The sequence below is a fragment of the Boleophthalmus pectinirostris genome, unplaced genomic scaffold (assembly GCF_026225935.1).
Source record: "Boleophthalmus pectinirostris isolate CB_2022bp ecotype Guang Dong unplaced genomic scaffold, ASM2622593v1 HiC_scaffold_8, whole genome shotgun sequence".
NCBI classification, from domain to species: Eukaryota; Metazoa; Chordata; class Actinopteri; order Gobiiformes; family Gobiidae; genus Boleophthalmus; species Boleophthalmus pectinirostris.
Window position 1 is genome coordinate 17,669,608 of NW_026571515.1, and position 286,356 is coordinate 17,955,963.

General features: G+C 38.4%; 5 protein-coding genes across 6 annotated transcripts in view; 3 read left to right on the top strand and 2 right to left on the bottom strand.

Annotated features, from left to right (window-relative positions):
* Positions 1-726: 726 nt before the first annotated feature.
* zgc:171775 (STKc_p38 domain-containing protein) lies at positions 727-17,632 on the bottom strand. The gene is made up of 12 exons (XM_020922476.2): positions 17,464-17,632; positions 15,002-15,131; positions 10,399-10,457; positions 9,830-9,941; positions 8,418-8,447; positions 8,296-8,343; positions 6,392-6,506; positions 4,991-5,062; positions 4,472-4,551; positions 3,355-3,433; positions 1,999-2,172; positions 727-1,600 (listed from the first exon to the last, which is right to left on the bottom strand). The coding sequence occupies exons 1-12, from the start codon at positions 17,595-17,597 to the stop codon at positions 1,539-1,541; spliced, it is 1,095 nt and encodes a 364-aa protein (XP_020778135.1). The 5' UTR covers positions 17,598-17,632; the 3' UTR covers positions 727-1,538.
* Positions 17,633-18,925: 1,293 nt separating this feature from the next.
* On the top strand, positions 18,926-127,203 carry LOC110158091 (plexin-B1-like). Of its 2 annotated transcripts, XM_055165735.1 has the most exons (40): positions 18,926-19,204; positions 53,326-53,418; positions 73,716-73,782; positions 74,471-75,353; positions 76,472-76,717; positions 83,585-83,767; positions 87,992-88,120; positions 92,405-92,505; positions 92,951-93,083; positions 94,593-94,749; positions 94,831-94,939; positions 96,654-96,762; positions 98,401-99,120; positions 100,926-101,024; positions 101,724-101,846; positions 102,574-102,667; positions 103,067-103,236; positions 104,353-104,504; positions 105,664-105,769; positions 107,833-107,969; positions 108,108-108,281; positions 109,053-109,275; positions 109,567-109,809; positions 110,204-110,377; positions 111,120-111,268; positions 111,351-111,451; positions 111,991-112,208; positions 113,047-113,225; positions 113,878-113,944; positions 115,482-115,628; positions 116,703-116,874; positions 117,439-117,542; positions 117,619-117,703; positions 118,308-118,480; positions 119,240-119,400; positions 120,160-120,307; positions 121,016-121,080; positions 123,384-123,459; positions 123,560-123,634; positions 124,489-127,203. In XM_055165735.1, the coding sequence occupies exons 4-40, from the start codon at positions 74,481-74,483 to the stop codon at positions 124,591-124,593; spliced, it is 6,480 nt and encodes a 2,159-aa protein (XP_055021710.1). In that variant the 5' UTR covers positions 18,926-19,204; positions 53,326-53,418; positions 73,716-73,782; positions 74,471-74,480; the 3' UTR covers positions 124,594-127,203. The 2 variants fall into 2 exon arrangements, with proteins under 2 accessions (XP_055021710.1, XP_055021711.1); XM_055165736.1 differs by lacking the exons at positions 18,926-19,204; positions 53,326-53,418 and adding an exon at positions 59,964-60,749.
* An 11,220-nt stretch (positions 127,204-138,423) lies between these two features.
* Positions 138,424-146,312, top strand: si:ch211-220i18.4 (SRSF protein kinase 3). Its single transcript, XM_020922518.2, has 14 exons — positions 138,424-138,490; positions 138,571-138,684; positions 140,408-140,495; positions 140,646-140,716; positions 141,245-141,353; positions 141,571-141,658; positions 141,764-141,851; positions 141,944-142,050; positions 142,355-142,508; positions 143,868-143,944; positions 144,794-144,901; positions 144,978-145,047; positions 145,936-146,028; positions 146,122-146,312. The coding sequence occupies exons 1-14, from the start codon at positions 138,424-138,426 to the stop codon at positions 146,304-146,306; spliced, it is 1,419 nt and encodes a 472-aa protein (XP_020778177.2). The 3' UTR covers positions 146,307-146,312.
* Positions 146,313-166,171: 19,859 nt separating this feature from the next.
* Positions 166,172-203,087, bottom strand: lhfpl4a (LHFPL tetraspan subfamily member 4a). The gene is made up of 4 exons (XM_020922515.1): positions 202,679-203,087; positions 169,258-169,494; positions 167,025-167,041; positions 166,172-166,225 (listed from the first exon to the last, which is right to left on the bottom strand). The coding sequence occupies exons 1-4, from the start codon at positions 203,085-203,087 to the stop codon at positions 166,172-166,174; spliced, it is 717 nt and encodes a 238-aa protein (XP_020778174.1).
* Positions 203,088-246,345: 43,258 nt separating this feature from the next.
* The window catches only part of LOC110158002 (copine-9-like), a 229,330-nt gene continuing 189,319 nt past the window's right edge, over positions 246,346-286,356 (top strand). Inside the window, exons 1-2 of the mRNA XM_020922421.2 lie at positions 246,346-246,425; positions 257,289-257,329. Of these exons, the coding sequence (XP_020778080.2) occupies positions 246,346-246,425; positions 257,289-257,329 (121 nt within the window). The remainder of the gene's footprint in view (positions 246,426-257,288; positions 257,330-286,356) is intronic.

Here is a 286,356-nt window from a genome sequence, read left to right on the forward strand (position 1 = left end):
TAATAGAGATGGTTGCACTTTTATAGATATGTAGTTCAGTAAAAACAGATCCTGCCCCTAAAACTCTGTGGTCTACAACCTGCCCAGACAAGACTAATAGAAGTCAGTAATGATCCAAGAGTATGTCCCTATCCACACATTAGATAATGCTGTTATATTTGAAAGGATTATGTTGGAAAGGAATCGTGCTGGGATCATTCTATGTGTATCTTTAATAGTGATATGTAGGAGTGAACATAGTGACACAGTGCACAAATTAGCAAACACTGTTAAAAAAGTGATTTAAACAACTCATTTTCAGGTGGCTGTGATCAGTACGAGTGTTATTGGTCTGATCTTAGGTGTTTGATTTTCAACAAAAAAGGTGAGAGTGACAAACTGAAAATGTTTGGTTAATTTCATGTGAGAGCCTTAAGCCTTTGAGTGAACTAATCATTTCACTTGTCTTCAGTGGCACAAGAAGTACTCTAATTTTGTTACTTACGTAGAAGTACAAATACCAGAGATAAAACATCACTCAAGTAAATATAAAAGTAGGCTATCACATGAAAAAATCTACTTAAAAGTAAACGTACTAAAGAACCTATTGAAAAATGTCTTGTAAGACTTCAAATGTAGTGATTTATTTATAGTGAATTTTGTTCAAGAGAAACAATTGGATTAATTTATATTTATATAATTTTTATCTGTTTTTATTCATATATTTTTCTTTGCACAAATTACAAACATGTTAATAATAAACCACTCAGCCTTTTCAGCAAATTTCAAACATTACTACATTATTACATTAACTTTGTTACATTCCACCACTGCCTGCTGTAGCTTCAACCAAGGCAGGTCTTTCAGATCAGATTGCATTAAAACAAAGCTCAGTTTAAGTCTCCAGACAGAGTAGTGCTTTTAGTTAGCTTCACACCCCCAGGGAATGTTCATGACACCAGCTGTAAAGTACTTTTCTTGTTAACCTTGCACTACAGAAAAATGTCAGGGAGGCCCTGAAATGCATTGGGATATACTGCCCTCTGGTGGAAATGAGTCAAACTACTCTAACTTCAGAGCCTAAAGGTGTTCATCTAAGTCACAGATCGATTATTATTTGAAAAAACTTCAGTCTGTAGTGTGCTTGCACATGTGTATCTTATTGTAACATTGGACACAACTCTTAATATTGTTAAAGACTTACGGTATATTAAAATAGTGAATTCACCAAGGTTTCATTTGGCACACATCTCAACAGTATGTAACAACTTGTAAATAAACACATTTCATTTCATTTTGTGTTGTTTATTTAGTTTACAGTGAAATAGTTAGCAGCATGTCCCTCTTGGAGGCGTGCTTTACAGGTTTAAAATGGGGTTTGCGAGATCTCAACATTTATTATACTGTACACACCTGCGCTAAAACACAAACCCACCACATTTTAATTTTTAAAGCTTTACCACAACCGTGTCTGTCTTTTTAATAACTGCACTTGAAATCAATTCAATAACTTCAATTAAAAAAAAAAAAAAAAAAAAAAAAAAAACTAAGTCGGTCATCTACATTGCTGTCCTTCTTGGATCGTCAGGGTCAAAGGTCATGATCTCCATGTGAATAAGACCTGAATAACAAAATATAAAAACAAAGCACATAATTTATTCAGACAAAGCACCATTACCATTACTGCAGTATATTTGACATACCCTGTCTGCTTTGCTATAATGAAGCAATATAGAATAATATCAAGAGTTGGACATTGTTTTGAAGATTTGGAAAAATCTATATACTTATTATATATATAGTCTTTGCATATTTGTCTGATAATTTATGGCTACTAACATTTAAAGGCATGTTTTACACACAATACGTAGTATATTCATAATAACTGAAATGAACTGAATATCAAATGCAACTGAATAATATTCACTTTGACTGATCAGTTGTTGGCACAGCTAGACTTGCCTTCTAAAATAGTATTTATCCCTCCTGTTGTGTGTACAATTACATATTGTTACTTACTCTTCCACTCCCCCACTGCCAGCTCCAGGCTCTCAAAGGAGTCATCGTAGGGCTCAGAGTCGGGCTCAGACTCAGGGTCGTGATACTCTGAGACGAAGGGCTGAGACAGGCCCTGTGCTGCAGTCAGACGCCGCTCTGGGTCCAGCAGCAGCATGCCCTCCAGCAACTCCACCGCTACATACACAACAACAGTGAGGACTTATGGAGTTAATGTAAATGCAGTATTAAAAGTGCAATATGTAACTTTTTTTTGGGGGGGGGGAGTCCGTCGTCCTGTTATTGCTTTGTCTGGAATGTTTCATAGCATGGCATTAAACCTTTCTATGTCCATGGAAACCAAACCAGGCCAAGTTACAGGTCAGATCTGTTTAAAGACAACCCTGCTCACAGTCAGAATGCCTGTTTTTCTAGGTATTTTTGAAAGTAAAACTTCCTGTAATTGGTAAATGGTAAATGGTCACATTTTTCTATAGCGCTTTTCCACCTTCAAGGCACTCAAAGCGCTTTACAACAAGGAACCATTCACCCATTCACACACACATTCATACACCAGTGTACGCAGACACTGTGGGCAAGGTGGGTTAAGTGTCTTGCCCAAGGACACAACGGCAGCATTCATCTGTGGGAGCTGGAATGACACCAGCCAACCTGTGGGTCAGTGGATCTGACCGCTCAACCTGTGATGTTTATGTCGAGAGCTGGATTCGAACCACCAACCTTCAGATCAGTGGGCAAAATGCTAATTGAGTAAATGTAAGGTGGAGCTATTTAATGTCATATTGTGGAACAGGCAGAGAAATGACATATCAATAGAAACATGCAGATCATGGACCCTCCATCAGAAAAGTTACACAATGTACCATCAAAGTATTAAAGTATCCGTTTAAAAATGTACTTAAAGTGTAAAAAGTTAAATATTTCGAACATATTTTGAGGTCTTATAAGGCTTCAGATGTAATAATTTTGATAGAGATTTATGGTGAATTTTGTTCAACAGAAACAAGTGAATTTATATTTCAGTTTTCATTTGCTTATTTTTGTTGTATATTATGCTTTATTAGTTATTTTTGATTTGGAAGACACATTACAATGATTTAACTTCTTTCAATCTTTAACATACTAACTCATTTTTTGTAATTTCCACATTAGTTTGCCCTTTTTGCATAATTTCCTTGTCAAAACCTGAACAAATGAGAGCTAACACATACAAATCTGATAACTCATACACAAAAAATGTTAATAATCTGAAAATGTTTCCAGAAATCAGATAATGGTCAGATTTTTGAAGTGTATGGAAACACAGCCACTGAATCAAGGAATGAAGAGAAGAGGCCAAATCAGGCACAAAGGTCCTACCATGTTTGTCCATATCAGGGAAGACCTCTCTGAACTTCCTCTTCTTCTGTGGAGGCAGGCCCTGTACGTACGTCTGTGCCTGTGTCATATACCAAACATTATCTCAGAATTATTACAAATGACATTTATTATATTCTGAGGTTAAACTTTGTGTACAGGTGTGTACTGTGTCCATGCTAAAGAGGACGCTGAACATTATTTATTGAAGAAATACCATGATTATAATAGTTTGCTTCCAAATGAAGTTGCACTACAGTGTACATACATACTATACTATATTATAAATGAGAATGTGACTTGACCTTCTCTGGTGTTTGCTTACTATAAATAATCAGTCAATCAATCTTTATTTATAGAGACTTTTATAAAACTCAAAATGCCCAAAGTGCTTTTCCAATAAAATTAAAGTTTAGATTGGTTTAATAAATGTTTTGGCCTCATCCTAAACTGGTAGCCTATGTTTTATAAGAGTTATTATGTGTGTCCATACTGGCTTGACAAAGTTTGGTCTCATCAGATCCCATAAGATAAGCAAGGCTGGACCTGGATAGTACTTGGATGGAGACCACAGGAAAACCAAGCACCACAGGGGGGCGCCAGTAGTAAAAAAACTACATTGTGTTCTTAGGAAAGGCATTTCATCCACATTGCCTAGAATGAAAGTGATGTGAGCGTGAGTGTTGGTGGTCAGAGGAGCTGATTGGCACAGAATGGCCGCTGCGCTTCCCCAGGGCAGCTGTGGCTACAATGGTAATTTACCACCACCAAGTGTGAAGTGAATGAATAATGCACACTGTAAAGCATCTTAATTAGCTAAATAATCATTTGAACATAGGTATATTTCTTTATTTTAAAATCATTCTTTATTTCTGTGTGCTTGGCTCTTGCAACAAACCGATAGTGTTGTCTTATATTATTGTCATTATTTTCCTCACTTCCGCACCTCCACTACTGTACCATTGTAAAATATTACTATTATATTGACATATTTTGTTAGCTGTTTCTCTTCACATACACTAAACTGTAAATTTAAATGATTTATTTTGATGTCTCTGTTAGCCCCTGTAAAAATGTCCATGGATTATGAAGTGTTCAATAGCTACACAAAAGTTCTTACATCTTTGCTCTGCATCTTCTGGACCAAGGTGCTGTCAGGAGTTCCTGTTAACCTCATGATCTTCTTCAGCTGGTCAATGCCTCAACAAACTGGTCAAAGACAAAACTCCACTCTGTTCCTTCATGCTCCTTCATATATTAAAGGTCTATTATGCAACTTTAGGGTGTGGGGTCAGCTTGTCAACTGCTTGTCTCCATGGAGATGTAATTGCTTTATGTTACGCAGTGTGACCTGAAACTTATCTATCATGCATTTATTCAATTAGATATATTTAAATAGCTAAATACGTTGCATTCTTGTGAGTGAAGTCACCAGTCCACAGATCTGACCTGTAACATGATAATGGTGACAACAACTTGTTTCTATGGAGTTAGATAAGTTTAATATCTTATTGTAGATCATTGCAGGCAAAGCGATAACATCTCCATGGAGACAAGCAGATAGCAGAGCCTCCAACACAAAAGTTACACAGTGAACCTTTAAATTATTAATAAACTTTGGATTGCTTTGTGAGGATACTGTCGTGTCCTGGGAAGAGAACTTGTCCAGTGATCATCTCAGCCAGGATGCAGGCAGCCGACCACACGTCCACTGGAGAAGAAACATCACAGTTACAGTTACATTCATATTTAGCAAAACCATCACATTTACTACAGCTACTCCTAATATACACTGCTACTTCAATTATTAATTATTATGATTAGTTATGGAACAATGTGAAAGTAGAACAAAAACATTGTCCACATATGCATGAGTTCAAAAGAGCATTTTAAAAAAGTATTGGACAGGATAATGTTAGTGGAAGAATAGTGGAAGAACCAAATGACAAAAATGTATTGAAATGTGTATACTGTACAGTTATAGTTTATGATGCATTTAGAAGGAAATAAGGAGTCTAAAGGCCAATTTACGATCCAGCGTCAAATTGTCTGCGTCACAATGCAGAGAGTCTGCGTCGACGTGAACCCTCTACGCAGAGCGTCTGCATCGACCAACGTGCACCTCCGAAATTTTCTAACTACATGTCAAAACGACACAAACAGCAAGGGAAGCAATGCAAACAATAAGGGCTGTGACTGGTCCTCTCTGCTACCGCTCTACATACATTTCCTGTACTCTGCTTTCCTTTCTTTCAGTATACATTGAGTAATAATGTGTTTAATGCAGCTTTGCCCATATTTGTTTACATTTTACAGAAATAAAATTTTATTAAAACTGCATGGCTAATTTGCATAAACTAAGCACTCAAAAAACACCTTGCTGTGTGCGCTGATGAGGTTCAGCTTTTGTCGAACTTAAAAAGGACATGACTAAGTGGAATATATGTGACATGACATGAATATGACAGAGGGGTGTTCTGCTAATGGTGAGTGTGTTCTGTGCTTCTATTGCGCTGGAGATGGTTCATGTTAAACTTTTCAGACATTATAAATCTGCAGGTCATAGTATAGACGGTATATATGAATGGACATATATCCTAGCCCCCTAGCATTTTGGCGGTGAATTATTTTGCGGCGCATAGACCTCAATGCAGATCCATAAATCAAAAACGACGGCAACAAGGCAACAGCGACAGTGCACGTTGCGTCAACGCAGAACTATACTTCGCCCTTAAATGTTCATTCATTAATTTGTCCATCCATCCATTTTTTTCCACTTCATTAATTTGTGACAGTAGATAAAGGTGTGGGGTTAAGAAAGTTTTTATATTCCTCATACTCCCTTTCCGACATAAAGCAATCTATGTGTGACAACAGCTTTTGTTTGCTTGTTACGCAAAAGATTTATTTAGTTTTTGCATTACACATATGCATTTATGTTTTTCTGTGTATGGTTTATGTGTTACTGTCCAAATAAACATTCATTCATTCATACTTGAACAACCATCAGTGCTACACCTCTGCCCTCTGCTTTGTGTACCTGTCTGAGTGTAGTGCATCCAGTTGAAAATGACCTCTGGAGCTCTGTACCAGCGCGTCACCACATACCCGGTCATCTCTGTTTCTGTCTGTCGAGCCAAGCCAAAGTCCAGGATCTGAACATATCAGAATTTAATTAACTCAATCCACCTAACACAGTGGCTTTGAGTGTCCAGAAAAGTGCAATATAAGTCTGATATATTATTATTATTATTATTATTATTATTATTATTATTATTATTATTAACATCTGGGCAAATTTATTATAGTAGATTATTATTCAGACCAAAGTTCAGTTGAGTTTCATACTCACTCACAACAGTCTTCAGAATGGTCATGTGATATTATTGTGATGTCTGGTCAACTAATTTATGCAAAATAAAAAACTATTTGCACCACAGTTCTTTGGAGCTCCCAGTATTATTTAATTTTTAATTTTATTATTTTAATTACACCACATTCATTACATGTCATTAAAAAAGATTTTTAAAAAAAAATCTCCAAAGGGAGCTCCAAAGAAATGCAGTGCGGATCTGTTTTTTCTTTTGCACAAATTTTTGTCTTTGGATCCAGCACTCAGTCACAACTTTTATTGGATGTTCATGCCTCTATCTACCAGCATTGGCTATATTCACGCTTATGTCACATACTAAGAAGGCGTTTGGAAACATGCGATGACAACCAGAGGCGGCGTTACCATTAGGCAAAAGTAGGCAGCTGCCAGCCAATTGCCCTCAGTGCCACCCACTAATGGCCTCAAAGCAATTTGATTTTTGCTCAATAAGACATTAAATTCGTTTACTTTTAAACAATAATCATAAGAAAAATAATAATAATCCTATGTAATGCATGTAAACAAAAATGTTATTGTACCAGCAAAAAATAAAACTACTCTCAGTTCTGGTTATCTAGTAGGCGACTGAACCAGTATGACAAGTTTCCAGTCCACCATTATTCAAATAAATAGAGATGTGCAAGTCTCAAGAACAACGGGGAAAAACAGACAATAAATATATATATTTTTTGAAAAGTGCAAGATAATGAGGGCCCCAAACTAAAGTTTGCCTAGGGCCCTCAAATTGCTAACTCCGCCACTGATAACAACTTTTGGCGGGCTCTGTTCACGGTAGTAAGTCTGACAAAATCTAGGAAAAATAAGAAAATGTCCCAGTTTTCTTCATCTACATGTCATTGTAGCATTTCGTTATATTTGGCTAATTAAAAATTACAACTATACCTCAGATTTATCATTTCCTATTTCTGACAGACCATTCCGAGCGCACTGGGTACATGCTGCTCGAAAAGACGAGGGCGCCAAATTCAAGACGATTCAGTTTATGTTTATTGTATTTCAGATATTTTGTTGAGATACTGTCCTGAAGAAGCTGGATGGCAGATGGCACCATTGTCCTTCCTGTGTCAGTAGGAAAACACCTGTGTAAATCAGCTGACAAGATAGACACAATTGCATCATGTGACCGCTCTAAGGAAAACTGAAAGCGTGCAATTGAAACTGTCAGGTATGGAAACTAACTAAACTTTGGTCAGACAAAATTAACCTCACTGGACTCTGAGCAAGAGTTTGATGAGATGATATTAGAAATTTACTGTCATAAATTACCCAGAAACGAGGCTTTCTGGAGGCCTGTGCAATTATTTCCAGCATAACTAAAAAAAAAATCACTCTCACTGCTTCGTAGTGACAGTTATACAAAGGATTATTCATCCATATGAAACAACATACACAATCCTGGATCTGTTTTGGGGCATACACAACAGTATTAAAAGCTAGTTTTTTTCCTGGCCAGTCAAGGCAACTCATTTTTGCTATACTTATACTTATGGGACAGCCAATCAAAAAAGTCATTTCAAAAGATGTCTTAAAATAACAGTGTTCTGCTTTACCTTGAGTTCACAGTTTTCATTCACGGCGAGGTTTCCAGGTTTGAGATCCTACCACATAATAGCATGTATGTGTGAGTATACATATATGACCCCAGAGCAGATGGTGCATATTTCATACTGACCCGATGAATGATGCCTGCTGAGTGAATGTACTGCAGGAACAGACAGAGATACTTGGTAAATACAGGCACACAGATCAATCACTAATAGTTATGACTAACAAAAGGCGTGATATTACATGCATTTCTCCACTGTTACTGCTATTATTACAAAGATTCCCATATCAACTGTCCCTGATATTGCTACTAATGTTGTTACCAGCCCCAGGTGCAGACCAAACTGGCTGTGGCTACATGCACACTCAATATCAGATTATTCTCAGACTTTATGAGTTGTAAGACTTTTAAAATAACATATAAACAGCAAAACTCTCTGAACATGGGCCTTCTTATTGCTGACATCAGATTTTGTGGTTTGTTTGTCATTTAAATAATCTTAAATGTCCAGAAATCAGATAATAAACATATTTTGGTGTGCAAGCAAACAAAGCCACTGTCAACTGTCTTTATATTCATAACACTCTACATCTGCTCTGCTGCTTCCATATCACCTCTGAGAATGTGATCTAAGAAAAAACTAAAACCCAAAAAGTGAAAAACATAACATAACTAAATTCTGTCAGATTAATCACAAATATGAAATAGATTTTAATGTAAAATTTGCAGTGTATCATCTCACTTGTCAGTCAGAGGCGGTGCTATCATTAGGCAACAGTAGGTGGTTGCCTAGGGCCCCCAAACCTGGAGGGGCCCCCCAACTGATTGCCCTCAGTGCCACTAATGGCCAAAGCCTCAGAGCAATTTGATTTTCTCTCAATATGACATTAAATGAGAGCAGTTTACTTTTAAACAAGAAAACACCATCAAAATAGTATCAGATTGTCAAATCTATTTTAACTGTCAAAGATTTCCCCCCCTTTCACGTTAGAATGGAAGAGTCAGCTTGACCCTGATTTTACATAATCACAATCATAATCATAATCATATATAATTGATGTAAACATAAATGTAATTGTACTAGCAAAAAAATAAAACTACTTTCAGCTCTGGTTATCTAATAGGCTATGTGGCTAATAACACAAGTTTCCAATCCACCCTAATTCAAATAAAGATATGCATGTCTCATGAAATAACAACAACAACAACAACAAACCAGTGCATCAGAGTGAGGGCCCCAAACTCAGGTTTGCCTAGGGCCCCCAAATTGCTAACTCTGGCGCTGCTCTCAGTTATGAGTTGTAATATGCCCGGGCTTTCTCAATGAAGACATGCTTTTTTCACTGAGACAGCATAACTCTTATCATACAGTCAAAAAAGAAGGAAAAAAAAAATTCCAGCACTGCGAAAAAAATTTACACACGATAAATACTGACCCCCCCCAAAAATATTGTTCCAGCTTTCATATACTGAACAATAAGCCAATATCGTATTTATTGTGATAGGCCTGTTTGGAAACATTGAGACAGCTTTCCCACCTTGAGTCCTCGGAGGAGCTGGTAGAAGAGGTATGTGATGATGCGCTCTGACAGCCTCTTCCTCTTCATGATGTGCCCCAGGTCCTGTGCCACGAATGGCATCACCATGTAACTGTGAACAGCACATATGGACTATATACACACACTCACTGTTTGTCCCTTAAAGGTGCACTGTGTAACATTTTGCTTGTTTCTATGGATATGTAACTACTCTGCCTGGAATGTTCCACAGTATGATATTAAACAGCTCTATCTTTCATTTATTCAATTACAGGTGGTTTTGTTTCTCAAAAATACCTAGAAAAACAGGCATTCTCACTGTGACTTAGTCTGTTTTGGTTTCCATGGAGACAAAGTTTTTAATGCCATACTGTAAAACATTCCAGACAAAGCAATAACATCTCATTGAAGAAAAGCATTTGACGGACCCTCTACCAGAAAAGTTACACAGTGCACCTTTAAAAGAAGAAGAAAAACTCCAAACAAACAAGAAGAAACACGCTAACAATCTCACTCCTCCACACAAGCACCCACACGTATGGAGGTGTATCAGGTAAGAATGTACTCACAAAGTCTGGAATGTATCCAAGGTAGAGGCTGGGGTGAAGACATTCAACAGAGAGATCACCTTCAAACAAAACACGCAATGATGATAATTATAGTGCAATTAATTAATCACTGTCAAAAAAACAACAAGCATTCTTAGATCAGAGCTTTCCTGGAATTCATATGAGCTCAATCCACATGAATGCAACTGGAAAACATCCAAAGGAATGTTGGAAACTCCTATTTAAAGGGCCTCTATTGCACTGTTTTCTGATCTATGTATGTTATAATGTTGTTTCCTCATCACAAACATACCTGGAGTTGTGTTTTGTTGCATTCACACATTTTTAACATACAAACCCTGCATATTTAGGCACTGAACTAAAGGTAAAAGGAGCTGTTAGCTTGCATAAACTAATGCTTCATGACATCACAAGGTGGAACAGAGCATTCTGAGCTTTGGAGATGTAGACGGACTAAAGGATTACTCGAACATGCGTGAATGAAAGCAAACATAACTCCAGGTACATTTTTGATGTAAGGTTGCAGCATTATACATGGCTTAAAGCTCACAAGAGTCAATTTTATCGAATATAGGACCTTTAAGGTATTAAATAAAAGTATGATTTATGATACATATGATTTATGTAGCTACTTCATCAGAAGCTTGGGAATCTTAAAATTTCTCCTATTATTTTAATCAGAGACATACATTGGAATACATATTTGTCAGACATAAGCATAATTTAACTTTTTTTACAGGCTGTTGCCATATGTTCAGGTAGCACCAACTCTTGGGCCTTGGATAAGAATCAACTTGTAGTGTATATTGTAGACTTTGTGAGGGGCCCCTGCCTGCACTGGGCCATAGGTAACCAGTACCCTTTAGCCTCCACCCCCCAGTCCAAACCCCTTCATATGTTTGGTTTGTGTTCTAAAATAAGTTTTCTTAGATTAAAGGTGCACACTGTAATTTTTTGGCATGGAGGTCCATCACCTGCCTATTTCTGTGGATATGTCATTACTCTGCCTGGAAAGTTCCACAATATGACAGTTCTATCTTACATTTATTCATTACATTTTACATTACATTTACATTTTATAGCTCAAAAAGTCCTAGAAAACATGCATTCTGCAGATGCATGCATCCACAGATCCGACCTGTAACTTGGTCTGGTTTGGTATCTATATAAAGATAGAAAGGTTTTATACCATACAAGGCAATAACATCTCTGTGGAGAAAAGCATTTGATGGACCCTCCACCAGGAAAGTTACATAATGCACCTAGGGAGAAGTACATTTGGTGAAAAAACAAACAAACAAACAAACAAACAAACAAACAACAACTATATTAATGTAATGTCTTCAAGCAATCTTTGTTATAAATTAATACTATAATTTCAGACTAAATTTTGATAAGAAAAAACACCTAATGCTCTATGCCAATTTCACTACCATAATGTTTATTCAAAATCATCTATAGAATGTTTCAATCAATCAAACTTATTTATGGAGTGCTTTTCATACAAAAAAATAAATTTCATACAAAATCTGATATAGAACAAGACCTTTCTAAAATTATTCAGGAAAGACTCACTTTGGTTTCATAAATTATCTTTGCCCCGTATTGATACCTGTGCAAATGAGTATTGATAAGTATCTGGGTTTTGTGATTTCTGACAACCCTATTTAAATTTGTATACAAACACATACTAATATTACCACTTTTAACTTTGTACCAGTTTTTGTTTCATGTAAACAGACTCGGTAATTACAAGGATATTAGCCACAGACCACTTCAAAACATCTGCATTTTGACAGAATAGTTGCAAATTCTACCACGGAACTCATAAATCTCCTTCACCCTTAACTATAGCGTCTAGATCTCCCTTAAGAACCTAGAACTAGCCCTTTAGAATTATAGTCAAGCAGAGCCTCTCTATACTTATTTTAGAGACATTATTATTTGGCCACTTGAGCTGGGGACTGGCTGTTTACAGGTAAAACACTGAAGCATGATGGTTCCACAGCAAAAGCACAGAGCAACCTTTAACTGCAGACCTTTACAATAGGTACTTTTCAGGTTATATAATGCGAGGATGGCAACAGCAAGTATTCCCTATTTATTACATAGTATTCACAAAAGAGATTTATAAAAAAAGTATATTCACAAATGTTGAATCTGGTCCTTTATATTAATCTTTAAACCCTTGCTATAGTAACAAAAATGTGCCTATATTGTAGGGACCTCACTTCTCAATTACAATGCATAAAAAAACTAATAAATAGTCAATAGACCTATTATTGCTGGGTTAGTAATTTGACTTACTGTGGAGAATGATAGTTTTATTTTATTTTATTTTATTATTATACACTAACAGTCTAAAGTTTGGACACACCTCATTCAGTGCTGTTTTCTTTATGTTTACTACTTTCTGTTTTATATATGTATGGACAGTGTTGGGGAGTAACAGATTACATGTACCGCAGTTATGTAATCAGAGTACAAATTATGAGCAACTGTATTCGGTTAAATTTACTGTTTCAGTGAGTGGTAACTGGATTACAGTTACTTTGTTGAAATAAATGGATTACAGGGCGGTAATTTTCAGTTTTCACATTTTGGGCTAAACCAGGACTAAAACCAGGACTAAACTACAACTAAACCAGGACTAAAACCAGAACTAAACTAGGACTAAACTAGAATTAAACCAGGACTAAAACCAGAACTAAACTAGGACTAAACAGGACTAAAACCAGAACTAAACTAGGACTAAATTAGGACTAAACCAAAACTAAACTAGGACTAAACTAGGACTAAACCAGGACTAAAACCAGAAGTAAACTGGGACTAAACTGGGACTAAACCAGGACTAATACCAAATCTAAACTAGGACTAAACCAGGACTAAAACAGAACTAAACTAGGACTAAACCAGGACTAAAACTAAAACTAAACCAGGACTAAACAGGACTAAACTAAACTAGACTAAAAGACTAAACCAGAACTAAACTAGGACTAAACCAGGACTAAACTAAACTAGGACTAAACTAGGACTAAACCAGGACTAAACTAGACTAAACTAAACTAGGACTAAACTAGGACTAAACTAATAGGACTAAACCAGGACTAAACTAAAGGACTAAACCAGGACTAAAACTAAACTAGACTAAAAGGACTAAACTAAACTAGGACTAAACAGGACTAAAACTAGAAAGACTAATAGACTAAACTAAAAAGGACTAAACTACTAAAACTAAAACTAAAGGACTAAACTAGGACTAAACCAGGACTAAAACTAAACCAGGACTAAACCAGGACTAAAACTAAAACTAAACTAGGACTAAACCAGGACTAACACCAGGACTAAACTAGGACTAAACTAGGACTAAACCAGGACTAAAACCAAAACTAAACTAAAAAGCATGACAATATCAAGTAATCCAAAGTATTCAGATTACGTTACTCACTCTACATTTTGGTGTGTGTAATCTGTAATCTGTAGGGGAATACATTTTAAAAGTAACCTTCCCAACACTGTGTATGGATGACATCAAATATATAAAGAAAGGAAGAAGGGAAGAAAGAAAGAAGGAATAAAAAAAAAAAGTTAAAGTTTTTGCCTAAAGTTAAAAATAACTAAAACCCTTAGACTTCTCTCAATAATCTTTATAATACAGTCGCCTGAAAAAAGTCTCCAAAGCAGTGGTCAAAGCAAAGAGTGTCGTTTATTTATTTATTTATTTGTAATCTAAAGCAAGTTTTGAGTATTTAAAAAAATTTTTTTGGACATATAGTATTCATAGTTTTGATGTCTTTAGAGAGAATCTACAATCTAAATAATAGAAAGAGAAATAGGAAACTTTACTTTTGACTGGTGGTGTATGTCAGTGGTTGCAGTGACATGTACACTCAAAATTATCTGAGTTTTGAAGATATAGGAATGTTAAAATGACATGCAACAGCAAAATCATCTTATTTCTTTCTGATCATGGTCCCTCTGATCCCTCCCTATGCACATCAGATTTTGAGGTTTGTCTGTCCTTTAAATAATCTTAAATATCTTTATAATCTTTCTAATAAAGTCATCTGAAAAAAGTCTCCAAAGCAGTGGTCAAAGCAAAGTATTTTTTTTTGTAATCTAAACCAAGTTTTGAGTAATTTTACATTTTGTTTACTACATTCCATATGTGTCATTTATAGTTTTGATGTCTTTAGAGAGAATCTACAATCTAAATTATCAAGGAAATAAGAAATGAGAAACATAACTTTTGACTGGTAGTGTATATCAATGGTTGCAGTTAGATGCACACTCAAAGTTATCAGAGTTTTGGAGATATAAGAATATTAAAATGACAAGTAACAGCAACATCATCTTATTTCTTTATGATCATGAATCAGAAATTAGATAAGAATCAGATTTGGGTGTGTATGTGAACAAAGCGGCCACCAATCTCAGGTATTTCATCTCTACATCTGCTCTGCTGCTATTCACAACCCTAACCCTAACCCTCTTCTGAGAATTTGTCAGAAAAAAAAAAACCATCACATAAATTCTGACAAATGAATGACAAATATGAAATAGATCTGAATTAAAAAACTGCATTGTTTCTGAAGGAGCTTACATTGTCGTGCTGTATATGGCGTAGAAGTCGCAGTTCTCTGTAAGCTCTTTTAGCGTGAATCAGGGACTGGAAGGGTCTGTACAGCTTCTTGATGGCCACCTTCTCTTTAGTCTTCTGGTCAATGGCGGAGCTGAGGAGACAAATAAGATCAACTGGAGTAGAAACACATTAAAATCCAAAGAGGAAGATGGTTTGAACTAGGGTTGTCAAAAGTATGGAAAATCAAATACTAATCGATACTAATGTGAACCATATCAGGAAAAGAATAAGACCACATAGACTAGTATACGCTACGGGGTGTAACAATATCCAAGTCTTACGACACGATATCATCACCGTCCAAACCTTACGGTACGATATTTATTGCGATATTGTGGGAAAGCTCACGATATGGTGGGGAGGCTCATGATTAGGGATGTAACGATGTCGAAATCTCTCAGTACGATATTTTCACGATACACAGATATTTATTGCGACATTTTGTGGAAGTCAACAAAACTAATAATATGTGACTTTTTCCTCTTAAAATGCCTTGACAAGACTTAATCCAAAGAACTAAAACTTAAAAGTGCTTAGAACTGTTATTTCTTCTTGTAGTTTACGCTGAAATGGAGCAAAGGATCATGGTCTATGTATTTCCCACAGTTTTTTTTAGCCCATGCTGCACCATAATTCTTAATTTAAGCAAAGAGACCTGGAATTCAATAAATTGTGATGGCCCACGATATTATTGTGAGAACTTTGATGATACAATATCACGATATTTTGGTTACTGTTACATTCCTACTAGACGCCTATGGACCACTATGGAACTTACCTGGACCACTGAGGGATTTCACAGATTTAAGATCACATGGCAAATACATAGAAAGTACTAAGATTTAAAATAGCTGAAAATCACATTCTATTGTTTAAAGAAAAACGTTTTTTATTATCATCATGGTATCGGTGTCTGTAATGAGTATTGAGTCTATTCCTTAGTACTGAAATTGAGTTTGAAATTTTAGCATTGTGACAACACTGGTAGATCTAGATCCATCAAACTGCCTACACCTGAGAACAACAGATGATAAGAGACACGTCACGAAGGCGGAAGTGCTACCGCTCAAATATGTCAGGTAAATAAGCTATTTCGCTTTTTACAATTTGTCTGAAGAAAACAAAGTTTCTATATAAAAGGAGTGCAAAATTAATTCTATAAATATATTAACATAACTCTTCCAAAGCATAACAGTCACGCCTTTAACTTTAATTTTGACTTTATCTGCAGATTTGTGATTGTATTAAACCGTTCTATCTTCTTGGAAACCAAACCAGACCAAGTTACAGGTCAGATCTGTGGAGAGGCAACCCTGCTCACAGTCAGAATGCCTGTTTTTCTATTTTTGAGCTATTAAAACCACATGTAACTGAATAAATGTAAGGTAGAGCTGTTTCATGTCATACGGTGGAACATTCAAGGCAGAGCAACGACATATCCATAGAACCAAGCTGGTGACATACCCCCAACTAAAAAGTTACATATTGCACTTTTAAAGGCAGTACCATTCCACTTGTGTTTGACCCCAAAATGGATGCAATGATGCGCCCAGTTTCTCCACAGTGCAGTGTGACTTTGGCCTGGCTGCTCAGATTCCAGACCCAGATTCCAGTGTTCTCCTTCAGACCTGCAGGGACACGCTGAGGAGCCCGGGGCCACAATGGAGGCTCTATCTGTAATCACTGGGCCCTTCAGAGAACTGGCACCAAGGCTGGCTCTCAGCGCACTTTACAATCTGACAGAAAATACTTTGTGTCACTGAGCCGTAACTTATCACTTTCACTGGAGTCAGGATAGAAGTATGACTAGGAAAATGTTGAATGACAATTGTAGGATATCAAAGAGCAAGGCTAGTGTGATAAGAGGCCCGAGGCACTGTAATATAATATAATATAAAGAAAACTCCACCTGATAACTTTTGGAAAAGGTCGTTTAAGTCATTCTATTAATATTGTGCATTACTAACAGTGTAATGGCTGTGTGTGTAATAGGCTATACTAGCACAAAATGTAATTGCACTTTTTTGAGGCTACTTTTAGACTTTTGTCATATAAATTCCTCCAACAGCACGACCTTTTGTCTTCAGACACAAATCTTACAAAGCCTTGATGTGTTGCTATTGTCCTTCTATCAGATGCAGATGCAGGGCAAACATTATACTTACCCTTGGGCCTACCATAAAATGAAGGGGCGTGTTGCAGCTATAGCAAGCCATACCCAAAGCTTTTTACTTTTATGGGCCGTGTTTACGCCGCCTCAGGTTTACGCGCATCATTATCTTTAAAAGAGACAAAGATAAAGACCTGACAAGATCACCTAACTCTTAACCTACTGTTTTGTATGGATTCAATTAAGGTGACATGTCTGCAGAAAGGGTAAAGCCAGTCAACTGCCCTGTGCCAATTATGTGCCACTTACTTACCACACAGTCCCGTACGCGCCAGATCCAACCGAGCGGAGCTGCGTGTATCTCTCCGGGACATCCCACGTGGTTTTCTGCACTTCTACACGGTAATATCCTGGTCTCACCGGGGAATCACTCACCGGGGACCCCATAGCACCGTCTCAGTAGTTCGTCTGTGGTGTCTGCGCTCCTTTAGTGCGCCCAACAGGTGAGGCAGGTAGATCTACAGAGGCGGGTGGACTGTGGACACGCCTCCGAGCGCTCTCAGCTGTTTCATAGTTCTGAGCTGTCAAATGCACCAGTCAGACAGACAGATATTTAGAATTAAAACAGAAATCGAAATTAGACAAGCTTATTTATTTGGAACAGGGCCCATGCCTGTATTTTTTTTTTTTTTTTTAGAAAGAATTGGGAGGGACTTATGAGCAAAGACTGGTTCCTCAAGTGTTTAACAACTCAGAACAATAGTCTGATAACATCAAGTGAGGCCAAGTCACTGGTCAAACAGTAACCAGAGTTGATAGCCTACTCAACCGTGTAGCTGCATTCAAAAAGCCACGTCTTCGCTTCAAACAAACAAAATGATCAAGCCTAGAGTAAACTCATAGTGTCCTCGCCGTCCCTCCCAATATTAACTTATTTCCTCTTCCTCTGAGATTGATCACCTGTAGACTTTTAATATAAATGTGAATTATCCTTGTTGGCCAGCAGAGGGCAGAAACAGTCCAGAATCTACAAAGTCTTGAATGCGATCTGATTTGGTCTAGACTAGAGTATAATACTTAGTACACAGGCTATACAGTAGTAGGCTATTAATACTGGCATATGCTGAAGTAAAAATAGGCATAGCTACAAATGCGATCTAAGAATTAACACACTTGTCCTAGGTTAATCTATGAAGTGATATAAAATTAATCTAAAGTAAGGCTATTCCATAAATGCTTTACCTTTTTGGTAGACTGCTAACTTATTGATATTACAAAAACTGTTTGCATAACATTCCTATCATACACTGTGTACATAGTGTAAGCGTGTTATGCTTTGTTATTAAAATGTGTGCAAGCATTTTCACACTGGGAGAAGTAAAATATCGGTAGTCTAATAGGCAAGGCAAGGCAAGTTTATTTGTATAGCACAATTCGTACACAAAGTAATTCAAAGTGAGTTACAGATGCGAAATACGTTAAAATCACAATACAAACAAACCAAAACATAAAAATCATCATAAAATTAAAAAGAAAAAGAGAAAGACATTCAAACATACAGAGAAGAGTAATACGATGGCCTTAAATATAGTGTTTAAGTGTTTATTTAAGTTTTTTTTTTTTAATGCCTAATCAAATATAGGCTAGAAATTACTCCATTTAAAAGAAATAAAACGAAAGTAAAATACACTTCCGATTTTATTTTGAAGGACTCATCACCATACCTCCGGTGCTTCCGCTGTCTGACTTGACTAACTATACGCGGCACACTCGCTTCTTGTCGGGTTCATTCAGAGGAGCAGTCCGCTGTCCCGGGCGCTCGTCTCGGTAAAACAACACGCCGTATTCTTTGTGTATTTGGAGGACGATCCGCGACACGCCTGCAGACTCCAGAACTCACCTCAGGGACTTGATTTTCATTTTACTTTTGTGATTGTTTAGTCGGATTTTGAGGAGGACCGGACAGACTCTTGGCTGAAGTGGATGTGAACTCCCAACTAGCCCCGTGTTTGGGTGGGAAGGTCTGGGTCACCCACAGGGCAACAGGCGAGCAGGTATGTTTTTCTGATTAAACATCAAAATACAAAAATAAAATGTGATTTAAAAAAAAAAAAAAAAAAAAAAGATATATAGACATCCTAAGAATTTCCCCGTTTGTAAATGTGTAAGCTATTCAATGATATTCAGTGGCTGTTATGTGAATAATGTTAAAATCGCGTTGTTTAGGCTGCTTATGGTTTTACTTTATTATATGAAAATCGGATTTTTAAAAAATAATCAATTTTAATCATTTAATCATTCATTTAACTATCACACAGCAGGGAATGTCCTATTGTTTACACTGGAGACCATCCAGTGTCCACATGTCTGATCTAAAGGTTCATTGTGTAACTTTTCTGATGGAGGGTCCTTCAGATACTTTTCTCTGTGGAGATGTTATTGCTTGGACTTGCTGGTTGGAATGTTTCACAGTATGGCATTAAACCTTTCTATTTTCACAAGACCAAACCAGATCAAGTTACATGTAAGATCTGTGGAGAGGCGACTCCGCTCAGAGTCAGATTGCCTTTTTCTCTGGGTATTTTTGAGCTCTACAACTACTTGTAGTTGAATAAATGTAAGGTAGAGCTGTTTAATGCCATACTGTGGGACATTCCAGGCAGAACAATGAAGAAGGTGACGGACCCTGTGCGTAAAAGTTACACAGTTCTTTTGTTTACATTGCAGACCATGCAACGTCCACATGTTTGATCTAATCTTCTTGGACACTGTAATATGAAATCAGTGCTACAATTTTAGCCTCAGACTAAATGTTGTGCTTCCTTAGCTGTCTGCTTGTTTAGTTGTAACAAACCACTCCCCCAGCCTGTCAGGAGGCAGGGGCGCAGGGGGCCAGGGTCAGGCACCTCTCTTTTGTCAGCTGATGGTGGTATGTGTGTGAGCCCTGTGAGCCAAATGTTAAATACCTGTTTCACCTGCTACTGTTCAGCCTGGACATTCACAGCTGTCCATGTAAGGCCAGGCCCAGCACAAGAATGTGTTTGTGTTGAACTGTGCACGTGTGGTTGGCCGTCCATCTCTGCTTTCAGGAATATTAATGCATTTTTGGGTTTATTCATCATTTCAACTCTTCGACTTGTTCTGCTGTGTTTTTGTAGCCTTTAGGAATAGAGGTCATTCTTAAGAGGACAAAGGATGCTGAGATTCCCAAATAACTAGGGAGGCACTGATCAAGCTTTTTCAGTTCTGATACTGATATAGATACTCTGACTTTAATGATCTGCTGATACCAGATATTAACCGATACTAATGTACAGATGGAAAATGGCACGTATTTCCTTAAAACACAGTTAACTTATTACACAAGAGATTCAATTGTCATATGTGACCTTCAAATAACTACAGAACTACTTTGTATGAATGAAAGGTTAAACATTATCAGCCAAAATCAGCCTGTACCTCGCCCAACCAGGATATTTTCTTAATATCATTCAACTGATACTCGATCCAGCAAATTTTTCATTATTGCCCCCAGTATTCGATACCAGTATTGTATTGGAGCATCTCTACAAATAAGAGTTTATGTTGAACTAATAGCTATGCTTTGTTCTTCCTCTGTTAAGAGAGTTCTTCTAATTCAACATAAAGGATCGTTGTGTTAAGCTGAGTGTTATACTGTATGTAACTCTGACCATCTGGTGAGTCATGATACTAATCTGATGGGATGGCAGTTGCTCAGGTGGTGAAGGTTGCCCTTTGCCCACTAACCACAGGCTGGTGGTTCAGTGCTGCTGATGTGTCCTTGGGCAAGACATCAGAACATCTGCTTCTGGTCTAGTGTTAATATATTCTGATGATGATTGAAGCCTTATGGTTCTTGTTCTTTGAGTACCTTCCAAAAATGATTTCATCCTTGTATGTTTTTTGGTTCTCACGTCATAATCCTCAAACATCGACCTTTTGTAATGGCACCACTTGGCTATATATCATTGTTTATTTTGTCAACATTTCAGAAAAAAGATGGTAGAAAGAGGTGTTTTACAAAACTGTGTTTTACAAATAAGTTTGTTTATTCCAAAAATCATGAACTGGAATTTTTAAACATAAAATTTAAAGGTCCTATATTATGCAAAATATCACACTTATAGCTGTGTTAGGATGTTGTTACCTTCTCAGAAACCTGGATTTGTGTTTTTTTCATGCACATGTGTTTGAGTAATCCTTTCTTATTAGTCTGTCTACATCTCCAAAGCTCAGAATGCTCTGTTCCACCTTGTCATGTCATGTAGTGGTAGGTTTTAAGTTAACAGCAATACCTTTTTACCTTAAGTAGAAATGGGCAATTCCAGGGTTAAACAGAGTGTTTTCATTTTGAGAGAAGAACTCAGCCTAAATATGCAGAATCTGTGTGTCAAACATGCATGAAGGAAACACCTTAATGTAAATCTGAAAGTAGTGCAATATAGTCTCTTTAACTGTGCTGTACCCTGTGAGATGCATTCAGGCTTTTACTTTAACTTTTAGGTGGTTCGCATATTGCAGGCAGGTTATGTTTTGAGAAGCGTTTGTTTTTATTCCACTCTGGCCTGTGATTTCAGCTGTTCGGAGACTAGGTGAGGCTCACTCCTGTCTGATGCTCGCTGTGAATAAATCAAACAGGCACTCACAAAGACCTTTCCTAATGTTCTGCAAACTTCTCTAAAAGGAGAAGAGACAGTTAATCTGCTCTTCCTTTGTTTGACTTGTTCCTATAGAAACTAATCAAATTCTTCCATTCAAAATAACTTCTCCTTTGGTTTCATTTATTTGTAGAGTGTTGAGCGGTCTCTCTTTGTTAGATTTTTGTGGTCGTGCAGCCCTGCCTTGAACCTGTGCGCTCTTTTCCTTTGAATCTCCATTCTTGAATAGCTGACCATCTGTCTGCTGTAGGCCCTACGAGTACCATATCATGTTACCCCACTTGTCTGAGCTATACAGTGGGGGATCTACTATATGAAGTTGTATTGCATTGAGTCTACACCAATATCCTATACTTTGGTAACTGCAAAGTAAGCCTGTGATGATAAGAAATTGTGAAGTGCTATACATTGCTGAAGAAAATATTGCTGATAAGTGATAATATTGAAATAAATTTATGCTACTGAGACCCTTAAGCAGAATTATTCCCAAAAAAACTATTCTAAAATGTTGTGATCTGCCATCTGCGTTTCTCTATGTAGATTTTTATTATTTCTTTCTTTTGTCTGAAATGTTTCGCAGTATGGCATTAAACCTTTCTATTGTCATGGAGACCAAACCGGGCCAAGTTACTGGTCAGAACTGTGGAGAGGCAACCCCACTCACAGTCAGAAAGCATGTTTATGTAGGTATTTTTAATCAATAAAACCGGCTGTAATTGAATAAATGTGAGGTAGATCTGTTTAATATCATATTGTGAAACATTCGAAGCAAAGCAATGACATATTCATAGAAACAAAAAGGTGACGGACCACTAACCAGAAAATTCCATAGTACACCTTTAAATATGGTTAAAAACACAGACTTTAATAAATAAATAGCTGAATTAAACACTGTAGTACTTAGTTTGTATCTATAATAGTCATTTATTTAACTCTCTACAGCTCAAATCTCAACGTAGAACAATAAAAATAACAAAAAAGAATCCCACAATTACAAAGAAAAAGTACAACGATAAAAATTATTCTTCCACCAAATGTCCAGTATATTGAACGATAAGGCCCACTGAAAAGCTGATCTGTAAGTACTTATGATAGGAGGATCGTTACTTGGTTGAAAATGTGAATTGAATGCACTTTTCTCTGGAGTTGTATCAGTTTTCTGTTTTAGCTAAAGGGTCCCCTGGCGTGGTCTTCTGGTGCTGCTCCCCATCTGTCTGAAAGCTGTTGGGGGTTTCAGAAGAAGTTGGTCATCGCAACGTCTGATATATTATGTTACTGTTTCCTTTTATCATCTCAAACCATTTGGTAACCGTCCTCCTCATCTGTGAAATCTGCACCTCAGAGATATTGTTTCAGGATTGCTCCATTTGAAGGTTTACTGTTAGTCAGTAAACGGTGATCTGTGTTGTATTTATTTTCATGGCAGAAATAGGAGCACCCACAAGGCACAAAGTTCACTTTTTATCTCTCAAATAAAAATAGTCCGTTATTATAATATATTAAGTAATGTTCATGTTGTCACTTCTCAATATTGTTCCTACTGTATATGTCCTATATTTAATCTGTCACTGGCTTCTTAAAATACTTCTTTATTACATCGCTTGGAATAATGTGGGGTAAATGTGTATAAGTAGTTCAGTACTAATTTTCTAACATAGATTTTTGTCTGCACATGGCGCACACTGAAGGGAACAGTTTAAATAATACTAAAAACAATAGGTGAAAACTATATTCACTGGCCAGGCTTTGTTCTGAAACCAGGGGCCACCTCATGACATCAGCTAGTGGAACAAAGGATTTTGATTGCCTGTGGATGAGAAAATGTAGCCAGCCTGGCACCACCTAGTGCCTTTGCTCAATTTCATTTCTATCCAGCAACTAGGTCAGGAAGTTGTAGACTGCACATCAGCCAGTCAGTGAAGAACTGTGAAGCCATGACGTCAAACTCAAGCACCTGTCTGGGTCCCTTTTGTGGTACAGCACAACAGTAAACAAAGCGGTCGAGATGGATGTAGATGAAGCCATAGAATCTGTGTTGGAAATGATTCCTGAGATCGAGGATTTAAAGCCGGAAACAAAGAGAATATTTGGTGAATTTTATCAAGGGGAAAGACGTTATTGCCCTTCTTCCTACGGGATTTGCTGCATCATATATGTCACGACCAAATAGCAGCGATTGGTTAAATAAAAAAAGTACCTGCCTACTGTCGAGCAAATGAATCCTAATGCTGCGAGGTCACATTTATGATGAATCATGTTAGAGAAGATGAGCAGGATTACTCAAAAGTGAAAGAAACAACACAAGTCCATCCAGATAGTAGGGCTGGATGATATAACATCATGATTCAACATTTGTTAAAAGTAGCTCTGTGCTCAAAACACAGACCATTTAATTCCACTTTTAGTTAGTGTGAATTCTTAGAAAAAACAGGCTTGAACTTACCCCTTAAAGAAAGTCTAAAACTGAACTGGCATCAACTCAAAATTGTGATCTCAAGAGCTTTTCATTCTTATCATTGTATCCTATTATTTAAGAAAAAAAACAACAAAAAAACAACAAAGAACTGCCTTACAGTTACATTTGTATTTGTAAGTATCTAATTATCCAGCTTTGCAAGTAAGAAAAGTGAATGCAGTTGTTTCAAAAAGTCGATTATTAAAAACCTGAATGAATCAAATTAATTTAGTTATTTATTTTCATTCATATTAATTTGATTGCCCAGCCCTGCATATTGTCCACTCCTAAATGCTGGTGTATTCATTTGTGTGTGAACAAGCTACTTAAAGGCTTCACTTGAAATCATATGTGTCTGAATGATTATCTTGAGGAAGTGGCTTTTTTACTCACTTGTGTTTAATATACACTACACAACGTGAACAAGAATCGACCTGTAATCTTACTCACAGCTGCTTATGGTGAAATTAAATGTGTCATAAAACAGGACAGTGAGCGTGTAGGCGGTGAAGGCACGGTGTTATGATTTACAGGAGTCAAATGTGCACAGGGGTTAAGGGGAGTGCTCCTTCATAACAGCGTGAGAACTGGATGACGGGGTGAGGTCCGAGCTCTGGGGCTGGTGGTGTGAGAGGCGATGAGTTCTGGTGAGTGCTGCTTTGGTGCCACATTCTGCAGGAGACTGTAAGGAGTATTCATAGCTCCACAGTCCACAGGTATTCAGTGGTGTGGAGTCGCTCCTGCTGAGAATATGTGTTAATGAATTACAGAGAGAGGAACTGGAGTCTGTCGCATAACACCACTTTGAGAGCATGACGGGATTTTAAAGGGCCCATATTACACTATTTTCTGATGTTATGATGTTGTTTCCACACTCTGTTCCACCTTGTAATGTCATGTGGCAATACAGGAAGTGCTCCACTGTGTTTTTAACCTCTGTGCACCTTTCTTTTTTTTAATTTTTTTTTTATTTTGCACATATAACATGACAATAAAAAGAAACACACTATGGTCTATGCAACTTTTCTGGTGTAGGATCTGGCACCTGCTTGTCTCCTTACCATATTGTGTTGCCTGAAATGTTCCACAGTATGACATTAAACTTATCCACCTTTATTAGGGGTGTGCAAAAATAATGTGATGATACAGTGTCAGTATCGGTGGCTGCTGTATTGATATATCACCAAGAGTATTTTTGGTATATTTTACTCAATTATTTTATAACAGCTACAGTTTTGTCACTTGTTTAGAGGAGGGAAACTCATTTATGCAACACATTCACTGTTTTGATGATTAAAATTGGCGTGTTTCATTATGAACTTTGCACAAGAAGTGGTTTAACAAAGACTTTTATCACAACCATGATTTAGCCTTTATTTTTTATTGAATCATATCAAATCGCTTTGAAATATATCGTTATCGAATCAAAAGTGCCCTGTATTGAGATATGTATCGTATCATGGCCTGTGTATCGAGGTATGTATCGGCAACTTCTTAATGATGCCCAGCCCATGAAGACAATCGGGGTGTCATGTTACAGATCGGATCTGTGTTGAGGCAACATTTTGAATAATAAAATTGAACCTGCAATTGAAAAGACGCAAGATTAAGTAAGTCATATCTCCATGGAGACAGGCAAACAGACCCTACACCTGAAAAGTTACAAAGTGCACCTTTAAATATAAAAAATCAAAAAAACGGAGAAGAGACCCTGATCCACATTCAACAGCATTTCCATTATCCATCTTCTTAAATCCTTTTACACACAAAATAATAAAGACCTGGAGGCTGTTTTGCAACACAAATGATCATGTTTTTCCCTCGACCACATTTATGCAAACATACACTAGGTCCATGTCACCTGTGCTTGACTTTTGGATGGCTTCAATCTGCTGGTTTCAACGTTTGTCTGCTGGTCTGAGCTTGTGGTTTTCTGTGCAATGCTGTATGCAAATACAGCTCAGAATTATTATTATTTTTTATGATTATCTTTTATTTATAGACCTCCATACATGATTATTGTTTGCCACATACATACAGACAGATGCTGGTGGTGCACAGATTGAGCTTTTTCAGTTCCAATACAGATTTTGATACTGTGGTTTCAAGTATCATTATGAGACTTTCTTGGCCGCCTACGATCAGTAAATAGTAGAGATGGGACAAGATCTTGGGCCACAAGATCTTGCGAGACAAAATTGCCAAAAGACTGTACACACATGAGAAAAAAAAAAATCTCGTGACATTTTTTCCCCACAATTTTCCCATTGGCTTGGACAAAAAAAAGTGGAAAGAGCTGACGAGTTACGCAATTTGAGAAGCTGTAGTTCCAAAAACCAGTAGTACAATGACCTCTAAAGTATTACATAAAATAAATTGTGAAATGGATTGCACTACTTATTTATTGCAAATTATGTCAGAATCTCATTTTGTCTCATTCTCATGGACCTAATCTCGTGTTGTGTCTCGTCTCATGAAAATTGTGTCTCGTCCCACCCCTAATAAATAGCCTTATTACATCATTTTGTAAGTCCAACCAATATATCTACTGAATCGATATTTGGGAGCCAATATCCGATCCAGCGAATTTCCCTAACATATGGTACTACTGGATGAATATTTTGAGATATTTTGAAAAAGCTGAATTCAAGGTCACTACCCATCCTGTCATGATTTTTTTCTTATTTTTGACAATATGATAAGATTTGAGTTTATTCTTGAGTTTAATTCTCATATTTATTTAATTATTGCAGCCTGTATTTTGTAACAGTATTGTAGATTGTAGATTTAAATAGTTTTTGTGTTTAAAGCTACTCTTATATGATTGCATAAATTTGTTTCAGTATTTGGTTTATCATTTTTTTGTTTTGTTTGGTTTTACTTTCTTGTTTTATTCATCAATATTTTGTTTATCATCTGTCATTTCTTCAGCTATATATCAAACTTTAAAGTGCATTATCTTGACCTACTGCCATCTAATTGTTTTATTAACTTTGCCCTACTGATAATCTCTTGAGTGAACTGAACAGACATGGGAGTGTGTTTGTTTCCTGTACTTGTGTGTGCGGTGTTAAAATGACAGTTCTTTGACAGCATCAGCGGTGGTGTTATGGTGATGCCTATGAGCCTGTTTCAGTGTGAGCAGCTGATGGTGGGCCCTTGTGTCACATTCTGCAGAGAGGAGCACGCACAGCAGCAACACTTGTGGGACACACCCTGACCACAAGGTTTTAGACGAGATAGCCTTATGCAAAACCTGACCATGACATATGACAGTGTAGGAATAACACACTCACCTTTTTCTGTGGTGTCTGCATGTTCTTCCTATGTTTGGAGGATTTACTCTGGGCTCTCTGATGTCCCCCAACAAACTAAAACATGTACTATTGATACTCTGCAGTAACATCATGCTGGGGGTGTTCTATAATGCATATCTGTGGGTGAAATATTTCAAAACACAGATTAGCAAAAAAAAGTTTTCAGATTGTCTGAAAACTCAAGAAATACTACAAAATGGATTTAAACAACACATTTTTCAACAGCCTGTGATCAATATGAGTGCTCCTGGTCCTATTTAGTTTTTTTTTTTAACAAAAAAGATGACAGTGACCAACTGAAAATCTGTTGGCTATTTATAGGTATCTTATGATTGTAATTTTATGTGTGAGAGACTTGTTTAAGAGCACAAATCATCTGACCCCAAACTTTTTTTCTGAGGACCCATATTTTATAAATCCTTTGCGACCCAAGTCAATAGACATTATTTGTAAATCACAAAATAAAGATGGATTTGACCATTATTGAACATTAATGAGGATATTGTATTGTTGACTGCGTGATCGTGTCTCTCTGAACAATTAGTATTACTCAAGTTTTAAACAATGAAAAACAGTCATCAAACCAGCTATATAAGTTGCCTATTTGGACAGTAAATGTAGCCCATTTCTTTTTTTTTTTCAACATTCAATTGAACCAGCAATATTGGAACAAAATAGTCAATAAAATAATTACAAAAAGATTCCAGTCCGGGGTGCAGGAGGAGAGCGCAGCAGCATATCAGGCGCATATCCGGTGACCCAAAAAATATCTCTTGCGACCCAATCTTTGGGAAACAGTGATCTAACCTGTAGTCCCAAAACCCTCCAGCTAAGGTCCTGACCAAGCTTAACTCAAGATTTGGAGATGGGTCCCCTGGCGTCACATGAGGATGGGTCAAATGCAGAGGACAAATTTCCCTAAAGGGACAGTAAGGTGTAGCACTGTAACCTAGTTTTGAGTCTCCAAAAAGTGCTATATAATTTTAAATTTTTATGATCAAGCTTAAATTTTTTACAACATACAGCTTTTTTTTAATCTTCAAAGTGCTTACAGTGCTTACAAAAACTTACTATGCATTCTAAATTGGAAACTATATTGTAAGAAAATGAACTTGGTATCATTTTGACCTTTGACCGTTTACCTCACTCTCCTCCTGGTTCAAATATGACCATAGTATTTCTCCTCTCCATATGATCTGACACCTTCCAAACTTACCGTGATGGTTGACATTCAGATTGGCAGTCATACATCTTTTCATTATCCACTGGCCCAGCGTACAGGACTTAAATGGAAATCCACTCGGTCCTTATCGACTTGGGTTGCCCCGGATCATGAACACAGCACAGAGAATTCTGTCGTGGAAAAGGCCAATGTGCTGACACTAAGGGGCCCAGTATATTTGGATAGAAAACAAAGATAAGAGCTGTTCCCTGGTCCTACATGAAGAACGTCATCTGTTACAGCCTCAGACTGAGAGCCTGTTTTGTTAGCGTGGTACCAAAGAACAGAAGCATATTTGAGATTGTCAAGGAAATTATACTGAATGGCTACTGCTTTATGGAAAACTACTGAGAAAAATCCTTAAAACATCAGTGACCTGATTATGATTTTGATTATGCAGGTCTGGATTGCAGCATTGTACATGAGTGGGAATATTTTTTTATTGTTAATCTAAATCATATATTTTAGTTAAACTGAGAATCTGTGTTGTACAGTTCTGGGATTATTTTTGATTATTTTCCACTACATATATATATATATATATATATATATATATATATATATATATATATATATATATATATATATATATATATATATATATATATATATATATATATATTTTCTTTAAACTTTACCCTTTTTTAAACTTTTTTTTTTTTTTTTTGCGCAAACCTATAAGAGAGCAGTGTAGTAAAATTTTTTGCAGTTATCTCTTTGTATTAAAGTGTTAATTTAAAGCCTTGTGTGTATTTTTTTAGGGATCAGGTTGACTAAATCAAAATATGCTGGAGATTTAAAGCGCTAATACGCTAATAAGTTCAAATATCGGTTTATCTCTAGGTTTGGATTTTCATTTGTTTAAGTTTTAAATAGGGTACGATTAAGACGTAAACTGGGGAGGCAATTGTTCACTCATATTCTCAATATAGACCAGGGGTGGGCAAACGTTTTGATTCGTGGGCCACTAAGGGTTCTAAAATTTGACTGAGGGGCTGGACCAGGAGCAGATGGATGGAGTTTGGTAATCCACCTCATAAGAGAAAAAATAGCTTGGGATATTTAGAAAACATGTGCTTGAATTTCAATTGAAAATCATTACAAAGCATTACAACTTTTACTCTTATAATTTATTCAAGTTTGCCGGGCCGGATTAAAAAGATTAAAGGGCCGCATTTGGCCCCCGGGCCGTAGTTTGCCCACCCCTGGTATAGACTATCCTACAAATGTGAGTCCATTGCTTCTTGTTTCATATTCAAATTGAGAATTCTTGAAACCATTTTGTCTACCAATTGTGTTTTCCATCAAGCAGTTCCAATTTAAGGTCTTTTATTATGCAGAAAATGTACTCGTGAGAGCTTAAAAAAAACATACCTGGAGTTGTATTTTGTTTCATTCACACAGTTTGAGTAATCCTTTATTATTAGTCTGTACTGACATTAACAGCTGCCTTTTATCTTTAGTTCAGTAGAGATTGAAAATTCCAGGACTGAAATCATCCAAATGATTCTACTGAAGGTGTATGAAGTTTAAAAACACAGTTCTCGTTAAATGTGTGAGTGAAGCAAAACATAATTTCATGTATATGTTTATGATGAGGAAACAACATTATAACATAAATCAGAAAATAACGTAATATGGGCTCTTTAATGCTTATTGAATGAGAGTGGCTGCTGAAAATGAACTATGATTGCTACACACCAACTAATCTTGACTGAGCTCTAAAGCTGTCAATCACTCAAACTTGGGACTTCTTGTCAATACAAAAAAGCATTAACTACAGTAAATATATTAGCTTCTCCGATTGTAATTATAAAGATGCAGTTTAAACTAATGAATGGATTTTTATAGTCAGAATAACAAGATCTATTCATTACCTTAAAACACTAACCATAAATTTAAAAGGCACATTTAATTAGAAATGATAGCTTTTAATCCATCAGCAATCATGGGTCCAGACCTGAATGGAAAATATAAGTAGATGATGAACAATATGAGGATTACGATCTCTAATGTAATCCTGTTTCACCTAATCTTCTTACAGTGGACCACAATAAGGCGTGCCATATTGGAGGCAGGGGCGTGTCTCTTTTGTGCGGAGACTGCGCTGGGTCCTGGGACAGTTGCAAATGTGCCAACAGACCCACCCCCACCTACTCCACCCGCCCCATGTCCCCAGAGAGACCAGCCTGCGGCCCAGACCACAGGACGCACAAACTCTGCTACCAGCTGCTCTTCCTGTCCTACCTCGACACAGCCCTCCATATTTGATTACTCACAGTGGATGTCCCCATTGTTTGCATAAGGATAAGTGTTGTGAGTGACAGTAGCAGAAGTTATCAGTCTGAAGTAAAGATAGGCCGACGTTTGGCCGATATTTGGACTTTTTAGCTCTTCTTGTCTTATCAAATAGTAGGAATGTAACGATATCCAAATCTCCATCCATCCAATTTTTTCTGCTTATCCGGGGCCGGGTCAAGGGGGCAGCAGTCTAAGCAGGGAGTCCCAGATTTCCCTCACCCCGGACACTTCCTCCAGCTCCTCCAGGGGGACCCCAAGGCGTTCCCAGGCCAGCCAAGAGACATAGTCCCTTCACCGTGTCCTGGGTCTACTCCGGGGACTTCTTCCAAATTTCTCAATATGATATTTTCGCGATCTGAATCATTTTGAGGATGCTGAAATTAAGAATATGCTCCTTTTCTGTCATAATCCAAATATTTTTAATTAAGAATATGCTCCTTTTCTGTCATAATCCAAATAATTTAGATTTAAAAGTGCTGAAGTGCTGTTATTTTTTCATGATTGGACTGAAACAGAGCAAAGGATCATGGTGTACTGTATGTTCTCCTGATTTTTTAGCTCTTGCTGCACCATAACGAAGAATTGCAAATAAACGTATAATTCGATATATTTTGGTGACCCATGATATGATTGTAAGACTTTTGACGATATGATATCACGATATTTTGGTTATTGTTGTATCCCTTGTCTTAACCCCGCCCTGATCACTTACTGTGGATGTGGCCCTTTTTTTTATATTGGGAAAGTGTGTCAACTCTCAGCCTTAAAGTACATACAACAGATTTTTATGATTCTATAATTTTGACCGAATTTAATGGGATTATAAATTCAAGAAGCAATTTGAAGAAATGCAGAAAAATATATTGAAAATTACAGGAAGTAGGAACTAGGAGAATTCTATCCAAAAGTTAGGCACAATTTAGAAACAATTTGAGGTGTTTTAAAGTGATTTCTTATATTTGTATTGGTAAGATAATAATATCTGTGACATTAGAGGAGTTTTCCTTGATGACAGCTATGAATTCCCTAGTGTGATGTCAGGAAGTAAGATTTTAAACCTAAGAAATGGCCAAAATCTGAAAATGCTTGTGAATTTTTTTTTTCAAAAATCTTAAATATAAAAATCTTGAATTAGTTTAGTAAAACGAGAATAGTCTAACCTGTCATACGCACTTTAAATCTCCAGCAAAGCCTATATTTGAACACTTTAGGGTGAAAAGATAACAACAAGAAATATCCCACTCTAATAGATGTTCGTGGTTTTAAAACACGGCTATATGTGAGTTTGTAGTAAAGTAAAATAAAATTAAAATAATCAAAATTGGCCCTACATACATTGGCCCAAATATATCAGCAGAGCTTATCGGTCATAAAAGCAAACAAAAAAACAAACATATTGGTGGTTCTCTAGTTTGAATGACGATTACTGTTCTGATGTAAGGTTGTGTAATCCACTTTTGGGGAGTGAGTCAAGTGTTGAATCATCTACTTTAAGGGATTGCAGTGATTTGGTTCTTGGGGTCAAATGAGACCACTTCATGCTGTCTACATTTAATTATAAAGCTTTCTATTCTCTGGTAATCAGGAAGTGCATGCTAGTTGTTGTAAAAAAGTAAGGAATTTTGTACTTCCGACAGCAGTATATTGTATTGGTGCATTCCTATTCATAAATATAATTGTCATTCCTCCAGCTCCTTTCACTGTGTTTTGTATCATGCAGTTACCCACGTAAATTATCGCTTTCTCTCCGCTCACTTAACTCTTTCATCTCTTAGCTTATTGATTTTGTTGGTGCCTAGAGGCCAGTTCCATGTGCTCCCAGTTGCCTTTGCCCTGAGATATAATCCCCTTCACACCCATGCAGCCCTGATCCCTGGACAGTTGTGTCTGGATGCTGCTACGCTATGTTAGCCATCTGCGCCATGCACAGTTGGAGGATTCCCTCAGCATTTGTCTTGTTAACATTTCCTTGCGCTCAGAATACAACTGTCATGTGACCTAAATAAACCGCAAAGATCATGCAATATTCACCTCCACAACAGTTTAAATTGATTAATTATGTTACTTTAACAATGGAGCTGGGAATCACTGCCAGTCAATACGTGATCAATGTAATTTGCACAAGTGGAGATAAGTTTGTGGGGATTGATTGAGCCCAGATTGCTTTATGCTGCTGTCAATTGGCCTGATGGATTCTGGGTAGGATTCTGAGCAGGTCCAGAGGCTAATGCTAAGTCAGCCCGGATCTTATAGTCAGCAGTCGAACATGGATTTACCTGTCTACAGGCCATACTCACCATCAGATCTCTTAAGACATGAGCCAAATACCCTGAGGCAGCTCACTGAGTTATCCTCTCATATGGGAGATGGGCTATAGCTTAAAGATAAACCTATAATGCAAGAGATGTCTCGTCTCATTTCAGCTGTAATGGCCAAGGCACTCTCACACAGATGGATAAAATAACAGAGGAACATTACAGCCTAGTGGCCCATTAACTGCATTTACATAACACATTACCTGTAATTACAGTTCAACAATGATTTCCATTAGCTGCAATTGTAAGCATATGTTACATGAGCTCAATTACCTTATTATGATAATCCATTAGTTACACTTATCCGATTTATACTACAATGTGTTTTATAGTGTGGGTCTTTTGGTATTTTTCATTTTCCATTTCAGGATTGTCATATGGTCCAAAACAATAAAACTATGACTACAGCGATGCTCTGAAATGCTGAGCCAAAGGATATTGGATGTTGGTACATATCAGCTTTTTTAGGCACTAAAACACGATTATTTATTTATCTAGAGCCATAAAAATGCGCTGGAGGGAGATGGAAGCTTTTCTGAAAAAGTCGTCTTGCCAGCGGCTTTAGTGTCACTATTATTAATGTCCACAAAATAGAGCTGGGTGAGATTTCTTTTTCTCATATTGTTGATCTCGATTTTTATTGTTTTTCTTTTTTAAAGTCTTTTCAAAAGTAAAATTTGAAATTGCATTGATTTCATGAACATGAGCAAACAATACATACTTTTAATATGTGCTATACAAAAGAAAAACAAAACAAAAACAAAAATACGATTTATTCCTCCAAAGTCTTCAGTATGCTCCAAACCTTAAGCCATTTACTGACAGAGGACTGGCTGTAAACCTCTCATTTCAAAAACCCCAAACCATATCACTGACAATTAGACATTACGATCGCTCGACCTTTGGATTAATTGCCCAGCTCGACCACAAACTCAATCTCTTTGGAGAGTTTTGGCTTTGGGCCCAAATTTGTTCATTGAAAGCCTTATGGAGATTTGAGAGCCGAGTAAATGTTATTATTATTAACTTTATTACACTGAAGTTTAACAATCTTGACTCACAGTTAACTCAATGTTCCCATTGTTGTGTGCTTCCATTGCCAAGGTTCACTCTCCCACCTTACAGAATAGACTAGTTATTGGGCCACGCTCATTCAAATCTCAGCAGTAAAACAATCAGAAGAGCAGCTCCCATTTCTTTCAAACAATCTTTTTTAAGGTGAGATATGACAGGTAAAACTTTTTTTTTCAAAGTTTTGTTTTTTGGTGAGTTTGGACTCTCAGCATAGAAGCTTTCATGTGGAAGCAACAAAATTATCCACTCTGCACTGAAAGCTTTTAAGTTTTAATATTTAACTTGCGTCCATAGAGATATATGGAACACTGCAACTTCAACGGCTGCGGGATCTAGTTTACTCAGATACTATATGAGATAACCAAAATCCCTTTCTTTTTTGTATTTTAATATGACAACAAAAAGAAGCAAGAAATTTAAACCAGGCTCTTTCCATGCTTCTGTTTTGAATGTTCCCAAGGAGGCAAAATTTTGGCAGTTTTTACACATGAAATGCCTTATTTTTTTTTATATGAAAACATTACACGAAAAAAAAAGAAACCTTGTAATACATTTTATTCTTACATTTATATGAGTAAACTACAGAAGTTTCAAAATATCTCTAAGGGCCTGTTTAGACGAGAATGTTTGTGGGTAAAAACAACAAAATATTTTATCAGAAGTGCCTATTGTTTAGACGGTCTCAGCGTTTTTGGGGCTTAAAAATGCAAAAATCTGAAACCACCCTTCAGACTGGAAAACTTGAATACGCTCCACCGTAGAGTTTCCATCTACGCTGCCCAAAACACAAAACTCTGGTCACGTTTACATCACATACAATACACAAAAACAAACATGTCAGATGGCCAATTGAATTCCACACACTTTTGCGTCACCGTATGCACGCAGATTTCCTCCTAAAACCGCTCGTCTAAATAAGAAGAGAAGATGCGACTCCACTTTTGCATCTTCTGTTCAGACCATCATCATACAAACATAGACTTAAATTGAAGATCTTTTCCCATTCACCTGCAGCGTCTCCACTTGATTACCTTATCGTGTCAATCAATACAGTCTCTCTCTCATTACAGTACTTTTTGAAAAGGTACACTATGTAACTTCTAAGGTTGAGGGTCCTTGCTCGTCTAAATGGAGATGTTATTTTTTGCGTGTAATGTTCCCCAGTAGGATATTAAACTCCCTCTCCCTTGCAGTTCTTCAATTACAGGTGTTTTACAGCTCAAAATACTTTAAAACATGAATTCTTACCATGTGCAAGCTTATTTCTCTATAGATTAATCATTAACCTTTAACCTGTCTCCACTGTGATTACCAAGTTTATTTCCATACTCTGGAATAATCAAGGCAAAACACTAAAGACAAGCAGGTGGCAGACTCTAAACAAGAAAAGTTAAACATTGCCCCTTTAATGACCTTGTGATGTAGTTGTGATGACAGAAAATGCAATCAATACAGTGATAGTCTATCTCTAATTAATTACAGTACTTTGCATGACTCTATGTAAAGTACTAGTTTAATATTTATTGTTCTGCTTTCATCTTTACCTTGCTCCAGGGCTCTCCACATGGCTTTAACTGCACGTCCCAGGAAACGCTGATGTGCGTTTGTGAAATTCATCCGGAAGCTTGGTATTGAACCTGAAAAGTGGCTTTAAATTACCCCTCCCCGCAGCCCTCTTCAGCTGACAGATAGCTGCTTTTTGTGCCAACGCCAGGCCTGCGAGCATGTCCTCCCACCCACCCATGCACTCACTGTTTTTATTAAATGAGAAGCAGGGAGAGGCACCACAGACAAGAGTATAATTCAGAGGACCTTGGGCAGATAGGCTGTGTGGAGAAAGACAAGCAGGAGGATTCTGGGAGCGGAAGACATTTTTCAGACTGGTGTCTTCTGTCATGTGTTTATGACTGAGTTACAATGAAAACATGTCTCCTTTTGTCCCTGTGAACTCTAGATGTTTGGTCAGTGAGGGTTCAAAACACTGGGTCATTAGCCTGTGTTGTAGTGGCTGCAATATGGAAAACAGCAGGGAGCTATTTCAGATGTTGATGCCACGTGACTAGGGAGCCCATGTGCACTTGGCTGCTTGGGAGTTTTCTTTTTTTTCTTAAAAAAAAAACAAAAAACTGTCTAGTCTATTGAACTAATTCTTTTCAGGTCCTATATTATACAAAATTAAATCTTGTGAGTTTTAAGCTATGCTATAATGCTGTTGCCTCATCAAAACATACCTGGAGTTGTGTTTTCTTTGATTCACACATGTTTGAGTAATCTTTTATTATTATTCCTCTGTCTTTATCTCCAAAGCTCAAAATGCTCTGTTCCACCTTGTGATGTCACGAGGCGATAGTGTTCAAGTCAACACCTGCCTTTTACTTTTAGTTCAGTAGAGTGTGGCAGTTCCAGGGTTTGAATTATCTAAATGATTCTAGTGAAGGTGTATGCAGTTTAAAAACACACTGGAGCACTTTCTGTATTACCACATGACATCGCAAGGTGGAACAGAGTGTATTCTATTAAACTAAATATGCAGGATTTGTACATTAAACATGAGTGAATGAAAGAAATTCTAACAACATAAATTAGAAGAGAGTAATATGGGCCCTTTAAATGGTAGTTAGTCCGGGATCCTTTCATTAGAGGGATAATAAGATCTTTTCATTATCTTATTGCTAGCCATAAATTTCGCCCTAAACCATTATTAGGTTGAACAAATGTTGATACTTAAATAATAAGTAACAGGTATTGCTCTGAAATTGCCACAACTAAGGCAAACACCCAATATTAACTCGGTGGAAAGGTTTACATGAGAAGCCCTCCTGCCTCTCAGACAAAGTTAATGGTTCTGGCTGATCAACCTGCTTATCATAAACTGTTGTATAATTTTGAGCTTAAGGCACTGTGCAAAGCTAACCTGCTAGCTGCTAGAGTTGGGTTGGATATCATTAAGAAGTTGCCAATATGATACATACCTTGAAACAGTGCACTTTTGATTTGATACGATATACTTCAAATTGATTCGATATGGTTCAATAAAAAATAAAGGCTAAATCACAGTTGTGACACTAAAAGTCTTTGTTAAACCACTTCTTGTGCAAAGTTCATATGAAATGCAAACATTTTAATCATCAGAACACTGAAAATGTCAAATGTGTTGCATAAACGAGTTTCGTTCCTCTAAACAATCGACAAAACTGTAGCCCTGTAGCAAAGTAATTTAGTAGAACATACCAAAAAATACTCTTGGCGATATATTGATACAGCAGCCCACGATATTGATACTGTATCATTACATTAAACAATATGATATATCAATATTCCAATATTTTTGCACACCCCTACAAGCCGCTACCTTCCAAATATTTAGTGAACATGGGGGAGATCTGGCTCCATCAGCTCTGGTTTCAATTAACTTTACAAAAAACTGTCACCCTCTCTCTTAAAATGTTCATATTAAACCGCTTTACGATCCTGGTGTTTTTATTTGGTATTTTGTCAATAAATTAATTCCTGTTTCTACTGGAACTGGCTCCAAATGTGCTCCTTAACTTCTAGCCTCTGTGAGCTTCATGTGACTGGAGCCGAATGCTATGGGTTATGTCACACTCCCTTAGACCACTTCTTTATAGTTTGTGGTCTTAAATTATTACTGATTTACAGCTTTGAGCCTTATTGTATTGTTAAACTGGGACAATAGTTTATTTGTGACTGACTATGTGGTATTTTGAACTAGAGTATTAGAAGTGCAAATAGACCTTCTTACTGTAAGAGTTTTCTCATCTGTCAGGCTATATGCCATTGCTAAACTGTCTCTCAGTGTTCTTTTAAATAAGATTTGAGCCCCGATGTGCTGTCCCATTCTGTCCGGGAGGCTAACCAAACACCAGGAGCTAGAGTCCAGTGCAGAGGGGAGGATAGGCTTTCAGTGCGGTTTCAGCCTGATTGACCACACAGTGAGAAAACAGGAGGAAATGACCAAACACAGAAACCAGAGCTTAATAGAGTCTTGTGAGTAAAGTCTGGATGTCCTCTCCAAAATCAAATATGGCATCAGTCAGACTCGTTTCAGACATTGGTCCATATCTCCGTCTACTGTCATGGAGAGTTACTTTTTTTATTTCTCCCATATTTGATTTTAATTTAATTCTAACCCAGACAAAGCAGAAGGTTGTAGTTGTACGTACTGACAGTGTAAAGCTACTTGAATGGATCATGACATATAGCGGTGGATATATACCAGGGGTGTATGGAGTCAGATCACAATTTTTATTTTTATTTTTTTTACAATTCATTTAAAACTTTGTATCTTTATATTATCTTGAAGTGGTAACTAAACTCATCAGCTTCTTCTGAAAGTTCACTCTTCATCCACCTGTCACTAACTCAGGGCATTGCTGAGGCTGACCATTAGGAAGAGTGCGTGGGGAAAATGTCATTGTTTGAGAAAAGAGCTTCACAAGAAAAATAGTCAATCATGATATGGTGATTTTATCAAAAAGGCATATTGTTACAGAAATGGGGTACATATTTATTACCATATTGTCCAATCTAGACTTCAAAAAACATGATCATCATTCCTTTAGAATTGTAGGGTACTATCCATAGACTATATACATAGACATAGCTCACGTGCTAGACCAGGGGTTTTCAAATTGGGTGAATGTGACCCTCCCCTGAGTCCCCCCCACCCCCAATGCCCAAACTGCCTGCCCTACCTCATACAGGCCTTTGAAGTAAATGCATCTTTTGTGTTCCTGATGAGTTTCAATAACAACTGATAATATATTTTTTTAATATTGTATTTTCATATTTTATTTTTTTTTAAATGCATTCATAAACGATTTTTGCAACAGCAAATAATTTCCAACTTCATGCAGGTCTAGCAGTGGCCTAATTGAGGCTACTTTTAACACCACAAACATCAGTTGGACACCAGAGCTATACCAGGTCTAAACCAGGATTAAACCAGGACTAAAACAGAACTAGCCCAGGACTAATCTTGGACTTCAGAGAAAGAGAGAGAGGGAGAACCCCGAGCCTGTGGAGCAGGGTGTCCGCAAAGTGCGATCGAGCGATCCGCTACGCTGCGGTCACCTTACAGTCTATGCAGGCGCACCTTCGGGCCTGACACTCAGTCCTGGTTCAGTTCTGGTTTAGTACTAGTTTAGTCTTGTTTTAGTCCTAGTTCAGCCGTGGTTTAGTCCTCCTGGTTCAGTCCTGGTTTAGGATTGCTGCAGTAAGCCTCATCATTTTGGTCTTAAAATCACTCCTAAAATGCAAATTTTTTCAGTGGCTTTTAACAAGTGAGATGTATATTTCTTGTTCTTGAGTAACTTATTGTTTTCTATGATTTTTAGTCATTGTATTGTGACTTTGACTGCTATTGTCTATTCTACGTTTGTGTACAGCTCTGTGGCCAGCTGTAAAGGTTTTATAAATTAAGTTGGTATGGTCTGGTAAAATGTTTGCATTAACCCACTCCACATGATTCTGGTGCTTTTATTTTGAGATTTTATCTGTAAATAAATTCTTATGCTTAATATAGAACTCGGGTCCAAATCCTGCAAGCCTCATGAGCTTCATTTGACTGGAGCTGAGTGCTATGGGTGACGTCCCACTCCCTTAAAACCAATATACCGTATAAAGAAGTGGACAATATATCGCTTTGGTCAAAAATTTGTTATTCAAATCTGCTGAATGTACCTGAGAATATTCTGTAGGAGCAGGTTATTATGAGCAAAAATCAAAAGTAATTATAAGGAAACTTGATATCTTTTTTGCATATTGCCCTACCCTAATCTGACCTCCTATAGGGCCTATTATTTTGTGGTTAGTAGTTTGTGGTTCACTCACCTGCTGCTCCGGGTCTCCCCAGGTGAGCCCCTCCCGACTGGGCCACTGTTAAACAAACACCAGGCCCAAATGCAGGGCGTATTATTGTTAATATCATGGTTCCACATCAAAGAGGCTAATGCTATTGCTAACAGAAGGGCCAAGAGCTGTTGCGGTAAGTGCACAGTGGTGTCCATTAGTCCAACAGGAGTGGGCTCAGGTTTATTTGTCCAGCTGCCGTCCGCCCCCTGCACGGATCCACTCACACGACTCAGGCCAGGCTTCTGGACCTGTGATTAACCTACCATACACCCAAACATGTTTTTACCAACCAGGACAGCTGTTTGTATATCTCTACTGTGTCAAATAATATGGACTGAGATGGATGTTTTATTTATTTATTTATTTCATTTAAAAAGTAAAAAGACATCAGCAGTGAATGAATGAAAAAGGAGCAGAAAGAAGAGTAATTTTATGTTATCTGCCCCCTTTTCCAGACAAAACGTCAACACTGATAGTCACTTTAAAACATTTCAAATAAGTACATTTCAGTTCTGGCACAATTATGCAAACAAAATCTTCACTATTATGCACAAAAGCTTAGTTTACTTTTTCATACATACACATTACACTGGATTTTATGTGTTTTTTAAATGCCACCATTGTACTTGATTCTATTATATCTTTGTCAAGACTATTCTGTAAATGAAGTCCTTTCACAGTGAAGTTTTGCTCCATAACCTTGGTTCTTAATGTGGGCTTTTTAAACATGTAGGTTCCTTTTAAATTGTAGTGGCTTGTTCACTGATTCAAGGGCCCATATTATAATACTTTTACTATTATTATATGACTTTCTTCATCAGCAACATAACTGGAGTGGTATTTTGTTTCATTCACATGTTTAACACACAAACTCTGCATATTTAGTTCTTTTCTAAAAAAGAAAACACTCTGTTCCAACTTGTGATATCATGTGGTAATACATGAAGTGCTCCAGTGTGTTTTTAAACTCCATACACCTTCACCATCATTTCACTATCACAATCATTTGGACCATTTTAGCCCTGAAATTTCCAGTCTACTAAACTAAAGCAAAAAGGTAGATGTTAACTTAAAAACGAGCACTACATGACATCGAAAAGTGGATATGAAGACAGACTAATTAAATAAAGGGTTACTCAAACGCAGCTCCAGGTCTGTTTTTGATGAGGAAAGTACATTATAACATGACTTAAAGCTCACAAGAGTCAATTTTGTGTAATATAGGACCTTATACGATCAGAGAGGCAGAAGCTCCAGCAGTGAGCAGGTGTCTGCGAAGGGTCTGTCTCTCTTGTCCTCATTAGTGCTAATCAGGTTAATTATGTTTTTACTCCTGGGTTTGTTTTGGGTGTGTCTGCATGTTCTCCTAATCATGAAACAGACTGTGGTTGTTGTTGTTTTTGTTTTTGTTGTTGTTGTTGTGGAGAAAGTTAGTGCATATTTGCTGGTACAGGAGGAGAAGAGCAGCTGTTTTGAATGAACCCTTAAATGTCAGAGCTATTAATAATTGTTCTTGCCTTGGACATCTGACAATATTTCTCATTTTATAACTTAAAATGTATTCTTTTATTACCAAGCACTGTCCTCCTTATTAGGGTTGCTCCGATCTAGCTTTTTCAGTTCAATACCGATTTCGATACTTTAGCTTTAAGTACCTGCCGATACCCGATGTCAGCCAATACCAGTGCAGAGACTGAAAACAGCATTTATTTCCTTTAAACTAAAATAAAATGAGGCAAAGCTGATCCAAATGTAGCTGTTATTAATCTCTCAATTAACCACAGAATAGCTTTGTGTAAATAAAAAAGATCAGATGTGGTCAACTACAGTAAACAGTCTTATATAAATTATATTTCATGTCAGGATATTGTCTTAACTGATATGTGGAAGGTGAAAAGGAAAGCCAGTACACATCGTTTATCGTTTAATGCTCTATAATCCTAGGCAATGAATATTTTATAATCATTCATTAAAAATATTGCCATAACAGCATCTCAAAATGCTTAGTCAGTTATGCTTGTTTACTGACAACTTGTAAATACATATTTGTTCAAGTAAAATAATGCCATATTGATTTTATTTTTAATCTTGCATAAACATAAGAGACACTATATTGGCTTTCCATTTCAATGTTCTTTCTGTTAATGCTCCTGTTTTATGCAAAATTGACTCTTGAAAGCTTTAAGCCATGTTATAAAGTTGTTATCTCATCCAAAACAGACCTGTGGTTGTGTTTTGTTTCATTCACACATGGTTATTTACATGAGTAATCTTTTATTCTCTACATCCTCAAAGCTCAAAATGCTCTGTTCCACCTTGTGATGTCATGAACCCGTAGTTTTCAAGTTCCTTTTATGTTTAGCTCAGTAGACTGGCAATTCCAGGGCTGAAATCATCCAAGAGCTCAGCCTAAATATTCAGGGTTTTGTTCAGGTTTTGTGTGTTAAACATGTGTAAATGAAACAAAACAGATTCCAGGTATGTTTTTGATGAAGAAACAACATAGATCAGAAAATATCGTACGATAAGTCCTTAACATTTCAGCATTTTGAATCAGAATACTCTATTTTGTATCTCTACAGAAGCACGCCATCCCCATTAGCGTTCCCCTGAATCTCCTGGTCCAGAGGCATGTTCGGTGGGTTGTGTCGCCTGCCCCTCTCCTCCCCTCAGCCCCTCCCTCCTCACACTCTTCTCCTCTATTCTTCTCCAGGCTGCACAGTTTGACCCCAGTTGGCCTTGACACATGCATTTCTAAAGCTTTGGCCAATCAATACACGCTCTGCTGCCCGGTGTCAGACGCAGACGCCGCTAATTGAAAGCAACAACAGCCCGTAGCGTTGGTATCCACCCTGTGATGATGAATGAGAGGGGGCACATTCACATGGTGATTGGCCTAGTCCTTATGTATTGTTCACACCTCACAATTTGCAACATTAGCAGAAAAAATGGCTTTCAGTTGTGCCATGTTTGACAGCAAGACTAATGTAAAGTTTTTTGTTTTGTTTTAATATGTTTTGACTCTGAGCTACTGTGTCCAAATAATTTCCCTTATGGAGCAATAAAGTTTAAGTCTAAGTTTAGAGGCATGCTGAATTTTTAGTATTATTTTTTTATTACAATTTATATTTTTGCTCTTTGTTCTTATAATAAATTGTGATGTGTTAGCTACTGTGTCCAAGGCTAGAGTCATGATCAAGATGGATTTTGTTCATAGGGAAGGGATACTGTAGCCAGGCTGGCACCACCTAGTGCCTCCGCCCAATTTCATTTCTCTCCTGCCACTAGGTCAGAAATTGGAATACACTAGACGGTTTGGAAGAACCCCAGAAGTGCGAGTCCGCGAAGAGCCACACTTTCTGTGTTGGAAACGATTCCCGAGATCAAGGATTTAAAGCCGGAACAAAGAGAATATTTGGTGAATTTTATCAAGGGAAAGATGTTATTGCCCTTCTTCCTACGGGATCTTGGGAAAAGCCCAATATATCAGTTAGCCCCCAAATAGCAGCGATTGGTTAAATGAAAAAAGTACCCACCTACCATTGAGCGAACAAATTCTTATGCTGCGAGGTCAGATGGTTTCCACAAAGTGAAACAGATGATGAATCAGGCTAGTGACTGTGTTGGACTGACCATTGGGGGTATCCATAAATTTCAAAACATCAGTATATTTTTATAATAAATTTGGTGATACAGTATCGTTATCATGGCGATATATTGATACAGCAGCCCAAGAATATTTTCTGGTATCTTTTTTTGTGAGCGCACTACAGTTTTGTTAGGGTTAGTACACTAGACATGTTCACAGTTTTGATCATTGTTGCTAAAATGTGTGTGTTTCTTAAAAAACAGCAATATCATGTGCAGTATATCGATTCTCGCATGTATCACAATAGTGCGATAATATCGTGTCATGACCCATGTATTGTGTGTCACCTCGAATAGTGATGGACCCTGTGATTCCCAGCCCTACTAACCAGAATGAGTCAGCAAGGTTAAAAATGGATGGACATGTTTTTGTTGAGGAAGTCGGTTTACTGCTCCCTCGTGGGGTGAGCAAAACTCTTAAATAAACAAATGACTTAAAATAGGATTGTCACAGACTAAAACCACAGGGATCATCTTCCCCAGAATCCACAGAGGCTCATCACACTAAAGGAATGCATTTAGTTGTTAACTTGAGCTGCATTATGTTTTTGTGAGGGCAAATAAGCATTAAAGAGTCCATATTACGCTATTTCTTATAATGTTTTCTCTTCAGAAAGATATCCAGGGTTATGTTTTGTTTCATTCACACATACTTAACTCACAAATCATGCATATTTAGACTGAGTACTTCCCTCAGACGAAAAACACTCTGTCCATCTTGTGATGTCATGTGATAATAAAGGAAGTTGTCCACTGTGTTTTAACTCCATACATGTTCAATAGAATGATTTCAGCCCTATAATTGCCACTGGACTAAAAGTGAAAGGTAGCTGTAAACTTGAAAACTACCACTACATGACATCACAAGTTGGGACAGATCATTTTGAGGTTTGAACATGTAGACAAACTAATAATAAAAGGTTATTCAAACATGTGTGAATGAAACAAAACACAATTCCATGTATGTTTTTGATGAGGTAACAGCATTATAACCTGGCTTAAAGCTCACAAGAATTTATTTTGTGTAATTAAGACTTTTTAAACTGCATGTGAAAAGTGGGCTGTTTAACTGTGAGTGACCTTAATATGTTTCTGTTTCCTTAAATCAGCTACAGACTAGTTAATGAATTCCATTGTTGTGTTTCATGGTGGGCCAAAAATGTAAGGTTATGCTGACTTCATCCAGACTTTTTTACGTTGAGGTTATGCAGAAATTTGACCAGGCTTGACTATTGTGTAGAGTATGTAAAGATATCCAAATCTCTCGGTATTATAGTATCACGACATGCATCTCATGGTACGATATTTATTGCGATATTTTGGAGAGGCTAATATAAACTTTTGCTTTTAAAATACCCTGACAAGTTTTTCGTGTGAATTGTTTCCATCATAATCCCAAAAATTCAAGTAAAAAGCATATTTCTTCATGTTTTCTGCACTGAAATGAATCATGGGATATGTAGTTCGCTATGTTTATAAGCTGTTGCTACTATAAAACCATGTATTTAACTTGTAAGTCAATATTATTGTGAGACTTTTGATGATACGATATCACAATCAAATAAATCTATGGTAAAAACTCCCAGTTATCCTAAACAGAGATAGGTGATATGTTGGTTCCATATCGTATTGGCCGATATCAAACTTTTCTTTTTGGATTGAGCGTTATAAGTCTGTATGTTACATCAACATGAACAGTGAAGAGTTAATCTTTGATATTTGCTTACTACTTTTTACATTGTAGACACATTTTGGCATTACCCTCTTTGGATTTAAGTGCTCAGATAGGGTTTGTACTTAATGCATATATAGAAAGCTGGTTGGGCCAAAGAAAATAACGGCCTCTGCTGGAGATTAAGCTGATAGTGCAAGTATCAGTCTAACTCTATTTAAGATAAATTTGTGGGCCTTGCTACGGATTTTAAAAGCTAAATATCTGTAGCGGCAAATATCGGTTATTGTCCACAGCAGCAGGTCACATTTTGGACTTTGGTATCAGCTCAAAAATTCATATTGGCCCATCCCAAATCCCAGCTTTTACAGATATAATTTTGTGTTTTGCCGGTTTAAGTTTTGGGGACTAATTGCAGCACCCAGCCAAGTGAAGACTGGAGACCCCATGAAGGTTTTGTACTCTTCTAAAAAAAAACTTGTTATTAGCATGACTTGGATCTACTGTGTGGAACAATAGGCAAGCAATCAAAAACAACAGAGAATAGAGAGACACCTGGCACATAATTTAACCCCTCTCTCTCATCCTATCAACTTCTGTACAAAGTAACTGTCGTGACTTCGTACTCCGCAGGTGCAGCTATGACACAGTGGAAGTGTAAATCATTAAACTCCACATTAATATCTTGCCTCGGGTCTGCGAAACAAAAGTTGAATTACCATAGAAACAAACTCCTCATTCATTTGAACCCGAGTTAGAAGTCATGCTTGCGTTACTATTCAAAAGCTACAGTAATTATTCCAGCATCAGTCACTCCGCTCATTAATAATACATAGTGAGCAGCTCAGACAGCAGTTCCAAGTCTTTCTTCGCACACCGAGTCGGATCAGCAGGCGACCCCCAAAGCCAGACTGCAGTAGAAGAAGAAGACAAAAGCAGGCTCTATGGTACGCTAGTGTACTCGCGTTACAAGCCTATAAACAAAACAGGCCGACACTAAATGAGCCACACGCCAGCGTAAATCTAGACCTGCCCCAGTCAAGGAGAGATGCTTTGTCACAATAAATAAATAACCATCTATGTCCCAACATCCTGCATTCACCTCCTGTTTGTTTCTCCACTGTGGGACACATAAAGGTTGTCTTACATTCACCTTCTAAATCAAGTTGGCAGTAAAAGCAAGTGTTGACTGTGTAAAGTCATGCCTGTTAGGATGGAAGAAATATTGCATCACTTTTGAAATGCTAATGATTAAAGAACCCGTATTTCCTAATCATAAACATACCTGGAATTGTGTTTTGTTTCATTCTCAAAGTGAAAACACTGTTCCACTGTATGATATCATGTGGTAATACAGAAAGTGCTCCACTATGTTTTTAAACTCCATGCACCTTCACTAGATGATTTGAATAATTTCAGCCCTAGAATTGCCAATGTCTACTGAACTAAAGGTAAAAGGTAGCTGTCTACATGAAAACTACAACTTCATGACATAATAATAAAGGGTTACTCAAACATGTGTGAATGAAACTAAACATAAATGCCAACGTACAAAGTATGCTACTTTAGACTCGATCATTAATTTGTAGCACATTACTGATACCTCCTGAATATGGAGAATGCAGATATTCAATTTTGCCAGAACTGTCCAACACTAACCTTAGGCAACAAGTTAATTAATGGGAAAGCACATTTTACATTTCTGTGTTGCACAGGTTGTAGAATGCTAATGGAGTATTTTAAAGTCACTGTGATTAAAAGGGCTTCAGGGGTTTGAATATTTGTTTTACGTCTAGACATTTTTTGCCTATGTCAAAATTGAGAATTTCAAATGACAATCATATTTGTTTACATCCACTGATTAAGCAACAACATTTTAGTGTGGTTGCTAAAAGATACCAAAAATACTCATGATACTGTTACTCTATAACCAAATTTAGTATCACAATATATATTTTTGCTAGCCAGGCTGGCGCCACCTAGTGCCTCCGCTCAATTTCATTTCTCTCCAGCAACTGGGCCAGGAATCGGAATACACTAGACGGTTTGCAAGAACCCCAGAATGTCATGTAGAAACAGAGGGAGGACCCAAAATGCAGGACTGCTTCGAAGTATTTAATGACAAATCCAAAAAAATCCAAAACTTGAAACTAAACTGCCATGACACGAGACAAGATGAAACTGACAGAGACAATGACCAACCAAGGGCAGAGGAGAACACAGGGTATAAATGCACACAGACACAGGTGAAACACATTAGGGTGGGGCAAACAATCAAGACAGGAAGTAAAACTCAAAACTACAAGCAGACACTACAAATGTCAAAATAAAATGCCCAAATCAGCAAATACAACCGCTACAAACATGAACCATGACACAGAAGTTGTAGACCGCGCACTGGCCAATCAGCAAAGAGCTGTGAAGCCATGACGTCAAACTCAAGCACCTATCTGAGTCCTTTTGTGGTACAGCACAACAGTAAACAAAGTGGTCGAGATTATGTAGATGAAGCCATACATTCAATGTTGGCAATGATTCCCGAGATCAAGGATTTAAAGCCGGAACAAAGAGAATGTTTGGTGGATTTTTATCAAGTTGAAAGATGTTATTGCCCTTCTTCTTCTTAAAAAAGTACCCGCCTACTGTCGAGTGAACAAATCCTAATGCTGTGAGGTCAAACGGTTTCCACAAAGTGAAACTGGGTGATGAATCAGTCTATAATTTTGCACCCCCTACTCTATAATGTCACTATCTCTGTGAAAGTGGATGGGATGGTCATATGTACTAAGTAGCTAAATACTTCTTTCAGTGACTGATACTTTGTACTCCTCTCTGATCTTTAGTTCTTTGGGCTTTTCTGGTTGTCTTTACTTTTTTGTATTCATTCTTCCCTCAGACTTTGCTTCCATTATTTTATTCTTTCATTCATGAGATTAGTGCACAAAGCTCCCACCTGTAAAACCTAAAACCCTGCTTTACTCTTTGTTTGCACACAGTACACAGTTTTATTCAATATTCCACCAAGTTTATCTTTCCCTCTTTTAAGTGGTTAATTCTGTTGATTCAGCATCTATCGAATTTTGTTTGGCAAATTTTTGTCTCATTTCGATATCCCCGTCCTCTTATCTTCCCCCCTTCTTTTTCACCTCCTTTTCCCCCTCCAGTGTGATCAATCATTGACGATCCCAGGTGTCCCAGACCTCAAGTGTCTCTTTGATTGGTTGCCCCGTAGCCCCTCCGCAGCCCCGCCCCCTTCTCTCCAAACCCCCGCCCCCTTCTCTCCACATCAGTCCAATCTCGCACTTGGGGCCAATCTGGGGTCCCTGCTGCCTGTCCTTATCTTGCCCAGTCCGCTCTCTCCTCCAGACCCTCGAGAGAAGCCTCAATTAAAGAAGCGGTGGGGTTTCCTTCGCCATTAGCCGTATTAGTGTTGGGTCCGTGCCCGTGGCCCCTGTGCCGACAAAGTCTCCTCTGAGCTTCCTGCTGCCGTTTGCTCACTGTTTGTCTCCAGATCACTGACTGTAAAGAGGCCCTCACGGCACCCACTGAGCTAAGAGACTGGGGAAGTAATCTGGAATTTTTTTGAAGTCATGCTGAATTAGGGAGCAGGCTGCAAGTTCAGAGAGTAATAGACAAAATGTATTCTTGTGAGCTGTTGTATATGTTATAATATTGTTGCTTTACCTCATCAAAAACATAACTGGAGTGGCGTTTTGTTTCATTCACACATGTATTGACTTAGACAAACTGTAAACTGTGATCCACATGGGAAATTGTTTGGACACAGTAGCTCACACATCACAATATGATATCTTTCCTTATGACCTCTTGTATATAGCTGAGATATTTGTGTTACTCAGTGGCAGACCGTGCATTTCACACCTAGGGCTTCAGTAGTGCTCCATCTGAAACAATCCACTCCCCAATAACTATTTTATGGTTATAAAAGCATCTTATTCTACAGAAATACAGTATAAAGAGCTGTTGCATTGCAGATAGATAAGTCCTGTAGCCACATTTATTATTAGTAATACATAATTTAATAAGGATTTTGATTCGTGTAGCCGCTACAGATGCAGTTTGCTGCTTTGGCTGGTGCGCTCTCTGACTGTCCAATCAACGGGTCTGAATACAGTGATGTTTCCATACGCCTGCTAAAAGGCCCTGGTGACACCAACTCAAAATTGGTTGAAGCAACTGTTTCCTGGACATTTATTTTGTGTTCATGGGCCTTCAGAATGGATTGTGAAGGCCTCAGGCAGACTTCTTTGACTTTGACTCTGCCTGACAACAAATGATGCTGAAATGCGATTGGCCAAATGTTTTAATATGAAAATACATGACTGGAAGCAGCACAGCCGTCGGAAAAGCTATGAAAGGAAGTGGACAGACCATTTGGAATTATTTAATAATAATATAACTGGACGTGTTTTTGTTGAGGAATAATATATCAGTCTGTGATTCAGATATTTTTTTAGACCAGCAGAGAAGACCACCTCTGGTATTACTATATTTCTGTACTTGTACATACACTTTTATGTAAATATGCCTTTTTTGACACCAGTCTCTTGCTATTTTTGCTACTTATTTGTAATTTATTATTACTATTATATTTTGCTTTTTGTTATTGTATTGTGATGTGTCCAAATAATTTCCCTTGTAGATCAATAAAGTGTGTCTAAGTCTAAGTCTATACATGTGCGAATGAAACAAAGCACAACTCCAGTTATGTTTTTGATGAGGTAACAACATTATAACATATACAACAGCTCACAAGAATCCATTTATACCCCATGTAGGATCTTTAATGGCATTGACATGCGTAGATTCAGAAAGCTGACGTTTGATTGACAGGCTAAAGGTGATTAATGACTTCTGCGATCCCCCCGTGCTTCTTTCAGCTGGTTTTATCATACGTTTAACCTCTCCCCACTTTATTCTTTGTCTCCGGATCAGCCTCCAACACCTCCGAACCTCACCACTCTCATCCATCATCTTTGATTTCCTGTCATTGCCAAAGATACCACCTCAACTTGTGGAGGGCCCAATCTCAAATGCATCTCTACCAAAAGCGAGATGTAGAGAGCACAGTCTATTAAGCACCTGACAAGTGAAGACCTCCCACTCTCCCAATCTCCGGAGAGCTAAGGGGACCAGTGTTGTGGTGATGGGGGGGTGAGGCATGTCTCCATTTTGTTTCTAATGAAGCTGTCTGTCACCGGGCTTGTTGACAGAAGGCCAGGATATGAGTCCCACCTGCCCGCACTCCAAACCACCAGCTCGGAGGCTCAATGGAAGTCTAAAGTCATTGTGGAGCTGAGAAAAGGGAGCGGAAATTGCTACTGGAAATATTATGATTGGACCGTGGCTTTGTGCAATTAGCAGACACTAATTTGAATTGGACAGGAAAGACCCCAGCTAATTATGCGCAGTATGAAGATGTAATAGGTTAGATGCAATTTATTTTTATTGAGCATTTTAGCGTCACGAAATCTTGATTCAAATGACTTTCATGGACTGATAGAAATAAAACATAATGCTAGATCAGCACACTTTGATGCAAGGTCATGGCTGTGGTTCACTAGAGATGTAACAATAACCGAAATATGATATTGTATCGTCAGAGTTCTCACAAGAATATCGTGGACCATCACAATATATCGAATTACAAGTCTTTTTGCTTAAATCAAGAGTTATAGTGCAGCAATAGCTAAAAAAAAGACAGAGGGAACTACACAGACCATGATCCTTTGCTCCATTTCCATGTAGACTCCAAGAAGAGATATAAGTTCTAAGCACTTTTAAATCTTAGTTCTTTGGAAGTCTTGACAAGGCATTTTAAGAGAAAAAAGTTGCATATTTACAGTTTTGCTAGCCTCCACAAAATATCGCAATAAATATTGTACCTTGAGGTTAATACCGTGACGATATTGTATCGTGAGACTTGGATATCATTACACTCCTATTGTTAACTAATCACATTAAAGGTTCGCTATGTAACTTTTCTGGTTGAGGGTCCGTCAAATGTTTTTTCTTCATGGATATGTCATTGCTCTGCCTGAAATGTTCCACAGTATGATATTAAACAGCTCTACCTTACATTTATTCAATAATAGTTAGTATTTTAGCTCAAAAATACCTAGAAATAAAGACATTCTGACTGTGATCAGGCTCGCCTCTCCACAGATCTGACCTGTAACTTGGTCTGGTTTGGTCTCTACATGAAGATAGAAAGGTTTAATGTCATACTGTGAAACATTTCAGGCAGAGCAATAACATCTCCACTTAGAAAAGTATGGCCCTCCTGAGAAAAGACACAATGCACTTTTAACTGCATTCGCTGTTTTGTGATGACAGCTGCAAATGTTTCCCTCTTTTTTTCCGGCCCGGTGAAACCTGCTAATCATATAGTTTAAACATCTTCAAATGTATATGTTCTGTAAGTGTGAGTCTGCCTCTGTGTGTTTGTGTCTGTTCCCCCTCTCTCTCTCTCTCTGATCCAGCTGCAGCAGCTTTTTTCCTCTTTCTCTCCTCTGGCACCTCTCAACTTTATAATCCAAGTTACAGAAAGTCAACAACCTCATTTAGTGCATGGACATCAAACGGGTTTCTGCCTCAACGATAATGCACATATGCTTTATATTGCTAAAATATTGTACAAACTAATTCCAAATTTTGAACATGGATATATCTAGAATTATTAGTCCTATCAACACAAAATAAAAATTATAGTAATACTGACATTTTGCTCCATCTATCTAGGTTTTTATAAGATGAATTGAAAATCGAGATCACTCAATATTGGGGAATAAATCAGGATTCTTTTTTTTTTCCTCGATATCTCCCAGTCCTACGTTCAGCAGTTCAATACAAATGCAATCAAAGCTTAATGTTTTATTCATACGTATTCATTTATTTTCCTTTTTTTTGTTTTGAAGCTGTGGTTTTAGATAATATGGCTCACATAAAATTAATAGTTTAACCATCTCTGAAACTCATTGATTGTTTCTTTGCCTTATTCATGCTCACTGAAGCACAATACAGTGATAACCGCCTTATTACAGTTTGGCTGGTTTCCCAATATCTACTTAGTCAGCTTTTATCGATTTTCTTTCTTGTTACGCCCACATGCATTTCCTTTTGTCACTTCTACATCACTGGCTTGTTTAACCAGCACTTTATACCCTACGGAGAAGAGTAATACAGCAGGAAGTACCCTCCAGCAGTTGCCCAGTGTGCACAAAATGACCCCCGCGGACTGTACGGGGCCATCCGCGGTGAAATGCGAATTAGGAACGCCTGTCACCGCTCCCTTTTTAGAGATTTGGTGGGATTATGCGTGCATGGGTGCCCTGGCTGTAGATGAAACACGCCTTGGTCAGAGTAGGCAGTCTTTTACATACTAGAGCTAAAACGACTGGTCACGCCATTGAGATATTCCTGCCTGGTATTGTCGAACTGTCTTCTCTGTGGGGTAGCGTGTTAGCGAGGGTCTAAAATCCAGAGACAAGTGCCAGTTTAATGTCTCACCTCCATGTTGGGATGACAAAAGGATGTAATGTGTTCCATAGAGAATGCAGTCACCTGAATTGTCCTGTCCTACTCTGGGTGTTTGCAGTGTCCTCAAGCGGAGACAGAGGTGTTAGTGGAGTGGACAAGAATACAAGTTCAGATCACTGCTTCCACCAACAAGAGAACACCTACGATCTGGGTAAGGAAATTCACTTGTTTATCACGTACTAAACATTTAACTTTAAGGGCCCATATTACGCTATTTTCTGGTTATAAAGTTATAATCTCCTCACCACAGACATACCTGGAGTTGTGTTTTGTTTCATTCACACATGTTTAACACACAAACCCTACATATTTAGGCTTTTCTCAAACAGAAAATACTATACTCCAACTTGTGATGTCATATTGTAATACAGGAAGTGCGCCACTGTGTTTTTAAACTCGATACACCTTCACTAGAATCATCTGGATGATTTCAGCCCTGGAATTTCCAATCTCTAAAACAAAAGGTAAAAAGTACATGAAAACTACCACCACACGACATCACAAACTGGAGCTGGGCATGTTTATTTTTTTTTTTTAGTTTAGTTTATTTATTTAATGAGACGGGGACAGTGCACAATATACATTAACCTTAACAGGAGAGATGCATTGTACCAGGTTATAGCGCCAGTGCTAATTTCCAGCTGTAGTCCCTGGGAAGGTTGATGTTATAGTTCATAAAATCATACAATCTTTATAATGTCTGGAGCATCATAACAATTCTGTATCATCATTCGCACCCAGTTCTCTCAGCATCTTAAAATCATCATCCTTATCAAAAGCATCATTCAGTTAATTCACTCCAGAAACATCACACTCTTTAACACTCACACTTTTTTCACTCAGATCATCATCATCAGTCCACATTATGGGCGCTAGTTTGGTTTGAGAGGAGCCACTGTGTCGCCAGACGTGAGAATGTGCCATAGTTTGTACATGTGTTGAGCCTGGGACATCTAGACAGATTAATAATAAAGGGTTATTCATGCGTGAGTGAAACAAAATACATCTCCAGGTATGTTTAAAGGAGGTAACAACATTATAACGAGGCTTACAGCTCACAAGTAAATTCTGTGATGCATTTAATATCATACCGGGACATTCCAGACAAAGCAACAAAATGTCCATGGAGACAAGCGGATGGTAGACCCTCCACATGGTTCACGTTTAAGACATTTTGTACCTAAAGAAGCTCTCCACATCTGCTCAGCCCTTAAGCAGATGTGGAGGGTCCCTCTACGGTGATGTAATGTTATAACCATGCAGCCGGTGCCCTCCCAACAGCCGGGCACGACAGCAGCTCTTAAGCATTCGGACCAAGCATCCCGAATATGTGTGGTATCTAGAGAGGCGCCTTGCATACCAGCAGCCCGGGTGAGAGCGCAGACACTGGGAGAGGACCAGGGCTGGAGGGAGGGCGGAGTCAAAGGTTTACCCAGAGGTCATGTGATTCTTTCATGAATTAAACAAATGATGCTCTTTGGTGTGTAGCCCAGTCCAGTGGGATTGGACTGGGACTGTCTTTGGAATTTTTTGATCTTGTCTTATTAAGTTGTGGCTGAGATTTGTTCCCTTGAAAGTGGAAGTGGAATATTTCTAATAAAAGGAGGTTCTTATTACTGGTGTGTGGTTGAATATGACATTTTTTCCTTTTATTAAACAATAGTTGTAAAAGACTGAACAGGGCGCAGGTCATGGTCATAGCAATTATAGTCTTCACCTCCCTTTTATGTGAACGTCAAAGCTACATTTTAGGAATTCTGCAATGGAAAAATGTTTTTTCAATCACTGATTTTATAGCAATAATATAATAGACATTTCACTTTTACATATGTTTTAGATTGTAAGGATGAAAAACATGTCCATCCAGTTAGACTAGTTGATTCATGATCAGTGCAAATAAGGAAATTGTATCACTTAAATTAATAGCATTTGTCAAACTAATTTCTCTTGTTCATTTGTTATGCAGCATTCATAAAATAGTGGTAGAATTTACTCTGACAGTGTTTTCACAATACTTACATTTTCAGCTCAATTTTGAAACCAAGGAATAGACTCGATACATAAAACATAATTTATTTAGACAATAGAATGGATTTTCAACATAAACTGTAGTTCATTTTTTTTATATTACCATGTGGTCTTTGTAATCCTTCAGTTGTCCAGGTAGGTCCAACCGCAGATACTAGTCTATGTGCTCTTTTATTTGTTCTGATACAGCTCAAGATCATTCTAAAGCTGTTCAGGAAAGATTCATTTTTGTCCTGAATGTGACTTTTTCTTTTAGAAGCGATACCTCCATGGAAATATTATTGCTGTGTTTAGAGTACGTTACACAGTATAGATAATCACAAGGGAGACAAGCAAGTTACAGCACTATGTTACATTCAGATCTGTGGAGAGTTGCCCCTATTCACAGAATTAATTATTGTGTTTTTGAGCAATGGAAACACACATAATGAATAGAAGTAAATGTTTAAAGTCATACCTATGAACATCTCTATGGAGACAAGTAGGAAGCGGACCCTCCACCAAAAAAACTGTGCAGTGCACCTTTAAAATCGATTAATACCTGATTTTTTAATACTCTGACAGAAACAAGCTCTACTCTTGTACACACAGTTTCTTCGGCTCAAACTAGGTCAGTTTTTGGTTCCATGTTGCCCCCATTATTTTTATATCCCTTTGAAACATCCGGCTTGGCCATGTTGGCAATACATTTGGCCATCATTGGTGCCTGGCTATAGCACTTTCCCCCTCTCCGCTGGCTCTTTTATTAAATAACACAGTGGAAAATGAATCTAGATGTTTCCCAGAGCTCTCTGAATCATACGACTACACAGAAATTATTACAGCAAAAAAGAACTGTACGCCTCTGTCCCAACCATTACCAGTCACCCCCAGACAGTGTGACAAGCTGATTAAAATGCCCACCGCCGACATGAGCGAGACCACCACTCTCCTTTCAACGCACCCCCGTCGCCACGACAACCCAGCGCCACAATGGCCGACCCGGGTCTATTTAGCTGCGCTGAAAGAGGGGACTTGGAGAGTTGCGGCTGTCCGGCCCGTAGGTGGTAATCTATGCAGAGTTTGAGCCCACTGTTGCCTCCTTAGCATCAGCCTGAACAATGAGCGTACTCACATGGGCCGGTGACGCAGGCTTCATCAGAGCATATGGCCTGTTCTAAACCACTAACTAACCTCAGAGGAATGGTTATTTGTGAGGGCTTTGTTTTTGTAGAGCCGGCATGCTAATGATTCAGACTGGTCATCTTTTCAGTCTATTGTCTTTGGGGCTAAAAGTGGCAGATGTAGTTTGCTGCACTGGAGATGTCAGTCAAAGCAAAGTCTGCGCAGATACAGAGGTTTGATGGACACAGTGTGAACTTGAGGGCAGTTGAGCATTCACAGATGTAGACATGTTATTATTAGTGATTAATTACATACCCACACACAAATTTTACCCATTTTTACTTAAATTTTACAAAATATTGTCAAAAACATCCTGTATAATGATGAACCTGAATGTCAAGATGCACTGTAACTTTTTCACGGGTTCTGGGCTCTGCCACCTGCGTTTTCTCCATGGAGATGTTAAAGCTTTACATGGATTAACTGACAGTACATGGCATTAAATTAAAGGGACAGTCTGGAATTTTGGACATAGGGCCTCATTTCCTAGTGAGCCAGAGTGTCGGAGCCGTGTGGAGACACTTTTTAAATATTCCATCCAGTCCATGTATTTGCAGAGGTCGCTGGTGCTAGGCTAGTGCATGTCAATGGCCACAGTTAGCCTGCCACTAAAAACAGTTTTACAAAAAGCACAAAGCACCCGAGGCAAAACAGTTATAACACCAGACTGTCGATAGAATAATTTTAGAAGTAAAACCAACCTGGCATTTGAAGGATTTATGTCTGAGCAGCAGCGGCGAGTTTGGGAGAAGGCTTGGCAGAGGTGGACTGATATCACCTAGGACCTACCTTACCAGCAAAGTAAAATTCCGCTGCTGCTGAGAAAATAGTCCCTCAACATGCGACGATTCATGTGATGCAAGGTTAGTTTTATTTCAAACATTATTCTATCAACACAAACATTTACATCGACAGTCTGGTGTAATAACAGTTTTGCTTCGGGTGTTTTGTGGAGTGGGTAAAACTGTTTTTAGTGGCAGAATAACTATGGCCATTGACATGCACTAGCCTCGCACCAGTGACCTCTGCAAATACAAGGACTGGATGGAATATTTTAAAAAGTGTCTCCACACGTCTCCAACACTCTGGCTCACTAGGAAACGAGGTTCTATGTCCAAAATCCATGTGTAATGTTTTAATGCAAGAAAATTCCATAAAAACAATTAGTCTTAGTGTGAACAGGGTCACCTCACCACATATCTGTCCTGTAACCTTGTCTGGCTTTGTAGGCTACTTGCGTGTCTCAATGAACAAAAATTAGTTTAATGACATTCTGTGGAATAGCCAAGGCAAAAATACAACATCCCCATGGAGACAACAAGGTGACAGGCCCTCCAAATGAAAAGTTACATAGTGCACCTTTTTAAAAGTGTAAAACCATATCAGAAGTAAAAAATAAAACAACAACAGCACGCAACAACAGAACAAGAAGAGAAAACACAGGAAAATACAGGATACCGGTCAGGTAAATACAGGAAGTAATATTAAGTTTTGCCCCTGATCCCTTTCTAATCTAATGATGATCCATAAAAATAAACAAGTTTAAATAAATAAATACATAAACATAAACAAAAATAAACAAACAAATAAATATCTTTCAAAATCACATCTTAAAACGTGTTAAGCTTGCCTGTTGAGTTGAGTGGTCTCACACTGAAGGCAAACCATTTGATCTCTGATAGTCACAGTGGGAATATCCAATCAAGGTTATGTTACAGAGCCCAGGGGAGTCTTGAAACGTGCCCTGGCGTTTTATAGGGCAATATGGTAAATGGCAATTGACCTGCTCCATAATTAATACAAGCAAATGTGTCTTTATAGTGGCACTGTTAATCCATATAGTATTACTGAATGTGAAGAGGCTGGTGCTCAGTCATTTATACCTGCCTGACTATACAGGGAAGTTGCTATTGTTTAGTTTTGATGGACTTTGGACCAGGATGTAAGCAAGGCAAGGCAAGTTTATTTGTATAGCACAAATCGTAGACAAAGTCAAAGTGCTTTACATTATAGATACATTAAAATCACAATACAAACAAATGAAAACAAATAATCCTCATAAAAATTAAAAAGAGAGAGAGAAGAGTATGAGGTGAAAAATGAAAACTTTTCAGTCATATGCAGCTAAACAGAACCGTTTTGAGCCTTGATTTAAACAGCGTCAAAGACAAGGCCTGTCTTACATTTTCAGGAAGTCTGTTCCAGGTTTTAGCTGCATGAATCTGAAACACTGACTCCCCATGTTTTGGGCAAGGCAAGTTTATTTGTATAGCACAATTCGTACACAAAGTAATTCAAAGTGCTTTACAGAATAAGAAATACATTAAAATCCTAATAAAAACAAATCAAAACATAAATAATCATAAAGATTAAAATTAAAAAAGAGAGACATAAATTAGAGAGAAGAGTGCGGAATGAAGTCCAGACTCTGGGCACCAGAAGGAGTTCGGTCCCTGAGGTCCTCAGAGTGTGAGATGGTTCATACGGCACAAACATGTCACAGATGTACTTTGGTTCTAGGCCATGGGGAGACTTCTACCAAAGTACATCTCTGACTTGTAGATCAGATATGTGCTTCATGAACTTCAACATAAAGTTCTAGCCATGTGAAAATACACTGATGATTCACTCTTGACTCAGTCTAAACTCTGTGGTTTAAGGTTTTAAGGCAGTGATGGGAAAATACAAAATGTATTTTGTACTCCAATCAGAGTGCTGCTTTCTGAATATACTTGAATTACAGTATGAAAAAACATGATATATAATTACAAACGGCTTGATTTTTTATTTTTTATTTTTTGTTTAGTTTTGAATTAACTTATGTCTAATTGGAGAAGGAAAAGTCACATGCATGCACATTACAACAACTATGTTTCCTTTTTTCTTTTCTAATACCATTCAGTCCAAAGCTAAAATTGCATGATCAAGTACCACCATGTATTCTTTAGATTTTTCGAAAAGTAACTGTATTTTTGAGTACCACAAAATTTAAAAAAAAGTTAGTACCAGAATACAGGTACTCAAAATATGTACTTTTGGTACATGTGTAGTTACTTCCCAACACTGCTTTAAGGCAATGTTCGAAATGATTCATATCACCAACTTTGTGTGAATGGGCAACACAATACATTTGTTGTCTGTATATTTAACCAGTAATGTGATTTTTGGCTTGTACATGTCCAAAGCATTTCCCCTCAATTACCTTTATCAGAGATTTTCATGAAGTACGTCATTAAGTCGAGTTACACAAAAAAAGGAAAAAAAAGAAAAGCACATTTTCACTTTCATTCACACACATACCAACCACACCCACCCAGTCACATTGTTGTTATTCTACAATATTATAAAACATCCCAGAAACTCACCGTGGTTCAAGAACAGTCCTTATATGGTGTCAAATCAAGTAAGTATTTATCCATTTCCTTTTTCCTCATGTACAATTTTCAGAGATCAGTTCCTCAAGACACTTTCTACTAAAACCACAAGGGCAGAGCAATTTTCAGATATTTGCTATTCACTTTTTCTGTTCCTATCAAGTGTTGCATTGTGGTTAAATTTGTGTTATTGCCTTTTAATCAAGATTCATTTAAATGTGCAAATTCTGAAAATCTCCAAGTTGCTACTTAATACACTTAATACATTTAAAACATTTTTGCCTATAGGTCTAAACTACAAGATTAGCAGTAGGGCTGTAGCTGACTAAAGACATGTCCTACTGATTAAAAACAGGGTGTGGCAAAAGCTTTCAATACTGCATAGACATACGTCTATGCATCTGACTCTAAATTGCACTCACATACAAGACTACAACATTTAAAAGCTACTGAAAAATGCAGAAAAAAGCACTAGGAAACAATGCATGTATATAAAGACAAATAAAGCTTCTGATTCATGAGTTTAATCTGCTTTTTTTGCACATAAATATAAAAAAATGCAAATCTTCAGCTAAATCACTCAACCACTAACCTCTCTTTTCTGCTGCTGTCCCTTATAAATCCTCAAATAATCTAAATACAACGATTATACCTCCGATTAATCAGCTAAACAACTAAAGGCCTATAGTTAGCCTACCAGGATTTGGCCTAACTACGTTGTTACATGCCATCCCAAAACTTCAAATTGGGATTTCAGTCTTGCAATGAAATACACATATTCTTGTCTTCCCCACAGCGTTCTTATGTTCCCTGTGGCTCTCCAGGCTGAGCACTGTCCCTCTCAGAGCTGTAATTGTGGGAGATTTTTCAGTGAGTGTGGTGCTCCTGTGGTGGAACTGCGTCAGCACAAGCTAATGTAAATAAGTAACTCACACTCTCTTGCCCATGCACTTTCTGACTGTCATTATTATCTTATGTTCTAATGCAGTGCTATTTTGGTTTGGCTTGTCGTATTTATGTTTAAGCAATAAGACATATTTTCACTCATTTGTGTAATCTTGCTTTCATGACTCACCTACTTTTTCTCAGCACTTTTTGGGGTAGTTGTGTGTAAAGGCTCTGTGCCAGTAACTCTGAGTATTGGTAGTTTTTGGATAATATACTGATGTTAATATTAGGGATGCACTTATCCAGCTTTTTCAGTTTCGATTCTGATACTATAGTTTTAAGTATCTGCCGATGCCTAATATCAAGTGGTACAGATGCAGGGACTAATAATAGCAAAAGTCTTATTACATCAGTTGACATGTCTAACCAGGATAACAGGAGAACCAGTATTTGGAAGCCAATATCTGATCCAGCAAAATTTTTAATATTGGTGCCAATATTTGATACCAATATTGGACTGGCACATCTCTAGTTTGTTTTCAGTGCACAAGATGTGTGTTGTGTTTTTTTTTAACAGATTAGTGGAAATGTAAAACAAATGGAAACTCAATTTAACTCAGTGATACTACAAATTGTAGTAAAGGTACATTGTGCAACTTTTCTGGTGGGACGTCAGTCACCTTCATGTTTCCGGAGGTTATTGCTGATCTCTGGAATGTTCCACGGTATGACATTAAACATATCTATCTAGCATTTATTAATTATGGGAGTTTTTCATTGCTCAAAATACAATAATTCTCTATGTGATGAGGGTTGCCTCTCCACAGATCTGACCTGTAATGTAGCCTATAGTTGTCCCCCTTGAGATAGATAGGCTTAATCTCTACCATGAAACATTCTAGACAAAGCAATAACATCTCCATGAAGATGAGCAGGTGATGGATCCAGGTGACATGTGTTTAATGTCATACCGTGGAACATTCCAGAGATCAGCAATAACATCTGGAAACATGCAAGTGACTGACATCAGAAAAGTTGCTCAGTGGACCTTTGTACAGTTTGAAGTATCACTGAGTTAAAATGAGTTTCCATTTTTTTACATTTCCACTAATCTGTTCAAAAAGACACATCTCGTGCACTGAAAACAAACTCACCACCACCACCAACCATTCCGATCCAATTTTTTTACACAAAATTATTTTATTTGTGAATTTTACTACAACTTCACGTCAGTCTGTATACCTTACTGAAGATTTTAAAATCCTAATATTGATATTGGCAAATCAGTTTTCCGCCACAACAGCTATTGGATCCTATATCGATAAACTGGCATAGACTGAAGTAGTTTATTATATTATATGTTATTATATGACGACCATTTTTCATCTCATTCGTTCTCTTTATATTGAACTTGCCAATTCAGCGCACCTTGAAGCTATTGAACATGAACTCCTCTGGTGACCCATTGACCTGGCTTTAACAGGGTTTCAAACAGGATCTTATGAGCTCCATTAAAACCCTCTTCTAAACATGTTAATTAAGTGAGTATATCTGTGTAAGTTGCTGCGCGGTGTTAGTTTTGTGTGAGTAAAAGTTAAAGTGGGCCGCCCTCAGCTGTTGTTGTCATTCATTGTCCCTTTGATCCTTGCGTTGCGATGAGGAATTATTGCCCGTCATAAGTGCATGCAAGACCCTCTCCTCTTTCTTTCACCTAGTCGCGGTCAGAGGTCAAAGGCGCGCTGTCATCAGGGCGCGTCGTCATACTGTCTGCTCCCACAACTGCAGCACTTAAGTTAAATGTAGGGGTTTATGTATTTGCTGCTGTATTGCTTTTGTAACTTGAGTATGTATGATGTGAACTGATCGATTTCTCAGATTTTGATGTGGTAGACCAAGAGTACAACATATTTCATTCAAATACTTCATTTAACTTTATTAATATTATATACAGTTTTGTTGCATTGGATGTTGGTGCTTATTCAAGTAACTACAAGTCACACAGTGAACAGCTAGCGTAGTATGTTTTTGTTGACATAAGCCTTTGTAAATGCAGTTTTTGGTTATTGGTTAACTGTTACCTGTATGTTTAAACACTCAATCAAAAATGCCAGAAACAACTTTGTGAGGAAAGTAGAGTTATTCAAGTTTTTTATCTCCCTGTTTATAGGCAACATTTAAAAACATGCAACCAATTAAAAAATTGAATTGCTAATTGCTATGGCAACAGTGCTAGATTTTCATCACTCTGAAACCCATGAATATGTAACTTCCAAGCGCTACAGGTACTACCCAGGTAATACCCAGTTAGTGTATTTTGTGTTTGTGATTGGACTGAAATGATATATGGGATAGATAGGATGCAGTATATGCAGTATTCTTTGTACTCATCAGATGAATGTCCACCGTTAATGATTCTAATGCCTGTGGTCATGCAGTCCGTTAGCAGCACCTGCCTGTGCAGCCTTCCTCAGTGAAAGACCCTGTTATGGGGGAGTGTGGCCTGGGCGAGCGCTGCTGTGTCCAGGGGAAGTGTCTTTTATGGTGGATCCGCTCAGAGCAGCCCCGGGGCCCAGAGCTGTGAGTCCAGTGAAAGAGAGTCTATTTGGTTGAGCACAGAGAGAGCGTTCACCACTCTGGGGTCTGCACAGACACACCTCTGTCCCAGGGCTCAGGCCACTGCTCTGAGAGGAGCCTATTGAAGTGAAGAAGGCAACGGAAGTGGAGCCGTGCCCAGCATGTGTACGACTGCCTCTCATAATATTAGCCTGCACTCTACACTGACCTGCATGGATACACTGACGTACTGCAGACGACACAGTGTATTGTACAAAGTGGAGCCTTAAGTTTATTTGTAGTCTGTCTGCTGGCTGGGTTTGACTGAGTGAAGGGGAGCAGACAGGTCAGACTGCGGATGGATGCCTCTGTCTCTGAGCAGTCAGGCAGAAGCTACAGTAACTGCATTTTAGATTTTGTCAGCTCCAGCCAGAACAATATTAAGTACTCTGGTTTCCCCAACCAAAAACATGCATGTAGACTAATCCTAGAGTGAGGTACTCTTTATCCTGGCTTAGAGGGGCAGTTTTTTCCATGATGTTGAGCAGAATTTGATTTGCCCCAGTACAGATCTACTAGTCCTGTAAAAGCAGCTATTAGGGTCAATATAAAATCACTGCACTGTCAACATCTAATTTGAACTTGGACAAAGCAGGAAGTGAAATCTGCTCTGGCTACTACTAATAGTTGTAAAAAGCTCTTAACTCATATTTACTAAGTCTTTTTTGCCTGAGGTTCTCAGTTTAGTTTTCATTACTGTACTGGGCTGTGCAGAGCGTCACGGGACGCAGGCTCAAACTGTAAAAAAGGACACGCATTGTAAACCAGTTGGCATTTTATCAAGGAGGCAAAACTATTAACTTTAAAGGACCCATATTAAACTGATCTGACCAATGTTCTAAAGTTGTTTCCTCATCAAAAACCATCATGGAGTTGTTTTGTTTCATTCTCACATGTTTAACACACAGAGTTCTTCTCTGAAACAGAAAACACACTGTTCCACTTTTTTTTCTCTAGAATAATTTGGATAATTTCAGCCCTGGATTTGCCATAGATTGTATATAAATGGACATAGCTAACCCATTAGTCGCCATGTTCCAAATAGGAAGTGAGCATGGGCACGCTTCCTGCTCCACTGACTCTGGCTCCGTTTGACTTTATATTAGAAAATTGTCACTCTCTGTGTAACTGCTGCTGTGAGCCTCATCATTTTGGTCTTAAAATGTTCGTATTAACTCGCTCCTAATGATTCTGGTGTTTTATAACAGCTATTAGGAGTGTAACGATATCCAGGTCTCATGATACTATATCGTCACGGTATTAACCTCACGGTGTGATATTTATTGTGATATCGTGGAAAAGATCACGATATGGTGGGGAGGCTCGCGATTAGGGATTTAATAATATCCAAATCTCTCAATTGTCAATTTTTTCACGATATACATCTCACGGTATATTTATTGCGATATTTTGTATTTAAACTGTTAATATGCTACTTTTTCCTCTTAAAATGCCTTGACTAGACTTAATCCAAAGAACTAAGATTTAAAAGTACTTAGAACTGTTATTTCTCCATGTAGTCTTCACTGAAACAGAGCAAAGGATCATGGTCTATGTAGTTCCCTCTGTCACTTTCTTTCCCTCTGTCTTTTTTTTTATTTACACAAAGAGACTTGTAATTCGATAGATTGTGATGGTCCACGATATTATAGAGAGAACTTTGATGATATGATATTACAATATTTCGGTTATCGTTACATCCCTAACGGCTATCCTCTTGAGCCTCATTTGACTGAAGCCAAACGCTATGGGTGACGTCACACTCCCTTAGTCCACTAGTCCACTTCTTTATGCAGTCTATGTAGTGAACGCACCTGGGCCTGTGTCAAGAATACCCCTTCACTCCACTGTGTAACATCCCTGGCTCCGGTCCCAGGACCCCCACTGGACTCCCGCTACTGTCCCCCACCTCTGCTGCGTCTGACCACATATTTTATCGGACATTCAGCGGCAGTCACGCCTCATTAGCGCCTTTACAAAGAGGAGTTCCCAGCAGACAGTTCCAAAGAAGATAGAGGAGACAGAAGAGCACGGGGTCACTCACACGAACACAGTATGGGACAGTTTAGAGCTCTGTAAATCCACTACATACAGTGAAGAGGACACATTTGTCTCTGTTATTGTCACACAGCATGGATAGTGTGGAAGTTGTGCAAACAGACCACAGCATAAAGGGGAAGTTTGTATTTTATGTGTTTATTTGTTTGCTTTATGAGAATGATATTTTTGTTATTATAATAGTCACAGATTTTAAAAGTCCTATATTAGGCAAACTCTCTATCACTCTTATAAGCCTTAAGCCATGTTAGTATGTTGTTACCTCCTCAAAAACATACCTGGAGAAGTGTTTTCTTTCATTCTCACATGTTTGAGTAATTCTTTATTATGAGAGAGATGGAAATCCAGGGCTGAACTTATCCAAATTAGTCTAGTGAAGACATAGTCAGATTAAAAACACATGGGGCACTTCCTGTATTACCACATGACATAACAAGTTGGAGCAGAGCCCAAGCCTAAACATGCAGGATTTGTGTGTTCAACATGTGTGAATGAAACAAAACACAACTCCAAGTATGTTTTTGATGAGAAACAAGATTAGAACAGATTAGAAAACAGTCTAACATGGGCCCTTTAATCTTAGAGGAGTGGGCTTTTTTCACTTCAGGACACAAAGCGACTTCTGTCTTTTTCAGCGCCCAGTACTTTTTACACCCCTCATTACAGGCTACACTACAGTTTTCTGTAGCAATAGGTAAAATAACACTTTTTAAAGCAGTCAGTTGCTTAAGCATGTTTTATTTTCCTTTCTATATGTAATTTGGTTGGTGTCTGGAAATATTTAGGGAAGTTATAGTTTGCGGCTTTAAATGCAGTAATGGTCTGTTTTATAATAGAGCTGGTCAGTTTTAGAAATCGTGATTATTCTGATCATATTCAAATTTCAAATCTTAAGAGGAAGAACAGGCTCATTATTATTTATTTGTGATATTTTGAGATTTCTGTTGTTTTTAAAATCCTTTATAGATTAAAAGGTCCATATTATGCTATTTTCTGATCTGTTATAAGGTTGTTTCCTCATCACAAACAAACCTGGAGGTGTGTTTTGTTTCATTCACACATGTTTAACACACAGATCCTCTATTTTTAGGCTGAGTTCTTCTCTGAAACAGAAAACATTCAATTCCACCTTGTGAAGTCATGGGATAATACTGCCCTGAAAAGGACTAAAAAAGGTTTTACACGTAGATCACAATTTCATGACAATGTGTTACTTTATAAGGAGTTAATATTTATCAATCACAACCATAACTACTGATTTTACCTTTGACCTCTAAGTGTACAGTTAAAGTGCAGCAAATGAGGTAATCTGAGAAAACATTTGGCGAGATCTTTTACCACCAAAAAGTTGAGTGAAATTCTCCAGTGAAACAGAAAAGTGCAGTATCTGCTTTTTGAATTCGTCATTTACAACATTCATTGGTTCAGTTACTGCGCTTTTCTTCTGAATCGCTGAAGAAGCTGTAGTAACTGTAAATTTCTCAAAAACAAGACAAGACAAGACTAGAGTTGAGTCATACAATTTAGTCACCATATAAAACAGGTATCATCATTTTTGACAAAGTACACTTCTGTATTTTTTATATGTTGGGCAGAATACAGGAAGTGCTCTACTCTGCATTTTGAGACTTGGAGATGCAGACGATCCAATACAGGATCATTCAAATATGTGTGAAACAAAACACAACTCCAGGTATGTTTTTAGTCTGAGTATCATTCATTCATTTGTTTTTCAAAATTACACCAAAAATAAGAAAATGAAAAAACAACTATTTTCTTTATTATTTGTCTCCAAAACCAAAATGAAAAACAGATAATGATTTGTTTTTTCAGTTTTTGATTTTGTTTTAATGAATAATGGAATAATGGATAATGAATAATGGAATGGAATAATAAAAGTCCTTGCTCAGTCCTGGTTCAGTCCTGGTTTAGTTCTGGTTTACAGTTTAAGTCACGGAAATGGGAAACAGCCGTTATCCTTTTTTTTTCCATTATTCATTTAAACACAAAATCGAAAACTGAAAAAAATAATTGTTATCCCTTTTTTTTTTTTTTTTTTTTGGTTTTGGAGACAAATAATAAAGACAATTTTTTTTTTTTCGTTTTCTTATTTTTTGTTTTATTTTGAAAAACAAATGAACGAATGATACATAGATTATTTTTAATGAGATAACATTATTATAACATGGCTTAAAGCTCACATTTTAATTATGATTAATTATGTCTTACCCTACTAATCTATCAACGTGTGGTTCAGCTTTAAAACTACCCTAAACTTCTCAGTGCCTGCCTTTCTGCTTTGGCATTCCCCTCACCTGATCTTTGACCTGCTAACATCTCCTCTCTTATTTATAGTTTTACTGCAACCCTATTTCCATGGGAACTTCCTCTAACCCAACGGCTATGAGCTTCATTCAGGGCTCCAGCAGATCAGAATCAACCAGCTCTGGGTTAACTCAAGAGGAAGTCTGTGCAGGGACTTAACTTTGTCAAACTTAAATACCACTTTAGACTATGCTTCCTGTAATCATTTGTCTAATTTAAGCATCTCCCTATAATCACTTGTCTAATTTAAGTCTCTTCCTTATAATGAGTTTTAAGAGCTTCTGAAAATGCTAAGCCGGCTGTATTCATTATCTGATATTTGTCGTGCTGTGGTCAATAATGATATTAGCTGATAACAATAACATTTGTGCTTAATTTGTAAAAGATGTAACAAAATATATTTTCTCTAGTATATTCATATAATTCGTAGTTTTTTTTTTAATGATAATTGTGTTAACACACAGACGTCTCTTCAGCTTTATTGATCTTCTATTTCCATATGAAATAAAAAACTAAATATTAGGAAAACATATGTTCAATCTATTTAGGGAAATTATGTCAATACCAATATATGAAATCATCCTCCAAGGTTACTGATACAATATATCAGTGTTTCCCAAACTTGTTTTCTGGCGACCTGTATTTTAAAAGTTATAAAGCTTCACGACCCAAGTCAATAGACATTATTTGTAAATCACAAAATAAAGGTGGATTTCACCATTACTGAACATTAATGAGGATATTTTACTGTTGACCGAGTGATTGTGTGTGTCTGAACAATTAGTATTACTCAAGTTTTAAACAATGAAAAAACGTCATTGAACCTGTGATAAAAGGATCCATAAGTCGCTTATTTGGACATTAAATGTCGCCCATTTCTTTTTCTTTTCAACATTCAGTTGAACCAGCAATACTGTAACAAAATAGTAGAAATTACACATTCTTATGAGATAGGTGAGCCTGTGCAAGAGGAGAGTGCAGCAGCAGATCAGGTGCTTTTTCTTCATTTTTGTGAGCACAGAAAATCTCATGTATGAGAACTGTATATGTCAGACCTACATGCAAATTGTGACTAGCCAGGCTAGTCAGGCTAGCCTCCGCTCAACTTCATTTCTCTCCAGCGACTAGGTCAAGAATCAGAATACACTAGACAATTCACAAAAATCCCAGAAATGTGAGTTCGGGCACCAGCCAATCAGTGAAGAGGCATACATTCTGTGTTGACAACGATTCTCGAGATTGAGGATTTAAAGCCAGAACAAAGAGAATGTTTGGTGAATTTTATCAAGGGGAAAGACGATATTGCCCTTCTTCGTACGGGATTTGGAAAAAGCTTAATCTACCAGTTTGTCCCGTTAGCGGCGCATTATATACGTCATGACCAAATAGCAACGATTGGCAAACGAATCCTAATACTGCAAGGTCAGATGATTTCCACAAAGTGAAACTGGCTGATGAATCAGGCTAGATTGTGACAAGGTGACCAAAAAAAATCTCTTGCGACCCACCTGAGGGTCATGACCCAGTCTTTGGGTAACAATCCAATATTTGACCGTAGACTGCATAAAGAGGTGGACTCGGGGAGCGTGACGTCACCCATAGCATTCAGCTCCAGTCAAATGTAGCTCACAAGGCCAGCAGAATTTTGAGTTCCGTATTAGGAATAGACATTTATTTATGGACGAAATAGTGAAAAACACCAGGATCATGTAGAGTGGGTTAAAATGAACATTTTATGATCAAAGTTAGAGAGAGGGGTGACAGTTTTTTAATGTTAAGTCAGCTGGAGTCAGCCACCATGGTCACTTCCTATTTGAATGTGGCGGCTTGTGGGTTACCTATGTCCATTTATATTTAGTCTATTTACAGTCTGTTTATATCATCAGTCTCTACTATACAAACTACTCCATTTTATTTTGAAGGGACAAAATTTAGTGAATGGCCCTATAGAAGAATGAGATGTATTGTCCTGTATTTTGGCACTGTGAGTGGTATGTACGGGGGTTTTGATCTATGGAGTGATGTCAAAACAGTTATAAATAAACTCTTACAGTCACTCCGCCATATTTGGAAAAAGAAAAGTCACTGAACTGTAGAAATGGAAACTACAGAAGTACAGTATATACGTTCTTTTGGAAGACATTTAGAGTTTTGGTCATGGGAGTAATTTGACATTTAGCTGTGTGTTTTTGTTGCTAATCAAATCATGGCAGCTTGAGTGGTAGCTTGGACGCTTTCAGGAGATTCCATTCACGCAGTAATGACACAAAATGGACTTCAAATGGAGTACACCTTTGACAGTAAACCCGGACTGGCAGTTTAGGTGCAAGGCAAGCCTCAGAATCTGCTGGAGATTTCTTCTTTCTCTATTTTTTGAAGGTTAGTTTTGCGTTCTCCTCCATTCATCTTGTAGTAAATTTTCTTTTCTGACATTTCACCCTGGTAAACACTAACAGCTTTCATCACATCCGCACGAACCCAGGTCACAATCTCTCTGAATAATCTTCTCTCCTTTTCCCCGCTCTCCCTTGTTCTATCCTCCTCCTCCTCCTCCCGTGTACCCTCCTTCTCTCCCTCCTCTCTCTCCATTGCTTCTTCCTCACTTCTCTGCCTATCTCAGTTCCTTTCTCGCTCTTTGTAACTCATCTTTTGTTCCTCTTTTTGCTTTCTTTGGCCTTCTCTTCCTTCCTCTTCTCCTCCTCTCCCATTTTCTCTTCTCTTTTCGTCTTCTCTGGCCCACTCTTCCCTCCATCCTTCTCTACTCCCTCTTTCTCCAGGCTGTTCATCCTTCTTTTTGTCCTCTCCTCCTCTCCTCCTCCCTTCTTCTCTGCTCCTTCCTCCTTTCTTCTTCCTCTCTCCCTCCTCCTCTCCTCTCCCCTCCTCTCCTCCTCTTCTCTTCCTCTCTCCCTCTTTCTCCTGACCCTAGACATGAAGAGTGTTAGTTATTGTACCTCTCCTCCCTCCCTCCTCTCCTCTCTCCTCTCTCCTTCTCCCGTCACCTCTTCGCTCTCTTCCTCTCTTCTGACCCTAGACATGGAGGGCGTTAGGTATTACACATCTCTTCTTCACTCCTCTCTCCTCTCTCTCTTTTCTCCTCCTCACCTCTCTCGCTCTCTTTCTCACCCTAGGCATGAAGGGTGTTATTTATTATTCCTCTCCTCTCACTCTCCTCCCCTCTCCTCTCTCCCCTCTCCCTCTTTCCTCCTCTTTCTCTCCCTCTCTCCTGACTCTAGACATGGAGGGTGTTAGTTATTATACCTCTCCTCTCTTTTCCTCCTCCTCCCTCTTCTCTCTCTCCCTGACTCTAGATATGGGGGGTGTTAGTTATTATACCTCTCCTCTCTCTTCTTCTTCTCCTCCTTCTCTTCCTCTCTCTCCCGACTCTAGACTTGGAGGGTGTCAGTTATTATACCTCTGCTCTCTCCTCCTCTCATCTCTCTCCTCTCTCCTCTCATCTCTCCCTCTATCCTGACCCTGCAGGGTGTTTGTTATTATTCATCTGCTCTCTCCTTCTCCTCTCATCCCTCCTCCACCTCTCCTTCTCTCTCTCCCTCTCTCCTCCCGTTTCTCGCCCTAGACATGGAGGGTATTTGTTATTATATCTCTTCTTTCCTCCTCCCCTTTCCTTCTTTTTCCTCCTCCCCGATCCTAGGCATGGAGGGTGTTAGTTATTATACCTCTCCTCACTCCTCCTCTCTCCCTCTTTCCTGACTCTAGACATGGAGGGTGTTAGGTATTGTACCTCTCCCCCTCTCTCCTCCTCTCTCCTCCTCTTCTCCTCCTCCTCTCCTCTCTCTCTCTCTCCCTGACTCTAGATATGGAGGGTGTTAGTTATTATACATCTCCTCTCTCTTCCTTCCCTCTCTTTCACTCCTCTCCCTTCTGACCCTATGGAGGATGTTTGTTATTCGCCTCCTCTCTCTTCCTTCCCTCTCTTTTTCCTTTCTCTCTCTCCCTCTCTCCTGACCCTGACATGTTGTTTGTTATTGTACGTCTCCTCTCTCCTCTTCTCATCTCCTCTTCTCCTCTCTTCACTCATCTCTCCCTCCCTCCTGACCCTAGGCATGGAGAGTGTTAGTTATTATACCTCTCCTCTCTCATCCCATCTCCCTCCTCTTTCACTCCTCTCCCTTCTGACCCTATGGAGGATGTTTGTTATTCGCCTCCTCTCTCCTCCTCTCCTCTCCGCTCCTCTTCTTCTTTCTCCCTCTCTCTCCTGATTCTAGACTTGGAGGGTGTCAGTTATTACACCTCTTCTCTCTCATCCTCTCATTTCTCCTCTCATCTCTCCCTCTATCCTGACCCTAGACATGGAGGGTGCTTATTGTTACTCCTCTCCTCTCTCCTCCTCCCCTTTCTCTCCCTCTCTCCTAACCCTAGACTTTGAGGGTGTTAGTTATTATACCTCTCCTCTCTCCTCCTCTCTCCTCCTTCCCTCTTTCTCTCACTCTCTCATGACCCTAGACGTTGGAGGGTGTCAGTTATTATACCTCTGCTCCTGCTCATGAATAAGTAAGCGGGGCGAGGCAGAGACACATTTTCCAGACACACCCGAACACACCACGGTCGCCTCACAATGCCCCCCGGCTACACTCACCGGGAGCTCCCACTTTTTTCTTTGTTCTTGAACGCACCCCTGGAGTGTGAACGCTTTGGTGAGACGCCGGCATGGGAACGGTCGGAATATCAACTGTAAACTGCAATTTATAGTGCTTATAAATTGGAAAAGTCTGGTTTTTCTTCCAGTCTGGTAATAGTGTCTGTCTGCTGGCTATTTTCGCTATTTTATCACAAAAAGTAATGTGATAGCTGGGAATTATGTGAGAAAAACACTTTATTATTATCTTAAATCTATGATAGATTAATTTAATAATTTAAACCACATGGACTTTGTAGTAGTGGTTGAGTCTGATCTTATAATACTACTAGGATATACTAAAGAAAACAAAATTGCTCCAGTGACAACAGATTGACAAGCCACGGAACAACTTGTTTTTGAGTGGCTGTCAAATATATATATATTCAAATACTAATCAATATTAAAACTAATCACAGGGCCACTACCAACAGATTTAATAATAATAATAATACATACACTTGTATAGTGATTTTCAAGATCCTCAAAGATACTTTACATAAGGAGACAAACTCTTGAGCAAATATTGATACAAAAAATTTACATAAATCAAAAAAGTTGGACCTTTCTTGAATCATTGTCATTATGAGACTCAGGTCTGTATTCTTTTTTTTTATTGACAATTACACAGTATTGTCTAAAATGACAGAGTTTTTATTATTTTATTATTCTTTATTATTATCGATTACCTATTATTATTTTCATATATTTTGGAAATTGATATTGAGTCTTTTTTTCTTCAGATTGACATAAACTTAGAAGAACTAAGACTTTTTTTTTTTTTTTTTTTGGCCTATTATCAACCTTTTAGATTTCATATTTTTGAATAATTTTGCTCAATCCACAAACAGGACGCCTGAGCTGAGCCATTTGCATGTAATATGATGCTAGCGTTGCGATTTGAGTTGTGATTTGTGTCATTTGAGCACCCTTAGCTCTGTCATTATGCAGATTCTTAATGCATGTATAATTTGTGTAATCCATGTCTGGCTACATGAAGCACAACATGTATTCTAGCATTCCCCTCCGCTGTAAGGTCATACAGAGGTCCCGGGCAGCTCGTGAATATTTAAACTGTTTTTTTTGTCTAATGGCGGGGCTGTCAGGGTGCACTCTACTGTGAGGCGTTGACTGATGGACCAGGGAGTGGGAAATGGGAGTTGTTTTTGTTGTGAATGCTTCAGTGGTAATAGATATAGTGGAGGCTAGTGGTCAGATTGAATGTAGTCGATTGATGTTTTGCGGGAGTGAACATAAGCAAAATTACTGCAAGTCATGAAAGATAATAATGTATCAATAGTTTATAGTCAATTTGTGCATTTGTTCTATTATTCATTGGTGTATTTTTGTGTGCTTTTGCAGAAAATATGGAAACTGAGTCCAGGTGATAAGAAGGACGACATCTTCAAATGAACCAGGAAAATAGATGGTGAGAATTCAGTTTTAAAATTTCTTTTTATTTAATTTTAATAATAATGAAATTTTAATTGAAATTGAGATTCAGTCTTTTCTAAGCATCAATGATCAGCCAGTCCTCTGTCAGTAAAAGCATTTAGTTTTCAGACATGGTGGGAAAAAAATTTGAATATTTTATGTGTTAAAAATTTGAAAAATTTAACCTCTCCTCTACTTTTCTCTCTCCTCTTTTCACTTACCTTTATATAATTCACAGCAATTAGCTTATGAGTGTATTTTCCAAGGTTCAGAGACCAGAGCAAAGCTGCCATGGTAAAGCTAATGACAACTAGCATGCCAAAGTGCACTTCCAGATCATCAGAAAATAAAACACTTTATAATTAAATGCAGACAGCATGCAACGGACAGTTATGTGCTCTGGGGCAAAACAAATTTTGCTTAAAACATGCACAGAGCTTTAAATAGACATTTAAATTGTGTTTGTGACAAGAGAAAAAAATATAATAATAATAAAATAGAAAATTGACATTTATTGCCAGGTCGTCAAGGTGTTCTCATTTGACTTACCTGGTAAATTATTGAATAAATAAATCAATATGAGAAAAAATATGATTGATTTTTTTTTGCATTATTGCCTAGCCCTAATTTTCTTTTAAAGACAAAAAAATAATAAGAAAAAATAATTTCTTTTTCCATTTCAGAACATCTGCAATGCCACATGGAAAGGCTGCGAGGTGCACCCTGCTCCTGCTCCTCTCCACCCTCCTCTCCCCCTCCACCCTGGCTCGCTCTTACCCTCGATTCTCCCGAAATGACACCATCTTCCAGCACCTGGCCCTCCACCCGGACCCCTCTGTGGGCACCGTGTATGTGGGGGCCCGGGACCACCTCTTCCAGCTGGACGGGCTAGGCGGACTACGGCTGGAGCAGGAAGAGACCACTGGCCCTGTTAGCGATGGTAAAGACTGCTTCCCACCTATCACCGAGACTAACTGCCATAACGCCCGCTTAACCAGCAATTACAACAAATTGCTGCTTCTGGACCCGTACGCACAAGAACTGATCACATGTGGAAGTGTTCACCAGGGTACATGCCAAAAGAGAAGCCTTGCCTCCATCAAAAAAGTGATATTTTCCACTGAACGGCCGGTAGACACGCAACATGTAGCCGCTAATGATCAGAACGTGTCCACAGTGGGGTTGGTTGTCCGGCCTCATGTTGGGAGTGGGACTGTGATGTATGTGGGGCGGGGCTACACAGCCAATCACCCGCCCATCTCCACCCGCCACCTGTCCTTGGACCCGGTGTTCTCCTACGAAGAGACGGCGAAATTGGCGGTAGCGGGGCGGCTGGCAGAGTACGACCACCATTTTGTGACTGCGTTTACGCGGCGCAGCTACGTGTACTTCCTATTTTATCGGCGGGATTTAAAGGGGGAGACGTCGAGGGAGTACCGGACCTATGCCGCCAGAGTTTGTCTTGATGATACTTCCTACTACTCCTATGTGGAAGTGCCTTTGGTTTGTAATTTGTCGTCGTCACCTGCCTCCAATAAGAACTACAACCTCCTCCAAGCTGCACAGGTGAGAACGCATGTTAAATGAATCAATAAACTGTAAACTTTTCTGGTGGAGTGTCTCTTTGGAGATGTTATTCCTTTCTCCACAATGTTCCACAATATCCCTTTAACCTATCTGTCTCCATGGAGACAAAAAGACAGCCCCACTATGTCAAGTTACAGGTCACATCTATTGCCTTCTTATGTAACTTGACGTAGTGGGGCCATCTTTTTGTCTCCATGGAGATTTTTTTTTCATTATTATATTTTGATATAATCTTCACATAATTTTCCCTCCACTAGAAAAGTTACTTTACAGTTAAATCTGTGTTTCTCAAAATGTTGTACATAGCCTTCTGCTGATAGATAATTTAGTAGTGTATTATTTTGCAAGTCTGTCATTTTAAAGGAACTCACCTGGTTCAGTCTAGGTTAAATTCTGCCCTTGTCCTGGTGGTATTACTAAATTACTGCTCAGTTTGTGATGTAAAATGAATTGAAATGCTGTATAATGTAATAATAATAATTAATTTATATATACACTACCTGTCAAAAGTTTTAGAACACCCTAATTTTTCCAGTTATTTATTGCAATTCAAGTCGTGCAAGTCCAATAAATGCTTGAAATGGTACAAAGGTAAGTACTGAACAGCCAGAGGTTAAAAAAAGATAAAAGATGATAAAACACAAGTCCGAGCTCTGCCAAAACTACCTCAGGAAAAAAGAACAAGATGGTAAAGCTTGAAAACATGGAGTGTCCAGCAGCTTCTTCAGACTTAAAACCCATCGAGCTGGTTTAGGATGAACTGGACAGAAGAGTGAAAGCCAAGCGACCTACAAGTGCCACACATTTATGGGAACTTCTGCAACAGACTTGGGAAGAACTTTCTGAAGAATATTTGATTTCTATTGTAAAATGAGCCACGAGTATGTTCAGCTGTTATATCTGCCAATGGTGGACACTTTCATTAATCAAAAGTTTAGAATATGTTTTTGTCAACAGTAAACAGTAAAAAAATTTAAAAAGTGTGGTGTTCTAAAACTCCTGACCAGTTGTGTACTTTTTATGTTGTTCAGTTAATTGCCCTTATATAAAGTGACCCATGAGATATTATGCCAACCTATCCCTGTGTACTTGCCCAGGTGGGTCGTGGGACGGGCAGGCAGGGTGAGCACTTGTTGGGGGTGTTCTCCTCTCGTCTGAGCGCCTCCTCCTCCAGCTCCTCGGACCCTTCTGCTCTGTGCGTGTACCCTCTGGATGAGCTGGACCGCCACATCGACACCACACGAGACCTGTGCTACACCCAGGACGGGCGCGTGGCCGGGGAGCAGACCCCGATGGCCTACATTGAGTACGAGGTCAAGTCCAGCTGTGCCAACCTGCCCGTGGTGAGACAATAGTGTATACAATAACATAATTTCAACCTGGAAAGAGTCAGACAGACACAAAATGAAAATATTAGTGTGCTCTATTGCAGGGGTCTCCAACATTTTTCTTCTGGCGAGCTACCTTTACAGAAAGAAAATTCCAAAGAGCTACTACGTTTAGTGGTCACAAGAAATTGAGCATAGGAAAGCCTTAAATGGGGAACAGTTACATACCTATCAAAGATAAACCTTTATCTATGTATTACTGCACAATGTTAGGCTTCAGAATTATACATTTACACTGGCAAATCTGAGTCATTTAGCACAATATGTATAATTCAGTCCGTTGGCGAGCTACTGGTATCTCCCGAGCTACAGGTTGGAGACTCCTGCTTTATTGAATGAGTTATCTTTGGCGCACGATGTAGGGCGTGGCAGATTAAATTACTTTTAGGAGTCTTCTCTCCAGGACCTGGGCACTGGAGGTAGAAGAGGCTGAGGAGAGAGAAGGGGATGATGAGAGGATGAGGAGAGTGAAGGGGACGATGTGATAAGGAGCCTGGGAAGGAGGTGGGGCACTGTACAAACAGAAGTGGCCGTGTAACTGCAGTGGAGGTTTAAATTGTTCAGACTGGGCGCTGATTGGATGAAGAGGAGGTGCGACGAGCAGCGGGGAGGAGTAATAGAAGTTGGATGATGAAAAAGCGGTGAAGTAGACGAGAGTGAGGTTACTCTTTACGCCAACATGTGCAAAATGACTATGCTACTATATATTTGCAGTTTATGTCATGTTTTTTTCATGTAATTTAGTGAAAACAGTTTGTTATCTAATTATAGATTGTTTTAATCTCTGCAAAACATGAAGTGTGTCATTAGTATGCTAGTTGTTGTTAGCTTTCCAGTGACAGTAAACCCCGGTTTGGCCTCATTGTGGTGCTGGTAAATAATTAGGATACTAGGATCAGATTAGGCAAGTGAGCAACAAATTAGGAACCAGTAAAAGCAGATAGAGCATGTTTTTCACGTTGTATAGGACAGTAAAAATCAAGTACTGCACCTTTGAGACTCTGTGTTGTAGTAGTAGTCAAAGTGGGAATAAGAAGATGAACAATCTTTGTAAATAGGCCACACAAATACCTTTTGAGTAAAGTTTGCGATTAACACGATTAGGCTGGCATGTATTGGACTAGTCTCTCCTTCCTTTTTGTGATTGCCCCAAAGCTTGGGAATCCTCTTATGATTCACCATAAGAGGATTGGGCCATAGATTAAAGCAGGCCCAAACGGAGCCAGCCAACTCCCTTCTTTTGGTTTTTGCACAACAACCTCCCCAAATCCTGCTCTCCAGTAAGCTCAAAGTTTTAAGGTAATTGGCCCTGAAGGACGAAGCAGAAGTCAAAAGTGTGGATATCTCTGCCATTATATTTTCCAAAATCTTGATTATGAATGCTGGTTTCAGCTTTTTTATGACTTAGCCTCACGAAGAACAGCTAGACACAGAAGTTTAATGACATACTGTGGACCATTTCAGGCAAAGCAATAACATTTAAATGGCGACTAGCAGTTGGTGGACCCCTTAGAAAACGTACATTGTGCGAACTTAAATCTATGTTTCTCAAAATTACGTGGATGGGCTTCTGCTGATATTGGTAGTGTACTTCAAATTAACTCATCTGGTTTAGTCTGGGTTCAGTTCTGATGGTACCACGGAATTACTACTAAAGCCAAATAAATATTGAAGTGGTACTTAGTATGCCAAAACCAGATGTAGATTTAATATGAACTGAAATATTGTTTAACTTATAACTCATATCCTACTTCGTAAGTCGCTTTTATTTGCCATTACATGGGATGATACAGTATATATAAAGCCGGGCGTACACTGTGCAATTTTTGACCCTTTTTGAGACGATTTTTCACTCGTGCAACTGTTTTTTGGATCGGCCGGGTTTTGGCTTAATCGTGTGTCATGCTTTGTGACGTCAACATGGGTTAATAGAACCGATTAATACCTCATGGCCAGCTCCTGAGATATCAAACCTGTTTGAAATCCAGTAGCCTCTCGTGGGGTTTTCGCTCTGTTGAAGTAGTTCGTAGAGTGTGAGAACATGAATCGTGAGCTGTGAACTTTTAAACTCTGCGATTTGGTCGTACAGTTTCAGCTGGGGCTGAGTGAAATGATCGAAAATATCACACAGTGTATGTCCAGCATAAGATGAAGCAGAAGTCAAATTGTCAATATCTGTCATTTTAAATCTCCTTTTTTATTTTCCAAAATCTTAATTATGAATACTTGTTTCAGCCTTTTTATTACTTGCCATGGTTCTCATTTCGTGTCCTTATTTGTCTGTGCACGTCAAAAGAAACGCAAGTCTTTCTAGTCAGCTTTCGTAACTGGATTGCTAATCTCTACTAAGCAAAAAGTAAAAGGTAGCTGGTGACTGGAAAACTACTGTGTCATGAGATCACAAGTTGGAACAGAGCATATTAAATTTGAGAGGTGTGGACAGACTAATAACGCAAGATTACTCAAACATGTGTGAATGAAACAAAACACAACTCCAGGTAAGTTTTTGATAAAGTAACAACATTATAAAGCAGCTAAAAACTCACAAGAGTCGATTTTGTGTAATATATCACCTTTAATATGAATTGAAATACTGTATAATATGTATATTTTAGAAGCGAATGATAAACTCATACTCTACTTGAAGGCTTGTTTCAACCTTTTGTATTATTTACCGTAGTCCTGTGTGTCCTCATTTGGCTGTGAATTTCAAAAGAACCCATGTCTTTCTAGTCGGCTCTCATTATAAAAGTCCACAGCTGATTTGGGGTTAGTTCATATTGATCCATAATGATCCCATTAAACTTCTGAGGCCGCGCACAGTGCAGAGGTACACGAGAGTCCCACCGGAGATCTGCATGTCGGGGCTTAGGGCTTTTAAACAAGCCTCTCTGTACTCATCCCAGTGACCCAGAGATCACTCACTATTTATTCTGCATAAAGTGGCAGATGAAAAGCCTTGTTAGTGGCTTGTAGATCTTGATCCGTGTTGTTTCTCTGACCGCTAAATTTCCTATGGCAGCCTACTTAAAAATGCATTAAGCGAGCTCGCAGCGTATACATCTGAATGGTTTACTGTGCAGGGCTAATGCATAGAGCAGTATCTATAAAAAAGCAGTTTATGGTGTAATATTGGATTGTTATCAAGTACTTGAAGAGCCATTTTGTGTGGTGATAAAACTTTTACATTTAGAGTTAAAATGCATCATTAGAGTACATTGGTCTTATAATATAATACAGCAATTATAATAACATTTAATCTGAACTTGTGTTGTTACTTCTACTAATATATGAGTTTGTAGAAACATACATGCCACATAATTTACTTATTAATTCCTATAACGGGCCTATATTACTGTACATTTCGGACTATAAAGCGCACTTAAAATCCTTTAAGTTTTTCAAAAACTTAAAGTCTGCAGTGCACCTTATGTATTAATTCTGGTTGTGCTTACTGACCTCTAACCAATTTTACGTAGTACATGGCGCCCAAAAATCTGTCAAAATGTTTTAGTATGACTTTGGTAAGATACAGAGCTGCACCACTTGATGGATTGTTGGAGCATTATGGCTACCGTAGTCAGGAGCCTTGCAGAGTTGTGTCCTTTAGTTTCACAGAAGCTGATGGCATCAAGCTGTTTTTCAGAACTTATAGTTTATGCAAATTAAGTTTAGTTTCTGTAAAACATAAACAAATATGCGAAAAGCTGCATTAAACACATTGTTACACAATGTTAAAAATTAACAAATTTAAATTATCCACCCACATTCACATTCATAATACACATTCACCAAGACAGGGAGTCAACACCTGGTGAATTACACCACGATCTGCCAATGGATCGTGGAGTCCTGGACTAAGGGATCAGTCTCAATTGTCGTCCGTTTGTTTTGCTTAATGCGCCTTATAATCCGGTGCGCCTTATATATGAAAATAGATGAGAGAATTAAAGATTATTGATATTCTGCGTTATAATCCGGTGCGCTTTATAGTCCGAAAAATATGGTTATTTTCTCATCTAAATTATAATTTTGTTTCCTCATTTTAAACCTGGAGTTATGTTTTGTTTAATTCACTCTTGTTTGACACAAATCCTTCATATTTAGGTTGAGTTCTTTTCTCAAACAGAAAACACTCTGTTCCACTTTGTGATCTCATGTCATAATATGAGAAGGGCTCTACTGTGTTTTTAAACTCTATATACAGCTATACACCTTCACTAAAATGATTTAGATAATTTCAGCCCTGGAATTGCAGATCTTTACTCAACAAAAGGTAAAAGGTAGCTGTAAACTGTGACATCACAATGTGGGACAGGGCATTTTGAGCTTTGGAAAGTGTAAATGAGGCAAAACACAAACTCCAGGTATGTTTCTAAGGAGGTAACAGCATTATAACATGGCTTAAAGCTCAAAAGAGTGAATTTTGCAAAATATGTGACCGTTAAGATGCTTTATTTAATCCATGATCTGATTAGCTTTATATAATGTTTCCAAAACAAAATCTGGTAATACTCCATCATCACTAATCACATTTGACCAGCTGAATTTATTCCAGTGAAATTTGAAATGCAAAACTTACATAATCTACCTATTATGTTTTATGTGTTATTTGTAAAGGAATGTTATTTTGGAAAGAGTGGAAATATAAAATGTTTCAGGGTTGTCCAAAACTTCATCACAGTCACTTTCAATATGATGCAATGGGCCACAGATGAAGGTTATTACAGTAAATCTTTGAAATATATAAATATACATTTACTCATACAAGTTTGGAACGTGAATTTGTTGTACGATTGTCAAATGTATAGAAAATCAAACACTAATACCTACTACTCATGTGTGCCTCTCTCATACACTGTATTTACTCATACATTAAAAAGCTTTAAATAAGAAATGTTGAAGGGCCTATGTTACATTATTTTCTGAACTATGATATTGTTTCCTCATCATAAACATACCTGGAGCTGTGTTTTATTTCATTCACACACATTTAACACACAAACCCTGCATATTTAGGCTGAGTTCTTCACTCAGACAGAAAACAGATGTCATGTGGTAATACGTGCGGAGTGCTCCACTGTGTTTTTAAACTCCATACACCTTCACCAGAATTATTTGAATATGTAGAGCCCTGAAATTGCAAATCTCTACTGAACAAAACATAAAAGGTAGCTGTTAATCTGAAAACTACCACTACAAGACATCACAAGATGGAACAGACCATTTTGAGCTTTGGAGATATAAACAGTGGAGGTGGGACCAAGTTGTTGTTTTGGAAGTCTCAAGTAAGTCTCAAGTCAAATACAGGCCAAGTTCAAGTTGAGTCTCGAGTCACTGGTCCGTAAGTCTAAGTCAAGTCCAAGTCGTCTGCTTTGAGCTTCAAGTCATTTCAAGTTTTTAAACCAAAGTGGGCCCTGACCAATACCTACTTTATAACTTCTGACCCTGCTCCAATTCAGTTTGAGACCCCTGGACTAGAGGGAAACTTTCTCCCTAAATTCTGAATATTATTACATGCATGTGCAATTATGTCTGTACATACTAAACACACTCAACCCTTTAGCGTTCATCATCAATGATGTCTAATACTAATACAAAAGCTGAACTCCAAAGTCACAGAAAAGTCTGATGAAAAAGACTTGGAGTTGCAAGAGCTTACTGCTACTCTCCAGAAGAAGGAAAAGCAACTACAAGACCTAGAGAACACACACAAGGAGATCTGCTACCTGTATAATGCTAAAGTACAGAACATGTGCAACTAAGGCAAGAGTTTGCTAACTAAAAATGAGTCAGGGAAAAAAACAAACAAAAAAGACTTGGAGTTGAAAGAGCTCAAAGCTAACTTCCTGAAAAAAGAGAAAGAGCTGGAAAATGAGGTTAGTACGTACAAAGAAATAAGATATCACTATAACAAGTCAGTGGCAGACACAGTCAAGCTCAAACAAGAGCTGTTCAACACCAGGAAAATCAATGAGAAGTTGAAAGAAAAACTTAAAAAACCTACAGTGGAGATCAAACCAACAATGAAAATGAAAAACTGTCCAGGAGGGTGCTGGAGCTGACTTCTGAACTCTTTTCACCACAAGAGGAGCTGCATCTCCTGAAGCTTCATCGTGAACGTGAGAGACCACAGAGATCCAGCCGCCCAAAAGGAGCGGCCGTAGTGGAGCAGCACTGGAGGGGGCCCAGGTGTCAACACCGCTATAGCACCTCCAAACATTATACTTTATATGCATCAATTAAAATAATGACTAAACATATTTTAAATGTATCAGACTACACATTGCATTCAGGTTTACTCTATGTGAGGCTGCATGATAGTTTGGTGGTATATGAATTTTAAACTAAATTGTACTTATAAAGTCATAGTATATTTATATATGATTATTTATAGAGTATATAAGAGTAGTAAAAATGCAATTTTTCTTTTTTAAATGTCTTGACAAGACCTTAGAGTGATTCATTACGGTCAGTATAGACAGAATTCAGATTTAAAAGTGCTTCTCAAGTCTTCTCAAGTCACAGGTCTTAAGTCCAAGTCAAGTCCCAAGTCGAGTTCAAGTCACGACTTGCAAGTCCCACCTCTGGTAGACAGACTAATAATAAAGTGTTACTCAGATATGTGTGAATGAAACATAACATAACTCCAAGTATGTTTTTGATGAGGTAAAAGCATTCTAACCTTGCTCAAAGCTCCCAAGGGTGGATTTTGTGAAATATGGGACCTTTAATCTGTGTCAGGGAACATCGCATCATAGAGTACCTAAGCCTTGTCATATTTTCACCACCCTTTTCATTTCTTTTATTACTATGTCCCAGAACACCCTGACGGCGTACCCATGCGGCTCTGACCACACCCCCAGCCCCATGGCGAGCCGCTCTCCTGTGGAGGCGCGGGCGGCGTGGACCACCTCCGCCTCACGTCTCACTGCGGTGGCGGTCAGTGTCAGAGAAGGACACAGCATCGCCTTCCTGGGAGACGCCCGAGGAGCACTGCACAAGGTGACCAGTAATATCCTAATCTCCTAATGTGTTTCGATGAGAGGGCTGAGTGCACCAACAGAATGCAACTACAGATGGGATGTAGATGGGATGGGATGCAATTAGGTGGTTCCTGTTTTGAGAAGACGGGTAGAGTTATTTATTTAGTTAGTTAGTTTGCTAGTTAGTTAATTTGCCATTTGTAATTAAAAACCACACTGAAAAAAAAAAAAATGCAAAAAGCTCAAAGTGCACCATTAAACAACATTAAAACAATCAATAGACAATCATTACAGACGACTTACTGACACTTTGAAATAAACAAGATACAAAGATTAAGTGTCACTAAAGCATAACTTCAATTATGGTTTGGAATTACATGCTCCCTCTCTCTGTTATGATACATGGTACATAATACTTTCATAATACATATGTTCACATAGTAAATAAAATGCACATGGTTACCAGGAATACGCAAATTGCCACTTTTAATAGCTTTTGGTGACGCTTTATTATAGTTACATTTTTAATTGGCATTAATACACTTTATTAATGACGATTCACGCTTAGTCTCTACTTAATTAATATAACCCTAACCCCTTACTAAGTAGTTATTAAGACTGAATTATAAATTACGTTTTGTTCCAAGTAGTTATTATAAAATTGTACTATGATTTTTTACTATGGTATTTATTAGAGATGAAATGATATCCAAATCTCCCAGTACAATATTTTCACGATATACATCTCACGGTACGATATTTATTGTTCTTAATACTACTTACTTTTCCTCTTAAAATGCCTTGACAAGACTTAATCCAAAGAACTAAGACTTTAAAGTGTTTATAAGAGTTATTTCTTCATGTAGTCTGCGCTGAAATGCAGCAAAGGGTCATGGTCTATGAAGTTCCCTCTGTCTTTTTTGCTCTTATAACTCTTAATTTAAGCAAAGAGACTTGTAATTCTATATATTTTGATGGTCCACTATATTATTGTGAGATCTTTGACGATACGATATCACGATATTGTGGTTATTGTTACATCCCTAGTATTTATGTCAAGTTTTCTTTTCCAAATAAGTTAAGGTTAGAATGCTTCCATTTTGGTGCTGCTACAACTTTGTATTATGAAATATACCAACACTTATTTTTAAAAAAAATCTAAATATATTGTGCATTTTATCTTGTCTGAATATATATCAGTATTAAAAAAATAACAAAAAACATGGTCTACTTTTGGTTCAGTCACAATGCACAATCAAATGCAGTGTTGTGCTTTTGACTAGTCTCAGAGGTGTTGGCCATCCGGGAGGCTGCTCTGAATACTGTCCCAGGACTATGGTCCAAAGAGATTATGGATTATTGCGGCGTTTAATTTTTCTCCTAAATCAAATCTCACGTGCCTGACCCTCACATGCCACATAAAAGGATTTTTACACTACAGCTTTGAGGCTTTAGCAGGAGATTCTTTTCATTCCAGTCTTCACTGTGTTCCAAAATACACCAGCGAGGTTTTTATTTGATTTTTGAAAAGCACAGGAGGGATCATCTGGGCTGATCTTAGACTGGCTTTCAGATATGAAGAGTGCAACATAAGTATTCACTGTGGTGCATTCACACTTGCACATAGACTGCATCAAAACTAGGACTGAACTCAGACGAAACCTGGAATTAAACCTGGAACTATACTAGGGCTGGTCTAGGACTAAACCAGGGTTGGACTAGGACTAAACCAGGGCTGGACTAAAACAAAACCAGGGCTGGTCTAGGACTGAACCAGGGCTGAACTAGGACTAGACCAGGGCTGGACTAGGACTAAACCAGGACCAAATCAGACCAGCATCAGTACTAAATTGTTCTCAAACCAAGAAGAAATCATGACCTGTTTGAAAACACCTAAAGCATTATAATATCTATATATCTTCTTTCTTAAGGCTATTGTAAGCTTTATTAGCAAAACATTTGCTGAATTATACTAGTAATTAAATTCGAAGAAATACAAACACACAAGTGACTGTCTTATCATAGAAGTACTTGGCTTTTCATAAATTGTCTGACATCTGTTTTTGTCATTTGAAATCTTATAATAATGAAAAGTGCTACAACAGACTGTTCTCTAATGCCATTGTCATAGAAGTCAAAGTCTAAGATGGTGTTGACAAAAATTGTGTTTTTCACCAAAATTCACGTGTGTGGTTCTACACATCATCTCCTAAAGCACAAAAGATAATAGTCCTTTTAGCCTCTTCACATCCCATGCTGGGCTTTGACCCTCTGCTTGAGAACCTCTGTCCCTCCTTAGTATGAATTGGGAATAGTTGTGTTGTGCGGTGGATCAAAGCTGGACTCCATGGAGCTTTGTACAGTGAGCTGTTGTGGCAGGATTATTGTATCGCAGTGGGACACATTCCACTGCTTCCACTCACTCCTCAGGCTGTGAGTGTGAGACTGAGGGAGGGCCACTTTAGCCTTGTTTATAAAAATAGGTACAGCCCTTATGTACCCTCTGCCATAAGTACATTACAGGACACACTCACATTTCTGATTATTTTATATTGTTTATATTTCTTTGATATCTGTGGGCAGCTCAGATAGTATAGTGTGAAATGGGGGTTAAGAACGGTTAGAGACAATGCTATGGACAGAGGCTGTTTGCTGATATGATTCCTTTTAGTTCAGGGCTAGTTTTAGTTGGCAATCCTTCAAGATTTTTGTGCACTTTCAGTCTTCCTCAGTATACTGGCTACAACCTTTATTTAAAGATGCACTGTGTAATTTTTGTGGTGGAGTGTCACCTGCTTCTCTCCATGGAGATCTCTCATGGAATGGCAGTACACTTATTTATGTCTACAAAGACCACAGGTGATGCCAAAGGGCCAAGTTATATGTCCAATCTGGGGAGAGACGAGTTCACTCACAGTATGAATGCATGTTTTTAGGTCAATAAAAAGCCATGTTATTGATTAAATGCAAGATGGATAGATTAATTGCCATACCAAGATATTCCAGGCAAAGCAATAACATCTTTACGGAGACAAGCAGGTGACAAATCCTCCACCAGAAACGTTGCACAGTACATCTTTAAAATCTGAAAATCAATGGCCATTAATTAGGGGTGTAACGATATCCAAGTCTCACGATACGATATAGTCACAATATGAACCTCATGGTACGATATTTATTGCGATATTGTGGGAAAGCTCACAATATGGTGGGGAGGCTAACAATATCCAAATCTCTCGGTACGATATTTTCACAATATACATACGATATTTATTGCAAGTTTTTGTGGAGGCTAAACAGCTAAAACTGTTAATATGGTACTTTTTCATTTTCTTAAAATGCCTTCACAAGACTTAATCCAAAGAACTAAGACTTAAAAGTGCTTAGAACTGTTATTTCTTCTTGTAGTCTACACTGAAATGGAGCAAAGGATCATGGTCTATGTAGTTCCCTCTGTCTTTTTTTTAGCTATTGCTGCACCATAACTCTTAATTTAAGCAAAGAAACTTGTAATTCAATATATTGTGATGGTCCATGATATTCTTGTAAGAACTTTGACAATACGATATCATGATATTTTGGTCATTGTTACATCCCTACCATTAATAGTTTAAATTATTACTTTTAGCATTATCAGGTGGTCATCAAAAACATGCTTTTCTGTACTGCAATTGTTTCCGTTCATAATTACATTTACATTAACATTAACATTATTTAAACTGCATTAGCTCTACAGTAAAAGTTGAATGAAATATGCACTATAAGGCTTATTCAATATTCAAATCCTTACTGTAAACAATCCACTAATTGTTTTGTTCAGTCTCCATACATTACCGGGCTATTTCCCCCACTTATTACCCATTAAGAGCATTCTGTTAATGGCTAGGGGTAGGGATTCTCCGCTCTATTGCAGGAGCAGCCGAGGCTAATCTTGTTAACTGGACGTAACACGAGCCTGGGAACCACTCAGGCCAGAGGTGTCTTCCTGGCGGCCATATTAGATTTAACAGTGCAGTAATCACATTCATAACCACTTCTCTCGCAATCCTGCACGAAACCTGATTGGATTTAAGTTGGCAGAGAAGAAGGATTTTCACTTTTATTTCATTTTTTCCAGTACTTAGTTTCATTTGAATGTAAGAAATCTCACTGTTGGATATAAAACTGTTGCTATTGATTTTATTCTAGGCAAATCACTATCTTTCATTGCATTTTTACATTTTTTTCTGCTGTAACTTTTTAGGTGTATCTGGGACAGCATGGCGAAGTGAAGGTCTACGCGAAAACTGTGATCCAAGATAATTCTCCCATCAACAGTGATCTTCTTTTGGATCACAGTGGAGGACACATCTACATCATGACTCAAAATGCTGTAAGTATGAAATAAATAGATAAATAAATAAATAAATAATACAGTAAAAATGCTATAAAATGATAGTTTGCCTGCCTTGATTCACTGGTTTATCACCGTTTCTTTTATGGATGAGTCTGTTTGATACTGGCAACATCTCACCAGGGTTCCAGTTCCAAATTTTCTGCCCCTAGTTAATCAAAACTTGGTCTGTTAGAGATATATATATATATATAACATTTAATTACATTGAAGATTTGAAGGATAAAGGCTGCAATAAGATCTGGTTAAAAAATATCAAAAACTGGAGTCTAATCTTAGAAATTAGGGTACAAAGGTACTTTTCTGTCCACCATTGCATTTAAGAATTGCTGATGAATAGGCTCTCAGTTCACTGTGTCTCAAAGCTCACAGTCACTTTTATTGAAATCACAAAATATAAAATAAACAGTTAAAATTCAAATTAATTAAAATAAAGATGAGCCAGTTATGTTTATATATAGAACACTTATTTTTCAGGTTGTAGTGTTGTTTTAATATTTATTATGCCTCACAGAGACACAAACATTTGCCTGTATAGAAGCAGAAATGTCCCCTGGTGAAGAATTCGTTTTATTTGTGTACCTTTTACCATGTTATCCACTCACAACTCGCGGTCCAATGCCTTATCTTTAAATATTTATAGATTTTTAGCATGACTCAGCAAAAAACCCATAGATACAAAATTGGACAGGAAGTCGTGACGCATAGAGTGTGGTTGGTCGGCGCTGTTGTAGGGATGGGTATCATTAAGAAGTTTTCGATACGATATATACCTCGATACATAGGCCACAATACGATATGGTTTTCAATGCAGTTTCGATTCAATATGATTTGATACGATATATTTCGATTTGATACAGTTCACTGAAAACCAAAGGCTAAAAAATCATGGCTGTGATACTAAGTCCACTAAGGCTACGTTCAGACTGCAGGGCTTAATGCTCAATTCCGATTTTTTTGTGAAATCCGATGTTTTTGCGAGGTCGTTCACATTTCCAATTGAATGCGACTTGTCTGTGACTCCAGTGTGAACGGTAAACGGCCCAAAAGTGTCCCGCATGCGCACTGGAGGACACCATGACGTCAACCCCATGCGTCAACCGCAGCGAGCGTGCTCTGTGTTTACGGAAGTTGTCCAAATATGGTCGCGAGCATTGAGCACCTGGCGATTTTACAGTTCCGGTTTCCGCCTGCTTCAGCGCAGAATAGTGACGTTTGTCGCTTGTTAATGACGTGTAGGTCGGATGGATGCGTTTTGGCCGTTCAGACTGAAGTCGCATGTCAAAAGATCGGATATGTATCGGATTCAGGACCACATATCCAAGTGGCCTGGGTCGCATTTGAAAAATTCGGATCTGTGCCGTTCAGTCTGTGGATGGTTAAGATGAAAAACACCCATTTTACTCAAAACCGTGAAAATGTCAACACAATTGTAGCTCTTACATAAAATAATTTAGTAAAATATACCAAAAAAATACTCTTGACAATATATCGATACAGCAGCCAACGATATTGATACTGTATCATTAAATTAAATGATACAATACATCGATGTTTCAATATTTTTGCTCACCCCTATTATGCACAGACCCTATTTTCATATTGTAATTTTAAAAAGTTTAAAAGTGCCCACAAAAATTGAACTGTTCACTTGTTCCTTGGTGAAATCACAGAAATTGCACCCCTGTATTAGTGAATGACACACTTAATAAAAAAATCTCCTGAATGTCTATGATAATATTTTACTCAATTCACACAGACAATTAATAGTGATGTAAAAATAACCGAAACATCGTGATATCGTATTGTTTAAAGTCATCACAGTATATCAAATTATACATTTCTTTGTTTAAATTCTTTGTTAGGACAGCTAAAAAACAGAGAACTGCATAGACCATGATCCTTTGCTATGTTTCAGTCCAATCGACAGTCTGAAATAATTGTTATTGACCACTATTAAGTCTAAATTATTTGGATTATGACAAGAGAAAAGTAGCATATTCCCAAAATATCCACAAAATATTGCAGTAAATATTGTACCATGAGATGTGTATTGTGAAAATATTCATCCCTAATGATTAATGACGATCATTTACTCTCGTTTACTTCTTTAACTGATCAGCTCACAACCTTTAACTTCCTGGTCTTTCTCTAACAATACAAAACAGCACAGATCAATACGAGTCCTTAAAGACCCATTTGAATGCGTGTTACCTACTGCTCCCTGAACAGATGCCTGAACAACCATAGCCTTTTCGAGGTATCGCCCCATTCACTCTGTCTCCAGATGTCTCCATAGAACAACATGAACATCACCCATCACTCAACCTTCAACAATTTATCATTTGTCAGACGTTTTCAGCTTTTGATACTTCCTCAAGCTGCGTCTCGCACCAGATACGGGCAGAGAATTCATAAAAGGAACAGAGAGGCCAGCTGTCTGTAAGGGTCAGAGGTCACGACCCATGCTGCGCCCGCTACAACAGTGAGCATGAGGGAGCAGGTCAGTCGCAACAATGGGTCTGATTGGAAAAAGTGGCCTGCATTGTCGCGGCACACTCCCTACAGCGGCTCTGTGTGGACAGGGTAGTGCTGATAAATGATTATGGGGAATTATGGGAATTTGAGTCCATAGTCTGAATGGTGTTGACAGCTTATGCCCCATGTTCAACTCTAGCTTTGAGTTTGACTAATGATCCTCATCTAAACCCATGTAATGCTTCTATATACATACTCACTATAGCAGCTATATTTGGAGTGGTCTAGATGGGCAGCTGCTATGAGTAAGAGCTTGTTGTGAATGCCTAACAGATGAGTCGGTCAGGATTTTGCTGACTACATTTTCTCTTGTGGCCTACAGCCCTAGTTTATTATTAATGACACATAACATTTCAAACCAAAAAGGAATGAGTATTTGAGTTCTGTTTAAAGGTTCCATATTAGGCAAAACTGACTCTTGTGAGCTTTAAGCCATGTGAAAATGTTGTTACCTCATCAAAAACAAATCTAGGGCTGTGTTTTGTTTCATTTACTCATGTTTAAGTCATATTTTATTATTAGTTTGTCTACAGCTCCAAAGCTCAAAATGCTCTGTTCCATCTTTTACCTTCAGTTCAGTAGAGACTAATCTTCAAGGATGAAATTTCCAAATGATTCTAACAAAGTAGAGCACTTCCTGTCATAGTTTTAAGGTGAGCCAACTGTTTAAAAATTACTTCGGGAGTTTTTAGTTAATTAAAGTTTGGGCATGTTCATAAACAGGCCTCATTTACAATTAACAACAAACAAGGCAGTTATTTTTCTTATATTGATCCTCAAATTTTTCACAAAGACATAATCTGGAAAAATTGGATTAGTGTTGACAAAATTTTATCACAACATTTAATATTTTTTGAGTATCCTGACAATGATATACAATGTCAATCCAACAGAAATAAACCGGACTATATATTGGAATTAGACATTTTTGTGATTGTCTCATAAACACTGGTCAAAAATGAATGAAAGATTAATTATAGGCAGTAAGTGACATTTATACTCCACAAATTGAATGAGATGAAATTATTCAAATATAAATAATTTGTGCTACCATAGTCTTAACAAAATCTATGGGACCCACTGACATGTCTTGATATATTAGTTGTGAACTTACTGTACCATTAATCACATAGGGGCAGACATGTGCTTTATTTTGGAAGTTTACTTGTTACCTCCGCCAAGGAGGTTATGTTTTTGCCGGCGTTTGTCTGTTTGTTTGTTTGTTTGTTCGTCTGTTAGCAACATAACTCAAAACGTTATGGACCGATTTTGATGAAAGTTTCAGGATTTGTTGGAAATGTGAAAAGGAAGAATTGATTTCATTTTGGGGGTGATCCGGAAGAAATCCTGGATTCTGGATCACTTTGAAATTTTAGTTAACATTGTGGTAAATGGGGCCAAAAATTTTGTTTCTCAATATCTCAGTTAATTATTGACCAAACCCCATGAAATTTGACTCAGGGATGGACAATGGGATCCTCTTTCATATTCCAAAGGCTGATCCGGATCTGATCCAGAAGACTGATTTTATCGCAATTTATATAAAAAAATGGGGGTAGTCCTTGGCGGAGGTCTGCGCTCTCTGAGTGCTTTTCTAGTTTTGTTTTGTTTTAATCAGCTCCCTGTGCAGCAGTCTTACTACAAACTTTTTCACATTTCAATAATTTGCTCACCTCCAAGTTGAATTTGAATCCTAATGTGTATGTATGTATGCGTTGTATTCAGGTCGAGAAGCGCCCAGTGGCTGAATGCGGAGAGCACACAGACTGTCAGTCTTGTCTGTCGACCAGAGACCCGTACTGCGGCTGGTGTGTGCTGGAGGGCCGGTGAGTCACGGATGCCCCTTGCCCCTCCCAACTTCACCCCCTCAGCCTCAGGTTCATATTACCTGTCCAGGCAGAACCACATGGTGAAAAAAACTTTACAAAGATGAGTGGATCTGGAGCTGTGTCCTGTCCCCTCATTTCAGAGGGCGTGATTTACAGGCAAATTAACCAATCAGAGAGACACATGCTCAGTTCGCTTCTAAAACAATCATGGCTGCTTACACATGAAAAAGGAGAAAAATCTACATAATTGAAGCACCAAACTATTACTTATGTCAGAGGAGATGTCTTCCACATTTGAGGGACAATCATTTAAAATTTGGACAGAGGTTTTTCATTCTCTATGGTCCGATCCCAGTCCCTTCTGGATTCAAACGGATGTAGAAGGAAGTGGCAGGTCAGGCAGAGATTCATACATGTGTAACAATGTGTGTGGTGTGCTCAGGTGTGGCCAGCGCTGGGAGTGTGGACGTGGATCTGTGCACGGTCACTGGCTCTGGAGCTTCAACCAAACCCAACAGTGTCTCAGTATTCAGCAGCTCAGCCTCTACAACATCAGCCGAGGAGAGAAGACTGAGGTGAGTGGTGGAGGAGATGATACCAAATTTTTTTTTATTTTTAAGATATAATCAAGTTCAGTATGTAGGATTATCCAAATTGTCTTTCATTTATATGGCCCAGATTTAGCTGTTTTCTGATCTATGTTATAATGTTTCCTCATCTGAAACATACCTGGAGTAGTGTTTTGTTTCATTCACACATGTTCATCGCACAAGCCCTTCATTTAGGCTGAGTTCTCCCAAATTCTCCGTTCCACCTTGTGATGTTAGGTGGTAATACAGGAAGTGCTCCATACACCTTCACTACATTCATTTGGATATTTTTTGAAACTAAAGGTAAAAGGTAAAGGTTGAAAATTACCACTACATGACAGCACAAGGTTAAACAGAGCATTTTGAGCTTTGGAAATAGACAGACTAATGATAAACGGTTATGCAAATGTATGAATGAAACAAAACACAACTCTTGGTTTATTTTTGAAGAGGCAACAACATTTTAACATTACCTTTTCTGTAACTTGTCCATAGAGATGCTAGTGCCTAGAATCTTCCACGGTGAGGCATTTAAATGATCAATCTCCATGGAGACTCCCAGGCCAAATTACATGTCAGATCTGTGGAGAAATGACCCCACTCATAGAAAGACCAATGAAATTTTGACCAATGAAACACCTATAAATGAATAAATGCTTGATATTTAGGGTTAATGCCATACTGTGGCTACATCTCCATGGAGACAAGCAGGAGAGTCACAGCAATTTCCTTGTACTTTTAACATCACTTAATGCAAGTTCTATTAACCCTTGAAGTGTTAATGCAATGTGAATAGACTGAAACCTTTGCTCTAAATTTCTCTTCTTTTATACTATGATACGACTGGATATATTATACTACTTCACTACAGCATGACATCAGTTGATAGCCATCTTAACTGGTCTGGTCTCTGTAACGTTTTTTTTGTTTCCCCTGGGCAGAATAAACAGTATCGAGGCAGTAACATTATCTAGATATAATTGAATTCACATACAACTAACCAGAGATCGGATTAAGATCGTCTGAAAATATATTAGGCAATTGGAAAGGGCTGCTGAGCGACTGCAGACACAATCAAGTTCTGGGCTGTCGGTCGCTATGTTTTTTTATAGTTTTATCCATTTGTACTGATACAACATGATCCTAGACTGAATTGAAGGTGCACTGTGTAACGTTTCTCCTTCTCTCCATAGAGATATTGTTGCTTTGTCTGGAATATCCCGGTGTGGCATTAAACGTATCCATCTTGCGTGTAATAACATGGATTTTTCTTGACTTAAAAACTTGCATTGTTGTGAGTGGGCTCGCCTCACTACAGATCAGACTTGTAACTTGGTCCGATAGCGTCACCTGCTGTCTCCCTACAGATAAATAAGTGTAAAGCAATACTGTGGAACATTCAAGGCAACATGTCGATGGAGAGAAGCTGATGGTGGATTGTGTACCAGAAAAGTTACATCTTAAAATATGCAGCGTTATTCCCTTTTTCCTTAGATTACAGTGTCAGTTGAAGGCCTCCCCAGTCTCACCAAGGAAGAAGCGTATTCCTGCTTTTTCCATAACTCTGAATCTCCGGCTGTCCTCACCAACAGTGGAGTGGTGTGTCCTACTCCGGACGGGGACAAGTTACCTCCTATCCGGCACGGAGATGGTACACAAAAGTCAACCTGAATGTCATAAATCACATGTAAATGTTCTGAAAATAACTGACAGCTTGTGTGTTTGTATGCAGACTATGTGATGGTCACCCTCTCCCTGCGCTTTCTAAATGTGACTGTGGCAGAGACAGAGTTCACCTTCTATAACTGCAGTCTGGTTCAGCAGCTATCAAGACGCAGGCCGTGAGTACATAGACATACACACACACACACACACACACACACAGAGGCCTACAGGAGAATTTTCCTGATTTAGACTGCGATTTGCTTCTCCTCATGTTCGGGGAGGTGTGTGTCTTTGTGTGTGATGAAGCCACTGCACAAGAGACAAACTCAGGAAATGGTGAAATGAGAAGACTTTGCTGTACATTTAAACTGCAGCATCTCATCCATATTATCCATAGTCCACTGTACAGTCAAGATCCAGTTTGAAGCATTCTTTAAGAGCTAAAAGGCAAGAGTAGTTCCTCACGTGTGTCTGTTTACATTTACACAACGCACGGATCAGGGTGAAGCTGCAGTTTAGCGATGGTGACTCTACTTCCTGTGCACTTTATCAGCAGCCTTCTGTGCATTAAAAATCATGTATCTGAAGTATTGCACCACATTTCATACATAATAATAACACAGTTTTGAACGGCATTTAAACTAGAAGTGCAATGCTCTGATCTTGTGAACATATAAAGAGTCTCAAAGCAAGCGGTTTTTACTCTGGACAGGAAGCAACTTGTGTTAGCTTGTGGTTCGCAGTTTTTGTCGCACATTTAAAAATGTTTAAGGCTGAGAAATCCTGTAGTGTTCCTGTAAGAAGAAATAAATTTACACCTTTGGGGTAAGTCATTTCAAAACTGAAACATTCAGGCCAGAAAATTAAGGCAAAAATAGATAAAATAAAATAAAATCATGTTTTTTTTCTCATTTTGGTTGTGTTTATTGCACTGAATAAGATATAACAACATGCACCTTTACTGTGAATGGGCTTGCATCTCTACAGACCTGACTCTTGTTGGACTGGAAGAGGGCCTCCACCTGCTTGTTTCCATGGAAATGTTGTTCCTCTGGCTATAATCTTCCACATTATAGCATAAAACATATCTGTGTCCAATGTTCCAAAAGTATGGTTTTAACTTTGTGTTTCCCTGGAATCAAGCAGGTGATGTTCCGCCTCGAGAAGGTTACGTATTGTACCTTTGAGTTAAAATATCATAGAAATAGAAATTTATTTTTGGAATGTGGAAAAATCAATGTGAATAACTTTTGGTACTAGAGAAAAAGAAAAAGCTCTTACAAGATTTTATTTTTGTTTTAATGCCAAAATTGCTGTATCAATATATAACAGAATAAAGTAATTACAACTACGCTGTATTTAGCTACTTTCTCTTTAATGTAAAGTTTAAGTATTAGGACGATAGCAGGACACCATTAGATTTACCTGGCCAGCCAGAGCCACACGCTTTGACAAAGTTTTACAAAGACGAGTGGATCTGGAGCTGTATAGTGTATAGTGTGTAGTGTATAGTGTAACACATGCTCCGTTCATGTCAAAAATAAACATGATAAAAGAAGTTCTGAATGTTACAGGAATTTTCAAGAGGGGATGTGTTCTGCATTTGAGAGACACATGCTACAAATTAGTGGTTGTGGTTGGATCATCAAAAATTTCGACAGAGTTTTTTTCACACTATGTTGTTATGTTCACTATGGTCTGGCTCCAGTCCCTTCTGGATTCAAACTGAATGTAGAAGAGACTGGCCCGTCAGGCACCCATCAGGCACAAACCTATGGGCTTAACACTGTATGTCTGGCACTCTTAATATTTCACCCATTAATATTTGATACTTCCTGCCTCCGCTGACATACAGATGCCCCCTCTCATCTGGTCGCTGTGTTTGTGCAGGTGCCAGGGGTGTGTGAGCAGTCGCTGGGGCTGTAACTGGTGCATCCAACAGCACCTCTGCACCCACCAGACCTCCTGTGGACAGGGCATCATGATCTACAACCAACACGTGAGTTACAATACAAGTTTACTTATGTGTAAATGAGTGGTCTGTCCAACTGGTGTTCTGGGGTTTGTTAGGTAGATTGTAGGTGGTACTTGTGTTAGAGGTCTTATATTATGACTAAAAGCTCACAAGAGTCAGTTTTGCTTGTTGGAATGTCGTTATCATCAAAACATATCTAGAGTTGTTGTTCATTGTTCATTCATTGTTCATTCATGTTTGAGTAATCTTGTGTGTAATATTGTGTTGTCTACATCTCCAGAGCTCAAAATGTTCCGTTTCACTTTGTGTGAATTCACAAAGCAGTAGTTTCCAAGTTAACAGCCACCTTTTAGCTTTTGTTCAGTAGAGATTGGCGATTCTGGGACTGAAATTATCCAAATGATTCTAATGAATGTGTATGGAGTTTAAAAACACACTTGAGCACTCCCCATATTACCACATCTGAAGGTGGAACAGAGTCTTTTCTTTTTTTTTCTTCTTTCAAATAAGTTCTTGTTTTTATTACCCACATTTGGTAGAACTTAAATTTCACAAGCTCATTCAGTGAACATTTACATCTAGTCCAAAAGCAAACGTAGATGGATTAGGAAATACAAGACAAACTGAAGTCACCAATACAAAATGTCCATAATGTAAATTACAGAGGTGGGACCAAGTTGTTGTTTTGCAAGTCTCAAGTAAGTCTCAAGTCTTTGACCTCAAGTTTGAGTCAAGTCCCAAGTCAAAGATGAGTCTCGAGTCACTTCAAGTTAAGTCCAAGTCGTCTGCTTTGAGCTTCAAGTCATTTCAAGTCTTTAAACCAAAGAACCAAATATAGCTTAAATTTTTGCAATTTATAGTAAGTTTAAACTAAATTGTACATAAAAAAGTCATTACGGCCAGAATAGAAAGAATGAAGATTTAAGAGTGCTTAATAACAGTTAATTTGTCAACTAATCTAAGCATCAAGTTACTGGCCTCAAGTCCGTGTCAAGTCCCAAGTCATTGATTGACCTTCAAGTCCAAGTTGAATCCCAAGTCTTTGTCTATTTCATCAAGTCAAGTCTCAAGTCAAAAAAATAGTGACTCAAGTCTGACTCGAGTCCAAGTCACGACTTGCAAGTCCCCAACTCTGGTAAATGAGGTGTTCATTCGCAGTTTCTGGTTACTTATATGTTACAGAAATGTTTGAAGCAGATCCATGCAACACATTAAAGCACTCATTTTGTATTTTCTCCCTTTTAAAGTGTTTAAGATTCACAGCAGCGGTGTTTGTACAAATATGATAAACAGTTTCCACAAGTTTAAAAAGAAATATGGCATTTTCTGTTTTAGTGAAGAACTCAGGGTTTGTGTGTTAAACATGTTTGAATGAAACGAAACATGACTCTGAGTATGTCTGTAATGAGGAAACATTATGACATAGATTAGAAAATAGCGTAATATAGGTCCTATAAACATATTGGTACTGCATATATAAGCCTTCCTGACAAACCCCAGAATATCACCTTTTCCGTTTAGCTGAATGGTGCATGCTCCCTCTGTCAGACGCATGTTCGGTGATCCATTCTGTTTCTGTTTGATTATGTTGTTGTCATTCGTGTTTCTACCTTTTTGTTTTTTGTCTTCCCCTTCCTCTTTTTATTTCCTTCCATCCTCAAGTTCAATCCGCCCACACCAACCATGCCACCTCTTACCAGTACACCAACAACACTGCCTACGACTACTACAACTACCACAACTTCTACTACAACTACAACTACTACTGCTGCTACTACAGTTTTAATGACCACTACTACATCAACAGTACCGCCTCCAGTTACTACGCAAACAATGGAAGCTACAACCATTGTGACCACAGTTCCCATGACAACACAAAACTCCAACTTAACTTTTATCACCGCTAATGAAACCTTTACGACCCAAGAAACAATAACATTTACGGCTACTCTCGCAAATAAGGAGGAGGAAGGCCAAGAAACCACAGCTGCGCCATTTGAAACAGAGGAAACTGTGGTGAATGCAACCATTGGGACTACGTTACCCAGCAGCACTAGCGGTCACGAAGAATTAAAGTTGCTAGAAACTATGGGGTCTTCTTCATCTGGTATTAACCCCACTACATCTTCAGAAATAATCATTCTGCCAGATTTTACAACCATGGCGGATAGACAAGTAGAAGGTGTGGAGGTGTTGGAAGGGACAGAGGCCTGGGTAAAAGAGTGGGACAAGAGTGGAGAAGAGGAAGAGAAGGATGCGCTCATCTTTACAGTGTCAGAAGCTCCAATGGAAGAAGTTTATGAACCACCTCTTGACAGTGAAGCCATATCAGACATGCCAGTGGGTTACCATGCAGATTCTACTGATGAGACATACCTGCGGGTGAGTGGAGAAGACGTGTGTGCAAAAAAGATCACTAAAACAACATATTTAAAGGGACAGTCTGGAATTTCGGACATAGGACCTCATTTCCTAGTGAGCCAGAGTATTGGAGACATGTGGAGACACTTTTTTAAATATTCCCTCCAGTCCTTGTGTTTGCAGAGGTCGCTGGTGCTAGACTAGTGCATGTCAATGGCCTTACCCACTCCACAAAACACCCAAAGCAAATCTATGATTACACCAGACTGTCGATGTGAATGTCTGTGTAGAAAGAATAATTTTAGAAGTGAAACCAACCTTGCATTTGAAGGATTTATGTCTGAGCAGCAGCAGCGAGTTGTACTTCCTGATAGAAAGCTTGGCAGTGGTGGACTGATATCACTTAGCATCTATCTTACCAGCAAGTAAAATTCCACTGCTGCTGAGAAAATAGTCCCTCAACATGCGACGATTCATGCATTATAATAACATTAAAATAACATTATTCTATCAACACAGACATTCATATTGACAGTTTGGAGTAATAATAGATTTGCTTCGGGTGTTTTGTGGAGTGGGTTTTTAGTAGCAGGATAACTATGGCCATTGACATGCACTAGTCTAGCACCAGCGACCTCTGCAAATACAAGGACTGGATGGGATATTTAAAAAAGTGTCTCCACACGTCTCTAACACTGTGGCTAACTAGGAAATGAGGTCCTATGTCTAAAATTACGGACTGTCCCTTTAAATGAAAAATATACACAATATCAAAAATATATAAAAAAATAAATAAATTTGTATACTAGTCTAATTAAATTCACAAATGTCCGAGCTAATATGTTGCTGTATATACTTAAAATTACTTAAATTCAGAATTTGGATCTGGATCTGAGTACATATAATATTTCACAGTTTTCAAGCAATTTGTGCCTGGTTAGATGATAATTTAGCACAAAAGAAGAACAGTAATTGTGGCCACTGGCATAAGAAAAATAGCTTATGAAAGTAGTATCTATGTTAACAGAACCACTGAAAAATAAAATACATTAAAGTAGAATCATTTTCTTTGATAATGATGCTATAGTTTTAACTTTTGAAAAAAACAAAAAACAAATAAATTAATAATTACACTACCTGACATCATTTTAATTCATGTAAATCTTGACACAGATTTCAGATTCCACAGCACTAACACAGCTCTACTATCACTCCATGCCATTGCTCACCAACTACAACCACCCAGTCAAATTAACCTACAAACTAGCACATAGATGTCATTCTTCATATATACATGATTGATAGTAGGTTTTATTATCTCCTGTTGTTTGTTGGTTGTTTTATTACCGTAGTTTGATCATAATTATTTAGTATGTTAGTAGAGTTGCTTGTTTGCTTGGTGTGTAAATGTTTGCATGAAGTGTATGAATAGTTTGCATGAGTCAGCATGCTGGTTGGACTGTGAAGTAGTCTAGAAAATATTGTTTATTTCTGACAGTGTGACAGTACCTGCGGTAAAAAAAAAAAAAAAAAAAAAAAAAATAAATATATATATATATATATATATATATATATGTGTGTATATATATTTCTGAAAAGATAATTTGTCTGCTATTTGCCTCCATTGAATTATGAAGAAAAAGCATACCACCAAAAACATACAGTGGTGACCGCCAAGGGGTGGTTCTGATACGATAAAACAGTAATAACAAAATTAGTTCTTGCTAGTTGTTACTTGTTTATCCAGTCAGTATTGTAAGATTAAACTGGGGCACTTGTCTTTTTTGCCTATAATTGTGCTCTAATGGTGCGTCATGGTTGAGCAGGAGTGTCCGTGTGTGGATAAGGTCCAGGACTCCTCTTTTTTGCCCGTGAACGTGGAGAGGAAAATCACTCTGGTGGGACAGCACCTGCACTTGTTTCAGGTAAACGTCTAAACTGTTCACATGCATACACTGAAATGGAATCATCTAAGACAGTGTTTCCCAAAGACTGGGTCGCGACCGTCAGGTGGGTCACAAGAGATTTTTTTGGGGGGCGCCTTGTCACGATCTGTATGTATGTCTGCAATATACAGTTCTGACACATGAGAGTAGTGTGAGTGAGTCAGCACATTCTATCTGCCCACCCTCAACAAGTGTTCCTGCAGCTAAAGCTGAGAAATGCTTGTCTGGTTATCCATAAAGAAGGGTGATAAATCAGCAAAGGTCAGTGCACTTCAGGATACTTATGGAGACCTTGCTGGTTCAGTTACTGAGTAATATTATTAATTGTTCAGAGAGACATGATCACTCAGTCAATAATAAAATATCCTCAATAATGTTCAGTAATGGTCAAATACACCTTTATTTTTTGATTTACAAATGTCTATTGACTTGTTCCATGAAAGTTGGTGACTTTCAAAATAAGGGTTTCCAGAAAAAAAAGTTTGGGAAACACTGGTCTAAGAAATGTGTTGGTAGATAAAGAACTGATTAAATATTTATCATCACCCAATACAATTTAATGGTTAACAGTTATATTAACAGCGAAGACAAAACAAAAACAACTGGTCTTACTTATCTTTTTTATGTGGTTGTTTGTATCAGTTATTTAACTATATGACCCTGTCTGCTGGTTCATAGGATGAGAGTTTGCAGTACGAGTGTGTGTTGGATGTGGAGAATCGCTCGGTGGTGGTGGAGGCGTCTGTGGAACAGGACCAGAACCAGCCCTCTGTGTTTTTCATCACCTGTCACCCCCACCAGGTCTGAACTCCAAATAAAGAAACAACTGTCAAATGTTCTATTTTTGATAAAATAATTATTCACAGTTTCAATGGGCTTATTTTAAGATTTGGTATGTTTATGATATGACTTTATTATATCATAAAATAGGATCCAGTGTTGCTGTTTAATGGTTTTGAAGCCAGTTTACGATTTAGTAGAATACATTTAGTCCCAGGACACGCTGGAGGGACTATGTCTCTCAGCTGGTCTGGGAATGCCTTGGGGTCCCCCTGGAGGAGCTGGAGGAAGTGGCTGGGGTGCAGGAAGCCTGGGAGTCCCTGCTTAGACTGCTGCCCCCGCGACCAGGCCCCATAAAAGCGGAAGAAAGTGGATAGATGAATACATTTAGTTCATTACTCTTCTAACTTCTTCTGTGAATGAACTGGTTTGGACCTAATCTATAGACTGTATAAATATAGAAACTTTATATGTAAATGGACATAGCTTACCCTAATTCCTATTCATAATATGGACTCCAGATTCACTCCTACAGCTGCTTGCCTCGTGATCTTCATTTAACTGGAGCCAAATGTTATGGATGACATCACACTCCCTTAGTCCACTTTTGTATACAGTTTATGATCTAATCTCATAACATGATGGTTTATGATAGAAAAATATAATTTGATGTGCCATTGTTCCATGCTTTTTATAAGTAGATGATTATGCAATTAATTTTTTGATCCTTTTCATTGCTGTGTTCCAGTATGACTATTCATCCCTGACGGAGGAGTATCAGGCGACTATCAACGTGAGACGCAAGAACCACTTCCTTATCGACAGTTTTGAGAATTTGCATGGTTAGTGTCATATTTTGTCATATTTTCTGTAATCTCCTGAATCATGTTTCCTGATCGTGCAAAAGTCTAGGTAAGGAGCTAGTTGTGGATATTTGAGATGCCACAGACTTTTTACACCGTATGTGGCAACAAATTTGGCAGAAGATCTTCCAGAAGAAACACTTTGAGGGACTATTTTGTCAGCAACCGATGTGATGTCCAGGCTGCAGGGCACAGAGGAGAGACACTTTTGGCTCTTCCACAGGATCTGCTGACCCTACTTGACCAGTCCTCCTGTTAAACTGCACTGAAACCTTTGACTGAGACACAAAGGAGACTGAGAGGCACAGTGTAAATGCAGTTGCAGAATTTCCCTCAGGATCAATAAAGTATCTCTCTTTTTGTCTCTCTCTCCTGCAGTGACTCTGTTTAACTGCTCGGTGGGCCGGTCAGACTGCAGCCGCTGTCGGACCGCTGACCATAAGTACAGCTGCGTGTGGTGTGGGGGAGCGGTCCAGTCCAGATGTGTGTACAGAGACTCCTGTTCGGACGAGGTCAAGCACTCCTGCCCAGCACCTGTCATTCACTTTGTAAGTCTAACACAGAACTGCATTTTCAACATAATGTAATGGCTTCAACATGTGATTTTAAGAACAGACTTGTGTAGATTGATTTGTAGATGGAATATTTTAGTAGTTGGTGTTTAATTTTGATGATTGGGAGGGACTGTACTTGCAGAATGGTCATGATGTTAATTAAAGGGCCAATATTAAGGTATTTTCTGATCTATGTTATAATGTTTCTTAATCAAAAACATACCTGGAGTTTTGTTTTGCTTCATTCATACATGTTTAACACACAAACCCTGCATATTTAGACATATCTCAGTCAGAAAACACTCTGTTCCACCTTGTGATGTCATGTGGTAATACAGGAAATGCTCCATTGTCTTTTTAAACTCCATACACCTTCACTAGAATCATCTGGATAAGTTCAGCCCTAAGAATTGCCAAACTCTGCTAAACAAAAGATAAAAAGGTTGCTGATAACTTGAAAACTACCACTTCATGACATCACAAGGTGGAGCAGAGCATTTTGAGCTTTGGAGATGTAGACAGACTAATAATAAAGAGTTACTCAAACATTTGTGAATGAAACAAAAAACGACTCCAGATATGTTTTTAATGAGGTAACAACTTTATAACCTGTCTTAAAGTTCACAAGAGACAATTTTGTATAATATAGGATCTTTAAGTTAATACGTACACCAAACTGTAAAACAACTTTAAATGACAAAATTAGAACATTATATAAAAATTACGAAATCAGACTTGCATTTTCATATTGTGTGGAACTGGTTTTGTTGTGGTGAACAGTTTTGCATTTTGTGGTCTGACACAGTTTTTTCTAGTAGATCTATTCAAACTGGAAAAAGTCCCCATTGTTCTACCACTTTTGTTCAGATAAAGCAGAGATAATCACTAGCACAATAGAGAAGCTTAAAGAGTTGTGGTTTGCAAAGAGCTATGTTACACCGGGAGGATGTGGAGGCTTTGGACAGATTCTGTGAAACTTTGATAAATAGTATGTGATCAAATATATACATTTATATATATTTTTTTACATTTTTTTTAAATTAAATTTATTATCATTTCTGAGAACTGCAATAACTAAACATGCCCAACTATTCACATTACATTTTGCAGGTGGACCCAGTGTCTGGCCCGGTGGAGGGGGGCACAGTGGTGACCATCTCTGGCTCTAACCTGGGGCAGAGAGCGGAGGACATCGAGAGCTCTGTGACTGTGGCTGGAGTCACCTGCCACGTCATCCACAGCAGATACGAGGTGTCCTCCAGGTAAGACTCACTTCTGCTTCATTCTTAGACTTAGGCCGTGTCTCATTTCTCTTTCCTCACTTCCTTCACCTTGATTCCCCTGCTCAATCCTCCATTTTTCAGCTGTCAAACAGATGTGTCATATTAAGTGGTGTCCCAAAGTAAACCACAGAAGGAAGGAGCAAACCTGAAGGAGGTTTCAGGAGCAGAGAAAATAGTCAAACTTTACTGGTCTCAGTGAGGAGTCTATATCCTGTCTCCTCCCTGTGTCTCCTCTGTGGGTGGGACATCCATACCCATGTCCTTCAGAATCAAGGAGAAGGAAGTGAGAAAAGAGAAATGACTTAGACTTGATCCACATGAACCCACTACATGACACAGTAGCTCACAGATCACAATATATTATAATAACAAAGACAAAAAAAAAATATAAATGGTAACAATCAATTCTAAATAAGTAGCAAAAAAAGATAGCAAGAGACAGGTGTCAAATAAGGCATAATAATATAAATGTATATGTACAAGTCAAAATAAAATTGAAAATAAGTCATAATAAAAAAAATATCTCGGCTAGATACAAGAGGTCATAAGGAAAATATACTTCTTTAATCGAGAACAGTATGAAGATGTTGTGTTTAGGCCTGTCATGATAACAACATGTGAAATGTGATATTTTGCTAGTAAATGTAAATGTAGACAAATATTGAAACTGATTTATGCCACTGACACAAAAATCGAAGAGCAGATTTAAAGGTTTATCAAGAAGAGATCAAGTTACTGGTCAGATCTGTGGAAAGGCGACCCCGCTCACAGTCAGAAAGTATTTTTGAGCTATAAAACCACCTGTAATTGAATACATGTAATGTAGAGCTGTTAAAGTCATGCTGTGCAACATTCCAAGCAGGTGACAGTCCCACAACCAAAAACTATTCTAAATCTACAATATTGTAAAAAAAATAAAAATAAAAATACTAGAATGAAACACTTCAGTACTTAGTTTGCATCTGTAAAGAGTCATATAAGTCATAAATTTAACCTTCTACAACTCGAATCTTATTGCATAGCCAAAAAAATAACCCAAAAATTCCCAGTAGTGCAAAAAAAAATGTACACACAATAAATACTAACTCCAAAAATAGAAAATAATGATCATGACAAGCCTGGTTGTGTTGTTTTCCAGGATTGTGTGTGAGACTTCGAGTAGCGGAGGAGAGAGAAGTGGCCATGCTTCTGTGAGAGTGAGAGGAGGAGGATTAGGCCTGTCGCCACAAATCTTCAGCTTCCAGGTAAAATACGTTCTATAGATTCTAAGGATTACTGTCTCACAGCCAAACTAAATTTAGATGCATTCATGTCATAAATAATGGTATAGATCAGTGGCTTCCAAACTATGGTATGTGTGGGCAGTACACAAGCATCTTGAAGTGGTAAATGGATATCTGTACAGTTCAAATATTTGCTGAGATTGGAGTAAATTTAATCTACATTTTTGTCCTCCTGCATCAGTCCTTATTTAGAATTAGTGTAGAAAGTGTGCAGTCCCAATTTAGACCTGGTTTAGTCCTTCTTTAGACCTAAAGTAGTCCTGTATTAGACCAGGTTTGGATCTTGGTTGTTGTTAGTGGTAGAAAAGTACTCAATTTTGTTTAAGTAGAAGTACAGATGCCAAAATAAAACAAAACAAAACAAAATCTTCAGTAAAAAGTATCACACGAAAAAGGTAAACGTTTTAAAGCACCCGTCTGAAAATGTATTGTACTAAAGAGTAAAAAGTAAAAGTATTTTGAGCAGTTGGAGATGCAATAAGCCATCAAATATAGTGATTTTGATATAGATTTGTGTTTAATTTTATTTTAACAGAAATAACTGAATTGTTTATTCATTTCTATTTGTGTATTTTTGTCTGCTCAAATTATGACCTGGTTAAAAAATGAACCCTGCAGTGTTTTCAGTAGGTCTCACACAATAATAAATATATTTTGACTTTTCGGATGAGTTCAAAAATGTAGTGGAGTAGAAAGTACAAATACCTTCTCTCAAATGTAGTGAAGCAAAAGTAATAAGTATAAAATATACTTATGTAATGTATGCATACCTAAAATTTATAATAAAGTTTTGTACTTTACTACTTTCACTTTGTTATGTTCCACCACTTATTGTTACCAGGGAAAGTGTAGTACACAGTTGGCATTTTCATTTACGGGTACTATTATTTGATAAGCCTGCTTTATGTATTTCAGCAGTATTTTGTTTAGTGTTGTGTGGACCAGGGCACGGGACTTCCCTCACTGCTGTAATGAGCTACACTGACACGCTCCGTTTAGACTCACATCTGACTCTCTGAGGACTTCCTGTGCACTGCCACTGTGAAATACTGATATAATCCTGACCCTCTATAAATCAAAATAGCTGTTGGAAACCATAAATCTCTGTGCACCTCCTGTTGGATCAGACTATAGCATGCGATGATGTGAGGATCATAAAAGTTAATGCGCCCTTGATTTTGCTATTATACAACAATCATTTTCATATCTTAATCTTTCAATATCACTTTTATCTAATCCCCCTCTCTTTTTGACATTAGAGACCTATAGTATGTTGAGATGTCCCTAACAAAAGCAATGATGTGTTTATTTAAAATGAGTTAACCTAGTATGCTTTGGTTGAAGGTTTTCCATTTGGGGTATTTGTAGACCTGTCATAATTACAATATCGAATTACCGTTGAGTATATGAAATATATATTAGATTTATATATTTGGGACCTGGGCATTTTGAGCAGTGCAAAATTCATATCACCAGGCATGTTCACAAAGACCTGTCCATTAGTTTCATACTGATGAAAAATTTGTTTTAACGCCATAGTATTTAACAATTTAAAACTGAATGTTATATCTTTTGAATGATTAAAAGTCTTCAAAATGTCACCCATCACAAGATGTTGAGACTCATTGAGCCCTATATTACTGAAAATTGATTCTTGAGCTTTAATCCATGTTATAATGTTGTTCCCTCATCAAAAACATACCTGTTCACACATGTTTGAGTGACCCTTTATTATTAGTCTGTCAGTTAACAGCTACTTTTTTACGTTTTATTTCATTAGAGATAGGAATTTCCAGGGCTGATTATCCAAATGGTTCTAGTGAAGGTGTATGGAGTTTAAAAACACAGTGGAGCACTTCCTGTATTACCTGTTTTGACATTGAGAGAACAGTTCAGCCTAAATATGCAGGATTTGTGTGTGTGAATGAAACAAACACAACTTCAGTAATGTTTGTGATGAGGAAACAATATTATAACATTTAATATACACACACATACATATTTTTCTTTTTTTCTTTACCCAGGACCCAGTGTTAAACAGCATATTCCCGCATAGAGGACCTAAAGCCGGGGGTTCGTCTGTGACCATCAGGGGCCGGCGTCTGCGGACAGGGCATCCCAGTGAAGCCAGCGTTCTGATTGGAGGAGTGCCCTGTCTGGTGTAAGTGTCAGCACAGCGATGTTCTGGGTTAGTCTGGGTTAGCGGTTTAAATAAAATTGCTTGTGATACATCCAGTGGAGTGACCTACTTTTTAGGATTCATAGAGTTATTTATTTGTCTGTGGATTTGTGTGTGCAGGTTGAAAATCCTGGATGATGAGATCCAGTGTGTGACCCGGGGCAGTAACAGAACAGGGGAACACAGCATCACCGTGAGATTTGGAAGTGCGGAGCGCCATCTGCAGGGCCTGGTCTATCATTACACCCCCAACCCCAACATCACCAGTGCAGCCCCGTCCAAAAGCTTCTTCAGGTAATCTGTGTTTGCAAATATGTCAAAAATAAAGGACATATTTATTACATTTTTATGTTTAGTATGTTTGAGATCATATAACTGTTTTTAGCTTCTGTAATGTGAATAATAAGGGTGACAAAAGACTTTTATTTATGCATTGTTTGATTTTATTGTTACAAATATTACATTAATATAACAGGATCCCATGTTGGAGCTTACCATGTAGCATTATAACAATTAGTGCTCATGTGGCAATGTTGTCTTTTATTATGCACAACAAAAATGTATGCTCAATATTTTTTTATGTAATTTTATCAGCTCTAATGGAATTTATAGCTCAGAGGAGACAGAGCCTTTGCGATGGCTGCACCAAAACTGTGGAATGAGCTGCCTTTGCGCATTAGACAAGCCTCTTCTGTCCCTGTTTGTAAATCTCTTCATAAAACGCACTTATTCACTTTGACTTTTGATACATTTTGAGATGTTGGCATTTTATTAGTTGTTTGTATTCATATTTTGTTTTATTGTTTTATTAGATTCTGATTTTAGTCATATTTAGTTTTATTGTTTTTATTTAAATATATTCTGTAACACTTTGGTCAACTTGTTGTTTTTAAAGTGCATTATAAATAAAGTTGCAATTGCAGTTTAGATTGAATTTATTGAATTTATATTTTTTTATTTTATGCATTGCTCTCAGTAAATTATACTAAACTGTTTGTGATTAATGTTAACATTTGTAGTTTTTATTTAAGGTGCTTTAATAATTCTTTCTTTCTCGCTGTTCAGTGGTGGCAGGATTATCAGAGTGTCTGGTCAGAATCTGGATGTGGTCCAGGAGCCTAAAATCCGTGTGACTCTGAGCCCCCTGGATACTCTCCCCCCGAGGAGGAGACGGAACGTGGTGCGAAAGAAAGACCGGAAACACCTCCATAAGAACTCCCTGAAAAGGTGGAGGAGGATCGTCCCAGAGGCAGACTGTCCCGAGGGCGCCCTCTGTCAGGTCAAACAGGTACTCCCTCCAGTATTACAAAATGACAACTGAATACAATAGAAATCTATAGTATGTTATTAAATGTTTTTACTCCTTACACACATTTTTTCTACTATATGCAACCTGGTGCCTTAAATGAAGCTTGCCCTCTACTCCCATATTAATTTTAATGTAATTAGCTACAGTCAGTATCCCAGAAAGAACAAGCAGTTCTCTATAAAATCTCTATTTAAAAAAAATTATGACACATTTCATTTACAAAAAGATAAAAATTTTAAATGTAACCCTTTTCTTTTCTCCCTGTTCCAGTACGAGGCTCGCTGTACAGTCAACAGCTCGACCCTCATCTTGTGTCCCACCCCAGAAGTGGGACCAGAAGCCAGAAGAGCAAAGGTTAAAGTTCACTTCCTGCTGGACAGCCTCCATTTCGACTTCAGTGCTGTGGGGAATGAGGCCTTCAGCTATGAGCCCAACCCCAGACTCTATCCTCTGAACCACAACAACCCCAACAAACCCTTCCACCACAAACCAGGCAGCATCATCTCTGTGGAGGTAAACACATTTTAAATACACAGGACTATTTATTTCATGTTGTATTTCAAAGTCTTTCAAACCCCCATTACAGGGTTGTACACTGAAAAAAGTCAGAAGTCATAGTGGCCTTTTTTCTTCATTGCTGCTCCCAGATTGATAGCCTGCCTGCAAAATCATAATGACTTAATTTCGATGGTACAGATTACAGAAAATTATTTTGATAAGGATATTTGTATTTAAAAATCCTTCTCAATATAGTTGTTTTGCTACTAGTTTCCTACTTAGGAACTCCCCTATTTACTTATATCTTTAAAAAACAATGACCAGCTTGCTTGCCAATGTTGACTACACCTGATTTAAAATTATTCACAATCATGAAAATATACCATTACCATATCTTGGTGTGTTTTAGGGAGAAAACCTGGACCTGGCCATCTTCAAACACGAGGTGGAGGCACGTATAGGAGGGGGGGTCTGTGCCGTGAAGACTCTGACACACAATCACCTGTACTGTGAGCCCCCGGCGCATCTGCCCTCTGTGTCCTCTGGAAAGAAGCAAGACCTGGAGAGCCTGCCTGAATTTACAGTGAGGGAAACACAACTACACTTTTTATAGATCGGATCAATAACTTCAAGTTCACAGGATAATCTCTTTTGATCTACTGGTGGAGACCAAAGACTGTATAAAGACACGGACTAAGGCTTTGTGATTTCACCCAGAGCATTTGGTTTCAGTCCATGAAGCTTTCGAGGCTAAAATTAGGAGCTGAGTTGGGAATTAGGAATTGGATTTTATTTATGTACTAAATAGCAAAATAAAAACACCAAAATGATGAGACTTACTACAGCAGTTACAGAAAGAGTCTTCACTATTTTTCTCTGTAAAGTTGAGGCAATAGAGCTGGAAGCACCCCCACACTTACTTTCTATTTGGAACGCAGTGGCTAGTGAGTTATCCATGTCCATTTATATGCAGTCTATGCTGGACTAGGGTGACCAGATGTCCCTATATTACTCGAACAGTCCCAGTTTTGAGCCCTGTGTCCCCTGTCCCAGCAGATTTATCCAAAAGCACTGATTTGTCCCAGTTTTATACAAGAAATGTCCCAGGTGTCCCTATTTTTGACCAATTTGTTACTCATCAGGGACAATATATTGTTCTTTTTGGGATTATTGGCTTATTATTGCGCTGATCTATCTAACCAAAAAAAAAAAAAAAAGAACAAAGCAAGTTTTGTTTTAATTCAGCATATTTGCTGCAGTGACAAAATCAGCCTGCCGAAAAGTGTTATTATGTTTTTTTTGCATTTGTTTTCTAATTATTCCAGGTGAGAATGGGGAACCTAAACTTTTCCCTGGGCAGAGTGCAGTATGACAGTCAGGCCCAGTCCACGTTCCCCCTGGAGGCTCAGGTGGGGGTCGGAGTAGGAGCTTCAATTGTCGCTCTCATCGTGCTCATCATAGTGCTCATATACAGGTACAGTTATGTCTACTGTATGTCTTAGAATATATAAAAATGTATTATATAGACTAATATGAAATGTGTGATGCGCCAATAGGAGGAAGAGTAAACAAGCAATGAGAGACTACAAGAAAGTGCAGATCCAGCTGGAGAATCTGGAGACTAGCGTGAGAGACCGCTGCAAGAAAGAATTCACAGGTTAAATAAAAATAAATTAAACAGACAAATAAATAAACTTTTAAAGGTCCTATATTTCGTAAAATTGACTCTTGTGAGCTTTAAGACATTTTATAATGTTACCCCATCAAACACATACCTGGAGTTGTGTTTTTTTTTCATGCATATGTGTGTGAGTAATTCTTTCTTATTGTGACTACATCGCCAAAGCTCAAAATGCTCTGTACCACCTTGTGATGTCATTTAGTAGTGTAGCTTTCAAGTTAGCAGCTACCTTTTACTTTTAGTTCACAAGAGGCAGGCAATTTCCTGGGGGTGAAATTGTCCAGATGATTCTAGTGAAGGTGTATAGAGTTTAAAAACACAGTGGAGCACTTCCTGTATTACCACATCACAAGGTGGATCCTAGTGTTTTCACAGGTGTGTTAAACATGTGTAAATGAAAAAAACAACACAACTCTGGGTATGTTTTTGATGATGAAACAACATTATAAGATAGATCAGGGTGTAATATTGTGTTATATTAATGTTAAAATCTTTGCTGCTCTGTGTTCCCATAGACCTGATGACTGAGATGATGGACATGTCTAGTGACCTGGTGGGCTCTGGTATCCCCTTCCTGGATTACAGAGCTTATGCAGAGCGTATTTTCTTCCCCGGCCACCAGGAGTCGCCTCTGAGACGAGACCTGGATGTTCCTGAAAGCCGCAGACAGACCGTGGAGCAGGGTCTGGTCCAGCTCTCCAATCTACTCAACAGTAAACTCTTCCTCACTAAGGTCATTTTTTATTCTCAAACTTTCAGAATGATCAGCAAACACAATAAGCTCTGTCCACAATAATGCCTGACAACCTCACTGTTAGTGTCACTACTACCTGTCCAGTTTTATCTCTATGAGGTTGCAGATTCAAGCTAAAATTAACAAATATGTAAAGGTGCATTGTGTAACTTTTCTGCTGGAGGGTCCATCAAATGCTTTTCTCTGTAGTGTAGAGATGTTATTTCTTTGTCTGTAATGTTTCACAGAATGATATTAAACCTTTCAATCTTTATGGAGACCAAACCAGACCAAGTTAGAGGTCAGGTCTGTGGAGAGGCAACCCTGCTTACAGTCAGAATGCCCATTTTTCAAAGTATTTTTGAGCTAGAAAAAAAAAACATCTGTGAGTGAATAAATGTAAAGAAAATCTGGCAAAAGGAAAAATTCAATTTGTCAACTGGACAAAAGTTTATTCGGTCGAAATTTGAAGTTGAATTTCTCCTTTTGCCACGGACTCTACCTGGACGACTGAGGGATTGTACACACATCTTGTAAAGTAAATTTGTTTAATGTCATGCTGTGGAACATTCCAGGCAGAACAATGTCATATCCATAGAAACAAGCAGGTGACGGACCCTTTACCAGACAAGTTACAGAGTGCACCTTTGATACCGCTGACAACATGTGATGTTTGTGTCCCAGTGCAAACACTAGTAAATAATGCTCAACAACGGCAAACTGTGTTCTACATATAAAAATAAGTGGATAGCCTTTGAGCCTTTCAATTTGAATTTTAATAGTTTACTTATTTTATGTTTTAATAAAATTTACTCAATTGACATTTTTCTTCCTGTAGTTTATCCACACGTTGGAGGTACAGAGGACCTTTTCACCCCGGGACAGGGCTTATGTGGCGTCTCTTCTCACTGTTGCTCTGCACGGTAAACTGGAATACTTCACCGACATCCTCAAAACACTACTCAATGATCTGGTGGAGCAGTACGTGGCCAAGAACCCCAAACTCATGTTGCGGAGGTAAGAGTATGGCATGGCTATCAGTATTAAACGTGTATTGTGCAACTTTTCTGTTGGAGGGTCTGTCACCTGCGTGTTTCCGTGGATATGTCATTGCTCTACCTGGAATGTTCCACAGTATGACATTAAAGAATTCTGTTGCAGATCTTTAGCTACAGAAATTATTTAGGTTGTCTTTTCCACAAGGGATACATATTATTATGACACCACAAAAAAGTTAAACCGGCTACAACAGCTCCCCACTCTCTTCCCGTGCCTTGCTGCAGCAAAAACACACTCCAGTCTAGTTGAAGGCACACATACAAAACCAGTGCGGGGCATTCAAATGCACCTTGTGAATTAATTACTTATGTCTCTCACATCTACCTTACATTTATTAAATTACAGGTAGTTTTATAGATCACAAATACAGAGAAAAATGTACATTCTGACTGTGAGTGGTGTTGCCTCTTCTCAGATCTGACCTATAACATGGGCTGATTGGTCTCCATGAAAACAAAAATGTTTAATACCACACTGTGAAACATTCCAGACAAAACAAAACATTTCCATGGAGAAAAGCATTTGACGGACCCTCCACCAGAAAACTTACACAATGCACCTTAAAGAGGGAGAATATTTAAAATATTTAACATACTTTGTGTTTTTACAGGACTGAATCAGTGGTTGAAAAGCTGTTAACAAACTGGATGTCAATATGTCTGTATACTTTTTTGAGGGTATGTTCCACATTTTCACAGTCTAAAACAACTTTATTACACTTTATTTAACTAGGAGCTCAAGAGAGACCTGGTCAAGGAGCTGCCAACACAATCAATACAAAACAGTCAAATCACCAAATTTCACTTTATAAAACCATTGGCACCTCTCAAGTAAAACATACACACATCATGGTCACCACACATTTTACAATTTTTAACTCATCAAGTGACTCCATAGATTCCAATTTAAGATCTTTCTGTTAATATCAGACCAGAGTTTCCCAGAGTTTATTGCAAGTCAGTTCAAAGCTAGCCTGTTAAAATGGAAAGAAGAAATTCAAACTAAGACGGGTGTAAATTTTTGTATCCAGCTCACCGTTTGTAGCCACTTAAAGCTAATGTAGAATGATGAAAGCTGAGCCTAAGAGCCTAATTGGAGGAACCTTGCTAATTTGTGTATCTGGAATGCAACAATTACACTGAAAAAGAGTTTTATCTGTAGTCTGACCAAGTTGGGCAGTGTCGATCATAACTGTATATAAAAGTTTCTTATGGAAATTGTATGGGGTCACTTAAAGGTCCTATATTATGCAAAATTGACTCTTGTGAGCTTTAAGGCATGTTAGAATGTTATTGCCTTGTCAGAAAACATGCCCAGAGTTGTGTTTTGTTTCATTCACACATTTGAGTTATTTATTATTAGTCTGTCTACATCTCCAAAGCTCAAAACCCTCTGTTCTACCTTGTGATGTCATGCACTGGTAGTTTTTAAGTTAACTTTTACCTTTTGTTTAGTAGAGTTTGGCAATTCCAGGTCAGAAATTATCCATGTGATTCTAGTGAAGGAGTATGGAGTTTAAAAACACATTGGAGCACTTCCTCTACTACCACTTGACATCACAAAGTGGAACACAGTATTTTCAGTTTGAGAGAAGAGCTCAGCTTACTAATAAATATGCAGGGTTTGTGTGTTAAACATGTATTAACTAGAAAAGCACTCAGAGAGCGCAGACCTCCGCCAAGGACTACAGTCCCCCTCATATTAATTGTGTTTTCCATAAATATTTGTCTCGTATCTTTCAATTTGGAATATGAAAGAGGATCCCATTGTCCATCCCTGAGTGAAATTTCATGGGGTTTGGTCAATAATTAACCGAGATATTGAGAAACAAAATTTTTGGCCCCATTTACCACAATGTTAACAAAAATTTCAAAGTGATTCAGAATCCAGGATTTCTTCCAGATCACCCCCAAAATGAAATCAGTTCTTCCTTTTCACATTTCCAACAAATCCTGAAAATTTCATCAAAATCGGTCCATAACGTTTTGAGTTATGTTGCTAACAGACAAACAGACAAACAAACAAACAAACAACAGACAAACGCCGGTAAAAACATAACCTCCTTGGCGGAGGTAATTAAACAAAAAACAACTCCAGGAAGGTTTGTGATGAGGAAACAACATTCTAACAACAAAACAACGTAATCTGGGCCCTTTAAACAATTATTAAATCCATTGAAGATGAGCTTGCCCTGACCTTCGCTGTCATTGTCAGGAGTCTGCGGGGGAGTCCTTCTACATGCTGTTCAGAGCCATCAAACACCAGGTGGACAAGGGCCCCGTGGACGCTGTGACAGGGAAGGCCAAATACACACTAAATGACAACCGTCTGCTGAGAGAGGACGTGGAGTACCGCACTCTGGTAAAACCACTGCAGTAGTTTTGAGACTTTGCAGCTGATGCCATCAACATTACCTGGGGGTGTGATACACTACTGTCAAAAGTTTTAGAACACCACACTTTTTCCAGTTTTTTGTTTACTGTTGACCAAAACGTATTCTAAACTTTTGATTCATGGAAGTGTCCACCTTTGGCAGATATAACAGCTGAACACACTCATGGCATTCTTTTTACAATAGAAATCTTCAGAAAGTTCTTCCCAAGTCTGTTGCAGAAGTTCTCATAAATGTGTGGCACTTGTAGTACTACTCAGTTTTCACTCATCTGTTCACTTCATCCCAAACCAGCTCGATGGGGTTTAAGTCTGGAGACTGTGCTGGACACACTGTTTTCAAGCTTACCATCTTGTTCTTTTTTCCTGAGGTAGTTTTGGCAGAGCTTGGACTTGTATTTTGTTATCTTTTGTCTTTTTTTAACCTCTGGCTGTTCAGTTCTTACCTTTGTACCATTTCAAGCTCTTCATTGGACTTGCACGACTAAATAACTGGAAAAATTAGGGTGTTCTAAAACTTTTGACCGGTAGTGTATGTCATTGAGGCATTGTTAGATTTTAATCTGAGCTTCTTTTCAACACAATGTGACCATAAAGAACTGACTTTGTTAGAACTACAACAGGTGAGCTGATTCATGCTACTAAACAAGTGCCTCTCATATACATAGATAATATTACAGTCACACTCTCTCCTCTTTGTTGAAAATCTAACACCAAAAAAGGACCGCGAATGCTCGTATTAATCACAGGCTTCTGAAAATGTTTTGTTTAAATCAAGGTTGTATTTTTTGTTGAGTTTTCAGATGATCTTAAAATGTATTTGGCTGTGTTCACTAATGTGTACATTGTGTCTCCATGGTAACTGGAGAACATTCCACCAATACACATACATGTAGACATGTACCTCCAGCGTGATGTGACTGCAGAGTATCAATCGTATAATTTCTGTCTGCTTAATTCATTTAATCAACATTTATCAAACAAGGACACAGAATACACTTCACTATAGTTGCATTTTTTAAATATTAATTATAATTTTTTCAGACCCTGAATGTAGTGGTGCCAGCGCCAGCAGGTGGAGGAGCTGCGCCTCAGACAGTACCAGCCAAAGTGCTGGACTGTGACACCATCACCCAGGTGAAAGAGAAGCTCCTGGAGCAGACCTGGAAGGGAACCTCCTTCTCTCAAAGACCACATGTCGACTCTGTGCTCCTGGGTAAGTACTGGGGGTGTGCAAAAATATTGAAATATCTATATATCGTATCGTTTAATTTGATGATACAGTATCAATATTGTGGGCTGCTGGATCTTTATATCGGCAAGAGTATTTTTAAGTATATTTTACTAAATTATTTGTGTAAGAGCTACAATTGTGTTGACATTTTTGCCGTTTGTATTAGTGTTTTTCATATTAACTTTGCACAAACTTCGTGGCCTATGTATCGAGGTATGTATTGTATGAGCAACTTGATATTCAGCCATAGTGAGTACAGCCTTTTCCCTTTTATGTGTAGAGTGATTTCTGATATCTATTTTTTCTACATTAAGTTTGTTCAAAAAGGCAATTCTGATGGACTGTGGACAAACTCGGAATAGGCACACAGAAACAGGGGCAGCATCGAAACAATATTATCGGCAAATATTTAAAAAAAATTTCAGCATGATCCCAATATCTGAGAATACCTCCCAATATCGATATTTGGAACCGATTAATCTCCCAGCTCTGTTAGTGTGCATTTGTCTGGTTATGATGTGTTCTGTGACTGCTGTGTGTTTGCAGAATGGCGTGCAGGAGTGGCCGGTCACCTGATCCTTTCAGACGAGGATTTGACCTCTGTGGTCCAGGGCTCATGGAAACGTCTCAATACATTACAGCACTACAAGGTCAGTGCATGCTCAACTCACTTGACTTCTACATTTTTTTTTTTTCCTACATAAAACACATGTAATCCTTCCACAGGTTCCTGATGGAGCAACAGTGGCTCTTGTTCCCAGAAATGTCAAACACCACCTCCATGACAGCCACGACTACATGCCTGGAGAGAGTGAGTACAAATACACACATACAGACTAAAAACATCATCAAGTGTTCATGTACTATGTAGGCAAACAAGCAGTTCCCAAATCTACCAGAAGAGGGTGCTGTATCATTTTTTTGTTATATCGTTGTTTAAGAGGGAATTCCTAGTTCAGCCATACATACAGGAATAATTTTTTCAAAGATTAGACAATTATTTGGGATCGTGGTATGACAAAAACACATATTGAAGCTTTAGTTCTGCCTTTTGTCTGTTTTAATAAAAGTAGCAGAAGTAGAATTTATGTGTGATAAAAACAGGACATTGGTCATAGCAACAACATATTCTATCTTTAACATTTCTTAGCTATGAGAAATTATTATTATTATTATTTAACCTTCGAATATCTTGTATCTCTGTTGGCTGTTACATGCATAGATATGCGTATTATATTCACTGACACGGGTCAATGTGGGTTCTCTAATTCACCTAATGTGTCGTACATAAAAGTGAGCTCCACTGACATATTTAGAATTATGTAACATTGTTTTGAAGCTTTTGGTTGAATGTTCAATGGTTAGATTTAAAAAGTACATATGAACTATTTTAAATATTTGTTGTTTTTGTGCAGAGACCCCAATGCTGGACGATGGGGAGGAGGGCGGAGTGAGACTGTGGCACTTGGTGAAAGCCAGTGAGGACTCTGAACTGCCCAAACACCGCAGAGGCAGTCTGAGGGAGAGAGGAGGGGAACGGGCCAAGGCCATCCCCGAGATCTACCTCACCAGGCTGCTCTCCATGAAGGTACTTATATGTCCATTTTGCAAGTATGCATGTAGCTGAAGTAATTATCAAATTTAAATGTCCTATATTGCTCACAGTTGACTCTTGTGAGCTTTAAATCATGTTAGTATGATGTTATCAACAAAAAACATACGTAGACTTGTGTTTTATTTCATTCACATATGTATCGGTAATCTTTTATTATTAGTCTGTCTTCTCTATCGTCAAAGCTCAAAATGCTCTGTTCCAGCTTGTGACATCATGAAGGTGGTTTTCAAGTTCACAACAACCTTACCTTTAGTTCGGCAGAGACTTTTCCAGGCTTGAAATTATCCAAATGATTCTAGTGAAGGTGTATGGAATTTAAAAACACAGTGGAGCATTTCCTGTATTACTATATGACATCACAAGGTGGAAAAGAGTGTTTTCTAAATATGCAGACTTTGTGTTAAACATGTGTGAATGAAACAAAACAATTCCAGGTATGTTTGTGACGATTAAAGATTCTAACATAGATCAGAAAATAGAGTAATATGGGCCCTTTAAAGTCCATACACCTTTTCCAAACTCAAATTGCCTCCACGGTGCTAAAAGCTTGAGAATAGTTGAATAAGTGATTGTATAATTTCACATTTTTATTGTGGTGTAGTAATTGTAAATTGCAAATCACTTTTATTACTTTTCTCACAACAATCTTGATGGTAAAATTTGACATTGCATTTCACCTTACACCACTCCTCAAACAGCTTCCTCTGCTCTGACCTGCGCTTCTGTTGATAGGGCACACTGCAGAAGTTTGTGGATGACTTGTTCACGGCCATCCTGAGCACCAGTCGCCCCGTGCCTCTAGCCGTGAAGTATTTCTTTGACCTGTTGGACGAGCAGGCTCAACAGCACAACATCAGTGACCCCGAGACCATCCACATCTGGAAAACCAACAGGTGAGTGGAGCACTGCCAATGTAGCCTCACCCACTGACAGAGGACAGGGCCTGATGCTGAGCTGACAGATGATCAGCCTGGCAAAAGACTCATCCACAAACAGTGAGGATTTGAACATTTTCCACTGAATTAATCTGCGAAAGTGAAATGTTTTTTGTTACATATATTATTATCAAATTACAGAAATAACAATACTCAAATAATGTTTAAACAATGTATAAGAGAATTCATATTTTCAGAGAGCCAGAGGTATTTCTTCATCAGTTTTATCGCCAACTTTCTTCTAATCTTAAAAGGCCCCTGTTACGCTTTTTTTTAGTCTATGTTGTAATGTTGTTTCCTCATCAAAAACATATCAAGAGTTGTGTTTTTTGTTTTCAGTCACACATCTTTAGCATATATCCTGCATATTTAGACTGAGTCCTCAAACTAAAAACACTCCACATCTCATACACCTTCACTAGAATAATTTGAGTAATTTCAACTGTGGAATTTGTAATCTCTACTGAACTTAATGTAAAACGTAGCAGTTAACTTGAAAACTACTGCTTCATGACATCATATCAAACCTCTTAAGAATCAATTTTGCGTAATGTAAGACCTTTAAGATAAGATAATCCTTTATTTATTGTCTCTCATAGTGATTTGTCTTTGGAACAGCGGGTCACATGCTTTAACACAGAGGGGAAAAAAAAACATATTCACATCCCAATCATACTTGAATATCTTCAGATTAATTTGTTTATTTGTGTGTGCAGCTTTGCCGCTGCGGTTTTGGATCAACATCCTGAAAAACCCCCAGTTCATCTTTGACGTTCAGACTTCAGACCATGTGGACGCTGTGCTGTCGGTCATCGCACAGACCTTCATGGACTCCTGCACCATCGCTGACCACAAACTGGGAAGGGTACGGCTCAAAGTCACTCACTTTATCATGCGGTTTGTAGTCAGTGATGCTAAATTTCAAGTCACCTTAAAAATAGTATACTGGAGATGGATGGATGGAGATTTCACTAATTGTTTCTAAAAATTACTCTTAGTGACATGTTGTAATCAGACTGTATAAAAAGTGCACTAAGAGAGTGTGATGTCACCCATAGGCTAGCAGCTATAGGTAGGAATAGGACTTAATTACAGACAAAATAACGAAATAAAAACACCAAGATCATGTAGAGCGGGTTAATATGAAAAGTATAAGACTGAAATGACAAGGCTCACTGTCTATTTTGGTTCAGCTTTAAAGAATGACCCCTATTGGTAATAAATGATATCAAAATTGTCATTTACATTGTATTACATTTCATTATTAGTGATATTTATCTTTTGTATAACATACATTTAAGTACTTAAGTAGAAATCCAATATATCTCCCATTATTTGCTGTTCTGAATTGGTTCTAAAAGCTTTTAAAGAAACTATTAGATGCACATTAGAATGAAAAACATATAGTTGATGTCAAGACTAAGAGGTTTTTGTCGTCTGAGCTTTAAAAAAGTTAAAGTAATCACTAACCTAAATGATATACCTTGTACCCTTCAGTTTTGCGTCTCGTAATTTGAAGCACGTGCAATTGTCCAATGTTCACGCTTGCATTTCTCCATCTGTCTGTGCTCAGGACTCTCCCATCAACAAGTTGCTGTACGCCAGAGACATCCCTCGCTACAAGCAGATGGTGGAGAGGTGAGAATATGCCAGGCACTCTCCCTGCTAACCCCAGGCCTACACGCACACATACGCACACACTCTTTAGGCACACACACACGTATATACACACACTCACACACACACGCTGCCACACCGGAGTCTGGGTTCGGGGGTGTGGGGGGGGTCCTGGGACAATCTGTCAGAGCAGACAGGGAGCAGACATGGATCAGGGCAGAGCAAAGGCCCTCCAGGCTCTACACATGAGTGAGTCCACAGCAGACGGTTCCATTTAGCGCACTGATACTCTGAAGGCTCATTGGACATGTGTTAGCCTCTAACAGGACAGTTTGAGAGGACGGTTATCTTCGTAAATTAGGAGAAATTATGAACAGGCGATTCTCTTTTAGGAGGTCAACTCGGTGGAATTGTTGAAAAAAAGAAAACAAGAATGCACAGTTTTACATTTTAATTCACTGATTTGAAATTGTGAGTGGCATTTTCATTGAGTATTATTACAATTTAGAGGTGCAACTTCTACGGTGGAGGATCCCCTACTTGCTTGTCTCCATGGAGATGTTATTTATTTGCCTGGAATGTTCCACAGTAGGGCATTAAACATATTTCCCTTGCATTTGTTCAATTACAGGTGTTTTATAGCTCAAAAATACCATAAAAACAGGAAATGTGTAGGCTTGCTTCCTTTGTATATTTCCATACTGTGGAATAATCTTCACCTTCTCGTATCCCGTAGATGCGTAGGTTATTGCGCTTGGATCTGGATTCAAGATCTTCACACTTGGCGGACAATGTGGCTTCTCGTTGTAGCATGCAGCGAATAGCTCTGCTTTGACGCTGTAGTAAATCCTCGGTGTCGCTCACTCTCTATTTTGTGTCGGACATATGCTCTTCAAGCTCCGTTGTCCTTTCAACCACATCTTTCAGGGCACTTTCTACCCTTGCTAATGTAGATTTAGTATCGTTTGAAGCCTCCATATGCTCTTTCCTGAAGTCTTTTAACTCTTCTAGCACCGACGCCACATTTTTTTCATTTTCATCATTTTGTTCCTGTTTGTCCTCTTTTCTGGTAGATCTAGTCTCCTCTCGCTGGCCAGACATTCTAAACTTTCTTAACAATCCAATTCGGGGCGAAATATGTGCAGGTTTGTTGTATTTAGGCTAGTTTTAAGGGTCTCTCCCCAGAGCTCAAAAATCAAGCTGCTTAACCTGTCAGGGTGTCGCCGAAAGTCATCTACTGTGGAATAATCAAGGCAAAACAGTAATTACTCCATGGAGACAAGCAGGTGGCGGATCCTCCATCAGAAAAGTTACATTGCATCTTTAACTCTGCATTTTGGCTGCCCCCATCTTTACTCAGTAGTATTGGCCAATGAAATGTTGTGATGCCATTTGAAACCCAGCAATTGTAATCTTCCAGGTCACCCATAACACCCATAAAAAGGAGAAAATAGAAAAAAATAAGTGTGGTATGTTACGGTCAAGTTACTTTAGATCATTAGATATTATATATGCAAAAGAGTGAAGGTTTAGTTATAAAATATGGCAAAGATACAAGGTCTAAGGCACAGGTGTCAAACATAAGGCCCGGGGGCCAGATCCGGCCCTCCAAGACCTTTAATGTGGCCCTCGGCTGATTTTCTACTTAAATATTTGAATTATATTTTCTATTAAAATATATAAAATATTGTTTATTTTCTGTGGTGTTTATGATAGCAGCATCTCCAGCGTCTTTGTGCGTGGCCCCTCCCGCCAGAGCAGCACAAATGAAGACTTGTCTCTTTCCAAACGCTCTTAAAGGACGATCGTTTTGACTGTTGACTGACACCCTCATCAGCAAAATGTCCAAAATAAGACAAGTGGACGCTGAGTGCAGGATTTTCCAAGAAAAATTGACTTATTCCTATTTGCATACAAGATAATGTTAAAACATTGTGTTGAAATAGAATTTTTCTTAAAGTTTCAGGTTGTTCATAATATTATAATATTATGTAAAAGAAAGAGTTCATCAATTAAAAAAAGATTTCTGTAATAGATTTGTGTTTCTCTGCACAAATATTTGAACTTATTATTATTTTTGGGGTTTATTTGCCATGAGTTTTCTGATCCGGCCCCTTTGGGATCAAAGTAGGTTGGATACGGCCCCTGGACCAAAATGAGTTTGACACCCCTGGTCTAAGGTCTAATCTTTGTACATTCTTACTCTTGAACTTGCTCAAGCATAATCTAACAAAACGTATCAATCCACCACAAGAGGTCACTGTAGTTACACAAATACATCAGCTTTAGAACGGCAAAAAGAAATTGTATTTTCTGTCCCACAGGTACTACGCCGACATCAGACAGACCATCTCAGCCAGTGACCAGGAGATGAACTCTGCTCTGGCTGAACTTTCACGGGTCAGTATAAGAACATCAATGTATATAAAACTATGAAGGATAATGATTGAAAATTTAAACTTGATGTGAGGATGCTGTTTTATTTTCTTTTAAAATACAGAATTATGCGGCGGAGGTCAACTGTCTGGTGGCTTTGAATGAACTGTACAAGTATATAAACAAATACTATGACCAGGTAAGACACAGTCAAATACAGTGAACATTAAAGCCTCAATGTAGGACAAAACATTATTAGTCAAACATGCATGAGAACATCAAAATACAACTTTGAGAAACTTCATGATGACACCATTATTGTATGGTTAAAACCTTCCTTTTAAACGTCATATATTATTTAAAATAGACCACGTGTGTCAAATTCAAATTCACAGAGAGCCAAAATTAAAAACTGGGACTAAGTCATGTGGTAAACTACATATTTACTGAAAAATTTCAACAACATCTGCATGTTTTCTCTTCTTTCGAGATATGTTAAACCTTTTCTTATTAAACTAAATGTTTAATAATAGTTTTGCTTAAACACTGAATCCAGAACAAGCATAATATTAAATAATAGCAAAAATGTAAATAATAAATGTCTCTATAGCCTATCTGTAGCCGGCGGGCCAGCTCTAATACATATTTGATATGATTTCGCGGGCCAAATATAATTATATCGCGGGCCAAATTTGGTCCCTGGGGCTGAGTTTGACATGTTTGAAATAGAGTCTTGTGAGCTGTAAGTCATGTTATAATGTTTTGAGGAGTTTTTACAGCTTCAAAAACATACCTGGAGTTGTTTTATTTTATTCATGTGTTTGAATAACCCTTTATAATTAGTCTGTTTACATCTCCAAAGCTCAAAAAAGCGTTAGTTTTCAAGTTAGCAGCTTCCTTCTACCTTTATTTCAGTAGATTCCAGGGCAGAAATTATAATGATGAGTCTAGTAAAGGTGTATGGAGTTTAAAAACAGTAGGGCCTTTTAAAAATTGCTCTGGGAAATCATATCCTTTTCTTATTTTAAACCTGTCCACTGTATTCACTTTCAGATCATCACAGCACTGGAAGAGGACTCCACAGCTCAGAAGATGCAGCTTGGATACAGGCTCCAGCAGATCGCAGCTGCTGTGGAAAACAAAGTGACTGACCTATGACCCTAAAACATGCACCTTTACTTTACCTTTGAACTCTGGAATTTCCCTACAACTATTGACACTGGGAGGAAATCATCTCGGACAGGTTGGCTTAACTTCAGCACTGAGTTTTGGAGAAAGGGAACCACACTTTTTCTGTGACAAACTGAACATTCCTGCACCATTGATACACATATTTGTTTGGTTCAAATGGTGAAAAAGGGAAAAAAAAAAAAACATTCTTGGTGTTCACATTTTGAGTCTTACATGGATTTAAACAACTTTTGGTCTTCTATCTTCACCCTTCTGAGTCTTAACATGTGTGCTGCTTCGGACAGTTAGTTTGTAAGGAAAAGTTTCACATCGTCAACTCATTTCACTGCTGAACTTTTAATATTTCCATCTGGTCTACTTTTGTGAACTTTTACGTTTTTGCTACGCTTAACCGTCCTGGATAATTCTTTAAAGGGGCACTGTGAATTTTACCAACAGATAAGATAATCACAAACACTGGCAAATTGTTACTGTTATAAGCTCATTGGTGGTAAAAATGAATGTTTAAAAATATACAATAATAATGTTCCTGTTATTGGGTTGGTATGCTACAAGTTCCTAATGGTATTTTGAGGTTTGGTTAAAGGGGCGCTATGCAACTTTTCTGACGTATGTATGCATATATGTTATTTCTTTGTCTAGGATGTTCCACAGTATGGTAAATGGTAAACGGTTACTTTTTTATACAGTTCTTTTTCCACCTTGCCCAGGGACGCACTACCAACCCATAGGCCAGTGGATCTAACTGCTCTACCAATGATGTTAACCTTGAGAGTAGTGGACAAACCCTCAGTGTGGTGTTAGGTTGACTAAAATGCATTTATTCATTTTTTTCAATTACCAATGTTTTTATTGCTCAAAAATATTTTGAAAACTTGCATTTTTACAATACATCGTCTCCCAAATCTGACTTGTAACCTGGTTTAGTGGCGTCACATTCTCGCATGTCCTTGAGATAGATAACTTTAAGTCCATACTGTGGAATATTCCAAGCATAGCAATGCAATCTCCATGGAGACAAGCAGGTGGTGGGCCCTTTGCCAGTAAAGTGACATAGTGTACCGTTAAGTGTGTATGGTATAATGAAGTCAAATGTGTAAAATCCCTCAGTCGTCCAGGTAGAATCCATGGCAAAAGGAGAAATTCAACTTGTCAACTGGACAAAAGTTTAGTTGGTCGAATAAGTTTCGCAGCTCATCCGAGCTGCTTTTTCAGTTCTGGTCAAAATGCTGGTGGACACGTAAGGAGCAGCTTGGATGAGCTGTGAAACATATTTGACCAAATAAACTTTTGCCCAGTTGACAAATTGAATTCTCCTTTTGCCATTAAAGTCAAATCATCACAAGAGATTCGTTGCATTGGAAACAAAGTTTGCTCGCTGGTTTTCTGTTCAATATTATTTAGTCTGGTGATTGTGGCTTTGAATTTTGTATGAAATAGGTGCGTAAAATGTAACTATGGACTTTTACTGGAAAACCAAATGCACAGACCAAGAGCAGGAGTGGTTCTGTTGTTCTAAACTAGTGGTAGCACATACAATGAGAAAAATAGCAATTGTTGTTTTCGAGATAAGCTAATTTAGAATATCATGCATATTGTCTACAATGAGCAGTATAAAATTACTTTAACAAAGACAAACATCTACTTTACTGTAATCTTCCAAACAAGGGTATAAAGTGGTATTTTTATGGTTCATTCAAGTTTTATGCAACACTTGAACCTCAACCTCAAGACATTTATAGACACATTTTAGCACAAACCTGATGCGTAATTAAAATGTCATCTGAATTGTTATCATCATAATGCAAAAAATAATCAAATATGCTTTTTTGACAATATTCCCTATTCACTTTGCTTTCCAAATGATCTCCTCTGTTAAATTTTTACAGATATCTTTGAATATACTCGTTGTACTGTTGCCATACCAACCCAACACAAAATTACCCATATCTACCAGATCAAAAAATGTAAACAAATGACAAAACTTTAGCCCTGTCAAATTGAATGCACTGAAGTTCTGACCCATGTGAACAGTGTTACAGCTTCTCCTGATGTCTCCAACCTGACGAACATCAGACAGAAGTCTCCAAAGAAGCGCTGTGTCAAAATCGTGTGTTATTTTTCTGATTTAACTTATTGTTTATTTATTTCATTCGTTGTTGTTTAGGCTTTTCAGAAGTAGATGCGATACGTGGCTATATTTTTGTCCTCAATCATCATTTTGTAAAAGAAGAAACATTTTTTCGAGCTTTTTAGTGTTTCGTGTGAACGTTCGCTGTGCACAGATTAACACATGATGCTTGAATCCTGGTACTATTCAAATGTCTGCCTTTATTTTTTGTATCTATTTTTCCAGTATACTTTGTAATGTGCAAACTTACTTGTTTAAAAAAAAAAAAGGTTAATTCCTATAATCTTTGCCATGAAAAGTAGAATTGCTGGAGGCTAACATCACTGTGGTTCATGTAGATACAAAACAAACTGACGTAGCCTTTCTAACAAACTATCCTAACAACAACTTCATATGGCGCAATAAACTTGTCTCGGTGGATTTGTGTTTTTGACCTTTTCTTCGAGTTTATCATATGCCAAACTTCTTTAAATTCACAGAAGCTAGAAAAAGTACTAGACAGGGGCGGTTCCAGATATTTTTGGTTTGGGGAGCTGTGGGGGTGCCAAGTTCTTCATTGAGGTGCAGACTTGTTATTAACATTAATTTAGTTTAATTTAGAAGTTACATTAATCTAAAAGTAGAGTAGAGTAGATTAAAATAATAACGATTGCCAAAAAATTTAAACAAACCAAAACAACATAATTTAGAGCGTTTTATGGGTGTAAAAGGACTCTGAACCCCTAACAAGTTTAAATGTAGTTAGCCCCTGTAGTGATTTAAAAACCTAATATAGAATTATTGTTTTTACTGTAGTCTCATTTTGATCACTGTGTAGTTGCCATTTGAACATTTTTAGTCCAGATTGAATGTCCAGTCCAATCTAACTTTATTTGTATAACACATTTTACCAACGCAAAGTCTCCAAAGTGCTGCTCAGAGTAGGTGCAATATAAATTAGCACATTAAATAACAAAAATAATCAAATAAAGAATAAAATAAATAAGCATGTCAATAAAAACTTTTAAAAATTAATTAGAAAATAGAAAAATAGCAAATAAAATCAATAATAAACAGTCAGAGGACCACACGATTCTCATGCCGTGTTAAATGTCAGTGAGTAAAAGTGTGTTTTTAAACAAGACTTAACAGAATCGACTGAAGGGTCGCTCTTAATGTGTTCCAAAGGTTTGGGCCGACCACAGAAAAGGCCCGGTCACCCCATAGTCACCCCCGCTTTTGAGTCTCATTTTTGGGTCGGCAAGTTGGAGCTGGACCTCAGACCTCAGAGCGCAGGAACAATGACGTCTGAAATTTACTTTGAGGTCAGTCCATAAAGTGCTTTAAAATCAAACAATAATATTTTAAAATCAACTCTAAAATAAATGAGGAGCCAGTGTAATGAAGACAAAATAGATGTAATGTGCTGCAGAATTTTGGACTAACTGTAAGACACATTAGACTGAATGTCCAATGAAAATGGGGCTTTTATTTGTTTATTTATTGTTTATTTGAGTATGGACAGGTACACAAACACAGATTAACAATTCAGCAGTCTGATTCAGGTATCACAGTAGTTCAACAAGGTTCATTTGGTCTTCCAGTAATTTTTGTTATTAGGTTCTTCTTTCAGACCAAGAGTTTGTTTTCAGATCTGACAGTTTCGTCTGCTCACTAGCAGTCCTCCTCAGAGTGGTCACGTGATGTTGCTGTGATGTGTCCGGTCTGCTGATTTAAACAGGTTTTGGTGAAAACTGACAGGTATGAACACAAAACTCTTGGTCTGAAAAAAATAACCTAATAACATACAGGTATCACAGTGTTGAAAACCTAGACTAATTCGCAACACCAGTCCCAAAATTGTTCACTAAAAAGCAGTGGGATTGTTAGATGAAAAAGCAATAAATACAGTGAACGTGTCAACAGAATCAAATATCATAATATCACAAACATTTCACTCTTACTAACCTCTCTTTCACCTGCCCAGTTAAAATCTTAAGGGGAGCTATGAGGATACATTGACCATTCACCCTCCAGCTCCTCCCCTGGTAGTAGATTATATTTAGTACAATGTAAACTCATATTTTGTGTGTATGGAAGGATCACGTTTTATGACACTTCTAAACTGCAGGTCTAATGATTCCAGAGTTCTCGAGGAGAAAGTGTTTGGTGCAAAATTCCTCTAACCGCACTCATGTTGTCACCATGTCCTCTTGAAAAGATCCAGCGCTGGTGGAAAGAGTGAGCCTTAAATTAGCCATAGCATCAGAGCCAATGAATGCAGCTCACGTTTCAGTGCGAGGTGGAGCAGCCAGGGGTCACATGGGCCAAAGTGTAGGTCAGGAGCGTGCATTTGTGAATTAAATCGCCAAGCAGAATGGATTCTTGTGAGCTTTTTAGCCATGTTCTAACATGGCTAAAAAGCTGCATTGCATGTTACCTCATCAAAAACATACCTGTATTGTTTTTTTGTTTGTTTTGTTTTGTTACAGAGATTGGCAATTCGAGGACTGAAACGATCCAAATGATTCCAGTGAAGGTTCATTGAGTTGAAAAACACAGCTGAGCACTTACTGTATTACTGCATGACTAAGGCTGTGCAATTAATCGAATTTTGATCATGATTTCAATTTGTGTGTCAAACGATCTCCAAACTCACATAATCGAGTTGAAATGAGCTTAACAAAGTTTATTTTGGGATATTTTTCTATAAATAAATATATTTATTTTATTGTTTAAATATAGAGACTGTAGAACAGCTGGATATATAGTTTATTTTGGACACATTTACGTTTTTCTATGCCTTATTTCATGTTCAAAGTATATTTTATTCATTTTTATGTTTTATACATTGCAAAACTGCTCTAAGGTTCATATTTGTAGCCTATATTTATTTTCAATTTGAAAGTTTTGCATAAATTTTCAATAACAGCATGGATTTTTTTGAGAGAGAAATGCATCGTGTAATTAAAAAAATAATCGTTTCAATAATCATGATTTCAATATTGACGAAAATAATTAAGATATTTTTTTTTTCCATAATCGAGCAGCCCTACGGTGTGTTTTCAGTTTTGAGGGAAGAACTCCTAAATATGTACCTAAATATGCAGGGTTTGTGTGTTAAATCTGTATGAATGAAACAAAACACAACTCCAGGTATGTTTGTGATGAGGAAACAACAATAGAAAAGAAAATAGTCTAATATGGGGCCTTTAATATGAAGAAAAAAAAAAAAACACAACTCTGTCCCATACGAGTATCAGACTGGGGCGCACCCTACTACTACTACAATTACAAATGTGTAGATGATGAAGTATACTACACATTTGGGGCATACGTGCGCTGTGCTATGATTTATATGGTGCAAATCTCCGACTCCTACTAACCCAGTGATCCACATCGTCGAGCAGGTGCTGTTTTGATGGTGCTCCCCTCTTTGTGTTCCACTGGGAGGAGTCTTATTACGGCGAGCTAAAAATGGAAAATACTGAGCGCCAACCTGGGCTTTTCAGCTTAAAGGGCCCATATTACGCTATTTTCTGATCCATGTTATGATGTTGTTTCCTCATCACAAACATACCTGGGGTTGTTTTGTTTCCTTCACACATTTCTAACGCAAAATTCCTGCTTATTTAGGCCCAGTTCTTTTCTCAACCTGAAAACAACCTCCACACATCTTCACTAGAATCACGTCAGCTTGAATACTGCCACTTGATGACATCACAAGGTGGAACAGAGCATTTTGAGCTTCAAAGATGTAGACAGACTAATAATAAAAGATTACTCAAACATGTGTGAATGAAGCAAAACACAACTCCAGGCATGTTTTTGGGGAGGTAACAGCATTATAACATGGCTTAAAGCTCACAAGAGTCAATTTTGTGTAATATAAAACATCTAAGACTGCCACTGTATATTACACTTACAAAAGCTTGACCAAAATTAAGATATAAAGACTTACATCTATCAGAAAGTGACTTAAAAGCAGTGAAATTATCTGTCCATGCAGCAAAATAATTTTACTTAAAGGTTGTATGGAGGATTTTTTTTTTGTTTCAAGTTGTCAATGATAGCATTATAGAGATGCAGTAGCCTTGTAATTATGATGACCAAAAAAAAGAGAATAAAAATTCATCAACTCTGGACGTGGTGGGGCTAAACATTTGCCAATAGATAACGACACTGCCTCGTTATCTGTTAGCTGACAGGCTGTCAATCAAACTCCCTACGTTTCTAGCGTAACTGACTTGCCTGCGCGCCGCCGGTACGTGGTTTACGTACGCCTGTCACGCAGTCCACAGACGCAAGCCGCACAGACGCTGTTTACTCCACCAACGCAACAGCTCTTAGCGGCTTTTTTTGACCTATATCTTCCTCGCAGTTAGCACAAAGTTTGTTACAATGGCGACAAGAATCCAGGAGCAGTTAGCCGCAAAAGAAAGTCAGTTTTTGAGATTGCTGAAAGAAGAAGACAAGGGGAAAAGCAGCGAAGCCAAACTAAGGTGATTCTTATAGATTCATTCCAGCGATGGCGCGACTGAAGCAGACGCAGGGTCTAAAGACTGACGCATTGGTCGCCAAATTACTCCTGGACAGGTCACTTCTGCTTATTATGAAAACGTACTTTATTTCCAAGAGCTAGTCAAACGTTTTTCAGGACACAAAAGCGATATCCTATGTCTGAAAACGTAATTTTCAAGGCAAAGAAAGAGTCCGCTTGCTGCTGCGTGTTGTAGCTAGTTCATTCGCACTGAATCTCCGCGCAACCTTCTCTGCACCCCCTTTCCTGCTCCTCTACCCGCTGCCCGATCCGCTCTTCCCCCTGCTCCTCACTTCTCCGGGCACGGAATCTCCGCGCACCGCTCCCCTCTCCTCTCTCCTCTCTCCTCTCTCCTCTCTCCCTGCTCCTCACTTCTCCCTGCTCCTCACTTCTCGTCCGCGCACGAAATGTCCGCGCACCCGCTCCCCCCGCTCCCCCCGCTCCTCACTTCTCCGCCTTGCCTAACCAACACTGTAGTTAGTTGTTTACAAGTCATGTGCAGCGCACCGGCTGTAAACAAACCTGTTTCTGGCGTAAGGAGGAGGAGGGAGGAGGCGTTTCTACGTAGGAGCTGTAGGGGAGGGGGGGTGGTTTCACGCATGCGCAACATTTGAAAAAGGACAAACAGTCGCTGGATTTCTCGTTCCTTGGAAAATCCTCTATACAACCTTTAACAAGTTATCTTAAAATAAACTACCTCTAGACTAGAATTAAGCCGTGTCAGAACTAATAAGTACATAATTATTCTGAAAACAAGATGAATAACCTTATATAAGTTTTAAAATCTTGGCCTGATTAAAGAAATTTGCAGTGTAGACGGTAATGGTGGGACTCCTGGGGGACTACAGAGTCTTAACGCCTGCTTCAAAAGTCTGGTGGTATAAAGGAGGAGCTTGTCTCAGAGCAGGATACAAGCTGCCGTTGGGTTAACTGTGATATTAAAACAAAATATGAGTCACCATGAAGGTTATTTATAACTATTAGCCTTTGCAATCTGTTATTGAAATGATGCAACACCTATGACCGAAATGAGTTGCCACATTAGTAGGAAACCCAATAAGCCTTTGAGGCAGCCAGAATACTTGGGGTTTCACTGTTAATTAATAGAAAGTACTTAGAAAAATCATTTTACATTCTGCATAAGGCTGTGCTTTTCCAAGGGTGAGTGTTTATTCTTGTGTTTTATTTTAGGGTTAGGTTTTACTCAGATCCATTCCTGCTTTGTGAACAGATTGCTACTAATTACACTGCAAATATAAAACAGAACCCAAAAATATGTATATGTCATGTCTTACTCATGGAGCTCAACAATGGAGCCTCCGTGACGTCTTTGGACTCTTAATATTTGAAATGAAAATTTACTTCTGGAACCAAAGCAAGTGATCACTGATGGGGTCCGTAACATACAGTGGGACAGGGAAAACGTATGGTCCAGAGTTTTTAAAGGGACAGTCTGGAATTTTGGACATAGGACCTCATTTCCTAGTTAGCCAGAGTGTTGGAGATGTGTGGAGACACTTTTTAAAATATTCCATCCAGTCCTTGTATTTGCAGAGGTCGCTGCTGCTAGGCTAGTGCATGTCAATGGCCATAGTTAACCTGCCACTAAAAACAGTCTTACCCACTCCACAAAACACCCGAAGCAAATCTATTATTACACCAGACTGTCGATGGGAATGTCTGTGTAGATAGAATAATTTTAGAAGTGAAACCAACCTTGCATTTGAAGGATTTATGTCTGAACAGCAGCAGCGAGTTGTACTTCCTGATGGAAAGCTTGGCAGCGGTGGACTGATATCCAGGGGTGTAGTGGACATGGGACGCAGGTGTACACCGTGCACACCCACTTCTACTGATGTCAGATTTAAAAAATAACAAATATAAAATAGCTACAACTTAAATGTTAAACCGGAGCTATTGGTAAAGATAAAAACAACCTGCATAGGCTCATGATATCTCCACTATTATCCTATAGTGACCTGCCACATGTCCTAGTTTAGTCCTGGTTTAGTCCTCCTGGTTCAGTCACGAATCGCGTACCCCCACTTAAAAAATCCCCACTACACCACTGCTGATTTCACCCAGCACATATCTTACCGGCAAAGTAAAATTCGCTGCTACTGAGAAAATAGTCCCTCAGCATGTGACGATTCACGCGATGCAAGGTTAGTTTTATTTCAAACATTATTCTATCAACACAGACATTTACATCGACAGTCTGGTGTAATAATAGATTTGCTTCGGGTGCGCTGTTTTTAGTGGCAGGATAACTATGCCCATTGACATGCACTAGTCTAGCAGCAGCGACCTCTGCAAATACAAGGACTGGATTGAATATTTTAAAAAGTGTCTCCACACGTCTCCAACACTCTGGCTCACTAGGAAATGAGGTCCTATGTCCAAAATTCCGAACTGTCCCTTTAATCTTAGTCAGGACTATGACTCCCAACTTTGATTGGTTACTTATACAGCCAGTGCTATTGAAGGATAAGTCAGTTAAAATAAATTGGTTCTTTTGCAGTTTCCTCCTGGTTTCCACAGGCTTAAGTCTTTCGGTCAGTTTTTTGAAATCATATAATGGCAACAGTTCATATGTAGTCCACGTGAGCCCGTATCTGTTCTCACCACTGGCCTCTCACTGTCTCTGCACTTCATTTCCCAGCAGCCCTTGAGCCTGTCATCAGGTGCCAGCTCACACAGGTGTTAACAGTGAGCTGTCGTCACGGGGGCCTCTGGGTGTTGGAGCTTTTCCAGCATCTCTTCACACTTCAGCATGGTGCAGTTTGAGCTACTTTCTATTCAACTTCTCACAAAAGAAGTAATGCAATAGAAAAGCTGGCCTGCCCATACAGATCAACTGTGTTTTTTCTTGACCGATGCTGATGATTGTTTAGAATCTAGAAGAACTGATGACTGATGACTTCTGCAGTATTTTTAGGCAGATATGTAGAACTAATTTTGATTTTCCCCTAATTATTCAAACTAAATTTAATACAAAATCATCCACAACCTTCTTTTACTATGGACTGTGTAGAGTTCAGTGTAGTCAAATTTTTCCAGGACCCTCTTTAGACTAAAATGTTCAAATAAAGCTCTGTGTATATATTTTTCATGCATATTTAGGCTGCTGTTTGGGACAGGCAACATTTCAACCTTTGGAGATGTAAACAGACTGATAACAAAGGATTACTTAAACATGTGTGAATGAAACAACACACAACTCCAGGTATATGTTATTAGGTTATTTTTTCTGACCAAGAGTTTGTTTGCATACGTGACAGTTTTGACTGCTCTCTAGCGGTCTTCCTCAGAGTGGTCACGTGATGTTGCTGTGACGTGTCTGGTCAGCTGATTTAAACAGGTTTTGGGGCTGTCTTCCTACCGGAGGCAGGACGACAGCGCCATCAGCAGTCCAGCTTCCTCAGGATAGTATCCCAGGTGTGAGAGCAAAAAGACCCCTCGTCCCAGTTTATCATCCTGTGGGCGTGTTTCCATATTTCGACTGCCTCTTTAATCCAGCAACAGTGTTTGTTTTCCTCTGTCCCAATGATGTTTGCTCCATCTCAGTCCATAATGTGGTTCTGTCTTTTACAGTGGTCAGAAATGGCTGATTTGAGTTGCTTCTGTTCTGCTTTGTGTGTTGTTGCTTGTGTGCACGTCTTTGCTGTTTCCTTCTTGCATTCTGTCTTATTCGTGTACTGTAAGCCCTCCCTGTTTCACTGACGTATGTTTTATTGCAGGACCTGCAGGGTATTTCATATATGACATTACATTTATGCTCCGGTTCACCAAAACATATTTAAATTAAGTGACCTGACACGTCACAGCAACATCACATGACCACTCTGAGGAAGACCACTAGTGAGTAGTCGGAAACTGTCAGGTATGAAAACAAACTCTTGGTCTGAAAAAACCTAATAACATAAATTACTGAAAGACCAAATAAACCTCATTGGACTACAGCTCCAGGTATGTTTTTGAGGTAACATTGTAACATGGCTACAAGCTCACAGGAATTGTTTGTGTTTCATGTAGGACCTTTAAAGGCTATACTATATAAATCCTTTACTTTATTATATTGTCCAGCTATTGCACATAACCTTTATTTCCATTTTTTCCTTTTCATGTATTTATGTAGACAATATTGCCCAAGAATTTGACCCTTCGTTCCACTGCTTTCAGTCAAACTGCAGTCTCCAGGGACTCATCTCCAAAGCTTAAACCAGAATCTCGGTCAGGAATTAGACGTACCGAGTAAAAGGTTTAGCTATTAATATCCACCTAGAGACAGGCAGAACATGCAAACTCCACACGTAAAGCCCTCACAGAGACTCGCAAACCACTCAGACCACTATAACACCAAGGTCAACAATCACACGATCCTTTCTCCAAGCTTTATTGCGCCACTTAATCTCATGGCAACAAGCAGGACTTCCATTCTTCTGCTATTTATATCCACGCATGATCCCAGTAGCACAGGGTCAACATATGAGAAAGACCTTGCATCTGTTTGGCTCCGTATGCCCTCACGCGACACCAGGCCTTTCAGCTGTTCAGTCCGGCTCACCTCTGCTCCTCTCTCATCGGCCTTCACTCTGCGATAAGCCTGGCTCTGTTGGGAGAGATCTAGGCTAAGAGGTGGTACAAATCAGGAAGAGGGAGGATATAAGGGGGGGTTTCCATGTTTAGATGTGGTAGAGACGGTTCGAGTGTGAGACCCCCACTGCTAAAAACATCTCAGTTGGGTCTTCAAAGGTGCAGCAGGAGCCCGGGGTGTAAGAAACAAATTCAAACTGTAGGAGCATGGAGCAGATTGAGCACATGTGAGTACAATAACCACAAGACATTTATTCATATATTAACTCAGGAATTAACAATATCGAGTAATACTGTGTTAAATGTTGTTGTTCTAGTGTTAAAAGAAATAGAAATGTGAATCTACAATGTACAAAAATGCATGTTGCTTTGCTTTCTACACTGAACACTTAAAGGTGCACTGTGTAACTTTTCGGTTTGAGGGATCTGTCACCTGCATGTTTCTATGGACATGTCATTGCTTTGCCTGGAATGTTCCACAGTATGACGTTAAACAGCCCTGCCTCACGTTTATTCGATTAGTTTTATAGCTCACAAATACTTAGAAAAACAGGAGTTCTGATTGTGAGCGGGCTTGCCTCTCCACAGATCTGACCTGTAACTTGGTCTTGTTTGGTCTCCATGGAGATAGAAAGGTTCAATACTATACTGTGAAACATCTCAGACAAAACAATACCATCTCCATGGAGAAAAGCATTTGATGGACCCTCCACCAGAAAAGTTACACAATGAACCTTTAAGAGAATAAAATACTAATATAAAAAAAATAATAATAATAATAAATAAATAAATATAAATAAAAAAAAAAAAAATCTTAACCATTCAATGATACAGACATAATAAACAACTTAGAAAACAAATTAATATATGCATTTCCTGGAATGTTCCACAGTATGGCATTAAACTTCTATTAAGCATTTATTCACTTTCACATTTTTTCTGTGAGCGGGATCTCCTCTCCACAGATCTGACCAGTAGCTTGGCCTGGTAGCAGAGGTGGGGACTTGCAAGTTGTGACTTGGACTCAGAATCAGACTCGAGTCACTATTTTTAGGACTTGAGACTTGACTTGATAAAATGGACTAAGACTTGGGACTCGACCTGGACTTGAAGGTCAGTGACTTGAGAAGACTTGAGAAGCACTTTTAAATCTGAATTCTTTCTGTTCTGACCATAATGATTCTCACTAAGATCTTCTCAAGACATTTAAACAGGAAAAATGTACTAACTCTTATATACTCTTTAAATACTCATATATAAATATACCATTACTTTTTAAGTACTATGTAGTTTAAAATTCATGTAAATTGCAAAAATCTAAGCTACTTTTGGCTGAAACAGGCGACTTTGACTTGACTTGGACTTATGGGCCAGTGACTCGAGACTTGACTTGGACTTGCCTGTATTTGACTTGGGACTTGATTCGGACTTGTTGTCAAAGACTTGAGACTTATTTGAGACTTGCAAAACAAAGACTTGGTCCCACCTCTGCCTGGTATCTCCACTATAGACGAGTTTAATACCGTGGGTATTCCAGACAAAGCAATAACATCTCAGTGGAATCAAGCAGGTGGCAGACCCTCCATCAGAAAAGTTACATAGTGCACCTTTAATGTCGAAAACCTAATTCAGAAATGAAATATGTGATAGTGAAAGCTGTTTTTATGTCTTTTTTGATTGTACATTTCATTAATATCATTGACTTGTTACACAGAGAAGAGTATGGAAACAATAGTGATCATTATATTACAACGTGGCCCTCGTGATGTCCATTAGCTTGTTTAATAATTAAGAATTCACTGAGATATACAGCACTTTACAGGTTTAAAGCTTTACATGAAGTGCACTCAGGGTTTACAGAGAGAATTGTGATCAGCCACCCCTTTGACCTCCTTCATACAAACAGCTGCTTTCCTAGAACATTATAAAAGAGCCCTGCAAAAAAATATAAAAAAGCAAACAGAAAAAATTAAAAGAGAAATGAGAGTGTGGGATAAAAAGTTTTGAGCCTAAATTTAAACATTGTTAAATTAGAGGCCTGTCTGAATAAAAACTAAATACAAATTAAATTAAAATAAATAAACAGACTGCTTCATATTGGGGATGTAACGATATCTAAATCTCTGATATGATATGATATTTTCACGATATATATTTATTGTGATATTTTGTTGAGGCTCAAAACTGTGAAATATACAAAATTTTTCCTCTTAAAAAGACTTAATAAGATTTAAAAGTGCTTATAACAGTTATTTCTTCATGTAGTCTGCGCTGCAATGGAGCAAAGGATCATGGTCGATGTAGTTCCCTCTGTTTTTTTAGCTTTAGTTTTTTTGGAGAGTGGTCTGAATTAAAGCCAGGTCAGGCTGCAAGTGATGATGTCTGTCCCATGCAAAGAAATATTAACCAATCAAACTGGAAGGACAAAAAACATATTACACAATAAAGATATTCTGCAATTCCTCCACGGTAACAGCTGCTCCAGTGGTGGTCAGATCCGAGTCCCGAGGTTGCGCAGTGCTAAACCTGTCCAAGATCAAAACAAGGCTACATGTGGCACATCCATCAGTCTGGAGGGGGCAGTATTTTCAGACGCGACACGATCGTCCCTCCAGCAGGTCCGCTCGGCACAGACGGCGCGATGATTTACGGCTCCGTCAGAAATAGCACCACTTCCGATGTGTCCCGCTCCGCTTAGGCACCGCGACAAGTTTCCATGTGCGCTTTGGGCCGTCGGTGGGAAAGTCCAAAACCAGCACCAAGAAACTAGACTCCTACCGCCGCCCACTCAAACAGCTGAAGAGGTGTGAGGGTGAGGTGAAGACACGTGTGACCTGCTGTGGAAGATGGAAGAAACTGAAAAAATCACATCTATTTAACGTGGGGCTACAATGTTTTTGATTAATGATGTGGCATTAATAAAAACAAGTCAGCTTGTTTTGTTTTTAAAGTTGTTTGAAAGAAGCAGATCTTTTTCTTTATAGGTTTTTCTAGGCTTTTGAACAACTCTTTGGCATTAACGGATCCAAAAGATTCAGATCCCATAAAACAGCCGAAAGTCCCATCACTAGTTTTGATTTTCACACATGATTTTGTCAAATATAACTTGTCTATCTATAAGATCTGGCTATATTTGTCTAGAGCTGTCTATAAACATTCCTTTCTGTAACACTTTCTCGGGTAATTCAGTTTAATGGAGCATCTGACATGACACTTTTCAGTCCTTAAGAAACATTTCCAGCGCCCTCTTGTTCCAGGAATAGTGTGTGGTGGACAGTGTTGGGGAGTAACAGATTACATGTACCGCAGTTACGTAATCAGAGTACAAATTATGAGTAACTGTATTCAGTTACAGTTACAGTTTCAGTGAGTGGTAATTGGATTAACTTTACTTTGTAGAAATAAATGGATTACACGGCGGTATTTTCCTGTTTTCACATTTTGGGCTAAATCCTTTTTTTTTTCAGTATTTCTACTCATTGCTGAACACTAACCCAGGTCTAAAACCAGGACAAGGACTAAACCAGGACAAAACCAGGACAAAACCAGGACTAAACCAGGACTAAAACCAGGACTAAAACCAGGACTAAAACCAGGACTAAAACAGAACTAAAACAGGATTTAACAGGACTAAACCATGCTGTGTGGACCGTGTCTCCTCCTCCTCTTCTATCAATAATATTTTTTAATTTGGTTAAGTAACGTCTGGGCTTTTTATTTTCTTTTAGCAGACAAAACATCTTATGTTACGATATCCTAGTCTTTGCTTCTCTACAGCAAATCAAGTAATCCAAAGTATTCAGATTACGTTACTCACTTTAAGTAATTTAATGGATTACGTTACAAACTACATTTTGGGATGTGTAATCTGTAATCTGTAGGGGAATACATTTTAAAAGTAACCTTCCCAAACACTGGTGGTGGAGCAGCAGCTCTACTCTGAGCTCCTTAACCTTCACCAAGGAGGAAATATCTAGTGCTTAAAAATAGCGCATGGTCTGAAAAGCATCTGTATTTTAGACCACACCAGAAATAAGTGTTGGTTTCTATTCCTTCATTTATTTTTACTTTGCGCTTATATCACTGTGTGTGTCCTGGTTCAGGGGTGATGAGACTTGATTATATAATTGCTTTTCATTGGTCTTATTCTATTCATTTATTTCATCTTACAGGCGTATTTTTTATTTATTTATTTTATTTTTTTAATAGGCCATTTTGAGCACTTTCCACCCTAATGTTTGCTTTGATTGTTTATTGCTCTTGTTTTGGAATGTTGTTAATGTATTTCAGTTCATCACTGAAAGTGATCTGTGATGGAAATGTATATTGTAAGTTTAGTCTATCTTTGTATAAATGAATGTGATTTCAGTCAGAGACCCAGATCAGTTAAAGTTCAGCAGACACAACTGTCCCCATCCCACAGGAAACTGTAGTTTTACCTGTTTTCAAGTGTAAAAGTTGATTGACTTATGGCTGTGAAACAAAACGCGATCTGCTATGATTTGTATGTAACTTTGTATTTCTGGTATAAACAGTCAGAGCTCAGATGCTCTGGGGAGAGATGCAGGGAGACTTGCTTGGGATGGTCTTTGACCCGGACTGTCCCTGTCCTGTTTATCTTTTGTAATAAAGAATAAAATTTTTTTGGATTTCATAACTCACAATGCGTCCCAAAAAGCCTATTATTCATCAAGAGATATATATACATTTTCCACAACATTATCTGTCCTCAGATTCATCTGTAACAGTCTCCTCTCTGGTCTGTGTTTGCAGGGGACAGGCCCTGGAGCAGCTGGGGCCCAGGGACATACAAAGCACAGAGAACCCTGGAGAATACTGCTATGGTACAGCTCAGTGCAGCCCTCTTTACTGCTTCACTCACTCCAAACAGATCACACACAGAAGTGGATTTCACAAACAGCTTAACAGCATATTTAACAGCATTATAATCACACAGAACATAAATGTTCAGTTTACTTGTTTAGTTTCAGAGCAAATATACAAACACTTATCTCCAGTGTTCTGTGAGAGGCGGCCGCACGTGAAACCTATTTCTCACCGTGGACACGTTCAGCTCCACCAGATCCAAGGACACACACAGGTTTAGGCACTTTTCAGTCTTTTCCTCTCAACACAACTCAACTTAGTGTGTGGTTAATCTGACAGGCACATTGGTCGTCAAGACTAATAAAGTGAATCTGTCTTCAGTTACATGTTTTTTAATCTGCTCACATAAGCTCACATAAATAGAGGCCAATTCACACATCACTCTAGCATTTTAATCCTCGATTGTATTCCACAATTTTCACTGGCTTTCTCAGAACATATGATATTATTCCTATTGTACTGTATTCCCCATTGTATGATTCCAGGTGGCTACCATCCAGTGCAGATGGGTGATATTTTCAACAGGAGGTACCAGGTTCTATCCAAACTTGGATGGGGATATTATGCTACTGTGTGGCTGTGTCTGGACCTCAGGTACTGTGGAAATGGTAGTTCTAATCCTTTGACCTTCTTCCTCTATCCTTTTTCTCCCCGTGTTTGCCATTATTACCTTACAGTATAGTGAACATAAATATTGTTATTTACAAACAAACACAGTCACAAAATTGTGTTTTAAAATGTTAAAGTTTAAAACAAGTTTTAAAATGATGCCCTAGTTATTTGAATGTATATGTGGCTTGCTGTTGTGCAGGTCAGGTGGACATGTGGCAGTGAAAGTGCTGAAGAGTGGCCCTGGGTTTGCTCAGGCTGGACAAGATGAACTGGCTCTGCTCCGATGTGTCAGTCACAGTATTTACCACAATTCTTCTCCCCATTGAGCGTTAATACAATACATCTTTCTCAGTGTTTAATGTTTCTCACAGTGATTCCACCTTTGTTCTCAGGCTGGCAGTGCCACACATCGTAACTCACACAGCCAGAGGATAGTCCGACTGTTGGACGAGTTCAAAGTGGCTGGGGTCAATGGAGTCCGTATCTTACTGAAGAAATACATCATTTACAACCATTTTAAATAAACCACAACAGAACATAATGCATGACTTTGTCCTTAACATGACGCTCAGACATTTGCCTGGTCCTGGAGCTGATGGGCCCCAGTCTCCGCAGTGTGCTGTCGAGCTGTGGAACACCTGGATTGCCCCGACCTGTGGTCAAACAGGTCCTCACTCAGGTAAAATTATCATTCAACCTGCACACGCGCTGGGTTTTCATGCTTCATGCTTACATTCATCTGGACACTGATCTTAATTTTAAACATCGTTACTACATGTGCCTAACCTTAACCATAACCTGAACATATGCTAACCTATATCTGAACTTATATTACGCAATATTATATTATGCAATTTTCTGTTTTAATGTTGTTTCCTCATCAGAATCATACCCTGGGTTGTGTTTTGATTCATTCACAAACCCTGCATGTTTAGGCTGAGTTCTTCTCATAAATGGTAAACACTGTGTGTATGTTTGAAAAGGTTCTGCAGGGCCTGGCGTACCTCCACTTTCAGTGCAAAATCATCCACACTGACATCAAACCCGAGAACATCCTGCTGTGTGCAAACCAGACCAACTCTTCACCAGGAGGCACTGGCTGCTCCTCCGTCAACTCTGTCAACAACAACTTATCAGGTACTGTGAATCATAACTAATTACTTATAACTCCATAACTAATACTGGCATCTGTTTACTTACCAAACTCACCATCTGACTGTCCCTCCACCTTAGCTGACTATATATTTGTGAATTTCCATTAACCTGACTCAAAACCTTTCTATAACCTTACGAGCTGTCTACAATACTAATCTGTGACTAACCCTTTGACATGCTTAAAGGTACTATATTACACAGAATGGACTCTTGTGAGGTTTTACACTTATTGCAATGTTGTGACTTCCTCAAAAACATACCTGGAGTTGTGTTTAGCCGGTCTACATCTTCAAAGCTCAAAATTCTCTGTTCCACCTAGTGACGTCATGTAGTGGTAGTTTTCAAGTTAACAGCTCCTTTTACGTTGCCAGGCTGGCACCACCTAGTCCCTCCGCTCAATTGATTTTCTCTCCAGCAACTAGGTCAGGAATTGGAATACACTAGACGGTTTGCAAGAACCCCAGAAGTTGTAGACCGCACACCGGCCAATCAGCAAAGAGCTGTGAAGCCATGATCAAACTGCTTGTTCATGATCAAACTCAAGTGCCTGTCTGGGTCCCTTTTGTGGTACAGCACAACAGTAAACAAAGTGGTCGAGATGGATGTAGTCGAAGCCATACATTCTGTGTTGGCAATGATTCCCAAGATCGAGGATTTAAAGCCAGAACAAAGAGAACGTTTGGTGAATTTTATCAAGGGGAAAGACGTTATTGCCCTTCTTCCTATGAGATTTGGCGCATTACATACGTCACAACCAAATAGCAGCGATTGGTTAATTTTTTTTTTTTTTAAAGTACTCGCCTACCATCAAGCGAATGAATCCTAATGCTGGGAGGTTAGACGGTTTCCATGAAGTGAAACCAGCTGATGAATCAGGCTACCTTTTACCTTTACTTTAGTAGTACTTGGCCGTTTCAGCACTGAAGTTATCCAAATGAGCCCAGTGAAGGCGCATGGAGTTTAATAACACAATGAAGCGCTACCTGTGTCTTCAGATTGAGAGAAGAACTCAGCCTAAATATGCAGGGTTTGTGTGAATGAAACAAAACATAACTCCAGGTATGTTTGTGATGAGAAAACAACATTATAACACAGATCACAAAATATATTGACCCTACCAAGGTCTAACCACCTACAAAATAAGTCTTCAATCTTCATTTTGACTTATCTACCAAGTAACTACACCAATTTGGCAGCACTCCATCTTCCAGTTTAACTATATGGTAACTAAGGCTAGGCTAAACCTGCTCTCTTGAACGTGCATACTCTCTAGATTGAACATTGATATTTTAAGTACAGGTGGGTAAAAGGAAAATCCATAATTTCTTTTGTTGTGTATAGATGGAGACCAGATGTCCCTCCAGAGTCTGAAGCAGATAGAAGTGAAGATTGCTGACCTGGGCAGCTCCTGTTGGGTGGTCAGTCGCTGCTCTGCTCTCAGTCAGATGTAGCCAGTGTAAGATTAATGGAGGAGAAACACGAGTGCTGAGGAAGCTTCTGCAGATGGAGGGCTTGGAACTAAACTGTTTCTGATTCATGTATCCCATTCAGTAATACAGGCATGTAATTAGTAAATTGGCCTGAAGAGGAGGATTTCAAATAGGCACTGCAGCCATGTATAGAAGTACATAAAAGTAAGTCTGTCTAGTACAAAGTATCTGAAGACCAGTTTAATGTCAGACCCTGTATATCTGTCTATTTGAATATTTCTAACAGTGACTCATTCTCAAGTCTTACTGCATTATGTAGTAATACACTTCATGAAGTTTTATTATTATTAGTATTTATTATATTGTTTTTAATAGTAACTTTGAATCCCCTTTTCATTTATTTAGTTATGCTTTATTTCAGAATAGTCCCTCTAACATTTACAATTTGTTTTGGGCAAGTAGAGATTTACATTCTTATACAATGGAACATATAACATAAGTGAAATCATACTAGAAATGAAAATAACCACAACAGAAAATTTGCCTAAAAAGGAGTGGGAAGAAGAAAACGTATTTAATCCCACGCCCCTCTTCTAATCTAACACAATGAGCTTTCTTTTACATTTTTCAGACATTTTGAATTAAACTACAGGAACTGTTTATAAGTGTGAACAAAGAGTCACTGTTATAGCTTGGTAGTATAACATAAGCAAACCAACAATGGTACAATCTCAACGTTTTGTGGCCCCAGAGTGAACCACTTTGTTCATATTTTAGTGGTAGAGAAACCAGAGTACCTGAAGGATACACATGTCTTTATCTCTTTTTCCTGAGCAGTACAAGCACTTCTGTGAGGAGATCCAGACCCGGCAGTACCGCTCTCTGGAGGTTCTGGTGGGGCTGGACTATGGGCCTCCTGCTGACATTTGGAGCGTGGCCTGTATGGTCAGTTTCATTGTACAGTAGTTACACGTCCATACTCTTCTTATATTACAGATAACATGAGTCTCTGCTTCTTCAGACCTTTGAGCTTCTCACTGGAGACTCTCTTTTTGAGCCCAGAGCAGCCAACTCCTGCTCTCTGGAAGAAGGTATCACCTCACACCACCTCATGCTATTTTCTGATCGATGTTATAATGCTTCCTCATCACAAACATACCTGGAATTGTGTTGTGTTTTATTCACAGTAAAGCCCTATTTGCACGGGATTAGTGTTAACTGTGGATCTTTGGTGATTTGTAATAATTGTGGAGGATCCCATGCGAATATGCCATGTCTGTAATTTGTAAAGTAAAAATTCCGCTGCAAATTACCTACTATACTTCATCAAACACAGATGTCCGATGATAACACTAGTCCTGTGTGAATCTGCATCTCAGTGTTTGTTGCTCCTTTTCTATCTCTTTGTTTTTTTTCCTGTTATTTTCTCTTTCAATCAATGTGTCAGTGTCAAATAAATGTAAAATAGAATAATTTACAGACTTCTGTTATCCTGTGCGAATGTGTTGCAAGGAACACAGAGGTGGGGCGGCAATTTGCAAATTACAAGTCGTCCCCAGGTTGTACTTATCCCGTGCGAATAGGCCTTAACCCTATATTTAAGTTCCGTTTGAGAGTTCTTCTCTCAATGGTTAACACTCTTCACCTTGTGATGTCATGTGCTGCTCCGTACATCTTCACTAGAATCACTGTGATAATTTCAGCTCTAGAATTTCCAAACTGCACAAAAGGTTAAACGTAGCTGTTAACTTTAAAACTACTTCTTCATGACATCACAAGGTGGAGCAGAGCGTTTTGAACTTTAGAGATGTAGACAGACTAATGATAAACCTTTAAAGCAAAGTGCCCAGTGTACATTATAGAGCTAATGATAAAAGTACAGCACATAACCTGGCGTTCACCCCTGGCCGGTGCATTAGGATATGGCCCACAGTATAGACCAGGCCATAAAGGTGTATTGATTGTCTTCTCTCTTTCAGATCATATAGCTCAGATAATGATGCTGCTGGGTAAAATCCCTCCAGCCATCGCACTGACTGGAAAATACTCCGCAGAGTACTTCAACCGCAGAGGTCACTGAACATTACCAAGACTAGAGTTTCTATTACACTATTTGTACATTGAACCTGCAAACCCATCTTCCTTTTGTTTTTTGTTTCATGCAGGAGATTTGCTGAGAGTGGGTCCTGTGAGATCCTGGAAACTCTACGACGTCCTGGTGGAGAAATACCACTTCAGGTTGGAAGAGGCGTCAGACTTGTGTGACTTCCTGTTGCCCATGTTGGAGTATTATCCCGAGAGGAGAGCCACAGCTGTACACTGCCTCAGACACCCCTGGCTTTGCTCCTGACCACAGCAGGCCCTGAAGTGTTAAAGGTGCATCGTGTAACTTTTCTGGTGGAGGGTCCGTCACCTGCTTGTTTCTATAGCCTGGAATGTTCCGCAGTGTGACATTAAACAGATCTACCTTACATGTTTTCAATTACAGGTGGTTTTATAGCTCAGAAAACAGGTATTCTGACTCTCCACAGACCCGTAGAGGTGTGCAAAAATACTGAAATATCTATATCTTGAGCTACAATTGTGAAGACATTTTCATTGTTTTGATGAGTAAAATTGGTGTTTTTCATACTAACTGCACAAACTCAGTGGATTTAGTAGACTTAATAGACTTTTAGTATCACAGCCATTATTTTGCCTTTGTTTTTCACAGAACCGTTTTGAAATATATCGTATTGAATCATATTGAATCAAAAGTGCACTGCATCTAAAAACATATCGTATCGTGGCCTGCGTATCGAGGTATGTATCGTATCAGCAACTTCTTACTAATACCCAGCCCTCCCATTCCAGACTAAGCACTAACATCTCCATGAAGAAAAGCATTTGACGGACCCTCCACCAGAAAAGTTACACAATGCACCTTTAAAGTGTGTATGAAAGCTTTTCATATTTTTTTTTATAATCATGACTTTTTAGTGAGCTTGTACATGTGGGGAATATTGATCATAGTTTTACACCAGAATCAGTTTGTGAAGATTTTGTTTAATAAAACTGAATATTGCGTACCTGACCAGCCAGAACCACACACTTTGACAAAACTTTACAAAGATGAGTTGATCTAGAGCTGTATCCTGTCTCCCTGTTTTCAGAAGGTGTGCTTGACTGACAGGCAGATTAACCAATCAGAGAGACGCATGGTCCATTTGTGTCAAAAACAAATATGTGTCCTGACCTGTCGCTTTAAACACTCTGCCGGCTCAGGTTATTTTAAAAGGTGCTACGTAGATCATGTTTCTTATGTTTCCAAGTGACTTCTTTGTACTGTAGTTTAATCTTGCACTTTATACAACTGTTCAGAGAAAACTGTTGGTATTTTGTTTTAGGTGCCAGTGTAGCGATATTTCTATAATTTGATTTATACATCCCGTACTGGGGAAACAGTCCTTGTGAATTTCAATTTGATTTTTATTTGAATCTTTTGTACTATCACGTGTTTTAATTAAATGTAAAGAGAACAACTAAAGCCCCTCTCTTTCCTTTGTTGTACTGTTTATTATGGAAATAGACATAGTTAAAGACATTTTTACCAGAATGTATGAAAATATGTAAAATTCAAAAAAGAAAATGAAATCATTATTAGGAAAACATGCAAAACTCACTCTTAATTTTACAATATTGTCAACTGTTCATCTTCAAAACTGTTAATTTACAAAAACACTCTATATAAACATAATCTATCTATACATCTAATATTTTGTAACTTTTCTAGCGGTGATATCAGTGTTTTACCTTATGCAATATATAACAAATATGTATTTATGCATGTAATGTGTACTATAAAAAAACTACATGTTTAATAACTATTCACAATGTTAATCTAGAAGAGTCTAATTGGTTGTATGCACAGGACTGCAGAAAAACACTACAGGTCAAAAGTTTTAGAACACCCTAATTTTTCCAGTTATTTATTGCAGTTCAGTTTGTACAAGCTTGAAATGGTACAAAGGGAAGAACTGAACAGCCAGAGGTTAAGTGAAGATAAAAGATAATAAAACACAAGTTCAAGATCTGACAAAATTACCTCAGGAAAAAAGAACAAGACCTTGAAAACATGGAGTGTCCAGCACAGTGTCCAGACTTAAACCCCATCGAGCTGGTTTGGGATGAACTGGACAGAAGAGTGAAGCAACCTGCAAGTGCCACACAATTATGGGAACTTCTCCAACAGACTTGGGAAGAGGTTTCTAAAGAATATTTGATTTCTGTTGTAAAAAGAATGAGCCACGAGTGTGTTCAGCTGTTGTATCTGCCAAAGGTGGACACTTTCATGAATCAAAAGTTTAGAATACGTTTTGGTCAACAGTAAACAGTAAAGACCTGGAAAAAGTGTGGTGTTCTAAAACGTTTGACCGGTAGTGTATCAACTCTCTTTTGCTGCTCTGAACCCGTACACTGAGCACACAAATACCCATAGAAAATGCTGTATTTCTGTTCTGCCACTTGTAGTCTCCACTGGACTAACTCACTCAACTTAGTGCTGTTGAAACACTCCACACTGACATTTCACGGTGAAGTCTATTCAGAGCCAACAGAGACACTTTTTTAAACACTTCCATAGTGTTATATATTCTATGTTGTTCATCCAATCCAGCTGTAAGCCCTGCACTCCACCAGAGGCTTCTCTTTGTACACCACCCTGTATCCACACTGGGTCCTGATGCGCTGACACTTGTTGGGCCATGACGTGGGCTTCATTTGACTAAACAAAACAAAACAAAACAAAAAAAGATTTAAATTATACAGAAAAGTAGTAAGTATATCACACACAGATATATTTACTCACGTGATGCAGTAGGCCCCGAACTCATGGCAGTAACACTTGTCACAGCCGCGTCGAAATGTGTCTCCTGGTTTGTATAACTTATCTTTATGGGAGCAAATGCCTGGAATAGAAACGGTATGCTTACTAATCCAATAAATCATTGAGAATTGTGTGATTACAGTATAAATTGTACATTTAAACTGGGCACAATTTCAGAATACATCTCCTGACGCTTTGTAAAGTATAACCCAGGTCAGCAAAGGAGTGTGTTCCAGGGATAAGACAAATTATGAGTTATCATGTAAGACTTAGATAGAAATGCTCAAGAATTTTGTATTGCGATTTATGCAAGATTTAAGTATAAGTTATAGTTTTTTCTACAGGCATCCTTTTCCATAGTAGGACAATGAATGCATTAATGCTTTAAAGCTCAGGTATCTGATTTTTAAACGATAAAACAAGGGCGTTAGAATTTAAATCAATCAAACTTTTCACAAGCTCTCGCACATTACTAGAATTCACATGCATATATATTTTGGTCATAGCACAGTTTTAGAGCAGTTTTTCAGGTGGAAAAGTGAAGCAGGGTGGAGCACTCTTGCACAGCCAATCATCTCTCATCCCAAAGCATCGTAATGACTTCCATGGCTCTTTCTTACAACTTTGTTATCTATGAAATGTTTAATAATTAGTTTTCTCAGATAGGTAAATGCATAGGCCTGTCATAATTATTACTATATCGACTTATTGTTCAATATATGTTCATGTGTATGTTTTCTTTGTAAAAGTGGAGAGATATGGGGTATTTTTGTTGTTGATTTGAGCTGTGCAGGGTTGAATAACTAAAGTCTATAGCTAATTATTTCTACATTCTGCCATTTATTTGCCTTTTCAATGAACTGTGAATTTAAAAATAGTTTACTGGCATTATAGTTATTAAATTAGTAGCATAAAGCAGTTTAAACATGATCATTTATCATAATATATCTCTGTAGCAATATATCGTGCTTCAAAATATGTTATTGTGACAGGCCTAGTAATGCAGCTTTAATTTGATTTGGTGTAAAAAAAAAATAATGATAATGAAAAGATCTCACTATTTTGACAAGCTAAGCCCCCCAGAACCATCTAGAATAATAGAATAGAGTCCTGCTGAAGAGTTGAGTTGAGTGACCTTGTCCACTGTCTCTGTCCCTCCTGTGTCCCTCTGTGTCCCCTCTGTGTCCCTCTGTGTCCCTGTGTCCCTCTGTGTCCCTCTGTGTCCCTGTGTCCCTCTGTGTCCCTCTGTGTCCCCGTGTCCCTCCTCTGTGTCCCTCTGTGTGTCCCCTCTGTGTGTCCCTGTGTGTGTCCCTCTGTGTGTCCCTGTGTCCCTGTGTGTCCCTCTGTGTCCCTCTGTGTCCCTCTGTGTCCCTCTGTGTCCCTCTGTGTCCCTCTGTGTCCCTCTGTGTCCCTCTGTGTCCCCTCTGTGTCCCCTCTCTGTGTCCCTCTGTGTCCCTGTGTCCCTCTCTGTGTCCCTCTGTGTCCCCTCTGTGTCCCTCTGTGTCCCTCTGTGTCCCTCTGTGTCCCTCTGTGTCCCTCTGTGTCCCTCTCTGTGTCCCTGTGTCCCTCTGTGTCCCTCTGTGTCCCTCTGTGTCCCTCTGTGTCCCTCTGTGTCCCTCTGTGTCCCTGTGAGCACTCGGTCTCCATGGGACACTCTGTCACCTTGAGCTGGGATCAATATGAGCTCACGCTGGGCCCTGAACAGTCCCACTGGGAGGAGGAGTCACACCACAGGACCCCGGAGCTCCCCCTGTGGCCCAAACACGTCACTGCGCCGCATTGATTTCTGTGAGCTGTGCAGAATGCAGTGACCTCGGGCAAATCTACAAACTGAGAAGCCCATAATGTGGAGTCATAAATCAGACAAATGCTGTCCAAAATGTGCTCTTTGTGTTTAGAGTCCGCATAGCCTCCAGGTGGGACTGTGAGTTCTGTGTCCTCTACATGCAGGTTGGAGAATATTTGCTGTACTCAGTGAATAAGGGAATAAAAGAGGGAAAGCTTTTAGACTCTTTTTTTCTTTTTTTTTGACCTTTATTTAACCAGGATAGTCCTTCTGAGATTAAAGTGCCTATGACAGATTAGACTACGCATTTGATTAAAACGCATTTGATTATTTAAAATTTTTGTAAAACCATTCACTCTCTTTTTCCAATTTGTCAATCTTTTAAGCTTAAAAATTTACTTCCTTTTTGGAAATTGTGATATCACACTCAGGATTTCCTAACTGTTACTGAAAAAAAGTACTCAAACTACTAATGTACACAGAAATTATTATCTTACAAATGAAAATGTAAGAAAACACCTTTATTCTGTTGAAATCATGTTTAAAGTATCAGAAAATGATTGTATCTTAAGTGTGAAATATTGAATTCTCCCTAGTGTGAAGTCATCAATATGTTTGAATTCTACTTCCTGTTATTTTCAACACATTTTTCAACTTTTCTTCACAAACTGCTTCTTGATTTATTTAAAACCACCATTTATATTTTTATTAATAGTTATAATCCCACCAGATTAAGTCAAAACATGTCACACACACTTTAAGAATCTCTTTTTCAGGAGAGTGGCACGGGGAGAACATGCAAACTCCACACAGAGAGGCCCCTCACCCCAGAATCAAACCCAGGACCTACTTGCTGTGAGGCCAGAGCGCCAACTGCTTTGCCACTGTGCCACCGCCCTAAAACAATGACTTATAACGGACCCTTAACAGACACGCTTGGGATGGACTACCTGACATTAGGTTTAGTTTTATCAAGACTAAATATTTGCATTTCAAGTTTGAGAAATTACATTGTTAATATATCATAATTTTTGTTGACTTAAAAGTTGACTTAAAATGAAATAAAGACAATTACACTTGCACTGTCCATTGTAATTATCATGTGAACATATTTCTTAAGGACTAAACTGTTTCTCGGACATTGAGACATTGGTGGCTTGGATTTTTCAATATTTGGACACATTCTGTCAGATAAAATACTACATTAAAACAACAACTACAGTACTGTCTTCCACTGCTGTCATTACAATCGAGGTTTAGGAACATAGCACAACACATTTTTGCTAAATTACTACTTATACTGTTATTTCTAGTATTTTCTCAGCTGGTTCTAGACTACGATCACACAAACTGAGGCCAATGTGAGAGTAAAACTTACCTTTCATGTGGTACAGAGCGCCCTCAGTGTAGTGTGTGTCCAACAGCAGAATCACAGCAGCGCTCACAGAGAGCACAACCAGCTGAGCACTGCTGTAACTTCTCATGGTCCCAAACATGGAGGCAGAGGAAGAGTTATATTTGCCTTTATTGAGAAAAATGTCAGCTTTCTGTGAGCGAGTCCCTGTTATAATGGCAAAGTGACTGGTCTCTTATATTTATAGTCTTTTTCAGTGAACAGGAGGTGGTTTCAGCGCGTTTACAGTCATGTCCGACCAGTGTTTACATTTGGCAGTGTACCCAAGCGTGATAACTGTTAACTCGACGATGGCGGTTCACATGTGTGGCATTAAGATGTCCCCTGGGCCAGAGATGGTCAAATATCACAGCTGCATTATTTATGTATTTATTTATTTTGCATATATATAACATGACAATAAAAAAGCACACTAGACTGAAAAAGTAGGTGCTGTAAGAGGGAAAAAACCCAAAAGGGTCTCCACCTTATGAATACATAAAAATTGAACATTATAGCTGTGCATGACTAAAAATGACATTTGCACACCTTTTCAAACATGGATTAAAATACACAATTGAATGATTATCAAACATTATCATGAAATATTAAACATTTCCTCAAATTCTTTTTAAACAACAGTTTTGATCTGTCATCACACCAGTATGAAAACTGGCTCCACAATTTACAGCTTCTGTATTGGCAAAACTGAGCTCTTGATGTGCCCTAAAGCAGGGTGTCCAAACCTTTTTCACCAAGAACTACATACTGAAATATATTTAAAGCAAAAGGTCACACACCAGTGTTTGATACGTTGTGTAATTCAGATGAGTGGCTTGAACACAGATTTGATAGAGCCCCCATATCATCAGTAAAGTTTGGAACAGTAGTTTTAAGTCTGTTTTATGTATGTCATTGAGGTAATAGTCATAGAATTGCAGTACTTAAATTTGTACCTATGTTGAAATGTTTTACTTTGTCATGATACTAGAATTAATAATGTTCAGATTTCAATTCAGATCCGGAGCATAGCTTTTTCTTACATGAACCGGTTATGATCAGTTTTTTGAACATATTTTTTTTGAAGCATGGTGTATCTACATGCTTTAAAAGATCGTAATTTTATTGTATGAAGTCTAATTATCCTACCATGCCATTACAAGGTTTCTCACAAGATCAGCCAAGAATATAAGATGGCCCTTGTTAGAGTTGCAGAACATTTTCTTCATCACATAACTGATCATAATCACCAAATGGAGCTGCAAAACTGTTTTCTCCATTCCAAAAACTAATTTATACATTTATTATAATCATTTTGTGAGCTTTTAAAGTTGATAGCATTGTATCTTGTAATATTGTGAAAAAGAAAGAACTTCCTTTGCCCCGCCCCTCAGTAGATGCTGACTATAATATAAGACTCTTATGTTTGCTGACAACATGAAAATATAAGTCTTTATGCTGACGTTGTCTCCTGTGTGCACAAAATTGGTTTAAACACAGTGATCATAAAAACGCTGCTACACTAAAATCAAATATGCACAAAACACTGCAACTCAAAATCTATTTTTGTTTCCACTACAAAGCCTTAGAGTTTTGCAAATACAGGAGATGGGTACTCAAAAAACAAAAAGAGGATACACCGAACATGGCAACAACATAAGTAAGGCCTGGGAAATAGATGGTGTATTTGATAGTGGTAAAATGTAATGAAGTAAAAGTATTTAAGTACTGTACTTGAAATTTAAAACTGAGCTATCTCTAGTTTACTAAAGTACATTTTAAAGTGGATCTTTTTACCTTTACTTCACTGCATTTGAGAGCATGTATTTATACTTTCTAATCCACAAATTTTTTTTAACAGGGCTTAAAAGTATTTTTCTTATAGTTTGAGATCCGCTGTAAAAACTGAGGGGCTTGTTTTTTACATGGTCACAATTTGAGCAAACAAAATATACAAATAAAAACCAAGTGCTGAAAAACCCCAAAAGAACCCAGGAGAAAGGGTGTAACTATTACTTATATGGTTGGTGATTCTGAAAAGCCACAGAGGATTTTCAGACAACATGAAATCCTGGTCTATTTCAAACCTACAAACACTTTAAGACAGAAACTGGTCCACCCAAAGGACAAAACAATGAGCCACAAACAAAGCAATGTGGCCTACTCCATTCAGTGTAGTGAAGACTGCAGTGAGCACTACACTGGAGAAAAAAAACAGCCACTTCACAAGAGGATATACCAACACAGACGAGAGAGCAATAGTGGACCTCAGTCTGCTGTCCATCTCCATTTGAAAGCCACAGGCCACTCCTTTGAGGATACAGATCTTAGCCAGAGAAAAGAATTGGTTGAGAGGGGAGTTTGTTAGGAAAGACAATCCATCCTTCAATAGAAATGGAGGGCTCAAATATAATCTGTCTTCTTTTCAGGTCCAGAGGTGTGAAAGCACTTATCAGGGACATGAATGGTTATGCTAAGAAAACCAGAAAGTGTATGCAAGTAGATGTGTTAGTTTCAAAGTAGTTTCAGTGTAGTTAGCTCCTCCCTTCAGGCAGATATAAGTCAGTGTCCACCAGTGTCTGACCAGAACTGAAGAAGCAGCTTGGATGAGCTGCGAAACGTATTCAACCAAAAAACACTTCTGTCCAGCTGACAAATTGAATTTCTCCAACAAACAAAACAACGTCGTTTCAACTGTTTCTGTTGAACAAAATTCAGCACAAATCTTTATCAGTAGCTCTACATTTGAAGTTTTATTATATACTTTTAAAAAACTCTTTAAGTTAAAATTTTATCCTTTAATATTTTCACTTAATAGAGTTTTCATGTAATAATTTTACTTGAGCATTTTTTTTGGTTCTAGTATCTGTACTTTTACTTAAGTATCAACATTGAGTATTTCTTCCACCACTGCTGATCTTACAAACTGTGTGGTCTCTCTTCTTCTTCACTGAACTTCGTAGCGTAGAGTTGGTGGTTTGCCTCTTCCTTCCGGAGGGCAGAATGTAGCTCGTGGACAGCTCTGAGTGCAGTGAGACAAGAGCACATGAAGGAGCTGTGTGTGTGTGTGTGTGTGTGTGTGCGTGTGCGTGTGCGTGTGTGTACATCTTTGTGTGGTGAACGGAGCACTCCAACTGGAAACCACTGCCTCCGCTCCCCTCACAGTGTGGTCAGGCACAGCTGCTCAGGGCCACACTGGCTTTGTGCAGTGTTTCCTCAGTGTTATCTAACAGTCACTCTGAGCAGGGAAGCATCAGCCGGTGTGTTCTCCATACACCTTGATGATTTCAGCCCTGGAATTTCCAATCTCTACTGAACAAATTGTAAAATAACTTCAAAACGGTACAACTTGACTTGAAAACCTACTGTTTCATGACATTACAAGGTGAAACAGAGCATTTTCAACTTTGGAGATGTAGACAGACTAATAATAAAGCATTATCAGGGTGACCAGATATTCAGAATTAAAAACTGGGACACACCTGGGTTGGGATGGTTGGTAATAATAAAAATGTGAAAAGAGCGCTAAACTATGTCCATTCTTCACTCACATGTGGGTCAGTATTTAATCTGATGGACTTCTGTTGTTGCATTTTTTTGCTTTATGCTTATTTTCAGTTGTTGGTTTTCTATATTTTAGCTAAAAAAAGAACAATATATTGGCCCCTTTACTGCTGATGGGTCAAATTGGTCAAAAATAGGGACCCCCGGGACATTTCTTGTATAAAATTGGGACAAATCAATGGTTTTGTATAAATCTGCTGGGACAGGGGACACAGGGCTCAAAAGTGGGACTGTCCCAGGTAAATAGGGACGTCTGCTCACCCTAAGCATTACAAAACACAACTCCAGGTATGTTTTGGATGAGGAAACAACATTCCAACATGGCTAAAAGAGTTTGCATCATCTAGGATCTTTAATATCTTCATTAGTGTCACATGTTGTTAACTGTAAGCCAAATATTTATTTTAAATTCTATGAACATAAACCTACATTACAGAGACCAGATTTTCAAAATAAAAAAATGGGACACCCCGGGTTGGGATGATTGGTATAAATAAAATAAAGAACGAAAAGAACGTGTAAAACTGTCCATTCTTAGCTCACTTGTGGGTCATAATCTGTTGGTGCCTTTTTGTTTTCCGTGTTTTAGCTAAACAAATGATAATATATTCCCCTATTTACTGTTGGTGGGTATCAAATTTGTCAAAAATAAGGACACATGGGATATGTCTTGGATAAAACTGGGACAAATCAATGGTTTTTGTATAAATCTGCTGGGACAGGGGACACAGGGCTCAAAACTGGGACTGTCCCGGGTAAACAGGGAATTCTGGTCACCCTAACATTTACCTACACATACATAATACACATGTACACATACCGTGTATCCTCTATGTCCAGGTTAAGGCTGTGATTGTGCAGGATCTTTGCATATTTTCTATCTAGTTTTTTTGGTGTTTTGTATTCTCTGGTTAGCAACAGTCGTAAACGTTAACAGCCACATCTTGATAAATGACTTCCCGTAGCAGGCTGTGGTATGGGAGAAGCGGGCGTACGTGGGAGGTTGGCTGTTCTGCTTTTGTCTTTGAGGTAAGTTGTATAAGCACTTCCTCTTGAAGACCACACAGACTCCTCTACAGGTAAAACTCATCAGGAAAACCAGGCAGTAATCTATGGCCTGTTAAATACAACATCCTTTGAGCTCGATGTGTTTACAGATTCACGTAAGTGTGTAATACAGTACACAGTGGCGGAATGTAACAAAGTAAAAGTAAAAACGTACTGTGCTTAAGTATACATTTTAGATAGCTGTAGTTTTTTTTTTTTTAGTATGTTTTAAAGTGGATATTTTTTACGTTTACTTCACTACATCTGAGAGCAGGTTTCTGAACTTTCTACTCCACTACATTTCTGAACAAGACTGAAAGTAAAAATATTTCACTCAGCTGAAAGGGCTGAGGGGGGTTGACTCTCTAGTTTGAGCAAACACACATTTACAAAGAAAAACAGCTTGTTTCTATTGAACAAAATTCATTACAAATCTTTATCCAAATCACTTCATTTGAAGCTTTATTAAACTTCAAAATCTATATGAAATACTTTTACTTTTTAATCTTAAAGTACAATTTTAAACAGGTACTTTAATAGTTAAAGATGCTGTACTGTATAACTTTTTGGTTGGGATATGTCACCTGCTTGTTTCTATGGATATGTCATTGCTTTACCTGGAATGTTCCACAGACATTAAACAGCTCTACCTTACATTTATTAAATTACATTTGTTTTTAAATAGGGTGACCAGACGTCCCTGTTTACCCGGGACAGTCCCAGTTTTGAGCCCCATGTCCCCTGTCCCAACAGATTTATACAAAACCATTGATTTGTCCCAGTTTTATACAAGAAATATCCCAGGTGTCCCTATTTTTGACCAATTTGATCTAAAGTAGGACTAAAATAAGACTAAACCAGGACTAAAACAGGACCATCACAATTTTTGACTAATCTGACCTCCGTAAATTGCCATTTATCTAGCCAAAATACAGAAGTCCATGTTTGCGAATGACCATAAAGCAAAAAAATGCAGCAGCAGAAGTCCCTCAGATTATGACTGACATGAGAATGCAAAATGTTACACGCTCTTTTTACAATTTTATTTATACCAACCATCCAAACCCGGGTGTGTCCCAGTCTAGAAATGTAAAAATCTGGTCACCCTAGGTTTTATAGCTCCAAAATAGCTAGAAAAACAGGCATTCTGACTGTGAGCGTGGTTGCCTCTCCATAGATCTGACCTGTAACTTGGTTTGGTTTTGAGCTCCATGAAGATAGAAAAGGTTTAATGCAATACTGTGAAACATTCCAGACAAAGCAATAACATCTCCAGGGGAAAAAAAAAAAAAAAATCTTTTGACAGATCCTCCACTCGAAAAGTAACAAAACGCACATTTAAGTCAAATTTTATGTGATACTTTTACTTGTAGGCTACTTGAGTATTCTCTTTGCTCCAGCATCTGTACTTTTAATTAAGTAACAAAATGGAGTACTTCATCTAGCACTGGCAGTACATGCTTGCTGCTAACGTGTCCACATGTTCACGAAGCAGGTCATGAAAGTAGCTCTGCGCTCCTTGTGTTAGTATTAGCTCCGGTCTGTGTAATGCCACCCAGTTAGCGAGCATCACCGGATATTTTTGGGTGCGTGACTCACCTCAGCACAGTTCAAGTGGGCGCTCTGGCTTCACTGCTAATTACACACATATTAACACAACAGGAAAGTAGGCTAGCATAACCGTGGCCAGAGGAGAATGGTGAGATTTTTGGAAAAAAAAAAGAACAAATAAGTGTTTTTGTTTTAGGTGCAGTGGGTTGTTTTGCTGATTCCAAGAGACAGTGGAATAATGCAAACAAAATGGATCTCTGCTAACAGTAAACCCATGGATTAAAAGGTCCTATATTACACAAAATTAACTTTTAGTCATGTTAGAATGTTACTGTCTCATCAAAAACACATCTGGAGTTGTGTTTTGTTTTGTTCACACGTGTTTGAGTAATCCTTTATTATTAGTCTGTCTACATCAAAATGTTCAAAATGCTCTGTTCCACATTGTGATGTCATGGTTGCGCGCTGCCGTTCTGACATTGACGTTTAAATGTCTGAGCAGCAGCATTTCCATTTTGTCCATGTCCTGTCACTCCAACATTTCTTTTTTCCCTTGGAGTGGCGGCACTTTAACTTTTTTTTCAAGACTTCTGCCATTTTGACACACAAGGTAATTATTAAGTTGCGGCAGCGATCTTTTCGAGACAATATTTTCACGGACTGACGGTGTAGGAGAAGCGATGCGCACGGTATGGTTTAGTCCTGGTTTAGACCTTGTTTTAGTCCTGGTTAAGACCTGGTTTAGATCTGGTTTAGACTTGGGTTTTGTCATGGTTTAGATCTGGTTTAGACTTGGGTTTTGTCATGGTTTAGATCTGGTTTAGACTTGGGTTTTGTCATGGTTTAGACCTGGTTTAGACATGGTTTTAGTCCTGGTTTTAGTTCTGGTTTAGTCCTGGTTTTAGTTTTGGTTTAGAGGTGCAGCCCACGTGATGTACGTGAAAAGACACGATCCATGCAGCGTATACAAATTAAAAAAAAAGATGACGCTCCAAACTATGAGTAGGTTGTCAGAATGGCGACATAAAAGGTGTCGGAATGGCGGCATCAAAAAGTATTGGAATGGGGGCATGTCGGAATGGAGGGTTGTCGGAAAAACGGAATGTCGGGGTGGGGGTCTGTTGTGTGTTGAGTGGTGATATGTTGGAATAAGGGTTGTACCCCGATGTGATGATAGTCTAGTCAAGTTAACAGCTACCTTTTACCTTTATCTCATTAAAGATTGGCTATTCAAAGGCTGCAGTTATCAAAATGATTCTGGTGAAAGTGTATGGAATTTAAAAACAAAGTGGAGCACTTCCTGTATTACCGCATGACATCACAAGGTACAATGTGTGAATGAAACAAAAGACATCTCCAGTTTGTGATGATGGGGATCTTTAGCATGAAATGATAACATAGTCAGTCATTATTTAGCATTTTGCTCTGGTTAAACTATAATATTTTTCCAAACTGACTTTTCTGAATAATCACAAGTAAGTCCAGACAAGGCGGAGATAAGGGGAAGGTGAAAACAGCTGTTTTCCAGGCACGTAAAGACAAGACAATATAGGATTATTCAAACATTTGTGAATCAATCAATGTGAAACTCTGAGTAAGTTAATAGAACACTAAAAATGTATGGTTAACAACTCAATTATACATACTGTATGTCCAATTTAAGTAACCCTAGATTTGAACTAAAACTCAATCAATCATTATTTTATGCATTTTTACATTTGACTGTTCTATGGCTTATAAACAGATAATGGTCCATACATCCTTCTTCCTGTAAAGTAGGCTGCAGAAGTGGCACAATTTTGAATGTAAAATATCTTTATTTCGACCTTCTCAAAATGTGTTTCAGTAACAGAAATTGTTATCATGGTGAGTTGGAATACTATTCACAAATTAATTAGGCAATAGAATAATTAAATCAAAAGCATGTCATTATAATCCATGAAAAGCAACAAGCCTGTTTCAGATTTCCAGGCCCACTGTCCACAATCAAGCCACTTCCTCCATAGACTTGTGGGGAGTGTTGAGACTTCAACAAGCAGTCATTCAGAAGTGAGTCAAAAATCCAATCGGAGATGAGAAGTCTGATGTGACAGAACAACAATCATCATACATCATACCAAAATACATCAAAGTAATCCAGAACAGAAAGGAAGGTTTCCGTAGCAACACGTAAAACAAAAGTCTCTTCATAAATACTTGACAAATATCAGTATATCATTCTTTTGTGATACAAAAAAATGTTCTTTTTTTCTCATGGTTAACACATGACAGTTGATGGTATTTTGGCAACATCTGCATCGTAGGAGAATTAACAGAAATTCAACTAGTATCATAACATAAGTCACTGGACATTAATCTTCTTCGCCCCTCCCACTCCCACCCCTAACAATATGTCTTTATACATGATAGTGCATGATAAAAACTATGGATGGAATCATTGACATATCAATGACATTTACATATGCAACAAGGATGAGTTTGTTGCTCGAAATTGAAAAATGACTTCTCATCGCCTCCATGTATTTGTTATTAAATATTCTTCATGTCTTTTGGAGAGTTTGAGATCGAGGTGAATTCAGCATTGGGGTCCGATTACTTAAAAAAGTGCTAATGTTTGAACTAGCATCATATCAAAAACACAATTTGGAAAAACATCTTTTCACTTTTTGACACTGAATTGACCTCATATCTTGCAGAAAAACCTCCCTCTAGACTCCGAGCTCAGTGGTAGTCTTCAGTAGAAAAAACTACAGTGTCACTACTTGTTTTGCTGGTTCTGCACCACGTCTGAATGAAATCAAGAGTTCTTCGAGGCACCTGTTGTGGTACAAAGATGTGCTCATCAGGGTTAAGGTATTGTAAGTTCCTTGTTAAGGTTGTTTTTTTTTTTTTTTAGTTCATCATCAAGTCCTCAGGAGCAGAGACCCAGAGAGTAGACCAGACCAATCGCACACCTTTAGTTTCGTAAAATAAGTCCTGGGCCCATCAAAGTATTTCCATATGAGAGACACACACTATAGGATCACTGTAGATGTCTTAGTCACAATACATAATGAGATATGAGAGACATTGGTTAATGCAAACTTCAGGTATAAAAAATCCCCATGCTGATCTGTCAGCGAGTGCACGCCTTTTCTCACAAACATATCAAAAGCAAAAACAAGTCTTGCAATACCAAGTAAAAGAGGTCTGTAGATATCGTTTTTTTTTTTTTTTTTATCTTGTAAAGTTGGTTAAGAAAAGTCTGGCTAGCCACTCAGTGAAATCAATTTGTTGAAATTCTGTAAACACAATTCTTTGTTTATCCGTTTTGAAAATGTATTTAGATTTCAAGATCGGTCTTTTGGTGGTTTTGAGATTTCATGTGGGCTGCATCTCTGTACTGAAGTTCATTGCTTCAACTGATTGCAACAGAATTTTGTTAAACTAACGCAATTATCCATTAGCGGACTTGAGTGGCCAGCCAGCCTAGTGTAGGGTTAAAGTAGAAATGTATTAATGAGGGCCCAGTACTCCTACCCTACGGTGGTTGAAAAAAGCCAAGAGCACGTTTGTTCTAAGTCAGGTCTGTGCAGAGCGTGCATGGACAGCATTGGTAGACTTCTGTTAAAGGCCCATACTTTAGTTGAGAATAGAGTACGCTTAGATTTAAGTCATGATTGTTGGTTTCACAACGAGCCGTTAATACAGTACAGAGTAAACAGCTTCCTGAGAGCTTGCCAGCGTACGGTCAAGAGCACACAGGACATCTAGCTACTGTCTCATGGTTTAAAATGGGGTTTGTCCTAGTGTTAAAGGTGCATTGTGTAACTTTTTTCATGGAGGGTCTGTCATCTGCTTTTTTCTAGGGATATGCCATTGCTCTGCCTGGAATGTTCCACAGTATGACAGTAATAACTTCTATCTTATATTTATTCAATTACAAATAGTTTTAGTGATCAAACATACTTAGAAAAAAAGGCATTCTGATTCTGATAGAAAGGCTTAATGCCATACTATGAAACATTCCAGACAAAACAATAACATCTCCATGGAGAACCCTGCACCCGACGCAAAACCGTGCAGCGCAGCAGACATTTTGAAAGCTGATTACGGGCACGGGCGGGAGCGGGACTGCACTGGTGGGATTATAAATTGCAGTCCCACAAACTAAATATGAGTGTAAAGTAAATTGTGCAAATGATTAATGTTTGCCCATCATACATCATTTGTGCTGGATATTTTATTTGGCATTAATAAAAACATTTGAAGCAGACTAAAATTGAGGACGTGGTCACATCTTAGACAATTCCTTTCCACTTCTCTGTGTTTGATAGAGTTTAAGAAAGCAAACATCCCAATCTTGCGGGATTAGTATGCGGGAGCGGGACAAAATCTCACAGGTGTGGGCAAGAGTGGGAATGAAAATTACAATTCTTTGCAGGCACGGACAGGAGCGGGAGCAGCACAATGTGGGTGCGGGCAGGAGCGGGACTGAAAATTCTGTCCCGCGCAGACCTCTATCTCCATGGAGACAAGCATTTGATGGGCCCTCCTCCAGAAAAGTTACACAATGCACCTTTAAATACATGTTTTTGACTCCTCCACACTGAGAATGCATAAAATTGTTAATACGGTAAAATGAATCTCTTAAGTTCATAAGTCCTGTAGAGTTCAAAGAGGCATGTTATGGAGACCTTAGAGATTATGTACAGAGTTAAAGGTGCATTGTGTAACTTTTCTGGTGGAGGGTCTGTCAAATGCTGGTATATATGGTAGTACACATTTCTATCTTCATGGAGACCAGACTAGACCATGTTACAGGTCAGATCTGTGGAGAGGCAACCCCACTCACAGTAAGAATGTTTTTCAATGTTTTTTGAGTTTTAAAACCAAGTGATTGAATAAATGTAAAGTACAGCTGTTTAATGTCATACCGTGGAACATTCCTGGCAGAGCAATGATATATCCATAGAAACAAGCAGGTGACGGACCCCCAACCAAAAAGTTACACAGTGCACCTTTAAGGTCTTCCCTTAAACATGATCTTGGAGCTTGGAATATTGACAATTCATAGGCCTATAACTTTGTGGAAGAAGTCGTCATCCACCATTCCTGTTTTCCAAGGTTGTACCAATACCGGTAATGAAAAAACAACAAAATAAAACTTAGTATCCTGTCCCTCTGTAGGAATATTTTTGTGCTGAAGTAATCTCTCAAAAGTCTCAAAGCGTTTCGTAAATGTTTAGAATGAAGGCAACTCTTGATAAAAAATATTGGTGTCTCTAAGAATAGTTAATTTGAATGTGTGTAAGCTGCCTGTGGACTCTGGCTTTAGTGTCACCGACTGGTCATCTTTTTCATAACCAGTTTTGCAGCATTTACATTTCACATACTTGTAAACGTTTATATCACTGGTGCTTCAATGCTACATCAAATTTGACTGTTGTGGGTGTGACTATCTGAGCTAAATTTCACAGTCATAGCATCTTGTTTTTGGTGGTGCTACACAAATAAACAATATTACTAATCTATATAAGGGTTAAGACCATTATTGTAATACTTCTGCTTGGTGTCTATAAGGCCATCACAGCGTAAGAAAGCTCAGGGTTCTGGGACTGTTCCAAAACACAGCCACAGTGAAACATCAAGAGGGCATCTCAGGAAGTTCGTAGCTTTTTTGCAAAGGAAACCTGGTCTTTTTGAAACACTAATGGACACTTGAAGTGTTCATTTTGCAAAAACAGATTTTAAAGTACCATTTAAAAAAGTGATGTTTGTCAGAATTGTATTTTACTGCAATCTAACTAGTATTCATCTCTTCTTGATAAAGGCCACTGTACATTATTGTCATTGATAATATCTGTAGCAGGTGGTAACAAAATGACTGAATGAATGAATAGTTTTTGCCAATTTTTCAAAACGGAGATATCTGTTTTTGCTATTGAACTCTTCACTGGTTCTTTAATATGTCCAGTTTTGAATTTTATGGTTTGATTTGTAGTTCTAACAGACTCTGCCAGTGATTCTAAACAGAACAGCTGGAATTTGAATCAAATGTGTGTAGAATGTTTGTGTGAATGTTCAATAGGGAGAGTTAGCGTTAGTCACCAAACATTGCAAACCAGGGCTGCCAACCACATGTGAGTCAAATTGTTATTATTATTATTAGGAATATTTTGTGATGTGTGAGCTACTATGTCCAGATAATTTCCCTTGTGGATCAATAACGCGTGTCTAAATCTAAAGTCAGACTCATTAGAAACTTGATGTACATGTGATGTAACGATAATGATACGTAATCTCCAGTTCCAATGTTATGTTGGACAATATGTGCCAAAAAAGCCACTACAGTGTGACAATGGCATTATAATTTAGTTTCATCAAGCACCACAAATCCTGCTTAAATTAATGTTAGCAAATAGAGCTGGAAGTTAAATGACACACCCCCTAGAGGGCTTTAAGGTTACTGCAGGCTTGTGTCCAAATATTGACTGTAAGACTATCAAGACCGGGCGTTGTGTTTTTACATATTATAAGTAAAGACCATTGTTTTCCTGTGCTAAAAGAAGTCTCCAAAATTCAGGGTCCTAGTTCTCAAAAACTGTATCTTCCTAACTTAACTAGATACACAAATATTGTCTGATGTTGACTGTATTACGACAATGACTACATGAGCCTGCGAGGGGCATTGCCTGGTTGTAGATCCAAGGTCAGGGAATCCAAACAGTAAAAATACTGTCAATGAAATTAACAGAACATCAAAATCCCATGAATCTTCCCCTGCCTCCTCAACACATGTTTCAAAACTCTATGAAATACACATTACTCCAAATGTTGTTGAGTTTATTATCATTTCTCCAGTGGTGTAAAATGTAAATCCAGATTTACTGCTGTAATATTGAAAGTGGCAAACACAGGTACGAGACATCACCTTAAGACGGTGCGGCACTTGGGGCTTCCCACTGAGAGAAAGAAAATCCAGTCATTTTATTGTGAGCCTTTTACAGATGTCAAAACTCAACCGAGTGCTAAGAACACCTGAGGATGCCCCCTGGAGGTCATAAAATTACACTGCGTTTCACTTTCACTATTGCCTGATCTGACAGTCCAGAGCTGAAGTGTGTAAAGGGCTATAGTCTTGGGACATCTGCAGAGTAAACTCCTGTACGACACCAGTGACACTAGTAACCTATAAGAAACATGTGCGAGCTGACTATCTGTGTCTACTGTTGGGGTCTACCATTAGGACTTAAAACAAACACAAAATCACTGTTTTGTTTAGTGAAGGAACACAGTGACCTGCTCTGCCTATAGGTGTGGACTACAACTGAAAAGCCCAGTTTGGTTTTGTCTATTCTGAATCCCACTTAGGAGTCACATGATACGATGGAACTGCACATTGGAATGCTCTTCTGGCAGAAGGAACATGGAAACCAAGGGTAGAAGTACTATACTCTGATGCCTTACAGCCAGATGAGGTTTTGTTGTCAGCAGAAATGTTATTTACATGGTTTCATATGTACAATAGAGAATCTCCCAGAGATGTTGGGTAAAGCTGCAATGGGGTACTCCTCTCACTTGTGTAAAGTCCTTAGATGAAGAGCCATACGGGTCCCTGTCCAAACCCTTGGTGGTCCTTGCTATTAAAATGCCACCCTCAATTCAACCTCTTCTAAGGTATGAACATACTATGGACAAATGAACTTTCCGAAAAACATGTTTAAATAAAGGATTACTTGACAAAATCAGGACATTATGGTTCTTCATCATAAGGATTGAAATTCTCACACAAATCATAACATTTTTTTTCATAAAGGTATCTGTTGAGAAACTTGTTTCAAATGAACTGTACAACCTTGTAGATTTTTTTCTCCAAAATATAGTTTATCCCAGTGAGTTGAGTTGTTTTCCTATAATACAGAATCCTGTACACTTGTGTGTGCATTAGCTTGGGTGAGATCCTGATCATTGGAGGAGGGGACACACAGGTGGATGGGGGAGGGGGGCTGTTGTGGGGGTGGGCTGCACTCAGTGAAGGCGCTGCACACCGTACCGAGGCTCTCTTCTGTCCCGCACCTCGATCTGCAACAACAACAGTAAACATCACTCAGTCACATTTATTCACTTTAACTTACCTAAAACATTCATGTCAAACTGGTTTAAAGGGATTAATTGTATCTTTTAATCCTATTAATTAGGTAAAATTTGTTATGCCCCAGTGAAAATGAAATGTAAGAGGATCTCTTTAGCAATGTGACGGCTGCGTGGGACCTGCATCTAAGTGTTTTTATCAGAAGTAACACTTTTGAGTTGTTAGTAGTGGTAAGGTGCTCATAAACTCATTGTGGTGAATAATTAGGATACTCAAAATGCAATTTAAAAGTGAAGAATGCGTTTCAACCACTGCAAACTAAGATATTTTTATTACTTATTAGTATTTTTACTTGTATATATACATTTATATAATTATATAAGAATATCTCTTTAAATCTAAATTATTTCAGATTAACTAGATCTGTTTTTCATGTTTTCAAGACATTAGAAATCAGGTATGGAGGGATTTATTTACTTTCTATGATTTCAGCAAACCCTTTTAGACACAGTATTGTTTTCAAGGAGCAGGTTGGAAATGTTGAGATGGTTTAACCATTGACTAAAAGCTGGTATGTTCCAAAGTATATGTTCTACAGCTGAACCACTGCATCACAACAAAATCAGTGCATGAATTGTCTATTATTTTCTCATTTTAACTTGTGGTATCCTTGACCACATCCACATGTAACAATAAAGATACCCTAACTAAAGTCTCTTGAAAGGTGGAGTGGTAGTTGCCATTCTTTCAGTAAAAAACTTTACAAAATAGTAAATAAGGTTGACTCACCCTTGACACAGCAAAATCTGCAAAAGAAAGAAATGGAAGAAAGTGTAAATAATCTACACCACACAAAAGCAGAGAAGAATGTTGGTGCAAAATGTAAACGTGACAATTATTATTATTATTGTAAAAAAAAAAAACTACACTTTGGTTCAAGTAGCCACCTTTACTAAAATTATACTTTCATAACCAGTCTGTATTGATTGATTTCTGCTTTTGAACTTTTCTCTTCCCTGCGTTTTGATGGCAGTGGTTAACATAAAGAATAAATATGAGCTGCAATCCAACAGAACTGGTGATACTCTTGCATTAAGTGTGTAAAATGACGGAGCCTGTCAGTGAGGTTAATCAGATGAGAAGAAAAGACACGCCCACGCTCTGGAATATCTCCAGTTACCATGGAAACCATCATGGAGAGAGACTGTCGGAGGAGCGAGACATCTTATGTCACTGTTCTGCTGCTCTCTTCCTCCGTCTCCGAGCTGCTGTATCTCTGTTTGTTTTCTACATGAACACAGTGTCAAGTCAAACACATAATTCTGCTGTAAGCCCTTTTCCACCTCACTATTTTGGCTTTTCTCTTTCACTCCTTTCGTCTGTTCCTCACCTCTTTTTTTCTTTTTTTTTGCGCATCTGAAACAATAGGATCGGAGAGTTCTGATGCAAGACGGTGAAACTGTCAGCGGGCTCCCAGGGCTCCCCTCTGCTCCTCCAAAGCTCACAGCAGCTCTCAGGGCTGTTTGGCTGGACTAACTCAGGTCAGGCATAGCACGCGTCACATACAACGGAAAACATTGCTCCTCTAAAGACTGTAGAGGGCGCCAAAATGGATTATTACTATTATTATTATTACTTGATTGGAATCATAACTTCTACCTTGTTACTTCCTCCTATTGCTGTTCACTAGGGATGTAACAATAACCGAAATATCATGATATCGTATCGTCAAAAGTCTCACAATAATATCATGGGCTGTCACAATATATAAAAATCACACGTTCCTTTCTTAAATGCATGGTTTTACAGCTTATTAACATTGAGAACTTCATATCCCATGATTCAATTCAGTGCAGACAACATGAAGAAATATGTTTTTGCTTGAATTCTTTGGATTATGATGGAAATAATTCACACCAACATCTTGTCAAAGTATTTTAAAAGCAAAAAAAGTGTCCTATATACATTTATATGAGCCTCTTCAAAATATCGCAGTAAATATTGTACCGTGAGATGCATATTGTGATAATATCGTACCGTGAGATTTGGATATCGTTACATCCATACTGTTAACAAATTTAGATTTAAGATGTCAGGTTATTTGGCCTCATCGGTGTCGCAGCAGCAAAGACGTTAGCCTTACATCTTCTCTTCTTACAGCTTCTTGTGACTAGGATCCCTGTCATACTCTTCTGCCATTGCATCACTATATTACATGTACCTTCCTGTCTAGGCTACAATAAAGTGTATGAAAAGTAGTATTGTGGAAAGCACATGTTCTTGGATTCCTATAACCCAAAAGTCTGCCTTCTTTTTGTTTATTTATCCAAAAAAGTATCACTGAAATTTGGAATGTGGTCCAAAAAATAAAATATTTTACTTCTTTTGTATTGACTGATGAAAGTGGAGCACTCAAAGGAAACCTACACACACACAAGGAGAACATGCAAACTCCACAAAGAAAGGCAGTTGAACCCAAAACCTTCTTGCTGTGAGTCTGAAGCAGCAACCACAGGACTTTGGCTTTAAGAAACATTATTGATCAAGAGAACTTGCTCGGAAATCATACATCACGAATGGTAGAATGGTAGTAAAAACTGTGCAAAAAAGGAGACAAAATGTACAATTTGCATATGTATAAGTAAAATAAAGTATAAGTACATTTCAAATACATCTGATAGGTTATACATATACACGAGAGCTAGGGTAAGGACTACAAAAGTGGACTAAAGGAGTGTGAAATCACCTATAGAGTTCATATTAGAAAGAGGAATTAATGCAAGGGACAATACAGCAAAATAAAAACACGAGGATCATGTAGAGCGGGTTAATATGAACATTTTAAGATAAAAATGAAGAGGTTCACTGCAGCAGTTACGGACTCAATTTGAGCCAGAGCTGATGGAGCCGAAAAGTGCCCCCATGAACAGTTCCTATGTCTATAGTAAGGACAGATGAAACTTGTAGCTTATCTATTACACATGGATGAGTTATTGTATTACCGAATGGATTTTCTGTTTACCTTTGTTGTCTGTTTGCAGGTCATCCAGGTAGAAGTCTGTCTGGCGGTTTCCCAGGACGAAGGCCAAGAAGGACAGGATGAGAGCGTCCAGGATTCCCATGATGGCGAGCATGTAAGCCCAGCGCACGGAGCAGTCGCCCAGTGAGTATTTGCCCGTCTGTTCCCCGCACATGTCCCGGATCACCTCTGCGTCCCAACCGTCAGGGAAAATCATGCAGCCCAGGACCAGGCACACTCCTGCGGCATGATGGGAGAAAAGAGACAAATGCAGGTTTGTGATTACTGAGAATCTTTTGAAGTTGGTAAGTTTGTACTAAAGTTTGTTAAGCACATTACAGTCGTAGCGTATACAGTGACCACCAATGTACTTAGACAAACTTTACTGATTCACAAGGGAAATTATTTGGACACAGTAGCTCACAGCATATTATAATAACAAAGAGAAATGGTATAATAAATTCCAAATAAGTAGCAGAAATAGCTAGAGCCTGATGTCAAATAAAGCATAAATATATAAATGTACATGTACAAGTAAAAATTAAATATAGCAATATAGTAATAAAAATATATCTGATCTGTATACAAGAGGTCGTAAGGAAAACAGTGTAAAAATTATATGATGTTTGGGAGGACATATGTTTTTTTTATTACATAATTGTGAGTAGTTGTACAGTTGTATGGAGAATGGTATGAATGTAGTTCTGTATCTCTCACTTTTTGAGTCTCTCTCCCTGCATAGTCTGGTGCAGTGGGTGAGCAGGAGTGTCCATGATGGAGAGCAGTTTGTCCAGTGTCCTTCTGTCCCTCACCGTGACAAATACCTCCAACACACAGCCGATCACAGTACCTTGGTTGCCATTTAGGCCACTGTCACTTTCCCATCTTATTTAGATAATGTCTTCCTTCTAAAATAGTGCTAAATGAATGGGATGATATGATATGAGATTTATGAGGAAATCATGATAATGCATAAAAGGCTAAAAGTCTATGGTGTTTGGGTTGTTATGTTCTATTAAGGTGAATCTAAAAAAAATCATTCCACATACAATCCTTCACAGACATTATTGTGGACCAAAAGTCCGATCACACACTGAAATAATGACCCTTTGAGCCACTAAGTACAGTTAAAAGAGTTTTGTTTCACTTTCACACAACCCAACAAAGGCATCTGAACTTATTTCTCTCATATCTGTGAACAACTATTCAAGGTCCTCCTGCTTTCCCGGCTACTATTACTTGTACAAAAGAACCTTCCTTGGACTATCATTGTTAAAACAAACAATAAATACAGTTATAACAATTGCATTACCCAAAATGGTGATATCAATCTCCATCTTATAGCTATAGAAAATGTTTGCACGCACAGCACTACAGGCACTTGATTGCTGCCTTTGTGAAATCTGCACAGATTTGAAGCATCCTAAGAATTGTTATATGGGAAATAATAAACACGCTGACAACATATCCCATATCCAGGTACGCAGGAGCAGAACAAACGCCTCCAGAGAAATGCAAACATGCCATGTTGATGCTACAACAGAAATGGTAATCTATACTCTCCCCCTGTGCTCATTCATCACAGCACAGAGCTCCAGGGAGCTGATGGAGCTGGATTGTGTTTGTGTGGACTGCAGTGTGCTGAGGCTGGGGCTGTCAGGACCGGGACCAGAGGAGTCTGGACCATTGTATATGACACACATGGTTCTGTTCTTAAAGGGAGTCTGGGCCACTGTTTAAGACGCATCACTCCACTGTTATGTTCTTAAAGGGAGACTGTGTGGCCTGGGTCCTTTTGGTGGTTTAGCACAGAACCGGGCTTGTCAGAACCTTAACCTGCAGATAGAAGACATATTCAAGTTTTCCTCATTCTTAACATAAACATCATTGGTTGAGCGGTCGGATCCACTGACTCTTAGGTTGGTGGTGCAATTCTAGATCTTGCAATATAGTGGCTGTGATGTGGTTGTGTCCTTGGGCAAAACAGTTAACCCCCCTCGCTTGCATTGTCTGTGTACACTGGTGTATGAATGTGTGTGTGAATGGGTGAGTTGTTCCTTGATGTAAAGCGCTTTGAGTGCCTTGAAGGTGGAAAAGCGCTGTATAAAAATGTGACAATTTACCATTTAATTCTCAGTTTATGGAAGCTCAGAACCTCCTGCTTCATGCATGGATCTATAATAAAAACTGAATAAGGCATTCCCCCTCTTTCCCGGCTTGAGACCGACTAGTGACCTCTCCAGGTACCACACCACAGAGAAAGAATTCTCCCATAGAAGCACAATGCATTTCAAACTGCCGGTGTTCGACTGACAGGGCATCGACAACTTTGACAGAGATCGGATTTTGTAGGATTCTTTTCTATTTTCATAACATAAACTTTTTAAAACTTAAGATAAACTTTTAAAAATAAAGCGCCTAAAATTTAGTTTTGTAAGACTTAGCCTAGCCCCGCTCTGAACCTTAGCTCCGCTCTAGCAGCTCTTGCTCTGATTGGTCCAAACGCTCCACGGCGTGCATGTTACAGATGTCACACGGGTGGGAGGAGCTCGTCCGTACTGAGGAAGTAAATGTGGAAGTGAAGCTCCAATGAGCACAGGCCACTGAAAACAATATGACGCCATCTTGGATTCATCTTCCAGATTTTATTATAGTTCTATGGCTTCACGTGAATGCTCAGACCCTCTAGAATCCCTCACTGAGCTGCAGAGGCTGCACTAGCTCTGACACATGCTTGGCTGCAGGTACTGGTCTTAGTAGCATAGATTCAGATCAAAGAGTCCTTTTAGGTTTAAAGCAACTGGATTTCAACACTGAAACTAGCAACGTGAATAAGAGACTCATGTGAAGCTCATTTTGCTTTCTGAGTGAATAATTGTCTGAAGAACCAAAACACCAAATGACAACATCCAAGTACTTATTGATGTGAACATATATGACAATCACACTGAGTTTGAATTAAAATATGTAAACTATACACATAGTTTAGCCAGATATGAATTTGAAAAGCACTTACGAACTTTGGTCTTTCCAATCAAAAATACCAATAGGGGCTTTAAAATAACAAGTATGTTGAAGTGATACTGCAAATACTTGAACCTCACAATCTCTTTTAATCAGTAGTGCACGCCTATTTAAGAAAACAGATTTATATTTCACTATTAACTGCAATAAAATCAAAATTGTAATCAGACATTGCTGCATTATTGTATCAAACAACACAATACAACTTCTGTATTCATGTGATTGTTGTATTAGTTTAGAATTTCATAACACAGCCTCAAAAACGTACCCTATAAAATGCACGCTCTGAACCTATTAAATCGCTAATTTTAGCACTAGCAATTAGATATTTATCCAAAATGGTGCAGCCCTAGACCCTCTACTGTCTATCTTGATTAAGTTTTTTGTCTGGAATCCTTTCAGTTTTAATAGATGAGCTCTATCAAAGCCAAAGGCCAATGAACCACTAATGCTGATTATGGAGAGGATCTTCCAGGAAATCCCAGACTCAATAATTTTGCTTGGTATTCTGCCAGCCGGAGACGCATCCATCAAAAATCCATAAACCACGATACCTGACGCTCATTAGCATAATATTGTCTTAACACTGTCTCCATCCTTCACCCATGTTCCAATCTCAATACAGCGGCCATAAAAACAGCTCGTAATATGCTGATTTCCCCAAAGATTACTTGGGTTGCATTTCTATCGTCCCATTACTTACAGTATAATCACTATTAGAATTTCTCATTAGAATCTCATTATCGTTTTGGAGAAGGGCTGGACAGTTTTCATATCTGCGCTTGGAATGAGGCTCTTAATATATTCACACACGCATGCTATTATTGCTAATGCTAATGTCATGTCCGTCCCAGATCTAGCGTGAGTCCACCTCCGCCCACCTCCCCCTCCTCACCGTGATGGATGGGCTGTGGGCGTAGGCAGGGTCTTCTGAGGAAACCTTATGACTAATGTGTAACAGATTCAGCACAAGCACAAGAAATCTTTTGTGAAAATAAAGAAACTAAAATACAGTACTAGTACAATTCATGTTCAACAGTTTTGTGGGAAAAAATCTCTCTCTATATATATATTTTTTTATATCTGAAGAGGGAGCTGAGCTCTCGATTTATTGGTCAGTCTACGTTCCTGCTCTCGCCTATGGTCATGAGCTTTGGGTAATGACCTAAAGGACAAGAGTGCGGATACAAGTGGCCAAAAAGAGTTTCCTCCGCAGGGTGGCTGGGCGCTCTCTTAGAGATAGGGTGAGGAGCTCAGTCACACGGGAGGAGCTGCTGCTCCTCCACGTCGAGAGGAGCCAGCTGAGGAGGCTCGGGCATCTGTTCCGGACATGTCCCAGTGAAAGGAGGCAAAAGGAAGGGGAAGATCCAGGACATGCTTGAGGGACTATGTCTCTCAGCTGGCCTGGGAACGCCTTGGGGTCCCCCCGGAGGAGATGAAGGAAGTGTCCAGGGTGAGGAAGGCTGGGAGTCCCTGCTTAGATTGCTGCCCCCACAACCCTGCTGCAGATAAGTGGAAGAAAATGGATGGATGGATATCTGAAGTACTGTGTTGAGATTTGCAGTTGTGTACACATTCTGAACATGTTCAGGAGCATTAAAGGTCCTATTTTATGCAAAAGTTACTCTTATGAACTTTAAACCATGTTAGAATATTGTTACCTCCTCAAAAACTGGAGTTGTGTTTTGTTTCATTCACAAATGTCTGAGTAATCCTTTATTATTACTATGTCTACACCTCCAAAGCTCAAGTTAACAGCGACCTTCTACCTTTAATTCAGTAGAGATTGGCAGGTGAAGGTGTATGGAGTTTAAAAACACAGTGGAGCATCTCCTGTATTACTCCATGAAATAACGATTTCAGTTTGAGAGGAGGTCACAGCCTAAATATGCAGGGTTTGCGTGTTAGACATGTGTGAATGAAACAAAACACAACTCCAGATATGTTTGTGGTGAGGAAAAAACATTATAACATAGATCAGAAAATAGTGTAATATGGGCTGTTTGAATGTAGCTGCTTTTTTTTGTTTTAAAGCTTTTCCAGAAAATTTCCCACCAAAAAATATCAACAATATATTTTTTTGAAATCATTATTCATGCCTAAATTTTATCTGAATTTAAATCCCAGCATAAAAGACCCCATGAATTCACACCTCTACTCATAGTCGTACTGTCCACTGCTACTTCTGGCATTCATCTCGTCTTCTTCTTCTTCTTCATCGGGTTGTGGACTCCATAGATCTAAAAATAGTCTCTCTACCTCTCTACTACCAGAACACAAGCGCTTTCAGAAGCTCCTCTACTCAAGACCCTGCCACACGCTCCAGTCTGAGGGAGGAACTTCAAATATATCTGAGCGGGGGAGGGGTACAAGCAGCCAAGCACAAAGAGAAAGCTCATGTTCCAATCCACAATACTGCTTCTTTATCTTCATCATTTCTTTTATTGAGTCTGATCATTGCTTGTCACCGGCATGTCAAGAGATCAAAGTTCAAAATACTACGAATAAAATATTATAATAGCCGATTTATTTATAACTGTTTTGGATATTTATAGAGTCATTACATAAGGATTTTGTCAGACTTTCTTATCTGTATGTCCACACACATCTTGTTTCATCTGAGCCAAATGCAGTTACGTAAGTGTTCCCAAAATATCACCGGAGCTATATATGAATGTGTGTTATGTATTTTGGATCAGAGCAGCTTCTGAATTGACTGCATTCTGATGGTGTAGTCGTACATTTGTGTATTATCAATTCAGATGTAATTACTTTGCTTGGAATGTTGCACCGCATGGCATTAAACTTCTATCACCTACTGGAATCTTCCAAGATACAGATCAGATCTATTGAGAGGTTCTCAACTACTCACAGTAAGAATACATAACTGTTGGCCAAGGTATTTTTCAGCTTTGAGTAAGTGAATAAAAGTTAATGATCCTATATTATGTGAAATTCACTCTTGTGAGCTTTAAGCCATTATGTTCCCTCATCAAAAATATACCAAGAGTTGGAGCTGAGTTCCATATTAGAAATAGGAATTAATTTACAGACAAAATAGTGAAATACAAACACCATAATGTAGAGCGGGTTAATACGAACATTTTAACCAAAATGTAATGTGACTTTGGTTAGGCAAGCACACTTAGGGTGAACATCAATATTTAGTTGATAATAATGCCATTTTTATGCAAACTACATTGCAAATTAGTATATTAATTGTTACTCACATTAATTGCATGTATACAGATCCGTTTTGGAGTCAAATTAGAGAGATGTAGACCTACATAGTTTATTAATATTTGTATATTGGACTGTATTTGACACCCTCTTCGCACAAACAGGGCTATTTGTTTCTACTCCTACACTTTATTTATGCAGCTGAGCCTTCAGGACCGTTGTTATCTATGTATTTATTATAATGCATCTAGAAACTATATGAGTGACATATGGCAGCTCTACACGTGTAATGCACTTACTACACAAATTGTACATTCATGAAGATCACGTAGTGCACTGGTCACACAGGTGCTTGTAATACAGCCTCACTTATAATACAGCCTGATGTGCCACAAACATCCTGTCACATTAGAACAGCGCTGATGCAAAACTACTTCTTTCCTGAAGAAACTTCCCTTATCTTCCTGACGAGGAGTAGGTACAGAACAAACACATGTTCCTCCACACACGTGTAATAGTGCTGTTCTTCCACTGACACTGTTGCTCCATCATAAACACACAGACAAGACAGGCTGTTCTCCAGGCGCTCTCACTCCACTGCTCCATCCAGATCCTCCATTTCACACAAACTAGCCCTGAAACTAGCTCACTGTTTGATTAAACGATGGCCTGTATTTCTAACTAACATCTCATCATTACAGACCTGAAATTACAAACAATGACTTGTTGCTAAAAGTTAGTTATTTTTAGACACTTGTGTTGAAAGTTAGCCCTGCTGTTGTCATCTCCTGCGGCACATGCACAATTACTAGGAATAGTCACGCATGTCCGATTCCCATGAATGATGATATGAGTTTATTCAGCTGTTTGAGCCTCTAAAACAACTGGCTGGCTTCTCTGGTCGTAAAGTCGCATGTAGAAAGCCACGCTCTCGACATGTGCCTTCAGGCCTCCGTACAATGGCAAAACAACACAAGTTAATGGGACATTCAGAACCGCGGTCGTTGCAGTTTTCTCAGTGACCGGAAGAGTGTAGTAAAGGACACCGTGACTACAACCATGTTTCAAACAGACAGAAGTGAAGGGAAAACAGGATTATTTGGATATAATCTAAACTATAATCGATACTTTTCACACATGATTGCTTGCCTTGATGGCCCTGACCCCACGCCACACTCTGTGGTCTCTATATAAAGCCGTTAGATACGTTATGCTTCTATGGCTTTCAGTTCAGATCACAGTCACTGAAAACTTGCCAGTTCACAGGGGTTTCCTGTGTTGTTGTTTCCCTGTTATCATTTTGGAAGTCTTCCTCAGAAGACCAAAGCCTAACAACAGGGCTATTTATATCCGTGGGTAACCTCCCGTGGCAGCTCCAGTCCCCAGCTCACCTCTGGAAGTGAACTGCAGCCAGGCACAAGGCGGAAGAGTGGAAACGTGTCAACATGGCCACATTAGGAATCCCCATGTCCGTGCTATAAAGTAATAAGGCTGATCGGAGCTTACCTGACCAGCCAGAACCACACGCTTTGACAAAACTTTACAAAGACGAGTCGATGTGGAGTAGGGTGACCAGACAATCCCCAGTTTGAGTCCCGTGTCCTCTGTCTCAGTAGATTTATACAAAAACACTGACTTGTCCCAGTTTTATGCAAGTCCTTCAGATTGTGATGGACCCACAAGTCAGTCAAGAATTGATAATGTTAAGCTCCTTTTTTCACTATTTTATTTATACCAACCATCCCAACTCGGATGTGTCCCAGTTTTGAATTTTGTGGAAAAACAAAAATAAAATCATGATCTTGAGCTGTACCCTGTCTTGCTGATTTCAGAGGGTGTTATTGACAGGTGGATGAACTGATCAGAGAGACGTATGCTCATGTAAAAGGGGAAGAAACTAAATAAAGCACTGAAAAACAGCAGGGATTTTCTCAGAATCAACAATCAAAGCACCAAACTATTACTTATCTCAGGTAAAAGAAGTGAAATATTTTGTTTATCATCCTCTATGGTCCAGTTCCAGTCCTTCTAGATTCAAACAGAGTATAGAAGAGACTGGCTGGTCAGGCGCGTCTGGAGCTGGAGTTAGCCGTCTTCCATCAGTCTAATGGACACTGCTTTTGGGTGGGAGCAGGGGTTGGGGGTGGTGGGGGTGTTTAAGGTGTGAATGGTGCTGATGGGGCACAATACACCAGGCCACCACAGAGTTCACTGCCCCACTTGGCATGGAGCTCCCAGGTTGTCCTTCGATCTTAGCTGTAATATAGCATCTTATTTTCAGCCGTTAGTGAGGCGATGCTTGCACACATATATTAGCATACATTAGCACTAAGGCTGTGGCCAAAACCTACAATTCACTCCATAGTGCACTATATAAAGCGTATGGTGGCTATAGATGTGAACAGATGCCAACAAACTCTGCTGCATGCAAAGTTTAACACCATTCCAAGATGTAATTGTTACAAATTATAAACAATTCAGCTTCAATGAATGAATTAAAGCAACAATGTGTAACTTCCCAGAGCTGACATGTCAACATGTCATTTGTTCAACTGTATTCACATATGGTCGACTATATTACAGTAGATCAGTGGTAGTAGCAATAGGCTAATGGGTTAGTGATGGTGACTGAAGATTTGTTCCAACAAAACATATATTGACATTGATAGTTTTTCCGTGTTTTATTCCTCATTTCTTTTGTTAAACAAAGGACAATAGGCCTACACCTATTGAAAACAAAAGCTTGAAAAGAGCTCAAAGTAGTGCTCCTCCATGTCAAGAGGAGCCAGCTGAGGTGGCTCAGACATCTGTTCCGGATGCCTCTTGGGCACCTCCCTCGGGAGGTGTTCTGGGCATGTCCCACCGCAAGGAGGCTCCAAGGAATACCCAGGACTGGAGGGACTATGTATCCCGGCTGGCCTGGGAAATCCTTGGAGTGCCCCCTGGAGGAGCTGGAGGAAGCGTCCAGATTGAAAAAAGTCTGGGAGTCCCTGCTTAAACTGCTGCCCTCGCGACCTGGCCCCGGATAAGAGGAAGACAATGGATGGATGGAGATTGAAAACAACTTCAAGGTCACAGTTGAAATGTCTTGATTTCAAAAACAGTGTCCAGATGATCACCTTTTTTTTTTTTTTTTTTTTAATTACCATTTAAAGGTCCTTTATTATGCTAATTTGACTCTTATGAGGCTTTAGCCATGTGTTATTTACTATTTTAGAATGTTATTTACTTATCAAAAACATACCTGGATTTGTGTTTTGCTTCATTCACACATTTTAATAATAATAATATTATCACATCAGAAGGTGGAACAAAGTGTTTTCTGTTTGAGAGAAGAACTCATCCTAAATATACAGGATGTGTGAATGAAATAAAACGCAACTCCAAGTATGTTGTGATGAGGAAACAACATTAAAACACAGATCAGAAAATAATGTGATACAGGCCTTTTAAGATATTTCCATAAAGTGTAGTAGTAGTGTAGTAGCGAGGGCATGATACTGTTTAGCATTAGAACAAATGCAAATCCTTTCTTCAGGGGTTATATTACACCAACAAAGTTACAGCTTAATGTCAGTGAGCAGTAGCCTATGTCCGCAGGCTTCATAGTGTGGTCTTTTGAGTGCTTTTGGCAAATAAAATGTACATCTAGATCCATACAGAAGACTTTTACATTACAGTTAACAACAAATGGATTTCTCAACCACTTCCTGACTATAGAAAGGCCTAATGCACATATAGAGTAAGACAGCAATTTGTGTGACCGCCAAAGTGTTCAGGAAGACGGCACTTTTTACTTGATCCAACAACAACACAGATGGCTCCTAAAAATCAAGAGTACACACCCTTTATGTCTTCTGGCTTGTTATACTTGAGTGACTTGAGAATTTGTGTTATCACGATACTAAAATTTCAACCTCGACTCCGATTCTATGGAATAGACTCAATACTCCATACCGATACAGTCATGATAATTGAAAACTCTTTATTTAGACAATAGAATGATTTTCAGCATTACATGATAGTTCTTTCTTTTATATGACAATCTAGTCTTATATCTGTAATCTCTCAATTGTCCAGGTAAGTTCCACAGTGGTCCATGGGTGTACACCAGTCAATGTGCTCTTATACTTGTTCTGATGCGGCTCATTCTAATGCTGTTCTGTCCCGTGAATGTGACTTTTTTTTCCTATAGATTTTTGTTCAAATGAAGATCTAGTTTTGATTTTAGTTTTAATATTGATTAGTATCAGATTTTTGATACAACCGTAAATAGAATATATAAAATATGGTGCAATGTTAGTGTCAGGATTAGTCCATGAATAAAAGCACAGCTGATTTCGCTCTCCTGTTAAGTTTTGCAACCAAAATGTGTTACAGAGGTTAGACACTTTACTGTCAGGAACGGACTGTGTGTAGCACTGTAAAGACTTTGCTGATGTAAAATGTGTTCAGTATCCCATAGATTAAAATATCCTGAAAGATTTTATTGAATGAAAGAAACCCCAAAGCTGTTTGCCTATCTCTCTGTATGTTTATGATACACATTTTATTTAATGTTATTTATTTATGTATTTATTATGGACAAGTAAGCATTTTCTTTTCTTTTACAATGGTACACAGTATTATCCATATTGACATTAGTGCAATCATGACAACAGAAACAAGAACAACAACAAAGGGAGTGGGAAGAAGAAAATCAGTTGATATCAGTCTGGTCCTCACACCCTCTGCTGCGTCTCATGTCTGACCAAACACGATCGTGCAATCAGATTTGTTTATTTCAGTGACACAAGTGAAACGAAGAAGCTTATTTGTCACCAATCATTTTCAAACAAAATGACATTTTTGTCACCTCAGACGATGAGTTTAGTGGTTCGCTCATTAATTCTGAAGAAAAAAGCTATGATCAGTCCTTTGTGATATTTTTTCCAGTCTTTTTTTCTGTAAGCAGCCATATTTGTTTAACCTTGCACAAAAAGATGAATTCTTGCAATATTTGTGAATTCACAAACTCATGAGAATCCATCTTGGCAAGCACCTGCTGTAAAGGATAACTGGGAGGGCGACCAAGCACAGAGCAGCACTGAGGTTTGTGTGGGGCCAAAGGTGAAGTGCCCAAATGAACCCAAACAAACATGGTGACGCCGACAGACGAACTTCAGCCTATTTTAGCGTCAATACAGACTATTTAGTTTGTGAAAATGTGCAGAAGGTAAGAGCTTTGTATATTTGTGAACATGTCTGTGCTTTTCTCACAGCTGGACGTAATAAAAGTTAGATTTTTTTTCTTTTTCTGCTGTTGTGATGCCTCGATCAATCAGATTCAAATAGTCGCCATGACGCTCCACGTTTTCTGATCAATTTTAGCGAGAGCCATCCCAGATTGATAATGTGTACAACTCAATTCAGAGTGACACACACCAATCTGGAATGAGCCAGGTTAATGTTTGTTTTGATACATACAAGCCATACGTGTCCCTGAGTGGATAATCCAACTGCCAATCATCATCTTCATAGTGTATTCAAGAAATGCGTATTTTAGATCCCAGGCGAGATCAAGTCCATACTCCAAACTGCAAACGAGCGCAGAAATACAAGCCCCACATAGACAGTGTAGTTAAAGGACAATATGTACAAACAAAGTCTTTTCTCTTTTGTCCACAGTGCATGATTTCCAGAGGCTGCAGGGCTCTCTCCACCTCTCGCTGTGACAATGCCTCAGCGCGGGGTCAGAGGATCCATTATTCAGCTGCACCACTATTTATGGAAACACCCCGGTGACTTTGGAATTATTTATTAAGCAGCTGATCATTAAAACATGGCTGTTTGGAGCAAGAACTGTTTGGAGGAAGAGCAGGAGGCACAAATCTGCACTGTGAAGGGGCGAGTGAATGAGTGAGCTGGGAGATCCCCCGGGAAACGCTCTCCCTTTGTGTGCTATTTATAACTCTGAGCACTGCAGCATGGGGGTGTGCACGAGTTTATCCACATACGTGCACTGACACACATATGACGCACACATACAAGCATTTGTACTACAGAGACACGGGGAAACCACAGGAACCCCCAAAATGAGATTAATGAGCTATAAGAGGAACCAAATTACATTGCACTGCATGTTATGAGTGGTTATTTAACTGTATATTCATTAAAAAAAAAACCTTTGTTGGCCCACAGTTTTGTTTTTAGACTTAAGACTAAGCAGTGTGAAATCAGATGAAGAACAAGGAGAGACATTCAGCAAATTGTAAGAGCCAGGATCTCACACCCATATGCATTAGTCCAGCACTTTAACATCAAATTTTATTAGTAAACCAATACATTTTGTTATCACTCAATTAACATCTGGTCCATTTTAATATTTAAAACCCCACTGTGAATTTTTATAGCCTAAAAATATACTAAAATAATAGCTTTTTTCCCCCAATTTTTGCACTGAAAAACACCATACAAATGCGTCCTTATTGTTAATGGGCTTGCATCTCCACCAGCCCGGAGTTGAGTTTGCCCTCTTCCAGCTTTTCTCCATGGAAATGTCCTTCCATTAGCTATAATATTTCACAGTATGGCATAAAACGCATTCATCTGAAGTATGGTTTTATCTTTCTGTTTCCATGGGATCATCAAGGTGACGTGCCACCCCTAAAAAGTTACACAGTGCAGCACATTTTCATGGCATCACAGGCTGCCCAATGTTTTATCATTTTTTTTATTATCTTACTAACAAACTAACAATCCAACCACAGAACTAAGATGGATGAAACCATAACCATTTTGCTGGCTTCAATGATATATTCAAGATGATAAAACTTACAATATTGCAACTATTAAAACACCTCTCTTTACATGTAAAACTCTTGTGTTCAGATCAGTGGATCACGTGGAGGCGTTTCTCCACATGCATGCGCTGGCACACATATGATGCACACTCCGCTCTTACTACTGCAGCAGGAGAAGGGGAAAACAAGAGGAACCCCCATAGAGGCTCCACAGCACAGAAACAGGCCCATTAATAATTCACTTCATTTACAGAAGCTTACGCACTCACGTGAAGGAGCGCGTGTGGACTGCACTGGTATGCACAACACGTCAATGTACACGCACTCCCCATTCACGTTTTCTACTGAATTTAGGTTGTGAGTATCTCTACAAGGGACCCTGAAAATATTAAGATACTGTGTTTCCCCAAAAAATTCCTAAAAGGGCCCATGTTCTGCAATTTTCTGATCTAGGTTATCATGTTTCCTCATCAAAAACATATCAGCAGTTGTTTATTGTTTCATTCGGACATGTTTAACACACAAACCCTGCATATTTAGGCTGAGTTCTTCTCTCAAACATTCTGTTCCACCTTGTGATGTCATGTGGTAATGCATTGTGTTTTTAACCTCAATACACCTTCACTAGAATCATTTGAATAATTTCAGACATTTATTGCCTTTCTCTACTGAACTAAAAGTAAAAGACAGTTGTTAACTCAAAAACTACCACTACATTCCATCTCAAGGTGGACCAGAGCATTTTGAGTGGGGTTGGTTCCATGATGAAAAATGCCTTGAAGGTGGAAAAGCGCTGTATAAAAATGTGACTACCTACTATTACCATATGATAATCTAACTACAGTGACCTTCCTAAATTTCCTTGTGCAGCAGGTTGCATTTTTCCCTGCCCAGTTACCGTAGCGTACCAGGTTTTGCACTGCAGGGCCAACTTCTGTATTTCAAACTATTTAAGCACTGCATGGATGAGTCCGACTAAGCTATTAACCTACCTGATAAATTTGCTGCCGCTGCTCGTGCTGGTATCGATGATGTGAACCCACAGCCACCGGAAGTACCTAGTCGGGCTAAAGGCTAATCTGGAATTGTGCGTCATTGAGCTCGGCCCATTGACTTCAATGAGCAGCCATTTTGAAACCCAGGGGCTTGGTGCAGGGCCTGACGCTTGCTGCCCCGAGAATACTGCTGCTGCTAGTCTGGTGCGGAGCCTCAACATTTGCACCGACTAATACTGAGGTAACTCGCTGTATGTACTTTTCTTGTATTTGGATATGCTTGAATTATGTTTTGTGACCTAATTGTTGTAATTTATTGTTGTAGGTGGATAGCCTCTGCTGTTAAATTTGGGTTCACATTATTTTATTTTAGTTATGTGAAACTTTAGCTGTTAGTGTCTGCAGTACTATAATTGAGTAATTCAGAGATTATTTTTGGACTCTGTTTTAATTAAGATGATTAAAGGTCCATTACTGTAAAAATAAATTAACCTAAACTTTATTCTGACTCTGCCTGTCCCTTCCTACTACCTGCACTCTTACCTGTGTGTCCTTTAATATTCAGAATATAGGACATTTTCTGGGCACATTCGGTTACATTTGCACTTATTTCCATAATTTTATACTTTACGTTATCATAAGTCAAAACAAAAGTCATTTTATATGTTTGAATGTTATATACAAGGTTAACGCCACTATATTTGGCGTTTCAATACAGGCCACAGTGGCTCAACCTCATTCTAAACTAGCACCAACACTTGGAACTGAATCTGCCTTGAGATCAGATCAGAGGACACACACATGTACACACACATGTACACACACGCACACGCACACACACACACAAACACACACGAACACACACGTACACACAAACACGATCCTTTTTGTCCTTGAAGTTTATTTACTGTTCAGGACATGACCCGTTGTAACATTTACCAGATCCAGTGCACCCCCTGTTCTACTGCTCGGGCTCAGTTTGCTAAAGTCACCCCATTACTCAGAATCCCCTCGCGTGCAGACAGTTCTGGGGGAGCTAGCGTCACCTGCTAGCGGTTAGCCTCTAGTTGGTTTGCTAATGGCCCGCAACTTGTCTGTAGTGAGTCGTTTACATGCAGACCCCATTATTCTTTCTGCTTTCAGGTGAACTGTGCGTGGAATACTATGTAGGCTAAGCTAGTTTCCCCGGTGATTCCCCGATCTCTTGTGGTACTTGTACCGCTGTTTGAGAAACCCTATAGAAGTGATTCTGACTGTATGATTCTACAGTTTTTAATTTAATTTAGAGACAAATGTATGCTTGTTTTGTTCGATTTTGGTTAATCACTATTTAGAACTCAATGCCTGATTTTAGAGCTGATTTAATCTAATTTTAGACTTTGTTTGACCCTGTTTTCTTATCTGTGGTAAAATATTGTTTCCTCATCACAAACATACTTAGGGTTGTGTGTTTTTTTTTCACTCACACATGTTTAACACACATATTCTGCATATTTAGACTGAGTTCTTCTATCTATAGCTGTTTTCAGGCCGGCCAGGACGGCGCCGGTGCCGATTCCCACACCACTTACACTGAGAACCAAAGTGCTTACTTTTGAACGACCCAAGTTCATACCATTTAAGTGAACCCATGATGCACTGAAGCCAGAGGGTGTGGATTTGCCATCAAATATAAACAAGGCCATATGAAAGCGGATGTCACAACAAGGAAAATAACAATTACGGTTCGCATCATCGATACCAGCGAGCATTTGTACTCATACAGTTCATTATTTATCAGTGCCAAGTTCTGCTACAACATGATCTGCTGTGGAGAAAGTGGCAGCGACGCCAAATCCAAAGATGTAACCTTACCAGGAGAACACATAGAAAGCAAATATTTGGTCTCCTCCACTGACCTCTACACAATCTTCATATCACTTGATTTCTCCACCATATTTCACGCACACTTTTTTTTTTGTTTCTTTATTTTACCATGTGTTTTACCAAGCTGCTTACATGTACTATGTCGTCACGGTTCGCTTGGAAAAAAACAAGAATGTTCCCGAATGTTCAGATTTCCGGAGTGAACTCGTCAGTTGGTTCAAGATTAGGTGTGGTACGTAGGATGTAGTCATGTGGTAATACAGGAAGTGCTTCACTGTGTTTTTAAAATACATACACTCTCACTAGAATTATTTGGATGATTTCAGCCTGGGAATTGCCCATCTCTGCTGCACAAAAGGTAAAAGGTACCTGTTAACTTGAAAACTACTGCTTTTTGACATCACAAGGTGGAAGAGACCGTTTTAAGCTTTGGAGATGTGTAAATGAAACAAAACACAACTCCAGATATGTTTTTGAGGAGGTAACAACATAAATTCAAGTTAAATAAGTCCACCAGAAAAGTTTCATAGTGCACCTTTCACTGCCCATTACTCTTTCTCTCCAGTGCTAAAATTAGATTAACACGCTGTCTTTGTTGTGCCCACTGTCCCGTGTCCTCTGTCCCTTTTGACTGGGAGTCAACAGAGAAGCCTGGGCTGGCTCATTGACCATCTGTAGTGTCCAGGACATGCTGAGCTATGGTCTCTGCCAAGGCGTCGCCGCATCACAGCGTCTTGGCACACAGCATTCAATCAACCCTCATCCTGTCTCCAGACAAGGGCACATCAAGAGGGGGGTGGCTTTCATATCAGTTTAGGGCAGATTACGGAGCAGAAACAGTTTGCTCTGACTTTATGGTGTTTATAGTTGTAAAAGACAAGAAGGAGCAAGAAGGCCCTGTAGCATTTGGTCAACAAGGTCATTTGGGCTCTAATCTCTATGTAGGCCAAGAGCATAGACGGCATATATAAATGGACATATCTAACCCGCTAGCCGCCCATTCCAAGTGGGAAGTGAGTATGGGGGCGCTTATGGCTCCATCAACTCTGGCTCCAGTTGACTTTAAATTAAAACACTGTCACCCCTCTCTGTAATTGTAACATTTTGGTCTTAAAATGTTCGTATTGACCCTCTCTACATGATCATAGTATTTTTATTTCACTATTTTGTCCAGAAATAAATTCCTAATATGGAACTCAGATACAAATTCGCCCCAATAATTGCTTGTCTAGTGAGCTATGGGTGACGTCACACTCCCTTAGTTTACTTCTTTACACAGTGTATGGCCAAGAGTCAATTTAAAATGACAGCCTATAAGAATTCGGATTAAACAAATGCATTAAACAGTGAAGATGCAGTGTGCTACTTTTCTGGTGGAGGGTTTGTCACCTGCTTGTCTCAATTGCGATGTTGTTTTGCATGGAATTTTCCACATTACGGCATTAAACTTACATATTCAATTACTGGTGTAAAAAATAATACCTTGAAAAACATTCACGAGCGGGGTTGTCTCTCCACAAATATAACCAGTAACTTGGATAAGGGCACACCAGCTTGTTTCCATGTACTATAGATAAATGTGTTCAATTCAATGCCATACTGTGGAACACTCCTGGTCATTCAAGCAGGTGGCGGACACAGTGCACCTTTAAACAAATAGTTGGACAGTGTGGGATGATATGATTCTCAGTAAAATAGTTAATAACTCATTGTTTCAAATTAACTAAATGTGTTGGATCTATTTCCTTGACATCCACTATTCAGTCTATTTGTACCTCAGCTGTTCTTTAGCAGATTGAAGAAAATACGCCTGGTATTCTGCACGAACAACCCCACAGACCTCCACTAAAAACATCCGATGTATTTGTGTTGACTCAGTTAGGCCGAGTTCTTCTCTCAAACTTGCGATGTCATGTGGTAATACAGGAAGTGCTCCACTGTTTTAAACTCCATACACCTTCACTAGAATAATTTGGATAATTTCAGCTCTGGAATAGGCTCTATTCATGTTTACATCACAAATCAGGAAAGATTCCATTACAGCTTCTGGTGTAGTTACCAACACTGGGCTCGCTGACCGATTGTGATCAAACCAATTAAAGTAAATGTGATCAGCGGTAAAATGAAGACTGCATACGTAAGTGCTGTTTGGAATCATCTTGAATTTGGCCCCTCATCTCTTCTAATCGCATATACCCAGTGCGCTCGGAGTTGTGGGTCAGTGTGGAAATGATAAAAACTGAGGTTGGGTTGTAATTGTTGATTTGCCGAACATAACGGAACGCTACAATGACATGGAGATGAAGAAAACTGGGCCATTTTCTCGTTTTTCCTAGATTTAGTCAGACTTACTACCATGAAGAGAGCCTGTCGGAAGTTGTAATCACATGTTTCCAAACGTCTTCCTGGTTTCATCTTCTGGTATTGTCAATCTCTACTGAATAAAAAGTAAAAGGTAGGAACTTGACAACTACTGCTTCATGACATCACAAGGTGGAACAGAGCATTTTGAGATATGGAGATGAAGACAGACTAATAAAGATTGACTCAAACATTTGTGAATGAAACAAAACACAACTCCAAGTGTTTCTGATGAGACAAGAACATTCTAATATGGCTTAAAGCTCAATATTGATTCAGTTTTGCTTAATATAGGCACTTTAAAGTTTAGTAACTTATTTCATTTCTCTAACTCTGATTAATTACCAGTCAACATACAGGCCTAAAACTGAGCATGTTTGGATTTAAAGGTGAGTCAGGTCTAGTTCAAACTGGCCCATGCATGTATATGGTGAGGCCTGCATGTGCTGTGATCTTTTCTATCAGTAAGCAGAGCCAGGAGACGTGCTGTTGGACCCAGCGGGACCAGGCTCTGATTAAACTCTCCTCTCCGGGCGGGAGGACAGCTTTAGGCCCTCAGCCAACACCTGTGCAGCATCACCACTCTGTAGCTAAAGAGCATTTGTTTATATTATGTTTTCATTGTTAGCGCCACCTGATACTTAACTCCATCTTGTAAGAAAAATCTGATTCAAACCTAGGACTGTCACGCTAATTACAATATGGATTTATCTTTCAATATGAAAGCTGGAGCATGTATTATTAAGTAAATAGTAAAGTAAGTATTAAGTAAATAAATTATAATTTATCACAGTATTTCTTTAGAGTGATATATCATGCTTCTAAATTTGTTATTGTGACACGCCAATTCAAACCGCATAACATTTCAGCCAAAGAAATGACTGAAAGAAAGGATTACTTCTTGAAACAGTCCCCTGCTGTCAAGGTTTGCCTCTCCACAGAGCTGATTTGTAACTTTTCTGGTCTGAGTTTGACACCTGCTTGTCTCCATGGAGATGTTCTTAGGTGCCCACCAACAGTTATCATACATTGTGTTGCTTTAAGCCAAAATACAGTAAAAAACAAAACAAACCAAAAAAATAAAAATAAAATAAAAAAATAAAAATTCTGAGGTACTTCTTTGGTCACAACTTACAGGAGACATCAATTGACTTTTATGACCTTTAAACTTTATTACAATGTCAAAAACACTCAATTTTGTCTCATTCACTAAAGTTTCAGTATTCTCTAGTTGTAAGCACTCAAAATCACACAGTTTAAATTTTCCCCAGATAGTTACGTACCAGATTAAAACCTGGAAGTATTTCGGACAGGTTTAAATCCATAACCCATTTCCAGCATTGAGCATTTCCTCTACATGGCTGCATTTATTTTGCCAATGTTCTTTCCCACTGCAGACAGCAAACTTTGGGACCAAGATCTAATCAGTGGGGCTGTAGTTTTCCATAGATTATTTTAAGATAGAAAAGATGAAACATCAATGTCAGTAGACCTTAGGGATGTAACAATAACTGAATCGTATCGTATTATTGTATTGTCAACAGTCTCAATTATATTGTGGGATGGCGCAATATATTGAATCACAAGTTCCTTTGATTAAATGCATGGTTTTACAGTAGCAACAGTTTATGAACAGGGAACTACATATCCCTTGGTTCATTTCAATGCAAACAACATGAAGAGATATGGTTTTTACTTGAATTCTTGGGATTATGATGGAAATAATTCACACCAAAACCTTGTCAAGGTATATTAAAAGCAAAAAAGTGTCCAAAGTGCAATTATAAAAGCCTCTTCAAAATATCACAATAAATATTGTACAGTGAGATGCATGTCGTGATAATATTGTACCGTCAGATTTGGATATCGTTGCATCCCTAGTAGTCGACGTTTTATTATATGAAGTGAGTCATGCATGTTTAGGTAATCTTTAATCGCTTATTTTCAAGATGTCATTTTGTCCATCAATCCCTCTTTTTACAGCCTCTGGCATATGCCCACTGCCCTGTACTTACTTTGTCCTCCAGTCTTATTTTCTTAACTGGTGATACACACAGGATTCAGCAGCCTCGTGTAGTCATTTTGATAGAAAGAAAAAAATTTAAAAAATTTAAAAAATCACTGCTCGTGAACATGATCTGCAGCTATCACTAGGAGATACCTAGCCTGATTCATCAGCTGGTTTCACTTCGTGGAAACCGTCTGACCTCGCAGCATTAGGATTCATTCGCTCGACAGTAGTCAGGTATTTTTTTTATTTAACCAATCGCTGCTATTTGGTCATGACGTATGTAATGTGCCACTAAAGAGGCTAACTGGTATATTAAGCTTTTCCCACATCCCTTAGGAAGAAGGGCAATAACGTCTTTCCCCTTGATAAAATTCTCCAAACATTCCAGCTTTAAATTACCGATCTCGGGAAGCGTTGCTTCCAATTCCTGATGTAGTCGCTGGAGAGAAATGAAATTGAGCAGAGGCACTAGATGAGGTCAACCTGGCTAGGAGATAACAACTCTTTGTTGTGAGGACGTTTACAATGATGTCAGCTCCCACTGGGTACTGCATTCGAAGTCAGTGTACTTATCTCTTTTATTAAGCCATTTCAGATGAATATTGTGATTTAAAATGCACAAATTATGACAGAATGATCCTTGAGTGTAATAGATTATAACTATAAAGCAGACACAAGCACAGCAGGTCTTCTTTAAAGCCAAAATAACATTATATCTCTACTTTAATTATCTACTAGGCTAAAAGCTCTGTATTGTTCTCCCTGAAGCTGGTACTTGAAACATTACTGAAACTGAAACAAAAATCAATGCATTATTAGGTCTTAGTGTTGCATGATCTTTTAAGTGATAGCCCCAGATATGGTTACATAGGGTTTGACATTAGAGCTTCTCACTTATCTCACTCTCCCAAGCTTTCATCTGCAGCTGCTGATGGACGTCTGAAAACGCTTGTACTGATCAAGCACATTATATGCTGCTGAATCATCACTTTTCCCATAATGCATTTCCTCTATATGATCCCAGCGCGCAGGGAAGTGGACTGGACGGCCATATTGTTTTTAGTATCCTCCCTCTGTCATCGATTACAGCTCTCAGGTTTTCAGTTTGGGGAGCCACGTCTTCACTACCTCGGCTTTTTTGCCTAAATTCGTGCTGATTCTGTTATAGAGGGTGCAGCTGCTTTTATCGTAGTCGGCAGAATGGGGCATTGAGTGGGCAGATGAGAAAAGGAAAAAAAAACAATACAGAAAGAAAAAAGTGCTGATCTCTTCGAGTTGCTTGAGTTGGCCGGTGGTTCGACTCCCACGCTGCTCTCACTCTGCATTGCCTTTTCACAGTGTCCAGTGTCACAGCGTTGGAACAAGTACAAATAAATGTTCTTACACGTAAATATTAGTTCTATAATGTGGATAAAACTACACTTTGACCATTTCAAGAAGTGTAGTAGAGTGTAGTAGTAGAGTAGACTACGTGCATCCTCTATAGCAGTGTTTCCCAAGCACATTAATGAGGATATTTTATTGTTGACTGAGTGATCGTGTCTCTCTGAACAATTAGTATTACCCAGGTTTTAAACAATGAAAAACAGTCATTGAACCAGCAATAAAAGGATCCATAATTCGCCTATTTGGACATTAAATGTAGCCCATTTCTTGTTCTTTTCAGCACTGCATTGAATCAGCAATACTGGAACAAAATAGTCCATAAAATAATTACAAAAAGATTTGAAATTATACAAAACAAGTGTTAACATTTCTAATGAGAGAGGTGGGCCTGTCTGCGTTTTTGTAACACGTTCCAGTCCGGGGTGCAGGAGGAGAGCGCAGCATTTAGTCTGTCTCTGTGCTTTGTCTTCATTTTTGTGAGCACAGAAAATCCCAATTCACACATATGTATGCAGTAGTGAAAGGAATAAGCATAGAAACACTGACCCTACTGAGGGCAGGATATTCTGATGATCTACATGCAGATCGTGATAAGGTGACTCAAAAAAAAAAAATCTCTTGCAACCCACCTGAGGGTCACTACCCCTAAGATAGTGACCCGAAACAATGCTCTATAGTCCACCGCGCCAACACCTGCAATGAAAAAAGTCTCTTATTGAACCAAACTAATAAACCTTTGTTAATTGTTTTTACATTCACACAGGTTTAACACACAAACCCTGTATATTTAGGCTCAAACAGAAAACACTCTGTTCCACCTTTTTTTAACTCTATACACCTTCAGAAGAATCATATGGATAATTTCAGCCCTGGAATGGTCAATCTCTACTAGATGAAAGGTAAAAGGAGCTGTTAACTTTAAAACTACTGTTTTGTTTCACGACATCACAAGGTGGAACAGAACATTTTGAGCTTTGGAGATATAAACAGACTAATAATGTAACTAATGTTTTGTTTCATTCATGTGTGAATGAAACAAAACACAACTCCAGGTTTGTTTTTGATGAGGTAAAAACATTTTAACGTGTCTTAAATAGACAAATTTGCATAATATAGGACCTTTAAGGTGTAGCTAATAATACAATTGCATTAGTAAAGTTTCATTTCACTAACACAAATTCATTTCCAATCAATATACAGTCCTAAAAATGAGGAGGTTGTGATTTAACATGGACTTAATTGCCATTCTAGTGCTCCTCCTCCAGTTCACGTGCTCTCCTATTCCCCCCGACCCTAATGCTGCTTTATGTCGGCTAAAGGTCTTACAGTCATTACAGTCATCTATCCGCCATCACGCCACATAAATCTAATTCAGCATGTGTCCGTCACAGAGCGGGGGATTGTGGGGACGCCATTGTGGCTAATGGGCTGTGACGTGAACCGTGACCGAGCATGTCCCCCGCTCGTGCATGGGAATACCAAATATATGTGGTGGGAAAACATGCAGGTTTATGTTTGATAATGGAAAGACATTAAAGGTGATATGTTACACAAAATTGACTCTTGTCAGCTTTAAGCCAGAATGTTGTTAGCTCCTCAAAAACATACTGAGAGCTGTGTTTAGTTTCATTCACACGTTTAAGTTGAATTATTAGTCTGTCTACATTTCCAGAACTCAAAATGCTCTATTTGAGAGAAGAACTCAGCCTTAATATGCAGAATTTGTGTGTTGAACATGAATAAAACAAAAGACAACCCCAGGTATGTTTGTGATGAAGAAACAACATTATAACATAGATCAGAAAATAGCTCAATATGGACCCTTTCATATGGCTGGGAGCTTAATTGTGCTATGACCTGGCATGGATTTCTCTTGCTCTTGTTTGCCTCAGGACCCTAAGAACTGACTACTCACTGTATGCATGAAAACCAGTGCAAGAAGATTCAGATTTCCTTATACATGAAAAGCAACATTTGGTCTTTTAAGTGTACTTGAGTAAATCTTGAATAACATATCTGACAGTTGTAGTATTATAGCCAGGCTGGAGCAACCTAGTGCCTCTGCTCAATTTAATTTCTCTCCAGCGACTAGGTCAGGAATCAGAATACAGTAGACAGTTTCCAAGAACTCTGGAAGTTGTAGACCTGTGAAGCCGACAATTATTTGGACACTACTGAGTGTTCTGGCGCATTACGTCACGACCAAATAGCAATGACTGGTTAAATAAAAAAAGTACCTGCCTGTCGTTGAGCGAACAAATCCTAATGCTACGAGGTCAGGCTAGTAGTATTGACCCTTAATAGAAAGTATTAATGTAATTACTGCCTATCCTAAGCTAGTAAAAGTACACTGTGTAACATTTCTAGTGGACGATCTGCCACCTGCTTGTCTCCGTGGAAATATTGCTTTATCTAGATCAGGGGTGCCAAACTTAAATTGACAGAAGGCCAAAATTAAAAACTGGGACTAAGTTGTGGGCCAAACGAAATATTTATTGATACATTTTTATTGACATATTTATTGAACATTTCTTTCGAGAACCTTTTCTTATTAAAATACATTTTTAATAATAGTTTTGCTTAAATATTGAATCCAGAACAAGCATAATACAAAATAATAACAACATTTAAAATAAATAATGTCTCTATAGCTTATCTGTAGCTCAAATACATATTTGATATGATCTTGAGGGCCAAATATATTATATCACGAGCCAAATTTGGTCCCCGGGCCTGAGTTTGACATGTCTGGTCTAGATGTTGCACAGTGTATTTTAAACCTATAAATCACAAGTTCACTTCAAATCTGTTGAGAGTCTCCCCTATTAATGAATAAATGCTAGATGAGTATATTTAATGTACCATTCCAGGTCAAGCAATAACATCTTCATGGAGACAAGCAGGTGGCGGACCCTCCACTAGAAATGTTACGCAGTGCACCTTTAACTTTGAGCCTGAGAGGTATAGTAAATATGCTATACTATTTGTCTTAGTCCTGAGCTAATATTAAAATGCATAAACAAGTGCATTCCTTCACAGTCTTCAGTTTTTTATTTGCTCATTTTTTATTGTAGATTGATATGCGTAACACTTTGAAGGCTTCCACTGTAATGAAAGAAGGGAAAAGGCGTAACGCTCAGACGAATACTTCACGCTGATTGGATCAAAACAGAGAAATTACCTTTTTGTTAAAGGGCCCATATTACACTACTTTCTGATCTATGTTATAATGTTGTTTCCTCATTACAAACAGACCTGAAGTATGTAACTCCAGGTATGCTTTTGAGGAGGAAACAACCTTAAAGCTCACAAGAATCAATTTTGCGTAATACAGGACTTTTAAATCTGGTTGAGAGAAAAGCTCTGACATCTTTTCTATCCAAAAATAGTCAGAATTTCTACTAGAATTTGCTTATTTACATCTATCAGTGCTGCCATGTCTTTTTTTTTTTGTTTTGTTTTGTTTATTTGGACACTTAGTATTTGGCTTCCACCACAGACCACAATGCTGCCCTGTCAGATTGATTTTTCAGTCACTTCAATCGCACTTCACTTTCAACTCTCAAAATGTGTTATTCAGTTAATTTCAGTTAGCAAAACATAATAGAAGAGAGTGATATACCCAAGAAAACCCATAGCAACACGAGGTTCCCGTACACAACACAGTTTTCATGTTAAATCGGCATTGCGTAGCTTTTCTGGTGGAGGGTCTGTCAAACGCTTTTCTTCATGGAGATGGTATTGCTTTGTCTGGAATGCTTCACAGTATGGTGTTAAACGTTTTTAGCTTCATGGAGACCAAACCAGGCAAGTTATAGGTCAGATCTGTGGAGAGGTGACCCCACTCAGTCAGAATGCCTGTTTTTCTAGGTATTTTTGAGCTATAATGTTATAATATCTTTGTGTTATCCATGGAGTGTTTTAAGTCTTTTTTAAAAATTTTTGCAATGTGCCTTTTGTTGTCTTCATTTTATGTTCTCTTTGTTTGTAAAATGTGCTAGACAAATAAAGTGGATTTGGATTATCTAGCGATCTCCCCTTTGAACTTTTCAATCCCTTCCTCTCACAAGCCTATGTCACCTGTGGTCCCGCAATTTTCCACAAATATAAAAAAGCAAGATGCAAAATTGTACAGTACAACTTGATCCGAAACCTGATGCGATGTGCAGTAGAAGTAGAAGTGTTAAAGTGTAATATGAAGAGAAAAAATGGGCGTGGGCGTGGTATGAGGGGTACGCCGTCCACCCACTTTTCCAGGTCTGAACCAGGACTGAACCAGGAGGACAAAACCAGGACTGAACCACGACTAAACCAAGAGTAAACCAGGAATGAACCAGGACTGAACCAGCACTAAACCAGGACTGAAACCAGGACTGAACCAGGACTGAACCAGGACTGAACCAGGACTAAACCAGGAACCAGGACTGAACCAGGACTGAACCAGACTCAGTGTGGAGACGGGCCCTTGTAGACCATCGGGTGACTGCAGGAGAAAGGACCAGTGCATCGGCACTCTGCTCCATGGGCTCACAGTTCTCTCTCTTCTTCTCAATTCCAAGATTAGTCCTGGTTCATGTGTTGTAGCCTATAATTTATGTTCTGTAGGTGATTATGAATGGCATTAATGTTCTGGTGAAACTGTATGTAGTTTGAAAAACACAGTGGGGCACTTCCTGTATTACCATATGATATCACAAGGTGGAAGTGAGTTTTTTCTGAGAGCAGAACCCAGCCAAAATATGCAGGTTTTAGATCAGAAAATAGTGTGAAATGTGTCCTTTAAGAACCACCATTATCTTACAAACACCACCATGTATCACCTCCCCTACGGTCTTCTCTCTCACATGTGGGGAAAGCTCTTGTGCACATATTGTTGAGCACAGAGTAATCCGACAGCAGAGACAAACGTTCACCTGGACGGGAACACTAATCCAATCGACCTGCTACTGCGCCTCAGAATAGCACCAGTCCATGTACGCTAAGCCTTCACCTGCCCCCATCAGCCGTGGAAGAGGTACTCAATTTTGTCACTTAAAGGTGCATTGTGTAACTTTTCTGGTGGAGAGTCCGTCAAATGCTTTTCTCCATGGAAATGTTTCGCTTTGTCTGGAATGTTTCACAGTACGGTATTGAACCTTTCTATCATCATGGAGCCCAAAACAGGCCAAGTTACAGGTCAGACCTGTGGAGAGGCAACCCCGCTAACAGTCAGAATGCCTGATTTTCTAGGTATTTTTGCGTTATAAAACCACCTGTAATTGAATAAATGTAGAGCTGTTTAAAGTCATACTGTGGAACATTCTAACCAGAGCAGTATCATATCCATATCCTTAAAAGTACAAATGCCAGAGCAAAAAAAACAAACAAACAAACAAACAAACAAAAAAAACACTCAAGTAACATTATCACATATAAAAATCTATTTAAGTAATAGTATTAAAGTACTAGTGGTATAACGGTACTCAAAATTCACGGTTCTCTACGTATCTCGGTTTTGAGGTCACGGTTCGGTTTATTTTGGGTACAACATGTTTAAATATTATACAAATGGGATAATAAAATAAATGCAAAATGCTGCTTGGTAATAGTAATAAGTTAAATAAAATATTGTCAAATAAGCAACAGATATTATAAAAAATTAATTCCTTGTAAACAGTAAACAAATCTTTTGACAGCAGTAACACTTCCAGCATGAAGTTTTACTCAATCTTCATATTTTTGGCCAGAAAACAACTCGTCCACATTGTCTGCAATAAGTGCAGATCTGCTGGGTGGAGATTCTGTGCCAGCGAAAGATGAAAGTGAGGACCAGGGCACGATGACCGTAATTTGACAAGGATTCACATGGTTTGGAGGGACGTAGTCAACGCGGGGGGTAATTGTTCTCAAGGCGGGAATATTAAAGAGCTGAGCCTTATATTACCTGTAGTTGCACATGTAGTGGCGAAATCTAAACACACAGAAATTGCATGAATTCACCCATGCATCGCCCTGCACCAAACCGAATGTCCCGTCCCAGCATGAATACATGTATGTTACACCTCTATAAAAGCACCTATTTAAACATGTGCTTAAACAGTTAAAAATGATTTTGTGAATGTTTTGAGGGCTAATTAGGCTTTAAATGTAGTGATTTTGATAAAGATTAAGTCGTTTTATTCTAGCTGTTTTTATGTGTATATTTTTGTTTACTCACTTTACAAACATGTTAAAAAATAAACCCCTGAGCCTTATGAGCAGGTCTTACACAATTTAAAAAAAAAAAAAAAAATTTCACTTTTCAGTCCAGTTCAAAAATCTAATGGAGTAGAAAGTTCAGACATATGCACTCAAATGTCATAATAGTAAAAATAAAAATATCCACTTACAAAAGTACACAAGTTAAGTGCAGATACCCAAAATTGATACTTTAGTACAGTACTTTACTTCTTTTACTTTATGTTCCACCACTGGCCCTGTATATTGGCCAGTGGAGGAATGAGCATTGGATTGCCCAGGTTCAGTATCCCATGTATCCAACAGGATTGAGGTAATGCTGACGACAGTGAGATTAGCAGATCCTGGAGAAAATCTTTGAGCAGATCTGGTGTCAGGGGCATTGGTGTGAAAGAGAAATCAGTACGAGCGCTTAATGAAGACTTCAACAACAGCATCTGTGGTCTTTGTGAATATAAGACTACTGCAGAACTACACTGCATTTCCGACTGGTCCTTGTGTTCATAGTACAGTTATACTCGATCAGAAGTACTACCGAGCAAATATCGATTTTGTATGGGCTGGAGCCAATACCTAATAAAACAAGTGTATATGAGCGAAGTATAGGCGTATATTTAGACTGGAGGTCAACTGATATGTTTTTCTTTTTTTATAGCTGATGCCGATACGAGCAAATGATGACTGATGAGCTCTGCCAATATTTTTGGGCAGTTTTTGACTATTATTTTCCTCAAATTCTGCTCTTTAAATTTCCTACAGACTCTTTTTACCACAAACCAATAAGAGAGCAGTGTAGTCATGTTATGTGCCATTTTCTCTTCATATTAAAGTGTTAAAATAAAGCTTTGTGTGTATTTTTTAGGCAGTGGATTGACCAAAATATCGACCTCTGCTGGAGATTTAAGACTGAAGTTGTAGTAGCAATAGTATCATATTTGGTTTATGATCAAAAGAATCCTCTGAAAGTTTGGATTAAAGGTGCTCTATGTAACTTTTCTCGTGAAACGTCCGCATTTTGCTTGTCTCCATGGAGATGTTCGAGTTCTGCGTGGAATTTTCCGCAGTATTGCACTCAACTTCAATTACAATGGTGTTTCTTGCCTTGTTAAGCCTGGATTCTTGCAGAGAGTGGACTTGCCTCTTTACAGATCTGACCTGTACCTTGACCTGGTTGAGTCATCTGCTTTTAAAATCATACTGTGGAACATTCCAGGTAAAGCAATAACATCTCCACAGAGACAAGAGTGTTGCGAACTCTCCACCAGAAAAGTCACTTAGCACATTTTTTAGTAGCAAGAAGAGCTACTGTGCTCATCTCATACAATTCAACACAAAATGACACAACACTTTTAATATGTTTCGTCCAATTCTCACCTATTCAAATGTAAAAAGGGCAAAAATATCACTTACATCTCTGGACACAGTACATATGTATATACATGGAGTAATCAACACAATCTAACATCCAGATATTGTTTTATTCTTTGGTGAATTCGCCCAGTACTGAGGGAAAAGCAGTTCATAAACAAAGTATCATATTTCATTATATGGTGACTACAGATTTAATTAAATACACAGCCTCTGCTTCATAGGTCCCTTTATCAAACACGGCTCCACCCGGACCATAACTCTTGCAATATTATTATATACCAAAAAAAAAAAAAACGATACAGTGACCAGACATGCAATATACCACCTTATATTATATTTGACTGCCAATCCTCACTAAGCAATTCCTTCTTCATTTATTTAAAACAGGATCTGAATAATGTCCTTTCTTTCCTCACTTTATTTGGTTATTTACTTAATTGATCATCTACTACTTTAGTTTGTTTCATTGGGCTTTTACTTCAATATTATCTTTTACCTTACTTGGGCATGTATAAAGATTGTTTTGATTGATTTATTTTTATTTTTTTATTATTTAGATGGAGATTGTCGGTATGTTTAACAATTTTGGGGGAAAAAATTATACAAAAAACATGATCTGAATACAATTTAATCTCCCAAATAACATGGCCAAGCCCACATATGCAGCGATAAAACCAAATCTATACTAAAGTGGGACAACACTGGATTATTCTCATTCATATCATTGTTTCATTATTCAGAAATGACTTTTTTTTGGAGGGACATGTTCTTATCAGCTAGAATAATGGAGTATAGGAATGCAGAATAAATCAGAAAATAATTTAGCATACTCAGGTGCACTCTGTAACTTGTAAAGTGGAGGATGTTATTTCTTTGCCTAGAATGTTCCACAGTAGGACATTAAACATATCTCCCTTGCCTTTGTTCAACTGCAAGTGTTTTATAGCTCAAAAATACAGTAAAAAAAGTGAAATCTTATTATATGCAGGCTTGTTTCTCCACAGATCTGACCATTAAACTGTTTACATTGTAATTACTGAGGGGATACAAGCTGGTGGAAAACCCTCGCACAGAAAAGTCCACATTTAAGAATTGCAAAATATTTTTTATCACAAAATATATAAAAAAACAACAACAACAACAACAACAACAGGAAAAAAAAAACACGTAGTACTCCAGATGTTACCTTGTTATGAAATACAAACACCTTCTGACTTTTGTAGTACAAGTAAAGTCAAAAAATATATCACTGAAGTTGTGTTTTGTGCCATTACATTTTAATTCTAATGCTGTTTCCTGATTGGTTGTTTCAAGAGTGTGTTTGCATATAGTAAAATGGTAAATGGTCACATTTTTACATAGCGCTTTTCCACCTTCAAGGCATTCAAAGAGCTTTACAACAAGGAACCACTCACCCATTCACACGCCAGTGTACACAGACATTAGGGGCGAGGTAGTGTACGTGTCTTGCCCAAGGACACAACAACAGCATTCATCCATGGGAGCTGGAATCACACCTGCCAACTGAGCTACTGCCACCCATGTACCATACTATATACCATAGCTGTGTAGTTAAAGGTCCTCAAAATTTACTCTTGTGAGCTTTATGCCTTGTTATAATGTTGTTACCTCCTCAAAAACATACGCAGAGTTATGTTTTGTTTCATTAACACATGACTGAATAATCCTGCATTATAGCCAGGCATTGGAAATTGGAATACACTAGACGGTTTGCAAGAACCCTGGAAGTGCAGAATTTTATCAAGCGGAAAGACGTTATTGCCCTTCTTCCTACAGGATTTGGGAAAAGCTTAATATACCAGTTAGCCCTGTTAGCGGTGCATTACATACGTCACGACCAAATAGCAGCGATTGGTTAAATACAAAAAAGTACCCGCCTACTGTGAAGCAAACGAATTCTAAGGCTGCGAAGGTCAGACAGCTTCCATGAAGTGAAACCGGCTGATGAATCAGGCTGTTATTAGCCTGTTTACATCTCCAAATCTCAAAATGCTCTGTTCCACCTTGTGATGTCATTAAGTGGTAGTTTTCATGTTAACAGCTCCTTTTACCTTTTGATCAGTGGATGATTCTAGTGAAGGTGTGTGGAGTTTAAAAACACAGTGGAGCACTTTCTGTATTACCACATGACATCACAAGGTGGAACTGAATGTTTTCAGTTTGAGAGAAGAGCACAGCCTAAATATGCAGGTTTGTGTGTTAAACGAGTGAAACAAAACACAATTCCAGGTATGTCTGCGATGAGGAAACAACACTGTAACAGATCAGAAAAAAAGATTAACATGGGCCCTTTAATAGCTTATATTTTTTGTGTATAAACTAAAAAAGTAATCCATGTTTGATGTGATTTCCCAGAATTACCTGCAGAGTATTTCTGGATAGTTACACAACCAGGGATGAGTGATTTTTATAGGAATACGTAATTGCAATTGTTCTGATAAGCATAGCAACTGTCATTAGATTTGCCATTTGTTTCAGTATCAGAATTTTGTTCACTGGGCTCACTTTAAATACACCCATTATCAAGACATATATATGAACTGCCCCAATGTTGCCCCAATATTACCTTATTTTCTGATCTTTGTTATAATGTTTCTTCATCAAAAACATACATGGAGTTGTGTTTTGTTTCATTCACACATGTTGAACACACAAATCCTGCATATTTAGGTTGAGTTCTTCTCTCAGACAAAAAACACCCTGTTCCATCTCGTCATGCGGTAGTACAGGAAGTGCTCCACTGTGTTTTTAAGATCCATACGCCTTCACTAGAATCATATGGATAATTTCAACCCTGGAATTTCCAATCTCTGCTGAACTGAAGGTAAAAGTAGCTGTTAAGAAGTTAAAACTATCGCTTCATGACATCACAAGGTGGATCAGAGCATTTTGAGCTTTGGACATGTAGGCAAACACCTGAATGAAACAAAACACAACTCCTGGTGTATTTTTAAGAAGGTAACAGCATTATAACTTGGCTTAAACCTCACAAGTTCAAGTGTCCATTTCATAGGGAGTTTTTAGGGATATTAGATTGTATAAAATTACAACAGAAGAGAGAAAATTGTAATAGTTTGTCATTACAATGCCGGACAAGTAAGGATTCATACATGCCATAAGTCAACTAACTTTATTCATGGTTCAAATCAGTTTCAGATACTTCCGTGGTATTGCTTTACTAAACAAATTAACATAAGCAATTTACACAGTTGTCAATTTGACCAGTGCACAATATGTGAGTAATGAAGTGTTTACTGACTCTTAAGATTCTTCTTTAGAATAGGTGTTCGGGGTGGGATTTAATATGTTTTCTTCTTCTCAAACTCATTTTCCAGTTTAAATAAGAAAAAAATGTAAGTAAGTGCGTTAGAAGTTTACGTACTTCTTGTGTTCATGAAATAAATAAATGACTTTATCAATTTTGTGTTTAAATGAACTGAAATGGAACTAAACCTGGAACTAAACCTGGATTAGACCAGAACTAAACTCGAACTAAAACAGAACCAAACCATCAAGACTAACCTGGCCGAGTGAGCGCATCCTACATTTCAGGTATACAAAAGTCTAAAAGCACAACAAAACCTCTCCAATCGTCAAGGCCTTTCTGTCGTCACATTATGTTTAATTACACAACTCTTCCGTTAGTCGTGACACTGAAATCTCACGACTTATAAACACAATTTGGGGAACACCTCGATGATGAAGATGATGATTCATATGAGGGGGTTCCCTGTGATCATTCTCAAACACAATGCTGCAACACAGTCAAGTCTTTTTAGAATAGTGTTTCTCCTTTTGGCATTTTCTGCTTATAAATCTCTTCATATATAATTCATGCTCTAATGAAGGCTTTGTGTCCATTATGTGGAGTTACAGCCAACAGTGCACAGCACTATTTTCACAACCATTTGGAAAGGTGAAATTGACAGTATTTTCTCTCATTTTATTTTCCAGAAGTGACACATGAAAGTGCCTCAACATAAAGCAATGTAAACACGTAAGAAGGAAAATGTGATGTTACAAAGGCCTGAGTGTGTTGTTGAAATGTCGCTGGAATAAACCATTTGAGAGTGGAACCAGTTGCTCTGAGTTTTGATTTAGACCGACACCATCACAATGACATACAGTCGTCTTAAGACTAAAGTAGACACTGTTCCTCTTCTAAATGCTTGTCTATTTGGCAGAGCAAACAATGGCAGAGCGTCACTTACCGCACAGCAGCTGCATCCACGCGCACGTCTTGTACACGGTGGAGGTGTTGCAGAAGAAGAAGAGCGCCATGCATGCGATGCAGCTGAGGATCAGCACCATGGACAGCAGCACGAACACTGACGCCGCTTTGAAGGCTCCGGACGGGATGGAGCTGAAGTCGGAGAAGCTGCCCACGCACGTCAGCTCGCGACTGGGCGACGGCCCCGTGCCCACGCAGTAGTGGAACAGGCCGAAGTATCCGGCCTGCGGCGTGTTGACGCTGTCGCCGATCCAGTAGGGCTGAATGAACACCACCACGTTGACGATGGCGAAGCAGATGGTGAAGATGGCCCACAGCACGCCGATGGCACGCGAGTTGCGCATGTAGTTGTCATGGTAGATCTTGGAGGCTTCTTGGGAAGGCAACATGTTTGGTCTTTGTGTAAGATCTCAATGTAAAAAATAAGAAAAAACGAAGAAAAAACCCACGCCTTTTCCACACACAGGCTTAAATGGGCCTACATAACCTAACACAACACTAATGATGCCACTGAGCCGCACAAGCCGCACAAACGCCGCTACATGCACACAGCCCCGCGTTACCTATAGCTCTACTAAATAATTGACCAGCACCAGTGATTCAACATAGCGCTCCGAGGCGCATCTCCTCAGGGCCCATCAATGATAAAGAAAAAAGACCACAAGAAGCTTGAGAGCGTGTGTCTTTTTGTGAACAGCTTCAGATGTGCGGTTCATCGTAGCGTCGTGTCGCTGACATGGAGCCCGTCGAACAGCGCCAGCGGTGCAGCCTCGGTCCCTCTCTGCGTCCCCAGCATCCGCGCGGGATGCTCCCCTCTTTTTCTCTCCTCCGCCGATCCTCACCGTCTTCCCCCAAAATAAAAAACACACAAGGACTCCGTGGATGAAAACAGACGCGCGGTGTCACACAGTCCTGTCCGCGCACAGCCTCCACCGCCTCGACTCCATTATCGGCTCGGTTTGGCTCCTCTTCTCGCTTTCTGTCGAGCGCTCCGTCGTCCTCCTCCTCCTCTTCCCCGCGCGCGCTCCCCGGAAGATGCTGATGTTGTACTGATGACAGGCAGGCACGGTGCGCATGCACGTACGCGCGCGCCACAACAGCAGCAGAAACAGCAGCGAATTTGCATCAAAGCGCGCCCCCGCCGCTACTCACCTTGAATTGGGAATTGGGCAGAAGCACGTTCAGTGTCAGAGAGAGAAGACGTGTGCGCGAGAGTGGCGTGATGAGGAGAATGAGCTGCACGTGCTTAACGTGAAGCTCGGAGGCCAAATCTGGACCTTTAAATGTTTAGTAGGCCTACGTCTTTAAAACATTTCACTGTTCAAAACACAAAAGGCAGTGAAATGAGGATATTTAAAAATGTATCATCAATGATGCTGCATATTAAAGGCTTATTAAAAGTAGCTATTTTTTGCATCATATAACACGAGAGCACGTCTAGGGCTCGTTTGTCCAGGAGGAATAAACATGAATCACTTGTTTCCAGCTGACAGCAGCAAATAAACTAGACTGTTTTAGTTCAAGTTGTAGTCCATGTCAAACGTGACACCCAACTGTGCAGAAGGCATTCTGGTCATTTTCAAGATCTAAAATCCGATGTCAGATGGGATCTGTATTTCTTCTACTGAATCAAAGGCCATGGTACAGAAAACGTATCTACAATAAAACCAACCACTGATCATTTAAAATGCCTACATTATGCTCTGATCTGTGATGTTGTTTCCTGATCAAAAACATAGCCAGAGTAGTGTTTTATTTCATTTTGAACACACAAACCCTGCATATTTAGGCTGAGTTCTTCTCTCAAACTGAAAACACTCTGTTCCACCTTGTGATGTCATGAATATTGCTTAATATAGAACCTCTAAAGTATATTGAAAATAAAATACAATATATCACTTAGTTGGACAATACAGAAAAATAAATGTTGTTCTGAACATGCATTAAGTTAAGTTTACTCTTCATTAACACTAAACTCTCTGTTATTATTATGTAACCCTGTGTGTACCATGGAAAGACATCTCTACAGCTCTCTGACAGCATCTCCACATGAAAGGGAGCTAAACACGAACTGTGCTGCTCACTTCATGTCCATATCTCTGTTGTCAGGGAGCAGGAGACTTCCAGCTGTCCATTAAAAACATGTGCTCTGCCCTGAAGCAACAAGCTCAAAGTGGGTCAAGACTCTGGACGGAGAGGGGTTAGAGCTGGACTGCACTGGGAGCGGAAATCTACACAAGAATCTGCAAGAATTGTATGAAGAGAAAAAACAGAAGTAGGTTGTGAATTAAATATTAAAACATTTTCAATTTTAGAAAAGTAGCATAGGGTCACAAATAGGTCACCGATTACTGTAGTGGAGTACACAAAATTATAGCTTAACACCCTGAAAAATTAAACAACTGCAGGTTGGTGGTTCAAATCCCGCCTGTAACATAAACATAATTGATTGAGGGGGCAGATTCACTCACCCATATGTTGATAATGCGACTCCAGCTCCCACAGATGAATGCTGTCATTGTGTCCTTCGGCAAAACACTTAACCTGGCTTGTCCCCAGTGTCTGTGCTCACTGGTGTATGAATGTGTGTGACTGGGTGAGTGGTTCCTTGATGTAAAGAGCTTTGAGAGTCTTGGAGGTGGAAAAGCCATACATAACATTTACAGTTAAATGTACACTATGAAACTTTTCCACCATCAAGATGTTATGCTTTGCCTGGAAGATTAGACAGTGTTAATTAACTTGGCCTGGTGGTATCACCTTCTTGTCTCTATGAAGATAGGTGAGTTTAATGTCATACTGTTCAAGACTCCACAGAGACAAGCAGATGTGTAAGTCTTCACCATCAAAGTTTAAAGTTTAAAGGTCTTGAATTACACAAAACTGACCCTTGTGAGCTTTAAAGCCCTGTTATAATGTTGTTACCTCAACAAAAACATACCTAGAGTTGTGTTTTGTTTCATTCACACATGTTTGAGTAATCTTTTATTATTAAGTTGTTTATATTTCTTAAGCTTAAAGTGCTCTGTTCCACCTTGTGATGTCATATAGTGGTAATTTTCAAGTTAACGACTACATTTTACCTTGCTCTGCAGAGATGGGCTAGACAGGCTGGCACCACCTAGTGCCTTCGCTCAATTTCATTTGTCTCCAGTGACTAGGTCAGGAATCGGAATACACAAGACAGTTTGCACAAAGAAGTTCTAGACTGCACACCAGCCAATCAGCAAAGAGCTGTGAAGCTGGCAATTATTTGGACACCACTGAGCATTCTGACGCATTACATACATCTTGACCAAATAGCAGCGATTGGTTAAATAAATAAAAAAATACCCAAAGGAACAAATCCTAATGCTGCGAGGTCAGACGGTTTCCACGAAGTGAAACCGGCTGATGAATCAGACTAGAGATTGGCAATTCCAGGGCTGAAATTATCCATATGATTCTAGTAAAGGTATATGGAGTTTAAAAACATAGTGGAACACATCCAGTATTACCAGATGACATCACGAGGTGGAACAGAGTGTTTTCTGTTTGAGAGAAAAACTTTAATATGCAGGGTTCGTGTGTTAAACCTGAGTCAAAACACAACACACAACTCCAGGTCTGTTTGTGATGAAGACACAGCATTCAAAAATAGGTCACAAAATACTGTAACGTGGGGCCTTTAGGATTACAAAAAATAACATCATATTTTATTTTAACTAGTTTTCCCTTTCCATTCAAATAGCAGTGATTGAGTGAGTATTTACCTCCTTTCTTCTCTCTGTCTCTTTCTCTGCAGACAGTGTCCACTTGGCTCAGGTCTCCTCCTCAGTGTGTATCAATAATGCAGTGTGTGTCATGTAGGATCAGAGAGCACACCTCTTCTGTCCAAACAAACATGGATCCAGCTCTCAGCCCGCTCTTCTGCCTCTGTGACAGCTCTGATCGGCCACAGGAGACCGGAGCCGAGTCAGTGTCAATGTATGTACGCACAGAAAATGATACAGTAACAGTGAGCTGTATTTATGCTGTATTTATGATTGTAAATTCACATATTGATATTTTACAGTGACATGATGCAAGTGGTATGAAAAAAAAAAATGTAAGAAAAAAACATATACGAGCGTTCATGGTCCTGTATATCTGTTTGATTTTCAACAAAAGGGTGAGCATGACCAACTGAAAAACTGCTGGATAATGCTTATGTCACTTGAAAGGGACTTGTTTAACAGCACACATCAGCTCACCACATCTTTATGGTCAGATTGTATTAAAGCAAACTCAAATAAAAGTCTAACATGAGTAACAGAGCTTCAGACAAACCAGTGCCTCCAGTTAGCTTCACATCCCCAGGGAATGTTGACAGAATCAGCGGCAAAATATTAATTGACAATATATCACAGACAGCCATGCATATTACATTGTGAATACTGCCTAGATTATAATTAATATGCAAATATATCAGAAAAGTTAAACAGACTGATATTTGATTTATATAGTGCTTTTTTGAAATTTAAAAGTGCTATATGTGGCTATGTTCATTCACTCAGAACCTTAGAGAGGCTGCCAGTCTGTGCCATCAGCCCTTTTAGTTTTAGTAACTAAATAAATACTAGAATTATGTAGGCCTCTAGGGGATTCTCAACATACTATGGCCCAAAACTGAAGTATTAGTACAGCAAACACTCTGAGTGCAGTATTAAGATGGGCATGTCTGTGTGGAGTATGCTGCTACTGTCTGGGTGGATTCCTTTGTGATACTTTAGCCTTTTGTGAAGGCTCCTTGCAGCATCTACCTGATCCTCCAGCTGTGTCCTCAAAACGCGTGCTCAAAATGTAGGTCAATGCCAAATGCAAGAATAGTCCACAACTACATGTTTTCATATATGAATTGAATTATGAATTGTGATTATTATTATAATTTTATAACTGTAAAAATAGTCTTCCAAGAAGCAACCCCCCACAGTGTGCAAGCGTCTCACCCATTTTCACCCATCAGGTTTATAATAAGAGATTATCCTTTATCGCCATCTGCTGGACAGTCATAAAAAGTGCGGCTCAATATTAGACATTTTCATGTAAAGTCTTGTATGAGTAGTCATACGAGCCGAAATCCCATTCAGTGAAAAAGATGTGAGTGTGCCAGAGAATTGTTGAGTCATATGGTCCCGTTAGGGGTCAGTTTATGCTTTAATTCAAATTCAGACTTTATTAGAGGTTACTTAATGAGAAAAACCTCTGGACGTGGCACTTTATCTGTATGATTCTGTGGAAAATTAAAACAATATTTTAGAAGTGTTTCCTAGTGAGTCCTATAACTTTACTCTCGTTTGGCTGCATCTTTACGCACTCGCTCCACACTGGATATATACACGACCACATTTGGGAAATACGCCTTTACCGGGACTAAGCGGCAGAAGTGGCACGGATGGCGAGAGCCAATCAGGCCAGGCTTAATCTTTGACTCGCAGCATCATTCACTGTAGGCTTCAGAAAAGCCAAAGAAGACGAACAAAGCCATGAGCGACAAATAGTAGCCTGATCGCATGGAGCAATTTGCAAGTCAAGGAGTGTGAACACTGGGAAAACAGACCTGCTCCCTGTCAAAAAAGAAGGCATGAGATTCACCAGAAGGTAAGTGATTGAGCTTTACTGTATTTAAAATGGAATTATTTGTGATATTCCATTTTGTTTGTGTGCAGATAAGACATGATAGACAAGTAGATGTTTCACTAAATACAAATTACACATCTTTCAAGTAATACTGTGTATATGTATTGACTTCTGGCTGCTTTGAGATATCACGCACTCAGACTAGTTTTATGCGTAATCATTTTTATGATTACAGACAGATAAGTGCCCTCTACTTTCAAGTAGAGGTAGACAGGCCACTCTTTGGAGCACACTTCATACATGCTCATGTGGATTTCATAAGGTGCCATCATTTAACCTACATTTCTAAAAAAAAAAAAAAAAAAAAAAAAAATGCATTACACATGATGAAGAATATATTAGTGTGCCTCTTAATACTATTTGTCTAGTGTTTAATACTATTTGTCTAGTGTGTCTTAATGCACCTATCACAGGGTCATCCGCCACCCAGAGTGGATGCCACCCCTGGCTTGGACTCGTCCTTCACCACCTCCAAGAGCAGAGAGCTGTCTGCAGTTCTACCTCCACCCTCCACCCCAAGCCAAAAGACCCACACTATCTGCTGCCAGCTAGCAGCATGTCATTACACATACATACATACATACATACATACATACATACATACATACATCTGCAGCAGTGGTGCAGGATTTAGACCCATACATTTTATGGACAATGACCTACCTTTTGTTAACAGTTTGAAAAGCAGAGATTTGGGAGTTCACATGTGGCCAAACCAAATTTTTTTGTTTAGAGGTCATATGATTTTTATTTCATTGAAAATTAAATAAGTTTAAATGAAATTGACATAATTACAACTTTATTTCATTAAAATGCTACACATAATATTTTTTCATTTATAGAGTCCACAGGTTTAAGAGAAACATGTCCCTGCAACAGTCTCCTGCCCACCTGCCGTTCCTCAAACTTCATCTGTCCATCGGCCCATTGGCCCATCATCAAGCCCTCTTCCTTCTTTCTTCCACAAGCAACACAGACAATGGTAAGATGCCATAAAAATGTGCACATGCCATTATCAGTCAATGCTTTCTCTGTTTCTTTTACCTATTTTCTCAATATAGCCAGAACTATGACCACAGACCATGCCACAACAGGACTGCAAGAGGGTGGGAGAAGCACTTTGGTTTGCTGGTTTGGATGGTGTACAGAATCTGGTAGGTATGCCTCCAGTGTACCGACCCTGATAGTTCTGGGCATCAGTGGCGGCAAGCACAGGAGAGCTCGGCAGGTGCTGGACATTGACAGCTATTGCATCGTGATCACAGAAACCCTCATTTGCACCAGATGTAGATCCAGCTACTTGTCCTGGGGTCATGCTGTGCTCCAGCAGTTGGACTGGGCCCATCGATCATAGTTCAGAGACACGCAAGTATTTATATTTGACATTGTCTGAGGAAATACTACTGCAGGCTTTTGTTAGTATTTGGTGCATTAGAAAATCTAAATACCTTAAAATATGTCCTTTCCAGTGTTTTTTGTAAGGCATGCCTGTGACATAAGATCATCTGCTTGTGGCCAAGGGAATGGGCCTGTTAGAGTCATCAATCAGCTGGAGCAGAGCCACAGTGAGGAATATCGGGAATGAATCCAGAACAAACTTGGCCTGCAACCTTTGACCTGGCAAAAAACCTCCACTACTTGGGCCAGTGCCAAGTTACAAATGGCTCCTCACTGTTTCCAACAGGATATTCTAACCAGGCTGGAAGACATCAAGGCCTCTCTGACATCCACCTATGGCTCCATTTACTAAGAAGGTTCGAGTTGTTTTTGAAGCTCTTATTTGTCATGTATTGTTGGACAAAGAGAACTGTATGCAGAAATTTTGTATGTATTGTCTGATCTCTTTTAGATCACCAACAAACTGAGTGGGGCTGCCAAGTGGCTGACATTGGTTGGAAATGAGATAGCGCAAGTACTTATCAGTGTTCTGACCACGGATGAAGGCGCTAGGCTGGACCAAATGTCTGCAGGACTGGTGGAGAGATATCGGGGGGCACATGTTGCACCTCCTACAATCTTGTACGTGGACTGCCTTTAATGTAAGGAAGCAGGAGATACCAAACCTAAACAGCGGTTTGATGTTTGGCCAGTTCTCATAGTTCGCCTTGACATCTGGCATTTCATGAGACGTCTGGCAGGTGGGTGTACCATAGATTCACACCAACTGTATCCTGTCTTCATGTCAAGGCTCTACTTTTGTACCTACGAATGGGATGCAGGAGAGAGCCAAAAGAAGCATGAGCAGAGCAGGCCAGACCTTGTCGCAAGCTCAGAAGCTGTCTCCTGTATTCAAGACCCTCCAAATTTCCAGCTCTACTCAGAGACCGGAGTACTCCACAAGGGTGGCATTGCCTTAAAAGCATATCGATGTGCCCGAGGTTCCACTGCTTATGAGTTATTTCACTGTCCTCTCAACAGATTTCTTCTTCTTTCTTTATTATTATTATTATTATTTACTATTCTTTCTTTGCTGAGTACTGTATGTTTTTTTATATATATATGTATATCTATATTTATGTTTGTTGTATATTTTTAAATACAATCCATTGTTTTTGTTTGTTTGTTTTTCACAAGCAACAGTGCGAACAGTGCGAGCTTCAATTTCCAGCTATATCTTCTGGAAGGTCTATTCTGCTGGAATAAGAATTGGGTAAAAGCTGCAGTGACAGACAAAGGTCCATCTATGCATACATACTATTTTGCTACTTGCTTTTATTTGTCTCCTATTATCATTATTATTATTATTCTCTTCAGGAGAGTTGATTGGAGTGAGTACCTGTTCAAGCAAAACAATGAGCCCCTGGAGGACATGTCTCCAGACTCTGACAGGACCTCACAGGGTGGACGTGCTAGCATAATACTTAATAGAACTGCGCAGTTAAACAGTTTTAACACTCACCAACCAGCAAGTGGCCACCATCATCAGTCTGTGGGACAATCTGGAACAATTTGACAAGGACAGGGTAAAATACGCAGCAAGGCAGCAAGACCAACTAGTCACTGGGTGATTTAGGTCACCAAAAAAGAAGGCACCAGTCTTTATGCCAAGTGTAGACAGAAGTTGTGTGCTTGGCTCCAAAGGTTCTCCAGCACAATGGCTCAACAGTTGCCATCTCCTGGAGTTCATCTTCATACGCTTGTGTGACCTTCACAGATGTCCTAAAAAAAACAGGGCACCGTATTGCATTCTAGATGTGATCTGATCCTGAGAGACTACAGGAGAATAAGGCAACTTATTTTGGGCACTGGACAAATAATGCAGCACACCACTCTGTAACTTGTTGAGGTTAACCAATGGACATTTATAATGTGGCACAATCAGCGTTTAAAAGGTCAGGAGCTGTTAGTTCTCTTACAAGGACAGCTACTTGCAGCAAGACCTATTGCATGCAGGTTCTTGCCCCTGCAGACTATCGTGGCTCCAACCTACAGCCACCAGCTGCACACTTACCAATTGCCACTGAACACAACAGGTCAGGCAAAAATTACATTTTAAAAAGATTTTGCCCTTAGCTACCTGCTCATCTGTCTCAACTACTTCTGCCACCTTTGTCCGTCAGTTACCTTGTCTACAGCCCAAGCCTGCACAGCCAGTTCACATGACACCCATTTTGTTACTGTCCTCTGCTACTCCTTTGGCTCACCCACCTACATGCACACAGCAAACACCCACCCTCTCACCTGCAGACAAAACACAATGCACCCAGTTACAAAAGAGGAGTGGCTTCAGAGTATAAGGATATTGGATTAGCTTTGCTTGTTACTTTGATATTAATACATGTTTTTATTACCATCTAATCTTAATAACTGTTCTATTAATAACTCTTACTGCAGTTTTTCTTGATTGCTTAGATCCACTCTGCCTTTTTTACAGTATAGGCCTGTTTATCTAGGTGCTTATTGTGGGTCTTGTATATCAGTATCTTTATGTTTCTAATATCTTTATGAATTTAAAATGTTTTTGTATGCTTGTATGTTTTTATATTCTGGTTCTTTTTCAGTCAGAAAATAATCACTGAAATTATTGACTTGCCTGGCAAAAGTGGCCTTTTCTCAAGAAAATGTGAAATTTTGGGCATACTATTGTATTAATAAATATATTTCTGTGTGGGATTGATTGTGTTGTGTTGCATTAATTTACAGAAATTCTAGAAACACAAGCTGCTTTTAGTATGAATGAGACTTAACAATTACAGTATGGTATGATGATGGGGTGGTGACTAGCACTGTCCCTAGCAAGCCGGTCCCAGGTCCCAACCGTTCCAGACCACTTTGGAGCGTAATACCTCCAGCGGTCTGCTTTAGACAAAAAGGGTGGTGTGGGTCGCTTCATGCAGTGGAAACACTCAGGATCCATGCTGTTCCGTCCTGTACCGGCCCTAATGTTAAAGAAGAAGACATTCTTTAATAGTTGCATAACACCATAGATGAAATGGAGGTATCCTTGTGTTGTGGGATGCAATGGGTGATGCAATAGTCCATTCATTACTTCTCTTTGTTTTGAATGTTTCTAAAATCTCTCTTTTCTTTTAACTGTATTTGCATTAAACTGTATTAGAAGGTGCATTTGTACGGTTTAAAAGCACAACAATTTCATACTTACTACACTAAAACTCACTTCAACCTCATAACATACAGTGTCATCATCAGCGAATCACTTGTGAGTTTATAATCTGTTAAATAATAAAATAAATTAGCTTAGACCACCCAAATAAACCTTAGATGTAATTCTATAGTCTGAACACAAGAGGGCAGCAGTACCACAGATCTGACCGCGCATCGTTCTCGATCAGTCTCAAGCAGAAAACTGGAGATTTAACCATCACTGTCCAGCGCGCACAGTCAAAACAGAAGAATATTACAAGTGACAGCTTGTGGGTGTCTTGTTCCAGAATGACAAGAAGCCTATATTTAGCACCATATAAAGAACAGTTTTTAAGTTTTTAAAATTGGGTGCCATGGGATTTGGCTACACAATAGCATGCGCTGTTTTTCCCACCACATACTCATATTCACTGGCCCTTTGACCTTACATCTCTCACCCTGTCTTGTATCTTTATGTGAATCTGGAAAAAAAGTTTATGTTCTGTACAGAAATAATCTAGCAGTGCCTGATGTGGAAATAAGGTCTTACATATTTTTCTAATCACTTTATTCTTTGTAGTGATGTGTTTTATGATTGACTGAAAACCTTTCCCAACAACTGTAGGTGTATTAGTTAAGGCATATTGTAAGAGTTCTCCCAAAACAAGACAACTATAATAATGCACTGATCCATCTTTGTGGCTTTAAGTATCTGCAGTTACCTGATATCAAATAATACCACTTGAAAACAGCATTTTTTCCTGAAAACACAATGAACAGATAACAAAACTGATCCACATGAGTTAGGTAACTATTATTTATATATAGAACAACTTTGTGAAAAACAAGTTCAACATTATGAGACTTTCTGAACCAACTATGAACAGTAAACAGTTTTATTACATCAGTTGATACGCCCAACGAGCATATTGAGTGAACTGATATATGATAGAATAAGATAAGAATTTTTAAGCTTTTTAGGGATCACCATTGATATCCAATAACAGAATCAGATTGGCACATCCCTCGTAATAACCTTGTGTTTAAAGAGAAACCATATAACTTTTTGGAGATGGCACATCACCTGTATCCAGGCTAGCGCCACCTAGTGCCTCCAATCAAATTCAATTCTCTCCAGTGACTAGGTCAGGAATTGGAATACACTAAACTGTTTGCATGAGCCCTGGAAGTGTGAGTCCGGGCACCAGCCAATCAGCGAAGAGTCAAACATTCTGTGTTGGCAACGATTCCCGAGATCGAGGATTTAAAGCCGGCACAAAGAGAATGTTTGGTGAATTTTATCAAGGGGAAAGACGTTATTGCCCTTCTTCCTATGGGATTTGAGAAAAGCTTAATATACCAGTTAGCCCCATTAGCAGCGCATTACATACATCACGACCAAATAGGAACGAACGGTTAAATAAAAAATAAATAAATACCCGCCTACTGTTGAGCAAATGAATCTTAATGCTGCGAGGTCAGATGGTTTCCATGAAGTGAAACCGGATGATGAATTAGGCAACATCACCTGCATAATTACATGAAAATATAAAGTCAAAGCCATACTCTGGAACATTAAACCACATATTATGCCATACAGTGGAATTTTACAGCCAAAGGAACACTACCATGGGTCAAAACAAAAAGCATACACTGAATGTAGCTGCTCATTATGCTTCTATACCCCCTCTCTCTCTCTCATAAGGACCATGTTTACTGGCTCTGGTGTGATTCACGGGCACTAGATTGCATCAGACATTTTGGATTCCCCTCACGCTCTGATCCTGGCCGGACCTCCAGACAATAAGTGCTCCTGTGTGGTCTCTGTGTCTGCTTTAACCCCACCTCTCTGCAAACTGCTGCTAATAAAGTTCCATCCAGCCATGCCTATATACTGGTGATGTTGAGACTTGAAGATCTAATATAGTGGGGTTCAGATGCAGAGTCTTAGATTAATTCTGTGGATTTTTAGACTGCTGTTAAGTTTTACGACGTGTTGTAATTTTTTTTTTATTTTGTCAGGTCAGGTTTTTTTTTTTTTTTTTTTTTCCAGTTGCTCCTTCTTTTGTCTGATCAAGGTGAACACAGCAAACAGACTCAAGAATTTGACAGAATTTGGTTATATATAGGTGAAGTGTCTTGCCCAGGGAAACATCGTCAGGAATAATGACTTTTTTAAAGCAAAAATAACTCAGATTTTGGACCAGGACTGCGCAAGTGGATTCAGTCATGCTTATATTGTAAAAAGAGACAGAGTATGAGATATAGAAATGTATAGAATTATTTTGTTCACAGGTATATTTTGACATTATTCCACAGACAGTCGTATTTAACATACACAGACTGAACAGGTGTAGGCTGAAGCTTGAGTTTATCATGCCTACCCTTTATTCCTTTGTCAGAGTGTAACCCTAACCCTTTAACAGATATACAAAATGTCATGTTTGTTCTGATTTTCTTTTTGATAAACATGGCCATACTTCTGTAGCCTGATTCATCAGCCTATCTGACCTTGCAGCATTAGGATTCGTTCACTTGACAGTAGGCAGGTATTTTTTTTATTTAAGCAATCGCTGCTATTTATACACTGCTAACGGGGTTCATTGGTATATTAAGTTTTTCCCAGATCCCATAGGAAGAAGGGCAATAATATCTTTCCCCTTGATCAAATTCACCAAACATTCTCTTTGTTCCGACTTTAAATCCTCGATTTTGGGAATCGTTGCCATCACAGAATGTATGGCTTCGTCTACATTAGGAGTGCTCACACTTTTTCAGCATGCGAGCTACTTACAAAATGACCAAGTCATGAAGATCTACCTAATACAAAGCCAAGCAAACTGCACTGAAACACTCTGTGCCCCCTTTTTTGGACCCTCACCCACAGTTTGAGAACCGCTTCTTTAAGAGAACTTCCTCTGGCACTTTACACAAAACTGTGAAAAAAGTGAAGGAAGATTTTTAAACCTGTTTTTTAAAGTTCCAAACTGGAGTTGCATTCTTTTCTGGTTTTGCAGTGATATTTACCAGCCTCTGCACGTTTACCAAACCAAACACACATCGTGACAAACACAGATGCATTTGTGCACTTTTGTTCGGCAAATTTCAGCCAAATATGGCAGTAGGTCTGTTCTGTAGATCCGCTCTATGCTGTAGACCTGCTTTGTGCCAACACTGGAACACAAATTTAGACTCGTTTTTGCTTCACGTTTGGTCTTGCTCTTCTAATCAGCGCCGCACTGTGGGAGGGGCTTGTGTTCGCTGTACGCAGGAAGGAGTGAGAGCGTGAAAAGGTGAGGGGCGGTGTGCTGACGTGAGGCAGATGGACAGGTAGAATGTGTAGGAAGTTTAACCTGCCCTGTGATGCACGCTGGTACACGAGGGCACACGCTGTTGCAGACGAGCCGTGCGTAGGGAGCGTGTGTATTTGCGATGTGGCGTAGAGTCTCCGCGGGCTGCACTGAGCGCACAGGCTGCACTGAGACGCCCCACACGCTCCTGCACCCTGCTACAAGTTTATTACCAACAGCAGCGGCCGTAATGAAATATGATCACACTTGTTGAGTGTCAGACCTCGACTGAGAGACAAGACCGAGTCCAAACGCGAGTCCGAGACGAGACACGGCGATCTACCCACACGACCTTGGCGATCGACTGGTAGATCGCGATCGACGTATTGAGCACCCCTGGTCTACATCCATCTCGACCGCTTTGTTTACTGTTGTGCTGTACCACAGAAGGGACCCACACATGGCTTCATAGCTCTTTGCTGACTGGCCAGTGTACAATGCAATGTACAAATTCCAGGGTTTTGTGAACTGTCTAGTATATTCTGATTCTTGACCTAGTCGCTGGAGAGAAATGAAACTGAGCGGAGGCATGAGATGGCACCAGCCTGGCTAGTACCTCTGAGCTCATATTGGCTTTCGGATTTTGAACATATTCTGTAATGATTTTGACAAGAGATTATTGTTTACTTTGAACATGATTTTCAAGTGTAAAGGTCGAGTAATTCGCAAAATTTTAGAGTTCGAAGGTGTATAAATAATGCTCTAGTTAGTTCATTATAAGTTGATAATGTGATTTGCTCTTATTGCCTTTTCTTGCAAGGTTTTTGCAAGTTTTGAGCAGGGTGGATTTTATTCCACACAATTTTTGATGCAGACCTAACTGTATTAGCACTGTAATTTCAAACTGGCTTAAACTGGGTTAGTCAGTGCCACCTCCTTGAGCAAGACACTTCATCCACCAAGTGCTGCACAGTGAAGGAATACTGGCTCAAGTGTGGGTGGATGTAGATGTGTTTGCATGTGTTTGTGTGTGTGCCTAAAGAGGGTAAGTGCGTGTGTGTGTGCGTGTGTGTGTGTGCCTAAAGAGTGCGTGTGGGGGTGTGTTTGTATGTGTATGTGTGCTTGGTGGGGTGATGCTGTGGCTCAGAGCTGGCACCTGTCCCCCTAGCTTCCCAGTCGCTTGAGGCCACTCGGACACTGAACAAATCAAATATTCTGTCACATCATCAAAGACACTTCAAACCGCCATCAAAGCCGAGAGGGGGGGCTGTGAGGCAGTGTATGTGTGGGGGTTTGGGGGGGATCAGAAGTGGTACACGCGCGCACGACGCTGGGAGAACTGGGAGCATGCTCATAGAAACGGCTCAGCTAAAAATAGAACCATAGAGAGGCTATTTTTTGTACACAGAATCCCCATAGCGGACTGGTAATGTGTTCAAGGGCTGCTGGGCACATCAGGAAAACTGTGTTGAGCATGAATAAACTATGTGACACAGACGAAGATTTGTGTCACGCAGATCTATCCTAAGATTTGTGTGAGCATGACAGCAAAGTCAAAGAGAATTTGTTGAATACACTGAATATATGTGCTGACTGATATGATGTTCAACTGTAGCCAACAATAGAATCCATTAAAGTGTGATTAAAGTACTTCAATCAAATCTTTAAAGGTCCTATATTAAGCAAAATTTACTCTTGTGAGTTTTAGGTCTTGTTAGAACTCTTCAAATACATACCTAGCCTATACCTGTAACATTATATCATAGATCAGAAAATACTGTAATATAGACTCATTAAAGTCTGGATTCCATCAAACATAACACATGTATAGTTGTTTTCCAAGATAACATAGTCACTCCACCACCTTGGATATTTATATCCAGACCAACCAACCATTTTTCCATCTTGTGCAGACTTTATTCAGTATACGGTGATTGTGAGATAAACTAAAGGAACTTCGCTCTACACTCTAATTACTGCGTCTCCTCCTCGTGCTGTTCTTGTCTCAGGCTAATCAGAGCACACATACGCTTGTTTATTTGTGGGAACAGTGGAGATGTGAGTGAGGAGACTGACAGCCTTATCGCGCTCCAATCAGACCATATTGTGAACACGGAGACAGAGGTAGGTCTTCAAACAGCATCAACCATCTGAACAGAGTGTGTGGAATCAGCAGCATACATAAATACATTTTTATCAGATGGGAAATTACCAAAGCGTGGCTCACTGAAAGAGTGTATTTGAATATTGTTTCAATGTGATACTGAGTTCAAATGCTCTTTTTATTTGTTTATAATTTCAATAATTCAATAATGGCATTTTTTTCAAAGGTGGTCATTTGGGAAATGGTCTTCACCAACTGTTAACATCCATTCAAGTCTTTCTTATTTCTAATGGCACCATTCTACAAAGTAGGATTTATAGTGTCCTTAGGGTAGTATTGGGAAGTACATGTACCCAAAAATAGTACTCAAAATACATTTTCAGTGACATAACAATTCTGGAAAATTGGCATGGCTAATTTGCATAAAAAGAGCGCTCAAAAAATTGCTCGCTATTGTGCACTGATGGGGTTCAGCTTCTGGCGGACTAAAGGACACAACTCAGTAGATTATACTTGTTCTGTGACAGAGGGGTGTTTTGCTGATGGTGAGTCTGTTCTGTGCTTCTATCGCATTAAAGATGGTTCATATTAAACTTTTCAGAAATTATGTTTCTGCAGGTCATACGCATAGACTGTAATATATAAATGGACATAAATTCTAGCATCTTGTGTTTTGGTGATGAATTACTTTGAGGCACATAGAACTACGTCAGCGTTTTCAAGCGTCCACACAGCACTGGATCATATCTGTACTCAGATGAATTCGTGGGAGCTGGCGACACCAGATCGTTCTGTCTCTGGAGCCGTTTTCTATCGGATCAGTGTGGAAGAACACTGCATCCGCAACGGAAACGTCTTAAATACATAGTAGTGTGGACGGGGCCTAAATCTGTATAAAATATAGAGAGGTGTCATTCTGGATTAGCCAGGGTAAATACAACTCCAGGTAAGAACAATCTTATAACATGGTTAAAAGCTTTTTTTACTGCTTCGCACAATATGTATCTTATCTCTCTGTCCCTCCTGTCACAAACACAATTTTGTGACAATTCAAACATTCATTTATGGAAAAAAATGAATCATAGGATTTTATTTGTCACATAATATTTATTGTAAAAATCTAATCTAATCAATCTTGACACTTGTTTAAAGTATGGTTTGTCATAAGAAATGACCTCATATACATACAAATGTCAATCTGCTGCCATGTCCAAATAGAAATTATAAGTCATTATCTATCAAACAAGGGAAAACTGTTGTAATGTTAACTACGTTTATGTGAAATGCAAAGTCTACTCATCAGAGCCACTTCCAAATCCTCTCTCTACAAACATTACAATATTAAAACTCTGGAGTGCAAGGCTCACCTAAACGCCTTCTCCAGTGAACCTCGTGAACCTGGTGTTTTAGAGAGAGGCGTCTGCTTCCTCCAGCCCACCTCAGTCCGTCCCTCTGAGCCCTCCATTGCACTCTGATGCCCACTTCTTCTGCTTTTAAAAATATCTCTCAGTGATGTTATTAGAGCTACCAGGTTGTTTTTGAGCTCGTGACCCACCGTTGACACCCACTCCGCACTTTCTTCGCTCATTTGGACTGAAACATTGTGCTTCTTTTTGTGAGTGGCAGTTCTATTTCAAACAGTCTTATGCAATTAAATGACATTTGGCAGAACTTCAAAGCAAATGATTCAATTGTCCATTCCAGGTTTAATCTATAGCTATGTGGGTTTTCAAAGTCTTTGTTTATTAGAATAAAGTTAAGTAACAATACAGTGTTATGTATCAAAGGTGCACTAAGCAACTTTCCTGGTTGAGAGTTCGAGATCTTATTCTGCTGTCTGGAATTAAACTTTCTTGCAATTCAATAACTTACTTTATTGTAAGGAAAATCATGCACTCTGAGTGAGAGAACTCTCCTCCCCGCAGAACTAGCCTGTAAATTGTCCTGGTGAAGTTGCCTGCTTGTCTTCATGGAGACTGGGAAGTTTCATATGGAACATTCAAAGAACACATATTGTGCTTTTGTCTCCAAGTTAAAATCTACAACACCCATGATCATTTTGTTATAATTTGCACATTTTAAATCTTTTCAGTTGAGGATTTGTCACCTGCTTGTTTCTATAGATATCTATAGATACAGTATGACATTAAACAGCTGTACCTAACATTTATTCAATTACAGGTGGTTTTAGAGCTCAGGTGGTTTTAGAGCTCAAAAATACTTAGAAAAACAGGCGCTCTGACTGGGTCGTGTTCTGATTGTATCGCCTCTCTACAGAACCTGACCTGTAACTTGGTCTTTTTGGTTTTTATGATGATAGAAAGGTTTAACACCATACAGCAATAACACCTCCATGGAGAAAAGAATTTGTTGGACCTTCCACCTGCGAAGTTACACAATGCACCTTTAATACTGATCTAAACCAGGGGTCTCCAACCTGTAGCTCAGGAGCCCACCCCCTTCCAAGTAGCTCGCCAAGGCATTTTGGAATTATACCATTGCGCTGAATAACAAAAAACTGGTTAAATACATGCCTGTTACCATTGTAAATGTTTAAATTTGAACCCCAACTTTGTGCACTAATAAATGGACAATGGTTAATGTTTTATAGGCATCTAAGTGTACACAAAGGCTCACCCTCTTTCATCATCATCATCTTTATTCTGGACTCAAGGTCCATTTTTAAATGGACAAGGACAGTCACATTACAAAACAACAAATATTTATGTTTTTAAAGGACGACCATATCAGTGTCTCCACATATTGGACTGATATCTTATTGCTCTGAATCTCATATTTGTGAGTGACATTATTTCATTGTCCGATTTGTTCAGCCTGCAAATAAAACATTACATTAAAATTCTTAGTGCAGCTTGCAAAATGTTCACTTGTGCAGTAACAAACATCTTTGTAGCAATTGTCCATTGTGGCTTCCTCAAAAGCACAGGAAATTGTCATTGTAGACCACCTGCAGTCTTTCTTATAATCGTCTCAATTTCTTGGGGCTGCTAAAATGAGTAGCTCTCTGACATTTTTGTTTTGTAAAGGTATCTCAATGGAGAAAAAAGGTTGAAGACCCCTGATCAAAAGGGACAAAAAAAAAGATAAAAAAATCCAAAAAAGTTAGCTGATTTCCACTTTAGAAAACTGCGGATGAAGACTTATGATGCAGAAATACTTAAACATGTGTGAATGAAACTAAACACAACTCTATGTATGTTTTGAGGAGGTAACATCATTCTAACATGGCTTAAAGAATCGCAAGAGTCCATTTTGTGTAATACAAGAACTTTAAATCAAGTACTTATGCTATACTATTCTCGATTATATGTCAACTGGAGCCTACACACTTCAAGTTACACACGAATATTACTACTGTATGATTTTTTGAAATTATTCTCAGGCAAGTGACATGCACAATTTAAATTCTAATTCCCTCCGTGTGATGGTTAAATGGGGCATAAATGTGCGTATGACATGTGAATATTGTATAATTACCATAATGGGAGTGAGTCATCTTTAGGTTCTTACATCAAGAGCCCACTGTCTGTTTTCTTTCAACAGCTTAAACCACTGAATTCAGATTTATGGATGTGAATGAGCTGGTAAAGCCGAAGCACCTGCGCCTCATCACCGACGCGTATCCCTCCGCCGCACAGGTGCTCACCATTAACAGCTCATTAGAAGGTAGACTAATTAATATTCGTTACGCTCACTCATAGAGATGTCACAAACAACATTCGTTTATTTCATGTTTTTCTTTTTACAATTACATGATTCATGCCCTCACAAGAGCTGAGGAAGTGTCTGAGGAGAGAGGAGGCGGTGACTTTTTAGCGGAAACTAAAATGGACTAAACTAGAAGTGAGGGCGTAGTGGCTTATGTGATTTTTTTCCTATTATAAAGTTGGCAGTTCGATCCTCGCTTCAGCCTGTGCATATTCTTTTTGTGTAATTGGGCAAAACACTGGTTCTTCTACAGCTTAAATAACAGGTGGTTTTATAGATCATAATACCTAGAAAAACAGGCATTCTGGTTTGGTTTCCATAATGATAGAAAGGTTTAATGTCATACTGTGAAACATTCCAGACAAACCAATAACACCTCCATGAAGAAAATATAATATTAATATGAATTTAAAATGACAAAAAAAGAAAACTGCAGATGAAGACTAACGCAGGATTATTCAAATATGTGTGAATGAAACAAAACACAAGTCCAGGTATTTTTTTGAGGAGGTAACAACATTCTAACATGACTTAAAGCTCACAAGAGTCCATTGTGTGTAATACAAGAACTTTAAATCAAGTACTTATACTGGTTATTTTGCCATTCCGAAATACCGCCACTCCAACATTGACGTCTAAATGTCGGAGTGGCGGCATTTCCATTTTTTCCAAATGTCCCTGCACTCCGACATTTTTTTTTTCTTTGGTCAGAGTGACGGCACTTAACCTTTCTTTTTTCCATCATTCCACCATTCTGACACACAAGGTAATTGTTCAGGACAATATTTTCATGGACTGGCGGAGTAGGCGGGACAGTGCATAGAGTGGCGGTAATACAGGAAATGCTTCACTAGATTCACTTGGATAATTTCAGCCTTGGAATTGCCAATCTCATCTGAACAAAAACTGCCACTTCATGACATCACAAGATGAGCATTTTGAGCATGTAAATGAAATAAAACACACCTCCAGTATGTTTTTGATGAGGTAACAACTGCTTAAAGCTCACAAGAGTCAATTTTGTGCAATATAGGACACACATGTTTGGCTTCCACGCTTCTTAAGGATGTTTCATTTATTAACATTTGTTTCCTGGAGACTGGTCCTACCCTTCCATCCATAGCAACTAACCTTAACCCAGTGCTTCTCAGTTATTTTCTGTCACGCCCCCCTAGGAAGAAAAAAAACATTTCACCGCTACCAAATGTGGACAAGTCGCACCATCGCCTTCAGTAGCCCACTTACGAGAGCAAACTTTTTAGTCTCATCTCCAAAGCCACTCCCGGGACACTCGCAGCATGTGTCCGTTCATATTCCACGCTGTGCTCACCTTCGTCATGTGGCGTACTGCTCCTGTGTTCTTGTCTTTAACAGTGATGTCTGTGTTATAGTTCAGCAGTATCAGCTCCTCTGCTGTTTGGTACACCATCTTATATGATGCTAACAGAGATCGCGGGTTTACTGAAGCAGCATTCACAAAGCGGGATGATTGGCAATATTCGGCATGTCTTTAAAGGTTGTATAGAGGATTTTCCAAGGAACGAGAAATCCAGCGACTGTTTGTCCTTTTTCAAATGTTGCGCATGCGTGAAACCACCCCCCCTCCCCTACAGCTCCCTACGTAGAAACGCCTTCTCCCGCCTCCTCTTTACGCCAGAAACAGGTTTGTTTACAGCCGGTGAGCTGCACATGACTTGTAAACAACTAACTACAGTGTTGGTTAGGCAAGGTGGAGAAGTGAGGAGCGGGGGGAGCGGGTGTGCGGACATTTCGTTCGCGGACGAGAAGTGAGGAGCAGGGAGAAGAGCGGAGCAGGGAGAGAGGAGAGGGAGAGAGGAGAGGGGAGCGGTGCGCGGAGATTCCGTGCCCGGAGAAGTGAGGAGCAGGGGGAAGAGCGGAACGGGCAGCGGGGAGAGGAGCAGGAAAGGGGTGCAGAGAAGGTTGCGCAGAGAGATTCAGTGCGAATGAACTAGCTACAACACGCAGCAGCAAGCGGACTCTTTCTTTGCCTTGAAAATTACGTTTTCAGACATAGGATATCGCTTTCGTGTCCTGAAAAACGTTTGACTAGCTCTTGGAAATAAAGTACGTTTTCATAATAAGCAGAAGTGACCTGTCCAGGAGTAATTTGGCGACCAATGCGTCAGTCTTTAGATCCTGCGTCTGCTTCAGTCGCGCCATCGCTGGAATGAATCTACAAGAATCACCTTAGTTTGGCTTCGCTGCTTTTCCCCTTGTCTTCTTCTTTCAGCGACCTCAAAAACTGACTTTCTTTTGCGGCTAACTGCTCCTGGATTCTTGTCGCCATTGCAACAAACTTTGTGCTAACTGCGAGGAAGATATAGGTCAAAAAAAGCCGCTAAGAACTGTTGCGTTGGTGGAGTAAACAGCGTCTGTGCGTCTGTGCGTCTGTGGACTGCGTGACAGGCGTACGTAAACCACGTACCGGCAGCGCGCAGGCAGGTCAGTTACGCTAGAAACGTAGGGGAGATTGATTGACAGCCTGTCAGCTAACAGATAACGAGGCAATGTCGTTATCTATTGGCAAATGTTTAGCTGGCCCCACCACGTCCAGAGTTGATGAATTTTTATTCTCTTTTTTTTGGTCATCATAATTCCAAGGCTACTGCACCTCTATAATGCTATCATTGACAACTTGAAACAAAAAAAAACAAAAAAAAAAATCCTCCATACAACCTTTAAGTGACGCCGTAATTTATTTGGCTTCATGCTGTCCTCTAACAACATTTTAAAACACAGTAAACACAGCGGTCTTTCCTCGTTTACCGCAGGAGTCACAGTGAAGCCAGCACTTTACATACAGATTGTTCTCTGCACTTCATATCTCCTGCTCTGTGCTACAAAAAAAACCTGACACTATAGCGCCAATACTCCCTGCGCACACTCTGACAATGAGAGCGTCACTGCCAACTGCTGTAGTGGATGTGCAATTACACTTTATTCTAGTTCGGCAAAAAAAATTCGTGTTCCCCTGACATCACCCGACTATTTGAGAAGGATCACCTTAACCCAAACCCTCACCTGAACCTATTTAACCCATATCTGAACTTTAAACATGTCATTTGTGTAATAAAAAAGGATTTACCTCATGTGAACCTGATTATTGCCCTCATAAGGAAAGTGGGTCTCCCTGATGTGAATATGTGTACAGATTTGTGATGAATACCCGCCCACATGCACGTCCTATACCTTTACTGACCAATATCCATTACATAACCATCTGTGCCCTCTGCCTCTGCACTGCAAACTCATCATATTTCAAAATCTAGCTTCCTCACTTTCATCCAAGAAAGTGTATATTTTTATCTAATGTTGAGGTGGTTATTATGTCTGTCCTTTTGGGAATTACCCGATCGTTATATAACTAAATCATTTTCTGAAACCATTTGCTTGTTTTTGCGCTGTTTCCAATTAGATGTAGGAGTTTATTTTTAATCCTGCAACCCTTTCCAATAAGACCACTGTTTATCCAAAAACACCAATATCTCCGGCGCTGTCTGTATAACGGAGAGGACCTCACTTTAATTATTAGTGACTCATACAGACTCGGAGGAGAGACATCAAATATAATAAGGGGAGAGTGGGTCGAGAGGGTCTAAAAAAAGGAGAGATGAGGTGCTTCCTTGACTCTGTCCGTGTCAGACACCTGCTCAGAGCTCAGTGCAGAGGAGAGAGGAGACTAAACAGGATTTGGGCTCCAGCGATAATTAGCTGCCAAGGCTCACATTCACCTCCCAGTGTCCGCTCCGTCTCCCGTCAGCGTCCGGGCTCCGTGATCATGAGGACAGAAGAGAGAGAAAGCCGAACTAACCACTGACACGTCTCCTGCTCCTCTGCTCATTTGATCTTATGCAGGCTGCTCAGTCTCTCCACAGGTTTGAAGTTCCTATATGCGTTAGGAAGTAGAATTTATACTGCACTGAGTTAAAAAAGTGTTAACCTAGTGCAGAACTGAGTGATGTAGATGTATAATGACCACAGTGGAGCAAGTGTTAGGCATTATTATTATTATTGTAAATGGCGTGTAGACCATAAACTGTATTTAGAAATTGACATAGCCAATGCGTTAACCATGGTATTTCAAATAAGAAGTTTGTATGCGGGTGTAAGAGAATTTAATTAATTTATCTTCCATGTACATCTCTCAGTTTAACATTGACTCACTGGAGCTACAGACGTGGACAAAATTGTTGGTACCCCTCTGGTAATGAAAGAAAAATCAACAATGGTCACTGAAATAACTTGAAACTAAGGAAAGCGCGGTAACACTTTATAATAACTACACCTTATTTAGCCTTAATAAAGCATGAACAAAGGCTTCATTAATAATGAACAAAGACTTAATTAATAATGATTCATGCTTAGTAACTACTTAATTACTACCTTAATAAGCACTTGCACTTAATTTGCCTGTGCTGTAAATAGTTACTCATAATTAATTCATACTTAGTTACTCATTTGAGCATTTATTAATCATTATTAAGCTATGAGAGAATGATTTACTAATAATGCATGCAATGATAATTCAGGCAGCTGTTATCTGTTAGTCAAGTCTTTTTGAGAGCTTTTCTAAAGTGAAGACAAATTATACTTTATTAAGCATTTCATTATTAATTAAATCTTTGTTCATTATTAATTAAGTTTTTGTTCATGCTTTATTAAGGCTAAGTAAGGTGTAGTTATTATAAAGTGTTACTGAAAGCAATAACAAATAAAACATTCTGAAAAATAACCAATACAAATCAGTCTATTTTTGAATTGTTGTTCAACAGAATAATTTTAAATAAAAACAAAATAATGAAACTGGCCTGGACAAAAATAATGGTACCCCTAGAAAAGATAAGTGGTAAGTAAACAACTGTACAATAGGGACATGTTAAACTTAGGTGTGTCTCTAATCTGCATCACAGGTGTCTTCAAACTTGTCCTCAGTCAGCCTGCCTGTTTAAAGAGTGACATGTGTCATTGTGCCGTTTGGAGACATGATGGATACAACACTGAACATGGACCAGAGAAAGCAACTGTGTCAGGAGACTAAAAAGAAAATGATTGAGAAGTAGGTTAAAGATGACGGCCATAAGACCGTCTCCAAGCAGCTTGATGTTCCTGTGATTACAGCTACACATGTTCTGCAAGTTCGAGCCTCATGTGAGTCGAGCCAAACGCTATGGGTGACGTCACACTCGCTTAGTCCACTTCTTTATACAGTCTTTGGCGCAGACACAGAAACTTAGATGTAATAGTCTCATTTATGCCAGAACCACAGCCACTGCTTGTTATAAATGCAAAGTATCGTCCATGTTGTTAACGTCTGTACAGTTTTAAAATGTAATTCAATAATCAATACATAAGTCATATAAAACAGTGTGGTGTTTAAAAGTGAGAATATACGGAGGCTAGTGTCACAGGAGCACGTGAATTGAAGCTTTTAAAAATACGTGTGTTTGCAGCTTTGGCTATGTTACATGTCACTCCAGCTCCAGGTCTACATTCTGGCTAAACCACCATTTCTGTACAAAGACAGTTATCTTTTTTCTCAAAGCTTCCGTCACTCCTCTGTCAGACTAACCTTGCTTAAAAGTTGTTTGTACTTTTAAGATGTTAAGTGCATCCTTCTTCACCACAAAGGATTGAATACACTACATTGCTGTTTATGTCTGGGCCTTCTGTCCTTGGGATTATCCATTTTCTGTGTCCAGCGCAATATAAATCTGATCCATTACCCTTGAAGCCTTTCTGTGTACCATTTACCTACACCTCACTTTGCTGCTGTAAGATGTATGTGAAAAACAAGTCACCTCCCTTAAGAAATGACAATATGCACTGAGGAGTTGACTTGAGGTAATGAAATGAGCAGATTCATACACACAATTTCAATAAATTAAATAAATAGATAAATAATACCAGCGGAGGAAGAGCTTTCTGAGAGCTGAAGGAGACGGGCTAATCTTTGCATATATTTACCAAATGTATGCAAATGAAACAATCAACTCAAAGAAAATCTGAAAGAAATCCCTTATTCTTCCAGGAGGATTACAGATATTTAAGATGTAGACGTTTGATCGCTTGTCCAAGAGGCTTTATTTTTAACGTCGTTGTCAGAACTAATGAAATAAGTCTGTTTTTATTAAGTGAAGCCGGGTCTGACAAGTCATGTCAATCCTTTTCTAATTCACATTCTAGATATCTTTTAGCAATTAGTTTTCACAAATTAATACAAATGAGAATTAGGCCAAAGACTGTTTTTGTTTTCTTTTGGTCTTTGTTGATGGCTTTTACTGCAGAAACTCTCTGTACGACCAAGTGGAGATGTTTCCAGTGGGTGAAGGTCTGTGAATTGGCCTGACCTCTAAAAGGGTTCAACCAGATGGAACGTGCTTTTCCAACATACTTTCTGAAATAGATACAAATGCACGGGCAATAGGGGAAAATGACAGAAAATGACTCATACTTCTCCATTTCCTGTACTGTGGAACTCTATAGAATCATGCGTGTGATCTACGAAAATTGCTTGTTACAGACTTCAGCCTTCACTTGCCATTCTCAAAATCTTAGGAAGCTTTTAGACCTAAACCAGGATGTCTATAAACCTGGACTAGATCAGGGCCGAACCAGGACTAGAACAAGACCAAACCAAGTCCACATCAATACTAAGATTTATTCAGTTTCAGGATCAAGTAAGACAAACAGACATTGTGCAAATTAACTTTTTCAGAGGTTTTAATCATGTTGTAATTTTTTTCCCTTCTCATTTACCAGCTCAAAGTTGTGTTTAGAGTGATTTGTGCAGCTTCTAATCATCTTTTTTCTCCTGTATTCAAGACATCATAGCTCAGTTCTCCCTCTGTTCGCACCATCAGCGGTACATGCCAGTAATACATGTAGGGGTCAGCAGTGTTGACTAACCATTAAGGTAGAAATGGAAAAAATCTGCTTCTCGCTAGTGTGATCTGGAGCTATCTATAGGACGAGCAGCTTGTTGTGATGATGTTTACAGCAATACCTCTTTGGGCTCCGCAATTTTCCAACCTGAAAATCTGCAGAGTTGTTTCTTTTATTAAAAAATATCATGAAGATCCATGGGCGTCATAGTTTATAACTATATAGCAGATAAAAACACAGTATGCCTTCTTCTTTTCTTTTTTTTAATTGATTATACTTAATTGATCTCCATTAGCTATCAGTTATTCCTCCTGGAGACTTAGGTAGCATGTTTTGGGTTGATTCTTTAAAGGGCATGCATTACGCTATTTTCTGATCTATGTTATAATGTTGTTCCACCATCACAAAAATCCCTGGAATTGTGTTTTGTTCTTTCACACATAACATACACAGAAATCCTGCATTTTTATATTAAAACAGAAAACTGTCTCCCACCTTATGATGTTATGTGGTAATACAGAAAGTGCTCCACTGAGTTTTTAAACTTCATATGCCTTCACTAATCTTCACTAACTTTCACGTCACTAATCATTTGGAGGATTTCAACCCTGGAATTCCCACACTCTTCTGAACTGAAGGCCTGTTTACACGAGAACGCTTGAGGGCAAAAAGTGCCTTTCGTTTAGACGGCGAGGGCGTTTTGGGGGCTTAAAAAAGCAAAAACTGAAACCACTCTCCAGACTGGAAAAGTTGAATACGCTCCGCCGTAGTGTTTCCATCTACACTGCCCAAGACGCAAAACTCTGGTCAGATCTGCTCACTTCGCGTACATGTTTACGTCACATACATACAGCACACAGAAACAGCCATGTCAGATCCTTTCCATGTGCTGGACCTTCAAGCTGCTCTGGCAACTGTAATAAACTTACAGGAGGCATCCCAACAAATGTACAGAATATGCAGAGATACTATTAGTGAACAGTGAAGGATCTGCAATTATCTCTGTCAAATTCTGGATGCACCAGTTCATCAAAGGGATTGGACCACACACACTGTGTCACCGTATGCACACAGATTTCCTCCAAAATATGCTGGTCTAAACGCAGAATAAAAAATGAAGACGCGATCCCACTTTTGCGTCTTCTGTAAAAGGTAGGTGTTAACTTAAAAACTACCACTACATGACATCACAAGATGGAACAGAGCATTTTGAGCTTTGGAGATATAAACAGCCTAATAATAAAGGTTGTGAGTTACTCAAACAAACTCTAAGCACATTTTTGATGAGATAACATTCTAACGTGGCTTGAAGCTCAGAGAGTCAATTTTGCATAATATAGGGCCTTTAAAGAGATGCATTTTCCCCATCTATGTCCTTTCTCTCCACCCTCTGACTCACATTTCTTTCTTTAGCCAGTGCAAATTTCAATTCCTGCCTGATCAGCTGCAAAATTGAGTGGATAGGCAACCCAGGCTAAAGGCAATCACTGCACAGACAGGAGCCGAGAGCCACTTGTACGACCACACCAAGCCTAAGCGCTGTCTCCTATTCACGCTAGATTACGATGCTACGCTCCCTTTAGCCCAAATTCGCTCCTTTTCACCCAAATCGCAGTACTGGACCCATCTGGCTCTACCCAATCTCCATCATTTTCACGGTGACAGAAAATTTTGCAAAATAATGAAGCAACCGAATACAGCTGTTTGGTCATAAATCTCCCACGGCTCTGAACTTTCCAGTCAATATGGTGTCATCATATTTCAGGTGATAACAGCTCAGATCCTCCATTATTTTTAAAGCGGTGTGTAAGATTTTATAGCACCGCTTGCGTACAATGATTTATAGGCAATTGGAATAATCAGTTTGTAAAATATCCTGGACTGTAACCTTATGGAGATAGCTGAAATATATACCGTATTTTCTGTACTATTGAGCACACCTGAATAAAAGCCACATCAATGAAATTTTAACCAAATATTAAAATTGTACATATATAGACTGCACCTGAATATAAGCCGCAGGTGTCCACGTCTTCAAGAACCTTTACAAGTTCAGACCATCTGCTTTTATTGCCTTTGAAAGTTTTTGTCGTCTTTTTGTATTGAGTCAGTTCGTCACGCTGCCGTCGCCAAAATCTCACCATCGACTCATTGATGCAGCAGCTCTGTTTCCTTCTTCCACAGCCACATCAACTGGCGTTAACTTAAAATGTGCATCATCTGCATTTCTTCGTGTGTCTTCCGTGAGGAGGGTGTGTGTATGAAGCACAAAATAAATGTTCAAAACAAATCAAACAAGCGTCTTCCTCGGAGCATCACGTCCCTTTCTCCCTGTGCTCTACTGCACATGTCTCCTGCAGAAAGAGCCGCTGTCCTGTCTGTATCATGTCTGTCTTGGAGGATTTTAGCAGATTTCAGGTTTTCTCGGGGTCTAGGCTAGTTCTATCAATCAGGTTTGTGTGGATATCTGGCTACTGAAGTTTGAGACGTTTTTTCTCATCATTTACGCATTCGGGTAAGATGTATCACCTTGACTAATGTTAATTTAGTATCATAACTTATTTTCTTACATGGCAATAAACTGTTTGAGAGCGCTGACAATATCACTAGCTAGTGTAGGAACTTCTCATGAACCCTAGATCCATGTGTAAACTGCACAGACAGTGGTGTTTTCTTCACTCAGGCTGTCGTGTATCCGCTGTGTTGCTAAACCATAGACCATATATATGAATGGACAATGTGCCAAACAAAGAATCCGTACATTTATTAGCCGCATTGTTTTATTAGCCGCAGGGTTCAAAATGTGAAAAAAAATTAACGGCTTGTAGTCCAGAAATTACAGTACAGATCCATAAGAGGTAGTTTTCAAGTTAACAGCTACATTTTACCTTTTGTTCACTAAAGATCGGCAATTCCAGGTCTCAAATTATCCAAATGATTCTAGTGAAGGTGTATGGAGTTTAAAAGACACAGTGGAGCACTTCCTCTATTACTACATGACATCACAAGGTGGAACAGAGTGTCAGTTTGTAAGATTTCCTTGACTGTAACCTTATGGAGATAGCTGAAATATACAGCTTCTGCAATCTGTTAATCTTATAAAACACATGATCCTACTTGAATTATACTAACAGATTGGTGCAACATTGTAAAACCCCTCTTGGCATCTTTCTATTTCTATTTCTATTTCCAATATGCTAAAGGCCTAACTGTATTAAAATAGTCACTGAAAGGCAGCCCAAAAATGCATGAGCAGATGGATTCTCCCAGCATTATAAATAAGAATTTGTTCATAATGTTTGCATGGTAAAATATATAATAAACTATATGGCGTTGTGAATTTTAATGTTATCCTGGGGCAATCTTATAAATTACCTGCAAAGGGTAAAATGCTGAAGAGATGACTATCTTATCAAACAACCAGATCAAAGAAAATTGACCTAAACAGTATGTTGCCTATAAATACTCTCTTTTTTTATGCAAATGAATAGTACAGAGGAGCTCATTCTCCAACAAGCTCTTACAGCTCCGCTCAAACAGTGAGAGACACAGGACTATTCATTTCCATACTCCATACAACTGTGCAGCTACTCACCTTTATGTAATATACAACCCTATGTCCCGTGTTATTAGATTATTTTTTCAGACCAAGAGTTTGTTTTCATACCTGACAGTTTCGACTGCTCACTAGTCTTCCTCAGAGTGGTCACGTGATGTTGCTGAGACGTGTCCAGTCAGCTGATTTAAACAAGTTTTGGTGTTGTCTTCCTACCGGTGGAGGCAGGAAGACAGCACCATCTGCAGTCCGACTTCCTCAAGACAGTATCCCAGGTGTGTGAGAGTAAAAAAGCCCCCTCGTCCCGGTTTATATGGTACATTTGATTATCCATCTGTCTCCCACTCGGCTCTCGAACAAACCTTATATATGAATGGACATACAGTCCCTGACAAAAGTCTTGTCGCTTATCCATTTTGTAGAAACAAAAGCTTATAACCTGACTTTAAATTAATCGATTGGTTTTAGAAATGTCTCATATGAAAGCTAAAACCCTCCCAAATTATGCTCAATATACTAAAATAAATTTGCTTCACTGAAGAAAGATTGATCATTTAATGAACACAGAAAGGTCAGATTTTGGCAAGACAAAAGTCTTGTCGCCTTGTCATATGATGCACCCAATCCTAGATTACAGCCTCACCTGTGATCAGTTACTGATCAATCAGTTAGTGGGTGTGTATAAAAAGAACCCCAGCACACCAGACCTTCACATCAACTGCAACTTGACCTCTGACAACATGCCTAAGATCCACCCTGAGACCAAAGCATTAATTATCAAGAGGCTGAAGACCAGATCCACTGCTGAGGTGGCTGACACCTTCAATGTGTGTCTCAACGTCAAGTACAAAGAATAAGAAAAAGATCTGAAATGACTGGAGATGTTTTTGACAAGCCCAGGTCCGGCAGACCCCGCGAGACATCTGCTCTGGAGGACCGTTTGTTGATTCAAAAATCCAAGGCCAGCCCCTTTTCCACTGCAGCAGACTCCACCAGGCCTGGTCACCTCAAGTCCCTGTGTCAACCAGAATAGTTTGTAGAATTCTGTCTCGAAATGGCCCTCCATGGTCGAATCAGTGCACAGAAACCAGCACTAAACAAAAGGCAATTAAAAAAAATCGTGTGGCATTTGCCAAGGCCCACAGCCTGCTAAAAGGATGGACACTGGAAAAGTGGCAGAAGGTGGATTTTTCAGATGAATCCTCAGTTGAATTACATCACACAGCCGCCACAAATATTGCAGGAGACCTACTGGAGCCGCATGGATCCAAGATTCACCCAGAAAACAGTTACGTTTGGTGGCGGAAAAATCATGGTCTGGGGTTCCATCCAGTCTGGGGGTGTGCGAGACATTTGCAGGGTGGAAGGCAATATCAATAGCCTAAAATATCAAGAAGTATTAGCTCCTCTTACATTCCCAACCATAAAAGGGGTCAAATTTTGCAGCAGGATGGTGCTCCATCGCATAATTCTATCTCTACATCAAAGTTTCTCAAGGCGAAGAAGATCAAGGTGCTCCAGGACTGGCCAGCCCAGTCACCAGACATGAACATCATTGAGCATGTCTGGGGTAGAATGAAAGAGGAAGCATGGAAAGGCAAAACCAAAGAATCTTGATGAACTCTGGGAGGCATGTAAGACGCTTTCTTTGCTATTCCTGATGACTTCATCAACAAATTGTATGAATCATTGTCGAACCGCATGGATGCAGTCCTTCAAGCTCATGGAAGTCATACAAGATATTAAATATGGATCTCACAGCACCACTACTTAATTCACTGACGTTATGCAACATATTTTTGTATTTGAAGTAAATTATTTGTTAAATTTTCTGTAGGCGACAAAACTTTTGTCTTGCCAAAATCTGACCTTTCTGTGTTCATTAAATGATCAATCTTTCTTCAGTGAAGCAAATTTATTTTAGTATATTGAGCATAATTTGGGAGGGTTTTAGCTTTCATATGAGACATTTCTAAAACCAATCGATTAATTTAAAGTCAGTTTATAAGCTTTTGTTTCTACAAAATGGATAAGCGACAAGACTTTTGTCAGGGACTGTAGATAACACGCAACTACCCCATTATAGGAAAGTTGTTATCGTTGTTGTTTATCTTCTTTATCTTCAACCCTTGTGACATTTAGCAGCATCTGTTTGAAAGAAGTCTTTGTGCAATATTGGCCTACCAGACCGATAGGCAGTGATACGGACACAGTAAGGTATTGCAGTGATACGAGTGACTGAAATTACCATTAAAACCACCAAAGCGTCCAAACACAATGAAAACAGCTCATACTTAAAAGTGACCCTGGGAACTCTGAGTTCTTCCGAGTTGCGCCGTCAGAGGAAAAGGGGCGTGTCAGCGCATGTCTCTAGGCAACGTCCTCGGACCTCCAAGTCAGATGAATAATCGAACGCACCAACAGTCATAGGAAGACAGTTGGTCTGAAAAAAAAACCTAGTAACATAAATTCACTGAAGACCAAACGAACGTCACTCGACTACAACCCTATGTCCTGTCAATCATTATTTCATCTTTGCACTAGTTTCCTTATGACCTCTTGTATACTGCTGACCTAAATTTGTATTACCGTATTTCTATATTTTATTTTTACTTGTACACGTACTCAGTTGGTAGAAATTAGAGTTTTTTGTCCACTGATCTGAAGGTTAGTGGTTTGAATCCCTCTCTCGGCATAAAGATTATTAGTTGAGCGGGCAGATCCACTCACAAACAGGTTAATGGTGCGATTCCAGCTCCCACAAACGAATGCTGTTGTCGTGCACCCACCCGTCTCTTGACATTTTTGCGTTCTTTTGTATTTATTATTACTATTCATATTGTTGCTCTTTCTTATTATAATATATGGTGATGCTTGAGCTACTTGTCCAAATAATTTCCCTTGTGGATCAATAAAGTTTGTCTAAGTCTACACCGTCTACACTGTTTATATGAACGCAGAAGCTTTATTGAACAGCTTGTATTTATAGACACCGAACACACACTCCTAACATTTAAACATCTTTCTATCAACATTGCAACTATCAAGAATCCAAACTAATGGCCCCTATCAGGCGAAATCGACATTTAGGAGCCGGAGTTATGGGAAATGGCGGTCTGTGAAGTATTACTGATATGGGATTAAAATGATAAGAGTCTGACCAAATACAGGGAGCGCTGGTGTTCACTCCTGTGCGGAAAAATGCAAAGAGAAGAAGGCAATCCGTTCTCCAAATACGCCCTGCTTCGTGAACCATATAAACATAATACATAGGACTATATGGCTCTGTCAATTACTCACAGGCAAATGAGAGTACCTGATTGACGTGCTTTTGACGTCTTCTGTGTAGAATCCTTGAAAACAAAGAGCAGTGTTTTGTGTTTGGAGCGACAGGCTGAGTGATCCGTGACCTATTTACAGTAAAAGGCTGAACATAATAAGGTGATTATAGTCCATACTGTGAACATACATAAAACATATATTTTCCAGCCCAGTTTTTCATGATGAGATGCTCCAACCAGGAGATCAGGTTTGGAAAAGAGTAACATTTGATCAGAGTACTAAAGAAAAAAACATATTGCATCATACGGTAAATGGATGATGTCATAATCTCAGATGGTGGGCAAGAGTCAGTGTAGCTCTACCGGAGATTGACTGTTTTTGAAAGAAATATCCAAAATGTTTAAGATTATCATTATTTGTTTGGGATTGCCTCCACAAACTCTTAAGTGTTTTCAACTGACATGCAATCACGTCTTTGAGGTTGAACAATGGCACCGCTTCCTGAAAGTCATTAAATTCTGTGGTGACACTTTGTTTTAGTGTACACTTATTAAAATCTAACTACCTGCTAATTAGTATATTTGTAGATAGTTAATTTGTCCTTACTTTGTATTTATTCAGCCCTTATTAATGTCCAATTCCCCATAAACTTATTCTGCTATTAGTTAGACATTTGCAAACACTTTCCTATTAATACACTTCTTATTACTGCTTATAAGTGTGATACTAGGCCATTTTTGTCCATGAATTGTTTTGTAAAACTACCTATTCATATATTAACTATGAATATGCATGTCATGATACATGAATCAAGTGTGAAGAAGAGACCACTTTAGAACAGGGACCATATTTCATTTTGTGTGTGTGTGTGGGTGTGTCAAACTAATCATTTATTAACTATGATCAAAACATCACTTTAGAATGGGGAGCATATTCAGAGCTTAATGACTTAATTCATGGCTTAACACCTAACAGAGTGTTTTATTACACAAGAATAAGAAAAATTTATTAAGTGCAAATAATAAAACCTACAGTACATTTCTTGCGCTACTAGTCCTTAACACCACCAAAAGCTGATTAGAATCATAATTCATGGACAAAAATGGCCTAGTATCAAACTAATAAGCAGTAATAAGGAGTGTATTAATAGGAAAATGTTTGTTAATGTCTAACTAATAGCAGAATATGCTTATGGGGAATTAGACATTAATAAGGGCTGAATAAATACTAATTAATAACAAATTAACCTTCTACAACTATGCTAATTATCAGGTAGTTAAATGTTAATAAGTGTACCCTTAAATAAAGTGTTACCAATTTGGTTCATTTATAGTAACAGTGCATTTTTAACTCTTGCATGCATGGGCATTGTATAGTAAAGTATTTCTTTCAGGACTATTTAAAAGATAAAACCAAAATATGGTGTCATGCTTGGTGGTTTGACTTCAAAAGGGAAACTAGTGACCTTTTGTAGGTGGGTCACAGTGGTTGACCCTAATCCTCTATGACACCTCAGCAGACACAAGTCACACGCAGGATAAGAACGTACTGTAAATATATGTATCTCATGTTTGGGCAGAATTTCTTTTTCATTTTAATTATAAACTTTAAGGTTATATATTACACAAAATTGACTCTTGTAAGCTTCAGGCCATGTTATAATGTTGTTACCTCCTCAAAAACAGACCTGGAGTTGTTTTGTTTTGTTTCATTCACACATGTTTGAGTAATTATTTTATTATTAGTCTGTCTGCATCTCCAACACTCAAAATGCTCTGTTCCACTTTGTGATGTCATGTTAACAACTGCCTTTTACCTTTAGTTCAGTAGAGATTGGTGACAGGTAAGCACTCCAAAGGTGTATACAAAAAAATTGTGTGAACCACGTGATTATGTAAAACAACTGGGGTAGGACTCTTAAGCCTTTTAAACTTCATCCTACTCCTTTTGAGCACCAGGTCCCATATATGTTCAGGTACATATCCCTGTTTTTGTTATTGTTTTTTGAATTTTTGTTGTACCTGGCTCAAACAAATAAATAAATGAATGAATTAATGAAAAGATTAGCAATTCTAGGACTGAAACCATCCAAATAATAACACAGTACACAATAAAAACATAATGGAGCACATCCTGTATTGCCACTGACATCAAAAGATGGAACCGTGTTTTCAGTTTATGTGTTAAACATGTGTGAATGAAACAAAACACAACTTCAGTTCTGTTTGTGATGAGAAAAGAACATTATAACATAGATCAGAAAATAGGGTAATAAGACAATTTATTTCTTCAATATTTTGTGCATACGCTTAACCTACTACTACCAAATCTGAAGCTTAATTGATGACCACACAAACACTTGGTGCACCTTTCTTCTAAGCGTTCTCAAAAGTCTATATATTGGCCTATTATTAGTACACTTGGGAATAGCCGTCTAACACAAATTGACCGTTATTCTCTGCTCCACTGAACTGCAGCCTTGGTTAAGTTTCAACGCTTTACAAGTGCCAATACACAATCAGTGGTGGAACATAACGAAGTAAAAGTAATAAAGTACTGTACTTAAGGTGACATTTTAGACATCTGTACTTTAAAGTGGAGACATTTGACTTTTTCCTTCACTTCATTTGAGAGCACGTATCTGTATTTTCTACTTTACTACATTTCTGAACAGGACTGAAAAGTAAAAGTAGTTTTTATTTTTGTCTGAGACCTGCACAAAAGTCAGACGGTTTATTCGGAACACTTTTATAATTTGAGAAAACAAAAATAAAAACATCTAATACAGAACTATCAATTCAGTTGTTTCTGTTGAACAAAAATCAGCATAGATCACAATCAAAATCACTACATTTGAAGCTTTATTAGATCTCAAAATCTGTGAAAACTCTTTTTGCTCTTTAAAGATGCACTGTATAACTTTTCTGGTGGAGGGTCTGTCATCTTCTTGTTTCTATGGATATGTCATTGCTCTGTCTAGAATGTTCCACAGTATTACATTAAACCAATCTACCTTACATTTATTCAATTACATTTGGTTTTATATGGAGTAAGAAAGCTGTCAAAAATATTCGTGCGCATAAAATAGAAATCCATGCGTATTTGGGAAATCCGTGCATATTTGGCTGTAGTTTCTCGCATGAAATGCCACCAAATGTTCCTCGGGACGCTGAAATGTCCCAGTTTACACCAAACACTACCAAACTGTCCTGGTTACAGACGTCACAGCTAATGAAATGTTACACATTACAGTTTAATGCAGCTTCCAGCAACAATTAATGTTCGTGTTTACAGGCAACACCTTGGTATATATTACAGTATTTACCGGTAAGTATAACGTCACCGTGACGTGGATGGATTTGCTCATTATAACCCATTATAACTCATGAAAAACCCATTGTCTGAAATGCAGCTGAAGTGAAGACTGACTGATGCTCGCTGTGGCTGTAGTCGTGAATGTTTTAATCTAAACATACAGAGAACCTGATATTTGCTAATTAGCCCTGGGATAACGTTACGTCGGATGTTAGCCAACTGGCTCCACTATGTTATCTAACATACAGGTGCAATTTCCCGTTCAAAGGAGGTGTTTCTACACAATATTATACAGCAGCGTTCGGTTCCCGAATTCAAGACATTTTTACAATAGATTTTAATTAACCCACTTGTTGGTCGCTGTTGTAGCTTCTTGTGCTATTACTCTGTTTTTACCCTCTGCTACAAACTTGAGCTGCGCAGTCTTGATCTTGATCGATGTTTCTTCTGCTCGATGAATAATGTCTGTGAAGTGATGACGTATTTTTGACAGTAAAGTTCCGTCTGTGAATTCGTATTCGTACTGATGAAAGCGTAATCGTAAATTTTCATTTCATGATTGTAATTCATGACGTCGTAATTTTTCAATTTGTATTCTGATGGATAAAATACACACAATATATTTTATGTACGACTGGACTCATTTGAGAGTTTACAAATATTTATTTTATGCGCAACTACAGCCAAATATGCACGGATTTCTATTTTATGCGCACGAATATTTTTGACAGCTTTCTTACTCCATAGTTTTATAGCTCAAAAATACCAAGAAAAAAATAAAATAAAATCAAGCATTCTGACTGTTAGTGTGGTTGCCTCTCCACAGATCTGACCTGTAACTTGATCTGGCTTTGTCTCCATGAAACATTCCAGGCAATGCAATAACTTCTCCATGAAAAAAATAATTTGATGGACCCTCCACCAGAAAAGTTACACAATGCACCTTTCAGAAAATGTTTAAATAGGTACTTTAATACTTTTACTTATGTCAAGTTTTTTTTTTTTTTTTTTCATTTTTTGCTCCAGTATCTGAAATTTTACTTAAGTAACAAAACTGAGTACTTCTTCCAGCACTGCCCAATTGCAAAAAAAAAAATCAAACAAAGGAAACTCAAAGACAGTTTCTTTTTCATATCGCAGAATCGCTGATGACAAAAACAACATGAAAGGCTGTTGTTGTGAACTCCCACTCCCAACAATTCATATTCAAAAGGAAAACAATCGATTATACATGAAAGATTTCAAAATAAAATGGTTCCACACAGTTGTATTCATTAATATGTGTTCTTTATTGAAAGCGATTTCAGGCAAATGCACTGGATTTCACAGTTATGAATTATACATGCTCTGGCCTAGTTCTAGTCTAGTGAGAATGCCACACATATATTAAAGATATGTTCAGAACCTTCTGTATGATGTGTTATGTAATATGTACTGACATTTTCTTTAAAAACAAATAAAAATTGGAGATTCAAAAAGGATTAATGAAACTTTAAAGGTCTTATATTACACAAAATTTACTCTTGTGCGCTTTAAACCATGTTATAATGTTGTTACCTCTTCGATAAAATACCTGGAGTTGAGTTTTGTTTTATTCACACGTTTGCGTAACCTTTTATTATTACTGTGCTCTGTTCCACCTTGTGATGTCACATAGTAGTAGTTTTCAAGTTTACTTTTACAGTAATTCAGAAGAGATTGGGAGTTCCAGGGCTGAACTAATCCAAATGATTCTTTCTTTAAAAACACGGTGAAGCACTTCTTGTATTACCACATGATTTTTTTTATTTATTTATTTTTTTTATGTTTGAGAGAAGAACTCAGTCTAAATCTGCAGGGTTTGTGTGATAAATGTGTGAATGAAACAAAACACAACTCCAGGTCTGTTTGTGATGAGGAAACAATATTCTAACAAAGATCAGAAAATACAGTAATATGGGCCCTTTAAATGTTTATATGTAGTAATTGCTTTTGACTGAGGCTGGTTGTGAGGAGACTATAAAGTACTCAGACCTACACTCTAATCTGTTTTGTTCTGAGTGGCAAAGGTCAGGCTCAAACAGGCACTTTGTAACAGCCTTGTATTATTTATGAAGAGAGATCTACTGGTCATGTGTCCAGCTCTGATGTGACTGAGTGGCCTGGATGAAGAGAATAGAGAATGTTCAACACAGTTATGCTATGAATTTATATTTACTGTGTGTATTTACTGTATTTTGACAAAACTATGAGATTAGATTCAACTTTGAAGGTCCTGTTTTACGCAACATTGACTCCTGTGAACTTTAAACCGTGATAAAGATGTTACTTAATCAAAAACAATCTGTGTAACATTCATTCATTTGTTTTTCAATATAAAACCAAAACTAAGAAAATGAAAAGAACTGTTTTCTTCATTATTTGTCTCCAAAACCAAAATGAAAAAATGAATAATGATTTGTTTTTTCATTTTTCAATTATGTTTAAATGAATAATGGAAAAAATGGATAACGACCGTTTCCTGTTTTCATGACTTAAACTGCGATGCCGGACTGAACCAGAACTGAAACAGGTCTAAACCAGCTCTAAACCAGTCTCAGTCCTGGTCCTGGTCCGGTAAACCAGGACTAAACCAGGACTAAACCAGGACTAAACCAGGACTAAATCAGGAGTGCCGGGACTGGCCCAGATGTGATCAGGAAACCTGGACCAGTCCGGGACTGAGACCAGGACTGAGACCTGTTTTAGTCCTGGTTCAGTCCGGCATCGCAGTTTAAGTCATGAAAACAGGAAACGGTCGTTATCCATTTTTTCCATTTTGGAAGAAAAAAAAAAATTATATTATACGAATGAACGAATGATACACAAATTAAAAACATACCTGGAGTTGTGTTTTGTTTTGTTTCATTCATGCAAGTTTGAGTTACCCTTTATTATTAGTCTGTCTATATCTCCAGAGCTCAAAATGCTCTGTTCCACCTTGTGATGTCATGAAGTGGTAATTTTTTATGTTAACAATGTTTAGTAGAGATGGGCAAATCCAGCGATAAAATTTTCCAAATGATTCTAGTGAAGGTGTTTGTTGTTTGTGGGTAAAAGCGACAAACTATTTTTTCAGAAGTGCCTTTCTTTAGATGGTGACGGTGTTTTTGGGGCTTAAAAATGTAAAAAACGGAAACCACCCTGCAGAGTGGAAAAGTTAAATACACTCCGCCGTAGCGTTTCCATCTACACTGCCCAAGACTCAAAACTCTGATCAGATTTGCTCAAGTCACGTACGCGTTTACGTCACATACATACAGTACACAGAAACAAATATGTCGGATGGCATGCATACCCAATTAAATTCCACACACTTTTGTGTCACCGTTTGCACGTCGATTTTCTCCCAAAAACGCTAATCTAAACGCAGAATAAAAAGTGAAGATGCGACGCCACTTTTGGGTCTTCTGTTCAGACCATCATTATATAAACCTAGCCTCAAGCGCAGTGTTTTCCATTTGAGAGAAGAACTCAGAGTTTGTGTGTTAAACATGTGACTGAAACACAACACAACTCCAGACCTGTTTTTAATGAGGAAACATTATAACATGGATCAGAAAATAGCATAATATGGACTCTAATGATACTTTCTATTTAAAAAGGATGTACAGAGATTATGCTTCCTTTATTTCCAATCTTAATCAGTGGCATTTAGTAGTTTTAATATCATTGTTTATCACAACACTTATCTATATGTCAAGCTTCAAAATGACAGGCTTACAAGCAAGCCTAGATAAAAATACACGTACAACAGGAATATTATGTAACAGTTGACAGTTACTATGCACATAAGAGCGAGCGACTATAGTGTTTATAACATTAGCATACACATTAGTGCAGGTTAAAGGGCATTAAGTGCAAATTTAGAGAGTAACAGCCCTGGGAAAGATACTGTCACTTAGTCCTACTACAGTATATGTAAAGTATTTCCTATGTACTTCTTAGACTATAGAGGGGCATGTGATACAAAGCACTGTATAACATTTCTGGTGGAGGGTCCGCCACCTGCTTGTCTCCATGGAAATGTTTTTGTTTTGTCTGGAATGTTCCACAGTATAGATTAAACCTGTGATCTATCGCAAAGAGACAAGCAGGTTACAGCACTACACTACATTACAGGTCAGGTCTATGGAGAGTCACCCCTATTCAGAGAAGGAATTATTGTGTTTTTGAGCGACTGAATCACCCAGAATTAATAAATGCTAGAGGGATATGTTTAATGTCATAGCAAGGAACATTCCAGGCTAAGCAATCATCTCCATGGAGACAAGCAGGTGGCAAACCCTCCCCCAGAAATACTGAGCAGTGCTCCTTTATGTAATTCTTTGTTCTCTGTTCATGCTCAGTTATAAATCATCTTTGAGTTCCTTTTGAAAGAGCTACAACATATAAAATTCATGTTTCATTTTTATTATGTAATGACAATAAAGGGAAGATTCAGGACACGCTGGAGGGACTGTGTCTCTCAGCTGGCCTGGGAACGCCTCAGGGTCACCCTGGAGAAGCTGGAGGAAGTGTCTGGGGTGAAGGAAGTCTGGGAGTCCCTGCTTAGGCTGCTGTCCCTGCGATCCAGCCCCAGATAAGCAGAAGAAATTAGATGGATGGACAATAAAGGGTCTGTATTATGCTTATTTTTATACTTTTGTTATAATGTTGTTTCCTCATCACAAACATACGTGTTGTGTTGTGTTGTGTTTTCTTTTGTTTCATTTACACACAATTTAACACACAAACCCTGCACATTAGTTCTTCGCTGCAACTGAAAACACCATGTTCCATCTTGTGATGTCATGTGGTAATACAGGAATCGCTCCAATGTGTTTTAAACTCCATACACCTTCACTAGAATCATGTAGATAATTTCAACCCTGGAATTACTAATCACTACTAAACAAAAGGTAAAATATAGATGTTAATTTGAAAACTACTGCTTCATGACATCACTCAGAGCATTGTGAACTTTCGAGATGTAGACAGACTAATAATAGATTACTCAAACATCTGTGAACGAAACAAAACACATCTCCAGGTCTGTTTTTGATGAGGGGACAGCATAATAACATGACGTAAGCTCACAAGAGTCTATTTAGATTAATATATGACCTTTAAACTCCACATATCTGACTGTCTGTCCCTGTGATGCACTTTATTGCTGATCTGCCCTTCATGCTGCTGCTGTCACTGTTACTGTTTATTACATATGTGCTCATGTTTACTCTGGGGTTATTTATGGGGTTATTGGATGGGGTCTTGGTTCTTATTGCACATAACATCAAAACTATGCAGTGTTTGATGCTCTAAATGTTATTTTTCTGTTTTGTTTTTCTATAACAATGATAATAAAATCTTGAATTTTGTATCATAATTAGCACTGAAAGGATTTTGTTCTTTTCAACCCATTCACCATTAAGATATACTTAGGTAGATCTTTCCTTCACTTATAATATTGTAGAGGATTTTTATTTTATTTTTTTCTGTAAATAGATTTTCTTTCATCTTGTATTGAGTTCTATATGTTCAGAGGGTTGGGCAAAATAAGTGTTAAAGGTGCATTGTGTAACTTTTCTGGTGGAGAGTCTGTCAAATGCTTTTCTCCATGAAGATGTTATTGCTTTCTATCTTCACAGACACCAAACCATAACAAGTTGCAGGTCAGATCTGTGGAGAGCCTAACCCGCTCACAGTCAGAATGCCTGTTTTTCTAAGTATTTTTGAGCTATAAACCCACAAGTAATTTAATAAACATAAAGTAGAGCTGTTTATTAAGTCATACTGTCGAACATTCCAGGCAGAGCAATGACATCGCCATAGAAACAAGCAGGTGACGGACCCCCAACCAAAAAGTTACATCGTGCACCTTTACACTTCTGCTAAAACCCCTTCGCTCTGCAGAAAAACTGAAGTGTTAAAGGTCATTTTTGTGTTATTCATGAATCATTATAACATGGGAAATGATTATTCCAGTTGACCAAAGAACTAACTAACCATTGAGCAACCCAGGCATGAACAAACGTTGCTGTTCAAGAAAAGAGAGCCAAAACAGAAACTATAAATCAGAATACGACGCCATTTTGTTTTATTTGTAACTGTAATAATAAATCAAATCTAATACGTGAGACTCTTCTTGGGCCGATGAGTCATAAGGAGCTCTCTTTTTATTGGGTTATGAGACACAAATGGAATTGATTAAAGAATTAACCCCATTTGTCAATTATCATCAAAGATTTATAGACAAGAGACTGTTGTTGACTAGAATGACCTTCATATACCACTGCCAAGCGAAATGATTAGAATGGATTTACAGTTCATAGGTCACACATTATAAGGTTTAACTTGCTTATTGATGATAATATATTCTTACAACCATCACTCTTCTTTTGTTTTAAGTTTATCTCATGTGAATGAAATTGCCATAAACAATTAGACAAGACTTATACGGGCCTGAAGATAATATAAAACAAAGAATAATTATGATTAAATATATGCTAAATAGATGATGTAAGGGATACAATAATGGTAAAAATAGAAAATAAAAGAAATGCAAAAAATGTGAGGTCAAAATTGTATAGACCACATATCAAAATCTCTTCGTTCTCTCTGGACTAATCTCTCAAAATTCTGGTTCCTCTCATCCATATTTAGTTAATGTATAGACCAAAAAGAGCCAGCTAGTTTTACTGGAGGCCTGGCTTAATACTTCTAAAACAAGCGTCACCAAAAAGTGTGCGTAATTGTGCCTTTCGTGATCCAAACTCTCTCCTTTGCAACCTGCGACACGCTTCTCCTAAATCAAAGCTTCTACCTGTAATAAGCCAGCCACCTCTGGTTCCTTGCGCCTGTGTGCGTGTGTATACCATCTCCCAGTGGCTCTGCTCACCTCCTCCTCCTCTTCCTCCACCACCACCTCCTCCTCCTCCTTCTCTGGAACACTGGGCGGACAGCGCGGACGCACGGAGGATGAATGAACTTTAAATCACAACTTTCTCTCCCCTCTGCCCGCGCGTATCTCTGCCGCTCCCTCCTCCGCCGCTCCAGAGCCGAGGACCCCACCAGCTGCACACCGCGGATGGATCTACAGCGAGCGCGCGTCACCGATCGCTAAACACGCTACCGCATCTACGTTCAACCGCTCCTTTCCCCCACTCCGCTTTCCTCGCCGTGAAGTGCGTGTGTCCGTGGATGCTCTGCGCGCGTCGTGGGTCGAGATGATGGCTTCAATAGGGGAATTTGATCCTCTCAACACCAGAGTCCCTGCAACTAAAATAGAAGTTACAGTGTCGTGCCGGTAAGTGCGTAAAAGTGCGTTTGTGCTCCGAGTACTATCCATTTACAGTTCTAGTTGAAACAGCGAAAGGAAAGAACGATCTATGAATGCAGTCCTTCAGTGAAAGTGCTTTATCGGTGCAACAGAGTACAGAGAAGTATTGTACAGTAGACATGTAGCTTGTAAAGTGAAGCAGACGTGACAATACTGTGGTTTAGAGAGGTGAGTTTGGCTGAGTTTGACAATTGCTTGTGCGTAACGGTGTTTGGGATAGAGAAACATATCACCCCAGGCGCGCTCGCAAACACATGAATTTGTTGCCAGATTTTAGAGTGATTAGACGGGCAAATGAAGGCGACCACGTAGAAAAATAAGCGTAAAATGAGTGAGGGGTTTCAAGAGATTTAATATCCAGGTTTGATCTCATCTATTAATCTGTACTGTTTTGGGGTTTCTGGCAGATTGGGATGTCAAGATTAGTAATTGTTTGCCTAAAAGTGATTTTCCAGGTCACGATTAATTATAAGCACACATAAAAGCATATTTTCAAGCCATGCACTTCAAATAAACCAAATAAAATGCTTTTTATGTGTCTGTGCCATATTAGCATTACATTCCATCCAGAATGTTTGATTTTATAAAGATGACAAGATCACATATTAGAGGAAGAGCTTAATGCATTAGACAGTGAGAATTAACTAAATTAAATATTTAATTTATGCTTCTTTATAGTGCCAATACTTGTGAATCATTTTGAAAACATTCTGTTTCTTCTCACAATAATGAACACTCAGATTTGTTGTAGTGACACTGTGCAAGAAAACTGTTCACTCACCTGTTCAGAAGATGCATGTCCTTTAGTGTACTAGTGTGGTACAGTGAGAGCCTGTGTCCACACCCACTCAAACAAGCAGAGCTGTGAGAGACAGAACATCCTGATTCGCCTCAAAGATTCCCAAATTGCTGTGAGGTGTGAAACGCTAACCACTCTGCCCCTGCCATGTCGTCTGCACAGTTGAAATGTTAATGTAAATATGAATATGTCGGCATTATGTAGACTACAAGAATCATCCATTTGAGCAGCTCTCTCTAGTGCTGTGGTTTTCCTTTGCGTACTGTCAAAAGTAGAGTTCAGTGGTTAAAAAGCAGAGGCACATATTAAGGCATTTGCTCACTTGAACTGTGTGGCAGGTAAATGAACAGCTTAATTAGAGTGACATTTGAGGTTTTCTTTAACTGCATTTAAGAGAAGTATTGGAGGAGCAGACAGCAATTCCTCTGAGACTATAAAAGAGGAGGTTTTAGGCAAATGTAATTTAATAATTGATAAGACTAAAGTGGAAAGTATATAATGAAGTCTGAATGAATCTCAGTTATATTAAGGCTAAAATATGATGGACTTCACTATTCAAATCGCTACTATTTACTTTGATAACTTATGTATCTGTTTTTATGATTCTGCCATTAAAGGTGCACTTTCCTTTTCCTGTAGCTTTCCTGCTTGTCTCTATAGTTATTGCTTTGCCTGGAATGTTCCACAGTATGGCATTAAACTTATCTATGTATCCATGAAGCCAGCATATGCCACCAAGTTAATGGTCAGATCTGTGGAGAGGTAACCCCTGCACATAGTTGAGTTTAATGTCATAATGTGAAATATTCGAGGAACAGGAAAGCACCCGCAAGAGAAAAGTTACATAATGCACCTTGGAGTGTGGTGTAAAAAACACAAAACAGACAAATATGTGAATAAGTGTATGTTACATTTCTCAAACTTGAAAAATACCTTTCAAACTGCTGCCTTGGGGGCTGTTTGATGTAAAAATATCTTCTAACGTCTTAACAGACAGAGGAATAGAGAGAGACACTGTGGTGCTGTCTCTTATGTGTGAACTTTGACCTCTCCTGGCCCGTGGCTTGGCTCCAGGCTAATCCTCCTCCAGGTATTCAGTTCTGAACTTTTGCACTTGCACTCAGAGTTCTATTGTCACATAAAAGATTGTTATTATGTTACAGATGATTTTACTCCAGAGGTTTTGTGTATTTTTATGGGGTTGGTCTTTTATGGGTTTCAAAGATTTTACTTTTAAATTGACTTTTTATGAGCTTTACCATATTACATTGTTCTCATTATCTCACCTAATATAGGTCCAGCAGTCCAGCAGAGTTCTTTCATGTTAGTTTGTGTTAAAATAAAAAAAAATCTGATTAAAGTCTAACAAATCCTCAGACAGAGCAGTGCTTACAGTTAGCATCACAACTCTTGGGAATGTTGATCACATCAGCTGCAACATATCAATACAAAACAGAACCCAAAGGATGACACAATCGTGCTTACAGACACATGCATTCAAGCTCCTATATTACGCAAAACGGACTCATGAGCTTTTAACCATGTGAAGGTCATCGCACACTACAGGAGAATTTGCTCAGTTTTGGCTGTGATTTGTTTCTCCCTCAGTTCAGGGAGGCGTGACCCAACTTTGTGTCTTCATCTGTGATTTTAAAGCCACTGTGCTCCTCGTGTGAGTGTGTGTGTGACTCTAAGCTGCTCTGTCAGATCGTAACCACCAAACATCAGCTACGCTACAGTAGCAGCCAATAAAAAAAGAGCGTCAGGGGCAGACAGCGTGAGCAAGATACAAACTTAGTAAATAGTGAAAATAATTATTACTCACCTCTCGAGAAGTTGTAAATTTAAATTGCAGCATCTCATCCATATTATCCGTAGAATTTGTCCTCTGCAAATAATGTCATCAAGTCCACATAACATTGTTTTTAATCCCATATGAAGCTTTCTGTAAAAGTAAAAAGGTGAGAGTAGCTCCTCATGTGTCTGTTTACATGCACACAGCGCACGGATCAGGGTGAAGCTGCAGATTAGCAATACACTACTTCCTGGGCACTTTATCAACAACATTCTGTACATTAAAAATCATGTATCTAAAGTAATAATAACACAGTTTTGACTTGTATCTAAACTAAAAGTGCAGTGCTCTGATCTTTTTGAGTCTCAAAGTGAGTGGTTTTACTCCAAACAGGAAAAAGGGATTAGAGATTTAAAATCTCCTAAGATTCTCTATGTGTCTGTATAGTGTGCACTTTTTGTTGCACTTTAAAAAATCGTTTGAGACTGAAAAATCCTGTAGAGTGTGGCAGCTTTTAGAATGTTGTTACTTCTTCAAAAACATACCTGGAGTTGTGTTGTATGCTTTATTATTAGTCTGTGCATCTCCAAAGCTCAAAATGCTCTGTTCCACCTTGTGATGTCATGTTTTCAAGTTAACAGCTGCCTTTTACCTTTTGTTTGTACAGAGAAGCAATTCCAGAACTGAAATTATCCACATGATTCTAGTGAAGGTGTATGGAGATACATAAAAAAACACAATGGAGCACTTCTTGTATTACCACATGACATCACAAGGTGGAACAGAGTGTTTTCTGTTTGAGAGAAGAACTCAGCCTAAATATGCAGGATTTGTGTGTTAAATGTGTGAATGAAACAAAACACAACTCCAGGCCTGTTTGTGACGAGGAGACAACATTATAACAGAGATATAGATAGCATAATAAGGTCCCTTTAAAACAGTGAAGCCTTTATTTCAACATTATACACTATTGATCTTAGGACCACCCATCCCCACCCCAGTCTGTCTGCGTGCTCACTTGACCGTTACACCGGTGTGATAGATGAACGGGAGATAGCAGGATGTTTGGATGAGGGAGCAGTGATAGGGCCAGCTGCACCTCTCTCTGCAGGAGCCTGTCCACTTCTCTTCCTGAATAATACATGATGTTCCCCTGCAAAAGTGCCTCCTGAGACATGCCCGAAACCTGTGGGCCAAATCCTCCACCGGCCTCAGAAATGCGAACATCTTTGAGCAGTTTTCAGTATTCCAAAGTGGAGATTTAAAGCTGCATTATGTAACTTTTTGGTTGGAGGTCTGCCACCTGCTTGTTTCTATGATTATGTCATTGATTTGCTTCGAATGTTCCACAGTACGACATTAAACAGCGCTACCAATTACAGGTGGTTTTTCAGCTAAAAATATCTCGAAAACAGGTATTCTGAGAGTGAGTGGGGTCACCTCTCCACAGATCTGACCTGTAACTTGGCCTGGTTTGGTCTTTATGAAGATAGAAAAGTTTAATACCATACTGTGAAATCTTTCAGACAGAGCAATAACATCTTCTCTGAGAAAAGCATTTGATGGACCCTCCTCCAGGAAAGTTACAAAGTGGACCTTTGAGGCAGCCAAATCAAATTCCAGTAATCATTGGTTCTGATGAATAAAAAAACTTGAAATGTTCTGCTTATGGGTAAGTCTAAATTACTGTGTTCACCAGCCTTCAGCAAAGATAACCACATATGGCTAAATATTGCTGATTTTTGTTTCTAAAAATCAAAAATATATTTTCTGATCTATGGTATAATGTTGTTTCCTCATCACAAACAGACTCAGAGTTATGTTTTATTTCATTCACACATATTTGACACATAGACCCTGCATACTTAGGCTGAGTTCTCTCAAACAGGAAACACTCACAGGAAGTGCTCCACTGTATTTTTAAACTCCATACATTTTCATTAGAATTATTTGGATGATTTCAGCTCTGGAATTGCTAATCTCTACTAAAGGTCAAAGGTAGCTGTTAACTTGAAAACTTCCGCTTCGTGATGTCACGAGGTGGAACAGAGCATTTTGAGCTTTGGAGATGCAGAGAGTGTAATAATAAAAGATTCCTCAAATATGTGAATATGTGAATGTGAATGAAACAAAACACAACTCCAGATATGTTTTTGAGGAGCATTATAACATAACTTAAAGCTCACAAGAGTCAATTCTGTGTAATTTTGAGGACCTTTAATACATCTATAAGATCAGTTCCCAAAACCCATGTATCATGATCAGTATTATTTTTGTTTATTTGTGTTTTTATTTTGTGTATTTATTTATTTATGGGTGAGAACTTCGCACATCAATTTCTTGAATATGTCTGCTTTGGAGGAGAGGGAGCAGCCCAAGAACATCAACAGAGAAAAATCTTGCACAAATCAAACCGTCTAACCAGAAAATTGTGAATTTTATTTGGACATCACCAGTGTTTCAGCACTAGGCGAATATTAATTATTATAAATTATTAAACTTTTTTTTTTCCTTTGCTACATATTTCCCTCTTCTGTATGCATATCAAATGTAGAGAGTATACACATATCAAAGTTACATACATTTGCAAGAAAAACACATTCTGCTTTAACTAATACTGCACAAAAATAGTTTCAGTTTCATTGAAAAGAATGTGTTTGTCTATTGTTGTTACTTAGATGAAGATCAAGACACATTTTATTTTATTTTTTTACATATTATTTAAAACATTGAATAAAAGGGTGTGTCCAAACATTTGACTAATAGTGTATGTAAAATGTTTTTTTTTTTGGGACACTTATACAGCTCTCTTTAGATGAATAAGCACTTCTTGTCCTACCTCAGCGAATGCCTCTGTAAATACATTTTGTAATTGTTGAGAATGACATTATGCATCTGATAGACAAAACCAATTATCAGACACTTGTTTTTACAGAAAACTGAACCAAGACTCCACTGTGAGAAAAAAACTAAACAAAACAACTTTTCTCTTCTCTCCAAGATGCATAAAATAAATAAATGGATTCACAGTTTGATTTTCTTTATTGTAAACATCCTATTAGCCCAGTAATATACACCCGACCTACAGTCCACAAATCATTAACCACTCCCCCAGGTTGTCCAATTATAACACAAATAAAATCTTTAACTTACCTTAGTCGACTTTTATGGATTATTTTGTTAAACCTTTTGTTTAGACCCTCTCCCTTCTACATATTTCACAGAAAAATATTCTGGTGTTAATAATTTACCAGAAAAATCCCATCGACTCTCAGTGGATATTTGTTTATTTGTTTGACAGAGACGCTACTAGTAGATCTAGTAAATCATAGTCTAATTTTCAGCCTCTTTCCTGGTTGGAGCTAGCATTTTAATCATGAGCACAGAATATTTAAAGGTCCTGTATTACACAAAATTAATTCTGGTGAGCTGTAAGCCATGTTATAATGTGTTTATTTCAACAAAAACATACCTGGAGTTGTGTTTCATTCACACATGTTTGAATAATCCCTCATTATTAGTCTGACTACATCTCCATAGCTCAAAATGTTCTGCTCCACCTTGTGATGTCATGAAGCAGAAGTTGTCAACAGCTACCTTTTACATTTAGTTTAAGGCCCCATCCACACTAGTATGTATTCGAATCGTTTTCGTTCTGGATGCCGTGTTTGTCCACAATTATCGATTGAAAATGGCTCCAGAGATGGAACGATCTGTTGCCGCCAGCTTCCACAAATTAATTTGAGTACGGATCTGATCTGGCACTGTGTGGACACCTGAAAACGCTGATACGCTGATGTAGGTTTAAGTACCGCGAAGTAACTAATTCACTGCCTAAACGCTAAGAGGCTGGAATATATTCATATGTCTGTGTGTATGACCTGCAGATGTAGAATCTCTGAAAAATTTAACATGAACCATCTCCAACGTGACAGAAGCACAGAACAGACTCACCATCAGCAGAACACCCCTCTGTCACAGAAAGAACACATATAATCCACTGAGTCGTGTCCTTTAGTCCGACAGAAGCTGAACTGCATCAGCGCACAATAGTGAGCTGTTTTTTGAGCGCTCAGTTTATGCAAATTAGCCATGCGGTTTTAAGTTTTGTTTCTGTAAAACGTAAACACATGCTCAAAGCTGCGTGGATAAGAAAGGGTTTCAGACACAGAAACGACGTGTGTGGACGCAGATCGTTTCCGATACGGTGATACAGTGATACGCGGATTCGTTTCAGTGTAAATGGGGTCTAATAGAGAGGCAATTCCGGGCTGAAGTTATCCAAATGATTCAGCCTAAATATATAGAATTTGTGTGTTGAACATGTGTGAATGAAGCAAAACACAACTGCAGGTACGTTTGTGATGAGGAAACAACATTATAACACACAGAAAATAGCGTACTATGGGCCCTTTGAATTATCAATAATTCTGGCTTTAGATTCAGAAAAGCTACTCAGACATGCACGGTTACATTATGTTTCAGACCGAGTTGAACTTCCCTTTCACTGAAGATTATTGCTTCATGAGTCAGTTAAAAGACATTACCAACTTAATCTATACATTATGCTTTTGATTAATGATTAAACGTGATCCTATGATGTTAAATGTATTCATATTTCCCCTGCTGTTGTGGTGGATATTATGGGATGTCTCTGCTGAGTGCATTATAGTGAATAGTTCTGACCTGGATGCTGCTTTTATTGCTGTGGGATTAAGTGAGTTTTACAATCTATAAAACGCAGAAACAGACAGACAGGCGCATGTATACTAGACATATACAGCTCAGTAGTTCTTATGGTAATCAAAATGAATGGAACGCAATATTATCTTTTTGGTTCTGCTGCTTTTTCGTCTCCATGAAGATGCTGTACCTGGAATGTTTCACTGTGTGGCTTTAGAAATAAACCACCTGCCCAAACTACAGATACATTTAAAGGGCTCATATTACTCTGTTCTCTGCTCTATGTTTGTAATGTTTCTTTATCGAAAACATACCTGGAGTTGTGTTTTGTTTTATAATTCACACATGTTTAACATCATATCCTACAGATTTAGGTTGAGTTTTTCTCTCAAACAGAAAACACAGTTCCACCTTGTGATGTCATGTGGTAATACAGGAAGTGCTCCACTGTGTTTTTAAACTCCACACATCTTCACTAGCATCATTTGGCATCATAAGGCCTCTGCTTTGACTCTGTTTAAATCCAGGCTCAAAATGGTTCTGTTTAGCTGTGCATATGACTGAAAGATATTCACTCTCATTTATGAAATTTATGTCTCTCTCTCTTTTTAATTATATGATGATTATTTATGTTTTGGTTTGTTTTTATTGTGATTTTAATGTATTTCTTATTCTGTAAAGCGCTTTGAATTACTTTGTGTACGAATTGTGCTATACAAATAAACTTGCCTTGCCTTTGGATTCAAATTCAAATCCAAATCCACTTTTTTATCACATTTTACAAACAAAGCAGTTTCCAAAGTGCACAGGGATCATAAAATGAAGACAGCAAAAAGGTAAATTGTTAAAATTTGGTCATACCAGTCCTAAAACAATAAAAGCAATAAAAGCAGAAAACATAAAAATCACAAAATAGCAGTAAATAGTAAAATAAATAAAGATTATTTCAGTTCTGGAATTGCCAGTCTGTCCTGACCAAAAAGATAAAAAGTAGCTAATAATTAGAAAACTACCTCTTCATGACATCACAATGTGGAGCAGAGCATTTTGAGCACTGGGGATGTAGACAGATTAAAAATAAAGAGTTACTGAAATGTGTGAATGAAACAAAATGCAAATCCACATATGTTTTTGAGGAGGTAACAACATTATAACATGTCCCAAACCTCACAGGAGTTTAATGCCATAGTGTGGAAATTCCAGGCAAACCAATAACATCTCCATGGAGACAAGCAAGCGGTCAATTCCCCACCTTTTCCCCACCAATTCCCCACTTTTTATAACTCTCGAAATATAGTTTAAATTCATTCACTTCTTCTGCTTTAAAGTTGAGTTTTCAGATCCAGGAGTCAAATATAATGAGCGAGGAAAGACCAGGGACGTGCATTTGGAGCCAGAATCTGAAATCTGGATTCCACTTTCAAGTTCACACCTTAAATTGAGTCGTGTCTGACAGAAATTGGCCTCACACATTTTCACACACTTGTGACTTAACAAAAAGCCATCCAAATTTGTCAACCATCTACTCGGACAGGCTAAGAATTATCTGTAAAATCTGTGAAATAAAATGTATTATGATAGGGTCAATTTCTGCATAAATATATAGACAAGACCAGTTTATTAGTATAGCACAATAGGTACACAAACTAATTCAAAATGTAATTCAGAATAAGAGAGATATTAAAGGTGCACTATGTAACTTTGTGGTTGGGGGTCTGTCACCTGCTTGTTTCTATGATATGTCACTGCTGTGTCTGGAATGTTCCACAGTATGACTTTAAACAGTTCTACTTTACATTTATTCAATGACAGGTGGTTTGACTGCACAAAAATACTTAGAAAAACAAGCATTTTTACTGTGACTCCACAGATCTGACCTGTAACTTGGTCTGGTTTGGTCTCCTTGAAAATAGAATGGTTGAATGCCAAACTGCAGACATGTCAAACTCGGCCCGCAAAATAATTATATTTGGCCCACGAGATCATACCAAGTATATCAAATATTGGTCTGGTTTTGTCTCTAAGCTAGAAAGGTTTAATGCCATGCTGTGAAAAATTTCGGACAAAGCAATAGCATCTCCATAGAGAAAAGCATTTCACAGACCCTCCACCATAAAAGTTACACAATGCATCTTTAAACTGACATATGTTGAAAATGACAAACTGTCATCAAGTTTTAAAACATGTAATTGATTAAATGTTTGTTGTTTCAGTTAAAGTGACCTGTAACAAAAAGAGCAATAGTACATTTGCCAATTGATTGTAATTTTATTATTATTATATTTTTTTGTACTTACCCTCTTTTGTGTCTGCCATCTTAGGTGTTCCATGTGCATTAAACACCTGCACTTTACATTTATTACATTACAAGTTTTATAGCTCAAAAATATCTAGAAAAACAGATGTTCTAACTGTGGGTGTGTGGTTTGGTCTCCTTGAAAATAGAAAGGTTGAATGCCATACTGCAAACATGTCAAACTCAGGCCCAGGGGCCAAACTTGGCACACAGTATAAGTATATTTGGCCCACGAGATCATATCAAATATATTAGCCGGCTACAGATAGTCTATAGAGACATTATTTATTTAAAATTTTGTTATTATTTTGTATAATGCTTGTTCTGGATTGAGTGTTTAAGCAAAATTGTTATTAAACATTTATTTTAATAAGAAAATGTTTAACATTACATATCTCAAAAGAAGAGAAAACATGCAGATGTTGTTGAAATTTTTCAGTAAATATGTAGTTTGGCCCATGACTTAGTCTCAGTTTTTAATTTTGGCTCTCTGTGCATTTGAGCTTGACACCCCTGCCATACTGTGAAACATTTCAGCCAAAGCGATAACAATGCACCTTTAAAATCATAATACAAACACATCAAAACATAAATAATCATCATGAAGTTAACATTAAAAGAGAAGAGAGCAGAATAAAGACCTTTCAGTCATATCCACAGCTGAGCCATTGTCTCATATATATGACGTAACAATTCTATTAATGTAAATCATGTAAATTGAGTTTTCATTCTTTGTTTTTGGGCTGAATATTTGAAAACACCAGTTATTATTTTCAGAATAATTTTGGAAGCCTATCAGAATTAAAAGCAGGTTTGGGTCCTGGAACCAGAGAAGGCTGAATTTGAACAAGAATATGAAATGATGACAACTATGAAAAAATAAAAAAATAAAAATAATGACATGAAAAAATGTGAAAATAAAAAAAGTATAACAATATAATTCAAATTTTATCAGCTGAATTAATTTAGAATAAATTTCCAACACAATTAAACTGTTCACCTCCGAGGCTTTTGTGTGGCTTTGCCCATCTCCCTGCGCCTCTTCTGGACCGTTACAGTAAGAAAGATTTATTTAAATGTGTCAGAAGTTGGAGCTTAGCTGGGACTGTCAGAGTGTATTCAGGAGAAAACCTCGGCATAAGGGCTGTTTTCAGGAATGGAAATGAATGAATATATTAATACATTGTCTTACACTAAACCTGACCAGAGCCGCACGGACTGAATTTAATTTCCATTTTTGTGTTTCCCTCCATACAGAAACCTGCTGGACGTGGACACCTTTTCCAAGTCAGACCCAGGTATGGACATCTCACTTACTGTCATGTAGCTTTGGGAAGTGTTTGAATAAAAGTCTAATATTGTTAAAGGTGCAGGTGTTAAAGCCTTGCATTGCTAGTGGAGGGTCCGCCACCTGCTTGTCTACATGGAATTGCTATAGTTTAGTTTTTCCCGGGTGAGCTACCTTTGCAAAACCAAAATTCCAAAGAGCTACCCATTTTAGTGGTCGCAGGACATAAAGTATACACAAGAGCCATGGCAAGACTTACGTAGATGAGGTATAGTTAGATAAAGCATTAAACATAAAACATTATTTATTTATGAGCGCACAAAGTCAGGCATCAAATTAACACATTTACAATAAGAATAGGCATTTAATTCATTAAATTTGAGTTATTCAGGACAATATGTGTAATTCAGAAATCCCATGGCGAGCTACTTGGAAGGGGGTGGAGAGTTGCTGGTAGCTCCTGAGCTGCAGGTTGGAGAACACAGTCTAAAATGTTCCACAGTGTAGATTAAACCTATATATCAGTTTACAGTCGCAAGCAGGTTATAGCTAGCCAGGCTGGTGTTACCTAGTGCTTCCACTCAGTTTCATTTCTCTCCTGCGACTAGGTCAGGAATCTTAATACACAAGACGGTTCGCAAAAACCCCCGGAAGTGCGAGTTCAGGCACCAGCCAATCAGCGAAGAGCCATACATTCTGTGTTGGCAACAATTCCCGAGATCGAGGATTTAAAGCCAGAACAAAGAATGTTTGGTGAATTTTATGAAGAGGAAAGACGTTATTGCCCTTCTTCCTACGAGATTTGGGAAAAGCTTAATATACCAGTTCACCCCGTTAGCGACGCATTACATACGTCAAGACCAAATAGCAGTGATTGGTTAAATTTAAAAAAAAGTACCCGCCTATCGTCAAGTGAACGAATCCTAATGCTGCAAGGTCAGACAGTTTCTACGAAGTGAAACCGGCTGATGAAACAGGCTAGGTTACAGCACTACATTACAATTCAGATCTGTGGAGAGTTGCCCATATTCACAAAAGAAATGACTGTATTTTTGAGCAATAAAAACACCCCTATGAAAAAAAAATGCTAGATGGAAATGTTTAAAGTCATGTCATGGAGCATTTTAGGGAAAGAAATAACATCTCCATGGAAACAAGCAGGTAGCGGACTCTCCACCTGTGCACCTTTAAAAATAAAGCCTCACACGAAATACACATAAACGAAATATGGACCTCAAGAGTGACTGCCTGCTTTGGTTCTGGAAGTCAATTTTCCATTCATTTTTTCCGAAGTCTTTTTGCAAAATTCAAATATTAAGAGTTTTAAACCAAACTAACCAGCTCTGTGCTCACTTATATCCATAGTGGGGTTGTTTAAAGCTCAAAAAGCACATTTAACACAAGATTTTTTGATGATTTGTGATATTATTGTGATGTTTTAATGTACTTTTCAGCTCAATAAGTTTAGTTAAATAAAAAATAAATGCCATATGTCCATAGACTGTATATATAAATGGACAAAGCTAATGTACAAAGTGAACATGAGCGCACTTCCGGTTCCTCCAACTCTACTTCCATTTGACTTTACTTTTTTTTTTTAAATGTCACCCTTCTCTCTGTAACTGCTGCAGTGAGTTTCTTTAATTTTCATATTAACCCGCTCTACAGGATCCTGGTGTTTTTATTTCACTACTTTGTCCGAAAATAAATCCTAATCCTAATATGGAACTTGGCTTTAAATTCAATTTATAACCTCTAGCCTTGTGAGCTTCATTTGACTGGAGCTAAACGCTATGGGTGATGTCACGCTCGCTCAGTCTATGTTTATGTTATTATGGAAATTGTGAGCTTCTATTGTGTCCCAGGTATAAGATGCTTGACATTGAACCAGTTGAAATATTATTGCCTAAAATGTTTTGTGAATACTTCTGTTTCGTATGTTTACTTGTTATTTTATCAGTAACTAGGGATGTAACAATAACCAAAATACTGTGATATCGTATCATCAAAGTTCTCACAATAATATCGTGGACCATCACAATATATCAAATTACAAGTCTCTTTGCATAAATTAAGAGTTATGTTGCAGCAACAGATAAAAAAAGACTACATAGACCATGATTTTTGCTCCATTTCAAGAAATAACAGTTCTAAGCACTTTTAAGACTTAGTTCTTTGGATTAAATCTTGTCAAGGCATTTTAGGAGGAAAAAGTATCATATTAACAGTTTTGTTTGCCTCCACAAAACATCGCAATAAATATACCGTGAGATATATATCGTGAAAATATCGAGAGATTTGGATATTGTTACATCCCTAATCATGAGCCTCCCCACCATATCCCACAATATCGCAATAAATATCGTACTGTGAGTTTCATACTGTGACCATATCGTATCGTGAGACTTGGATATCATTACATCCCTATCAGTAACATATTCGTACATTCACTGCAAGAAACAGAATCTAGTCAAGTTCAGATGACTTGAATTAAGAAAGTTTTATCATAATTAGAGTAAATTTCACTTGACAAGTAAAAATATCTGCCAGTGGATAATATGAGAATGCATCTTGCTACACTTAAAATAAGAAAAACAAAAACTTTTTGCACTTAAAATATGAAACAAAATCAAATGTTGCTTGAATTAAGAAAAACACACTTATCGACTCAGATAAAGTAAAATGTTCTTAATTAAGTCATTTTAACTTAGCTGGATATTGTTGAACTGCTGTGGAATCTGATGTGGACTTTTTAGTTGTTGCTGGGTGTTAATTTCAACTTTTTATGGAACTTTTGTGTGACACATTTCATTGGTGAAGGAGTATGCAATATTAAAATAAAGTAATTAAGCAAAAGTTCAGCAGGTTTCAAGATGAAGTAAATAATACAATCATGTAATTAACTTGGGTATAGTAGTGGCTTTGTTAAAACAGATTGTGATTACTTGAAGATACAAATGCAGAAGACCTTTATTACCTTTTACCTGGAATACTGCTAACAATAGAGCGTCCACGAGTGAAGGGCTACGATTCAGCTTCCAATTGCAATTTTCCAGAGAGAAGGAGGTCACAATTCTACTTCGGCAAAGCTAAAACCACAGGGCAGAAGTTAGTTGGGAAGCTAACAAGGAGTGTGTCAAAGAGGGAAACAAGAGGGAGCTTTTGTAGTGCGACTGGTGATTGGCAGGAGAATAGAGCAATATGAAGCAACATACCTTATACTGTACTCAAGGCAGTTCCTAGCCTATCTACAGTTTTCAGAATGATGGAAAATTCGGACTTTTGCCATCGTGATTATCAATTTTAAGGGTGTACTATGCAACTTTTAGTTTGGTCTGCTTGTTGTCGTATGGCATTAAACAGTTCTACCTTTTACAGGTGGGTTTATAGCTTAAAAATACCTAGAAAAACAGGCAGGTATTCTGACTGTGAGTGGGGTTGCCTTTCCACAGATCTGACCTGTAACTTGGTCTAGTTTGGGCTCCGTGAAGATAGAAAGGTTTAATGCCATACTGTGAAACATTCCAGACAAAGCAATTACATATCCACGAAAATCCGTGTATTATTCGTTCATTCATTTTTCAAAATAAAACCAAAAATAAGAAAATGAAAAAAAAACACTATTTTTTTCATTATTTGTCTCCAAAACCAAAATGAAAAAACGACAGATAACAGATAACAATTCGTTTTTTCAGTTTTTGATTTTGAGTTTAAATGAATAACTAAAAAAATGGATAGTGGCTAAACCAGGACTAAACCAGGATTGATCGCAGGACTAAACCAGGACTAAACCAGGACTAAACCAGGATTGATCCCAGGACTAACCCAGGACTGAACCAGGACTGAGTGATGGGACGGGTCCAGAGGTGCGTCCCCATAGACCGTTGGGTGAAAGAACCGGTGCTGGTTTAGACCTGGTTTAGACCTGGTTTAGTCCTGGTTTATTCTTGGTTTAGTCCTGCTTTAGTGACAGTTTAGTCCTGGTTCAGTCCTGTTTTAGTTCTGGTTCAGTTCTGGTTCAGTCCTGGTTCAGTCTGTATGCAGCGCAAACGTCCGGCATCGCAGTTATGGAATCTCCGTTATCCATTTTTTTATTGTTCATTTAAACACAAAATCGAAAACTTTGGTTTTGGAGACAAATAATGAAGAAAATTTTTGTTTTTTCATTTTCTTATTTTTGGTTTTATTTTGAAAAACAAATGAACGAATGATACACAGATTCATGAATAAAAGCAGTTGACAGAGCCTCCACCAGAAAAGTTACACAATTCATCTTTAAACAAAATATTATGTTAATGGGAAAAGTCATATAACATGAAACTGAAACCCACAAATACCAACAGATTTACAATTCAGAGTCTGACACTGTAAACAATAATAATGGTCTTAAAAGGTTGTAATTCCATTGTTGCTTTCCCTGAAATGTTCCACAGTACAGCTTTATGCATAACTCTATTTATTCTGTTGTAGATGTTTTTATGGCCCAGAGAATATTATAAAAAAATCATGCACTTTGTCACCTCTCCACAGATTTAGCCATCACATACTTGTCATCATAAAGCTAAGTTTAATGCTTTGTAGTGGAACATTTACAGGAAAAGTAATGACATCTCCATGGAGACAACACTGTGCCGGAGTTACACAGTGCCCCTTTAAATTCTCTGGGGGTTCCTACTCGCAGTGCATTCTCCAGTAAGACTAAAAAGAATCCAATATAATAAATTGTGCCTGCTCTATGGACATTTCCGCTGCCAAATTAGAAGGTCAAAGCTATCAATGGCTGACACCTGCGCTGATAAAATACCGGGATGAGATGGGGCATGCGAGATTAAAAAACAAAACGCACGAGAGAAAGAGAGAGAAAGAGAGAGAGAGAGAGAGAGAGAGAGAGAGAGAGAAAGAGAGAGAGCTGTATCAATGTCATGTGAAGGTCAGAAGAGGGGCTGGAGTTAGATTTAATGTGGTGTGGTTGGAGATGACAGGCACAGAATTAGAGGGATGAGGAGCGTATCCGAGCAGAGGTGAGGAGGAGCGGTGCGGAGTTCAGAGAGTGAGCATATGGAAGTTTAAATCAGATGTCTTTGAAGAGCTTCGGGGGGGAAGATGGAGGAAGTATAGGTGGCATTTAAAGGAGCCATACATCAGGTTTAGGAAATTGTGGTCCTACCTTGCAATGACAGGACCAGAGACCAAGTTACTGCTCTAATCATTGGGGAAACAAGCTCACAGATAGAATGCATGTTTTTCAAACTTTGTCCAGTTGACAGAATAAGTTCTCTTTTAAGCCAAAGACGCTCATTTAGTCTTCTTATGTACTTTAACTTCTTGGGTTCCTTTTAAAGACAATATAAGTGTATTTACGTTGCTGACATGTTTCGTCTGCTGCTGCAAGCCATCTTCAGCACTGTCAGCAGTGTTCATTGTGATGTGTCGTATGTCTGCTGTTGATACTTCTTATTGGCGTGGTCAGCCTGATTGACTTGGCAGGTCACTCAGGTCGCTTCTTTGGAGGAGGGCGTCCCAGGTGTAGGATAATGCGGTCCGTGTCTCGTTTCCTGATTTCAGTGGCCTCCCTGATCCAGAGTTTGAACTTGTTGTAATAACCACATTATGGATCGGGACGGGGCTCGGGTCATTGGATTGGAAAACAACAAGTTCAAACCCTGGATCAGGGAGGCCATTAAAATCAGGAAACGAGGCACAGGCAGCATTAACCGTGATGATGGAGTGTTACTCCTTTCACACACCTGGGACACCCTGCTGCAGAGAACACCGGGCGACGGGAGGTGTGGTCAGTCTGAGCGACCTGCCAGGTCTTTCAGGCTGACCACGCCTACAGGAAGTAACAACAGCTACGACACTTCACCACCAACAGCAGTGACAATTTTGAAGATGGCTCGCAGCAGGTGCCGAAACACATCAACAACATAAATACACTTTACTGTATTGTCTTTAAAAAGAACCCAAAAAGTTTAAGTTTTCTTTTGCTACAGATTAATTGATATTTGGACATTAATTGATATTTGGACATATTAGCATATTGGCCATAAAGGTGTAACGTTTAGGTCTGTTTACTTTGTGGTTGGTCCAGAAAGTCTCCCGTTTGATCTTTTAATACAAAGTTGTTCTGTAATTATTTCAGATGTAAATAAGAGCTTCATAATACTGTACATTTTGTCATACAGTAGTTCATGTTTTCAGGAATATAAAGTATAAAGCAGATACTTGTGTGGAGGGTCTGTCACTTGCTTGTTTCCATGAATACGTCAATGCTCTGTCTGGAATGTTCCACAGTATGACATTAAACTGTTCTACTTTACATTTATTCAATTACAGGTGGCTTTGTAACTCAAAAACGACATTTTGACTGTGAGTGGGGTCGCCTCTTCACAGATCTGACCTGTAACTTGGTCTGGTTTGGTCTCCATGAAGATAGAAAGGTTTAATACCATACTGTGAAATATTCTAGAAAAAGCAATAACATCTACAGCAGAAAAGTTACACAATACACCTTTAAATCTCTAGCAGAAGCCAATATCTTGCTTTGGACAACTTGCTCCCTAAAGAATACACACAAAGCCTTTTATTAACACTTTAATATGAAGAGATAGTTGCACAAAATGAAAAAAGGGCTGTGAGTGAGTTTGCAAATAAATTAAAATTACATAATAAAATATTGGTGGAATTTTTCAGTCATTAGTTGCTCTGTACTCTAAACAATTGGTGTCATCCATGAAAAAGCCCATACCACTTGAGCTTTACTATGGATACACCCTGGACTACAAAGAAATTACAAAGACATTTTCCAGTATATTTTTACCTCTAACAAGCCCTATACTTTTGAAATGAAGACGCAAGACCGATTAGTTTCAAGCAAACCCAGAACATCCCCATGGAGACAAACAAAGAAAAGTTACTTGGTGCACCTTTAGTGTTGAATTAATGATAAACTACCAGTATTGTGAGACTCAATATATCTACTTTTATTTGCCTTGGTAGGAAACTTTTAGTGGGATGAAAAATTATGTCTCATATTTGTGACTCATTGCAGATGCTAACACACATTTTTTACTGAAATAAATAGTGTTGCATTGTGATATTTATTGCAGTTCATGTTTTATTTATGTTATGTTCTCGCTGAAATATGTGTTTTTGTTTAAAGGTCTTATATTACACAAAATAGATTCTTGTGAGCCTTTGGCCATGTTATAATGTCATTACCTCCTCAAAAACAGACCTGGAGTTGTGTTTTGTTTCATTCACACATATTTCAGTAACCCTTTATTATTAGTCTGTTTACATCTCAAAAGCTCAAAATGCTCTGTTCTCCCTTGTGATGTCATGAAGCAGTAGTTTTCAGGTTTAGAGATTGACATTTTCAGGGCTGAAAGTTTCCAAATGATTCTAGTGAAGGCGTATGGGGTTTTAAAACACAGTGGAGCACATCCTGTATTACCACATGACATCACAAGGTGGAACAGAATGTTTTCAGTCTCAGAGATGAGTGTGTTAAACATGTGAATGAAACAAAACACAACTCCCAGTATGCTTCTGATGAGGAAACAACATTATAACACAGAACAAAAATACCATACTATAAGCCCTTTAAAATGAGTTCACAGATTAATAAATAAATATAACAAAACGTTTTGGTGCAACAGTTAAAGTTGGACAGATTTAATTTTGTTTGTGGTGCAGATCAGCCCTGACAGTGTCATATATTCTGCAGTTGGGTAGGAGGAGAAATATAAGTGGCCTTTTTAACAACTGCAATGCTTTTACCAGTGTTGTTTGATCCAGCAGTTACCACAAGTGCCACTTCAGTAATTTCCATACAGACAAAATGACACAAGCTAATTTCTCAACTTCTAAAACTCTTTCAACATGACACTGGTCAAATTAAGAAACTGAAGGACCCTCACTACACTATTTTCTGATCTATGTTATGATGTTTTCTCATCACAAACAGGCCTGGGGTTGTGTTTTGTTTCATTCACACATGTTTAACACACAAACCCTGCATATTTAGACTGAGTGTTTTTCTGAAACAGGAAACACAACACTTCATTTTGTGATGTCATGTGCTAAAACAAGACATGCTCCACTGTTTTGAAAATGCACACATCTTCACTAGAATCACTTGGATTATTTTAACCCTGGAATTTCCATTCGCTACTGAACAAAAAATGAAAGGTAGCTGTTAACTTGAAAACTTACTAACTTATATATAATAATAAAGGATTACTCAAACATGTGTGAATAAAACCAAACACAACTCCAGGTTTGTTTTTGTGGAGGTAACAACATTCTAACATGACTATAAACTCAAAAGAGTCAATTTTGTGTAGATCAGTGAATCTAGATCCTGCTATGTCTCTGCACCTTTTATGTTATTGGCACCAAACTATATTTTTATGTACAGACTGCTTTGTGTTGCTGTTTTAGCATGAGATTTGACATTCTTTCTGTAACATTTAATGGTTTAAAGAGAGGGTATCACACTTCTATGGGCGATTAACACATAACATATTTACATCACCATGTTACCTTTTATTGTCTTGAAATATTAGCCGAAAACAATTGCAGTTTACATGCTTAATAAGTTTCTGTTTTGTTTTTGACACTATCTGTCTCTCCCCTCTATGCTAAGTCACTCCCCCTTGCAATAGTCGGGATAACAACCTTAGTGGGTTTGAGCAGAGCAGAACTCATTTATCCAGTGCAGACCCAAGTGCCATCACCAACAATAAATACATTTACAAAAAAAAAAAAAAAAAAAAAAAAAAGAACCAGGGCAAAAGCTAAGAAGCAAAAAAAAAAATAAAATAATAAATAAATAATAAATAATAATAAATAATAATAATAATAATAATAATAAACAAAGAATAAATAAATAAATAAATAAATAAACAAACATGCAGTACACACAGCACCTGAACATTTGAGCAGACTGTGGTTGGCTCTTTTTACTTTACAGGTAAGTTAGTCATATTTTAAAATTTAATCTCACCTAAAACAGAGATCAATGTTTAATCAGTTAAATCCAATACAAAAATAGAGCTTGTTACTATTAATTTAACTGTGTTTAAATATAGATATTCGACTAGATTCAGAAGCTAAAATATTTGAACACTGCTCCTCCGTAACACAGTCGTCTGCCCCGGAACCTTCTTAAGTTGCTCCGGCTGCCTGGGGACTCTTTTGGCTAGAGCACATAACATGGCAGACACAAAAAAGGGTAAGTACAAATTAAAAACAAAAAAACAAAAACAAAAAAAACTATTACAAGCAAATGCACTCATACTCTTTTTGTTACAAGTCACTTTAACTGAAACAACAAACATTTTAATCTGTTAAATATTTTACAACTTTATGAGAGTTTGTAATTTTCAACATATGCCAGCTTAAAGGTGCATTGTGTAACTTTTCTGGTGGAGGATCTGTCAAGTGTTTTTCTCCATGGAGATGTGATTGCTTTGTCTGAAATGTTTCACAGTATGGCATTAAACCTTTCTATCTTGGAGAATAAAACAGACCAAGTTACAAGTAGATCTGGGGGTCTGATCTATGGTAGAGCTGGTTAAAGTCATATTGTGGAACATTCCAGGCACAGCAATGACATATTCATAAAAACAAGCAGGTGACAGATCCCTAATCAAAAAGTTAGTGCACCTTTAAGTTTGAGCCCATGTAAAGGCCTAGCTACATTACACCCCTTCGTCACATCAGGTTTTTGTAGTTTATCTTTTGTGTATTTATAGACGTTTGCTGTGTGGAGTCTGGATGACGTGGGCTTGTTGACTGAGCTTTGCATAGAATCTCACAGCTAACCATAAGGAGGACCAGGGAGAGATCACTATATTACTGAAACATGCATGAACGACATCTGAAAACTCTTCAGGTATGTTTTTGTTGAGGAAACGTTAAAACATGGAAGAAAGCTATAATACTCCCTCTTTATTATTCCTGCTACTATTACTGATACGTGACTGATGATGACAGAAGCAAATTTTGCCATTTCAGTGCAATTATTTAGCAAGAACTTCATAATTCTAGCAAAGAGACGCATTCAACAAAAAGGGTTACTCAATGGTTGAGAAAATTGCTTGAAATTTTATAAAAAAGCTTTTAAAACCCGACGATTTTCTATCATTGGAACATTTTTTGTTTGCATGTTGCAAACTGCTCGGCTTTGGACTATTTTCAAATTTGAACACAATTCTGCTTTGAAATTCTCACATTTTACGGTTTGGACTGGCCTGATGCAGCCGCGGGGGTCTGGGCTGTTACGGTGTGATGCTGGGACTGGACACAGATGCATTATGGGAGTGAGAGGTACAGCCCCAGGGGTGGAACAAGCAGATGTGGCTAACAGTGGCTACTGCCCTGGAGCTTAAGTGCTATGGGTGGAGGAGGCAGGTTAGGAGAAAAGTTTGCTACTGGGTCTTGTAGTTGTATATTTTAGTGGTGAACAATATTATAAATGGTGGTTCCATTGTAAAAGCTCATAAAAGATCCACATGAGTGTTTGAAAGTTGCAGAAATGTTTCACAAGGCCTGTTTTTAGTAGACTTATTCAGTTTTATCCTGGTTTGGGCATATATAACACATACATACAATGTTAAATGGTTAAATGCTAAGGTAAATGTTAACTTGAAAACCATCACTTCATGAAATCACAAGGTGGAACAGAGCATTTTGATGCACTAAGCGATTAATCGCTCGAACTCATGCGATTAATCGCGATTAAAATTATTATTTTTTGCCCAGCCCTAATCTTGATACAGTGCACTTTTGATGTGATATGATATATTTCAAATCGATTCGATATGATTCAATAAAAAATCATGTCTAAATCATGGCTGTGATACTAAAAGTCTTTGTTAAACCACTTCTTGTGCTTGTGTTCATATGAAACACAAACATTTTAATTATCAAAGGGAATATGTCAAATGTGTTGCATAAACAAGTTTACTTCCTCTAAACAAACAACAAAACTGTAGCACTGTAACAAAATAATTTAGTAAAATATATCAATAAATACTCTTGGCGATATATCGATACAGCAGAACATGATATTAATACTCAGTACACATTAAATGAAACGATACATGGATATTTCAATATTTTTGCACACCCCTAATATATACTACTAGTTAAATTCTGTAAATGAACAAAAACATTTAATGGTAATTTAAAATATTGCATAAATATTTTTACCCGCTGTTGAACATAATTATCCAAAATGTTATGTTCATCTACACTTTGAATATCGGTGTTTATATACAGTCATGTCAATGTACCTCATCCATGTACGATAACTCTTTGATAACTGTCTTTTTTACTACATAGTATCCATCAATATATAAGAACACTCCGTTGTCCCACTTAAACTGAAGCATTTCCATTGTTCTTTAGTTTAGTTTGCGACTTCAATGCTGCCTCATCCATTTTCCATCTGTCAATGAGAGGCCAAAGAGTGACTGATCCTTCACCCACAAATCACATCTCCTCAAACTGAATCAATACCTCAACAGACCACAGCAACTTGCTTCGATTAGCAGCCTTATGTTACACTAGTTAACAGTGAGCAGAGAAAAATAAAACATTTCTAGTTGTTGTTGCTTTCTGAAGATCTTCAAACTTCTTAGTCAGACATAATTAAAAGAAAAACTATTGTGATGAAAAGAAAAGCAACCTTGGCAACATTAAGATGCAAGTGCTTTTGAGAACTGACGTCATCATTAACAACATCACAATACAACAAAGAACTGGCATCTCTGGTGGATAACTGCAGATCCCACGAGCAAATAGCAGATTTTTTTCATTTGTACCAGAATGACTAAACACGATGCTGCAGAATCCTACGTGTATCATCGGTTAAGAGAATAAAACTAAAGAACAGATTACAGAGCATATGATGGTGATGGAGTAAATGGGGATGAAAACCAGAGGTGGGACCAAGTCGTTGTTTTGCAAGTCACAAGTAAATCTCAAGTCTTTGACCTCAAGTCCAAGTCGAGTCTCGAGTCACAGGCCCATAAGTCTAAGTCAAGTCCAAGTCGTTTGCTTTGAGCTTCAAGTCATTTCAAGTCTTTAAACCAATATAGCTTAGATTTTTGCAATTTATGTGACTTTTAAACTAAATAGTACTTAAAAAGTCATGGTATATTTATGTATGAGGTATTTATGTAAGACTTGTAGAAATGCGACTTTTTCTTTTTTTTAAATTTCTTGACAATATCTTAGTGCGAATCATTATGACAGAATAGAAAGAATTAAGTTTTAAAAATGCAGTTATTTTGTCGTGAGGTCTACACTGAAATGGAAGGATCAAGTTCTTTGTTTTACTTTATTGTACTGTGTATTACTGTAGCACATTTGAGGATACCATCTCACAGTACTTCAGTTCCATTCAAAGTAACAAACAGAGAAGTGGGAGGGACATGTTCCAGTTTGTTCCTGTAAAATAAAGCACCGCATTTATCAACCGTAAAGAATATTTTCTAAAAAAACATACATTTTTTAGAAGAAGCGTCAAGTCTTCTCAAATCAAAGGCCTCAAATCCGAGTCAAGTCCCAGTTCACTGATCTTCAAGTCCAAGTCGAGTCCCAAGTCTTAGTCTATTTTATCAAGTCAAGTCTCAAGTCCTAAAAATAGTGACTCGAAGTCTGACTCGAGTCCAAGTCATGACCTGCAAGTCCCCGCCTCTGGATTAAACCATTAAAGATTGTTCAAACATGCACAAGTCACTCAAAGTACAGAGAGTAAATCAGTAGGGGAAACTATAACTACTATAACATGATTAAAAGTTCTGAAAAGTTGATTTTGTGTAATAGGTCTACTTTAAAATCCTGATGATATAGGGTCTAGGTAGTAAATCAGCAATGTCCTTAGAGTAGTTCATCACATACAGGAGTTGCACAGTATATTTTTGTTTTTATCTCGTCTTCATCTTTGAGTTTATTTTGTCCCCAAGGCTAAGTGCTTCAGCGCCTATGTAAATGTAACCACCATTACCACTGCATTATAGATCACTGCTGCTTTTCTAACTTTCAAGCATATTTCTAAACCTCCAGCTATCCCAATATGATCTCTCAAAGCTGTTAGGTGTGTTTTGATGATGCAGTCCTTAGTCAGCAGGGTCGTGATCAGTTCAATTTCATTTTCGGTAAAAAGACTTGCACATATTAGCCCACTTATTCTATTTGGCTGTGTGGATATGGCACTCCCCGCTCTTATGAGTCATTTTCTGATGTTTAGAACAGATTAAACCATTTCTCTGTATGTGTCAACTGTGTGAGAACATCTAGGACATCTGCACCTGGATGTGTGAGAGAGGAAAAACAAAAAACAAAAAGACAGAATAAATTGGTCCACTCTGTTCTTGAAATGGTAAAAGGTGTTACTGAAAGCCTTTTTGTTTCATTTTATTCCAAGTGGCCCCCCTTACTCTGCATGTTTTTCTCTGCCAAAACTTTATTCAGTTTCAAGTGTTCAACTCTTTGACTGAAAATGTGACTGTAATTTGGTGAAATTATTACTTCTCAAATCCATATCCGTTATAATTTTGCAACTAAAATCCACAGTTTACCATTGATGTAAATGAAAAACTGACTCCTTAACTTTTGCCGTATACTAACACTTTTGATGCACTATATATATATTTTTTTTACTTAAAGCTTTAACTGTGGATATGTTAACATTTCTGTAACCTTTTTAACAGTAATAGTATAATTGTTTCACCACACGCCTTTGAAACCTCAGTTTGTTGGTTCAAGGCCAGACTCTGACACTATGTCAAGTCAGTTTTGCATTGTGGTGCTCCCCAGTTATTTGGTGATGACAAACCTTCTAGCAAAAGAAGCCTGACACTCAAAACTCTACAGGCAGTGGTTGCTGAATAGTTTTAGCAACATGATGACATTAGAAATCCATGGAGATAAGCAAGCGACTCCATCAAACCAAAGATTGTTTGGCAATACAAACAAGTATAGTTGAATCAGTGAAATATAAATAAGTTCATGTCACATTTTAGGCAAAGCAATAACTTTTTTGACAAGAAGGTAGTAGATAACCTTGCACAAGATGGATTCTTGCAATATTTGTAAATTCACAAACTCACATGAATCCATCTTGGCGTGCGCTCCTATTAGATTAATTAGGTGGCCAGATAAGCTGCACTGAGGTTTGTGCGGAAGCCAAAGGTGAAGCGCCCAAATGAATCAAAACAAACATGGCGACAGACCTACTCCAGCCTATTTTTGTGTCATTACGGACTATTTAGTTTATGAAAAATGTGTAGAAGGTAAGCACTTTGTGTGTTTATGGACAGGGAAGATGTCTGTGTCTGGATGTTTTAAAATATGGATTTTTCGGCTTGTTCTTCTTTTCTGATGCTTTGACCAATCAGAATCAAACAGTCGTCATGGCGGTCTGTGTTTTCTGATCACTTTCAATGAGAGCTGTTCCAGATTAATAATATGTAGTCCTCAATTTGGAGTGACAAGTCGGAGTCCACCCTGTGACAAAGTACGTACTTTTATTTATCTGACTGAAACAAATTCTTACTTGAGGTCTTTGATGTGCTAACACAAATTGTCAATGGTTCAGACAAGTTGATTTTAGTGTAGGTCAAATACATGTCATATGAAATCTGATCTCTAATCTCCCAAAATGCAAATGAGTTAAATTGTGCCTCTTGTTTGGTCTGTGATTGAGAGGTGTGCCCCCTGCTGTTCACCTCCAGCATCTCGCGTGTCAGGCCAAACTCCAGGTCCTGTCAGGGCAAAGTAAACAGAGTGACGGCTGCCTCTGCATTAACACAATCACTGCGCACAGGAAGGAAGTCAATGTCATTATGAAGAGGTGGGTGTCACGGCGCGCACGGGAGACATGGCTGAGCTGTCAGTCACGCTCTTTCCATCTCCACTGATAATCTAATCACCTAAGGATCGGACTCAGAAGCTCTTGAAGGAGACCAATCGAAAACTTCAAATTGTCAAAGAGGGCCATAGTTTTAAAGCTTCAGGTTGTTCTTAATATGGATGCATAATTATCAAAATGGCACACTGAATTGTTGGTATGTAGCTCTTGTATTAGTTTAAGATGTTCATATTTGTTTTCTCCCAAATGTTGATGCTCCAATTTGGAACTTTTCTCTTGGGGTGCCCCTCTTCTTCACTGTGAAAATGTTATTATTTTGTCTGGAATGTTCCACAATTTGACATTAAACATCTATTTTGCATTTGATCAGTCCCAGGTTATTTATCACTCAAATAAACGTCATGAAAAAGATACGTTATTAGTGTGAGTACATCACACCTCTTCACAGATCTGACTTGTAACTTGACCTTGTGATGTCGCTTAGTGTCGTAGTACTCGAGACCAGTCCTGGTCTCGACACCGGCCTTGAGACTGCTTTTTTACGGTCTTGGTCTCGTCTCGGTCTTGTCTTGGACTCAAGGTCTGATACTTGACGAGAGCGATCGTATTTCATTACAGCCGGTAAATGTAAATGTTATGAACTTGAAAAAAAAAAAAAAACTTGATTCACTTTGAAGTTATTTTCTGTAAAGTGGAAGTGGGATCAAAGAAGAGGTTCTTAAACTGTGGGTATGGGTCCAAGAAACGGGCACAGAGTATTTCAGTGCAGCACAGTTTGCTTGGCTTATTTTAAGCCTAAACATTAATCACATCAAATGGAGATAGATTCATAAAAACATTGATATAAATGTGCCAAAATAACTGTAAAATACAAATAAATGTAGGAAATGACAAAGATGGTCTCGATTTGGTCTTGATGGGCCGTGGTCTTGGTCTTGAAACTCAGAGGTCTTGTCCTGGTCTCTGGTCTGTGGTCTTGGACAGGTCTTGGTCTCAATTAGTGCAGTCTTGACTACAACACTAATGTCGCCTATCTCAGTGGATATAGATATGTTTAAACAAGACCTATTGTGTTTGCTATAAAGCTATAATCTATGACACCCTGGATCATGATGTTATAATTGGCACATTTTGAATTGCAATATTCATGTAAAAGAACTGACCCAAGAAATGAACCAAGTCCACTGACCTCAGTGTTAGAAAACTGTGGTGCCCAATGGGAGCAGACATTACCATAAACGTCATTACAACAAAGAGCCATGAAGCTGCTGGCCCCTCCTATGGATCACTGCACATTACACTAGCGAGCAGATTTTTTCATTCATATCAAAAATATTACATGGCGCTGCCGAAACCTATACTTATCACTGATTAAGAAAATAAAATTGGAGAACAAAGTACAGAGCAGTGGGCGTATGCTGGCTGCTGTGAAAATGAGGGTTGATCGGCAAAATGGCGTCTTGAAAATAATCGATTCAAGATTGCTCAAACTTGCATGAATCACTTCAAAAACTATAACAAAGCCAAAAGCTCTGAAAAGTATATTTTGCGAGAGCTGCTTTAATGCTATACTGTGGAACATTTCAAGCAAAGCAATAACTTGTCCATTGAAACAAACAGGTATACAATCCACCAGAAAAGTTAGTGCGTCTTTAATTTTAAAATGTGCACTGTAAAGGAGAAATCTCAAGTGTAATTGCGATGAGTAGCTCACGCTCCTGTACCAGTAGTAATGAAAATTCTGAGTAACAGCTCTGATTAATAATAATTTAGATGCTAAAATGTTCAAACTCATTTCAATTTTGCTTTGTAATAAGATGAAATAGAACAAATGTGAATGCCCTTGATTTTATTTTGCAATATTTTCCGACAAGCAGCTAAAAACAAACCACTGAGACACGAGAAGTGTCTCTTGATTCTGATTATTTTCTCCGCTAAATTATGTTATTTGACTAATTTCGTTCTTTTACCTCATTTTCACGCTGTCTGCAATTACAGCAGCGATTCTTCAATATACATAAACAATAATTGGTTCAAATCTCTTTCGAGGACATGTTTCATTTGTTTTGTGAGACACTAAGGCATTTAAAGGGCTCATATTGTGCTATTTTCTGACCTGTTATAATGTTTTCTCTTCAAAAACATACCTGGATTTGTGTTTTTTGTTTCATTTACACATGTTTAACGCACAAGCCCTGCAGATTTAGGCTGAGTTAGGCTGTTATTTGAAAACTACCGCTTCATGACATCACAAGGTGGACCAGAGAATTTTGAGCTTTGGACGTGTAGACAGGCTAATATTAAAAGATGACTCGTGTGAATGAAACAAAACACAACTCCAGGTATGATTTTGATGAGGCCACAACATTATAACATGGCTTAAAGCTCTTTGGGTAATATGGGTAGCCAGGTTGGCGCCACCTAGTGCCTCCGTTCAATTTCATTTCTCTCCAGTGACTAGGTCAGGAAGGTAGGAATCTGAATACACTAGATGGTTTGCAAGAACCAGCGAAGAGCCATATATTCTGTGTTGGCAACAATTCCCAAGATCGAGGATTTAAAGCTGGAACAAAGAGAATGTTTGGTGAATTTTATCAAGGGGAAAGTTGTTATTGCCCTTCTTCCTACGGGATTTTGGAAAAGCTTAATATACCAGTTAGCCCCGTTAGCGGCGCATTACATATGTCACGACCGAATAATAGCAATTGGTTAAATAAAAAAGTACCCACTTACCGTCTAGCAAATGAATCCTAATGCTGCAAGGTCAGACAGTTTCTACGAAGTGAAACCAGCTGATGAATCAGGCAATAATAAAAAAATGTGTTTGAAACAACTGACTTCACTGGGATCCAGTTATTGAGTCACTGAATAGAATAAGTACCGTAGTGTCCTTATTAAAGAGCTATAATGGATTAGACATGAATTCTTTGTGAAGAAAATCCTCCTTTTTTTCCTTGTACCAACCCATGAGGAATTTAGTATGGCTTTCAATCATAATTCATAAAGAATTCCATGCATACATTTATGGAATTCTTGTGAAATATTGTTTAAATGTCATCTGGGATTATAACAAATTTTGATTTGAGTCTAAACCCTTTTGCTCATGATTCTGATGGGGATGTTGTGTACATCTTCAGCTGCAAATGCATTATTACTACTATTAAACTACCAAAAAGTAGTACTAAACCTTAACAGGACAATGCCATTTAACACAAAATAAATAGTTTACTGAAAAAAGATTGGCTGTAGACTTGAGTTTAAGACCTATTGTGATTGCGTCTGCTATATACTGTAGTTATAATCTGCGCACGAGCCGAGAATGAAAATCTGCCTCGTATGAATAATCGCAGATTCTTTTTAATTTGTACCAAAATGTGACGGAAAATTGGAAAAGTAAGTACATCGCAGTGGACATATGCTTGGTGGTGTTGAAAAGAGTTATTAAATGGCAATATGGCGTCTTGAAAATAAGCAATTAAAGATTACTCAAACATGCACGAATCACTCCAAATACAACTCTGGGTAAGTATGGTGAGGGGAAGCAACTATAATAAGGTTACAAGCTCTGAAGAGTTGATTTTGCATAATACGTCTGCTTTAAAAAGGCTCATATTAATGACTGACAATTAGATATGGTTAGATCAAAATAGTGCTAATTTAACTCCCCTAATTTCAGTAATACTACTACTAACATTACTGCTACTGCCTAAAACAAACTAATATCAGAAATAGTCAATGTAATAAAATCCTTTGCACTTATTGTGTCTTGTGCTGCTCCTGTGAAGGCATGTGTCTCTATGAACGCCACACTCAGCTCCTCATCTCATTTATGGATGACTCAGAGCGTGTCCTTGGGGACGTTGTCTCACCTCGCCTTTATCATTGTGTAAATTTAATTTCACTTTCTGTTAGTCCGCCATCAAATTACCGCTGCCTTCCCTACCTGCCCACTCAAACCACCACGCAACACCCAGCAATCAATGCACGCGCCTATGTGCTACGGAAAACACCATTTCGCCCCGTCATTCTGCTTTCAAGAGCAAACAAATCTTCGGATGATTTATGACTTTTTTAAATAATATATATTATACATTCTTGTAGTTTTAATTCTCCTACATTACACAAAATTCAGTCTTGTGAGCTTTAAAACATGTTGTAATATTCCATCATTACAAACATACCTGGAGTTGTATTTTGTTTCATTCACAAATGTCTGAGTAATCCTTGACATCTCCAAAGCTCAAAATGCCCTGTTCCACCTTTGGGAAATGTCATTTAGCAGTAGTTTTCAAGGTAACAGCTGCTTTTTGTTCACTAGAAATAAGCAATTCGAGGGCTGAAATCATCCAAATGTTTCTTGTGAAGGTGTGTGGAGTTTTAAAACACAGTGGAGCACATACAGATTAAATACGCAGGATTTACGTGAATGCAACATAACACAACTCCAGGTATGTTTGTGATGAAGAAACAACATCATAACAGATCAGAAAAAAGCATAATATGGGCCCTTTGAATATGCTTTTGGTCACCTTGGGATTATTATTTGACATTTTCTAACATAATTAATTTACAAAATACACTTTATAATTTACACCTCAGTTTCCAATGTGGTATTTAGGCATTGGAGCTCCCTCTGCTGTTAGCAACGAGAATGAACAATTAGAAAAACAAATAGACTAATACAGTCATGCATTTGTTGTGACAAAACTTTGACTGTAGAATGAGTCTAATGATGGTTTATTTAACTTTGCAGAAGTGTCTAGATTTTATCCGTGACACAATAAGATGGGCAAAGAGAAAATGAGAAAATGACTTTGGATTGAATCTTTGGATAGATTAATACGACAGTGAATGAAGCAAAATACAACTCCAGGTATGTATTTGGCGAGGAGGCAACAAACATAGTTGAAAGATATGTCAATTTGGCCTATTTGTCCTTCCTAACAATAAACGTATGTGACAGCTGTTTGTCTATACAATCGTATCAGTAAATATTTGATGTTAATTTAATTTGGCCCTCCATGCTTGCCGTTGTCATTGTCACCCTCAGTCAAGGTGGTGTGTTTACATCCAGTACAAGTGAGAGGAGCTTGGTACATATTGTGTAATTAATGGAGCCATTGCTTTAAAGTTAATGAAATGCACTTGGAGGCTGGCTCTGAATATTTCTCCTTTCATATTATTAATTACTTTATACATTTTTCGTATTTATCAACACACTGTGCACCACATATTGTAGAAAGTCAATTCTTCAACATTTTTTAAAACAGAGGTTCATGTAGGTTAGAATGACTCACTCAAATGTACATCAGGAAATAAGAAATTCAGAGACTGCGTTTAAAAATAGATTTATGAAAATTAGTTGTGATTGGTAGGGGTGTAAAGATATCCACGTCTCACAATATGATATCGTCACGGTATGAACCTCACGGTATGATATTTATTGTGATATCATGGGGAAGCTCAAGATATGGTGAAGGCTCACGATGTAACAATATCCAAATCTCTCAGTACGATATTTTCACGATATACATCTCACGACATGATATTTATTGTGATTAGAGCCCGACCCGATATATCGGTTGGCCGATATTATCGGCTGATATGGGCAACTTTAGGCATATCGGCTATCGGCCGATATGCTTGCTGATAGGGGCCGATATTTCACGTGGGCATGTTATACCTCGTTATAAAGCTTAGACTCTCTACATTCTGTTCATTTAATCCAATTTACAGACAGATAAATGTCCTAATATGTGGCTCCACATCAGTATTTATCTACGGAGTCATTTGTGTGTGTCCGTACTGTCCTTGAACACACCACAGAGTGGCGTCACTCACGTGTGTTTGTTTACACCTGCAGACACAGATCCAAACACTGAGATTATTTTCTTTTTACGGACAATCGGTTTGAGTCTGGATTAAAAGGACATTTATTAGTGCAGATTTGTGATGTGAGGAGGAGCCTGTATGAGCGGTGAGTGTTGGAAATATGTCGACTCTGAAGCTAGTTTTTGGTCATTTGTTATGGGTTAGCTGCTGTAGCTCCCGCACATAAACAGACTGTTTTCTATTGGTCTGTTCTAAAGTGACTATATTGGCCGTATATTTGCTACTGGACCTGCACTGATATGTAAATGAGCTGTGAACAGACGTGTGAATTACGACATTTGCGCATATAATTAATTACCGCGGCGCGCACGTATTTTACGGCTAAAGGCTAATAGCGCTACTTTCTTTACTAGTTATGGGTCCGTCGCGAACGAAATGACTCTTAGAACCGGCTCTTTAAAGGGAACGACGGGAGCCTGATCCTTATTGGGAGCCGTGTTTTCTCTTTCTCTCACTTTTTTTCTCTTCACGCCGCGTGCAGATTCGTGGTTTGACAGCGGCTAAAAACGAAACTTTGAGAAATTTGCGTGTACGTAGGATAAAAAATAAAAAAAAACGAGCATATTTGACTGTAGTTTAGCATAAAATAAATAAGTCCCGGTTTAGTCCTTTTTCAGTCCTGGTTTAGACCTGGTTCAGTCCTGCTTGCAACAAAACAATCTGAAGAGCCGCTTGGGAGCCAAAAGAACCAGCAGCTTTTAGTGAGCCGAGCCAAAAGAGCCGGTTCTCTAAAAAGAACTGGAATACCTATCACTAGTGTCTAGAATGTGATGCAAAAATGCCATTAAGCCAACCTACTGTCTGTAAATATGATGTAAAGAGGCAGAATAACAATAAATGTTGCCTAAATAAACCCAATTTAAAATCCACCAGAGCCAAACCTAAGTTTTCTAAACAATTCAACATTTACAGTGAATTTTTACATCACTAAATATATCGGTGATTATATCGGCTATCGGCAGCTCCAACTTCCATTATATCGGTTTCATATCGGCCACAGCAAAATCCATATCGGTCGGGCTCTAATTGTGATATTTTGTAGATGCTAACAAAACTGAGAATACGCTATTTTTTCCTCTTAAAATGCCTTGACAAGCCTTAATCTGAAAGAACTAAGACTCAAAAGTGCTTAAAACTGTTATTTCTATTATCTATTATAATCTACACTGAAATGGAGCAAAGGATTATGGTCTATGTAGTTCCCTCTGTCTTTTTTTTATTTTTTATTAGCTATTCCTGCACCATAACTCTTAATTTAAGCAAAGAGACTTGTAATTCGCTATATTGTGATGGTCCACGATATTATTGTGACAACTCTGATGATACAATATCACAATATTTCGCTGACTGTTACATCCCTAGAGATTGGACATACTATGCTTCGATCTGCTATATAGTCATGAGCTATGATTCCAGTGGGTCATACTAGTGTTTTAAATCAAATTACTCAAACATTTGGATGGATTATTTTAAATACAGCATGCAACAATTATAAAAAAAAATATTTAGGCCTACACTACTATTGATGGTAGTTCTCTCAAATCCATTCGCCTGTGTCAAAATCAGAAGTCTTTGAAGATGAAAGTGCTGCTTGAATTTCTATCTACAAACAAAGCAAATATTTTGACATTCTCGCTTTCAGAAATCACAATTTGAAAATCAAATCTACATTTACCATTTTAAGTGATTTGCAAACCATTCCCAGCAGCAGTCTCATACTCCTCCGTGGTATAAAGCGTTGGTGTGGTCCAGTGGTGTGTTAACTGTGCATGGCTTAGTCCCTCAGGATGGACTTATCAAATATCAAGCTGCGCTCAACAGATACTGACCATCTGTGCTCGCGCTAATCACTGGAGGTGTGACTGTAAACATGCAAATACGCCTAGCAAACAGCCTCACTGCTCTCCTCCCAACTACGCAATAATAACAAAATTTGCATACCAAGCTAATTTTGGTTCATAATTCTCCATGTTTAGTTGGTATCCTAGAGAACAGAAAATGGTCTCTTCTATGAGGGACGCACTGATGCTGATACTGATATTGAATATCGGCGCCATTCCATGAAGAAATGGTTCTGCTGAAATCCTTGTTGGGCCTATAAATTGATGTAATAACACTACTGTAATTTCCGGACTATAAGCCACTACTTTTTTCCTCACACTTTGAACCCTGCAGCTTATACAACGATGCAGCTTAATATATGGACACATTCTTTGTTTGGCACATTGTCCGTTCATATTTCCGGTCTATGGTTTGGCAACACAGCGGATACACGCAGCCTGAGTGCAGAAAACACCGCTGTCTGTGCGGTTAACACATGAAACATGAAGGTGCAACGTTTGCTAGCGATTTTATCAGCACACTAAAACAGTTTATAGCCATGTGATAAGTAAGAGAAGAGAAGTAAGTTATGATGCTAAATGAACATTAGTGAGGGGGATACGTCTTACCCGTCTTAAAAGCACATGGGGGTGCAAATGACAAGAAGAAACGCCTCAAACTTCAGTAGCCTGACACCCACTCATACCTGACTATCCCCGCCCCCAAGAGAGCCTGAAATCTGCTGAAATCCTCCAAGACACAGACATGATACAGACAGGACAGAAGCTCTTTCTGCAGGAGACATGCGCAGTAGAGCATGGGCAGAGACAGGGGTAATGCACCAAGGAAGATGCTGTTTGATTGTGTTTTGAACAGTTATGGGAAATCCAAATGATGCAGCTTTTAATTTAAAGGCGACTGATGTGGCTGTGGAAGAAGGAAACAGAGCTGCTGCACGTGAGTTTGGCATTGGTGAGTCGTGCGAACTGACTCACTGCAAAAAGACGACAAAAGCTTTCAGAGGTGATAAAAGCAGACGGCCCAAACTTGAAAATGTTCTCAAAGACGTGGACACCTGCGGCTTATATTCAGGTGTGGCCGATATATGTACAATTTTAAAATTTTGTTGATGCGGCTTATATTCAGGTGCGCTCAATAGTCGGGAAATTACGGTATTTACTTCATAGTTGGTCCAGAAAATGTTTGAACTTTTAATATGAAGTTCTGTAAATATTTGAGAGGTAAATAAGAGCTTCAGAATACTCTATATTTTGTCATACAATATTTCTTGTTTTCAGGAAAATAAAGTTTCAGTAAAGTATCAGCAGATATTTAAAGTTGCATTGTGTAACTTTTCTAGTGGAGGGTCACCGGCTTCTTTCTATGGATATGTCATTGCTCTGCCTAGAATATTCCACAGTATGACATTAAACAGTTCTACCTTACATTTCTTAAATTACAAGTCGTTTTATAGCTCAAAAACAAATAAAAAACAGTGGTGAGTGGTGTTGCCTCTCCACAGAGCTGACTTATAACTTGGCGTCGTTTAGTCTCCCTGAAGATAGAAAGGTTTAATACCATACAGTGAAAAATTCCAGACAAAGCAATAACATCTCCACGGAGAAAAGCATTTGATGGGCCCTCCACCAAAAAAGTTACACAATGCACCTTGATATCAGAACTGAAAAAGCTGAATCAGTGCATCCTTTGTCTCTTTTGTCCATTCTCCTGGAATAAAACTGCATTGAACAGTCTATAGTGTAATTCTTGTCTCTCAGTCCCAACTATAAAACTTAAGTTCAAGTGAGTCTTCTGGCTCAGCAGCAGCAGCAGCAGTGTTTTAAAGTGCTGCCTCACAAGAGCTGGCTTCGTTCTGAACAATGATCAATTTGAAAAGAACCTTAAAAAATGTGCAGGAGAAGTTCAGCTCTTGATTATTACATTACTTTTCATTGTGCCTCGGTGCCTCTCTGAGCTGGGAAAATCTGCCTTTTCTTGGACTCATTTACAGAAAGATCTTAAATTGTATGAAAACAGAGATGGCCAATGACCGAGAGATGTGTGTTTATCTTGAAAGTTCTACATTGGTTTTATATTGTGATATTTTGTGATTTTACTGTTTTGTATTGATTGTGTTGACTGCTCAGTTGGCCATGTCTCTCTTGAAACTGAGGACCTGTTTACACAAGAACGTTTGCTGGTAAAAACGACAAAATATTTTATCAGAAGTGCCTTTCGTTTTAATGGTGACAGCGTTTTTGGGGTTTAAAAGCACAAAAATCTAAAACAACCCTCCAGAGTGGAAAAGTTGAATATGCTCCGCCATAGTGTTTTCGTCTACACAAAACTCTGGTCTGATCTGCTCACGTCACGTACACGTTTACATCACATTCATACAGTACACAGAAACATGTCGGATGGCATGCATACCCAGTCGAATTGCCACACACTTTTGCGTCACTGTATGCACACAGATTTCCTCCCAAAAACGTTTGTTTCAACACGGAATAAAAAGTGAAGATGCAACGCCACTTTTGCATGTTCTGTTCAGACCATCATAATATAAACGTAGACTGAGATTCTGAATCTCAGCGGGACCTCATAAATAAATGTGAAATAAAAATCATAAGTTTAGATTTTTACCTATGATGCAACAATATGGCAAAATGCAAACAGAGCATTTTGGTGTTCTCTGAGAAAATGACTTTGGATTAGTAGAATAATGAAACAAGAGTGAATGAAGCAAAGTACAACTCCAGCTCAAAAAAGCAAATTTGTCAAAAATATGTGTCCTTGCTAACAATACCGAGCCAATTTTGATTCATATTTCTCCATATTTAGTTGATATCCTTGAGAACAGTAAATGATCTCTTGTCCATTCTCCTGGGATAAAATTACTTTGAAAACTTTACAGTGTAATTCACGTCTCAGTCCTGACTATAAAGTTCAAGTGAGTCTTCTTGCACAGCAGCAGCAGTGTTTTAAAGAGCTGTCTCACAAGTTGCTGGCTTCGTGCTGAATTTGGGGAAAGTGTGCAACCCAGTGTCAGACTTTGAAGGTTGCTGAAATACAGCCTCTGAAGCTTCTACTGTCTTTTCAGTATTTTTGCTTTTATAGTATTTTGGTTACTTTGGATCTTGGTTGTATCATGGTACGCTGGAAGTTTGTCTTAAGGGCCCATATTATGCCGTTTTCTGATCTAAGTTGTAATGTTGTTTCCTCATCACAAAACATACCTGGAGTTTTGTTTCATTCACACATGTTTAACACACAAATCCTGCATATTTAGGCAAAACACTATTCCAGATATGGTTTTAACGAGGAAATGTTGCATAATATAGGACCTTTTAAATGTGTTAGTGGCTTAGTTGGTATTGTTTTTCCACTGAGCTGGAGGTTAGTGGTTCAAAGTTTTGGAATAGTTGGTAGAACTCTCAGCTCTATTGGCCCATAGTTTGATGATTCCACAGGTGCATACTGCTGTCATGTCCTTTGATAAGGCACTACCTACAGTACTTTTGTTGTTTTAATTTATTTTACCTGACAGTCTCACAAAAGGTTTAAAAAAAGCCATAAATTAATCTTGTTTTGTTTTGCTCCAGACAGTGGGAATATACAGCTAAAACTAAAAGCATACAGTATTAGAATTCAATCAGACCTATTCTGTGAAATTGACTTTTCACAGCTTTTAACCATGTTGTATTTGTTTCCCCTCACCATTTACTCAACAGAAGTTGTATTTGGAGTTATTTGTGCAGGTGTCAGCAATCCTTAATTGCTTATTTTCAAGACAACATATTGCCAATCAGTCCGCCGGCAATGGCATACACTCACTGCTGTGTACTTACTTTGTCCTCCAGTTTTATTTTCTTAATTTGTGATACACGTAGAATTCGGTAGTGTTGCATAGTCATTTTGGTACAAATGGGTTACAAAAAGATATCCATCGGAGTTAGCAAATCTTTGTTGTGTTTTGATGATGTCTGCTGCCATTATAATTATTTATAATTATAATTTTTAAATGTTAAAATTATAACAAGGGCTGTAACAATATCCAAGTGTGTATCCCTATGTTCATACCTTATTGCGATATCGTGGGGAAGCTCAAGATTAGCAATGTAACAATATCCAAATCTCTCGGTACAATATTTTCACGACGTACATCTCACGGTACGATATTTATTGCGATATTTTGTGGAGGCAAACAAAACTGTTAATATGCTACTTTTTCCCCTTAAAACGCCTTGACAAGACTTAACCCAATGATCTAAGACTTAAAAGTGCTTAGAACTGTACTGCCCTCTACTTGTAGTCTACACTGAAATGGAGCAAAGGATCATGGTCTATGTAGATCCCCCTGTCTTTTTTTTTTTTAACTATCGCTGCACCATAACTCTTAATTTAACCAAAGAGACTTGTAATTCGATATATTGTGATGGTCCACGATATTATTGTGAGAACTTTGATGATACGATATCACAATATTTTGGTTATTGTTACATCCCTAATTATAACATAATGATGTCATAGATTATAGCTATATAGCAGACACAAGTTCAATAGGTTTTCTTTAAAAATACATTTCTAATCACTCCAAGCATTATGGACTGTTGCAGTTTTAAATCACCGCATCGTTTACCTCTAATCATTGACTAGTTTCTATAGAGATACTATTGCTGCGCGACCCTTTCTCCTCTCACAACACATGGTAGAACAATGGGACAAATAACCTGGTAGTGGCATTGATTTACAATCCAGTGACCTCTAATAATGAGCTGAGACCTGCCTGTAACCTTAACGCTCAGTCTTAAGGCCAAGATCAACAGCAGTACTGTCAATGACCCCTCCTCCAGGATTGTTCATTCCACGGTGGTCCACATTCTAACTTATATAGACAGTATTCTGAGCATGTGCGACCTCGACTACAATATCATTACCCTTGGATACATATGAATAACTGTAGTGTTTTACTCCGAGAGATTTCAAATTCCTCAGACTTTAAGCTCTGATGAGATTTGGAGCGGTTGGGAAATAATGTGTTCCCATAGTGTACAAATATGTTGTAATGATCCATAACTTTGCACAGTGGAATTCATATTATCATTCTTCAGTCCGATATGTATGCAACTTATTTCATTAAGTTGTATATAGTATTTAAAGGGCCCATATCACGCTATTTTCTGATCTATGGGGTAATGTTGTTTCCTCATCAAAACAATACCTGGAATTGTGTTTTGTTTCATTCCCACATGTTTAACACACAGACCCTGCAGATTTAGGCTGAGTTCTTCTCTCAGACAGCACTGTTGTTCTTTGTGATGTCACGTGGTAGGACAGGAAGTGCTCCACTGTGTTTTTAAACTCCATACACCTTCACTAGAATCATTTGGATAATTTCAGCCCTGCAATTTAGCCTGATTCATCAGCCGGTTTTACTTTGTTTCACTTTGTAGAAACCATCTGACCTTGCAGCCTTCCACTTGACGGTAGGCAGGTACTTTTTATCATTTAACCAATCGCTCCTATTTGGTCATGACGTATGTAATGCTCCGCTAACGGGGCAAACTGGTATATTCAGCTTTTCCCAAATCCCGTAGGAAGAAGGGCAATAACGTCTCTTCCCTTGATGAAATTCACCAAACATTCTCTTTATTCCGGCTTTAAATCCTCAATCTCGAGAATCATTGACAACACAGAATGTATGGTTCGCTGATTGGCTGGTGCCTGAACTTGCACTTCTGGGGTTTTTGCAAACCGTCTATTCTATATTGATTCCTGACCTAGTTGCTGGAGAAAAATGAAAATGAGCGGAGGCACTAGGTGGCGCCAGCCTCGCTACTTAAAATTGGCAATCTCTACTGAACTAAAGCAAAAGGTAGCCGCCGTTAACATGAAAACTACCACTTCATGACATCACAGATTGGAACAGGGCATTTTAAGCTTTGGAGCTGTAGACAGACTAATAATAAAAGATTATTATTATTATTATGTGAATGAAACAAAACACAACTCTGCGTATGTTTTTGATGAGGTAACAGCATTCTAACACGGCTTAAAGCTCACAAAAGTCACACAATATATGACCTTTAAAGCTACCATCTGCAAGATTATTTGATTTATTTATTTATTTTTCACCAGTAGACAATACACATTGGGGTGACAGTGGCTTATCAAAAGAAAGTTGTAGGACTGATTCCTGCTCGGGCCAAGTTCTGTTTTTGTGTCCTCAGGCAAGACAATTAACTCACATTACCTACTATGTGTCCTCATAGAGAAATTCATTAAATCATATTAATATCATTCTCCAATCTGAATATGACCTTTTTCCTTTTGTGTAAACATGTTATGATGGAGAGGTGAAAATCCTGTTCCATTACGACTCATATTCTCATCTTGAGCAGAAACTACTTTTATATCTGTTTTGCGCAGCTGTCTAA

What these genes read in the sequence shown, in the direction of transcription:
- si:ch211-220i18.4 (XM_020922518.2), top strand. Translation starts at nt 138,424, where the DNA reads ATGTGGCACATCCATCAGTCTGGAGGGGGCAGTATTTTCAGACGCGAC. An exon ending in TGGGCAGCTCCTGTTGGGTG is followed by an intron (nt 143,945 to 144,793) that starts GTCAGTCGCTGC and finishes TTTCCTGAGCAG; the next exon opens with TACAAGCACTTCTGTGAGGA. An exon ending in CTCCTGCTCTCTGGAAGAAG is followed by an intron (nt 145,048 to 145,935) that starts GTATCACCTCAC and finishes TCTCTCTTTCAG; the next exon opens with ATCATATAGCTCAGATAATG.
- zgc:171775 (XM_020922476.2), bottom strand. Translation starts at nt 17,597, where the DNA reads ATGGGGTCCCCGGTGAGTGATTCCCCGGTGAGACCAGGATATTACCGT. An exon ending in GATGCACTACACTCAGACAG is followed by an intron (nt 5,063 to 6,391) that starts GTACACAAAGCA and finishes TTTCTTCTCCAG; the next exon opens with TGGACGTGTGGTCGGCTGCC. An exon ending in TCTCTTCCCAGGACACGACA is followed by an intron (nt 4,552 to 4,990) that starts GTATCCTCACAA and finishes CAGTTTGTTGAG; the next exon opens with GCATTGACCAGCTGAAGAAG.
- lhfpl4a (XM_020922515.1), bottom strand. Translation starts at nt 203,087, where the DNA reads ATGTTGCCTTCCCAAGAAGCCTCCAAGATCTACCATGACAACTACATG. An exon ending in GTGGATGCAGCTGCTGTGCG is followed by an intron (nt 169,495 to 202,678) that starts GTAAGTGACGCT and finishes ATCATGCCGCAG; the next exon opens with GAGTGTGCCTGGTCCTGGGC.
- LOC110158091 (XM_055165735.1), top strand. Translation starts at nt 74,481, where the DNA reads ATGCCACATGGAAAGGCTGCGAGGTGCACCCTGCTCCTGCTCCTCTCC. An exon ending in CAGTTTTGAGAATTTGCATG is followed by an intron (nt 102,668 to 103,066) that starts GTTAGTGTCATA and finishes TCTCTCCTGCAG; the next exon opens with TGACTCTGTTTAACTGCTCG. An exon ending in CCAGGCTGCTCTCCATGAAG is followed by an intron (nt 118,481 to 119,239) that starts GTACTTATATGT and finishes TTCTGTTGATAG; the next exon opens with GGCACACTGCAGAAGTTTGT.